The 288,358-nt window shown below is 43.9% G+C and overlaps 1 protein-coding gene and 1 long non-coding RNA gene across 4 annotated transcripts; both read left to right on the top strand.

Moving 5' to 3' along the window:
- Positions 1-51,322: 51,322 nt before the first annotated feature.
- LOC134935320 (uncharacterized) lies at positions 51,323-195,959 on the top strand. Of its 2 annotated transcripts, none has more exons than XR_010180056.1 (5): positions 51,323-51,397; positions 76,070-76,278; positions 150,261-150,331; positions 151,504-151,598; positions 195,889-195,959. It is a non-coding gene; the product is annotated as an uncharacterized LOC134935320 (long non-coding RNA). The 2 variants fall into 2 exon arrangements; XR_010180055.1 differs by lacking the exon at positions 195,889-195,959 and adding an exon at positions 166,354-168,163.
- Positions 195,960-232,829: 36,870 nt separating this feature from the next.
- On the top strand, positions 232,830-240,654 carry LOC134935322 (putative nuclease HARBI1). Of its 2 annotated transcripts, XM_063930463.1 has the most exons (5): positions 232,830-233,647; positions 233,732-234,104; positions 234,416-234,437; positions 238,909-239,445; positions 240,569-240,654. In XM_063930463.1, the coding sequence occupies exons 1-3, from the start codon at positions 232,903-232,905 to the stop codon at positions 234,417-234,419; spliced, it is 1,122 nt and encodes a 373-aa protein (XP_063786533.1). In that variant the 5' UTR covers positions 232,830-232,902; the 3' UTR covers positions 234,420-234,437; positions 238,909-239,445; positions 240,569-240,654. The 2 variants fall into 2 exon arrangements, with proteins under 2 accessions (XP_063786533.1, XP_063786532.1); XM_063930462.1 differs by lacking the exons at positions 234,416-234,437; positions 238,909-239,445; positions 240,569-240,654 and having other exon boundaries at positions 233,732-234,392.
- Positions 240,655-288,358: the final 47,704 nt, after the last annotated feature.

Here is a 288,358-nt window from a genome sequence, read left to right on the forward strand (position 1 = left end):
TTTATAGTAGTACAGTGCAGCATTTTGGTGACCAACAGTATATAGTTGTACAGTACAGTAGGCCATTGCTGTATCTTGCAGCTCCGTGTCACTGCAAGTACCCATTCCATATTTGTGCAGCATTTTTGTGAGCAGTATTTATAGTAATACAGTGCAGCATTTTGGTGACCAACAGTATATAGTTGTACAGTACAGTAGGCCATTGCTGTATCTTGCAGCTCCATTTCACTGCAAGTATCCATTCCATATCTGTGCAGCATTTTTGTGAGCAGTATTTATAGTAGTACAGTGCAGCATTTTGGTGACCAACAGTATATAGTTGTACAGTACAGTAGGCCATTGCTGTATCTTGCAGCTCCGTGTCACTGCAAGTACCCATTCCATATTTGTGCAGCATTTTTGTGAGCAGTATATATAGTAATACAGTGCAGCATTTTGGTGACCAACAGTATATAGTTGTACAGTACAGTAGGCCATTGCTGTATCTTGCAGCTCCGCTGTGTCACTGCAAGTATCCATTCATTATCTGTGCTGCATTTTTGTGAACAGTATATATAGTAGTACAGTGCAGCATTTTGGTGACCAACAGTATATAGTTGTACAGTACAGTAGGCCATTGCTGTATCTTGCAGCTCCGTGTCACTGCAAGTATCCATTCCATATCTGTGCAGCATTTTTGTGAGCAGTATATATAGTAATACAGTGCAGCATTTTGGTGACCAACAGTATATAGTTGTACAGTACAGTAGACCATTGCTGTATCTTGCAGCTCCGCGATGTCACTGCAAGTATCCATTCCATATCTGTGCTGCATTTTTGTGAGCAGTATATATAGTAGTACAGTGCAGCATTTTGGTGACCAACAGTATATAGTTGTACAGTACAGTAGGCCATTGCTGTATCTTGCAGCTCTGTGGTGTCACTGCAAGTTTCGATTCCATATCTGTGCTGCATTTTTGTGAACAGTATATATAGTAGTACAGTGCAGCATTTTGGTGACCAACAGTTTATAGTTGTACAGTACAGTAGGCCATTGCTGTATCTTCCAGCTCCATGTCACTGCAAGTATTCATTCCATATCTGTGCTGCATTTTTGTGAGCAGTATATATAGTAGTACAGTGTAGCATTTTGGTGACCAACAGTATATAGTTGCACAGTACAGTAGGCCATTGCTGTATCTTGTAGCTCCGTGTCACTGCAAGTATCCATTCCATATCTGTGCTGCATTTTTGTGAGCAGTATATAGAGTTGTACAGTGCAGCATTTTGGTGACCAACAGTATATAGTTGTACAGTACAGTAGGCCATTGCTGTATCTTGCAGCTCCGCAGTGTCACTGCAAGTATCCATTCCATATCTGTGCTGCATTTTTGTGAGCAGTATATATAGTAGTACAGTGCAGCATTTTGGTGACCAACAGTATATAGTTGTACAGTACAGTAGGCCATTGCTGTATCTTGCAGCTCTGTGGTGTCACTGCAAGTATCGTTTCCATATCTGTGCTGCATTTTTGTGAACAGTATATATAGTAGTACAGTGCAGCATTTTGGTGACCAACAGTTTATAGTTGTACAGTACAGTAGGCCATTGCTGTATCTTGCAGCTCCATGTCACTGCAAGTATTCATTCCATATCTGTGCTGCATTTTTGTGAGCAGTATATATAGTAGTACAGTGTAGCATTTTGGTGACCAACAGTATATAGTTGTACAGTACAGTAGGCCATTGCTGTATCTTGCAGCTCCATTTCACTGCAAGTATCCATTCCATATCTGTGCAGCATTTTTGTGAGCAGTATTTATAGTAGTACAGTGCAGCATTTTGGTGACCAACAGTATATAGTTGTACAGTACAGTAGGCCATTGCTGTATCTTGCAGCTCCGTGTCACTGCAAGTACCCATTCCATATTTGTGCAGCATTTTTGTGAGCAGTATATATAGTAGTACAGTGCAGCATTTTGGTGACCAACAGTATATAGTTGTACAGTACAGTAGGCCATTGCTGTATCTTGCAGCTCCGTGTCACTGCAAGTACCCATTCCATATTTGTGCAGCATTTTTGTGAGCAGTATATATAGTAATACAGTGCAGCATTTTGGTGACCAACAGTATATAGTTGTACAGTACAGTAGGCCATTGCTGTATCTTGCAGCTCCGCTGTGTCACTGCAAGTATCCATTCCATATCTGTGCTGCATTTTTGTGAGCAGTAGATATAGTAGTACAGTGCAGCATTTTTGGTGACCAACAGTATATAGTTGTACAGTACAGTAGGCCATTGCTGTATCTTGCAGCTCCGTGTCACTGCAAGTATCCATTCCATATCTGTGCAGCATTTTTGTGAGCAGTATATATAGTAATACAGTGCAGCATTTTGGTGACCAACAGTATATAGTTGTACAGTACAGTAGGCCTTTGCTGTATCTTGCAGCTCCGCGATGTCACTGCAAGTATCCATTCCATATCTGTGCTGCATTTTTGTGAGCAGTATATAGAGTAGTACAGTGCAGCATTTTGGTGACCAACAGTATATAGTTGTACAGTACAGTAGGCCATTGCTGTACCTTGCAGCTCTGTGGTGTCACTACAAGTATCGATTCCATATCTGTGCTGCATTTTTGTGAACAGTATATATAGTAGTACAGTGCAGCATTTTGTTGACCAACAGTTTATAGTTGTACAGTACAGTAGGCCATTGCTGTATCTTCCAGCTCCATGTCACTGCAAGTATTCATTCCATATCTGTGCTGCATTTTTGTGAGCAGTATATATAGTAGTACAGTGTAGCATTTTGGTGACCAACAGTATAAAGTTGTACAGTACAGTAGGCCATTGCTGTATCTTGCAGCTCCATTTCACTGCAAGTATCCATTCCATATCTGTGCAGCATTTTTGTGAGTAGTATTTATAGTAGTACAGTGCAGCATTTTCGTGACCAACAGTATATAGTTGTACAGTACAGTAGGCCATTGCTGTATCTTGCAGCGCTGTGGTGTCACTGCAAGTATCCATTCCATATCTGTGCTGCATTTTTGTTAACAGTATATATAGTAGTACAGTGCAGCATTTTGGTGACCAACAGTATATAGTTGTACAGTACAATAGGCCATTGCTGTATCTTGCAGCTCCGCGGTGTCACTGCAAGTATCCATTCCATATCTGTGCTGCATTTTTGTGAGCAGTATATATAGTAGTACAGTGCAGCATTTTGGTGACCAACAGTATATAGTTGTACAGTACAGTAGGCCATTGCTGTATCTTGCAGCTCTGTGGTGTCACTGCAAGTATCGTTTCCATATCTGTGCTGCATTTTTGTGAACAGTATATATAGTAGTACAGTGCAGCATTTTGGTGACCAACAGTTTATAGTTGTACAGTACAGTAGGCCATTGCTGTATCTTGCAGCTCCATGTCACTGCAAGTATTCATTCCATATCTGTGCTGCATTTTTGTGAGCAGTATATATAGTAGTACAGTGTAGCATTTTGGTGACCAACAGTATATAGTTGTACAGTACAGTAGGCCATTGCTGTATCTTGCAGCTCCATTTCACTGCAAGTATCCATTCCATATCTGTGCAGCATTTTTGTGAGCAGTATTTATAGTAGTACAGTGCAGCATTTTGGTGACCAACAGTATATAGTTGTACAGTACAGTAGGCCATTGCTGTATCTTGCAGCTCCGTGTCACTGCAAGTACCCATTCCATATTTGTGCAGCATTTTTGTGAGCAGTATATATAGTAATACAGTGCAGCATTTTGGTGACCAACAGTATATAGTTGTACAGTACAGTAGGCCATTGCTGTATCTTGCAGCTCCGCTGTGTCACTGCAAGTATCCATTCATTATCTGTGCTGCATTTTTGTGAACAGTATATATAGTAGTACAGTGCAGCATTTTGGTGACCAACAGTATATAGTTGTACAGTACAGTAGGCCATTGCTGTATCTTGCAGCTCCGTGTCACTGCAAGTACCCATTCCATATTTGTGCAGCATTTTTGTGAGCAGTATATATAGTAATACAGTGCAGCATTTTGGTGACCAACAGTATATAGTTGTACAGTACAGTAGGCCATTGCTGTATCTTGCAGCTCCGCTGTGTCACTGCAAGTATCCATTCCATATCTGTGCTGCATTTTTGTGAGCAGTAGATATAGTAGTACAGTGCAGCATTTTTGGTGACCAACAGTATATAGTTGTACAGTACAGTAGGCCATTGCTGTATCTTGCAGCTCCGTGTCACTGCAAGTATCCATTCCATATCTGTGCAGCATTTTTGTGAGCAGTATATATAGTAATACAGTGCAGCATTTTGGTGACCAACAGTATATAGTTGTACAGTACAGTAGGCCTTTGCTGTATCTTGCAGCTCCGCGATGTCACTGCAAGTATCCATTCCATATCTGTGCTGCATTTTTGTGAGCAGTATATAGAGTAGTACAGTGCAGCATTTTGGTGACCAACAGTATATAGTTGTACAGTACAGTAGGCCATTGCTGTACCTTGCAGCTCTGTGGTGTCACTACAAGTATCGATTCCATATCTGTGCTGCATTTTTGTGAACAGTATATATAGTAGTACAGTGCAGCATTTTGTTGACCAACAGTTTATAGTTGTACAGTACAGTAGGCCATTGCTGTATCTTCCAGCTCCATGTCACTGCAAGTATTCATTCCATATCTGTGCTGCATTTTTGTGAGCAGTATATATAGTAGTACAGTGTAGCATTTTGGTGACCAACAGTATAAAGTTGTACAGTACAGTAGGCCATTGCTGTATCTTGCAGCTCCATTTCACTGCAAGTATCCATTCCATATCTGTGCAGCATTTTTGTGAGTAGTATTTATAGTAGTACAGTGCAGCATTTTCGTGACCAACAGTATATAGTTGTACAGTACAGTAGGCCATTGCTGTATCTTGCAGCGCTGTGGTGTCACTGCAAGTATCCATTCCATATCTGTGCTGCATTTTTGTTAACAGTATATATAGTAGTACAGTGCAGCATTTTGGTGACCAACAGTATATAGTTGTACAGTACAATAGGCCATTGCTGTATCTTGCAGCTCCGCGGTGTCACTGCAAGTATCCATTCCATATCTGTGCTGCATTTTTGTGAGCAGTATATATAGTAGTACAGTGCAGCATTTTGGTGACCAACAGTATATAGTTGAACAGTACAGTAGGCCATTGCTGTATCTTGCAGCTCCGTGTCACTGCAAGTATCCATTCCATATCTGTGCTGCATTTTTGTGAGCAGTATATATAGTAGTACAGTGCAGCATTTTGGTGACCAACAGTATATAGTTGTACAGTACAGTAGGCCATTGCTGTATCTTGCAGCTCCGTGTCACTGCAAGTATCCATTCCATATCTTTGCTGCATTTTTGTGAGCAGTATATATAGTAGTACAGTGCAGCATTTTGGTGACCAACAGTATATAGTTGTACAGTACAATAGGCCATTGCTGTATCTTGCAGCTCCGCGGTGTCACTGCAAGTATCCATTCCATATCTGTGCTGCATTTTTGTGAGCAGTATATATAGTAGTACAGTGCAGCATTTTGGTGACCAACAGTATATAGTTATACAGTACAGTAGGCCATTGCTGTATCTTGCAGCTCCGTGTCACTGCAAGTATCCATTCCATATCTTTGCTGCATTTTTGTGAGCAGTATATATAGTAGTACAGTGCAGCATTTTGGTGACCAACAGTATATAGTTGTACAGTACAATAGGCCATTGCTGTATCTTGCAGCTCTGCGGTGTCACTGCAAGTATCCATTCCTTATCTGTGCAGCATTTTTGTGAGCAGTATATATAGTAATACAGTGCAGCATTTTGGTGACCAACAGTATATAGTTGTACAGTACAGTAGGCCATTGCTGTATCTTGCAGCTCCGCGGTGTCACTGCAAGTATCCATTCCATATCTGTGCTGCATTTTTGTGAGCAGTATATATAGTAGTACAGTGCAGCATTTTGGTGACCAACAGTATATAGTTGAACAGTACAGTAGGCCATTGCTGTATCTTGCAGCTCCGTGTCACTGCAAGTATCCATTCCATATCTGTGCTGCATTTTTGTGAGCAGTATATATAGTAGTACAGTGCAGCATTTTGGTGACCAACAGTATATAGTTGTACAGTACAGTATGCCATTGCTGTATCTTGCAGCTCCGCGGTGTCACTGCAAGTATCCATTCCATATCTGTGCTGCATTTTTGTGAGCAGTATATATAGTAGTACAGTGCAGCATTTTTGGTGACCAACAGTACCGCAGTGTCACTTCAAGTATCCATATCTGTGCTGCATTGTTGTGAGCAGTATATAGTAGTACAGTGCAGCATTGTGGTGACCAGTATACTACAGTACAATAGTCCAGTGCTGTTCTCGCTGCTCAGTGTCAGTTCTCCCCAGTATCATCAGTGCTCAGTAAATCAGTGCTCAGTATAATCAGTGATTGATCAGTATAATCAGTTCTCAGTATAATCAGTGCGCTGTTAGACGTGCACTCGTTTTCTGCCATGAGTGCATTGGGATTTAGACAATTGATGAAGTTATTGTGTCCCCTGTACAAAATCCCATCTAGATTCCACTTCACTAGGCAGGCGATAGCGAGATTTTACCAATTAATATCAGTGATTTATAATTAACTATTAATTACAGTGATCTTTCCAAATGATTCCAGTGATTTTGTCATTTTCATCCAGTGATTTGGACCAATAATACTATTGATTAGAACGAATAATTCCTGTGATTTTGTCATTTTCTTCCAGTGATTGGGACCAATAATACCATTGATTAGAATTAATAATTCCTGTGATTTTGTCATTTTCTTCCAGTGATTTGGACCAATAATACCATTGATTAGAACGAATAATGCCTGTGATTTTGTCATTTTCTTCCAGTGACTTGGACCAATAATACCATTGATTAGAACGAATAATTCCTGTGATTTTGTCATTTTCTTCCAGTGATTTGGACCAATAATACCATTGATTAGAATGAATAATTCCTGTGATTTTGTCATTTTCTTCCAGTGATTTGGACCAATAATACCATTGATTAGAACGAATAATGCCTGTGATTTTGTCATTTTCTTCCAGTGATTTGGACCAATAATACCATTGATTAGAATGAATAATTCCTGTGATATTGAGGTGTTTATGTCGCTTAGCTTAGCCGTCCAGCGACCACAGTGCACCTCTTTTTCTCTTTTCTTTGCATCATGTGCTGTTTGGGACCAATTTTTTGAAGTGCCATCCTGTCTGACACTGCAGTTCCACTCCTAGATGGGCCAGGTGTTTGTGCCGCCCTCTTGGGTCGCTTTGCTTAGTCATCCAGCGACCTCGGTGCAAATTTTAGGACTAAAAATAGTATTGTGAGGTGTAAGGTGTTCAGAATAGACTGGAAATGAGCGGAAATTATGGTTATTGATTTTAATAATACTATAGGATCAAAATTACCCCCAAATTCTATGATTTAAGCTGTTTTTGAGGGGTTTTTGAGAAAAAACACCTGAATCCAAAACACACCTGAATCCGACAAAAAAATTTCAGGGAGGTTTTGCCAAAACGCGTCCGAATCCAAAACACGGCAGCGTAACCGAATCCAAAACCAAAACACAAAACACGAAAAATTTCCGGTGCACATCTCTAGTAAAAATGTTACAGTTGGCAATTTAAACTCAGTGATTAAACTCTGATTAATACAATCATTGTTAATGTCTAAATAATACAATGTCCTGCTACTGCTGTAATTGCTCACAAATTATAAATCACAAAATACCTTTTGTATTATTTTGCTGTTCTACACACCACTAATATCCCCTCATCAGTTTGACAAAACTGCTGCTGGGGTACACTAGCTACCTATAATTATCTAGTTTACTGCTTGCCTCCATTCCCATCATGTTGCTGACCACTGATATACAATCACACAATTCACCACAGCACAAGCACACATCTCCTAAATGTGCTGCCATGAGTACTGTGATTATCTGATTATCTACATGCCATCCAATTCCTACCCACTTCATAACTTGGATGAATAGGAGATAAAGATTAATAACAACATGATTATATAAATACACACCAGTCCTATACACAAAAGTCTCGAAAATACCTGCTGTATCCAAATATTTGATGGGAAGGTATAGTCTAAAATAAAAATCTTATGTCAATTTTGCTTTTACTTGTGTTACAGAAGAAAACAGTTGAGGACGGTAGGTTGGTGTTTAAATAAAAGCAATGTTTTTGCATGACTCCAGCTAATTGCAGATAGTTGGCTGAGAATATAAGCAGGAAGTTGTGGCAAGGCTCAGATGCTAAAAAGCTGCTGGAACTAATACATTGCGGTTTTGAGGATAGGTAGTGTCGTGGTAATGATGTGAACACTAAAAAGTATTTTCAAAACATGTTCAAATACTGCTGATTTTTGCACTTTGTATGGGCTTGTAAACTAGACAGGACATTTACAAGATGTAAATTCTTGCACATTAAATATTTGCTTTATCATTCATATAATCTACAGTTTAGAGAGGGTTTTCACTTCCATTCTCACAATTAAGAAGCTACAAATTCTGTCAGTTTGTGACTTCAATCTTGCTACAAGTGTTACATACTGACATATGCTAACCAAAAGTAAGGCTCAATGTAACACTAAAATACAAATCCCCGGTATTTTTTTTAACAACATACAGTATCACATGTAGATCTTGTGGCGCTCCACACAGGTACTCTCTACCATACTCCATTCAGTGCCAGATTGTGACAGCAATGGGTGCTTGCTTAGGTACAGTACATGCTTTAAAATGCCTTTTGTGGTATGTCAGAAGATATAAAATTAGGACAATAATTTGTATTGCTCTGTATTTTTCTTTAAAAGGCAGTAATACATTTGTGTAGGTTGTACTTATACAGTAAGTATACTGTGTTCAGTGAAATAATACATAAAACAGAATACATGTGTTACGTTCTCTGTACTTGGAACCCAGGAGATAGGGTGGCAGCAGAAGAGTTCCAAGTTCAGATGCGTGAAGCTGCGACAGAACAGGGATATGCAGCAATACCTAACGTGAACCCTGACTCCGTTGTCTCTCCCAAGTGGTCGGTCAACGCCTGCGAGACTATGGTTTCTTGGGCCCATGGCAGCCACGTTTGATGGGTGGATTAGGTCTGCCCGACTCCGATGCCCCCTGGTCTTAGTTGGTGACAAGGCGTTAACCAAGACAGAGTGAGAACAAGAGAAAAACTAAGACAGATACAAAAGAGAAAGGGGAAACTACTGAAAACTATAACTAACTTATGTGCGGCACGGCAGCCAAGAAAACCGTAACCAAAGTAACACAGCCTAACAGCCAAATACGAACCCGTCGTAATAAGGCGAGGGCAGCGATGCGGAACCCTCCGCAAAAATGACACAACCGAACACAAAAAAGAAAATACAGCTTCAGCCAACCAGTGCGGCAAAGCCGCTACTCACAACACCACGAAGGGTGTATGCAGAAGGAACAGGACCCCAAGGCTAAAGATTCAGGATCACTGGACCGGAAGGCTGGAACAAATTCTCAGGACCAGGCTCAGGAAACCGGGACACAGAATACAGGAACAGACTGACTTCAAACCGGAACACTCCAGAGACAGGATACAAGGTAGCTTCTAGTTCCCCTTCCGTAAATGTTAGCCGGTGACATCACAGGCCATGTGATGGTCCGTTTTACACGCGCACTTCAACAGGGTAGCATCTAGTTTCCCTTCGTGGAGAGGATCTTTCCCATAAACCATTTCACAAACTATTTTGAATTGTAACCTGTGGCAAGCGAAGCAGAGCGAGACACCGAGCCCAAAGCGTGGCGAGCGAAGCGAGCCCACGATGGTACATTGGTGCATAGACAAAAAGAAATAACCTATCTGAACAGCAGGGAGCAAAAATTTACATAAACAGAAGGGGAAGTAGAGGGTTTATAATAAATAATCAAGTTCCTCAACGGGTTCTGAAACAGAAGAGGATCTAGCCTCTATTTTGATAGTGTCTAGTTCCCCTTCCATAAAAACGTACATAAACAGAAGAGGAAATAGAAGGCTCATAATAAATAGTCTAGTTCCTTTTCAGTTACTGAAACAGAGGGGGATCTAGTCACTACCCAGGATACAAACTCCACAGGAAGTTGACAGGTTCTCACTGAAAGTAGGAATGCAGGTGGAGAGTAATGAACTCTGGATTCTGTCAGAACTGAGTACACAGGATTTCAGCTGGATACCACAAGGAATATAATAGCACCAATAAAGGATTCCACTATCAGACAGGGCCTGGACAAAGATGCAATAATGGACATGAAACTAACCAGGAACATGCAGGTATCATAACAAACTTCTGTCACCAGCACTGGACTGCAGAGCTAGCTTGGTAATAAGGGAAGCATGCCTTAATCAGGATGGCTGGAAGCCAGGCACAAAGTAATGGCCAAAATACTGGCAGGTGAGGTTACACAGACAAGAGCCAGACTGTAGTACAGAGACTCACCACATAATGACCAAATATCTGACAGGTGAGGCTTAACACATAGAAACATGCTGCAGTTACACAGACTCACCACCGGTGGCCAACAAGAGTTTTCTAAACCAGTACAAGAGAAATCCTGGCGTGCAAACAGAACTATAACATAAAATTCATAAACAGAAAGCAAACAGGAATGAACCACTGCTTGTGGTTCATAACAGTACCCCCTCCTTAAGGGTGGACTCCGGACACACCATATAAGCCAAGGGGAACAGAAACAGAAGTAAAACATAAAATACATAACCAAAATGCAAAACAGGAATGAGCCACTGCCGTTGCTCATAACAACATGTTCCTTGTAGCACCAATATAGAATTACACAACTGTGAACCATTTTCCTTTTTATCTGTATCTCTTTGAAAACAATCCATGGATCATACCACATGTCATCCATTTGTGTTCTTGCGGTTATGACAGAAAGCATTGGTGACTGCTGGCTGGTCCTGTTGGAGAGGCCAGACACCACAGAGCAGCAGCATAGCCAGATATTTTTTATGCCAATGCTAACTCCGATCATATCCATAATGTGGATCATCAACTAGGCACCCAAGGACCTGATACTAGGGATGGACATCAGTGGGGTGTCCATCGATGGTTGCCATCGATGATAACCATCTATTGTGCACAAACCATCTATGGTGACCCATCGATGGTTTGCACCACTCGATGGCCACCACTGAAAGGTGCAGGCTGATCCGCGGACCAATGAAAAACCAGGGGCAGGGCTTAGTGGGTGTCGGAGGGCAGAGCTATGCTCTGTGTCCTGGCACCACATTAAAAAGAAAGTATTTGGCTATACTTTTCCATCGATGGAGGGAAACCATCTGGTTCTCCCCCATCGATGGCAAAAGGATTCTACAGCGGCCGTAAGCCATCAATGATTTTGAATCATCGATGGTCGATGGCCATCCCTACCTGATATGGTCCTTTAGACTAATGCCTACCTTCTAGACTAATGCCTACCTTCTAGGAGTCCTAATTCTGGTGGGACAGTCCTGTTCTTCAGGAACTCTCCTGCTGTCCAACAAGTGGGCTGCAGTGTTTCATGCTAGGGAAAGTTTGGGTGCCCCCATAGCAGAGCAGTGGTGAATTGATTCTGTGCACATGTTCAGATAATCTATTCATAGGAGAGAGGCACCTGGGCCATGTTAAGTAGGTCACAGAACACTGAGTACACCCCCACAGTAAGAGAAAATGGGGGCATGGCTAGCGGGCATGGCCTTTCCCACAAAGCCCTGCCCCCTAATTCTAGGCATGTGTCCTCAGCGCACAGAACTGTCCCTCTTCACACTGGAAGAAAGTTAGGAGGTATGCTAATGTATGATACAAATCTTGTTAGAAAGTGAATCATTGCTCTGATTCTGATTCTTGATGAAGCTTTGTGTGTGTTATTGGTATGCGAGTCGGAGACCTCTTACTACTCGGCTGTTGTTGTTAGGGCGATTGGCCCATGTAGATGAGGTTTGAAGCAAAGTTGCATTAAGTCAGATGGCTCCACTAATTAGCTGCCCATTCTTTCTTGCACCACCATGCTATTTTATTTAAATAATAAAGCTGATTAACTTCATGCCACTAATGTATTGTTATTTATATTTACATATTGTAATTAAATGTTTTAGGTCTCATGGACATTCATTATGCATTTGGAGCAGATGCTGTCTTCAACCTCTAGGACATTTATGGTTTTCTTTTCTTTCCTTGCTTTCTATCTATAAGTTCTGTTATGGTGCATTGGATTGCAGGAATGGAACTTACAATGGCTATGCCTCTACTGTTCCACCATTGTAGCATTTAAACAACCACTAAGACAGCTTGTTAAATTACTTGAAGCAATATTTGAGTGGATGTATTTATCCTTTAGCTCTTGTTCACACAGCTGTTTTATTAAGCTTTTGGTCAGTCAAGCTAGCCAGTTCAAAAAGTAAATAATTAATACTGTTCTGTAAATGAAGTAGCAAAGAAAGGAAAGCGCAGTGAAAGACAAACATTATTTTGAAATGTGTTTAAGTAGATATGATGTTGAGAGCTGGCACATGTTTTCTAATTTAGGACACAATTCATCATATATTTGTATAATTGCGTGATATAGAAACATCGAATTTGATGACCTAAAAGCAGAGCCGGCCTTAGGCATAGGCAAACTAGGCAATTGCCTAGGGCATTTGGTATGCTTAGGGGCACCAGCAGCTTCTGCTGATTAAAATGATATGTGGCATGCCTATATTCTGTGTGTCTGTATCTGCATACGAAATGCTACATTGCAGTGTCTTCCTGGAAATCACTGTAATGTAGCATTTCGTATGCAGATACAGCCACAGTCACACATAGAATATAGGCGTGCTGCATATTATTTTAATCAGCAGAAGCTGCTTGTGCATACTAGCCACATAGCAATGCAAATAATGTGATGCATTTTCATAAACAAAAGGCGCCCGACATTAGCAGAGCTGCCAGCTGACTCACGCCAGGCATCTCCTGCAGAACTAGGGGCTGTGATAGGGGGCACCAGACAAAATCTTGCCTAGGGCATCATATTGGTTAGGGCCGGCTCTGCCTAAAAGAGCAGTCTAGCCCATCCATACTTGCCCACCTTTGAAAAAGCAGTTTTAGCCTCACTCTGATCCTGCAGGTGGCACCCAGTCCTATCTGTCACAAATGGCTTAATTTCAGATGTCGACATCATGAACAGGCTGACATTCTGAGGATGTTGACATGGTGCCTAATGACAGTTGAACCATGTTGACATTCTCATGTTGACATTGGCCCTCATTCTGAGTTGTTTGCTTGTTAGCTGCTTTTAGCAGCATTTCACACGCTAGGCCGCCGCCCTCTGGGAGTGTATGTTAGCATAGCAGAATTGACAATGAAAGATTAGCAGAATTGAGAATAAATAATTCTTAGCAGTTTCTGAGTAGCTCGAGACTTACTCCTACACTGCGATCAGCTCAGCCCATTTCATTCCTGGTTTGACGTAACAAACACGCCCTGCGTTCGGCCAGCCACTCCCCCGTTTCTCCAGACACTCCTGCGTTTTATCCTGGCATGCCTGCGTTTTTCCGCATACTCCCAGAAAACGGTCAGTTTCTGCCCAGAAACACCCACTTACTGTCAATCACACTCCGATCACTTCAACGATGAAAATTCTTCGTTCGGACGTGAGTAAATCTGCTACTTTTTGTGCTAAAATACTTACCGCATGCGCGCTGCGTACCATGCGCATGCGCATTTTTGCCTAAATCGCTCCGTTGCGAAAATCGGCAATGAGCGAACAACTCGGAATGACCCCCATTGTAAAGGTAACTGTTATCCATGTGACTGGATACCCTTCCTACATCCCTTTCCTTCTCAGTAGTTGCTACTTTAATGCCATTTTATATTATATACAGCCTTAGGTTTGTAACCCCACACTCCAGACCATCCCTTAAATGTGGAGGAATGGTAATGTTCATCAATCCTTTGGGTAACCACCCTTTGCATGTCTTTTGCGTTATCTGTGAAAAGTCAGACTTTACATTTAACACTACAGCCCAGGAAGTAATAAATGTATCATGGGGTGTTAAGGAGTTATTAAATGATTCATAGAATTGTTAATTCTCAGTTGATGTGTCCAGATCCACTGCTAAATATCTTACTCAAAATATATATGTATGCCATTGTGGATGATAAAAGATCATTATTTTATATATGAACAATTTATTTAATTTATCATGGCCCATTCATCCTTGCTGCAGTGCATTTGCTTATCACTGCAACATGGTTAATTTATCCCATAGTTATGTTTCCAAGCTTAAATTAGGGTCTCTGGTATACGTGTGAGTAGGATTTTGGAAAATGATAGTCATTTTCAATGTCAGACTTCATGCATGAAGATGAATTTAAGCCAGAAATGCAGAGGACTGTTAAAATAATGGAATTTTTATTTTATTTTATTCATGCCATACTGCTTTAAGATATTTTGTTTTGTATTGACAGAACAGGGTTTTATAACTGTCTGGCTTGTACTAAAAGGCAAATCTTTTAAATATGTATCTCATGAGTAAATCCCATTAATAATACATGTAGTATCAGCAAAACCTTTGGATAGATAAGCAATTCCTAGACAGAAGGATACTAAGCTTAAACAACACAGCACATATAAATGATGAAGTCATCTACATCCTACTATCAGAAGTGTGTATATTTTATTATTTTACTCAAACACAGATCTAAGAAATGTAAAGTTGCAATTTTAAAAAAAATATTCTACCTACCTATTGACTGTATGTTCTCCCTCTGAATATAATAAAGTGATGGCTATTAATCATTAATTTAATAGGGGTTAGCCTAGCTTATGTCCCAGGGGGAAGTGATAGGACGGATTAGACTATGGCCCTCATTTCGAGTTGTTTGCTCGGTTATTTTCTTCGCATCGCAGCAATTTTCCGCTAATTGCGCATGCGCAATGTTCGCACTGCGACTGCGCCAAGTAAATTTGCTAAGAAGTTTGGTATTTTACTCACGGCATTACGAGGTTTTTTCTTCGTTCTGGTGATCGTAATGTGATTGACAGGAAGAGGGTGTTTCTGGGCGGAAACTTGCCGTTTTATGGGAGTGTGTGAAAAAACGCTGCCGTTTCTGGGAAAAACGCGGGAGTGGCTGGAGAAACGGGGGAGTGTCTGGGTGAACGCTGGGTGTGTTTGTGAAGCACAGGCGTGCGCAGAGACTGACTGGCGGGTGCCGCTCCGGACTCCCCCCCCCTCCCTGGCATTATAGTGTTCTCTCACCTCCCCTGTCCTGGATATAGACTGCTCACCTGGTCCGCTCACCTGGGCCGCCCAGGTGAGCAGTTTATATCCAGGACAGGGGAGGTGAGAGAACACTATAATGCCGTGGAGGGGGGGAAGTCCAGAGCGGCACCCGCCAGTCAGTCTCTGCGCACGCCTGTGTTGTGACGTCAAACCAGGAACGAAACTGACTGAACTGATCGCAGTGGCAGAGTAAGTCTGGAGCTACTCAGAAACTGCTTAGAAATTTCTATTCGCAATTTTGAGAATCTTTCGTTCGCAATTTTGCTAAGCTAAGATTCACTCCCAGTAGGCGGCGGCTTAGCGTGTGCAATGCTGCTAAAAGTAGCTTGCGAGCGAACAACTCGGAATGAGGGCCTATGTGCATTATGGCGATGGTGGTCAGAGCAAGCTGCCTATGTCCCAGGGTAGGGGGGTTGTTGTTACACACCCCTTGCCCTGAACATGTGTACACATATGAGCCTGCAGCTGTGTCTAAATGCTCACAATACGCAAACAGCACACTTGTCCTACAGACAAACACCAAGTTTACACCCAGTTACACCCATGATGCCACAAGTGGAAATGCAGCTGAGATATTGTATATGCAGACTCTGTCACATGAACAGTTACTAAAATTAGCAAGATCTGTCTGTGGAGTGGACATGTGTGAAAGTCTGAATCGGCTCATAGATTGATTATTATTATTATTATTATTATTATTATTAGATAATTAAAGCTATTCACACACTGATTTTACACACTAATTGAAAATTCTTTATCAATATAACAGACATCTGCATGTAAGACCCTCAAAAATATTCCTTAAATTGTTGCAATCCAATCTCAGCAGATTAGCCATTCAGTTATACCCCTTTTCCACTAGCTCAAAAAACACGGGTAAATGCACGGGGGCGCGCATTTACTCATCTTTTTTGCTAGTGGAAAAGGGTTTCCCCATAAAAACCTGAATCAAGTGACCCATGAATCCTACCCGGGTAACTACCTGGGTAGCACACAGGAATGATCCGGGTAGGGTTGTAGTGTAAACGGAAGCCATGTCGATGCGACACGACTCCCGTTTACTCTGTATGGAAGGGTGGCGCTGGGAGATCATGTAATCTCCCAGCGCCTTCCCTGCTGCGTCACTAGCAGTGTCACCAACCCGGCAATATGCCGGGTTGGTGAGCGCAGTGGGAAAGGGGGCTGAGCACGGGCCACTGGCGGGAAGCACCCATGTCAGGCTCCCAGCTGCGACCAGTGCTTAGTAGGTGGAAAAGGGGTATAACAGTTTTTCCTGTGATCTTTTAATCTGAAAGGAAAAGTGGTAATTTCTTATCCATGAAAACTACAAAATCTGCTGATTTTCTCCTTGCCCGTATAATCAATTCACTGAACTACTAATTGTTTGGCGACTAAGCAGAACAGTTCACAAGATGTTACATATGTGAGTGGTTAGCTTTAGCGTGTTGATCCTAAAGAAGAACTAGATGGGAGTGTCTCTACGTTTGGAATGCATAGTGCGCTTCCAGCATCAGCTGTCAGATGCACACAAGACAACTACATACATCTTAGTTATATAGACAGAGGGGTAAATTGACTAGGTGGTGGTTTTGCTGTCAATACAAAGCAGATGGGCATTGCTGATGATTTTGAGCTTCATAATACAGCATTTAGTAAGCATCCATTATGACTTTAATTTTTAAACTGCCATTGATGCCTATCAGCTTTCAAACCCCTATCCCACAGCAAACCCACTTAAATAACGATAACAATCTGCCATAAATCTGCCACAGTATTCAAACACCCCACTGATCTGTAGACATGGGACCTCGCCCTAATTTGATAATCAGCCTTGGACCTTAAAGCCTAGGATGGTTGTGAAAAATTCCAGATGAAGCATTGCATGGGGTACTCCCTATTACTGACTAAAAACTACTGGGCTGAACCAGCCCCGACTGGTGACACTATAGTAGGGAGTCATGCATCATGTGGTCCCCCTGCCATAATGTCAACCAGCCCCAAGTAATGGTGGAGATAATTAATTAGACTATTAGTCCTAGCAAACCAGTCAGGTCATGATGACCATTGAAAAACCACTGATTTCATGTCTTGGTATCCAGGACATGCAGTCCACCTTTAAAAAAACCTATTAAGGAAATGATAGTACTCCCCCACCAGGTATTTTAATATTTTATAAAATGAAGACACCCACACTCCTCATTCATCCTCCATGGAACAGACAACCCCAGACCCCTCTTGCACATCCATGGAACAGGCCATCTTCAGTCAATGTAGCCTCCATGACAAAACAAAAAATTAAATGACTGCTCCCTCCTACAGTAGCCCGACACAACTGAGAGGTCCACACTGATTATTCACAGCACTGCCAAGGTGCTCCCTCTGGCTCTGACCAATAAGTGCAGCCCAAGTGTGGTTCTCAAGTGCCATCATGTTATGGAGAGTTGCTGGAACTAGATTTCCACCTGTAAAGAACAATATTTATATTAATATTGATTAACATATTACCTCTGTACACACTACCCTGGGGTACGGAGAAAAGCCTCATCTGAAAGCCCAGGACTGGTTGTACTTATGGAGGGGTAACCTCATATTTGGGAGGTTCCTATTAACCTAGGGATCCCAGCCCTGGGATAGCCAGTCTTATTTAAGGATACTTAAAATGGGAGGCAGTCAATTGACCTGTCGGGATCCTGGCGGTCAGGATAATGACACCAGAATCCTGCCACCAGCTGTATCCCAGGGGAGAATAGAACCCTGTGGTGATTGAAGGTTGCGACTGGGCCCGAAGCATGGAAAACACAGTGAGCCCGCGAGGGGACACACTGCGCTTGCTGCCGGGATCCAACTACTTTATTATTATTTCATAAACAGTTAAAAGAAAAAAGCTTTGTGTATGAAGACTGCCTTTTCTGTCTGTTATTATAACTGGTGGTGAGGAGACAGACACAGGACAGCCATAGTGGGACTGAACTAATAGTATTGACATAAAAGCCCCATAAGTAAAGGAGCTTAATGCCCTTGGCTTTCTGAAAAATGAATCCTCACTTACTAGCAACACAGTCATGCCATCTTGATCAGCAGTTACGGGGTTTTGGCTTAGATATACTGACTGGTAAAAAAAAGTATCTGTTTTCTTGAGTCATGTTCCTGCTACCTCCTGCTGTGTGCTATACACGTAACTCAGAAGAGGCTAGGGACTTCCTCAATGGCACCAGTGCTGGTCACAATATTCAAGTACATGGGCATTTATGGCCAATCAGAATCTCTTGCAAATCTGATTAAATATTAATATGCTATGCAGCAGTGCAATTGGAGGTAGGAGGTGAGAAGAAGACAGCTGATAAGAGAGAGAAGAAACCAAACTGATATTGACACAAGGCTGCAGCAATTGACTGAATATGACTAAGGGGCCCTACACATTTGACGATGCGCCGCCGAGGTGCCCGACGGCCGAAACGGCCGACGAGCGACCCGGCGGCAGGGGGGCAGTGACGGGGGAGTGAAGTTTCTTCATTCCCCCCGTCACGCGGCTGCATTGAAGTGCAGGCAAATATGGATGAGATCGTCCATATTGGCCTGCATGCACAGCCGACGGGAGACCAGCGATGAACGAGTGCGGGGCCGCGCATCGTTCATCACTGGAGTCTCCACGCTGAAAGATATGAACGAGTTCTCGTTCATTTATGAACGAGATCGTTCATATCTTTCAGAAAATCGGCCAGTGTGTAGGGCCTATAAGACTGAGCTAAAGTTATGGTCTATGGGCTGGGAGATGGGGAGGATACCAGGCACCTGGAAACTCCACCTAAGTGCACACCTGACTAATCATTCCTATCTTTAATCATATATTCATATCTATCATTCATATATTTTAGTAATTAAGGTCCCTAACAATGATAAGCAAAGCTAATGATTATAATCAGATTTTCTATAAATGGATATTCTTAACTGGTAGGCAACACTAAAATAATTACAAGGAAAATATAATTAATTAAAACTAAGTTATAAGTCCACAAACTGACAAAGATTTTATTTGGCTAAAAAAAGTTAAGACTTCCTGTTCTATGGTGAGTGGATTTATGTCTTGCTGCTATCCTTTCTGGAGTGAACACTACCTGGAAAATAGTGGTAATTCTAGTTTTATTTCTTCACATGCACAGTAAACATCAACTGCGATACTGACATGTGCTTGACAGAATGTATACTTCTAACACAAAATAGTTCAAACATGGCCCCTTGGTAATGCTGCATCAGCAGTTGTCTTTCCAGTTTTTACATTCCTCCACATGACCTTTTTTTATCCTTCACTTGTCTCTGTTTTACAATTATATTTTGAAATCTCGCATTCTGTGCAAGCAGGAACTTGAAAGTTCATCTAGAAAATGCAGTTTTTCTTTATCCTATTTCCTGGAACTAATGTTACCATAATTATGAAAAGAATTACCGGGCAATTAACTATTATTACTATAGTGGCTCCTTTGCTACTAATTATATCATGCATAAACTTCCAGTTTGTTCTATTTTCTATGTATGCATTGATAATTACAGTTATTTATTGTAAGTTAGAATAAAATGATGTTCATCTCTTGTAAAGTAACTGTTGTATATAACTAGTCCAGTAACAGGCAACTTGATACACTTCAGAGGGCCACATGGGTGGCCCACTAACTTTAAAAAGTGTCACATAAGCTCAGTAATAAAATTAATACATTTAACCATAGGAAGACAAATCAATCTGTAATAAAATATCAGCAGGCATTTTAAACAAATGTCATATGCTGTGACAAACATGAGAAAGGAGCTGGGAGTCGCAAGTGAAGGCTCAAAGGGCTGCCTGATGTCCATTACCGTGAATTACAGTGTACATTTATTCTTACACCTATTTCTTTGCTACATCATCGTCATATACTTTATGTGCAGTATATTATATATATTAATATATATATTATATTATATATAATATATTATATATATTATAATATATTATATATATTATATATATTAGGGATGTGCGCCGGGCCATTTTTCGGGTTTTGGTTGTGGATCTGGATCTCCATCGTGTTTTGGAACTGGATTGGGTTTTGACAAAACTGCTCTTGCGTGTTTTGGTTTTGAATCTGGATTTTTTTTTTATTTGGACACACACACACACACGCGCACGCACGCACGCACGCACGCACACACACACACACACACATAAAAATAGCTAAAATAACAGAATTTGGGGGTGTTTATGTTCCTACAGTATTATTAACCTCAATAACATTTATTTCCACTCATTTCCAGTCTATTTTGACCACCTCAGACCTCACAATATTGGTTTCATCCAGTTTAGGCGACAAGGTTGCACCGAGGTAGCTGGATGACTAAGCTAAGCGACAGAAGAAAGTGAAACAAACACATGGCACATCTAGGAGTGGCATTGCAGTGGCAGACAAGATATCAGTTTTATATACTGTGCCAAAAAAATGCTCCAAAGGCGGGCACAATGTCATCATCAGCATCCGATTCCTCACCCTCATCAGTGTGTACATCCTCTTCTTCACAGACTATTAATTTGTCCCTGCTGGAATCTACCATCACAGGTCCCTCTGTACTTTTTGGAGGTAATTGCTGGTAAAAGTCTTCCTCATGGAATTTGTAATTCATTTTGATGAACATCATCTTTTTCATATTTTGGGGAAGTAACCTCCTACGCCAATCACTGACAAGTTTCCCGACTGTGCTAAAAACTCTTTCTGAATACACACTGGAGGGTGGGCAACTTAAGTAATACAAAGCCAGTTTGTGCAAGGACCTCCAAATTGCCTCTTTTTCCAGCCAGTATTAAAATGGACTGTCTGACATGCCTATTTGGATGCTATCACTGAAATAATCATCAACCATTCTTTCAATGGTGATAGCATCATTGGGGTAATTCTGAGTTGATTGCAGCAGCAAATTTGTTAGCAGTTGGGCAAAACTGCAGGTGGGCAGATATAACATGTGCAGAGATAGATAGATTTGTGTGGGTTATATTGTTTCTGTGCAGGATAAATATTGGCTGCTTTATTTTTACACTGCAATTTAGATTTCAGTTTGAACACACCCCACCCAAATCTAACTCTCTCTGCACATGTTATATCTGTCCCACCTGCAGTGCACATGGTTTTGCCCAACTGCTAACAAATTTGCTTGTGCGATAAACTCTGAATTGCCCCCCATATGCAGTGACAGTAGACATGTCAGTAATTGTAGGCAGCTCTTTCAGTCTGGACCAGATGTCAACAATCTTTACCGAGTGATGTTCATCATCGCCATTGGGTCTCTTTGGAAAATTTAGATTTTTCCTCGCAGCCACAGTTGCCAGAGAAAATGAAGAAGGAGATGTTGCCGTGTCACGTTCCACTTGAACCGATAATTTTCTCATCAATAGCTCTTTGCATAGCTGCAGATTTGTGCCAGTTGGAAAGAAAGACACAACGTATGACTTAAACCTAGGATCAAGTACATACGCCAAAATATAATGATCTGATTTTAAGAGATTGATGACCCTTGAATTCTGGCAAAAGGAATGAAAAGCCTGAGCTACAAGTCTGACATACTTAGTGGCATTTCTCCATTTCAGCTCCTCCTTCACTTTCTCCAGCTGCTTTTGCAAAAGCCTGATGAGGCGAATGACCTGACTCAAGCTGGCTGTGTCTGAACTAACTTCAGATGTGGAAACTTCAAAGGGTTTGAGAACCTTGCACAACACAGAAATTATTTTCCACTACGCTTGACTCAGGTGCATTCCAGCTCCTTTCCCTATGTCATAGATGGTTGTGTAGGCTTTAATGGCCTTTTGCTGCTCCCCCATCCACTGAAGCATATAAAGGGTAGAATTCCTCCTTGTTACTACCTCTTGCTTTAGATGATGGCATGGCAAATTCAAGAGTGTTTGCTGATGCTCCAGTGTACAACATGCAGTTGCTAAATGTCGAAAATTTCCCAAAATTTTTCGGGCTACCAACAGCATCTCTGGCACACCACTGTCATTTAAAAAAAAATTGGCACCACCAAATTATTTGTGTGAGTAATACATGCGACGTGTTGTAATTTGCCGAGATGTAATGCTTTCACAATATTGGTGGCATTGTCAGATATCACAAATCCCGAGGAGAGTCCAAGTTGGGTAAGCCATTGCGCAATGATTTCCCTGAGGGGCTCTCAGCAGTGTCCCTTTTACTGAAACCAGTCATACACAGCGTAGCCTTCCTGTGAATGAATTGGCATTTGTGAGATGCTGCTGTTGGTGCTGTGGAAGGCAATACATCTACTCAGTGGGCTGTCACAGTCATGTAATCTTTAATTTGCCCTGTTTCATCTGTCCACATATCTGGAGTTAAGTGGACAGTGGGTACAATGGCATTTCTGAGTACACTAATAACACTTTTTTAAATGTCCTTGTACCGATTGGGAATTACTTGTCTAGTGAAGTGTATTCTAGACAGGATGTATCAGGGACATAGTACGTCAATTAACTGTCTAAATTCCATGGCGCTAATGGTGGATACTGGATGCACGTCTAATACCAGCATAGTTATGGCCTCAGTAATCCGCTTTGCAACTGGATGACTTCTGTAATACTTCATCTTCCTTGCAAAGGTTTGTTGAACAGTCAATTGTTTTCATAAACTACAAGTGGTCTTCCTGATCCCCTTCTGGGATAAGGATCGAATCCCAGCAGCAACAGCAGCAGCAGTAGGTGTAGCACTCAAGGATCCTCTGGAGGAATATCGGATAGGAGAGGAGTCAGTCATTCCTATGAAATTGGATACAGGACTACTTCTGATCCTGATTGAGGAGGAAATTGATGATGAGGGTGTTGGTGGTGGGGATTGCAGGTGCTTGGATCCAACAGAGAAAAGGTGTTGCTAAACTGGTTACATTCTTAGCTGAAGTTTCTGAATGTGTCAACATCTTGTGATGTATGCGCTGCAAGTGTTGTAACAGGGAGGAGGTTCCTAGGTGGTTAAGATCCCTACCTGTACTTACAACAGCTTCACAAAGGCTACAGATGGCTAAACAATTATTGTCTGGATTTGGGAAGAAATAATTCCACACATAAGAGGTGGATTTTGTTGTCTTTTGCCCAGGCATACCATGGGCAACAACTGTCTCCACTGGTGCCTTATTTAAACAAACCACATCCCCATCATCAAAATTCTCAATGTCATCAACATTCTCATTAGCACTATCTACAGCAATATCCTCCTCATCCTGGTGTACTTCTACAGTGACATCCTCAATCTCCATGTCAGCACAGTGACTCGCACTGCTCCTCCCAACACTTGCAGAGGGTGTGCAAATGGTGGAAGGAGCCTCCTCTTCTCGTACAGTATTGGAAAGGTCAAGCTTATACATTGCAACCGTGGTCACACTTGGACTCTCTTTGGGGATTGGTGATATTTCTAAGCACACAGTTGGTTCCTGTGCCTTAACAAGTTTTTTTTTAAAACTCTTGTGCAGGAAGGAGGGCTTACATCATCATTTTGAGATGCAGAACCACCAGTCATAAACACAGGCCAAGGCTTCAGCCTTTCTTTGCCACTCCATGTAGTGAATGGCATATTGCCAATTTTACTTTTCTCGTCAGCTAACTTTACTTTTTTATTTTAGTTTTCACGGAAAAATATTGCTTCTTTGAGTTTACATGCTCTCTACGCCATTGGGCATTGGTCTTAGCTGATGATGTTGATGAACTTGCATTGTCATGACTAGTGGCAGCAGCTTCATCACTAGTAGTAGTAAGAGGTTCCTGTTCTTACAATTGTTTGTCCTCCATTTCTATTAACAAAAAGTGGTGAACAGCAACAGTGCCGCACAAATGAGTTTGAAATATGTATTCTTTATTATATCACACACTGCATTTACAGTGTCGCACAAATTATTCAGAAATATTATCACACACTGCAGTTAAAGTGTCGCACAAACATGTCAGAAATATGTATTATTTATTATATCCCACACTGCAGTTAGTGTCTAACAAATGAGTCAGAAATATTATCACACACTGTCGTTACAGTGTCGCACAAATGAGTCAGAAATATATATTGTTACACACTGCGGAATAGCTTCACTGACAGTGTTGCACAAATGAGTCAGAAATATAGATTATTTTTTATATATCACGCACTTCCGTTACAGTGTTGCACAAATGAGTCAGGAATATATATTATTATAATTATTATTATTATTATTATTATTATTATTATTATTAAATAACATTATACACTGCGGTTAGCTTCACTCACAGTGTTGCCCAAATGAGTCAGAAATATAGATAATTTTTTATATCACATACTGCTGTTACAGTGTTGCACAAATAAGTCAGAAATATATATTATTACACACTGCGGTTAAGCTTCACCGACAGTGTTGCACATAGAGTCAGAAATACATTTTCTTTTTTATATCACACACTGTGATTAGACTGTTGCACAAATGAGTCTGAAATATATATATTATTTCTAATATCAAACACTGTGGTTACAGTGTCGCACAAATGAGTCAGAAATATATATTATTATATACTGCAGTTTAGCTTCACTGATAGTGTCACACAAATTAGTCAGAAATATGTATTATTATTTTTTATATCATACACTGCACCCCTGGAGGACACAGCCCTTAATGGACAAACAGAGCAGCCCCTTTCAGTCAGACAGTTCCAGTTTATGGACAGAGCACCCCTAAGCAGCCCCTTCAGACAGCCCGTTAAAGAATAGCACACAGCACAGCACTGACAGGCAGCACATGTACACTGTACAGCCCCAGTTTATGGACACCCAAAGCTACCGTTTATGGACAGAGCACCCCTGCAGCAGCCCCTTGAGTGCAACAGAGTACCACAGCAGCCCCTTCCTTAAATTTAGACAGCTCCGTAAACAATAGCACACAGCACAGCACTGACAGGCAGCACATGTACACTCTACAATCTCTAATGAATATGGAGTTAATGCATGGAGACTTATAGAGAATCAAAAACCTGCTAGAATCCGACAGCGGGCTGATAACATTTTGCCTCACTTTCGGATCAAAGGCTGGTGGGAAACCCCGAGACAGACTCAGATCCCTGCTCAGAATGGGAAATTTGGGTGGGTCTGGTTCTCAGGAGAACCGGACACGCTCATCTCTAATATATACAGTGCCTTGGTAAAGTATTCACCACCCATTTGCATTTTTCCCATTTTGTTGCCTCACAACCTGGAATTAAAATGGATTGTTTGAAGGTTTGCATCATTTCATTCACAGGACATGCCTACAACTTTGAAGATTTTTTTTATTGTGAGGCAAACAACAAATAGGACAAAATAACAGAAAACATTAGTGTGCATAACTATTCACCCCCCCCTAAAGTCAGTACTTTGTAGAGCCAGTTTTTGCGGCAATTACATCTGCAAGTCACTTTGGATAAGTCTCTATGAGTTGCCACATCTTGCCACTGGGATTTTTGCCCATTCCTCAAGGCAAAACTGCTTCAGCTCCTTCATGTTGGATGGTATCCGCTTGTGAACAGCAATCTTCAAGTTTGACCACAGATTCTCAATTGGATTGAGATCTGGGCTTTGACTAGGCCATTCCAACACATTTAAATGTTTCCCCTTAAACCACTCAAGTGTTGCTTTAGCACTATGCTTTGGGTCAGTGTCCTGCTGGATGGTGAACCTCCATCCCAGTCTCAAATCACAGGCAGACTGAAACAGGTTTTGCTCAAGAATCTCCCTGTATTTAGCACCATCCATCTTTCCCTAGACTCGAAACAGTTTCCAAGTCCCTGCTGGTGAAAAACATCCCCACAGCATGATGCTGCCGCCACCATGTTTTACTGTGGGGATGGTGTTCTTGGGGTGATGGATGTGTTGGTTTTGCACCAGATATAGCATTTTCTTTGGTGGCCGAAAAGTTCAATTTTAGTCTCATCTGACCAGAGCTCCTTCCTCCATACATTTGGGGAGTCATCCACATGCCTTTTCGCATACTCAAAATGTTCCTTTTTATTTTTAACACTAAGTAATAGCTTTTTTCTGGCCACTCTTCCATAAAGCCCAGCTCTATGGAGTGTACGGCTTATTTTGTCACATGATCAGATACACCAGTCTCTGCTGTGGAACTCTGCAGCTCCTTCAGGGTTACCTTTGGTCTCTGTGCTGCCTCTCTGATTAATGCCCTCCTTGTCCGGTCTGTGAGATTTGGTGGGCATCCCTCTCTTGGCAGGTTTGTTGTGGTACCATGTTCTTTCCATTTGAAGATAATGGATTTGATGATGCTTCGGGGGATCATCTGAGATTTGGATATTTTTTTAATAACCAACCCTGACTTGTACTTCTCAACAACTTTGTACCTGACTTGTTTGGAGAGCTCCTTGGTCTTCATGGCGTGATGCCTCTTGATTAGTGGTGATGCAGACTCTGGGGCCTTTCAGAAAGGGTGTGTTTATGATCATGTGACACTTAGATTGCACACAGGTGGACTTCATTTCACTAATTATGTGACTTCTAAAGGTAATTGGCTGCACCAAATTTTTTGAGGGGCTTCATAGCGAAGGGGGTGAATACATATGCACATGACAATTTTCAAATTTCTATTTATAAAAAAATTTTTTATAAAAAAAATTCTCATTTCACTTCACCAACGTAGACTATTTTGTGCAGATCCATCACATAAAATTCAGATTAATAAAAAAATTATACAGAGCTTGCACACTCCACACAGTAAAAAAAAGGTTCGGCTGCACTCAGCAGTCTGTTCACATAATTTAAAAGATTGCCTTTATTTACCTATGTTTTGGGTATACACCCATCGTCAGGGTGAGTCCTGCCCTGTCGACGGGTGTATGCCCGAAACATAGGTAAATAAAGACAATCTTTTAAACTATGTGAACAAACTGCTGAGTGCCGCTGAACCTTTTTTTTACTGTGTGGAGTGTGCAAGCTCATGGAAGGCACCGCAGCAAGCTACTTGTTTCTCCCATATTGAGTGCCGTACATTGGGTAACTCTCTCTCTCTCTCTCTCTCTCTCTATATATATATATATATATATATATATTAAAAAATGAAGTATAAAAAGCGCCTAGTAGTGTTGGTGACTCACTCCTCGTGAAAAAATTGTGATAATAAAACAGATATAGTATAGTAAACTTAGCTGCGGGTATTTCTGGTAGATGACTCTTATAGACAGCACATGTAAAGGAGAGATAAAATAAACATAGTGTGTACTGTTTTTAAATTTCCACAGGTGTTTTTCTGTATATATAAAAAACAATTTATAGGAACTATGCAGGTTCCAATTTTAAAGGAAAAACTATGTTTAGTTAAAAACAATAGTTTAATAGACACACTCCTGCCCAAACATGCAGGTTACATATATAATTAAAACAGTACACAAAATCAAAGGACATATATAGCAGCTGGTTCAATTGTAAAAATGCAGGTATTAATCGTACAATGTTAAAAAATATAGCAGGCTTATCTGTCCACAAATATGGTTATTGGATTAGATTTCATCCATGAATGCAAGTATCAAACGTACAAGATATAAGGTAAAAACATGGCTTATCTGTCCACGGGTAGGAAGTCAGAAAGGGGTGGGCATCCAGTCCCTGTCCCAACGCGTTTCGTCCTAAAATGAGGACTTCTTCAAGGGGAAGAAGTCCTCATTTTAGGACGAAACGCGTTGGGACAGGGACTGGATGCCCACCCCTTTCTGACTTCCTACCCGTGGACAGATAAGCCATGTTTTTACCTTATATCTTGTACGTTTGATACTTGCATTCATGGATGAAATCTAATCCAATAACCATATTTGTGGACAGATAAGCCTGCTATATTTTTTAACATTGTACGATTAATACCTGCATTTTTACAATTGAACCAGCTGCTATATATGTCCTTTGATTTTGTGTACTGTTTTAATTATATATGTAACCTGCATGTTTGGGCAGGAGTGTGTCTATTAAACTATTGTTTTTAACTAAACATAGTTTTTCCTTTAAAATTGGAACCTGCATAGTTCCTATAAATTGTTTTTTATATATACAGAAAAACACCTGTGGAAATTTAAAAACAGTACACACTATGTTTATTTTATCTCTCCTTTACATGTGCTGTCTATAAGAGTCATCTACCAGAAATACCCGCAGCTAAGTTTACTATACTATATCTGTTTTATTATCACAATTTTTTCACGAGGAGTGAGTCACCAACACTACTAGGCACTTTTTATACTTCATTTTTTAATATTTATCTCTATATTGTTTAAAAGCTGCCACTTACGTATATGTAAGGAGTGCTAGGTGTGACCATATAGTCATTTTATCCCTTTGTATTTAGGGGGTCTTACTGAATTTACCTAGGCGCTATTCTCTACTTTTTCACATATATATATATATATATATATATATATAAAAAAGAGGATGAATGGCGGCACTCTTTCAATGCAGGTTAAACATCAAACACTTTATTTCAGTGTTTCAGTAACTAGCCCTAATGACAGGCTAGTTCCTGAAACATTGGAACAAACAGTTTGCTGTTTCACCGGCATTAAAAGTCTTCTGAGTGCCGCCATTCATCTGTTGCTATATATGGTTTTCCGAAAACTGGAGGGCACCGGAGCAGTACAAGCAATAGACCAGGTGAGATAGTACCAGGTCCATTGACTACATATACAGTATATAAATTAGCTTCTTCCTGTAGCTTTGCCCATGTGTATTTTGTAATTAATGTAGTTCACAGTGTTAATGTAGAGCCTCTATGCATACAATATTTGTTGTTTCGGCTGTATTACTTTCAGTGCAAATATTGCTTGTATAGCTGCTTCTACAGACTAAAAATTGCAAAAATCTCTGCAAAATTGCAGAAATCTCAAAATTGCAGAAATCTCTGCAAAATTGCAGAAATCTCAAAATTGCAGAAATCTTTGCTTCTACAGTCTCAAAAACAGGCTACATAAAGGTGACTATGCAAAAAGCACCCAGTACTCAGGTCCACCACTACTTTGTGTAAAGTCTGACCTTGTGACATGATAATTGTCATAAAAAAGTAGATGTTTACTGGGAACTGAAATCTCTTAAACTAGAAGGAAAAGTTATTAAGAATTAGATGAATTTGAGGAATAAATACATTTTCACCTTTACCATATCCTGCCATTAGAGTGGCCTCTATAATGTTTATTTGAAGAGAAATATCTTTCAGTCATGTCCCATTGCTCAATTTAAGCGGATTCAAGTTTCTCAGCAGTATTATTGGCACACCAACTATCAAGGTTACAAGATTTTAGTGTAATCCTGACACTGATAGATTATATAGGAATTTAGGAGGTTAGTTCACTGCATCTTTTACAATCAGTGTTAATAGAACTGTAAACTCTCATTCTCTCCTGGAAACCTCTGCAATATATAATTGTTCATAGAGTGAACTTGTTTTTCTTGGGTGCAATGATCAGATTTTCATACTGTATATCCAAGAGTTGTCTTGAGTGGCAAATGTCTCGATTTGTCCATAAACTTTTTCTATATGTTGTTCCAAAGTATGGACTACTTGGCAGAACAACATTGAAAGGCATATTTTGCCATTTACCTTAGGTATTTTCCGCTCGCCAAGGTTCAATAGAATTTGAAAAAAATCACGGTCACTTGCATCACCACCCAGTCTAACTCTCATATTAGTAGTTAACGAAAACATGTTTACGTTATACCACATACAGTACTTGTGCGCTTCACACATGCATTTACTTCATCTGCTCTGGTACCCCTTATGATAACTGGCAGCATCTGTATGAAGTCCTCTGAGAAATGAATGTGACTCTGCTAGAGATGTGCGGCGGGCACTTTTAGTGTTTTGGTTTTGGTTCTGGTTCCATGCTCGTGTTTTGGATCTGGATTGGTTTTGCCAAAACCACCCTTTCGTGTTTTGGTTTTGGTTTTAGATCTGGATGATTTTTGAAAAATACATAAAAACAGCTAATATCACAGAATTTTGTGGTAATTTTGATCCTGCGGTATTATTAACCTCAATAACATTCATCTCCACTCATTTCCAGTATGAACACCTCACAACTCACAATATTGTTTTTAGGCCAAAAGGTTGCACCGAGGTGGCTGGATGACTAAGCTAAGCGACACAAGTGTGCGGCACAAACACCTGGCCCATCTAGGAGTGGCACTGCAGTGTCAGACAGGATGGCAGATTAAAAAAATAGGTCCAAAACAGCACATGATGCAAAGAAGAAAAAGAGGTGCAATTAGGTAGCTGGGTGGCTAAGCTAAGCGACACAAGTGTGCGGCACAAACACCTGGCCTATCTAGGGATGGCACTGCAGTTGCAGACAGGATGGCACTTAAAAAAACTAGGCCCCAAACAGCACATCATGCAAAGAAGAAAAAGAGGTACAATGAGGTAGTTGTATGACTAAGCTAAGTGACACAAGTGTGCGGCACAAACAACATGGGACGTGCTGGGATTTGCCCAGATGTGATACATGCGCAATATTGGTGGCACAGGAGAGCGTACCCCTAAACCACACACACACACACACACACACACACACACACACACACACACACACACACACACACACACACACACACACACACACACACCATAGCCTGTAAAATTAATTTGGATAATAATAACCCTTTTATTTGGAGCTATTATAATAATATGCAGCACAGGCGAGCGTACCCGTACACCACACAGGGCAAACCCTGTATAAATTATTTGGATAATATTATAAGTAATGTATATAATCCTTTTATTTGGAGTAAATAATATACAGCGCAGGACACCACCACTGGACATATGGCAGCACAAGACACCACCACTGGTCTGCTGCAGGACAACACAGAGACACTGTAAGGGACTTATTATACAGCAGCACAGGACATATAGCAGCAGAGGACACCACCACTATGACTGGTCACTGGATTGACTGAAGCACAGGACACTACCACTGGTCTAATGCAGGACAACACAGTGACACTGTAAGGGACTTATTATACAGCAGCACTGAACATATGGCAGCAGAGGACACCACCACTATGACTGGTCACTGGACTGACTGATGCACAGGACACTACCACTGGTCTGATGCAGGACAACACAGCGACACTGTAAGGAACTTATGATACAGCAGCAATGGACATATGGCAGCAGAGAACACCACCACTGTGACTTGTCACTGGACTGACTGATGCACAGGACACTACCACTGGTCCTATGCAGGCCAACACAATGACGCGGTAAGGGACTTATTATACAGAAGCACTGGACATATGGCAGCATAGGACACCACCACTGTAACTGGTCCCTGGACTGACTGATGCACAGGACACTACCACTGATCTGATGCAGGACAACACAGCAACTCTGTAAGGGACTTATACAGCAGCACTGGACATATGGCAGCAGAGGACACCATCACTGTGACTGATCACTGGACTGACTGATGCAGCTAAGACAGTACACTGGACTGAGCAGCACAAGACAGCACTATAATCGCCACCTCACTTTCCAACCCGCACAGACACTGAGGACGGAGACACGTCCTCTCACTACACTCTCCAGGACTGGAGTGAAAATGTCGGTGATGCGCGTCTCCTTATATGGTATCCAAACCCCGCGAGAATCCAACAGAGGGATGATGTGTTTTGCCTCATTCTGGTTTCCGAGTCAGGCGGGAAAACCCGAGCCGGACTCGGATCCGGGAACGAGATATGCAGTTCGGTAGGGTTCGGTTCTCTGAGAACCGAACCCGCTCATCTCCAGACTCCGCCTATTTTACTGCTCATTCAACTCTTGCACGCCAGGGTTTACTTCATGCAGCCATGGGTTTTTCCTATTCAATTAGAGAAGGAAAATGAGATGCAGTAATATCTATAGAACAATTAATAGTCTTGCATAGTGGTTTCCAAACTCAGTTTTCAAGGCACCCTAACAAACCATATTTTAAGGATATCAATGGCTGAGCACGGATGGTTAAATCAAATGGATTGAGGTACTAATTAAGCAACCTGTGCCAAAGCATGGTTATCGATAAAACAGGAACTGTTAAAGTTCATTGAGGACTGGGTTTTTGGAACCTCTGGTCTAGAAGCAATCCTGCTTAGGACTGTGTCACTGACCTGGGTTGGGAGTGTTGAGAACTCGGGGGTTTTTCCGATGATTGGGAAGAGGCACCACAGCTGGGCCGGAGCAGGGATGACCGGATGTAGGTTTTCCTCATGCAGAACTTAGCCGTTGTAACCGACATGTAATGCTAAAGAATTAGTTGTGGCCAAGGCTTGGGGGCGATGCTGAAGTACACAGAAGAATGAAGAACTTGTGAGCGATGTTGAAAAAATGAATGAAGATTTAAGAACGATGTTGAAGCACACAGAAGAATGTAGAACTTGTGAGCGATGCTGAAGAGATGAATGAAGATCTGAGAACGATGTTGAAGCACACATGAAGAACTTGTGAGCGATGCTGAAGAGATGAATGAAGATTTGAGAACGATGTTGAAGCACACAGAAGAATGAAGAACTTGTGAGCGATGCTGAAGAGATGAATGAAGATTTGGGATTCAGTGTAACTCTGGAAGTTTGGGAGGCATTCCACTTAGGGATACCCTGTAATACTGGAAGCACAGGAGGTGTCCCTCTGAGAGAGACACTGTAACGCTGGTAACGCAGAGAATGTCCCACTGAGTGATACACTATAATGCTGGTAGCACAGGGAAGGTTCCACTGAGTGATACACTGTAACGCTGGTAGCACAGGAAAGGTTCCACTGAGTGATACACTGTAACGCTGGTAGCACAGGGAAGGTTCCACTGAGTGATACACTGTAACGCTGGTAGCACAAGGAATGTACCACTGAAAGATACTCTGTAACGCTGGTAGCACAGGGAATGTCCCACTGAAAGATACTCTGTAACGCTGGAACACAGGGGACGTTCAGCTTGAGAACGCGCTGAATGCTGCTAGCACTGGTGATCATTGGAAAGACAATACTCAGGCGCCGGGGCTCTGTACGGCGCCTGCCTTTGAACTTCCCGCCCTCTCCCGATTGGCGGAAGGGGCCGATGACGTCACCCGCTAACCACGCTCTCGTGGATGCCGGGTGCAATGGCGGCGCCCACACCCCGGGAACCCGCCGGAGGCAGCGCCAGCAAGACGCGACGACCCGGAGCCCACCGGGGGCGACGACCACCGGGAGACCCAGGGCACCCGGAGCGGTAAGCGTGGCAGCCGCAGCGCCGTGAGTGTGACAGTACCCCTCCTCTAGGAGTGTCCCCTGGACACTTTCCTGGTTTTGTTGGATGTTTAGAATGAAAGTTCCGAACTAGTCGGGGAGCAGTGACTTCAGAAGCTTTGACCCAGCTCCTCTCCTCAGGACCATAACCTTTCGATTCTACCAGATACTGTAAATTCTTGTGAAGATAACGAGAGTCAAGAATAGTTTTGATTTCAAATTCTGTTCCAGCTTCAGTCTCTACCGAGGTTGGGCTAGGAGACTCCGAATGAAACCGATTTAAAATGAGGGGACGAAGGAGAGAAACATGGAAAGAATTTGGTACCCGAAAATGGGAAGGCAATCCCAATTTGCAGACAACAGGGTTCAGGACTTGAAAAACGGGGTAAGGGCCGATAAACCTCGGAGCAAACTTCATAGCGGGTACTCTTAAATGAAGATTGTGGGTAGAGAGCCATACCCTGTCACCAACTTTGTATTGAGGAGCTGCTCGCCGTTTTCTATCCGCAAAGAATTTGTAGCGGCCAGAGATTTTCTTGAGATTAGCATGAACCCTACTGCAGATTTGACTGAAGTGCCGGAGAGCGGGGGCTGCAGCAGGAACATCCTCCGAAGGAAAAATTGGTAATTCTGGAACTCGTGGATAGAATCCATAATTAATGAAGAATGGGGACTCACCAGTGGAAGAGTGGTACAGATGATTATGGGCAAACTCGGCCCAGGGTAACAGTTCCACTCAATCGTCCTGTGAAGGAGAGAGATAAATGCGGAGAAAAGTCTCTAAATCTTGATTGGCACGTTCAGTTTGCCCATTGGTTTGTGGATGGTAAGCAGATGAGAACTTGAGTTTTATTTGTAAGGCTGAGCAGAGGACCCTCCAAAATATTGCAGTGAACTGTACCCCTCGATCAGAGACTATCTCCCGAGGTAACCCGTGCAGGCGGAAGTGTTTACGAATAAATAGTAAAGCCAACTTGGGAGCCATTGGTAAACCGGTCAACGGAACAAAATGTGCCATTTTTGAAAAGCGGTCAATAATTACCCAGATGGTATTGTAACCCTTGGAGAGGGGTAATTCGGTAATAAAGTCCATAGAAATATGGGTCCAGGGTTTCTTAGGAATGGACAGTGGACGAAGCAACCCCGCAGGAGGCAGACGAAGAGTTTTGTGCTGAGCACATTGAGGACCTAAATTGACATAATCTTGTATATCCTTCTTCATGGTGTCCCACCAATATGACCTTCGTAGAAATTCACACATTTTTTGAACTCCAGGATGACCGGAAAACTTGGAGATATGAGCCCACTGCAGTAACTTTGGTCGAAATTCAACTGGTACAGACATTCTCCCAGGAGGAGGACCCAGAGAAGTGGGAGCTGCTGAAATAGAGACTGGACTGAGAATTAAACTCTTTTCAAAGGAATTCTCCTCATCCGAGGCCGTTAAAGAACGAGACAGAGCATCAGCCTTAGCGTTAAGAGTCCCGGCCCGGTACTTAATAACGAACGAGAACCGAGTGAAGAAGAGCGCCCGTCTAGCTTGACGGGGATTCAAGCACTGGGCCATCTTGATATACAACAAGTTCTTGTGATCGGTGTAAATAGTAATTAGGTGTTTAGCACCTTCCAATAAGTACCTCCATTCTTCTAGGGCAGATTTTATTGCTAAAAGTTCCTCATCTCCAATGGTGTAGTTTCGTTCAGCAGGAGAGAACTTACGAGAATGGAAACCACATGGATGTATCTTCCCATCAGAAGAGTACTGTGAAAGGATGGCACCAATGCCTACTGAGGAAGTATCGACTTCCAAGAAGAATGGTTTTGAGAAATTCGGTTGTTGGAGTACCGGAGCAGACATAAAGGCTGATTTCAACCGGGCAAACGCTTCTACAGCTCCTGAAGACCAGAGACTTGGGTCAAACCCCTTTTTGGTTAGGGCAGTAATGGGTGCAACGATGGTAGAAAATCCCTTAATGAATTTCCGGTAGTAATTTGCAAAGCCCAGGAATCTTTGTACCGCTTTCAAGGAGAGAGGCTGAGTCCAGTCCCGAATGGCAGTGAGTTTTTCCGGATCCATGCGAAGCTCCGTACCCGAGATGACATAACCGAGGAACGGAATTGAAGGGACCTCAAAGATACATTTGGAAATCTTGCCGTAGAGACGATTCCTTCGCAAGCGAAGAAGTACTTCTTTGACCTGTACTCTGTGCTCTGCAAGATTCTTAGAAAATATCAGAATGTCATCCAAGTAAACCACTACGCTTTGGTATAACATATCTCTGAAGATTTCATTTACAAATCCCTGAAAAACGGCAGGGGCATTGCTGAGGCCAAACGGCATTACCAGATATTCGTAATGCCCATCCCTGGTATTGAAGGCTGTCTTCCATTCGTCCCCCTGTTGAATACGTATCAGATTATAGGCTCCTCTTAAGTTGAGCTTAGTGAAGACATGGGCTCCACGAACCCTATCAAATAGCTCTGTGATTAGCGGCAAAGGGTATTTGTTCTTAACGGTGATATCGTTTAAGCCACGATAATCAATACATGGTCTTAACCCCCCGTCCTACTTCTTCACGAAAAAGAAACCTGCTACAGCCGGGGAGGTTGAGGGGCAAATGAATCCTTTCAGTAGATTAGATTTGATATAGTCTGAAATAGTTTGAGTCTCGGGTAATGACAAGGGATATGTGCGTCCCCGGGGTGGCATTTTCACTGGGATAAGCTCAATGGGACAGTCCCAGGGTCTATGGGGTGGTAACTGATCGGCCACCTGTTCTGAGAACACATCTGTGAACTCCCGATAGGCCTCCGGAATGAGCTCCTCATCCGACTTGGAAGATGCACGGAGCGGGTAAACAGGAGTGAGACAACTAGAGTGACAAAATGAACTCCAGGACAATATTTGTGACGACTTCCAGTCGACGTGAGGGTTGTGAATTTTAAGCCAAGGTAGACCAAGAACAAGATCGTGAGGCATCTCCGGAATTACTAGAAACTCCAAATGTTCTTGATGCAGAGCTCCGACCTGCAGCTTGATTGGCTCTGTGCGACTTGTAATAAGACCATTAGATATTTTGGTACCATTGATGGCAGTCAACGTAATAGGTCGTTTGACAGACTGTAACTGTAAACCCAGACTCTGAACACAAGAAAGAGAAACAAAATTCCCTGCAGCCCCAGAGTCCAGCAGGGCCTTAACCGGTTTGGCTATAGACTCAGAAAACAGAGTCACGGAGAGTAAACAATCCACTGTCGGAGAAGATTTAGATGTAACCCCTAACTTGACTCCTCCGGAACAAGCTAGGCCTGCCCGTTTCCCGGACGGGACTTGCAGAACTTGATAAAGTGATCCGCGGCTCCACAGTAGAGGCAGAGTTTACCCTCACGACGGCGCTGTCGTTCCTCCGGGGACAGCCGGGATCGGTTGATTTGCATGGGTTCGTCCGGACTCGGGGTAACTGTTTGCTTAGGCGGGAGAAGCCGGAATCTGGATCGATCCGACCGACTACGTTCGCCACCTCGTTCCTGCATGCGAAGATCCACCTTGACACAGAGTGAGAGCAACTCTTCTAAAGGATCCGGCAGATCCCTAGTGACCAGCTCGTCCTTCAGACGGTCATAGAGCCCGTTCCAGAAAGCGGCCCTGAGAGCATCATTATTCCAGCGTAGTTCTGAGGCAATGGTCTGGAAGTGAACCACATACTGTCCCACAGAACGGGAGCCTTGACGGACTCGGAGCAGGTCCGAGAAAGCAGCGTTCGGTCTACCGGGCTCATCAAAAATCCTTCGGAATGACGCGATGAAATTAGTGTAACTGGAAACCAATGGGTCAGATCGTTCCCACATCGGAGACACCCAATCCAACGCTGAACCTTCAAGCAAGGAAATAATGTATGCCACTTTGGACCGATCCGTGGGGAAATTGTGTGAGAGAAGTTCAAAATGCACCTCGCATTGGTTGAGAAAACCACGGCAATTCTTTGGATTCCCATTATATCGAGAGGGAGTGGGAAGCTGAAGGCGTGACCTGGTTCCAGACGAGGATTGAACATTACTGGAGATGACTACTGGAGCGGGTACTGGAGCAGGAGCCGGAACTACTGAAGCCAGGGAAGCCTGAATTTGATCCAGCCGGCCGGATAATTCCTGGAGATACTGCATCACCTGGCTCTGTGCCGCCTCCTGACTCTGAACTCGGGAAGCCAAGTTTTGGATGGCGCTTGACTCTGGGTTCCGATACCCCGGGTCCATGTGGCCTGAGTATACTGTCACTGACCTGGGTTGGGAGTGTTGAGAACTCGGGGGTTCTTCTGATGATTGGGAAGAGGAACCACAGCTGGGCCGGAGCAGGGATGACCGGATGTAGGTTTTCCTCATGCAGAACTTAGCCGTTGTAACCGACGTGTAATGCTAAAGAATTAGTTGTGGCCAAGGCTTGGGGGCGATGCTGAAGTACACAGAAGAATGAAGAACTTGTGAGCGATGCTGAAGAGATGAATGAAGATTTGAGAACAATGTTGAAGCACACATGAAGAACTTGTGAGCGATGCTGAAGAGATGAATGAAGATTTGAGAATGATGTTGAAGCACCCAGAAGAATGAAGAACTTGTGAGCGATGCTGAAGAGATGAATGAAGATTTGGGATTAAGTGTAACTCTGGAGGGGCCGATGACGTCACCCGCTCACCACGCTCTCGTGGATGCCGGGCGCAATGGCGGCGCCCACACCCCGGGAACCCGCCAGAGGCAGCGCCAGCAAGACGCGACGACCCGGAGCCAACCGGGGGCGATGACCACCGTGAGACACAGTGCACCCGGAGCGGTAAGAGTGGCAGCCGCAGCGCCGCGAGTGTGACAGACTGTTATAGACAAAAACGATACAATGTGAGGAATCCCATGAGAGAGGTTCACTGCGCAGGGGATGAATATGGCGAGAGTCCTACCTCAGTATAATATCATACCTCCCAACATTACCCTCTCCAGGAGGTACATAATGCTCTGTTCCTGGACTTCCCACTTAATGTATGATTGCTGGCACCTGTGTTGAACTAGTTATTTGAAAAGAAAGGTGTTTCACCACAGGTGATGGCAATAATTAATTAAGGTGGGAAGTCCAGGAGCAGAGCATTCTGTCCCTCCTGGAGATCATGTTGGGAAGTATGTAATACTCATAAAGGACAAATTAACAGACATACCTTAAGGTACTATAGGTTGTAGTATGTGATGCCGGCGGTCAGGCACGGTGGCGCGCTACGCTATCTATTCTCCCTCCAGGGAGGTTGTGGACCCCCAAGAGGGAGAAGAAGTGTCGGTATGCTGGCGGTCGGGATTCCGGCTCCGGTTTGCTGGTCGTCGGTAGTCTGGCCGCCGTCAAAGTGAAGATCACCCCTATATATAAATGTGCATACCATGTGTGTGCAAATATAACTTTTTACTTAAGATTTATGTGAAGGACTGCATATGCCAAAAACAAACAGTCAGGGCCGGATTAACAATGGGGCGGATGGAGATGCAGCTCCAGGCCCCCCATTGAAAATAGGCCCACTGCAGTGAAGAGGCCCAAAACCGCCAGCATTACAATGAATCACATTGACTCATTGTATGCTGCCACGACACAGTGCCCCCGCCGACAGTGTGTAAATCTTCCCGAAGCAGGAGGAGGGCCGCTCTCCTCTCCACAGGTTGTTAAACTGCAGTGCCTGGCCGGGGAGGAGGAGGAGCAACTCTCCTCTCTAAGCTCCTCCCCACTGACTTCAGTGTTGCTGATGAGAAGGACGGCCAGGCCAGAGGAGAAGTAGGGGAACCACAACGTAATAGCCGCACCACCTCCGCGCTGACTGGCCGCACCCCACTGGCCGCCTCCCGCACCACGCTGGCCGCCTCTCCACCAACATCGTACGGGCCGCCTCCCGTACCGCACACCATCTCCCACGCCGCACGCGCGCTAGCCGCCTCCCGCACCGCACACTGCTTTGGCCAGCTCCCCTTCCCCCCCCCCCCCCCACCCCAGCCGCTGGCGGCTGTCTTCCGCACCTCTGCTGCGACTCACTTCTGCCCTGCTTTATGCTGGGCAGAAGTAAAGTGAAAGACCACTGTGCAACATGGAGCCAGGGGGACAAACTGGAGCCGGTGCTGATGCTGGTAAGTGACGCGCACAGACTATTCCTCTCTCTTCCCCCCTCTCCCTCCCCCCCTCTCTCTCTACCCCCCCCCTCTCTCTCTCTCTCTCTGGGCTGGCTACCTGTCACAATGTATAAAAGAGGCTACCTGGTTCATTGTAAAAATAAAGGGGGTTCCTGTCGCAATGTGTGTAAAAAGGGTCTCTGCCTGGCGCAATGTGTGGTAAAAAGGGTCTCTGCCTGGCGCAATGTGTATAAAAAGGGTCTCTGCCTGGCGCAGTGTGTATGAAAAGGGTCTCTGCCTGGCGCAATGTGTATAAAAAGGGTCTCTGCCTGGCGCAATGTGTGTAAAAAGGGTCTCTGCCTGGCGCAATGTGTATAAAAAGGGTCTCTGCCTGGCGCAATGTGTATAAAAAGGGTCTCTGCCTGGTGCAGAGTGTATGAAAAGGGTCTCTGCCTGGCGCAATGTGTGTAAAAAGGGTCTCTGCCTGGCGCAATGTGTATAAAAAGGGTCTCTGCCTGGCGCAATGTGTGTAAAAAGGGTCTCTTCCTGGCGCAATGTGTATAAAAAGGGTTTCTGCCTGGCGCAGTGTGTGTAAAAAGGGTCTCTGCCTGGCGCAATGTGTATAAAAAGGGTCTCTGCCTGGCGCAATGTGTATAAAATGGGTCTCTGCCTGGCGCAATGTGTATGAAAAGGGTCTCTGCCTGGCGCAATGTGTGTAAAAAGGGTCTCTGCATGGCGCAGTGTGTATGAAAAGGGTCTCTGCCTGGCGCAATGTGTGTAAAAAGGGTCTCTGCCTGGCGCAATGTGTATAAAAAGGGTCTCTTCCTGGCGCAATGTGTATAAAAAGGGTCTCTGCCTGGCGCAATGTATATTAAAAGGGTCTCTGCCTGGCGTAATGTGTGTAAAAAGGGTCTCTGCCTGGCGCAGTGTATATAAAAAGGGTCTCTGCCTGGCGCAATGTGTATAAAAAGGGTCTCTGCCTGGCGCAGTGTGCATGAAAAGGGTCTCTGCCTGGCGCAATGTGTGTAAAAAGGGTCTCTGCCTGGCGCAGTGTGTATGTATATAAAAAGAGTCTCTGCCTGGCGCAATGTGTATTAAAAGGGTCTCTGCCTGGCGCAATGTGTGTAAAAAGGGTCTCTGCATGGCGCAGTGTGTATGAAAAGGGTCTCTGCCTGGCGCAATGTGTGTAAAAAGGGTCTCTGCCTGGCGCAATGTCTATATAAAGGCTCTCTGCCTGGCGCAATGTGTGTAAAAAGGGTCTCTTCCTGGCGCAATGTGTATAAAAAGGGTCTCTGCCTGGCGCAATGTGTATAAAAAGGGTTTCTGCCTGGCGCAATGTGTGTAAAAAGGGTCTCTGCCTGGCGCAATGTATATAAAAAGAGTCTCTGCCTGGCGCAATGTGTATTAAAAGGGTCTCTGCCTGGCGCAATGTGTGTAAAAAGGGTCTCTGCATGGCGCAGTGTGTATGAAAAGGGTCTCTGCCTGGCGCAATGTGTGTAAAAAGGGTCTCTGCCTGGCGCAATGTGTATAAAAAGGGTCTCTGCCTGGCGCAATGTGTGTAAAAAGGGTCTCTTCCTGGCGCAATGTGTATAAAAAGGGTCTCTGCCTGGCGCAATGTGTATGAAAAGGGTCTCTGCCTGGCGTAATGTGTGTAAAAAGGGTCTCTGCCTGGCGCAATGTGTGTAAAAAGGGTCTCTGCCTGGCGCAATGTGTATAAAAAGGGTCTCTGCCTGGCGCAATGTGTATAAAAAGGGTCTCTGCCTGGTGCAGTGTGTATGAAAAGGGTTTCTGCCTGGCGCAATGTGTGTAAAAAGGGTTTCTGCCTGGCGCAATGTGTATAAAAAGGGTCTCTGCCTGGCGCAATGTGTGTAAAAAGGGTCTCTTCCTGGCGCAATGTGTATAAAAAGGGTCTCTGCCTGGCGCAATGTGTGTAAAAAGGGTCTCTGCCTGGCGCAATGTGTATAAAAAGGGTCTCTGCCTGGCGCAATGTGTATAAAATGGGTCTCTGCCTGGCGCAATGTGTATGAAAAGGGTCTCTGCCTGGCGCAATGTTTATAAAAAGGGTCTCTGCCTGGCGCAATGTGTATAAAAAGGGTCTCTGCCTGACGCAATGTGTATAAAATGGGTCTCTGCCTGGCGCAATGTGTATGAAAAGGGTCTCTGCCTGGCGCAATGTTTATAAAAAGGGTCTCTGCCTGGCGCAGTGTGTATGAAAAGGGTTTCTGCCTGGCGCAATGTGTGTAAAAAGGGTTTCTGCCTGGCGCAATGTGTATAAAAAGGGTCTCTGCCTGGCGCAATGTGTGTAAAAAGGGTCTCTTCCTGGCGCAATGTGTATAAAAAGGGTCTCTGCCTGGCGCAATGTGTGTAAAAAGGGTCTCTGCCTGGCGCAATGTGTATAAAAAGGGTCTCTGCCTGGCGCAATGTGTATAAAATGGGTCTCTGCCTGGCGCAATGTGTATGAAAAGGGTCTCTGCCTGGCGCAATGTTTATAAAAAGGGTCTCTGCCTGGCGCAGTGTGTATGAAAAGGGTCTCTGCCTGGCGCAATGTGTGTAAAAAGGGTCTCTTCCTGGCGCAATGTGTATAAAAAGGGTCTCTGCCTGGCGCAATGTGTATAAAAAGGGTTTCTGCCTGGCGCAATGTGTGTAAAAAGGGTCTCTGCCTGGCGCAACGTATATAAAAAGTCTCTGCCTGGCGCAATGTGTATTAAAAGGGTCTCTGCCTGGCGCAATGTGTGTAAAAAGGGTCTCTGCCTGGCGCAATGTGTATAAAAAGGGTCTCTGCCTGGCGCAATGTGTGTAAAAAGGGTCTCTTCCTGGCGCAATGTGTATAAAAAGGGTCTCTGCCTGGCGCAATGTGTATGAAAAGGGTCTCTGCCTGGCGTAATGTGTGTAAAAAGGGTCTCTGCCTGGCGCAATGTATATAAAAAGGGTCTCTGCCTGGCGCAATGTGTATAAAAAGGGTCTCTGCCTGGCGCAGTGTGCATGAAAAGGGTCTCTGCCTGGCGCAATGTGTGTAAAAAAGGTCTCTGCCTGGCGCAGTGTGTATGAAAAGGGTCTCTGCCTGGCGCAATGTGTGTAAAAAGGGTCTCTTCCTGGCGCAATGTGTATAAAAAGGGTCCCTGCCTGGCGCAATGTGTGTAAAAAGGGTCTCTGCCTGGCGCAATGTGTATAAAAAGGGTCTCTGCCTGGCGCAATGTGTATAAAAAGGGTCTCTGCCTGGCGCAATGTGTATAAAAAGGGTCTCTGCCTGGCGCAATGTGTATGAAAAGGGTCTCTGCCTGGCGCAATGTTTATAAAAAGGGTCTCTGCCTGGCGCAGTGTGTATGAAAAGGGTCTCTGCCTGGCGCAATGTGTGTAAAAAGGGTCTCTGCCTGGCGCAATGTGTATAAAAAGGGTCTCTGCCTGGCGCAATGTGTGTAAAAAGGGTCTCTTCCTGGCGCAATGTGTATAAAAAGGGTCTCTGCCTGGCGCAATGTATATGAAAAGGGTCTCTGCCTGGCGCAGTGTGTATGAAAAGGTTCTCTGCCTGGCGCAATGTGTGTAAAAAGGGTCTCTGCCTGGCGCAATGTGTATAAAAAGGCTCTCTGCCTGGCGCAATGTGTGTTAAAAGAGTCTCTTCCTGGCGCAATGTGTATAAAAAGGGTCTCTGCCTGGCGCAATGTGTATAAAAAGGGTCTCTGCCTGGCGTAATGTGTGTAAAAAGGGTCTCTGCCTGGCGCAATGTATATAAAAAGGGTCTCTGCCTGGCGCAATGTGTATAAAAAGGGTCTCTGCCTGGCGCAGTGTGCATTAAAGGGTCTCTGCCTGGCGCAATGTGTGTAAAAAGGGTCTCTGCCTGGTGCAGTGTGTATGAAAAGGGTCTCTGCCTGGCCAGTAGCGGATCTTGCCACGGGCAAGCAGGACTTTTGCCCGGGGCGCCGCCTTCCGGAGGGCGCCGGCGCCATCCGGAGGGCGCCGCACCAGGGCAAGATCCGCTACTGCCCAGCTGCCCTCCGCTACTGCCCCCAGCTGCCCGCTGTGACCCGCTGCCCACTCCGAAGGGAACTAGACGCGTAGCGTCTAGTTTCCCTTCATGGAGACGACCTTTACTGTGCGGTGCGCGATGACGTCATCGCGCACCGCCCAGCAAAGGTCCTCTCCACGAAGGGAACTAGACGCTACGCGTCTAGTTTCTCTTCGTAGAGAGGACCTTTGCTTTGCGGTGCGCGATGACGTCATTGCGCACCGCACAGCGTTTCAGCAGCGCTACTCTAAACAGGGGGGCGTAACTGAGCACGCCCCCTGCACGAAACCACGCCCCCTACTTCCCGCCCGGGGCGCAAACAGCGCTGGAACCGGCCCTGTGCCTGGCGCAGTGTGTATGAAAAGGGTCTCTGCCTGGCGCTATGTGTGTAAAAAGGGTCTCTGCCTGGCGCAATGTGTATAAAAAGGCTCTCTGCCTGGCGCAATGTGTGTAAAAAGGGCCTCTTCCTGGCGCAATGTGTATAAAAAGGGTCTCTGCCTGGCGCAATGTGTATAAAAAGGGTTTCTGCCTGGCGCAATGTGTGTAAAAAGGGTCTCTGCCTGGCGCAATGTATATAAAAAGGGTCTCTGCCTGGCGCAATGTGTATTAAAAGGGTCTCTGCCTGGCGCAATGTGTGTAAAAAGGGTCTCTGCATGGCGCAATGTGTATAAAAAGGGTCTCTGCCTGGCGCAATGTGTATAAAGGGTTCTACCTGGCATGTATAAGGGGTGCTTCTATGTGTTGTAATGTGACTGACAGACCGGAGGGGAGGGGGAGCATACTGACACATATACAGACTGGGAGGGGGCACACTGATGTATATACAGACTGGGAGGATAAGGGGGCACATTAATTGGTAGTGCCTAGATCCCCTTTGCCATAATACACTGGGTCAACGTCACCGTCTATTGGAATTGCAACCTGTGCTGAGTGAAGTGAGTCCGGGCCCAAAGTGTGGCGAGTGACGCGAGCCCGCGAGGGTACAATGGAGCCAACCCCCCCCCCCCCCCCCTTTACAACAAACCTAGATTGAGGAAAAAAATTCAAATGCTGTAACGGCATAAGACAACTTCCGCCCTCAGCTGTTGTCACATCTGGGTCCTTAAGGCACTGGGGATATAGAGTCTACCCACACTAATGCATATACAGACTAGGAGGGGAGGGGGCACACTAATGCATATCCTTTTAAGGACACACTCCTTTTCAGTGGCCATGTCCCCTTTTTAGGCACACGCAACAGTAATCCCTTTTCATTTCCCATACCCCCACTTCAAAGTTCCCACTTAGATGACTACTGTATGTATGGGTCTGTTGTTCTGCTCCTCTATTAAATGGTTGATGGCCCTAGCTATGACCTCGATAGAGATAGCCACACCCATGGCACAGGCCACACCCCCTATTTTGACCACCCCCACAGCAGTGCTTGTCACACCTCCTGCCAAGTCACACAATAGGCCCTTCATACATTTCAGCTCCAGGCCCATGTGGACCTTAATCTGGCACTGCACACAGTTGATCAGTTATATAGATAAACTGTGATGGCACCATAAACAGGGTACACAAATAACAATGTACTCCACATGCAGAGTTATTGTGTCTGCAGTGGTCCCCAGATCAGTTTTGTACTTCAAATTTTTGTTACAAATATGGTGTACACATATTCAAAATATGACATTGTGTACCAAATACCAATACCAAAGGGAGATCCCTGGTGTCAGAGGACATTGCATGAAAACAGGCACTGGTAGAGATGAGAACCGAACCATACCGGACTTCATGTCATGAACCCGGATCTGAGTCAGGCTCGGGTTTTCCTGCCTGACTCGGAAACCATAACGAGGCAAAATGTCATCATCCCACTGTTGATTTCTCGCGGGGTTCTGATTCCATATAAGGACCCGTGCGTCACCGCCATTTTCACTCCAGTCTCGGAGAGTGTAGTGAGAGGACGTGTCTCCGTCCTCAGTGTCTGTGTGGTCGGGAAAGTGAGGTAGCGATTCCAGTGCTGTCTTGTGCTGCTCAGTCCAGTGTAGTGTCTTATGCCAGTGGTGGTGGTGTCCCCTGCTGCTATATGTCCCCAGTGCTGCTGTATAAGTCCCTTGCAGTTTTGCTGTGTTGTCTTGCATCAGACCAGGGGTAGTGTCTTGTGCAGCATTAGTCCAGTGACCAGTCACAGTGGTGGTGTCCTCTGCTGCCATGTATCCAGTGTTACTGCAATATAATTCCCATGATACTGGCGTATAATTTCCGAAAACTGGCGTCTAATTCCCGTGATACTGGCGTATAATTCCAGTGATATTGCCATATAATTCATGTGATACTGACGTTTACTTCCTGTGATACTGGCGTATAATTCCAGTGATATTGCCGTATAACTCCTGTGATACTGGTGTATAATTCCTGTGATACTGGCGTATACTTCCAGTGATATTGCCGTATAATTCCAGTGAAACTGGCATATAATTTCTGTGATACTGGTGTATAATTCCTGTGATACTGACGTATAATTCCAGTGATACTGACGTATAATTCCAATGAAACTGGCATATAATTCCTGTGATACTGGTGTATAATTCCTGTGATACTGACGTATAATTCCTGTGATATTGCCGTATAATTCCAGTGAAACTGGCATATAATTCCTGTGATATTGCCGTATAATTCCTGTGATACTGGCGTATAATTCCAGTGATATTGCCTTATAATTCCCGTGATACTGGCGTATAATTCCAGTGATATTGCCGTATAATTCAAGTGATATTGCCGTATAATTCCTGTGATACTGGGGTATAACTCCTGCGATATTGGCGTATAATTCCGGTGATACTGTCGTATAATTCCAGTGATATTGCCGTATAATTCCTGTGATACTGGGGTATAACTCCTGTGATTCTGTCGTATAATTACTGTGATACTGGCGTATAATTCCTGATACTGGCGTATAATTCCGGTGATATTGCTTTATAATTCCAGTGATACTGGCGTATAATTCTGATGATACTGGCGTATAATTCCTGTGATACTGGCGTATAATTCCAGTGATATTGCCGTATAATTCCTATGATCCTGCCGTATAATTCCAGTGATCCTGCTGTATAATTACAGTGGTACTGGCATATAAATACAGTCCAGTGATAATGCCGTATATGTCCAGTGATACTGCCATATATGTCCAGTGATACTGCCGTATATGTCTATTGATACTGCCGTATATGTCCAGCGGTACTGCCGTATAATTCCAGTGATCCTGCCGTATAATTCCAGTGATCCTGCTGTATAATTACAGTGGTACTGGCGTATAAATACAGTCCAGTGATACTGTCATATATGTCCAGTGATACTGCCGTATATGTCCATTTATACTGCCGTATATGTCCTCTGATACTGCCGTATATGTCCAGCGGTACTGGCATATAATTCCAGTGATCCTGCCATATAATTACAGTGCTCCTGCCGTATAAGTCCAGTGATCCTGCCGTATAAGTCCAGTGATCCTGCCATATAATTACAGTGGTACTGGCGTAAAGGTCCAGTCCAGTGATACTGCCGTATAGGTCCAGTGATACTGCCGTATATGTCCATTGATGCTGCCGTATAAGTCCAGTGATCCTGCCATATAATTATAGTGGTACTGGCGTATAAGTCCCGTCCAGTGATACTGCCATATATATATATATATATATATTTACCCTGTTGCAAAGCGGATTACTGAGGCCATAACAACTATGCTGGTGTTAAACGTGCATCCGGTATCTGCCATTACTGCAGTGGGACTGTAGTGCCAAACCTAGATGGGCCAGGTGTTTGTGTCGCAGACTTGTGTCGCTTAGCTTAGTCATACAGCTACCTCATTGCACCTCTTTTTCATCTTTGCATGATGTGCTGTTGGAGACTTTTTTTTTATATCTGCCCTCCTGTCTGATACTGCAGTGCCACTCCTAGATGGGCCAATTGTTTGTGTTGCTTAGCTTAGTCATACAGTTACCTCATTACACCTCTTTTATATCTTGGCATGATGTGCTGTTTGGGGCCTTTTTTTATATCTGCCCTCCTGTCTGACACTGCATTGCCACTCCTAGATGGGCCAGGTGTTTGTGCCGCACACTTGTGTCGCCAAGCTTAGTCATACAGCAACCTTGGTGCACCCCCCAAACTCTGTGATTTTAGATGTTACTATGTTTTTTTTTTTAAATCATCCTGATCCAAAACCAAAACAAAACCAAAGCACAAGCGGGGAATTAGAACCAAAACCAACACACAAAACACAAAAAGTGCCCGCCGCACATCTCTAATATACCCATATTATATATTGTACCAGTTGCATGGCAATATTAAGCAATAAATTACCTCACAAAATAGAAAGACAATTCAATTAACACACTCCAAGGTTCCACTGAGGGGATGCAGTCATGGGCAGAACCATGCAGACATGGCTGGAGTGAACTGTGGTATACCTCCCAACATTTAAAAATGTAGTCCCATGCATACGAAAGGGGACAAGGCCTTATGTCTGTGACACCACACCCCTTGGTGCAGAGCAACGTGTGACATAGGTTTCCTCCCTCACCCATGGAATACTGCAGCCCATGTTTGGGAGAGAGGGACAGTCCCCAAAAAGTTTGACTGTCTCTCTGAAATTGGGACTGATGGGTGATGTCCTGTACTATTTGAAGAGGGGACATATTTATGACACTATCTACTGTGAGCTTGGTACCTTGCTCATTCTTTGGGGCACATAGAGTGTATTCAGTGGGGTGGTGGACATGTTTGTCAGCCACAACTGTACTGGTAGGCAGATCAGGTAAGTGCTTATTCTGTGTGTATGTTCAAATTGCACAGTGGGGTTATTCTGGTTTGTTAGCAAACCAAAAAAGTTAACAATTTGGAAAAACCATGTTACCTTGCATGTGGGTCAGATAAATTTAGATGGTTTATATTGTTTCTGTGCAGGGTAAATACTGGCTGCATAATTTTTATTCTGCAATTTAGATTTCAGTTTGAACACAATGCACCCAAATCTAACTCTCTCTGCACACGTTACATCTGCACCCCCCTCCCTTCCCCTGCAGTGCAACATGGTTTTGCCCAATTTATTTTTTTTTTTGGTTTGCTAACAAACCTGAATAACCCCTAATATGTGAGATGGCATGGCCGGGGATAAAAGCAATGAAAATCCATGCTCTGCAAGCTATTTTGTTTTTCAAACAGCATTTATGTTCAATCCTCTTCTTGTTTATCATGTCGTATAATCGCAGCTGCAGTAACTTTACAAAGTGACAGTATTATTTGGCCCTGAGGCCCAGATTTATCTTAGCTTGGAAAGAGATAAAGTACAAACTAATCAGCTCCTTTTTTTTTTTTTTAAACACACCCTATGTTATCTATCTCCAAGCTTTGATAAATCTGGGCCTGAGTCTCTTATTGCTATTATTCTTAAGGTCTTCAGCAACCCAAAACAGCTGAAATTTTCCAAGTCACCTGTGGATCTTTAAAATGTGACAGTTGCCAATACAGTTGCTCCTGCTATGTGGTCTGGAAAATGTGACCTGTTAGGGGTCCTGAAGACTGGGCTGGAGAAACGCTGTCTCAGTGGGTAATGCACAATGGCAGAGCCGGATTAAGGCAGGGGCATAGGGGGCAAGTATCCCCGGGCCCTCATCTCTAATGGGGCCCCCCAGCCGGAGCCGTTTTCATTTTCTTAAATGGCCGCCAGGGGGGTTACAACAAAGTCAGGAATGTCTCACGAGTCAGCAGTGCAGTGCTCTCCCACGCGCATGCAGTTGAGAGAAATGCTGCTGCTGCGGGACTCTGGGAGCAGGCACAGAGGCAGGACGCGCTCTGACCAATGAGCATTCAGCAGCGCTGTCCTCTACTGCGTCTGTCACAGCTCCACGTGATAGAGGAAGGGGAAGAAACAACAGAGCGTGTGCATTTCCTCTCCCACCCTCCGCAGCCCCCATCCAGTCTGCTCCGCACACTCGCACAGGCACATTAGCAGGGCCGGCTCTAGGCATGTTCGAATAGAGCGGCCGCACAGGGCGCCACCCTTAATGGGCGCCGCGCGCTGGCGCCGCCATATTCGATGCTGGAGCCGGCCCTGTGTGTGCAGCATTGGCCCGTGTGCACTGTGCGCTATGCGCGCTGCGCGGCGCCGGTGTCTGACGTCAGACGCCGGCGCCATAGTGCACACAAGTGGCCACCCGGACCCAGGCTCACTCTGACTCGCCGGCCGCCCGCCCGCCCGCCAGCACTCCCGCCCGCTCGCCAGCACACTCGGACAGGCGGACAGCAGCAGTACTCCTCCCCAGCAGCGCCGCAGGTATTGGGGGGATCCGCACTGTGGGGGCATTTCTGGCTATGGGGGGGGCATTTCTGGCACTGTGGGGGGCATTGCATATCTGGCTCTGTGGGGGCATATCTGGTTCTGTGGGGGCATATCTGGCACTGTGGGTGGCATATCTGGCACTGTGCGGGCATATCTGGCACTGTGGGGGCATATCTGGCTCTGTGGGTGGCATATCTGGCACTGTGGGGGGCATTTCTGGCACTGTGGGGGCATATCTGGCACTGTGGGGGCATATCTGGCACTGTGGGGGCATATCTGGTTCTGTGGGGGCATATCTGGCACTGTGGGTTGCATATCTGGCACTGTGGGTGGCATATCTGGCACTGTGGGTGGCATATCTGGCACTGTGGGGGGCATTTCTGGCACTGTGCGGGCATATCTGGCACTGTGGGGGCATATCTGGCTCTGTGGGTGGCATATCTGGCACTGTGGGGGGCATTTCTGGCACTGTGGGGGCATATCTGGCACTGTGGGGGCATTTCTTGCACTGTGGGGGCATATCTTGCACTGTGAGGGCATTAATGTATCTGGCACTGTGGGGGCATATCTGCGCTGTGGGGGCATTTATCCATCTGGAACTGTGTGGCCATTTATGTAGCTGGCACTGATGGGGGGCATGTCACGTGTAGCTGCCACTGCTGGGGGGCATGTCATGTGTAGCTGGCACTGCTGGGGGGCATATCATGTAGTGTTCCCGCTAGGCGTCTGTGGCTGGGCAGTGTGTCTCAGTGCTCTACCTGGCGCAATGTGTCTAACGTGCTCTTATAGGAGGTTCTACCTGGTGCAATGTGTATTAGCTGCACTACTGTGTGGTGTAATGTGAATTGCCACTATAATGTGGCTACGCACCTTCCCCACGAAGTAACTCCCCTAAATTTTTGCTGCGCGCCTTCGGCGCGCACTGTCCATGCTTTAGCGTGTGGAAATGGGTACAACAAGCATTACAATATGTACATCATTTTGCCCACCTAACTTAAAAATGTGCCCTCCCTGTGATCAGCAACCTGCCCTAAAAAGTGAACACTATCATGTGTAGCTGGCACTGCTGGGAGTCATGTCACGTGTAGCTGGCACTGCCGGAGGGCATGTCATGTGTAGCTGGCACTGCTGGGGGGCGAGACCACGCCCACTTTTTCAGGAGGCCACACCCACTTTTTCAGGAGCGCGCGCCTTCGGCGCGCGCATGGGGGAGGGGGGGGGGCACTTTTAAATTTTCTCGCTCAGGGTGCTAGTAGGCCTGGAGCCGGCCCTGCACATTAGACTGAGTAAACATCCGAGCAGGGAGAAGCTGTAGATGCCGGCCTGATCAGTGGTATAGGAGATAAGGTACACAGCAATAAAAGCCTGTCTGACAGCACACAAAGCTCAGTATAGTGCACACTGCAGAGCAAAGGGAGAAGGAGATGGGCATATTGGGGGAGGGAGAGTACGGGAAGGTGGGAGGTAAGGGCTACTGCTTGGATGACAGAAATATACAGCCACTGCACAGGAGGAGAGGTAGAGAGACTGGAAGGAGGATCCTTCTTGGTCTTAAAGAGCTATCACAGATAAAGGTAGATTCCTCAGTCACAGCCAGCAGCATGTCCCACAATTAGCCCCAGCAAGAGCTGCACTATTATTATTATTATTAAGCTGTATTTATAGGGCGTCACATGTCTGCAGCACTGATCAACTAGGTTTTCGACCATTGAAAGAGGCTTGAAGAAGTGGGGGTGGAGCCCTGGGGCAGAGAGTCCACGGAGGAGGTGGCAAGAGTATTTGATGATGAAACAGGAGGAATCACACTCCTTTACACAGAGGGGTTAGATGTATTTTAAGGCAACAGGGGAGAAAGCAGTAACTGTACACTTTAAGGTGGTCATTCCGAGTTGATCGGTCGCTAGCAGTTTTTAGCAGCCGTGCAAACGCTATGCCGCCGCCCTCTGGGAATGTATCTTAGCTTAGCAGAAGTGCGAACGAAAGGATCGCAGAGCGGCAGCAAAATAATTTTGAGCAGTTTCAGAGTAACTTCAGACCTACTCAGCGCTTGCGATCACTTCAGACTGTTCAGTTCCTGTTCACAAACACACCCTGCGTTCGCCCAGCCACGCCTGCGTTTTTCCTGGCACGCCTGCGTTTTCTCGATCACTCACTGAAAAAGGTCAGTTGACACCCAGAAACGCCCCTTTCCTGTCAATCACTCTGCGGCCAGCAGTGCGACTGAAAAGCTTCGCTAGACCCTGTGTGAAACTACATCTCTCGATGTAATATTACTTTGCGCGTGCGCATTGCGCCACATGCGCAGAAGTGCCTTTTTTTGCCTCATCGCTGCACAGCGAACGAATGCAGCTAGCGAACAACTCTGAATGACCCCCTAAGTGCGACAGTTACCAATCCTCCCCCATGTATTACTATGGTGGTGTTTTATAAGTGAACTGACATTATATGCGCTGCTAAATACAAGATTGCACAGCGATGTCCCCACCACTGCCGCCAATATATGAACGGCGAGTTGGACTGACCGTTCAAACACCTGCAGCTATCGATTACGACAGCTGCAGGTGTCGTTTTGACTATACACCACAGCCAGGGACAGCTGTAGTGGCTGCCAACTCCGGACTGCATGGGAGATCTTGCTTGGCTTGCAGGATCTCACACACGCCTAGTAGAGCTAGTGAGGAGGAGATACACAGTGCATCAGCACTAGGCCGATGCACTGTGGGCTTTGGCAGGGATCACTGAAGTGGGGAGTTTCCACTCCCCCATTCTGGCAGACAAAATGGTAATACATCTCGTCAGTACTGCTTCACTTTATAAAGAAGCAAAGAAAGAAGCGCTATAGCAGCACAATATGTGCCACATAATACTTCCATCCCAGAGTAACATAGAAACATAGAAATTGACAACCGATAACCACTTGGCCCATCTAGTCTGCCCTTTTTTATCTCTCTTTATTTTTTTATTTAGTATATTGTGCACCAGAGGTAGAAGCCATAGAGAGCTATGTACACACTCACCCAACACCCCACCTTGAAGCAGCTAATAACTCTCATGCTATTACCATCTCTGTGCCTAATTTATTTTTATCTTGAATCTCTATTTGTGGTTTCTCCATATCCACCTCCTGCAATGTTATTTCAAAACCCTATACTGATCTTAAGCCCCATACACACTAGGCGATATTTTCAACGATATCGCTCATTTTGATCCTTCTGAGCGATATCATTTGTAATATCGCCCAGTGTGTATGCACTATATCGTTAACAATGCGCGCTCCCATGGGTCGTTAACGAGGTGTTCTGTCACCCATTCATGCAGGTCAATCTGACAAAGGACGTCACTGAATGCTATCATTAGCGATATCGCTCAGTGTGTATGCACTAGATCGATTGCCCAGGAGTTCAAGGGCAAACACTGACGATATCGCTCATGGACCGTATCATCTAGTGTGTACCCGGCTTTAGCCTATGTTGACATACCCTATTTACTATAAAACTGTTATGTAATATTATCAGCTCCATCGGATCATTCCCACCCTCACTGCCCAAAAAGAGTTAGGGCCAGATGTACTAAGCCTTGAAAAGTGATAAAGTGGACAGACATAAAGTACCAGCCAATCAGCTCTTAGCTGCCATGTTACAAGCTGGGTTTGAAAAATGACAATTAGGAGTAGTTTATCATTATCACTTTTTAAAGGCTTAGTACATCTGCCCTTACTGCCCTTTTGCACCCTGGTATCCTAAGCTCTTTGAACCAAATACTGGGAGAACTGGAAAGCCTCACTTTCAGCTAGCGGCTGCCTCATGGAGGTGTGGGGGCACACAGCAGGCACAGCCAATCGGGTATTGCTGATAAGAGGGCCCAAAGTTTTAAGAGCCCCGGGCCCCCCAAAGGCTTAATCCGGCCCTGCACAATGGGGATAATTCAGTAAGGTTAGTAGAGATGTGCACCAGAAATTTTTCGGCTTTTGTGTTTTGGTTTTGAATTCGGTTCGAACGCGTTTTGCCAAAACCTCCCTGAACATTTTTTGTCGGATTCGGGTGTGTTTTGGATTCAGGTGTTTTTAAAAAAAAAAACCCTCAAAAACAGCTTAAATCATAGAATTTGAGGGTAATTTTGATCCCATAGTATTATTAACCTCAATAACCATAATTTCCACTCATTTCCAGTCTATTCTGAACACCTCACAATATTATTTTTAGTCCTAAAATTTGCACCGAGGTCGCTGGATGACTAAGCTAAGCGATCCAAGTGGGCAGCACAAACACCTGGCCCATCTAGGAGTGGCACTGCAGTGTCAGACAGGATGGCACTTAAAAAAATTGGCCCCAAATAGCACATGATGCAAAGAAAAGAGAAAAAGAGGTGCACTGAGGTCACTGGACGGCTAAGCTAAGCGACACAAACACCTCAATATCACAGGAATTATCCGTTCTAATCAATGGTATTATTGGTCCAAATCACTGGAAGAAAATGACAAAATCGCTGGAATTATTTTGCAAGATCACTGTAATTAATAATTATAAATCACTGATATTAATTGGTAATATCTCGCTATCGCCTGCCTAGTGAAGTGGACTCTAGATGGGATTTTGTACCAGGGACACAATAACTTCATCAATTGTCTAAATCCCACTGCACTAATGGCGGAAAACGGGCACACGTCTAACAGCGCACTGATTATACTGAGAACTGATTATACTGATCACTGATGATACTACGGAGAACTGACACTGAGCAGCGAGAACAGCACTGGACTATTGTACTGTAGTATACTGGTCACCACAATGCAGCACTGACACTGAGCACAGATATTAAGCACTGATCAGGATACTAGAAGTCACACAGAGCTGCAAGATACAGCAATGGCCTACTGTACTGTACTACTATAATTATATACTGGTGGCCCCCACAATGCAGCACACTGAGCACAGATATTACCAGGTGTATCTCACACATCGCTCAGTACAGATTACAGGATGTATAATCACCAAGTGTTTAACACACGTCGCACAGTACAGTATACGGGTTCACTACGGCTGGCCGGCGGTCGGGCTCCCGGCGACCAGCATCCCGGCGCCGGGAGCCCGACCGCCGGCTTACCGACAGCTTGGCGAGCGCAAATGAGCCCCTTGCGGGCTCGCTGCGCTCGCCATGCTACGGGCACGGTGGCGCGCTACGCGCGCCACACTATTTTATTCTCCCTCTATGGGGGGTCGTGGACCCCCACGAGGGAAAATAATTGTCGGTATGCCGGCTGTCGGGCTCCCGGCGCCGGTATACTGAGCGCCGGGAGCCCGACCGCCGGCAAACAGAAGACCACCCCAGTATACAGTATGCAGCTCTGGAGGGATCAGTATTTGGCAGGAAGGCAAGGCCTGGTCCTGGAAGCAGAGTGACAGGCGGCCGTATAGTAGCAGCCAGCTCCAAATCTGGCAGTGTGTGGAGAGGGAGGGGGTGAGGGAAGGGAACGAGCACTGGAGTGTCTGAGCGGAGGGCTTGGAAGTTCAGGGGGAGTGAGGCGGGAGCTGCTCTTCCATAGCAGCGCAAGGTGGTGGTGACGGAGTCTGACAAAGGAGGGAGGAGGAGGATTGGGGCAACTGGCCGCAAGGGAGCACTGTTCCGCAGCCATCACCTGCAGGGGGAGTGGAGGGAAACACATCCTATCTGCCCCAGATAAGTGACTTCTGATCAGAGCAGTTGAGGGTCGGAGTTTTTCTGAAAGGTGGAAAGGAGTTCTTTTTCATGTAGACTGGAAGGACTACAACAAACTTGGAGTGACTACACTTTTCACCCTAGTTCGGCAGCCCTGCTGCCCTTTAATACACAGATGAATGAAGACTCCATTTGGAAAGGCAGCCGCTCAGCGATCAAGAGCTGATGCAGCACATGCAGGTGTTTCTGCAAATATGATGAAGAAAGAACATCTCATAAGAAACATCGAAACAATAAGGGACCAAGTAAACCAATCTCCCAGCCAAGGCGAAATATTGTAGGCTGTAGAATACAGCATGGGTGGAAAGAGGGCAGTGGGCCAATAACCCATTGGAAAGGAACAGTTCTGGATCAAGTACCAGTGAATCCCTCCCTCTATCTTATAAAGTATGATGGATTTGATTGTGTCTATGGACTTGAGCTTCACAAGGATGAAAGGGTGTCTGCTCTTGAAGTTCTACCAGACAGAGTTGCCTCATCCCGAATCAGCGATGCCCATTTGGCTGACACAATGATTGGTAAAGCAGTGGAGCATATGTTTGAAACAGAGGATGGATCCAAGGATGAGTGGCGAGGGATGGTATTAGCACGAGCACCTATTATGAACACATGGTTTTATTATTATATAACCTATGAAAAGGACCCAGTCTTGTATATTTATCAACTTTTAGATGACTATAAAGAAGGAGATCTTCGGATCATGCCAGACTCAAATGATTCCCCTCCAGCTGAAAGAGAACCAGGGGAGGTTGTGGACAGCCTGGTGGGCAAGCAAGTGGAATATGCCAAAGAAGATGGCTCAAAAAGGACTGGCATGGTTATTCATCAAGTTGAAGCTAAACCATCTGTGTACTTCATTAAGTTTGATGATGATTTTGATATTTATGTCTACGATTTGGTGAAGACATCCTAAATGGGATTCTGTACTTTTTTTTTTTTTGCCAAACGTAATCTAATGTAAGCATTTGTAGAAAGTCGCTGCTTTCTGATTACAGACATGCTCAGATATTCCTGCGAATCCACAATCCCTTCCCAGAGGAAAAAGAAATTGAGAAACCGTTGTTTGAGAACGTTTTGGGGATTATGGAGACATAATGTTTTTGAATATAAATCCTAAAGCAGATGGTGTATTAGAGCAAAAGAGTGCAAGAGACCAGCCATGCAGTTTCTGAAATATTATGACAAAATGTTACTCTATTTCATAAGCACTCATTCCTCACTCTGCTAAGTACTGTTTGGTATACTGTATCTGGCTTCCATGAGGTAGTTGTCCATTATTTCAGCTTCCATTGACCTTTTTGAAAGCGGTAGAAGTTATCGATTTTTTCTATTTTTTATTTTCTCCTATTTTTAATTTTCTCCTTTATATTCCCAGTAAAATGTTGCAATGTTAAGTATTGACTTGTGCCTTCTGGAGTTCCACTTCTTCACCAAACCCAGACAAATCTCATCCTAACCCTCTGTTCCACGTTCTCTATGTACCCCATGTGTGTCATCCATGTCTGTCTACCCCTCCCCTTTAGATTGTAAGCTCTCACGAGCAGGGCCCTCTTCCCTCATGTGCTTATCCTTTGTCTTACTTTAATAATCTTCAACTGTACCACATCCAGCAGTCTTCTGCCACATGATACTTATTCCAGTGTCATCTGCTGTTTATTTACCCTGTACTTGTCCTATAATGTCATCAACTGTAAATTGCTGTTTTCCTGTTTGATTATTTATGTACTCTGTAATTGGGTGCTGCGGAACCCTTGTGGCGACATTTAAATAAAGGATAATAATAATAATAATAATAATAATAATAATATAGGGTGTATAATCCCCAGGTGTATCTCACACATCGCTCAGTAGAGTATATAGGGTGTATAATCCCCAGGTGTATCTCGCACATCACACAGTACAGTATATAGGGTGTATAATCCCCAGGTGTATCTCACACATCGCTCAGTACAATATACAGGGTGTATAATCACCAAGTCTATTACAGACGTTGCACAGTACAGTATACAGGGTGTATAATCCCCAGGTGTATCTCACACATCGCTCAGTACAGATTACAGGATGTATAAGCACCAGGTGTATAATACATGTCGCACAGTACAGTATACAGGGTGTATAATTAATTACCAGGTGTATCACACACATCACACAGTACAGTATATAGGGTGTATAATCCCCAGGTGTATCTCACACATCACACAGTACAGTATATAGGGTGTATAATCCCAAGGTGTATCTCACACATCGCTCAGTACAGTATACAGGGTGTATAATCACCAAGTCTATTACAGACGTTGCACAGTACAGTATACAGGGTGTATAATCCCCAGGTGTATCTCACACATCGCTCAGGACAGATTACAGGATGTATAAAATCACCAGGTCCCACAATACAGTATACATACTGGTCACAACAATGCAGCAGATATTGAGCACTGATCAGGATACTAGAAGTAACACAGAGCTTCAAGATACAGCAATGGCCTACTGTACTGTACTATATGTATACTGCTGGTCCCCAAAATGCTGCACTGTCCTACTATATACTGCTCACAACAATGCAGCACAGAGATAGTATACTTGACACAGAGCTGCAAGATACAGCAATGGCCTACTGTACTGTACTATATGTATACTGCTGGTCACCAAAATGCTGCACTGTCCTACTATATACTGCTCACAATAATGCAGCACAGAGATAGTATACTTGAGAGCTGCAAGATACAGCAATGGCCTACTGTACTGTACTATATGTATACTGCTGGTCACCAAAATGCTGCACTGTCCTACTATATACTGCTCACAATAATGCAGCACAGAGACAGTATACTTGACACAGAGCTGCAAGATACAGCAATGGCCTACTGTACTGTACTATATGTATAATGCTGGTCACCAAAATGCTGCACTGTCCTACTATATACTGCTCACAATAATGCAGCACAGAGATAGTATACTTGACACAGAGATGCAAGATAGAGCAATGGCCTACTGAACTGTACTATATGTATACTGCTGGTCACCAAAATGCTGCACTGTCCTACTATATACTGCTCACAATAATGCAGCACAGAGATAGTATACTTGACACAGAGCTGCAAGATACAGCAATGGCCTACTGTACTGTACTACTATAATTATATACTGGTTGTCCCCAGTCCCCAGTCCCCACAATGCAGCACACTGAGCACAGATATTTGCAGCACACTGAGCACAGATATGGAGCGTTTTCAGGCAGAGAACATAGATATTTTCAGCACACTGAGCACAGATATTTGCAGCACACTGAGCACAGATATTTGCAGAACACTGAGCACAGATTACGGAGCTTTTCAGTGAGAGAACGCAGCCATGTCCTCTCCGTTCAATCTCCAATGCACAAGTGAAAATGGCGGCGACGCGCGGCTCTTTATATAGAATACGAATCTCACGAGAATCCAACAGCGGGATGATGACGTTCGGGCGTGTTCAGGTTAACCGAGCAAGGCAGGAAGATCCGAGGCTGCCTCGGAACCATGTAAAATAGGTGAAGTTCGGGGGTGTTCGGATCTCGGAGAACCGAACCCGCTCATCTCTAAAGGTTAGCAAATTCTGCTAATCAGCAGAATTTGCTACCCTTTTGGTTGCATGCTGGGGGCCGCCCATCACAGGGCAAGGTTGCTCACCATACTGACCGGCGCTTCCCCTCCTATAACTAGCAGAAATTGCGATTGATTCGCAATTTCTGCTTGTCAGCAGAAACTAAGGATGTCTCCTGCCGGTACAGCTTAGCTGCGCCTGCAGGAGTCCCGGCGCCATCTTACCCATCGTGGTGGCTGTGTGTGACATCACGCAGCCACCATGATCACGCCTCCAACATGCCCCTGTTCGCGCCACACCTCCCGCCATTCGTGCCGCCCTGCCCCCGCAACGCAGTGCAGTACGGGTGCTACACATGCGCCCATGGGCCCACCGCAAAAATTCTGGATGGATCATGATTTGTGATCCAACCTTAATTAGTCCCAATTTGCATGTGTTAGGACATGTACTCTCCAGCATGATTATGTCATTTGTATCTCCAGTTAGTTTTATATAAGCTAAATACTGTAGAGAAATTCAAATAATGCTTGATATTTTAGTACTGTCTACAGGCATATTGATTATTTTTTCCATCCCTAACTACTCTCACATTCTAACACAATGAAGTATGTAGGATAAGTGCAATACAATTTAAAGTTTCTTACCAATTTTTCGGATTGTTTTGGATCATACCTTGAGGCTACAAGAGCATCTGTCAGTTTCGAAATATTTTATGTTGGATCATATGTGAATGAAGGTTTAAAAAAAAATTAAATATGAGATAAAATCTTATTAAAACTTGTTATTATATCGTCTATATTTATATTTTAATGCAATACTGCTAATCTAACATCTTCTATACCTTTGAAAAGGTGATTGAAAGAAACTTTAAGTTCCTTTCATAGACATTTTATGCAAGTGGATTTATTTAACTCAGGGACCATGAAAAAAAAAGTTAGCAGGGTAATATGTCAAGGGCCGTGAAGAAAGCTTATTAACACTTCTACTGATAACCGCTGTAGGAGGGAGTGCTATGTTAGACACACTCTGCTATTTCCAATTGTAAGACATAATTAAATCATTAAACAAATAAGTGCTGGAGGCCACATATTTTACTAATGTCCTAAACTAGACCTTTGATGACAAGTGCCCCGTGTCCTTATATAGTCCTTAAATAATTGTAAGTAGAATTGGACCTATAAAAGGTATTCTGTGGTCACTTTGGTTTTTTAAATTAAATTTCATATCTAATATTATTAAGTGAATTTGAAAAACCTGTGGTAAAATATTTGGGATTTCTGCTTTTATAAGATTGACAGACTTTTTCACTTAACTAAAGAAGAGCACTTGGAAATGGTCAGTAACAGAGTGCAATCCTTTTGGAAATTAAATTTAAGCCATACATAATATACAATATACTGTGAACCTAAGTGCTCTACATTACCAAATGTCTATTCTTGCATATCATGGGGGAGTGAAAGTCCATTATATGTGCTGTCCCCCTCAGCAACATTGTCTATACACAATGTTAACATTTTCAGTTTTTTTACAGTTCAAATAATCAGAATATTCACTGATACCGCTTTCAGATATTTGACACAGGAATTTCTCTGCTCAGACCCAGGTTTTTTTACCTCAGCAAAATCCCAGGTTTTTGCTGGAGACCTCCTTTCACACTATATCTGAGACCTGGGAAATTCCTAAATTGTCCCCTTTCAGACATAAGCATTGTCTGCCATGGCATTCTACAAGCCAGGGCTGCCAGGCTGCTCTCATATACATACATGTCATACACACACGTCACACTCATACATACACACAAATACATGTCATACACATACATGTCTTACACAGACACACATGTACACTCATACATGTCACACTCATACACAATCAATCAATCAATCAATCAATCACACACCCCATCCAAAGCCAGGTGCTTCTACACACTCCAGCACAGACTGCAGACCCCTCCCTGCAGCATGTATCCTTCCCTCTCCAGGCAGCCCCCACAGCCTATCAGAAGCATCTAAGTGTGACCTGGGAGTAAAATCCTGGGTCGCACCAGTCACACTTAACACAGGTTGTCAACCCAGGACAAAAGTCCCAGGAAAAACTGTGGTCAATAGCTGGGGCGCCAACGCGGGAATGTGTTCACTCGTTGGTTCCTTTTAGACATACATAAATCCTGAGTTATTGCGCGTTCAAACTAGAGATGAGCGGGTTCGGTTTCTCTGAATCCGAACCCGCACGAACTTCATGTTTTTTTCACGGGTCCGAGCAGACTCGGATCCTCCCGCCTTGCTCGGTTAACCCGAGCGCGCCCGAACGTCATCATGACGCTGTCGGATTCTCGCGAGACTCGGATTCTATATAAGGAGCCGCGCGTCGCCGCCATTTTCACACGTGCATTGAGATTGATAGGGAGAGGACGTGGCTGGCGTCCTCTCCATTAGAAATTAGATTAGAAGAGAGAGAGAGATTGTGCAGAGTCAGACAGAGTTTACCACAGTGACCAGTGCAGTTGTTGTTAGTTAACTTTTATTTATTTTAATATAATATATCCGTTCTCTGCTATATCCGTTCTCTGCCTGAAAAAAAACGATACACAGCAGCAGCCAGTCACACAGTGTGACTCAGTCTGTGTGCACTCAGCTCAGCCCAGTGTGCTGCACATCAATGTATAAAAGGCAAAGCTTATAATAATTGTGGGGGAGACTGGGGAGCACTGCAGGTTGTTATAGCAGGAGCCCCCAGGAGTACATAATATTATATTAATTTAAAATTAAACAGTGCACACTTTTGCTGCAGGAGTGCCACTGCCAGTGTGACTAGTGGTGACCAGTGCCTGACCACCAGTATAGTAGTATATTGTTGTATGTATTGTATACTATCTCTTTATCAACCAGTCTATATTAGCAGCAGACACAGTACAGTGCGGTAGTTCACGGCTGTGGCTACCTCTGTGTCGGCAGTCGGAACTCGGCAGGCAGTCCGTCCATCCATAATTGTATTACAATATATACCACCTAACCGTGGTATTTTTTTTTCTTTCTTTATACCGTCGTCATAGTGTCATACTAGTTGTTACGAGTATACTACTATCTCTTTATCAACCAGTGTACAGTGCGGTAGTTCACGGCTGTGGCTACCTCTGTGTCGGCAGTCGGCAGGCAGTCCGTCCATCCATAATTGTATTATTATTATAATATATACCACCTAACCGTTGTTTTTTTTCCATTCTTTATACCGTCATAGTGTCATACTAGTTGTTACGAGTATACTACTATCTCTTTATCAACCAGTGTACAGTGCGGTAGTTCACGGCTGTGGCTACCTCTGTGTCGGCAGTCGGCAGGCAGTCCGTCCATCCATAATTGTATTATTATTATAATATATACCACCTAACCGTGGTTTTTTTTTCATTCTTTATACCGTCGTCATAGTGTCATACTAGTTGTTACGAGTATACTACTATCTCTTTATCAACCAGTGTACAGTGCGGTAGTTCACGGCTGTGGCTACCTCTGTGTCGGCAGTCGGCAGGCAGTCCGTCCATCCATAATTGTATTATTATTATAATATATACCACCTAACCGTGGTTTTTTTTTCATTCTTTATACCGTCGTCATAGTGTCATACTAGTTGTTACGAGTATACTACTATCTCTTTATCAACCAGTGTACAGTGCGGTAGTTCACGGCTGTGGCTACCTCTGTGTCGGCAGTCGGCAGGCAGTCCGTCCATCCATAATTGTATTATTATTATAATATATACCACCTAACCGTGGTTTTTTTTTCATTCTTTATACCGTCGTCATAGTGTCATACTAGTTGTTACGAGTATACTACTATCTCTTTATCAACCAGTGTACAGTGCGGTAGTTCACGGCTGTGGCTACCTCTGTGTCGGCAGTCGGCAGGCAGTCCGTCCATCCATAATTGTATTATTATTATAATATATACCACCTAACCGTGGTTTTTTTTTCATTCTTTATACCGTCGTCATAGTGTCATACTAGTTGTTACGAGTATACTACTATCTCTTTATCAACCAGTGTACAGTGCGGTAGTTCACGGCTGTGGCTACCTCTGTGTCGGCAGTCGGCAGGCAGTCCGTCCATCCATAATTGTATTATTATTATAATATATACCACCTAACCGTGGTTTTTTTTTCATTCTTTATACCGTCGTCATAGTGTCATACTAGTTGTTACGAGTATACTACTATCTCTTTATCAACCAGTGTACAGTGCGGTAGTTCACGGCTGTGGCTACCTCTGTGTCGGCAGTCGGCAGGCAGTCCGTCCATCCATAATTGTATTATTATTATAATATATACCACCTAACTGTGGTATTTTTTTTCTTTCTTTATACCGTCGTCATAGTGTCATACTAGTTGTTACGAGTATACTACTATCTCTTTATCAACCAGTGTACAGTGCGGTAGTTCACGGCTGTGGCTACCTCTGTGTCGGCAGTCGGCAGGCAGTCCGTCCATCCATAATTGTATTATTATTATAATATATACCACCTAACCGTGGTTTTTTTATACCACCTAACCGTGGCAGTCCGTCCATAATTGTATACTAGTATCCAATCCATCCATCTCCATTGTTTACCTGAGGTGCCTTTTAGTTCTGCCTATAAAATATGGAGAACAAAAAAGTTGAGGTTCCAAAATTAGGGAAAGATCAAGATCCACTTCCACCTCGTGCTGAAGCTGCTGCCACTAGTCATGGCCGAGACGATGAAATGCCAGCAACGTCGTCTGCCAAGGCCGATGCCCAATGTCATAGTACAGAGCATGTCAAATCCAAAACACCAAATATCAGAAAAAAAAGGACTCCAAAACCTAAAATAAAATTGTCGGAGGAGAAGCGTAAACTTGCCAATATGCCATTTACCACACGGAGTGGCAAGGAACGGCTGAGGCCCTGGCCTATGTTCATGGCTAGTGGTTCAGCTTCACATGAGGATGGAAGCACTCAGCCTCTCGCTAGAAAACTGAAAAGACTCAAGCTGGCAAAAGCACCGCAAAGAACTGTGCGTTCTTTGAAATCCCAAATCCACAAGGAGAGTCCAATTGTGTCGTTTGCGATGCCTGACCTTCCCAACACTGGACGTGAAGAGCATGCGCCTTCCACTATTTGCATGCCCCCTGCAAGTGCTGGAAGGAGCACCCGCAGTCCAGTTCCTGATAGTCAGATTGAAGATGTCAGTGTTGAAGTACACCAGGATGAGGAGGATATGGGTGTTGCTGGCGCTGGGGAGGAAATTGACCAGGAGGATTCTGATGGTGAGGTGGTTTGTTTAAGTCAGGCACCCGGGGAGACACCTGTTGTCCGTGGGAGGAATATGGCCGTTGACATGCCAGGTGAAAATACCAAAAAAATCAGCTCTTCGGTGTGGAGGTATTTCACCAGAAATGCGGACAACAGGTGTCAAGCCGTGTGTTCCCTTTGTCAAGCTGTAATAAGTAGGGGTAAGGACGTTGAAATCAGAGCACTACATTTTGGCCACCGTGCTCGATCCTAGATTTAAAGCCTACCTTGGATCTCTCTTTCCGGCAGACACAGGTCTGCTGGGGTTGAAAGACCTGCTGGTGACAAAATTGTCAAGTCAAGCGGAACGCGACCTGTCAACATCTCCTCCTTCACATTCTCCCGCAACTGGGGGTGCGAGGAAAAGGCTCAGAATTCCGAGCCCACCCGCTGGCGGTGATGCAGGGCAGTCTGGAGCGACTGCTGATGCTGACATCTGGTCCGGACTGAAGGACCTGACAACGATTACGGACATGTCGTCTACTGTCACTGCATATGATTCTCTCAACATTGATAGAATGGTGGAGGATTATATGAGTGACCGCATCCAAGTAGGCACGTCACACAGTCCGTACTTATACTGGCAGGAAAAAGAGGCAATTTGGAGGCCCTTGCACAAACTGGCTTTATTCTACCTAAGTTGCCCTCCCACAAGTGTGTACTCCGAAAGAGTGTTTAGTGCCGCCGCTCACCTTGTCAGCAATCGGCGTACGAGGTTACATCCAGAAAATGTGGAGAAGATGATGTTCATTAAAATGAATTATAATCAATTCCTCCGCGGAGACATTGACCAGCAGCAATTGCCTCCACAAAGTACACAGGGAGCTGAGATGGTGGATTCCAGTGGGGACGAATTGATAATCTGTGAGGAGGGGGATGTACACGGTGATATATCGGAGGGTGAAGATGAGGTGGACATCTTGCCTCTGTAGAGCCAGTTTGTGCAAGGAGAGATTAATTGCTTCTTTTTTGGGGGGGGTCCAAACCAACCCGTCATATCAGTCACAGTCGTGTGGCAGACCCTGTCACTGAAATGATGGGTTGGTTAAAGTGTGCATGTCCTGTTTTGTTTATACAACATAAGGGTGGGTGGGAGGGCCCAAGGATAATTCCATCTTGCACCTCTTTTTTCTTTTCTTTTTCTTTGCATCATGTGCTGATTGGGGAGGGTTTTTTGGAAGGGACATCCTGCGTGACACTGCAGTGCCACTCCTAGATGGGCCCGGTGTTTGTGTCGGCCACTAGGGTCGCTAATCTTACTCACACAGCTACCTCATTGCGCCTCTTTTTTTCTTTGCGTCATGTGCTGTTTGGGGAGGGTTTTTTGGAAGGGACATCCTGCGTGACACTGCAGTGCCACTCCTAGATGTGCCCGGTGTTTGTGTCGGCCACTAGGGTCGCTAATCTTACTCACACAGTCAGCTACCTCATTGCGCCTCTTTTTTTCTTTGCGTCATGTGCTGTTTGGGGAGGGTTTTTTGGAAGGGACATCCTGCGTGACACTGCAGTGCCACTCCTAGATGGGCCCGGTGTTTGTGTCGGCCACTAGGGTCGCTTATCTTACTCACACAGCGACCTCGGTGCAAATTTTAGGACTAAAAATAATATTGTGAGGTGTGATGTGTTCAGAATAGGCTGAAAATGAGTGTAAATTATGTTTTTTGAGGTTAATAATACTTTGGGATCAAAATTACCCCCAAATTCTATGATTTAAGCTGTTTTTTAGGGTTTTTTGAAAAAAACACCCGAATCCAAAACACACCCGAATCCGACAAAAAAAATTCGGTGAGGTTTTGCCAAAACGCGGTCGAACCCAAAACACGGCCGCGGAACCGAACCCAAAACCAAAACACAAAACCCGAAAAATTTCCGGCGCTCATCTCTAGTTCAAACACTGTGTCTGCGAAAGCATAGCACCTTGAGGAAAACACAGCAATGGTGTAGAAACGTCTGTATACCCACTACGCTACCATTATGCCATAACTTAGTGTAATAGCACTTTTTTGAATACATCACTACCGTTTTGAAAAGTCAGTGGAATGCCACCTGGTTCTTTGTCTGTATAGGAGTATTGTGCAAAGGTACCCCAAGGAACCCACTGGAAGAAGGCACTCATTTTCATATGTTTTCGGGTACTGTATTTTCTTTTGATGTGTGAGTTAGAGGAATATTATAATCTAATGGTTCTCTAATTATTATTATTATTATTATTATTATTATTATTATTATCATCATTATTATTATTATTATTATTAGCAATGGGTATTGTTTATATAAAAGTCAGACAGAGGCTGACCAGAGTGTGGCTTTAAGAGTCTACAGCTTATAAATAAATACAAATGCCTGAGAGTTATTACTAACCCTGCAAAATGGCTGCCTCTCCTTAGTGCAGGCAATTTGTGCTTTTTTAAGAGAAGACTGGCCATATTATAAAAGTTAAGCCAGTATTATGACACCCAGAGCCGGCCATAGGCATAGGCAAACTAGGCAATTGCCTAGGGCATTTGATATGCCTAGGGGCATCATCAGCTTCTGCTGATTAAAGTGATATGCGGCATGCCTATATTCTGAGTGTAGCATTTCATATGCAGATACAGCCACAGTCTCACACAGTATATAGGCATGCTGCATATCATTTTAATCAGCGGAAGCTGCTTGTGTATCCTAGCCACATAGCAATGCAAATAAGATGCATTTTCATAAAAAAAGGTGCCCGACGTTAGCATTGAGGCAAGATTTATGAGGACACATCTGTATCCAAGCAGAGGTCTGTTAGGGTCTCCTGCCCTGTGCTGCCACGTCGTCATGGCAACCGGGAGACAAGTGCTAGTGGAGTAACCTGAGCGCAGCTGATACTCCGGTTCGGGTCTTTTGCTGTGCAGTGGTTGTAGGCTCTGTGCACGGCAGGGGATCCGGTGCTGGTTTTTGTGCTCACAGTCTGTGAGGTCTGAGTGGGGCGTGGACAGCACCTGCTTTATAAGGCCTCTTTTCAGGGTAAGCAGATGCTGCTGAATCTTTGTTGGTTAGTCAGTTCATGAACGTTAGCCAGTACTGTGTAGCTTTGTATTTGTTTGTTGCTTACTGCAAATAGGCCTGGGAATTTGGTATTACACTCTGCCAATCCAGACCTAGCAGTAAGACTGGAGTCAGTCGTTTAGCTTGCTGGGGTTCTGTTACTACCCTGTGAACTTAGCAAGTTTGCGGCTGTATTCTAAGACTTGCCTGTCTAATCCTGTCTCACTGTGCTAGGTGTCAGGGGTCAGTTTAGTGGCAGTAAGCTAAAACCTGTGCGCTGCAAGTGAGAATTTGGATTGTGGAGATTCTCCTTGTGTCTATCATTCCATCTCTGACCAAGGAGTTTACTGCCACACCCGTTGGTAACCCTTTAGGGTTTTGCTGTTGCCCTTAGCAACAGCATTTCGGGTACTCTACGTATTAAAACACAACATCTTGCTTTTTCCATCTTAGCAGTTCTAATACAAGGGAGATACCCAGTTCCTTAGCCTCTGGGCTTCTCTGTTCACTTTGTGTGTATTTTGTTACCCTATCACCTTCTGTGTACGTTATGTCATATCCCCCAGTTTGTCTGTGAGTCCATCTGTTTTGCATAACAGTTCAAACACCAGTACATTCCTGCAGACACTGGAGTGCATAACAGTTCTGACACCAGTACTTTCCTGCTGGCACTGGTGTGCATAACATATTCAGCAGCCAAATACTCCTGTTGAAATTTTGTGGGAATATGGAGCATACCCCTCAAAATACGTTGCAACAGGTGGTCGATCAGGTGCAGGTCCTGACTCGACAATTTAATGATTTGTCCATTAAAATGCACACCTCCCAGGCTGCTGGCGGAGCTCCCGCAGCAGCAGCACCTGCAGGGGTTAAGGAGCCGAAAGTAAATCTCCCGGATCGTTTTTCTGGAGATCGCTCGCAGTTCTTTTGTTTCAAGGAGAGCTGCAAGCTATACTTCCGGCTTAGGCCTCAGTCTTCTGGGTCGGAGATTCAGCGGGTGGGCATAGTGATTTCCTTGCTACAAGGAGACCCACAGGTCTGGGCATATGGGTTGCAGCCTGACTGTCCGTCGCTTAAAAGTGTTGATGCTTTTTTTACGGCACTGGGCATGTTGTATGATGACCCTGACAAGACGGCCTCAGCCGAGGCTCAGATTTCGATCCTTAAGCAAGGGCGCAGGCCAGTTGAGGTTTACTGTACGGAGTTTCGGAGGTTGGCCCATGATACCCAGTGGAATGACCCAGCCCTGAGACACCAGTACCGAAGAGGTCTTTCTAACCAGATAAAGGACCAACTGGTACAATATCCCTTGCCTGATAGCTTGGATCAGCTCATGCAGTTATCCATCCGGGTGGATAGACGGCTGAGAGAGCGTAGGCTTGAAAGGGAGACTGAGATTTCCTTCCTTCCCAAGGGAACCTCAGACTCTGAGGAATTTTCTGAGGAGCCTATGCAGATTGGGGCTACCCGCCTCTCCTCGCGTGAGAAGACGCGGAGGAGACAGCAGGGGTTGTGTTTGTACTGTGGGAATAAAGGTCATGTGGTAGTATCATGCCCAGAAAAGCCGGAAAACTTCAGGGCCTGAGGGTGATGGGAAATATCCTGTCAGGCCAGAAGTCAGAATTTCCCAAGAAGACTTTTATCATTCCGGTGACCTTGAAGATCCTCGGTCAAACTGTCAAGACTGAGGCCTTTGTGGACAGTGGGGCCGACGGGGTTTTTATGGACCGCCAATTCGCCCTGAAACACTCTGTTCCCTTAGTACCCTTGGCATCGGAAATTGAGATTTGTGGGTTAAACGGGGAACCATTATTCCAAGGTAAAATTACCTCTTGCACTAGCCAGATTTCTTTGTTTATTGGAGCCACACACTCTGAAAAATTGTCCTTTTATGTGACTGTCTGTACTTTTGCCCCATTGGTGTTGGGGTTACCCTGGTTAAGGGCCCACAATCCTCAATTTGACTGGGTCTCTGGGGAGATTCTTAGTTGGGGTACTGATTGTTTCAGGAGTTGCTTGAGCCTTCCAGTCAGGCTCTCGCAGCTAAGTTTGCCAGGATTGCCAGGGTGTTATGCAGATTTTGCGGACGTGTTCTCCAAAAAAGTTGCAGAGGTACTACCTCCCCATCGCCCCTATGACTGTGCCATTGATTTGTTGCCAAATGCTAAGCTTCCCAAGAGCAGGTTGTACTCCCTGTCACGTCCTGAGACTCAGGCTATGGCAGAGTACATTCAGGAGAACTTGGCTAAGGGATTTATCAGACCTTCACAGTCTCCAGTTGGGTCGGGGTTCTTCTTCGTGGGTAAAAAGGACGGTTCGTTGCGACCCTGCATCGACTTCAGGGAATTGAACCGTATCACGATTAAAAACTCATACCCACTGCCTCTCATTTCGGTCTTGTTTGACCAGCTTCGTACTGCCACCATTTTTTCTGAGATTGACCTACGCGGTGCGTACAATCTAATCCGAATAAGAGAGGGGGATGAATGGAAGACTGCCTTTAATACCCACTCAGGGCATTATGAATATTTGGTGATGCCTTTTGGGCTCTGTAATGCCCCGGCAGTCTTCCAGGATTTCATGAATGATGTGCTCAGGGAATATTTGGATAGATTCTTAGTTGTATACTTAGATGACATCCTAATCTTCTCCCATTCCCTGGAGGAACATCGGAAGCATGTACGCTTAGTCCTCCAGAAACTCAGAGACCACCGGCTTGGGGCAAAGCTGGAGAAGTGCGAATTTGAAGTTCAGCAAATCGCATTTCTAGGATATATTATCTCCCCAGAAGGTTTCCAAATGGAGGGTTCCAAGGTACAGGCAGTCCTGGATTGGGTGCAGCCCACTAGTTTGAAGGCGCTTCAGCGTTTCCTGGGCTTTGCGTATTTTTATAGACGATTTATCGCTGGATTTTCGTCTATAGTGGCGCCCTTGGTGGCACTCACTAAGAAAGGGGCGGATGTTGCTCACTGGTCTTGTGAGGCTAAAGCGGCTTTTGCCCATCTCAAAAGGGCATTTGTTTCGGCCAAGGTGCTGCGACACCCAGATCCAGAGCGTCCTTTTGTGGTGGAGGTGGATGCCTCTGAGATGGGTATTGGGGCAGTGCTTTCTCAGATGGGAGTGTCTGATAATCGCCTTCATCCCTGTGCTTACTTTTCCCGTAAATTTTCGCCTGCCGAGATGAATTATGACGTGGGTAACCGGGAATTGTTGGCTATTAAGGATGCACTCGAGGAGTGGAGACACTGGCTTGAGGGGGCTAAGTTTGTGGTCTCAATTCTCACTGACCATAAGAATCTGGCATATTTAGAGTCAGCGAAGCGTCTCAATGCCAGGCAGGCACGATGGGCTTTGTTTTTTGCTCGCTTTAATTTTTTGATAACATATCGCCCTGGGTCAAAAAACATCAAGGCTGATGCGCTCTCGCGGAGTTTTGCTCCAATCCAGGAGACCACCGAGGAGCCGTTGCCCATTGTTTCCCCATCATGTATTAAAGTGGGCATTACCCAGGACCTCTTATCATTAGTCCTTAGAGCACAGGAGCAGGCTCCTCCAGACCTTCTGGTAGGTCTTTTGTTTGTGCCTCCTAGGTTAAGACAGCGAGTGTTCCTGGAATTCCATGCCAAGAAGTCGGCAGGTCACCCGGGTATTGCCAGAACTCGGGAGTTGCTATCTAGGGCGGTGTGGTGGCCCTCGGTGGCTAAGGATGTGGATCAGTGGGTTCGGGCATGTGACATCTGTGCCCGAAATAAGACTCCTAGAGGGGTTCCTGTTGGCCCATTACATCCACTCTCTATCCCATCTAAGCCATGGACCCACATTTCAATGGATTTTGTGGTGGACTTGCCCAAATCCTCGGGGATGACAGCCATCTGGGTTGTCGTTGACAGGTTTTCGAAGATGGCGCACTTCGTTCCACTGGTTGGGCTGCCATCAGCCAGACGCCTGTCTGAATTATTTATGCTGCATGTTGTGCGTCTCCACGGGTTGCCACTTGATGTGGTCTCTGACCGCGGATCCCAGTTTGTGGCCAAATTCTGGAGGGCATTTTGTTCCGATCTCCAGATTTCTGTCAGCTTGTCGTCAGGCTACCATCCGCAGTCTAATGGGCAGACTGAAAGGGTGAACCAGTCCTTGGAGCAGTTCCTCAGGTGTTATGTCTCCAAGTGTCAGACTGACTGGGTTGCTCATCTGTCCATGGCGGAGTTTGCCTATAACAACGCGGCTCACTCTGCTACAGGGATCTCTCCCTTCCTTTGTGTGTATGGGCATCATCCTAAGGCCAATTCTTTTGACCCCGTGGACTCCACGCCTGGTGGTTCCTCTGTGGTTTCGGTCCTTAGAGGTATTTGGCGGAAAGTGAAGAAAGCCCTTGTGTCTGTGTCATTAGTGACCAAAAGGGTTTTTGATAAGCGGAAAAGACCCTGCAGCTTCAAATTAGGAGACTTCGTCTGGTTGTCTACCAAGAATTTGAAGTTGAGACAGCCATCTCATAAGTTAGGGCCCCGGTTCATCGGCCCTTATAAGATCACCAGGGTTATCAATCCGGTGGCATTTCAGTTAGATCTGCCCCGTTCTTTGGGTATCAATAAAACATTTCATTGTTCCCTTTTAAAACGGGCGATTAGTAATCCTTCTACCAGTGGAAGACCTTCCCCTCTTCTGATACGTGGCCAGAGGGAGTTTGTTGTTGAAAGGATTCTTGACTCCAAGGTGGTTCGGGGTCGGCTGTCATTTTTGGTGCACTGGAAGGGGTATGGCCCGGAGGAGCGGTCGTGGGTGCGCAGTTGTGATCTTCATGCCCCCAGACTGATACGCTCTTTCTTCTCGCAGTTCCCCGATAAACCCGGTGGTAGGGGTTCTTTGACCCCTCGTCAGAGGGGGGGTACTGTTAGGGTCTCCTGCCCTGTGCTGCCACGTCGTCATGGCAACCGGGAGACAAGTGCTAGTGGAGTAACCTGAGCGCAGCTGATACTCCGGTTCGGGTCTTTTGATGTGCAGTGGTTATAGGCTCTGTGCACGGCAGGGGATCCGGTGCTGGTTTTTGTGCTCACAGTCTGTGAGGTCTGAGTGGGGCGTGGACAGCACCTGCTTTATAAGGCCTCTTTTCAGGGTAAGCAGATGCTGCTGAATCTTTGTTGGTTAGTCAGTTCATGAACGTTAGCCAGTACTGTGTAGCTTTGTATTTGTTTGTTGCTTACTGCAAATAGGCCTGGGAATTTGGTATTACACTCTGCCAATCCAGACCTAGCAGTAAGACTGGAGTCAGTCGTTTAGCTTGCTGGGGTTCTGTTACTACCCTGTGAACTTAGCAAGTTTGCGGCTGTATTCTAAGACTTGCCTGTCTAATCCTGTCTCACTGTGCTAGGTGTCAGGGGTCAGTTTAGTGGCAGTAAGCTAAAACCTGTGCACTGCAAGTGAGAATTTGGATTGTGGAGATTCTCCTTGTGTCTATCATTCCATCTCTGACCAAGGAGTTTACTGCCACACCCGTTGGTAACCCTTTAGGGTTTTGCTGTTGCCCTTAGCAACAGCATTTCGGGTACTCTACGTATTAAAACACAACATCTTGCTTTTTCCATCTTAGCAGTTCTAATACAAGGGAGATACCCAGTTCCTTAGCCTCTGGGCTTCTCTGTTCACTTTGTGTGTATTTTGTTACCCTATCACCTTCTGTGTACGTTATGTCATATCCCCCAGTTTGTCTGTGAGTCCATCTGTTTTGCATAACAGTTCAAACACCAGTACATTCCTGCAGACACTGGAGTGCATAACAGTTCTGACACCAGTACTTTCCTGCTGGCACTGGTGTGCATAACAAGGTCACAGTGTTCATGGCAGTGTGAGTGCTGTGTGCATGTGAGTGGGTTGGTTATGCAGTAGTGTTCGGAATATGTGTAAGGAGCATTGTGTGTGTCATGTAAAAATGCATTAATAATGTGCAACATATGTGTAAGGGGCACTATGTGTGTCATTATGTGCATAAGGGCATTAATAATGTGCGGCATATGTGTAACAGGTACTACTGTATGTGTGTCATTATGTGTATAGGGGCACTAATAATGTGCAGCAAATGTGTATGGGGCACTATGTGTGTCATTATGTGTATAAGGGCATTAATAATGTGCAGCATTAATAAAGGTTGTCATAATGTGTAATGCGCATTATGTTTATAAGGACATTAATAATGTGTCATATGTGTAAGGGGCATTACTGTGTGGTATTATGAGTATAAATATATTACTAATGTGTCGCATTATGTGTATAAGGTGCTCTACTATGTGGCATTGCGTATAGAAAGGGCACTACTGTGTCATCTAATGTGAATAAAGAGCAATAGGGTGTGGTGTAATGGGAATAAGGAGCAATTCAGTGTGATGTAATGTGAATAAGGGGCTCTACTGTGAGGAGTAACGTTTATAAGGTAAAGTGATACTACTGTGGGATATAATATGAATTATGGACACTATCGCATGATCAAATGTGAATAAAGTTGCAGTACTGTGTGGCGTAAATGGAATTGGGGTTACTATTGTGTGGCCATGCCCCTTGCCAGCAAAAACACACCCCTTTTTGGGCTGTGCGCCAAATGTGCGAACTGTTCCTATTTAAAATATAGGGGTACAAATACCAAAATAAGGACTGCTATGGGTGAGGGGTGATGGTGCTTGGAAAGAGGTGCAAGGTCGGAGGCGGAACCAGCGGTGGTGATAGGGGCACCGGACAAAATCTTGCCTAGGGCATCATATTGGTTAGGGCCAGCTCTGATGACACCCTAGATTTCACTTAAGAGTAGTAGACGCATATTTGAAAAATAGAAACACATTGATACACTACTGTATGTTCTCTATGTTAAACAGAGAGAAAAATAACCAGTAGAAAAACACATATACTGTAAATTTAGATGCTTTAAACTTCAATTCAATTAGGTTCTAGACGGTCATTGTGTTAAAAAAGAAACAATGTTTTCAAACCTTTTACTTCTGCTGCTGCAAAAAATCCGTTAACCCCAGTGAATTTGGTGACAGCTGCTACTTTATTGCGCTTGTGGGAGCTTTTGTAAACCAGATAGCTATTATTACAATTGATTTTACTCATTGCATAACTATATACTCTCTTATTAAAGAGATAACCTTCCAAGAAATCAATGAACTTACCGAACATTTCTAATTAACAGGGAAATGCTAATACCATGGATTTCTGTGGATAGAAGCTGCTGTTTTATTACATGCTGTAGACTTCTCAAGAACGGTTGGGTTACTAGTAAAATCCCCCCCAGGACTACAATGAAACAATGGCCCTCATTCCGAGTTGTTCGCTCTGTATTTTTCATCGCATCGCAGTGAAAATCCGCTTAGTACGCATGCGCAATGTTCGCACTGCGACTGCGCCAAGTAACTTTACTATGAAGAAAGTATTTTTACTCACGGCTTTTTCTTCGCTCCGGCGATCGTAATGTGATTGACAGGAAATGGGTGCTACTGGGCGGAAACACGGCGTTTCAGGGGCGTGTGGCTGAAAACGCTACCGTTTCCGGAAAAAACGCAGGAGTGGCCGGGGAAACGGTGGGAGTGCCTGGGCGAACGCTGGGTGTGTTTGTGACGTCAACCAGGAACGACAAGCACTGAACTGATCGCACAGGCAGAGTAAGTCTGGAGCTACTCAGAAACTGCTAAGTAGTTAGTAATCGCAATATTGCGAATACATCGGTCGCAATTTTAAGAAGCTAAGATTCACTCCCAGTAGGCGGCGGCTTAGCGTGTGTAACTCTGCTAAATTCGCCTTGCGACCGATCAACTCGGAATGAGGGCCAATAGCTTTACCATGTTTGACCATTCTTTAAGCTCAGTCGTGTACAGTTTGCATGTGTGAAGGTTTTTATTGATGCCAGTTTGTGTGGCAATAGTCTGTCCATAAAACAGGCTTTTTTATTTTCAAACTGTTAAGGGGGCTACTGACGGGGGAGATGTGTGCTGATCTATCTTAACACAGACCGCTCAGCACACATCTCTCCCCCCGCTCAGCGCGGCGCGATGTGCTGAGCAAGGGGGCGGTCGGGGGGCCACTCACTTCACACAGCGCTGAAGTGAGCGACCCGCTAGATTGAGCCTGCATGCAGGCTCAATCTAGCACCGGCATAGCGATGCGCGGGGCTGTGCATTGCTATCGCTGGGGGTCATACACACGGCAGATCCGTGCTTAAAATCTAAGCAATCTAGTCAGATTGCTTAGATTTTAAACACGGATCTCTCCGTGTGTACCCCCCTTTAGACATAAGTATTTATAGTGTGCATTAAAACATTTCAATTCATGGTGACTGGATAAAAAAGTTTGTTGATTAGTGTGAAATTCAAACATTTTTCATAATTAAGTACAAATGAAAATAAGAATTTACACTTCTCTCCCAGAGGAAGACCCCCAAGGGCCGAAACGTGTTGGAGCACTCCATCAATACGACTGACAACAGCGGCACGAATAAGCAGCACCAGCTACACCAGAGACGGCACCCGGTCACGTGACTGAAGACCAGGAAGTAACTGCGGGCTACGATCGGAAGAGAAACACCGAGGAGAAAGACTGACACTGATGCGGTTAGCAGCGGAGGAGGAGAATCAAGGTGAGTCTCTGTAGGTGGAGGGAGTGCAGCAACGAACCGCTCTGAGAGCGATCGCTGTGCGTGCACTCCCCCCCCCAAGACAGGCAGTGAACCCAGGCTGAGTGACCGGTCTCCGGCGTGTGACTGAACACAGTCACAGTTCTGGTGACGGGAGCCAGGGGGAAAGGCCAGTCCGGAGTCCCTCTTTTTTGATTTTATCCTCCAAAACTGTCTAAAGCATCTGACAAGGCATACATCCCATAAGTGCACTAATTCATATACAGACCAGCGGGACGCCGCAGTCTGGATTTTAAACAAACTGACTTTTTTTCTTCTTCTTTTTTTCAATTTTCTTTTTTTTTTTCCTTCAGTCATCATGTTTTTCTTTCACCTTTTGTTTCCAATAGAAAAAATGGTGGTACTTTCAAATGAGCGCAGTAGGTAATAAAATGCTGCCCAGGTTCAAAAACAAAGGAGATAAACACAAATCTCCAAACATAGAATTCAAACAAAGAGAAGATGTGATTGAACCCCTGGCGCACTATGTTACTAGATGCCTTTCTTATAATAAAATAATGGATGTACTGGTGATAGTACAACACTAACGATATTTATTAAAACGCAGTCCCCAGCTGGGGACTGCGTTTTAATAAATATCGTTAGTGTTGTACTATCACCAGTACATCCATTATTTTATTATAAGAAAGGCATCTAGTAACATAGTGCGCCAGGGGTTCAATCACATCTTCACCTTTTGTTTCCAAACAATATCCCCAAGAGCAACTGTGCCCCTGGACAATCATTATAGTACTTAATTAAACTCAGCACAGCACATCACGCTCATTATGCCCAATTTGGACAATTTGGTATAACAGAGTTTCAGAACCTTGTTACTAACAACTTCCATTGCAATATAATAAACGTTATTTGTGCAACGTATTTAAACAGTGTATTATTGGTATATACATATACATACATTGAGAACTAGAAATCGGGGTTGAGCACAGTGTAAACACACATTTGGACATTATTGGTTATAACAAGAAGGGACCGACTTGTTAAACATTAGCAGCACTCCCCGTAACATAGTGTACATGTGCGCAGTCCTCCCACCTTTTGCTCGTAAAATAAGAATTTACCAACATACTCATATTTAAAATTACCCATAGAGATAGGCTTTCTTTATAGATAAATATAACTTTGGGCTACAAAAAATTCTGACTTGCTTTCCTGTATATGCCAGGAAAATAAGAATTTTGATTTATACATAACTTGCAGTTGTGCCCACCTGCACCTGGAGATCAGCGCAAACTACAAGTTATCTGCATTTGCTGCATGCCACCTAGTGATCAGGCTTATTTAGAGGCGGCACACCAATATAATGTACATCTCTTAGATGGCATATCATTTGATGCATCAAGAGAACCTGGTGCAAAACATGTTTCTTTACTTGTTTGAGATATATATATTTTATTATGTTTATATTTAAATCCCCCTCACCATCAAAATAAGTAATCATCACCAGCGCTATAGGCTGACCTGTTTACTGCCTATTAAGGGTGACAATGAGCTATGGTATACTTTGCTTATTATACATAAGAGTAACCCATACCACATGGCACCCTGTTTTATTTAATGTTACACCAAACCACCTTGGTCAACATTTAGACTTCCCTGGGACAATTGGGGCAATTGAGGCAACACAAAATGTATGCCCCCACCTCCAGGGCTAGCCATACCATGCTGAACAGCACTGTGGCTCATCATGGCTCCCCTTGGAAAGTGGTGGGTGGATAATTAGTCCTATCTTTGATTATATAGTTTTAATCATTCATAGCGTGTGGATTGGTAATTTTATTCATAGGGATTTTTCTTTTTCTTTTATTTAACATTGAGAACAATAACGTTAACTATTGCTATTAAAATATGCCAAAATTCACATGCATAAATCTACATATTGAGCTAATTACCAGCATGGTGCAGTGGCTGTGCTGACTGTGCTGCAATAACCTGCCTCATTTGTCCCTATTAAAGCTAGACCCATGTGCTTCTGGGTAGCTGTGCCATCCCCCCAGTTTTGCCCAGGGGCGTGACATTGACCACACCACTGTCTGTATGGCCCAGAATGCGATTGACTTGTAATTGCTGTATTCAACTCTACATTGGCGCTCCATTTGTATAAAATATGAAGCATGCAGAATTATTTATGTTATTTCTTGTAGTATCACTAAAATCCATCTTGTGGCAAATGAAGAACTATCTTTTCTTGCTATGACATTTTCCATGCAATGCTTATAGCACATTGTAACCAAATTAGGGCACTTGACATGGTTGTCTCACCTGGTATTATTCATACAGGGTATACCATATTACAACATATTTGTCAGTCCAGCATATGCCTTGGTTAGTTGTATGGCTTTTCTAACTTGGAGGACTCACCTGGAATGCTCATGGATGAGATGAAAAATACATGGACCCAACAGTCATGTTGGGACCCTACTCCTAGTATTAGGATGATGAAACCACCAATTTTGTGTTATCTCTTCTAGGCAAGTAGGCATAACCTGTTCCACCAAAGGTAATTCTACTTAGTGCGCCCAAGACGACTGCCTCACCTGGTACCTTTTGTGGGTGGAATATCCACCCCAAAAAAGGGAATATATTGCCCAAAATGCCTGCGTTATGCTTATTGTGCTCTCTAAGTTTTGTTTTAATTATTCCTGTGTGGTTTTCTACTTGCTGTAATTCTAAATCTTTATACAATAAATCATGTTTTTGATGTCTGTAAAGTGACTTTATGTCCTGCTAGAGAAAAGCACTATGCAAGTAACATTATTATTACTAGAGATGTGCGCTGACCCCCATGTTTTGGTCTGTATTAGAGATGAGCGGGTTCGGTTCTCAGAGAACCGAACCCTTACGAACTTTGCCTTCCGAGCCCGGATTCGAGTCTGGCTCGGATTTTTCCGCCTGACTCGGAAACCTGAACGTGGCAAAACGTCATCATCCCGCTGTCGGATTCTCACGGGATTTGGATTCCATATAAGGACCCGCGTGTCGCGACCATTTTCACTCCAGTCTCGGAGAGTGTATAGAGAGGACAGGTCCTCAGTGTTCAGTTTCTGTGTGTTGGGGCAGGAAAGTGGGGTGGCAAGTGTTGTGCAGACCAGTCCAGTGTAGTCATTCAGTGTATTGTGCTGCATCAGTCCAGCCAGTCACAGTGTTGGTGTTCTCTGCTGCCATATATCCAGTGTAGCTGTATAAGTGGTGCTGTGTTGTGCAAACCAGTCCAGTGTAGCCAGTGTATTGTGCTGCACAAGTCCTGCCAGTCAAAGTGTTGGTGTTCTCTATGCCAAATATCCAGTGTAGCTGTATAAGTGGTGCTGTGTTGTGCAGACCAGTCCAGTGTAGTCAGTGTATTGTGCTGAATCAGTCCAGCCATTCACAGCGTTGGTGTTCTCTGCTGCCATATATCCAGTGTAGCTGTATAAAGTGGTGCTGTGTTGTGCAGACCAGTGGTAGTGTCCTGTGTCATCAGTAATTCCAGTGACGATATACGCTGCTGCTATATGTCCACTGCTGCAGTATAACAATTATAACAACAACCTGTTGTGCTGCATCAGACCAGTGGTAGTGTCCTGTGTCATCAGTAATTCCAGTGACAATATACGCTGCTGCTATATGTCCACTGCTGCAGTATAACAATTATAACAACAACCTGTTGTGCTGCATCAGACCAGTGGTGGTGTCCTGTCTCATCAGTAATTTCAGTGACGATATACGCTGCTGCTATATGTCCACTGCTGCAGTATAACAATTATAACAACAATCTGTTGTGCTGCATCAGACCAGTGGTAGTGACCTGTGTCATCAGTAATTCCAGTGACGATATACGCTGCTGCTGTATGTCCACTGCTGCAGTATAACAATTATAACAACAACCTGTTGTGCTGCATCAGACCAGTGGTAGTGTGCTTTGTCATCAGTAATTCCAGTGACGATATACGCTGCTGCTATATATCCACTGCTGCAGTATAATAATAATTATAACAACAACCTGTTGTGCTGCATCAGACCAGTGGTAGTGTACTGTGTCATCAGTAATTCCAGTGACGATATACGCTGCTGCTATATGTCCACTTCTGCAGTATAATAATTATAACAACAACATGTTGTGCTGCATCAGACCAGTGTTAGTATCCTGTCTCATCAGTAATTCCAGTCATTCCTGTGCCGCATATTGGGGGTAATTCCAAGTTGATCGCAGCAGGAATTTTGTTAGCAGTTGGGCAAAACCCTGTGCACTGCAGGGGAGGCAGATTTAACATGTGCAGAAAGAGTTAAATTTGTGTGTGGTGTGTTCAATCTGCAATCTAATTTGCAGTGTAAAAATAAAGCAGCCAGTATTTACCCTGCACAGAAATAAAATAACCCACCCAAATCTAACTCTTTCTGCACATGTTATATCTGCCTCCCCTGCAGTGCACATGGTTTTGCCCAACTGCTAAAAAATTTCCTGCTGCGATCAACTTGGAATTACCCCCATTGCCTCATATAACTCCCAAAAAATAATGGAGAACAAAAAGTTTGAGGAGAAAATAGGGAAAGATCAAGAAGAACCACTTCCTCCTAGTGCTGAGCTGCTGTCACTAGCCATGACATAGACAATGAAATGCTATCAACGTCGTCTGCCAAGGCCGATGCCCAATGGGCGTGTAAAATCCAAAAAGCCAAAGTTCAGTAAAAAGAACCCAAAAAAGAAAATGAAATCGTCTGAGGAGAAACGTAAACTTGCCAATATGCCATTTACGACACGGAGTGGCAAGGAACGGCTGAGGCCCTGGCCTATGTTCATGGCTAGTGGTTCAGCTTCACATGACGATGGAAGCCCTCATCCTCCCGCTAGAAAAGTTAAAAGAGTTAAGCTGAAAAGAACACAGAAAAGAACTGTGCGCTCTGAGATGGTATCACAAATCCCCAAGGAGAGTCCAAGTGTGTCGGCGGTTGCGCTGCCTGACCTTCCCAACACTGGACGGGAAAAGGTGGCTCCTTCCACCATTTGCACGCCCCCTGCAAGTGCTGGAAGGAGTACCCACAGTCCAATTCCTGATATTGAAATTGAAGATGTCACTGTTGAAGTACACCAGGATGAGGATATGGGTGTTGCTGGCGCTGAGGAGAAATTGACGATGAGTATTCTGATGGTGATGTGGTTTGTTTAAGTCAGGCACCGAGGAAGACACCTGTTGTCCATGGGACAAAGAAGCCAATTGTGATGCCTTGGCAAACTACCAAAAAAGCCACCTCTTCGGTGTGGAATTATTTCTCCACAAATCCGGACAACAGGTGTCAAGCCATCTGTTGCCTCTGTCAATCTGTAATAAGTAGGGGTAAGGATGTTAACCACCTAGGAACATCCTCCCTTATACGTCATCTGATGCGCATTTATCAGAAGTCAGTGTCAAGTTGTGAATCTTTGGGTAAGAGCGTAAGCAGTCCACTGACACCTAAATCCCTTCTTTCTCCTGTACCCAAGCTCCTGCAATCCACACCACCAACTCCCTCAACGTCAACTTCCTCCTTAGTCAGGAACGTTCGTAGTCCTGCAGGCCATATCATTGTCAAGACTGAGGAGTCCTCTCCTAATTGGGATTCCTCCATAGGATCCTTGAGTGGTACGCCTGCTGTTGCTGCCGCTGCTGTTGTTGCTGCTGGTAGTCGATCATCATCCCAGAGGGGAAATCGGAAGACCACTTGTACTACTTCCAGTAAGCAATTGACTGTCCAACAGTCTTTTGTGAGGAAGATTAAATATGACAGCAGTCATCCTTTTGCAAAGCAGATAACTGAGGCCTTGACAGCTATGTTGGTGTTAGAGGTGCATCCGGTATCCACCATTAGTTTAGTGGCACTTAGAGATGTGATGGAGATAGTGTGTCCCCATTATCAAATCCCATCTAGGTTCCACTTCCCTAGGCAGGCGATACCGAGAATGTACACAGACGTCAGAAAAAGATTCACCAGTGTCCTACAAAATGCGGTTGTATCCAGTGTGCACTTCACCACGGACATGTGGACAAGTGGAACAGGGCAGACTAAGGACTATATGACTGTAACAGCTCACTGGGTAGATGTATGGCCTTGCCACACGTGAAGTCAGTTCAGACACTGCCAGCTTGAGTCAGGTCATCCCCCTCATCAGGCTTTTGCAGAAGCAGATGGAGAAATTGAAGGAGGAGCTAAGACGGAGCGATTTCCGCAAAGTATGTGGGACTTGTGGATGGAGCCCTTGATTTGCTTTGCCAGGATTCAAGGGTGGTCAATCTGTTGAAATCAGAGCACTACATTTTGGCCACTGTGCTCGATCCTATGTTTAAAGCCTACGTTGTATCTCTCTTTCCAGCAGACACAAGTGTGCAGAGGTGCAAAGACCTGCTGGTTAGTGAATTGTCAAATCAAGCGGAACGTGACCCATCAACAGCTCCTCCTTCAATTTTTCCCACCACTGGGGCTGCAAGGAAAAGGATAACATTTCCTAGCCCACCCGCTGGCGGTGATGCAGGGAAGTCTGGAGCGAAAGCTGACATCTGGTCCGGACTGAAGGACCTGCCAACGATTACTGACATGTTTACTGTCACTACAAATGATTCTGTTACCATTGAAAGAATGGTGGAGGATTATATGAGTGACAGCATCCAAGTAGACATGTCAGACAGTCCGTACGTATACTGGCAGGAAAAATAGGCAATTTGGAGGTCCTTGCACAAACTGGCTTTATTTTACCGAAGTTGCCCCCCCCCCCCTCCATTGTGCACTCCGAAAGAGTGTTTAGTGCAGCCAGTAACCCTGTCAGCGATCAGCGTAGGAGGTTACTTCCACTTTATGTGGAGAAGATGATGTTCATCAAAATTAATTATAAATTCCTCCAGGAAGACCTTTACCAGCAATTGTCTCCAGAAAGTACACAGGGACCTGTGGTGGTGGATTCCAGTGGGGACAAATTAATACTCAGTGATGAGGATGTACACGGTGAAAGGGGTGAGGAATCGGAGGATGATGATGAGGTCGACATCTTGCCTTCTTAGTGCCAGTTTGTGCAAGGAGAGATTGATTGCCTCTTTTTTGGTGGGGGCCCAAACAAATTAGTCATTTCAGCCACAGTCGTGTGGCAGACCCTGTCACTGAAATGATGGATTTGTTAAAGTCTACATGTCCTGTTTATACAACATAAGGGTGGGTGGGAGGGCCCAAGGACAATTTCATCTTGCACCTCTTTTTCTTCTTTGCATCATGTGCTGTTTGGGGCCTATTTTTTAAATCTGCCATCCAGTTTGCCACTGCAGTGCCACTCCTAGATGGGCCAGGTGTTTGTGCCGCACACTTGTGTCGCCTAGCTTAGTCATACAGCTACCTCATTGCACCTCTTTTTCTTCTTTGCATCATGTGCTGTTTGGGGCCTTTTTTTAAATCTGCCATCTTGTCTGTAACTGCAGTTTTATTCCTAGATGGGCCAGGTGTTTGTGCTGCACACTTCTGTCGCTTAGCTTAGTCATACAGCCACCTTGGTGCAACTTTTAGGCCTAAAAACAATATTGTGAGGTGTTAAGATTCAGAATAGACTGGAAAAGAGTGGAAATGATTGTTATTGAGGTTAATAATACCGTAGGAGCAAAATTACCCCCAAATTCTGTGATTTTAGCTGTTTTTATGTTTTTTTTCAAAAAATCATCCAGATCCAAAACCAAAACCAAAACACGAAAAGGAGGTTTTAGCAAAACCAAGCCAAAACCAAAACACGAAAATGGAATTAGAACCAAAACCAAAACACAAAACACGAAAAGTGCCCGCCACACATCTTTAGTCTGTATTAGCTTTGCGTTTTGGTTTTGGATTCAGTTTTGCCAAAACTGTCCTCACGTGTTTTGGTTTTGGATCTGAAATCACATAATTTGGGCCTTTTTTTTGTTTCCATAGTATAACTAACCTCAATAACAATAATTTCCAGTCATTTTCAGTGAATTTTGACCACCTGACAGCTCACAATATTGTTCACAAACAAAGGCCGGCTGGCTGGCTAAACTAAGCAACAGAGCAGTGGCACAAACACACGGCAGTTATTTCTGTTTAGAAATGTTTTGGAAATTAGTAATGTATTAGCAATAACTTGCAAGTACTAGCAATAGAAAATAATACTACACAGAAATTTACTAAGAATCGTATGTGGAATATCATTTCTCAAACGTAGGGCCTAATTCAAGGTTGGTTGCAAAACAACTTTTTTCTCTAATGGGCAAACATTAGCCAACATGTGCAGAGAAATTAAGATTTGGGTGGGATGTGTTCAAACTGAAATCTAAATTACAGTGTAAAAGTAAAGCAGCCAGTATATAACCTGCACAGAATCAATATAACCCACCCAAATCTAACTCTCTCCGTACAGTACATGTTATAACTGCCCCACCTGCAGTGCACATGGTTTTGCCCATTAGAGGAAAATTTAATTTTGCAATCAACCTTGAATTAGGCCTTTAGTACAGTAGTTAACAACAGCAAAGAAAAAAATCATAAACTGTGTGTAAACTAGCAACAACAGATGTGGTTGCCCCATATTCAAGTGCCTATTCTCAGTGCCCAATCTGTACTGGGGCTCCGGGGCCACTGATGACTGGCACTCTATGCCCATGTATAGCCCTGATCAAACAGCTTTTTTGTTGAGCATCTCCCCAAAATCTCGCCAATCATAAAAACAGCAGTCCGTACCTGTAGAGTACAGACCTGGATACTTTTGGACACACTGTTAAATATTGAACAGGTTACAGTGCGGGAAACACAATGTGGGTTGGATACAGTGCAGGTTACAGTGCAGGTCAGATACAGTGTGGGTTGGATACAGTGCGGATTACAATGCAGGACCAATAAAGCATGAGCTGGGTACAGTGTGGGTTGGATACAGTGTGGGTTGTATACAGTGTGAGCGAGATACAGTGCAGGTTACAGCACAGGTCGTATACAGTGGGGGTTGGATGCAGTGCTGGTTACAGTGCATGTTGGATACAGAGTGGGTCCGCTACAGTGCAGGTTGGAAACAGTGCAGGTCAGATACAGTGTAGGTCAGATACAGTGCAGGTTGGATAAAGTGCAGGTCAGATACAGTGTGGTTCAGATACAGTGCAGGTTGGATACACCAATAGTGCACTTACTGTGACAGGGGGTGACAGTGCTGTCCTCAGTTCGGGGGTGTTGGCAGTGCAGGGGTGCTGGCAGTGGGGGGGGGGGGTGTTGGTGATGTCCTCAGTGCTGGGGTGTCAGCAGTGAGGGGGTTCTGGTGGTGTCCTCAGTGCTGGGATGTCAGCAGTGCAGGGGTGCCAGCGGTTTCCCTAGTGCAGGGGGACAGCAATGTCCTTAGTGTGGGGGTTTTGGCAGTGTCCTCAGTGCAGGGGTGATGGCAGTATGGGGGTGCCAGCGGTGCCCTCTGTGCAGGGTCACCAACGGTGGTGTGCGGGGATACTGGCAGTGTCAATAGCGTAGGGGAGCTGGTAGTTTTGGCAGTGCGGGGGTGTCAGCAGTGATGGCAGTTCCGGCGTGATGGTATAGTCAAAACTGCAGGGGATGCCGTCCTCAGTTCGATGGTGCTGGCAGTGTCCTCACATCTGGGGTGCCAGCAGTGTCGGCAGTGAGGGGTGCCAGTGGTGTCTGCAGTGTGGGGGTGGCCAACATGTTACATCCGCTCTGTCTGCTCTGCTGTGCCCTTTAAAGTTAATGGGGAAGCTTTTGTTGGCGGAGAGACGTGATTGACAGCTCTCTCAGCTAACCAGCAGTCACCCCATTGATTTCAATGGGATTGGTGACCGAATCTAAAAACTGCGAGATCCGTGGGAGGATGAAGTTTTGCCTCAAATTGGGATCCAAGGAAGACTAAAGGCCCATACACACTTGACGATAAAATGAACGACGTCGTTCATTTCAGCCCTCATCAACGACGTCGCTCATTATATCGTCAAGTGTGTATGCATCCGACGACCACCGATGCGCGGCCCCGCGGGACGTTAACGACCCTCGCTTATCTGTGGAGCATGTATGCTCAATTTCCACTATGGTCGTTACTGACCAGAGACGTCGTTGAATGTGTATGGTGTGAAAGACCAACGACCAACGACCAAGCCCTGTTCACCAGCCCTGTTCCCATTTTAATAAACTGTTCAGCTTGGATGCTTCAACGATGAATGGTCTTTGGTCTTTCGTCTTTGGTCTTTGGTCGTTGGTACTTTGTATGCTCATGTCGTTTGCTCAGCTGTTCAAGGGAAGTTCAAGGGAAGTCGTTAACGACGGTCGTTAACGATGTGTGCATCGTCAAGTGTGTATGGGCCTTAAGAGATCCAAGCCCCTCTCAGATATCATCAGATCCCAGAAGTTTGGGTGGGCTCGGTTCTCTGAGAACTGAGCCAGCTGTTCTTTAATTATTATTATTATTAGTAGTAGTAGTAGTAGTAATGGTAGTATTAATCTATCTTGCTGCAAAATAATACAGTACATGACAAAATAATCCAGTTTGTGCAAAAAGAATCCAATTTGAGGCAAAAATTCACAAATTTATCATTTTGGGTTTTGCCAATATAATCCTAGGATTAGCTCTTTCTGGCTAATAAAGACAACACTTAGTAATTGAGCTCTCTTTCCTGGAAATCAAATATAGACATGCCTTTGCCTCTAGCCCTCTTTGTCCTATATTTTCCTAAATCAAAATTATGCATATACTTTACCGAGTAGAAACTGACAACAATCAAATATTTATTTAACTGTTTCCCTTGCCAATGGTTGTCAAGTTGTTTCCATTAGAGTTAAATAATCTGATATAATAATCAACATAAGTAATATTGGGTGTGCAGTATATAGCCGGTTATAGAAGTGCCTGTAAACAAATTAGTCTTTGCTCCAATCTGTCTCGTCTGCTTCAGATTTTATCAGCTGTATAATATTTTGTTTTTATTAGCTTTCTATTTTGATTTCTAAGATTACAATATTCCTTATGTGCTAGTGTATATCCCTTTATTCATGTTATAATTAGTGATGTGCACCGGAAATTTTTCGGGTTTTGTGTTTTGGTTTTGGATTCGGTTCCGCGGGCGTGTTTTGGATTCGGACGCGTTTTGGCAAAACCTCCCTGAAAATTTTTTGTCGGATTCGGGTGTGTTTTGGATTTGGGTGTTTTTTTACAAAAAAAACTCAAAAACAGCTTAAATCATAGAATTTGGGGGTCATTTTGATCCCATAGTATTATTAACCTCAATAACCATAATTTCCACTCATTTTCAGTCTATTCTGAACACCTCACACCTCACAATATTATTTTTAGTCCTAAAATTTGCACCGAGGTCGCTGGATGGCTAAGCTAAGCGACCCAAGTGGCCGACACAAACACCTGGCCCATCTAGGAGTGGCACTGCAGTGTCAGACAGGATGGCACTTCAAAAAAATAGTCCCCAAACAGCACATGATGCAAAGAAAAAAAGAGGTGCACCAAGGTTGCTGGATGGCTAAGCTAAGCGACCCAAGTGGCCGACACAAACACCTGGCCCATCTAGGAGTGGCACTGCAGTGTCAGACAGGATGGCACTTCAAAAAAATAGTCCCCAAACAGCACATGATGCAAAGAAAAAAAGAGGTGCACCAAGGTCACTGGATGGCTAAGCTAAGCGACACAAGTGGCCGACACAAACACCTGGCCCATCTAGGAGTGGCACTGCAGTCTCAGGCAGGATGGCACTTCAAAAAAATAGTCCCCAAACAGCACATGATGCAAAGAAAAAAAGAGGCGCACCAAGGTCGCTGTGTGACTAAGCTAAGCAACACAAGTGGCCGACACAAACACCTGGCCCATCTAGGAGTGGCACTGCCGTGTCAGGCAGGATGGCACTTCAAAAAAATTGTCCCCAAACAGCACATGATGCAAAGAAAAAAAGAGGCGCACCAAGGTCGCTATGTGACTAAGCTAAGCGACAAAAGTGGCCAACACAAACACCTGGCCCATCTAGGGGTGGCACTGCAGTGTCAGGCAGGATGGCACTTCAAAAAATTGTCCCCAAACAGCACATGATGCAAAGAAAAATGAAAGAAAAAAGAGGTGCAAGATGGAATTGTCCTTGGGCCCTCCCACCCACCCTTATGTTGTATAAACAGGACATGCACACTTTAACGAACCCATCATTTCAGCGACAGGGTCTGCCACACGACTGTGACTGAAATGACTGGTTGGTTTGGGCCCCCACCAAAAAAGAAGCAATCAATCTCTCCTTGCACAAACTGGCTCTACAGAGGCAAGATGTCCACCTCATCATCATCCTCCGATTCCTCACCCCTTTCACTGTGTGCATCCCCCTCCTCACAGATTATTAATTCATCCCCACTGTAATCCACCATCTCAGGTCCCTGTGTACTTTTTGGAGGCAATTGCTGGGGAATGTCTCCATGGAGGAATTGATTATAATTCATTTTGATGAACATCATCTTCTCCACATTTTCTGGAAGTAACCTTGTACGCCAATTGCTGACAAGGTGAGCGGCTGCACTAAACACTCTTTCGGAGTACACACTGGAGGGAGAGCAACTTAGGTAGAATAAAGCCAGTTTGTGCAAAGGCCTCCAAATTGCCTCTTTTTCCTGCCAGTATACGTACGGACTGTCTGACGTGCCTACTTGGATGCGGTCACTCATATAATCCTCTACCATTCTTTCAATGGTGACAGAATCATATGCAGTGACAGTAGACGACATGTCAGTAATTGTTGGCAGGTCCTTCAGTCCAGGCCAGATGTCAGCACTCACTCCAGACTGCCCTGCATCACCGCCAGCGGGTGGGCTCGGAGTTCTTAGCCTTTTCCTCGCACCCCCAGTTGCGGGAGAATGTGAAGGAGGAGCTGTTGACAGGTCACGTTCCGCTTGACTTGACAATTTTCTCACCAGCAGGTCTTTGAACCTCTGCAGACTTGTGTCTGCCGGAAAGAGAGATACAACGTAGGTTTTAAATCTAGGATCGAGCACGGTGGCCAAAATGTAGTGCTCTGATTTCAACAGATTGACCACCTGTGAATCCTGGATAAGCGAATTTAGGGCTCCATCCACAAGTCCCATATGCCTAGCGGAATCGCTCTATTTTAGCTCCTCCTTCAATGTCTCCAGCTTCTTCTGCAAAAGCCTGATGAGAGGAATGACCTGACTCAGACTGGCAGTGTCTGAACTGACTTCACGTGTGGCAAGTTCAAAGGGTTGCAGAACCTTGCACAACGTTGAAATCATTCTCCACTGCGCCTGAGTCAGGTGAATTCCCCCTCCTTTGCCTATATCATGGGTAGATGTATAGGCTTAAATGGCCTGTTGCTGCTCCTCCATCCTCTGAAGCATATAGAGGGTTGAATTCCACCTCGTTACCACCTCTTGCTTCAGATGATGGCAGGGCAGGTTCAGGAGTGTTTGGTGGTGCTCCAGTCTTCGGCACACGGTGGCTGAATGCCGAAAGTGGCCCGCAATTCTTCGGGCCACCGACAGCATCTCTTGCACGCCCCTGTCGTTTTTTAAATAATTCTGCACCACCAAATTCAATGTATGTGCAAAACATGGGACGTGCTGGAATTTGCCCAGATGTAATGCACGCACAATATTGGTGGCGTTGTACGATGTCACAAATCCCCAGGAGAGTCCAATTGGGGTAAGCCATTCTGCGATGATGTTCCTCAGTTTCCGTAAGAGGTTGTCAGCTGTGTGCCTCTTATGGAAAGCAGTGATACAAAGCGTAGCCTGCCTAGGAACGAGTTGGCATTTGCGAGATGCTGCTACTGGTGCCGCCGCTGCTGTTCTTGCTGTGGGAGGCAATACATCTACCCAGTGGGCTGTCACATTCATATAGTCCTTAGTCTGCCCTGCTCCACTTGTCCGTGGTTAAGTGGACATTGGGTACAACTGCATTTTTTAGGACACTGGTGACTCTTTTTCTGACGTCTGTGTACATTTTCGGTATCGCCTGCCTAGAGAAATGGAACCTAGATGGTATTTGGTACCGGGGACACAGTACCTCAATCAAGTCTCTAGTTGCCTCTGAATTAACGGTGGATACCAGAACCATGTTTCTCACCGCCCAGGCTGCCAAGGCCTGAGTTATCCGCTTTGCAGCAGGATGACTGCTGTGATATTTCATCTTCCTCGCAAAGGACTGTTGGACAGTCAATTGCTTACTGGAAGTTGTACAAGTGGTCTTCCGACTTCCCCTCTGGGATGACGATCGACTCCCAGCAGCAACAACAGCAGCGCCAGCAGCAGTAGGCGTTACACTCAAGGATGCATCGGAGGAATCCAAGGCAGGAGAGGACTCGTCAGACTTGCCAGTGATATGGCCTGCAGGACTATTGGCTTTCCTGTGTAAGGTGGAAATTGACACTGAGGGAGTTGGTGGTGTGGTTTGCAGGAGCTTGGTTACAAGAGGAAGGGATTTAGTGGTCAGTGGACTGCTTCCGCTGTCATCCAAAGGTTTTGAACTTGTCACTGACTTATGATGAATGCGCTGCAGGTGACGTATAAGGGAGGATGTACCGAGGTGGTTAACGTCCTTACCCCTACTTATTACAGCTTGACAAAGGCAACACACGGCTTGACACCTGTTGTCCGCATTGTGTTGAAATAATTCCACACTGAAGAGCTGATTTTTTTTGTATTTTGACCAGGCATGTCAATGGCCATATTCGTCCCACGGACAACAGGTGTCTCCCCGGGTGCCTGACTTAAACCACCTCACCATCAGAATCCTCCTTGTCAATTTCCTCCCCAGCGCCAGCAACACCCATATCCTCATCCTGGTGTACTTCAACAGTGACATCTTCAATTTGACTATCAGGAACTGGACTGCGGGTGCTCCTTCCAGCACTTGCAGGGGGCGTGCAAATGGTGGAAGGCACAAGCTCTTCCCGTCCAGTGTTGGGAAGGTCAGGCATCGCAACCGACACAATTGGACTCTCCATGGGGATTTGTGATTTAGAAGAACGCACAGTTCTTTGCTGTGCTTTTGCCAGCTTAAGTCTTTTCATTTCTCTAGCGAGAGGATGAGTGCTTCCATCCTCATGTGAATCTGAACCACTAGCCATGAACATAGGCCAGGGCCTCAGCCGTTCCTTGCCACTCCGTGTCGTAAATGGCAAGTTTACGCTTCTCATCAGACGCTTTCAATTTTGATTTTTGGGTCATTTTACTGAACTTTTGTTTTTTGGATTTTACATGCTCTCTACTATGACATTGGGCATCGGCCTTGGCAGACGACGTTGATGGCATTTCATCGTCTCGGCCATGACTAGTGGCAGCAGCTTCAGCACGAGGTGGAAGTGGATCTTGATCTTTCCCTATTTTAACCTCCACATTTTTGTTCTCCATTTTTTAATGTGTGGAATTATATGCCAGTATCAAGAGCAATGGCCTACTACTATATATACTGAGCACTACTGAAATGCACCACAGGTATGGATGGATAGTATACTTGACGAATGACGACACAGAGGTAGGTAGAGCAGTGGCCTACTGTACCATAATGCTATATATTATATACTGGTGGTCAGCAAACTGTGCAAAACTTAAATGCACCACAGGTATGGATGGATAGTATACTTGACGACACAGAGGTAGGTACAGCAGAGGCCTACTGTACCGTAATGCTATATATTATATACTGGTGGTCAGCAAACTGTGCAAAACTTAAATGCACCACAGGTATGGATGGATAGTATACTTGACACAGAGGTAGGTAGAGCAGTGGCCTACTGTACCGTAATGCTATATATTATATACTGGTGGTCAGCAAACTGTGCAAAACTTAAATGCACCACAGGTATGGATGGATAGTATAGTTGACGACACAGAGGTAGGTACAGCAGTGGCCTACTGTACCGTAATGCTATATATTTTATACTGGTGGTCAGCAAACTGTGCAAAACTTAAATGCACCACAGGTATGGATGGATAGTTTACTTGACGACACAGAGGTAGGTACAGCAGTGGCCTTCTGTACCGTACTCCTATATATTATATACTGGTGGTCAGCAAAATTATGCACTGTACTCCTACTATATACTACAATGCAGCACAGATATGGAGTGTTTATCAGGCAGACAACGTATACTGGTGGTCACTGGTCAGCAAAACTCTGCACTGTACTCCTCCTATATAATATACTGGTGGTCCCCAGTCCCCACAATAAAGCAGTGTGAGCACAGATATATGCAGCACACTGAGCACAGATATGGAGTGTTTTTCAGGCAGACAACGTATACTGGTGGTCACTGTGAGCAAAACTCTGCACTGTACTCCTCCTATATAATACAGCTGCTCCCCAGTCCCCACAATTAAGCATTGTGAGCACAGATATATGCAGCACACTGAGCACAGATATGGAGTGTTTTTCAGGCAGACAACGTATACTGGTGGTCACTGTCAGCAAAACTCTGCACTGTACTCCTCCTATATAATATACTGGTGGTTCCCAGTCCCCACAATAAAGCAGTGTGAGCACAGATATATGCAGCACACTGAGCACAGATATGGAGTGTTTTTCAGGCAGACAACGTATACTGGTGGTCATTGTCAGCAAAACTCTGCACTGTACTCCTCCTATATAATACAGCTGCTCCCCAGTCCCCACAATTAAGCAGTGTGAGCACAGATATATGCAGCACACTGAGCACAGATAAGGAGCTTTTTTTTCAGGCAGAGAACGGATAAAACTGGTGGTCACTGATCATCAAATCTCTGCACTGTACTCCTCCTATATTATTAATATACAGCTGCTCCCCAGTCCCCACAATTAAACAATAAGCAAGCACAAATATTTGCATCAACAACACACGGAGAGGACGCCAGCCACATCCTCTCACTAACATTTCCAATGCACGAGTGAAAATGCCGGTGACGCGCGGCTGCTTATATAGAATCCGAATCTCGCGAGAATCCGACAGCGGGATGATGACGTTCGGGCGCGCTCGGGTTAACCGAACCCGCTCATCACTAGTTATAATATGTTTGCTAAAAAAAAAATTAAGGATTGATTGATCTCACTTTCTCTTAAACATTTTTGTGCTGTCTTGGTCAGAACATTAGAAACTAATATATTTATTTAATTTTAGGGATGAGTGGGCTCGGTTTTCTGAGAACTGAACCCCTAAACTTTGAGATCCAAGCACGGATCAGAGTCAGGCTCAGATCTCCCTGCCTGGCTCAGATCTGAAAACGAGGCAAAACCTCAGGATCCAGCTGTCGTATCTTGAGATTTTGGTTCGGACGCCGGTCTCCATAGTAACCAATGGAAAACCGCTGATTGTCTAAGATTGTCACGGCTCTCAGCCAATCATCGTGTCCCCATAGACCACAAAGGGCATGATGGATGCCCCCACAGCACAAATAGAGCCACCCCCTGCATTGCCGACACCGCCATCTGCACTGCCGACACCACCCACACTGCTGACAGTGCCGGCACCCATGCACTAGGGACAATGATGACACTCCTGCACTGAGGACACCTCTGGCACTCCTGCACTGCCGACACTGCCGGTACCCCTGCACTGAGGACACTGCCGGCACTCCTACACTGAGGACACATAGGCACTCCTGCACTGTCAACACTGCTGGCACCACCACATTGAGGACACCGCTAACACCCCTGCACTGCCAACACTGCCAACACTGCCAGCACCACTTCACTGAGGACACCGCTGGCATCCCTGCACTGCCGACACTGCTGGCACCACCACACTGCGGACACCATTGGCACCCCTGCACTGCCAACAATGCAGGCACCACCGCACTGAGGACAACATTGGGACCCCTGCACTGCCGACACTACCGCACTGAGGACACCACTGACAGCTCTGTACTGCCGACACTACCACTCTAAGGACACTGCTGACACCTCTGCACTGCCGACATTGCTGGCACCACCACACTGAAGACACTACTGACAACCCCGCATTGAGGACCCTCCCTCACAGTAAGTGTACTATTGGTGGATCTAACCTTTACTGTATCTGACCTGCACTGTAACCCATGCTGTATCTGACCCACACTGTATCCAATCCACATTGCATTTGATCCGCACTGTATCCAACCCACACTGTATCCGACCTGTGATGTATCCAACCCACACTGTATTTGACCCTCAGTGTAACCTGCACTTTATTCTGCCCAAGCTGTAGCTGACTCACAAGATATACAACTCACAGTGTATGTGACCCGTACTGTATCCAACCTGCACTGTATCCGACGAACACTGTATCTGACCTTGTACTGTAGTCAACCCTCACTGTATGCGACATGCACTGTATCCAACCTGCACTGTAGCCTACACTGTATCCAACCCACACTGTTTCAAACCCGCACTCTGACCTGCACTGTATCCGACCCAAACTGTATCCCGCACTGTATCCGACCTTGCACTGTAGTTAACGTGCACTATATCCAATCTGCACTCCGACCTGCACTATATCTAACCTGCACTGTAACCTGCACTGTATCCAGACCACACTGTATCCAACCCACACTGTATCCGACCCGCACTGTATGCGATCTGCACCATATACAACCCGCAATGAATTCCACCTAAACTGTATTCGACCTGCCCTGTATCCACCTGCACTGTAGCTGACCCATACTGTAACCTGCATTGTATAATAATAATAATAATAATAATAATAATAATAATATACTTTATTTGTCATTAGCAAAATCGACAACGAAAATGTCAATGAAAATGCAATAAGAGTCTCACAAAGCCATAAAAATAACAGTAACATTTTGCCACATTTTGGAAACATTTGCACACAACCTACTGATCATTTAACAGCCGGATAGCAGTTGGAAAAAAGCTATTTGACATGCGGTTTGAATGAGCGCGGATACTCCTGAACCGTTTTAAAGATGGCAATCTTTCAAAGATCAAACAATTTGGATGACTCTCATCAGTAAATATACTCCTAGCTTTCCTTAATACATTTCTAATATACAAGTCTTTCATACTTGGCAGAGGCACCCCAATGGTCCTACTGGCAGTTTTAACCACCCTCTCAAAAGCTATTCGTTCCGCTGCAGTGCAATTTCCAAACCACACTATCATCCCATACGTTAAAACGCTCTCTACGATACTATGATAAAACCTAACCAAAGTGCTTGTGCTTAAGCAAACAGCTCTAAGCCTCCTCAAAAAGAAAAGGCGTTGCTGCGCCTTTTTAATCAAAAAGAAACTGTTCACAGACCAAGTTAGGTCATTTGTGATATATGTACCTAAAAATTTAAAAGAGACCACCTCCTCAATCGGCTTTCCATCCAAAGACACACCGCCTAAAATCAACAACCATCTCCTTTGTTTTGGACGTGTTTAAAACCAAACAGTTTACTTTACTCCATTCCAGTAAGCGTAAAATTTCGGATCTATAAGATGACTCATCGTTACCACTTATCAAGCCGACAACCGCCGTGTCGTCTGCAAATTTCACTACTTTGACGGAATCAGAAGTTGAAAAACAATCATACGTAAATAGAGAATATAGTAACGGGCTCAAGACGCACCCTTGTGGGACCCCCGTACTTATACAGATCTCACTAGACATAAATTTACCAAGCCTGACTACTTGCGGCCTAGCTGTCAAAAAATTTAAAATCCAATTGCACGTGAACCCGTTTACGCCTAGGTTAAAAAGCTTAGAGACCAAAGATGTTGGTACAATAGTATTAAACGCGGAACTAAAATCCACAAATAAAATTCTCACATAAGTCCCTTTCTTCTCTAAGTGGGTCTGTGCCTGATGTAAAACAGTCAGGGCTGCGTCCTCTATCAAACCCACTTTGTAGCAAACCTGCACTGTAACCCCGCATTGTGTCTGACCCACACTGTATCCGACCAGCACTGTAACTTGGTCAGTATTTAACTGTGTATCCCAAAGTATTCTGCACTGTACTACGCAGGTACGTAATGCTGTTTTTAGTGATTGGGGAGATTTTGAGGAGCTGCTCAACAAAAAAGCTGATTGATCTGGGCTTTACATGGGCACATAGTGCCAGTCATCAGTGACCCAGGCCCCCAGGAGGGGCCTACAGACTGGGCACTCAGAATAGGTATGTGCTGGGGGCATGTGCACTTGTGTAGAGGGCATCAATGTCTGCAGTTGCTATTTTACACATGGTTTGTTTGTTTTTCTTTGCTGTTAGATAACTACTTTAGAGCAATGATATTGTACACATGATTCTCATGAAATTTCTCTGTTGGATTGTTTTCTATTGATAGTACTTGTGAGTTGGTTTGATTGGTTATTGCTAATACAGTACTAATTTTCTTTAAACAGAAAAAAACGCTGTGTGTTTGTGCTGCTGCTCTGTTGCTTAGTTTAGCCAGCCAGGCTTTGGTCTATGTTGGTGAACAATATTGTGAGCAGTGAGGTGGTCAAAATTGACGGGAAATGAGTGGAAATAAATGCTATTGAGGTTAATAATAATGTAGGAATAAAAACGCCCCCAATTCTGTTATTTTAGCTGTTTGATGATTTAAAAAAAATGTATAGATCCAAAACCAAAACCGCAAGGGTGGTTTTGGCGAAACCAATCCAGATCCAAAACACGAAGGAGATCCCGATCCAAATCCAAAACAAAAAACCCGAAAAAATGATCAAAACAGCTAAAGTAACAGAATTTGGGGGTGTCTTTGTTCCTACAGTATTACTAACCTCAATAACATTCATTTCCGCTCATTTCCAGACTATTCTGAACACCTCACAGCTCACAATATTGTTTGCTTCCAGTTTAGGCTAAAAGGTTCCACCGAGCTTGCTGGATGGAGCAGCAGTAGCCCTTGGATGTACTGTATATACTGGAAGGATAAAATATATATAAAAAAAGAATGTATTTAAAAAAAGACGCATTAAGCAAGCCTCAAGATTTCAGTTCACAAAACTATAATTACGGCAAAGAAGACTAAAAAAAGACGATATTTTAGATTTAATTTATTTAATTTCATTTATTTAGAATAAAATTCTTCATTTCCTCCAAGACATCTTCGATATGCAGAAAGTTCACTATATGAGTGTGTGGAGAGTTTATGTATATTAATTTAATTTAAACTTATCTCATTTATAATTATGATTTATAATATTAATATGAATTAATTACAATGTTGTGATAAGAAGTGTTATGAAAATAGGTCAATAAGTTATAATAAGAATACGATTTTCAGACACCACACCCTGAAATGGACAGAGCACACCTGGATGTATTCTGCGAGGATACAGCACAAAATATATAAAAAAAATATGTCTTATATTTTGAGTGGACTGGCAGAACACCACTAGTTGGACAGAGCAGATGCAGTACCTTGATGTATACAGGGATGACACAGCACAAAATATTAATTTAAATCAAAATATATATATTATTTTTTATATCGCACAGTGTGGTTACAGTGTTGCACAAATTAGTAAAAAATATGTAGATGTATTTTTATATCACGCACCAGTGGTTACAGTGTCGCACAAATGAATCAGAAATATATATAATAATTACACACTGCAGTTGACTACACCAACAGCGTTGCACAATGCGTTTATGAGTAGGAAATTATATACTGTGGTCTTACCAGCAGTGTTACAGTACTTGTGAAAATAAAATAAAAATTGTATAGTACACTGGGGTACAGCACAAACAAAACAAAAAAATAGATGTATTTTTTATAATTATAATTTTAGGCTTTTTGTTTTTAGCTTTTATTATTTTAATTTCACACTGGGGCGGAGCCCCTGGATGGATGGACAGATCACGCCTTTCAGATCCAGCATACAGAGCACCTCTTTCAAATACATAATAGAAATATATTTTTGGCTTTTGGATCACACACAGATATATAGCAGTAGTATACGGCAGCCGCTGTACTGGTAGTCAGAGTGACGCACCAATAGAAATATATTTTTTACTTTGGATCACACACAGAGGATATATAGCAGTAGTGTACAGCAGTACTGGTATTCGCAACTGAGTGACGCACCAATAGAAATATATTTGTTTGCTCTGGATCACAAACAGAGGATATATAGCAGTAATGTTATTGCTAGTAGTCACAGAGTGAAGCACCAATTAGAAATATATTTATTTATTTGTATCACACACAGCAGTAGTGTGACACACGACTGTACACAGTCACACAGCCCCTTATAGACAGAGGACACATGGTCCTGACTCCTGACCTATACACAGCCACATATACTGTTATATGCAGTGCACTGGTATGCAGAGCCCTAACACAGCAGCACACCTTCACACAATGCCACAGATCAACTGAACTGCCTCCTGCAAAACTCAACCCCTCTACTCGACAATAATTCTCTCCTGCCCCCTTCCAACTACAAAACAACCGATCTGCTCCACAATAATTCTCTCTTGTCCCCTGTCCTCCTGCAAAATAACCCCTCAGCTCTACAATAATTATCTCCTGCCTGCCCCCCTTCCTCCTGCAAAACAACCCCTCTGCTTCACAATACTCTCCTGCCCCCCTTCCCTTTTTCAGCTCAGAGCGGTAAGAGCACGCACAGTCACAGAGAGAACCAAAGGAACACTCTCCTGCCTCCCTTCTCCGGTCCCCCCTCTGTTTTTCTAACAGGCAGCACAGTGCACACACAGTACACGTCCTGTCTGTACACTCTCCAAGTCCGGAGTGAAAATGGCGTTGACAAGTGGCTCATTATGAAGAATCCAAAACCCGCGAGATCTGACATTGGGATGATGATGTTTTGCCTCCTTTTCGGATCCGAGGCAGGCACGCAAAACAGAGCCTGCCTTGGATCTGCATAGTTCACGGGGACTCCGTTTTTGAAAAAACGAACCCGCTCACCTCTACTTTCAAGCAATCCAAAATGCAAGATTCTGATTTGAAATGTGATTCAAATCGGGACTCGGTTCAACTCAGATCCTCTAAAATGATCCAAGTCAGGACACGGTTGGTTTCGGAACTCCTAAATTTGGGTGAGTTTGGATTTCTGAAAAACTGGAAAAAAAATCTCCAATTATTTTTCCATTTAGCGGTACCACCATTACACTGACTGCTCTTTTAAAATCTTAACAAAATTCTCCTGAAATCATGGCTATTCAGAATCAGAATCAGTTTATTGCCAAGTATATCAGTACATAATACACAAGGAATTTGTTTCCGATAACCACAGCTCCCAGACAGTATATGACATACGACAAGAAACATAAAGGAAGGAAGAACGCATGACGGATAGTTTGAGTACATGAGTTGAGTAATGAACGAATGAGAATATGACTAAGCGATTGCCAAATTAACCAAGTTAGTTGCTGAGGAAAAAAACTGTTTCTGTGTCTATCAGTTCTCACGATGGCAGATGCCAGATGGCTGCAGCCGGAACAAGTCATGAGCAGGGTCGGAAATAGTCATCAATGATCCTCCCTGCTCACTTCATAACCCTTTCCCGATAGATATCCTCAATTGCCGGAAGATTTGACCCTATGATTTTTTTCCGATACCCTTACAATTCGTTGTAGCCTATTTCTGTTGTGGGATGAGGAAGAGCCAAACCACACTATTATCTGTTGATGATAAATTATTAATAATACAAGTTTATATAATTCTAGTAATATGTTCATAATTTTCTGATTGTGCTACTTAATATATTAGATTTAATAAAATATTTGATGTGTTTTTCTGCAATTTCACTGTAACAAAAATGATTGACTTAATTGATAGATAGGAGAAGCCTAGTTATATTTGCAAATAGCAACTCTAAGATACTCAAATAGAATGTTTGCAATATTGTGTGAATATTGTACACTTATAATAAATGTCTGTGTAGACAGTGGTGTCATACTGTAAAGTGAAAAAATCAACATAATGCATACCTTGAATTTCTATTAGTACATTTGTGTGAATAAGGTTTAATCCATTAACCACAAAGGAGCTGATGTTCCTTGAAAATGAAATGGCTTAGCAGAAGAAACCTGGGAATTATGTATTTACTGAGAATCCAATTCTTTCTGGAATATTTACAGTGTTGCTGAGTAAAAATACATTCAATACATTATTCATTTTATTTTAACCATTTTGGTTCAGTCGATACATTTGGAGGATGTCCACCCCACCCAAAAAAAATAATAATAATAATAATAATAATATTAATAATAATTGCAAACATGAAGTATCTGCTGTGGTCCCTCATTTTAAGCCCCAACAAATTTCTATAGGACTGTTTATTTAATAGAGTTTTTTAATGTGAAACTTGGCCCTGACAGATAGGGACATGAAGGGGTGTGAGGTACTAAAGTACTAAAATTCTATAAAACCCCCTGAAAATCCCATTATCTGAGTTTTTACTGCATTCCCATATGAATCAAGCTCCAGAATGAGATGCATTTCAGAACTTGGAGCAAGCAGGTAATGTCATCTGTAGTTGGCGTTACCCAATGGAAGCATATGGGCTTCTCTTTACAATTCCCCCTAAGATGGATACAATGGGATTCCTCCAGCAATGGACTGGGGGCTGAATTCGGCCCTGGCAAGTGCTTGCATGGAAAGGGGGTGCACTCACACTAGCAATGGGGGGGGGTGCCACAAGTCAAGGGGGCGTGAACTTGTTGCATGACACGGCATGCCCCCATTTCCATTGAGACGGGGAGGGGGTACAGGAGCTTCTACAGCAGAGAGCCGGAGGCTGCATTGTGCGCAGCCTTCCGGCTCTCTTAATGGCAGGACCGGCCCACCAGCCCATTGGACCTTCTGCCATTTGCCAGAAGTGCCAGATAGGCAGTCCGGTCCTGGATCCCTCCCATCACCACCAGCAGCCACCGTGTCACTCTGTGCATGCACAGAAGGATTCCTGGGTCAGGTCTTGCCATGCAACTGTAAAAAGCCAGATGAGATCTGCTGTGATTGACTATCGGGTTGCATAAAGCATTTGGGATTGGAGTCTCCAGAGTTGTTGCTTTGTGTAGTAGGCCTGATCTTGTGAGATATAGTAGCTATAATTCTGGGGCCTCCACGTTTGTGGCAGGCTGACCTGCCATGACCTGAGAGTTATCTTAGCATTTCAAGGTTAGCTCTCTTATGATACAGTTGGGTTTTCTTTAGCACTTGGCCCAAATGGAGATCAGAGTAAATCTGTTAAAAAGATTCAGGGGTGAGATTTATCAAACCTTGGAAAGAGAAAGAGGAGAAAGATAAAGAGGTTGATGTAACAAGCATAGAAAAGAGTGGAGAAGTGAACCAGTGGAGAAGTTGCCCATATACCCTGTAATCTCCCTACCATTTTTTAAAATAAACTTAATAAATGCTTCCTCAAAACGAATTCTCCACTAGTCCATGTCTCCATTCTTTTCATTGCTTGATATATCAACCACAAATTACAATCCAAGCAGCGCCTACCTCTTATTTTACAGACTCTGGAGTCTATGTACTAATCTTTAGATAGAAATAAAGTAGAGATAGATAAAGTATCAGCCAATCAGAGCCTGTCATTTTTCAAACACAGCCTGTAACATGGCATTTAGAAGTTGATTGGCTGGTTCTTTATTTCTGGCAATTTTATCTCTCTCCATGGCTTAGTACATAGACCCCTGTGTTTGAAAAATAACAGTGAGTAGCTGATTGGTTGGTACTCTCTCTCTCTCTCTCTCTCTCTCTCTACGTTATCTCTCTCCAAGCTTTGATTAATATTCCCCTTAGCAATGTAACATCATTTATGTCTGTCAGAGTTTACAGACATTTTGTATATCCAATTCTTTACTACAGAATATTTTCATAAGTTTTAAAAATATAGAATGGATTTTGTCAGTTAACTAAAATGAGCTCTTTATTGCATCCTGCATGATCTGTGTCCAAGCTATGCATGCCTCCTTGATAGATTTTTTGGGCAACACACCTGCTATAAGATAGTCCTACATGACACCTTTTACTTGCATAGACTAATACATAAAACTAGTATTTTGGACCAACCACTTGCCGGTTCCTTAACAATTGTGTAGGGGTTTTTATTTCTCTGTTCTCCCACTTATCCATCTCTCCCCGTATTCCTCCTTTCTCCACCGAATTATCAACTTATTCCATGTCTACTAGTATTGTTTTCCCTATTCCTCACATCTTCCCCTATTCTCCCCCCAGCTCACCTTATTCCTCTAACCTCCCCTTATACATCATCTCTCCCCTATTTCTCGTCTTCCCTGCCTCCATTCCCATGTGTCCCATCAACATATCTTATCCAGTATGTCCCCCATCATCCATCTCTCTGTCTACCTCCCCTTTTTCCCTTTCATTTCTTTATCTCCATCTCTCCAAACCCATGACTCTATCTCTTCCTCCTACTTCCCCTATTCTGTCTTATTCCTTTAATTCACTTGTTGCTTTATGCCTCCCCCTTTTCTTGTCTGCACTGTCAATATCCTACCCCTGTATTGTCAAAGTTCCTGATATGTGGTGGGTGACAGCTGCCCCACTTTCCCCTGACCTTAACTCTGCCTGCTGGGTAATTTGTTCTGTTTAAGCCTGACTCACCTGCCTTTCTTCTGTGTGCATGTCATCATGTGGAATGTACATTTGCACCCTGTGATGACATGTGTGACACAGATGTGGACCTGTAGTCATCACACATTACTCCTGCTGTGCTGAATTTCTTTTGGAGAGAGGTGGGGTGGCCACTGACTGTTTAACAATGGCTGCTGCAGCTATACAATGGTGTATTTAGGAGGATATATGAAGAGGGGATGCAGGTGACAGGTCATAGATTGGCGAACACACTGACAATGCGGGAGTTTTGGGGAGGGTACAGTAGGTGGGCTGTATCTTGGCATCCAGTGATGAGAAGCTCTGAGGGGAAGATGGGGGTGTGGCCACAATCCATTCTCTACCATGCAACTGTGGAAACAAAATTTAAGCCACTTATATAATATATGTTATATCCCGTGGATCTAATCAATTGCTTAAACAAACTGGTTTTATTACTAAAGTAGAAAATACTACTGCTGCTTCAAATTTATTGTTTTTATAATATTTTTTATTTAATATTCAAACTTTCACATTCTGTAGACATGATTTGTTTTCTTTAATTGCCAAGCATAACATAAAATAAACAGAATTAAGGTATGTCTTTAGGTGTATTACACGCTCATTTTTCATAGTAAGTGTCCAAGAAAAACATATATTTTTTTCTGTCATAACAAAGGTATGTCAGATGGTTGTGTACTGCAGTGTTATCTTTAATGGGAACATGTAAACTTTCTTTGAACTATGGGATCATTCCTTTCAGCACTTGTACATCTATAAAACAAAAACAGGTTAGACAGAAAGCACATACAGTATCAACTGATACCAGAGCTGTTTTAAAGTTTTTATTAAAAAAAAAGCTCTTAGAAAAAAAGTGTATTTTGCTGTTTAATCCTTTGTGACTTGCAATGTAGTTTTCAAAAATCTTACCCATCAACATCAATGTTATATACTGTATTAAAGAGAAAATGTAAGAATGCTAATCAGGTTGATTATATCATATGCAATGCATAACACAATATACTTACAGTACATGATTGTTTTAGGATTGTAAAAAAATGTGTTATGCAAATATGCAATTTATGGATCTATAATGTAATTTGCAAATAGCACATTTATTTTAATATCTTTATAATTTATTTATTAAAAAAAACATTTGTTGAAAAACTTTTAAGAACTGTTTCACCAAAATATCAATGCGTTGGAAGTGTTACTGCTTCAGCAGCTGTCGGGAAAATGCAAAGTTGAATTCAGTCTGTGGGCCGGATGTAGTGACCGTTTTTTTTAAAAGCAGCAATTACTTACAAGGCAGGCAATCCGCATCTCCGGGCAACTCGGACGGCATTACAGTACATCTGGCCCTGTATACTGCAGCATTTCTATAGAGGAGAGGACCCATGTACAGACTCCGTGTGTGGGCCCCCTCCTCTCCTGTAGCCGTCACCGCCGCTGCTAGCGCTCTCAGCACTGAGACTCTGGCACAGTGCCAGAGTCTAGAGCGCATGCGCAGGACTCCGAAAAATGGCCGCCGCACCATTTTTCCAGAGTCCTGCGCATGCGCTGTAGACTTTGGCACTCTAGCGCTCAGTGGTGGTGACGGCTACGGGAGAGGAGGGGGCCCACACACAGTCACCGATGGACGCCGGAAAGGTAAGTATAGAAGAAATGGATGCAGTGTGTGCGGTGTGGGCCCCCTCTGGACCCAGGGGCCTGTGTGCACCGCACACACTGCACCCATTATAGATACGCCAGTGCCGGTATATCTAGAAGTCCCAGAGCTATTTACTGTTCTACAGGACTTTTATGTTTGGCCACGCATAACTGTAGTGCATCTCTGACTGCAAGTAATGCAGAATTTGGACCCTTAGGTACAAACATGCACATAGAAATGATAAGCATTAAAATAGCTTAACTATTTCCATTCCAATACATTTTTTTAGATTAGATCAGATAACAGTTACTTTCATGTAACCTTACAATGTTACCAGAAGTTTTTCAGAACAGAATTAGAGAATATGGGATGTCACTTACATCTCAGAAAAATAATTGCGTACACACTAGGGTTCATTTTTGTCAGGAGCCAATTAATCTAGTGGTATGTTTTTGGAATGTGGGAGGAAACCAGAGTACCCAGTGAAAACCCATGCAAGTACATACAAACTCCACACAGTTAGGGTTGTGGTGGATATTAAACCCATGAACTCAGTGTTGTGAGGCAGTAACGCCAACCATTACATCAACTATGCTGCCATTATACTCATGTGTCAATGGGTGTGTACACACGGTGAGATCCTTGCTATGCCCGATTTTCACTTGCGATTTCCCTTGAACTCCATGAAGCCCAGATACCACAGATTTTGACTAACTTTTCTAGAGATATGGACTATGTGTGCTTATGATTTTGGCTTATGTGAGATTTTGGCTTATGTGAGATGTCATTGACATGTGAGATGAACTAGATAGTACATCGATCTAGCAAGGATTGACTTGCCTGCACAGTCTATCTTTTCTTGCGATGCCGACCTGGCGGGACTGCGCATCGGGATCAAATCGGGATCGCAAGGTGACTTTCACCTTGCGATCTGCACTAACTTTTCTTGGGATTTTGACTATATAGTCAAAATCGAAAGAAAATATCTCACCGTGTGTACACACCTAAAGTTTCTATAGTAAACATATATATTTTTTAGTTTTAGCTACAGTAGATTTCCGCAATGATTGAAGCATCTTATACTTTGATGATTCTGGGAACTAAATATTTAGAGAATGGATGTAGTTTCTTTTTAGAAATAAACAAAGGCAGGTATTGTTCTTCTAGTAACACAATTGCAGCATCAAGGAGATTTTTTAAAATATTGGTTGCAAATCTTACATTTATGATGGTATTAGCGAGCGTATCACAAAGCAGGAAATCTAGTATTAAGGTCTCTGGTCTTTATTCTACTTTAATCATAAACAAGTCTATTTTGCTTTGTGATCTTGGCAGGATTTGCTGGCACAATATGCTGAGCCTTCTTTCCTTAGAGGTAGATGCCATCCTATGCCCTGTGCCAGAATCCTTTGTATTGCTGCCACTTTGTTTACAAACTAATTTTAATGAAGATATAAGTTGGCTGTAAGTCATTCCAATCATTTAAGGACATTATTTTAATAATTTTCCTTTTAATATGTTTTTGACTTGACCATTAGGTTACTTTAAAATAGTTTTTATTAAAATCATCAAGAGATAAAACTACAAAATTGTATCAACAGTTCTCTCTATATCATATTGTAACATGTAACTAACAATAAAACTAGATGTTCTTTTTAGAAAGGATTTTTAAAAAATGTTACTGAAATAAGGAAAAGGTAGATACTGTATCTCATATGATTAAATAACATTAAATAATCTGTTCTTGTGCTTTCCAAAGGGACTAATTTGGGGACCTGGATTCTGAAGGTTGAGGGGTTGGATGATATACAGACACTGCAGCAGGGGAGTTTATTCCTGTTGCACTGTCAATCCCATGCGACTGGGCATCATGGGTAAAGGAGCATGTGCTGAGCTTATACTCTGACACATGGGGGGTCATTCCGACCCGTTCGCACGCAGCGGTTTGTCGCTGCGGTGCGAACGGGACCAGAATGCGCATGCGCAGTCGCCGCAGTGCGCGACGTTGCCCGGCGACAGGGACGCCGGGTTACGTCACGTCCTACGAAGGAAGCGGTTGCAGAGCCAACCGCAAAGAAGAGTGACAGAAAGAAGGCATACCTGGGCGGATCCGGACCATTGGCGGCCGTTTTCGGGGCGTGGAGCAGAAAACACAGGAGTGTCCAGCAGAACAGAGGGCAGATGTCTGACGTCAAAGCCGGCCCCAGCATCCCAGAGATCATCGCACAGGGTAAGTATGTCCAGGGCTAGTCTACATTTGCTTGAATTTTTTTTAGCTTAGCAGGGCTGCACAAGCAATCGCAGCCCTGCTAAGCTAAAATACACTCCCCCATAGACGTGTACTAGTTGATTGCAGCAGCAGCAAAAAGTTGCTGGCTGCGATCAACTCGGAATGACCACCATGGTTCCCAGCCTCATGGGTTGAGGCTGAGATAAAGCAAACCTGAATGGGAATTGAGTATTAACAAGTATCATCACCACTGCCTCTCTCTTGTCAGGGCCGGATTAAGCCTTTGGGGGGCCCAGGGCACTTAAGATAGGGGGCCCTCCACCTCTTGTCTGTTCTACCTCCCTGGATGTGCCCACTGTGTGTCTGTGTGTGCCTCCTACCCCATGAGGCAGAATCAGCAGTGCAAGTCCTACCTGCACAATGGCACAGAACTCACCTTGTAGATCCAAGTACATCTGCTTCCTCGGGTTCTCTATTGGGAATGTAATGTCTCCTGTAAAGGTGCAGCAAACAACCTAGACACACAGACACTTATAGAGAGCCTGGGCTTTGGGATGGGCATACACAGAGGAGAAGTCATATCCTAAGGAAGTTGGACCTGGGTGGCATAGAGGGGATACTGATGGTCCTAGGGTGATATCAGCTCCCAGCTGTAGGATGCACCCACTCAAGCTTGGAGAAGTCTGCAGAATTCCTAAGGGGAGAGGTGGCAATGGCTGCTGATGGCTGCACACCTCCATCCAGGGTGGAGTGCTCTAGGCTGCTCCTGGCATGGACACACAATCCACTGAGCAGCAGCATCTGTTATAGCTGGTGGTGGCTGATTGGAGTGGGGAAGAAAAGGTCTCCTCCAAACCTTGGGACTAGTGGGCAGCAGTTATGTGATGATGGGGAGAATGGAGGATGAGGACACAGTAATACATGAATCAGGGTACTTACTTGCTAGGAGAGGACTCAGTTCTCCTAGCTGCTGCTCCTAGCTGAAGATGTGCTCGGATGGATCTCTGCATGTGGCAGGGTCATGGCAAGCTCCTGCTGCAGCCTCTATCCCTCTCTATACATATCCATATGATGCGTGCCCCACAAATGACAGGGTCCCCAGAAGGGGTGGATTGGGCTGGGAAATCAGCCCTGGAGATTTCTGGAAGCAGCCCTATTAGAGATGGGATATTTTAAGGGTGCGGGGTCTGTTGAGGGAGCAGGAATGCTCTCTCCTCACAGGGCCTGATTCTGAGATGGACACAGTTATGGCCTTCCTTGCGTTTTTGCTGCAGTTGCGTCTGCAACTTTATGGTAATACTGCTACACCACCCTTCTATAGCGCAAGGACTGGAGACGCCCACTGTCAGTGTGTACAGGCTCTGCAATCATGCTTTGTGCGTCAACACCACCATCAGTTGCACCACTGGCACTTTCACCAGCCTTATGCTATGTGCAGGTCATCTGAGTATGGTCTCCAATGGGAGCAACTCAGCATCTCTATACACAACCACTATCAGCAACATGCCTGTGTCCCTACAGTATCACACCCATACTACACTCCTACTTTGTCTGATTAGCCAACCCCCGCCTAGGATGCCTTAAAATGCTGGCTGTTGGAAACCCGGCATTGAGGAGACTGACGCCGGAATCCCATCAGCCGGTGAAATACCGATACCGAAGTGTGGTGAGCTCAGCAAGCCTGTGGGGGGACTCGCTGCCAGAATTCCAAAAGACAGGATGCCACTGTCGCTATACTGACAGCCAGAATACTGTTTACAGATATATCATACCGAACCCATCAATATAGTAACAAAATATATGAGGCAAAATGTATACAGACCAGTGCAGTAAGTTACTGTTGATACACTTCTTGGTGCATCCGTCTGACTCTGTAGCAAGGCTCTGTACAAACACCATCGGGATGTATACATGGTGCAACTCAGACGCATGCGCAGATGAAAAACATTGCACAAGAAAAATAATACACACGTTGTCATTCACAGCAAAATAAATAAACATTGCCTTTCCTCAGTAAGTGAAAAACGGTGTGCAGAAAAACCTTGGGGGTGGTCTCTCAGTCCAGTCAGTCACAGTTAGAGAGTGAGTCTCACGGACAGTTGGTCTCTCTGTGGTGTCTCCTGGTTCACGGAAAGTCAGTCTCTCATTCACGAACTGTCAGTCACTGGCAGTTGGTAACTCGGTCAAAGGGATAAAGGTATGAGCTTACCTATGCTAAATCAGTGTACCCCATGTTCAACCAATATATATATATATATATATATATATATATATATACCCCAGTGTACCCCACTTCAACCAAAATACCACATATTATTATATTATTATGACACAAGCATGTGTTAATCACTGTATTACAACTATATCAAGTATGGGCCAAGTAAATAGAAAAAATAATAAGTATAAGCTGCATTAAAACAAAGCAGGGAGACCATCTCAGTCACCTTACAAGTATTTTCTCCAGTACTCTCTCAAAAGAAATCTAAATCAATTCACATAATTCTTTGCACACGTGAATAAGGGATGCACTTAAAATGCTGGCTGTTGGAATCCCGGCATTGAGGAGACTGACGCCGGAATCCCATCAGCCGGTGAAATACTGATACTGAAGTGTGGCGAGCTCAGCAAGCCTGCGAGGGGACTCGCTGCCAGAATTCCAAAAGACAGGATGCCGCTGTCGCTATACTGACAGCCAGAATACTGTTTACAGATATATCATACCGAACCCATCAATATAGTAACAAAATATATGAGGCAAAATGTATACAGACCAGTGCAGTAAGTTACTGTTGATGAAAATGTAGTGACAAGTTCTGTGCATTGACCTACACACACACACACACACACACACACACACACACACACACACACACACACACACACTGATCACCCCCCCCTTCCCCCCACTTGAACAGTAGCAGTGTAATAAGTTGCTGTTGAGGATAAAACAATGGCACACACAAAAGCTCATACCCTTCCTTAGTGTACTAGTGCAGTCAGTTACTGTAGAGGATAAAGTACTGGGCACTGCTTCTCCCCCCTTCAGAACTTACCTGGTTTCTGGAGTTAATGCCATGGAGGCAGCCATGAGTACAGGGAAGAGAACGCTGTATAGACTGTACTCTAAATATAGAGTGAATGATGGGAGAAAGGGAAGGAGGGGCTAACCTGTAAAGAAGCGCAGCTCATTAGTAGCTGGTCCCAGGGGAGGAGCCAGCCACTGTAAGCACAGCACTACTGGGTAAAAAGGGGCTGGCTCATGCTGGAGTCTGGACAGCAGCAGTAAGTTTGAAATCAGGGATCACCTGTTGCCTGTGACCCTGGGAGCATACTCTACAGATCTCTTGGCTGCAGTCTCCACCAACTTGCCAAGTGTAGCGCAACCTCCACACAGCAGCATGTACCAGCCCGCCCCTGCTGAATGTAAAGTGAGGTGAAAGCTCCAAACGCTGCCTGTCTGGAGCAGAGCTCCGATCGTAGCAGTAATGATGATTCGGAGGGGAATGCGCAGCACTGCCATATCCTCCTAACACAGTGGAAACTGCCACTAAGATTTTGGTGGGCCAAACCACCCCTGGCCTCAAGCCTGCACATACCAGCTTCCCCTGCCAGCTCACCCAATATATTATAGCTTCCGGTACATTTTGTCCTCCAGAACAGTGCAGGCGTAAGCTCAGTATCCCGTGCAGGTGCCTGGCCTTCCCAGTCCCTGACACCCATGCAGCAGTGCTACATGAGCAGACTCCGGACAGGCCTCTCTAGCAGTGTGGAGCAGATTTATACAATCTACTGTCTCCAGCAGCAGTGAGCCAACTGCGCTGCTGCTGGGTATGCTACTGCTAACGCGAAAGCTGTAAAAGCTGTGTCGGAGCAGCTCCGGGCAGGGGGCCCATGGATAAAGGGGGGCCCGGGGTACTCACCCCCTGTGACCCCCCCTTAATCCGGCTCTGTCTCTTGTAACTACTCACCTTCATTTCATCACTTGTTCTCTCCTCTGTCCACTGTCAAATCCTATCTGCTTCACTCACTCTTTCCTGTATGTCTCGGATGTGAACTTACAAATACATGCTGTACTTGATTATAAGTTCCTTAATAGTAAATGGAAGTTAGTAAACTGCACAAGAAAACTTGAAAAAAAAATCTACTTCTTAGCAATTAGGCAATGCTCCCTCCTTTATAGAAAGTAGAACCCAAGGCTTAGTCCCTCTCTATAGATTTTGTCCAAGGTCATTTGCCCACCCATGGATTTTGACCCACCTCATCCCCAGACTAGACTAACCAGGCAAGCCTCAGGAAAAGAGGGTGAGAGAGAGAGAGAGAGGAGAGAAATACTCACAGGCAGCATTTTAACATGAATTTAATGGGTTTAATCTTCCTGGCTGTATGGAAAACTCCTGAATTTTGTGTGACAAGGCCAGCCTCTCTGAACCCATCCACTTCATTATTTAATGGGTGCACTGTGGCTGTAATAATGCACTTCACTTGAGTTATTCTTGCCACACTCTGATGAAGAGAATTGTGGTATTTTGCACCAGGGGGCATGACACAAATCATATTGCCACTCTCCCAATAGCTGCACATTGGGCCTCTCCTTCTGGAGTATGGATTAGCTCAATATGGAGTATGGAGTATGGATGTACTCAAAACTGGAAGCAAATTAGTATTGTGAAACAAGTATGCAGCTCTTGGCCTCACAACTCCTGGAAAATGGGGGCGACACACCCTGATTTTCTCCAATGCTGGTTGCCTTTGCCTCCGTCCCTCCCCACATACGTCTTTGTCTGTCAATAAGGCAGAAACGATTGTATATCTGAGATGCGATCGCAGGAACCGTTCTGCACATGCACAGAATAGGTCCTGAGCCACTTAAATAAGTTGGCATTGAATGATTATGGTCAAGCATGAATATGGCACTGTAAATAAGATACAATGCATGTACACATGTGCTCATAAATCTTGTTGTTAAATATAGGAAAATAAATGATTTGTAATTTTAAATAAAAGCAACCTAATTTCTTCTTATTGTTTATGTTTGTACGACACATGAACAAATAAGGATATAGCAGTGAAAGGTGGGAAAAACTGAAAGTTTACATGCGTTAAGTACAGTGTAAAATGAATTTGGTGGGTCTGTATGCAAAACTAGGTTGTCTAACTCTTTATGTGACAAGAAGAGAAGAGTGGGAGAACATAAAGGACCTAAGAGTAGGTGTAGCATATGTTATATATGCATCACTATTGCCATGTCATGTATTCTCTTCCACCGTTCCACCGTATTAACCACTAAACCACTCAGAAATTGTCGGTTTTTTTTTTATAAATGAATTAGGTGAAAAACATCAATTTAATGTTATCCAAAATGATTTTAGTAAAAAATAAAAAATAAAAAAAAATAATATATATATATATATATATATATATATATACACACACAGCAGGCTGGTCCGGCTCTCCCATTAATAGAACATAAGCGCTGGGTGCCTTCACATAGAGAAGAATAAATACAGCAGTCGGTGCGGCACTCCATGCGACTATAACAAACAGGCCCCTGTGGGCTGTCATACATCAGTATGACCGAGCGTATGTTTAAGGAATGTATGGCAGCCCACAGGTCGGCTATTAAATCAGCCATCACTAAAGGCTCAAGTGATCAGCCAGTCGCCCAGCACTTTTTGATAGCGCGACATCCATTAGCGGCACTACGCTATCACATGATCGACCATGTCCCCCCCTTATACGTGGTGGTGACAGGGGACATAAATTGCTAGAACGTGAGGTTAGCTTAATTCATCGTCTTGGGACCCTACAACCTGAGGGTCTAAATGAACAATTAGGTCTCCATGCTTTATTATGATGTCTGATGTTTTTAGTTGTGTTATGTGTGCATACATAGGCTTTGGGTGTTGGGATTTTCCAAACTATGCATATATCTATAATACATTGGTTATATATGTATTTGTTTTTCATTTGTTCTATATGATACATTGCCTCTGCATATGTTGCATCTCTGTATTTTAGTTATTATTAACTATGCTATTGCTTGTATATCATCGATCTATACATGCAAAGCTAATTCTGCTGGGTAATTACAATTGACTACAGCTACCATCATATTCTGCTGCATTAGATCTATACATGCAAAGCTAATTCTGCTGGGTAATTACAATTGACTACAGCTACCATCATATTCTGCTGCATTAGATCTATACATGCAAAGCTAATTCTGCTAGGTAATTACAATTGACTACAGCTACCATCATATTCTGCTGCATTAGATCTATACATGCAAAGCTAATTCTGCTGGGTAATTACTATTGACTACAGCTACCATCATATTCTGCTGCATTAGATCTATACATGCAAAGCTAATTCTGCTGGGTAATTACAATTGTAAAATTATTGCATAGTATGTGATTTTGAAGTACTTTTTTAAGTTCTGAATGAGATAGACCCAGTTTATTCTTTGTGGAATGCCTGGTTGTTGTTTTTAAGGTAATTTATTGCCTTGCATTTGAGGGGGTGGGGTGTGGTTACAGATTTCAATTATTGGTTTCACTTGTAATAGTCTTCTACTTAAGTCCACTGGTGTAGGCTGTGCAAAGCCGTTTGGCTGTGCATTTTATCAAAGCGTGATAAAATTGACACATAACAGCAGCGTTCAATCAGCGTTCAATCGAAGTGAAAAAGAAGGAACACAGAAGCACAACAATCAAACAAAACCAAAAAAAAACTGAAGAACTAATAACAAATGTGAGTCACTTACTCCTCAGATCACTTACCTCCTGATTGTTGCATCTGATTAAATAGCACGGAAATACCTTACTTGGACATTTCAAAAACCGTCCATTTCACCTACATATGCTTGTATCTGCATTGTAATTTTGTTTTTTAAGCACAGCTGCACCAATGCAATTTAACCTGCAAACACTTAAAAAAATCTAACATAATTACCATTGCTTCTTAAACCTCTCACAATCCTTTCATTTCTTACACTCCAAATACATTTCTGCAACCACTTTATCTACGCTTTTGACTCTTTTCATACTAAATCTACACCCCTTGAGCCTACACTGCTTTTCTCACCTGCATTTCAGCAAATCTTCTGCTTGGATTCACTTGCAGTCTCCTCTCCTACTTCCACTTTCCCTCAACCTATTTACCTACTTAACACTATGTCAAGGCTTTCCTATACTCCCCACATCACTCAGTGTCTACCTAATAATGTATCTTTATCCTTCCCCCCTAGTCTCCTACACCTCCTCCTCTCTCCCCTCCTCTGTCTCCCCTCCATCCCTCTGTTTCCTACCCCCACCTTTCCTGTTACCCCACTTTCATTCACCTCTGCCCCATGGTCCTGCTACCCCACAACTCAGCCCTGCTCCCTCTCTCCCTTCCCTGTCACCTGCCCACACCCCTATCCACATCACACTGACCTCCCTCCCTGCCCACCTCCTGCAGTTTCCCCTCCTAGCTCAGGCACCCGTACCATCACTACTCTCTCATCATCCCTGCCCTCAAAGTTAATCCCACCTCATCGCTACAGCAACCCTGAAAATCTCATTCACATCTCTCCCACAAACTCATACCCCCTATCCTGTGCACTCTGTAATGCCAGATCTGTTTGTAACAAACTGGTCCCCACTCATGACCTTTTCATTTCCAACTCCCTACACCTACTAGCCATTACTGAAACTTGGATTACACCCTCTGACACTACTTCTGCTGCTGCTCTCTCTGCAGGGGGCCTCACATTCACACACACACCCCGACCTGGGGGTCGCCATGGGGGTGGTGTTGGGGTCCTTTTACCTTCTAGTTACTCCTACCAACTCATACCACCAGAACCATCCCTTATATTCTCTACATTTGAGGTCCACGCCATACGCCTCTTCCAACCAGTCCATCTTAGAGTAGCTGTCATTTACCGCCCCCCTGGCACTGCTTCCAAATTCATCGACAACTTTGCTTCCTGGCTTCCTCACTTCCTCTCTTCTGACATTCCCACCATTATTCTAGGCGATTTCAACATCCCTATTGACATCCCCACACAATCCCCTGCCTCTAAACTCCTTAACCTCACCTCTTCACTTGGTCTCTCCCAGTGGACCTCCTCACCCTCCCATGTGAATGGGAGCTCACTGGATCTGGTCTTCACTCACCGCTGTGATATTTCTGATTTTTCCAACTCCCCATTTCCCCTCTCTGACCACCACCTGCTCTCCTTTAACCTATCTCTCTCGACTTCCCCATCTCTACCTCCTAAGGCTACCATCACTAAGCGTAACATTGAAGCTATTGACACCACATTCCTTTCCTCCCTGTTTGACTCACTTCTCTCTCCTATTCTCTCTCTCTCATTCCCTGAACAAGCCACTTCCACATACAATGCTTCCCTTACTTCTGCTCTTGACTCTGTTGCTCCACCAACCACTATTCACCCTCGCAAATTAACACCTCAACCCTGGCACACCAAATGCACCAGATATCTGCAAAAATGCTCACGTACTGCTGAGCGACACTGGAGGAAATCACGCTCTAAGGCAGACTTCCTCCATTTCAAACTTATGCTTTCATCCTTCAGTGCTGCCCTTTCTCTTGCTAAACAGTCATACTTCAAGAACCTCATCTCCTCCCAGTCTTCCAACCCCCGGCGCCTCTTTGCCACTCTCAACTCACTCCTCTGCCCACCTCCACCTCGTCTCCCTTCCTCACTCTCTGCTCTTGACTTTGCCACTTACTTCACATCCAAAATTGACTCCATACGTCAGGACATCACATCACACCAGACCATCAGTAACCAGCCTTCTCCTATCCCTTACCAACCCTCCCCATCCCTCGCACCAACTCTGTCATCTTTCTCCCATGCATCTGGAGAGGAAGTCATGGCCCTCATTCGTTCCTGTCCCCTCACCACCTCCCCACTTGACCCTATCCCCTCCCGCCTCCTCCGCTACCTCTCTTCTTCTGCTTGTTCCCATCTTTCCCACCTTCTCAATCTCTCCCTATCATCAGGCACTGTCCCCTCTGCCTTCAAGCATGCACTCATCTCTCCTATTCTTAAAAAACCAACCCTTGATCCAAACACTCTCTCCAACTACCGACCCATCTCTCTCCTCCCTTTTGCCTCCAAACTCCTTGAGCGTGTTGTCTACAACCGCCTTACTTCCTTTCTTTCCTCACACTCACTGCTTGACCCATTCCAATCTGGCTTCCGTCCTCTCCACTCCACTGAAACTGCCCTTACAAAAGTATGCAATGACCTCCATGCTGCTAAATCTAAGGGACACTACTCTCTACTTATTCTACTTGATCTCTCTGCTGCTTTTGACACTGTGGACCATCCTCTCCTACTGCAAATCCTTCACTCCATTGGTCTGCGTGACACTGCCCTCTCTTGGTTGTCGTCCTACCTTTCTAACCGTTCATTCTCTGTCTCCTCTCATGACTCCACCTCCCCCTCACTTCCACTAACTGTAGGGGTACCCCAAGGTTCTGTCCTTGGTCCTCTTCTCTTCTCTCTCTATACGTCCTCACTAGGTAAGCTCATTAGTTCTTTTGGTTTCCAATATCATCTTTATGCTGATGACACTCAAATCTATCTTTCCTCTCCAGACCTCTCCCCTACTCTCCTCACTCGTATCTCCAACTGTCTCTCTGCTATCTCTTCCTGGATGTCCCAGCGCTTTCTTAAACTTAACATGTCTAAGACCGAGCTGATCATCTTCCCTCCCTCCCGCATAACCTCACCTCCTACAATCTCATTATCTATTGATGGCACTACTATCTCCTCTACCCCCCAAGTGCGCTGTCTTGGAGTAATCCTTGACTTCTCCCTCTCCTTCAAACCTCACATTCAGCACCTCTCACAAACCTGCCGTTTTCATCTAAAAAATATTTCCAGGATCAGACCCTTTCTGACCCAGGATGCTACGAAGACTCTTATCCACTCACTGGTCATCTCCAGACTGGACTACTGTAATCTCCTCCTGACTGGCATTCCTGACAAATACCTCTCTCCACTCCAATCTATCCTCAATGCTGCTGCCCGGCTCATTTTCCTCACCAAACGCACTACGTCCACCTCTCCTCTCTTACTAGACCTTCACTGGCTCCCCTTCCCTTTCAGAATCCATTTCAAGCTTCTCACACTTGCTTACAAAGCCCTCACCCACTCCTCTCCCATCTACATCTCTGATCTTATCTCGCTTTACACTCCCACCCGTCCTCTTCGCTCTGCTAATGCTCGCCGACTCTCCTGCCTACGGATTACTTCCTCCCACTCCTACCTCCAAGATTTTTCACGCGCTGCACCACTTCTCTGGAATTCCCTACCTCTCCCCCTCAGACTCTCCACCTCTCTACAAAACTTCAAACGGGCTCTCAAGACCCACTTCTACACCAAACCCAGCCAAATCTCATCCTAAACCTCTGTTCCACGCTCTCTATGTACCCCATCTGTCTCACCCCTGTCTGTCTACCCCTCCCCGTTAGAATGTAAGCTCTCACGAGCAGGGCCCTCTTCCCTCATGTGCTTACCCTTTTCTTACTTTAATAATCTTCAACTGCACCAAATCCAGCAGTCTTCTGCCACCTGATACTTATTCCAGTGTCATCTGCTGATGTAGCTATGTTTATTTACCCTGTACTTGTCCTATATTGTCGTCAACTGTAAGTTGCTGTTTTCTTGTTTGATTATTTGTTTATGTACTCTGTAATTGGGCGCTGCAGAACCCTTGTGGCACCATATAAATAAAGGATAATAATAATAATAATAATAATCTGCCCTGCTATATGTCTACTCCTGTGTATGCTTACAGTGTGTAGTTCATGTTTGGCATTGTTGCTATGGTGATGGGCACTGGTTGACCGCGTCATCATACAGCGCTAACGGACCTGCCGGGTGCCTGAGCTCCGGAAGCGCGTGTTGGATGCTGCACACGCTGGGTATTTAGCTGAGTACACTTGGTTTGTTTTCATGACCTGATGAAAATGCAATATTAAAATGCATTGAAACGTTGTCCACACCGAGGACTCTACTGCCTGTTTGATCTAGTCGCTTGGAGTGCCGCACCGCCTGCTGTATTTATATATATATATATATATATTAGTGATGAGCGGGTTCGGTTCCTCGGGAACCCCCCCCCGAACTTCACGCATTTTACACGGTTCCGAGGCAGCCTCGGATCTTCCCGCCTTGCTTGGTTAACCCGAGCGCACCCGAACGTCATCATCCCGCTGTCGGTTTCTCGCGATATTCGTATTCTATATAAGGAGCCGCGCGTCAACGCCATTTTCACTCGTGCATTTTAGATGATAGCGAGAGGACGTGCAGCGTTCTCTCAGTTTCTGTGTTCAGTGTGCTGCAAACATTTGTGCTCAGTGTGCTGCAAATATCTGTTCTCAGTGTGCTTGCAAATATCTGTGCTCAGTGTGCTGAAAATATCTACGTTTTCTGCCTGAAAAACGCTCCATATCTGTGCTGCATTGTAGTATGTAGTAGGAGGACAGTGCAGAATTTTGCTGACCACCAGTATATATATATAGCAGTACGGTACAGTAGTCCACTGCTCTACCTCTGTGTCGTCAAGTATACTATCCATCCATATCTGTGCTGCATTTTAGTTGTGCACAGTATATAGTAGGAGGGGACAGTGCAGAATGTTGCTGTGACCACCAGTATATATATAGCATTACGGTACAGTAATCCACTGCTCTACCTCTGTGTCGTCAAGTATACTATGCATCCATATCTGTGCTGCATTTTAGTTGTGCGCAGTATATAGTAGGGGGGGACAGTGCAGAATGTTGCTGTGACCACCAGTATATATATAGCAGTACGGTACAGTAGTCCACTGCTCTACCTCTGTGTCGTCAAGTATACTACAAAAGTTCAGTAAAATGACCCAAAAATCAAAATTAAAAGCGTCTGATGAGAAGCATAAACTTGCCAATATGCCATTTACAACACGGAGTGGCAAGGAACGGCTAAGGCCCTGGCCTATGTTCATGGTTAGCGGTTCAGATTCACATGAGGATGGAAGCACTCATCCTCTCACTAGAAAACTGCAGTGCCACTCCTAGATGGGCCAGGTGTTTGTGTCGGCCACTTGTGTCACTTAGCTTAGTCACACAGCTACCTCATTGCACCTCTTTTTTTCTTTGCATCATGTGTTGTTTGGGGACTATTTTGTAAATATGCCATCCTGTCTGACACTGCAGTGCCACTCCTAGATGGGCCAGGTGTTTGTGTCGGCCACTTGGGTCGCTTAGCTTAGTCACACAGCTACCTCATTGCACCTCTTTTTTTCTTTGCATCATGTGTTGTTTGGGGACTATTTTGTAAATATGCCATCCTGTCTGACACTGCAGTGCCACTCCTAGATGGGCCAGGTGTTTGTGTCGGCCACTTGGGTCGCTTAGCTTAGTCACACAGCTACCTCATTGCACCTCTTTTTCTCTTTGCATCATGTGCTGTTTGGGGACTATTTTTTAAATCTGCCATCCTGTCTGACACTTCAGTGCCACTCCTAGATGGGCCAGGTGTTTGTGTCGGCCACTTGGGTCGCTTAGCTTAGTCATACATCTACCTCATTGCACCTCTTTTTTTCGTTGCATCATGTGCTGTTTGTAGACTATTTTTTAAATCTGCCATCCTGTCTAACACTGCAGTGCCACTCCTAGATGGGCCAGGTGTTTGTGTCGGCCACTTGGGTCGCTTAGCTTAGCCATCCAGCGACCTAGGTGCAAATTTTTGGACTAAAAATAATATTGTGAGGTGTTCAGAATAGACTGGAAATGAGTGGAAATTATGGTTATTGAGGTTATTAATACTATGGGATCAAAATGACCCCAAAATTCTATGATTTAAGCTGTTTTTGAGGGTTTTTTGTAAAAAAACAGCCGAATCCAAATCACACCCGAATCCGACAAAAATTTTTCAGGGATGTTTTGCCAAAACGCGTCCGAATCCAAAACCAAAACACAAAACCCAAAACATTTCCGGTGCACATCACTAATATATATATATATATATATATATATATATATATATATACACAGTATATATATATATATATATATATATATATAGAACCAGGATTCCACAAAGTGGAAGGGGCACTCACAATCTCAGAATCATACAAAAATTCACATTTCACATTCACATTAGTGATGTCCTCCTAATACATAGCTGACCTTTTTATTTATGTATACATTGATTGTAGATGTCTGCGGATTGCCTATTTTTTGATTGGACAGGCACCGCTTGGATTTCTCCTAGAGAGAGTTATGTTCATGTAAGCCTTTGATGTATTGACGCATTATGGGTGGCCACAGCAGTATGGTTGTGTATACTCACTGGGCTTAAGGTGTAATGGATGACTGTGCATATAGTTGTAATTAAGTGTTTGTTTTGCAACAACGGGGCCTGGGAGGCACTGAGTGTGTCTTTTCATGTTCTATATCTTTTCTAGATCTCCACTGATGTTGTAACATTTATGTCTGTGAACTCTTTGAACCTTCACCGAATCTGCCTATCTTGAAAAAGACCCAGGATTAGGGTCGAAACGTCGATTAAAGGGCGAGTTGGTGTAATAGAAGATCCAACTATTAAACTATGATGTTTTATGAAATGTGAATTTTTGTATGATTTTGAGATTGTGAGTGCCCCTTCCACTTTGTGGAATCCTGGTTCTGAATTTGTGGCTGACTTGGTCAGTTCCACTGGGAGCACCCAAGCATGTGTATATTTTATTTATGATGTGAGTGCGGATCTCCAATTGTATATTGGGTACAGGTGTATGATTATGCCTTTGCCTTATCCGACACCCATCTTTATACAGGTATCTGGTTAGGAGTAGAACTTTGGACACACGTGTGTGGTGTGTATCTAACGCCCTATATTCTTTGATCATCTACTCTTAGGGTAATCACCATTATGGCACAGGGAGGTACATACCTGTTGGATGATGGTTTATTATCTCAAGCAGAACAGGGGACCGTATCTTATACTGATGATGAAGAGGACAAATTGTTGTTTGATAAACTAGACTTTGATTCATTGCCAGCAGAGACTGCGGCTGATGTTTTCTATAAATTACTCAAACTCCGTCAACGCGAAGTTGAGCTGCAACTCCATGGCCAGTTCCTTTCGGAATATCATAGGCGCAAGCAGATCCCACGGGGGTTTCGTTTGAATAACATACTGTTAGGGTCTCCTGCCCTGTGCTGCCACGTCGTCATGGCAACCGGGAGACAAGTGCTAGCGGAGTAACCTGAGTGCAGCTGATACTCCGGTTCGGGTCTTTTGCTGTGCAGTGGTTACAGGCATGGGATCCGGTGCTGGTTTTTGTGCTCACAGTCTGTGAGGTCTGAGGGGGGCGTGGACAGCACCTGCTTTATAAGGCCTCTTCTCAGGTTAAGCAGATGCTGCTGAATCTTTGTTGGTTAGTCAGTTCCTGAAAGTTAGCCAGTACTGTGTAGCTTTGTATTTTGTTGTTGCTTACTGCAAATAGGCCTGGGCATTTGGTACTACACTCTGCCAATCCAGACCTAGCAGTAAGACTGGAGTCAGTCGTTTAGCCTGCTGAGGTTCTTTTGCTATTCTGTGAACCCAGCAGGTTTGTGGCTGTACTTTCAGACCTGCCTGCATAATCCTCTCTCACTGTGCAGGGCGTCCATGTGTCAGTTTAGTGGCAGTAAACTGAACCTGGGTCCTGCAAGTGAGAATTAGGATTGTGGAGACTCTCCTTGTGTCTATTATTCCATCTCTGACCAAGGAGTTTACTGCCACACCCGTTGGTAACCCTTTAGGGTTTTGCTGTTGCCCTTAGCAACAGCATTTCGGGTTCTCTACGTATTAAAACACAACATCTTGCTTTTTCCATCTGAGCATTTCTAATACTAGGGAGACACCCAGTTTCTTAGCCTCTGGGCTTCTCTGTTCACTCTGTGTTGGTTTTGTTACCCTATCACCTTCTGTGTACGTTATGTCATATTTCCCAGTCTGTCTGTGAGTTCATTTGTTTTGCATCCCTCTCTGTTCAGACACCAGTACATTCCTGCAGGCACTGGTGTGTATAACAGTTCAAACACCAGTACATTCCTGCAGGCACTGGTGTGCATAACATATTCAGCAGCCAAATACTCCTGTTGAAATTTTGTGAGAATATGGAGCATACCGCTCAAAATACGTTGCAACAGGTGGTCGATCAGGTGCAGGTCCTGACTCGTCAATTTAATGATTTGTCCATTAAAATGCACACCTCCCAGGCCGCTGGCGGAGCTCCCGCAGCAGCAGCACCTTCAGGGGTTAAGGAGCCGAAAGTAAATCTTCCGGATCGTTTTTCTGGAGATCGCTCGCAGTTCTTTTGTTTCAAGGAGAGCAGCAAGTTATATTTCCAGCTTAGGCCTCAGTCTTCTGGGTCAGAGATTCAGCGGGTGGGCATAGTGATTTCCTTGCTACAAGGAGACCCACAGGTCTGGGCATATGGGTTGCAGCCTGACTGTCCGTCGCTTAAAAGTGTTGATGCTTTTTTTACGGCACTGGGCATGTTGTATGATGACCCTGACAAGACGGCCTCAGCCGAGGCTCAGATTTCGATCCTTAAGCAAGGGCGAAGGCCAGTTGAGGTTTACTGTACGGAGTTTCGGAGGTTGGCCCATGATACCCAGTGGAATGACCCAGCCCTGAGACACCAGTACCGAAGAGGTCTTTCTAACCAGATAAAAGACCAACTGGTACAATATCCCTTGCCTGATAGCTTGGATCAGCTCATGCAGTTATCCATCTGGGTGGATAGACGGCTGAGAGAGCGTAGGCTTGAAAGGGAGACCGAGGTTTCCTTCTTTCCCAAGGGAACCTCAGACTCTGAGGAATTTTCCGAGGAGCCTATGCAGATTGGGGCTACCCGCCTCTCCTCGCGTGAGAAGATGCGGAGGAGACAGCAGGGGTTGTGTTTGTACTGTGGGAATAAGGGTCATGTGGTAGTATCATGCCCAGAAAAGCCGGAAAACTTCAGGGCCTGAGGGTGATGGGAAATATCCTGTCAGGCCAGAAGTCAGAATTTCCCAAGAAGACTTTTATCATTCCGGTGACCTTGAAGATCCTCGGTCAAACTGTCAAGACTGAGGCCTTTGTGGACAGTGGGGCCGACGGGGTTTTTATGGACCGCCAATTCGCCCTGAAACACTCTGTTTCCTTAGTACCCTTGGCGTCGGAAATTGAGATTTGTGGGTTAAACGGGGAACCATTATCCCAGGGTAAAATTACCTCTTGCACTAGCCAGATTTCTTTGTTTATTGGAGCCACACACTCTGAAAAATTGTCCTTTTATGTGACTGTCTGTACTTTTGCCCCATTGGTGTTGGGGTTACCCTGGTTAAGGGCCCACAATCCTCAATTTGACTGGGTCTCTGGGGAGATTCTTAGTTGGGGTACTGATTGTTTCAGGAGTTGCTTGAGCCTTCCAGTCAGGCTCTCGCAGCTAAGTTTGCCAGGATTGCCAGGGTGTTATGCAGATTTTGCGGACGTGTTCTCCAAAAAAGTTGCAGAGGTACTACCTCCCCATCGCCCCTATGACTGTGCCATTGATTTGTTGCCGAATGCTAAGCTTCCCAAGAGCAGGTTGTACTCCCTGTCACGTCCTGAGACTCAGGCTATGGCAGAGTACATTCAGGAGAACTTGGCTAAAGGATTTATCAGACCTTCACAGTCTCCAGTTGGGTCGGGGTTCTTCTTCGTGGGTAAAAAGGACGGTTCATTGCGACCCTGCATCGACTTCAGGGAATTGAACCGTATCACGATTAAAAACTCATACCCACTGCCTCTCATTTCGGTCTTGTTTGACCAGCTTCGTACTGCCACCATTTTTTCTAAGATTGACCTACGCGGTGCGTACAATCTAATCCGAATAAGAGAGGGGGATGAATGGAAGACTGCCTTTAATACCCACTCAGGGCATTATGAATATTTGGTGATGCCTTTTGGGCTCTGTAATGCCCCGGCAGTCTTCCAGGATTTCATGAACGATGTGCTCAGGGAATATTTGGATAGATTCTTAGTTGTATACTTAGATGACATCCTAATCTTCTCCCATTCCCTGGAGGAACATCGGAAGCATGTACGCTTAGTCCTCCAGAAACTCAGAGACCACCGGCTTGGGGCGAAGCTGGAGAAGTGCGAATTTGAAGTTCAGCAAATCGCATTTCTAGGATATATTATCTCCCCAGAAGGTTTCCAAATGGAGGGTTCCAAGGTACAGGCAGTCCTGGATTGGGTGCAGCCCACTAGTTTGAAGGCGCTTCAGCGTTTCCTGGGCTTTGCAAATTTTTATAGACGATTTATCGCTGGATTTTCGTCTATAGTGGCGCCCTTGGTGGCACTCACTAAGAAAGGGGCGGATGTTGCTCACTGGTCTCGTGAGGCCAAAGTGGCTTTTGCCCGTCTCAAAAGGGCATTTGTCTCGGCCAAGGTGCTGCGACACCCAGATCCAGAGCGTCCTTTAGTGGTGGAGGTGGATGCCTTTGAGATGGGTATTGGGGCAGTGCTCTCTCAGATGGGAGTGTCTGATAATCGCCTTCATCCCTGTGCTTACTTTTCCCGTAAATTTTCGCCTGCCGAGATGAATTATGACGTGGGTAACCGGGAATTGTTGGCTATTAAGGATGCACTCGAGGAGTGGAGACACTGGCTTGAGGGGGCTAAGTTTGTGGTCTCAATTCTCACCGACCATAAGAATTTGGCATATTTAGAGTCAGCGAAGCGTCTCAATGCCAGGCAGGCACGATGGGCTTTGTTTTTTGCTCGCTTTAATTTTTTGATAACATATCGCCCTGGGTCAAAAAAACATCAAGGCTGATGCGCTCTCGCGGAGTTTTGCTCCAATCCAGGAGACCACCGAGGAGCCGTTGCCCATTGTGTCCCCATCATGTATTAAAGTGGGCATTACCCAGGACCTCTTGTCATTAGTCCTTAGAGCACAGGAGCAGGCTCCTCCAGACCTTCCGGTAGGTCTTTTGTTTGTGCCTCCTAGGTTAAGACAGCGAGTGTTCCTGGAATTCCATGCCAAGAAGTCGGCAGGTCACCCGGGTATTGCCAGAACTCGGGAGTTGCTATCTAGGGCGGTGTGGTGGCCCTCGGTGGCTAAGGATGTGGATCAGTGGGTTCGGGCATGTGACATCTGTGCCCGAAATAAGACTCCTAGAGGGGTTCCTGTTGGCCCATTACATCCACTCTCTATTCCATCTAAGCCATGGACCCACATTTCAATGGATTTTGTTGTGGACTTGCCCAAATCCTCGGGGATGACAGCCATCTGGGTTGTCGTTGACAGGTTTTCGAAGATGGCGCACTTCGTTCCACTGGTTGGGCTGCCATCGGCCAGACGCCTGTCTGAATTATTTATGCTGCATGTTGTGCGCCTCCACGGGTTGCCACTTGATGTGGTCTCTGACCGCGGATCCCAGTTTGTGGCCAAATTCTGGAGGGCATTTTGTTCCGATCTCCAGACTTCTGTCAGCTTGTCGTCAGGCTACCATCCGCAGTCTAATGGGCAGACTGAAAGGGTGAACCAGACCTTGGAGCAGTTCCTCAGGTGTTATGTCTCCAAGTGTCAGACTGACTGGGTTGCTCATCTGTCAATGGCGGAGTTTGCCTATAACAACGCGGCTCACTCTGCTACAGGGATCTCTCCCTTCCTTTGTGTGTATGGGCATCATCCTAAGGCCAATTCTTTTGACCCCCTGGACTCCACGCCTGGGGGTTCCTCTGTCGTTTCGGTCCTTAGAGGTATTTGGAGGAAAGTGAAGAAAGCCCTTGTGTCTGTGTCATTAGTGACCAAAAGGGTTTTTGATAAGCGGAAAAGACCCTGCAGCTTCAAATTAGGAGACTTCGTCTGGTTGTCTACCAAGAATTTGAAGTTGAAACAGCCATCTTATAAGTTAGGCCCCCGGTTCATCGGCCCTTATAAGATCACCAGGGTTATCAATCCGGTGGCATTTCAGTTAGAGCTGCCCCGTTCTTTGGGTATCAATAAAACATTTCATTGTTCCCTTTTAAAACGGGCGATTAGTAATCCTTCTTCCAGAGGAAGACCTTCCCCTCTTCTGATACATGGCCAGAGGGAGTTTGTTGTTGAAAGGATTCTTGACTCCAAGATGGTTCGGGGTCGGCTGTCATTTTTGGTGCACTGGAAGGGGTATGGCCCGGAGGAGCGGTCGTGGGTGCGCAGTTGTGATCTTCATGCCCCCAGACTGATACGCTCTTTCTTCTCGCAGTTCCCCGATAAACCCGGTGGTAGGGGTTCTTTCACCCCTCGTCAGAGGGGGGGGTACTGTTAGGGTCTCCTGCCCTGTGCTGCCACGTCGTCATGGCAACCGGGAGACAAGTGCTAGCGGAGTAACCTGAGCGCAGCTGATACTCCGGTTCGGGTCTTTTGCTGTGCAGTGGTTACAGGCATGGTATCCGGTGCTGGTTTTTGTGCTCACAGTCTGTGAGGTCTGAGGGGGGCGTGGACAGCACCTGCTTTATAAGGCCTCTTCTCAGGTTAAGCAGATGCTGCTGAATCTTTGTTGGTTAGTCAGTTCCTGAAAGTTAGCCAGTACTGTGTAGCTTTGTATTTTGTTGTTGCTTACTGCAAATAGGCCTGGGCATTTGGTACTACACTCTGCCAATCCAGACCTAGCAGTAAGACTGGAGTCAGTCGTTTAGCCTGCTGAGGTTCTTTTGCTATTCTGTGAACCCAGCAGGTTTGTGGCTGTACTTTCAGACCTGCCTGCATAATCCTCTCTCACTGTGCAGGGCGTCCATGTGTCAGTTTAGTGGCAGTAAGCTGAACCTGGGTCCTGCAAGTGAGAATTAGGATTGTGGAGACTCTCCTTGTGTCTATTATTCCATCTCTGACCAAGGAGTTTACTGCCACACCCGTTGGTAACCCTTTAGGGTTTTGCTGTTGCCCTTAGCAGCAGCATTTCGGGTTCTCTACGTATTAAAACACAACATCTTGCTTTTTCCATCTGAGCATTTCTAATACTAGGGAGACACCCAGTTTCTTAGCCTCTGGGCTTCTCTGTTCACTCTGTGTTGGTTTTGTTACCCTATCACCTTCTGTGTACGTTATGTCATATTTCCCAGTCTGTCTGTGAGTTCATTTGTTTTGCATCCCTCTCTGTTCAGACACCAGTACATTCCTGCAGGCACTGGTGTGTATAACAGTTCAAACACCAGTACATTCCTGCAGGCACTGGTGTGCATAACACATACCTACCCTTGGTAGAAACAACCCCGTGTTCTGCAGTAAGTGGTGTGGCATTTTGAATAAATGTTCGTTTGACCTTATTGCATTAGTCATCGAAGAAGTTGGGAGTGATCTCAAGAAAGTGAAAATTGACATCGAAACAGCCAATGCTACTACTTTACCCCTGTTACGTGATGATAAGTCTAGTAACTGGTTGGATAGACTGCAGACACAGATGGATACATTCCGTAACGAGTTGATCTCGTTTAAAAGGAAAAAATTAACAGCGGTGACGTTAGATTACCAGAACCATACGGTTTACCGTTGGCTGCTGGGGAATTCAGGACAGGAGGGGCATGACAGATATTACCGACCCCAATATAGACGCCGGTATACACCAGTTACCAACAACCCTGGATCATCTTACTCCACGTCTGACACAGACACAGGCGAGGTACAGCAGGAGGGTACACATTTTTTAGGCGCAGGTATCCCTATGTCCACAGCACTTTTAGAAGACCCAAGAGTCACCGGCCGCACACGAGGCGGGGTGGTCACTCGAAGAAGGGGACGAAGGAGACGACGTTAGATTCCGTGTTTAATTTATCGGACTATCGACTAAGTGATTCCGAAATTGCACTTTTGTCAAAGGGTCTGACATTTGTCCCGACGACCAAACACAGCAAGTTTCAGAATACGGTTGAATTATATAGGTTTAGTCGTAATCTTAGGTTGAAAGAATTTTTTGGTAATAGACCACTAGACACTGAGGCATCAGTGTTTAGGCCTAAGTCGCAGTTTGACCCGGTGTCTGCCAATGCTAGTATTAAAACGTTTACACGTGTTGTCCAGAAAGACATCAATGAATGTCAGGTTCCAAGAATCTATGACAATTTGTCCTCAGATGAGCGTGATGCTTTGAATAGGCTACGAGACAATCCCCATATAGTTATCCGTCCTGCGGATAAGGGGGGAGCGGTGGTGGTCCAGAATTGGACCGATTATGATACTGAAATTTTGTCCCAACTTTCTGATTCTAATACTTATTTAAAACTTGATCATAACCCAGTGATAGGGATCAAGTCTCAGGTTGATGGTTCCTTGAAACGAGGACTCGATAGTGGATGGTTGGATCCAGAGTTATATGCGTTTCTTACGGTGGATTTACCAAAATGTCCCATTATTTACACCCTCCCTAAGGTACACAAAACCCTAAATAAACCACCTGGGAGGCCTATTATAGCGGCCGAGGGATCAGTATTACAACCGTTAGCCATATACGTTGATAGTCTACTTCAACCTATAGTGTCAGAGAGTAAGAGTTATGTTCGAGACTCCAATGATTTTCTCAGGTCTATTCGTGCTTATACTCTGTTGGATGAACCATTGGTGCTGGCTACAATGGATGTGTGCTCTCTATACACAATTATCCCGCACGACAAAGGTCTGGAGGCCGTGAGTGTTGCTTTACAAAAATCAATGAATCTGAAACAGCCTGTTGAATATATTTTGGAGCTAGTCAGACTTGTTTTAAGTCTGAATCATTTTTCATATAAAGATTCATATTTTATGCAAAAATCAGGAACAGCCATGGGTTCGAACCTGGCACCGTCATATGCCAATATATATATGACACATTATGAAGAAACATACATTTATCCGAAATATGGAAGCTTTATACGCATGTATAAGCGATTTATTGATGACGTTTTCATACTATGGGCTGGTTCCGAACAGATGTTTGTTAGTATGGTCAAAGATCTAAATCGATTGACAAACCCTGTTAAATTTACGTATACGGTGTCAACTGACGAGATCAGTTTTCTGGATATTAGGGTATTAGTCCGAAAGGGGAGATTAGTGACAACACTCTTTCAGAAGGATACTGATCGGAACACTACACTGTTAGCTAGTAGCCATCATCCACCGTCATTAAAAGATAACTTGCCAGTATCTCCGTACCTCAGAGTTATGCGTATAAATTCTGAGACAGAAGCGATGGATACACAGCTTGCAGAAATGACTGCCAGATTCATTGATAGGTGCTATAAGCACAGGGTTCTGAAGGGTTGCTTAAGGAAGGCAACGAGGATATTCAAAGGAGAAGTTGGAGCAAAACGAGCAAATACTAACAGAATGATATTCCCCACTACATATAATGGTATGTCTGGTTGTGTCCGAAGATCTATTAATAGACATTGGCCAATTGTGACTTCAGATGTGGCATTACCCTTTACCAATATGCCTAGATTAATGATGGCATATGGTAGGGGACCTAACTTAAAACAACTCCTGATGCGCCCTACCTTATACCCTGGTGATAACTCTGATACGACCCTTATTATGAAAAAGAAACCTGGTTGTTTCTCTTGCGGAGTTGTGTGACCTGTAGGTCCATGGTGGTGGGTCCCAATGTAATTCATCCTCAAACTGGGAAGAAAATACGGATCACATATCACCTACATTGTCGACTTGATCACGTTATTTATATATTAATTTGTTCCTGTGGTTTATATTATGTGGGGCTCACCACGAGGGCCTTTAGAGATCGAATGGCCAACCACCGCACCACTATACATGCAGCTTTTGATGTCGGGTACTCTGATAAACCAGTGGCCCGACACTTTTTTGAGAACAGACATCAGGTCTCCAGCTTGAGATGTAAACTGATAGACTGGGTCCCACCTAAATTGGGTGGGGGAGACAGGGTGCTCGCGCTTAAACAGCGCGAGAGTTATTGGATTACACCCTGGACACTGTCGCACCTAAGGGTATGAATGAATATAATCCACTGAATCTCTTTATTAAGAGGTAGACCCTGTTAGAGCTCATTTTGGTGATTGTATCCCATTATCTCTCTGTCTAAATTTTGATATTTATAGACCAGTTGGTGCATCAACTTTTCAGTTTAGAAGGGTAAAAGTGGATGTTATGATAGTAAATCACCAACCGAGTATTTTGATCCCATTCGGAGACGTATGTCCTTATTGTATATGCCTCTGGTTTCGCCTTCTGGTCCATTTTTAAAAAATGTTTTTATTGTATAAGGAATTGAATTGTATGGAATGATCCTATATGTTCATATTCTATGCAACATTAAATGTATGTTTTATGTGTCACCCCTTGCTGGAATATACACGGATTGTGATATTAATACTGTGTATATATAGTCTGTTTATTATGATTTTGTGTTTTGACAATGTATTTTCCGTGTAAGTTTCTGGGGGGGGGGGGGGGGTGAGATCCCCTTTGGGGATCTATGACCAGTGGATTGTTTGTATGATTTTTCTGTTGCACAATGAATGGAATATTGATTATTATATGCACAATATCGATTTAAACTGTTAATCCTGGAGGTTTGGTCCAGAGGGCGGGACAGGCGGGAGGTATGCCCCACACTGAGTCCTCAGGTCCTATTGTTGCAATTTTTACGAATATCATAATATTTTATCAATAAAATAACACATAAATCTTTTTACAAACATTTATATAAATAAAAAATAAATATGAAAAATTACAATAAAACATAAAATCATGCATGGTTTATTAAGTATACATTCCCCCTTTTTTTTGGAATGTAATGCTTATTTTATTGGTATAACACCATCTGAGCCCAGTTAGTATACTTGAGTGTTTCAGCACTGATCTACATTTCATTTTATTGTGGTGATCCTGGTGTTGGGGTTGTTTTGTTGTTATGTAAGTGTAGATAATGGCCGGTAAAACCCATGTGAGTAACTTTTGCCTCTGGCTCCAGCTTATTGATTGTGAAGGGAGCGATGCGTCTCACCGTTTTTCGGTGGAATGCATGATTTACTTCCGGGAGGCGGTACGTATGATGCGTCCCGGATTACGTTGAGAGTGATATTTCCGGTCCGTGAAACGCATAGTGCGTCTCGGACCGTGACACTGCTGGACCCGATGAAAGGGTAGGTTACATTGGGGGGATCTATATCGCGGTGGCTGGCGGTACTGTCTAAGAGGTGAGGAGTTGGCCCAGTTGATATGTGGTGGCTTAATGGGACTATTTCAGAGATCGAATGAACGGAAGTGACGTTGTCTCCGCTTCCGGGTGCTCGGGTTTAAAACTCCTGGCGCCGGGATAGTGTTTATGTAGCCATGTGCAGGAGGACAGTTTGACTTCAGCTGTGTGAGTATCCACTTTAGTGGTGGTGTTTATTATTATTTGTCGTTTTATCTCTGGTATTCAATGGCTAATATATAGTGTTTTATATTTCTAGTGTTCCCTATGACCTATTTGAGGACCCACTAAGTGGCTAGCTTGGATCCATGTAAATGTGGTCTGATTAGGCCATGTTAATATAGTGAGTGAATGTCTATTATTAGCATTTTTTATGCTTATTGTGTATAAACATTTAGTGATTGGCTAATTGTATTCCCTCCTTTGTTCTTAGAGAGAGCCTATAGTAGTTATTAGAGGAACAATAAGGTTGACTGATGAAGAAGCACGGCTATCACAGTATGTGGTCTTTTGTGTCTATTTGATTTATTGCAATTTAGTGATGTCCTCCTAATACATAGCTGACCTTTTTATTTATGTATACATTGATTGTAGATGTCTGCGGATTGCCTATTTTTTGATTGGACAGGCACCGCTTGGATTTCTCCTAGAGAGAGTTATGTTCATGTAAGCCTTTGATGTATTGACGCATTATGGGTGGCCACAGCAGTATGGTTGTGTATACTCACTGGGCTTAAGGTGTAATGGATGACTGTGCATATAGTTGTAATTAAGTGTTTGTTTTGCAACAACGGGGCCTGGGAGGCACTGAGTGTGTCTTTTCATGTTCTATATCTTTTCTAGATCTCCACTGATGTTGTAACATTTATGTCTGTGAACTCTTTGAACCTTCACCGAATCTGCCTATCTTGAAAAAGACCCAGGATTAGGGTCGAAACGTCGATTGAAGGGCGAGTTGATGTAATAGAAGATCCAACTATTAAACTATGATGTTTTATGAAATGTGAATTTTTGTATGATTTTGAGATTGTGAGTGCCCCTTCCACTTTGTGGAATCCTGGTTCTGTATTTGTGGCTGACTTGGTCAGTTCCACTGGGAGCACCCAAGCATGTGTATATTTTATTTATGATGTGAGTGCGGATCTCCAATTATATATATATATATATATATATATATATATATAAGTATTTTATATTGGGGAAAAAAATAGTACATCAATCTGCACCATCGGAACATTGCAACCACCGTGGCTTTCCGTTTAATGATGGAGCAGCCACCAGGTACACTTGGGAGGGGGGGGGTTAATTTACATTCCCCAGTGGCTGTTGTTGTATGCAGCTGCTGGGGGGGATCCTGCTGTGCTGACCAATCAGCAGCACAGCAAACACTGGGGAAGGGTGCGGGGAGGCAGAAGGGCCGGTAGTCCCTCCGAGAGCAGCAGCGGAGGGAAGTTGCTCTTCCCTGCTACTGCAAACTCTGTCTATCTGACTGGTCGTGGTCGCACAGGTCAGATAAAGCACTTGCAAGCATGGTCGCATCTGATGCGACCATGCTAATCAAGTGGTTAATAAGTACCCAATCCCCCACTTACATTACTTTTTACTGGGTGTACTGTAATACAAAATGTTGACATTCAGTATATCGATATTTAGACTGTTGACATTGACAAAATGTTGGCATTGCCAGAATATCAACATTGTGAATTTCGACAGTCGGCATTTTGACAAAACAGTTGTCTTGAGGTATCCTTAACCCTAACCACAGTCTAACAGTCACCCTAACTATAATCAAAGCCAAATCCTAACCCTCAACTTAAGCCTAACTCTAAACATAAACCTAAAATCATTAGAAAAGGTAGCAGTTGACATTCTATTGTTGACATTCAAGGTGTCGATATTATGCCATGTCGACATTTTGTCCACTGTAACATTGTGAATGTTGACATGTTGAATGTCAACATTCAGCCTATGTCAATTTTCCATATATGCAAACAATCTGAATATCGACATTCAGAACATGTCAACATTATCAAGTTGACATTCATTTATTACATAAAAAGCGCTCAAATTTTATTATCAGTCTGTACCTTAATACTCTACAAATTGTCCCTACTAGAAGCATACATTAATAATCCCCATGTAAAGTTAATATCCCCACCAGACCCTAAATTACATTAAGCTACCTCAGCCCCCACATTACATTACTAACTCAACTGCATAATACTACACCTACATACTTAATACACCTACATACTGTATATTTAATTAATACACATCAGTTAATATTCTAATTCCATCCATAAATACTGCTAAATACGCATTTCCACATACTACTTTAATATCTTCTCCCACACATTACTATCCCTAATACACTACATGAACTTGAGTGTAAATTTACTAAGATGGAAGTTCTATTTAAGATCAGATGTTGCCCAAATCAATCAATCAGATTCCAGGTATTATCTTCTAGAAGGTGCTAGATAACTGAGAAGTAGAATCTGATTGGTTGCTACGGGCAACATCCCATATTAAATAGAATTGCCATCTTAGTAAATTTACCCCTTGTTCTCTGTTACATTAATATCCTCCTGCACACACATTTTATTGATAACCCCATAGACAATATATTAATACCCCGCCAAATACACATCCCATTAAAACCCCATCACCACCATAACACACCTGTTCCACAAAGCTTTCTGGCAGACTTATTTACCTGCCTCTTTTGGGGAATATGCACACATGGGGGCCTTTTTATATATATTATTTTTACTACACACGTTTCACATTATTTTAGTGTCACTGAAATGTATTAAATGGCTTTTGGAGCAGTTTTCGTAAAAAAGTCTCAAAACCCTTTAATTCACATTTTTTTTTAGCAATAAGATTGAATTTTCCATACTTGTAATGGGAAATACGATCTGGTCAAATTTACAAAAAAAAATTTGAAAAAATACCAGAGACAGCCCTGTCATAATAACACAGTCTTCAGGAAGGGTTATCCACAGGTTCCCTCCAGTTCTTGCTTCTTGACATGCAGAGCAGAGTGGGGAGCCAGTGCCTCTGTTTTGCCTGTGTTTTGGTTTTGGATTCGGTTCCGCGGCCGTATTTTGGATGCGGACGCGTTTTGGCAAAACCTCCGTGAAATTTTTTTGTCGGATTCGGGTGTGTTTTGGATTCGGATGTTTTTTTACAAAAACCCCTCAAAAACAGCTTAAATCATAGAATTTGGGGGTCATTTTGATCCCATAGTATTATTAACCTCAATAACCATAATTTCCACTCACTTCCAGTCTATTCTGAACACCTCACACCTCACAATATTATTTTTAGTCCTAAAATTTGCACCGAGGTCGTTGGATGACTAAACTAAGCGACCCAAGTGGACGACACAAACACTTGGCCCATCTAGGAGTGGCACTGCAGTGTCAGACAGGATGGCACTTAAAAAAATAGTCCCCAAATAGCACATGATGCAAAGAAAAAAAGAGGTGCACCAAGGTCGCTGGATGGCTAAGCTAAGCGACCCAAGTGGCCGACACAAACACCTGGCCCATCTAGGAGTGGCACTGCACTGTCAGACAGGATGGTACTTCAAAAAATAGTCCCCAAACAGCACATGATGCAAAGTAAAAAAAAAGGGGCACCAAGGTCGCTGGATGGCTAAGCTAAGCGACCCAAGTGGCCGACACAAACACCTGGCCCATCTAGGAGTGGCACTGCAGTGTCAGACAGGATGGCACTTCAAAAAATAGTCCCCAAACAGCACATGATGCAAAGAAAAAAAAGTGGTGCACCAAGGTCACTGGATGGCTAAGCTAAGCGACCCAAGTGGCCGACACAAACACCTTGCCCATCTAGGAGTGGCACTGCAGTGTCAGACAGGATAGCAGATTTAAAAAATAGTCCCCAAACAGCACATGATGCAAAGAAAAAAAGAGGTGCACCAAGGTCGCTGTGTGACTAAGCTAAGCGACCCAAGTGGCCGACACAAACACCTGGCCCATCTAGGAGTGTCACTGCAGTGTCAGACAGGATGACAGATTTAAAAAATAGTCCTCAAACAGCACATGATGCAAAGAAAAAAAGAGGTACAATGAGGTAGCTGTGTGACTAAGCTAAGCGACCCAAGTGGCGGACACAAACACCTAGCCCATCTAGGAGTGGCACTGCAGTTTTCTAGCAAGAGGATGAGTGCTTCCATCCTCATGTGAATCTGAACCACTAGCCATGAACACAGGCCAGGGCCTCAGCCGTTCCTTGCCACTCCGTGTCGTAAATGGCATATTGGCAAGTTTACGCTTCTCATCAGATGCTTTTAATTTTGCTTTTTGGGTCATTTTACTGAACTTTTGTTTTTGGATTTTACATGCTCTCTACTATGACATTGGGCACCGGCCTTGGCAGACGACGTTGATGGCATTTCATCGTCTCGGCCATGACTAGTGGCAGCAGCTTCAGCACGAGGTGGAAGTGGATCTTGATCTTTCCCTATTTTAATCTCCACATTTTTGTTCTCCATTTTTTAATGTGTGGAATTAAATGGCAGTAATGTATATCAATAGCAATGGCCTACTGTACTGTACTGCTGTACTGCAAAATAATGCGCTGTGCTCCTACTATATATACTGAGCACAACTAAAATGCACCACAGGTATGGATGGATAGTATACTTGACGACACAGAGGTAGGTAGAGCAGTGGACTACTGTACCGTACTGCTATATATTATATACTGGTGGTCAGCACAATTATGCACTGTCCTTCTACTATATATACTGCGCACAACTTAAATGCACCACAGGTATGGATGGATAGTATACTTGACGACACAGAGGTAGGTAGAGCAGTGGCCTACTGTACCGTACTGCTATATATTATATACTGGTGGTCATCAAAATTATGCACTGTCCTCCTACTATATATACTGCGCACAACTAAAATGCACCACAGGTATGGATGGATAGTATACTTGACGACACAGAGGTAGGTAGAGCAGTGGACTACTGTACCGTACTGCTATATATTATATACTGGTGGTCAGCAAAATTATGCACTGTCCTCCTACTATATATACTGCGCACAACTAAAATGCACCACAGGTATGGATGCATAGTATACTTGACGACACAGAGGTAGAGCAGTGGACTACTGTACCGCACTGCTATATATATACTGGTGGTCACAGCAAAATTCTGCACTGTCCTCCTACTATATACTACAATGCAGCACAGATATGGAGCGTTTTTCAGGCAGAGAACGTATAATACTGGTGGTCACTGGTCAGCAAAACTCTGCACTGTCCTCTTACTATATAATACTGGTGGTCCCCAGTCCCCACAATAAAGCACACTGAGCACAGATATTTGCAGCACACTGAGCACAGATATGGAGCGTTTTTCAGGCAGAGAACGTAGATATTTTCAGCACACTGAGCACAGATATTTGCAAGCACACTGAGCACAGATATTTGCAAGCACACTGAGCACAGATATTTGCAGCACACTGAGCACAGATATTTGTAGCACACTGAACACAACTGAGAGAACGCTGCACGTCCTCTCCCTATCTTCTCCAATGCACGAGTGAAAATGGCGGCGACGCGCGGCTCTTTATATAGAATACGAATCTCGCGAGAATCCGACAGCGGGATGATGACGTTCGGGCGCGCTCGGGTTAACCAAGCAAGGCGGGATGATCCGAGTCTGCCTCGGAACCGTGTAAAATGGGTGAAGTTCGGGGGGGGTTCAGATTCCGAGGAACCGAACCTGCTCATCACTAGTCTAATAACCATTTTTTTTTTAAATATACTTACTGCCCCCAGTGATCGGTGTCTTTGGTGAGCTTCTCCTTTCCTCCAATCATCTGATTTCTGACTTCCTGCACTGAGACCCTAGTCATTTGGTGTCTGCTGTAAACCGGCATCTCAGCTCACAGTAGAAAACAGATGATGAATCATAGAGCTGGAAGCCAGCAAACAGATGGGGATAGATGCTTTGGGACACAAATTTACTGGGTAAGTTCAAAGAGATGGGGTACCCCTTGGCTGTGCCGGCAGTTGCGGCACATGCACAGCACATACTCAGGGTATTTTTTGTGAAAAATACCCTTAGAAGTCTGCAGAGTGCATTCTCGAAAGTTCTGTCCTTGCTTGCAATAATTGATACATCCCTGCAATGTATTCACTTATTGCATTGCGGATTGATGTGACTTTATTATATCCCAATACAGTATGCTCCATGGAGAAAAGAAGGGGGGTTTAACCAAGGTTAAATCAGGCACACGACGGGCTGCTGTGCTAATTTTGAGCGGCTGCTACACAAACAGGGCTAGTCAGTCCTGTATATAAAGAAACAACATATAACAAACAAAATAGCAGCGCTACAATCAACAATTTAGATATAGATTAAACCGAGCAATCTCAATCGGTTGGAACACATGGAGATGAATGGACTGAAAATGGAAGGTATCAAAATATTTAATAACATATAAATGAAAATAAAAAATGCATAACAATGCTGATACAATGAATTAAAAATGGATATTAAGATCAATAACCAGAATCACCAAGGGGCTACTGATGTGAGTGTCCATTCCCTAATTGGTGTGGACTTCAGATGAATAAGATCAGAATGAACAGTAGAACTGGTGGCACAGTCCTGATGGTGATAGTTACCACAATGATTACCGCTGGAGGGAAGGAGTCCTCTGGATAGCGTCCCTTTGTATGGGTGGAATCTCTGGGATCCTAGGTCCTCACCAGGTTGCGGAATCCTCAATGCTGAGTTGGAAATATGGTGTCACCGGTAGGCATGAGTTGTTTGCCTAGTCATCTGTGAATTGTGATTAAAGTCCACTAAAGGTTCGGATGTAGCCCATGCAGCTTCCAATAGACAAGGTGATCTGGAATAAACTGACGCGTTTCGCTGCAGAACCTGCAGCTTTTTCAAAGGTGATCTGGTCAGTCTAAAAGTTACCATATTTATACCCTAAAATGGCTGCTAATTGGTCCACACCTGTTCAGTCCATTCATCTCCAATTAATTGTTCCACTACACAAAACATAAATATATCAGGCTCTTAAAGCATTAAAATTTAAACTCTTTAATGATGAATAATTAATTACACATTAATATATATTTAGAGAAAAATAAATTCATAATAATTTTTTATATATACAAATCACATCCGGGTTATTCTAGCCCTTGCAGTCACATGTGTGCCTTGTTTTTCACGTAGTGATTCAGTTCCGGGTCAAATAACTATGTTGCCTAGCAACCGTAATAAACACTTTATCTTTTTTATCGGTCTGGGATCTTTGATAGACATCTTTTATCTTTCTTTAGTTAATCACAATCCTTAAATTCTTTTTTTTTTAAATTAAACAGTTATTATTATATAATTGTATCTGTGTGGATCATCTAATCAGTCCACACAGAAAGCATGTCACTTCCGTTTGCGGAGAAAATCCCCGGTAAAGAGTTCTGGTATCTAAGACAGTAATTTACTGCTCGGCCCCCAGATCCCACCCCTGTCCCCCAGCACACATAAGCCCGGAGTACGGAGCACAACACGCGACATCTATTCGCGGGAAGCGGCCGTGTCTGTGTCACAGATACAGGCACAGAGCACGTCACTTCCGGTAGCGGCAAAAATCCCCGGTCCGTGTCCAGGCAACCATAAACAAATAGCTGTCTGGCTCCCGGACCGTACTGAGGGAATCCCCATCTCACAGCATATAGAATGCCAGAGAGGATGCAAAACACATCACTTCCGATTGCGGAAGAAAGTCCCGGTCCGTGTCCAGGCAACCATAAACAATTGGCTGTCTGGCTTACGGGCCACACTGGTAACCCCTATCTCTTGGTGTATGTACAACTGTAGAGGGGAGAAAGAAGAAAGGAGGAAGGAGGTTTTTTTTCTAATGTTTAGTTTTATTGTTATAATTGAGTATAGATTCTTCACACCTGTTTATATTAGTGTTACTTAATCAATATCTAAACTTTTTAATTTTCAAACTGCACTTGGCTTCACTCCCTCTCATAGGGGTATATTTACTAAGGTCCCGATTTTGACCGAGATGCCGTTTTTTCTTCAAAGTGTCATCTCGGGAATTTACTAAACTCAAATCTCGGCAGTGATGAGGGCATTCGTATTTTTTTTGAAGTCCAACCAAAAAAATACGAATGAATACACCATCGGTCAAAACGCGGCTGTTTAAGTATGAATCTCGGTAATTTACTAAGAAGTGCAAAGCAAAAAAAAAAAAAAACACTGCCGTGAAAAAATACAAATCGTTAAAAAGTGCTAAAAAAAACCAGACCTGCTTTTTTGAGCCGTGTTTGGATAGGCATGCACGGATCCATGAGATCCGTGCATGTATATCAGTGGGAAGGGGTGGGGAAGTGTTAATTTATTGAAAAAAAATTGCGTGGGGTCCCCCCTCCTAAGCATAACCAGCCTCGGGCTCTTTGAGCCGATCCTGGTTGCAGAAATATGGGAAAAAAAATGACAGGGGTTCCCCCATATTTAAGCAACCAGCATCGGGCTCTGCGCCTGGTCCTGGTTCCAAAAATACGGGGGACAAAAAGCGTAGGGGTCCCCCGTATTTTTAAAACCAGCACCGGGCTCCACTAGCTGGACAGATAATGCCACAGCCGGGGGTCACTTTTATACAGTGCCCTGCGGCCGTGGCATCAAATATCCAACTAGTCACCCCTGGCCAGGGTACCCTGGGGGAGTGGGGACCCCTTCAATCAAGGGGTTCCCCCCCCAGCCACCCAAGGGCCAGGGGTGAAGCCCGAGGCTGTCCCCCCCATCCAATGGGCTGCGGATGGGGCGCTGATAGCCTTTTTGTAAAAGTGATTGATATTGTTTTTAGTAGCAGTACTACAAGGCCCAGCAAGCCTCCCCCGCAAGCTGGTACTTGGAGAACCACAAGTACCAGCATGCGGCAGAAAAACGGGCCCGCTGGTACCTGTAGTACTACTACTAAAAAAATACCCAAAAAAAGACAATACACACACACCTTGAAAGTAAAGTTTTATTACATGCATCCACACAAACATACATACATACTTACCTTATGTTCACACGAGGGTCGGTCCTCTTCTCCAGTAGAATCCATGGGGTACCTGTTGAATAAATTATACTCGCCAGATCCAGGGTACCAGGCTCCTCGGATAATCCTTTTGTAATCCACGTACTTGATTAAAAAAAAAAAACGGAGACCCGAGCCACGCACTGAAAGGGGACCCATGTTTTCACATGGGCCCCCTTTCCCCGAATGCCAGAAACCCACTCTGACTGATGTCTAAGTGGGTTTCTTCAGCCAATCAGGGAGCGCCACGTTGTAGCACCCTCCTGATCGGCTGTGTGCTCCTGTACTGTCTGACAGGCGGCACACGGCAGTGTTACAATGTAGCGCCTATGCGCTCCATTGTAACCAATGGTGGGAACTTTGTGGTCAGCGGTGAGGTCACTGCCGTAGAAAAAAAAACAAAAAAAACAAATGACATCGACATCGGAAAACCCGAAAATGCAGAATACGGCAGCTTAGTAAATTCGTCGTAATAAATTCAAAAAGTTGCAGTTTTACACTTTCGATGTCATTCGTGATTATTCTCCCACCAAATCGGGAGAATTACGAATGTTAGTAAATATACCCCATAGAGAGGAAGAAGCCAGTTCTAAGATATATGGTCTATAGTATATAGCACTATTCATATTGAAACATATGATGCTGGTTCCTAATTTTATCTTCTATGTTAGTAGTCCCTTTTTAAGATTCTTGATATATCATATTGATAGTCTTATTTTTATTATTCTAACATAATAGTATATAATTTGAGTTTTAATAATTTTCCAAAGTTGTAGTTTGGAGAAATAAAAGTATTCTATATGTATCAATTCATCGCAGTATATTGCCATAAGGATATGGTCCACGTGTATATACTATGAGAATACATAAATATCAAATAGAAATAAATTATTCAATCAAAAAGGAATTGGTGTTCTAAATTATCGTATTCAATTCTACCGACTCATTCAGTCCATCTGGAAATATGGTGTTCATTTTAACCATCCATAGGGCCTCTTGTTTGCACAGCTTTTTGTATCTATCACCTCCTCGTAGAGTTTTTGGAATATGTTCTATACCAAAAAGTTTTAGACCCGCTGGGTTCCCCTGATGGTATATGCTGAAGTGTTTTGATACACTATGTGTCTGTACTTTTTTTAAGATATTTCTGCGATGTTCCAAAAATCGTGTTTTTAGAGTGCGTGTAGTGCGACCTATGTATTTTTTATTACAGCTGCGACTAAGTAGGTAAATCACATAGGAGGTCTCGCAGTTAATGAAGTGTTTAATTTCATAAAACTTTCCCGGATCATCTAACTGGATCTTATGGATTTTGTTTTGGATGAATTCGCAAGTAATACATCTGTTTTTTCCACATTTATAGCATCCCTTCGGTTTCTTTAACCAGTTGACATTTTCAACATCTTTGTCGACACAGGGCATAGTTGGTTTTAGGTGACTTGGTGCTAACAAGTTTTTCAGGGATTGGTTCTTCTTAAAGATGAACCGCGGATTTTTTGGTAGAAAAGAGGAAAGATGGGTATCTTGTTTCAAAATGTTGAAATTTTTAGAAACAATGTTCTTAATCTCCGAATAACAATTATTATAAGTGGAAATGAAAGCTACTTCTTCTTGGTTGAAGTCAGCTTTTTATCTTTTTTGGTAGAGCATAACAATTGGCTCCTCTCTAATTTTCTGATTTCATCTAATGCATTTTTAAGGATTGGCTCTGGATAGCCTCTCATTATGAAGGAGTCATACATCTGTTTTGCCTGTATTTCGAAGGAACTGTCTTCAGAGCAGTTCCTGCGAATACGCAAAAATTGACTTTTGGGGATGCTCCTCCTCCAGGGCATGTGATGAGCACTTTTAAAGTGTAGGTAGGCATCAGTGCCTTTGTTATATGCTCCATGGAGAGATGACACCCAGAATTTACTGAAGAGTGGAAGGGAATTAGTACAATAGTGAGTTCAGAGTGAGTTCATGGGGTATATATACAAAGCAATCTGCCACTTTTGATTGTGTTTATACCTGATATTTAAAAGGGCAATGCTTTTACTTGCACCACACAGCTTGTAAAAGCATTGCTGTTTTACATTTTGGACATAAACACATTCAGAAGTGGTAGGTTTTACAACCCAACGCTTTGTAAATAAACCCCCATAAGTCAAGGAAATGGCACAGGCCTCCTTGCCCATGGTCCCAGGTGCATTATTCACCATGCATCCATGATGGGTGTGATATGTCCTGGCGGTCATGATGTCGGCAGTCACATGATCGAAACCAGCATACCAACAATGATATTGCCGACAGAGGATGGGGTCATTATTTTACCTATCCCCTACCCAAACCCGCATGGGGTGGAGGCTAGGCCTAAATTTGGGGAATGCCGGCTAGGGCTAAGACACCAGGGGTGGTGGCTAGGGCTAACCTTCCATCTACGGCATAATGGTAACCACCCGACTTGGACCTAAACCTAAGAGTCTCCCCAATACTTACCTACACGTTGCCATCGGTCGATGTTCCGGTGCCGGGATTGCTCGTGGTGTCAGGACTCCGTTTTTGTTCATATGTCCGCCGACATCCCGAGTGCTGGGATGCTAACCACATCCCTCCATGGTGGACAAACCACTGCTATATAATACTTTTAGAGCATTTAAACTATGATCCTCTGCTACTTAATTTTTGCAAATATCAATAAATATATGCATTAAATGACTGGCAAATTTAGCAATATTGTTAGAACTAATAATCCAGGTTTCTTAGTTGGTCAGGGTGAAACTATATCTTCCTTTTTTGGAGTTCTACTAGATTATATAAATCAAATGTGAAATACACTTCAGTGAGTGGAGTGAACAAAGTTCATGACCTAGTTTGGAATGCAATTATCACATAAAAAATTCATGAGGGATTTGTTGCAAAGTGGGAACATAATACCATGAAAAGTTGTCAATCCACCTATTACCTGGAGATGGTCAAGAATAGAATTAGCATTTCTCTTTACATCCCTATTTAGTGAGCTTAAGAATCTCCTTGTAGTCAGGTTTTTGGCAAACAAGGATTTCAAAGTAACTGATTACTTATATCTCATTCAGTATAAGACACTGATAAACCTCTTGTTTCTCACGCTTCATGTGCTACTATTTTACCTGCCCTACATCCATCAGAGACAATGTGATTTCCTCACTGTGGACAAACAGAAGTGACAGTTTCCTTCCTTAAATAAACAAACCAAGTACTTATCCACAGTTCAATGAGTTTTACACCTCCACCCATTACCGTTGATGTGGGCACTGGAAGTTTGCTACTATTGCTCTATACAGTAAGCGGTTGGCATATTGTATTCCTCCTATCCACCAATATTAGCTTACTGTATTTGTGTGCATCCTTATATACAATCTCTGTGCATATACTGTGTATGCTTTATTGTGCCGTTATACATGAGGCATTCTGTGAATTTACCCTTCCTATATAATAAAAGGCCAACTCTGCTCTTCACCTCTATGGGGGGGGAATACAAGTGTTTTGCGCACCAGCAGCCACTAGATGGCGCCCGCCTTGGCAGTTCAAGTGTTGCCCTCTACGGGCGGGCACAGCCACCGACACTGACATACTGTTATGTTGTTCCGTTATTTTAAAAGGCTTATAACTAGTATGGATATGATAACCAAAAAAAACCCCAACAAAATAAAACAAGAATTATATTAAAATAATATACATACTGTAGTTTTTGGTTGTTTCATATCACAGTAGCTAGGTGCCCACTCTCCTTTCAAATTCCACCTAGTTACTATATCTGTAGAATAGAACACCCATTAAACGTCTTCTTACAGAGGGGCAGATGGTCTGTTGAAGGTTATGTGGTTCTTGAATATTTTAAATATCAACAATAAATAAAAAAGTAGCATTTGAGTATTGTTTTAACATTCAGTTTTTTTATATTATAATTAATGCACAAATTCTGTACATGCATTTTGATCAGTGAATATTCTAGATTATACGATTTACATGTATTTCTTAGCTTTGTTGTTGTTATAGAATCATTGCAACACTGGTCACATTCTTTTGCCATTCCCTGTATTATTGTAGTCCTTGATTAAGAGAGATAGTCACTTTAATTTAGTATGAATAAGTGGATAGTTTATTTTCTTTGTAAACTATACATAAATGTGTACTGTTTAATCACATGAAAAAAATTAACATGTTTCAAAAACTTTGACTTTCACAATAAAAATAATTATTCTAACTTTAGGGGCTATTTTTTAAAAGTTAAAGAGACTCAGATTTGTGTGAGTTTAGGTGTATGCTCTTTGGGTAGACTTTGTCTTATCTTGTTTGACTCTGCCTGTGGCAGAGTAAGGAGTTAACTGATCATTTGAAGCTCAACAAATTGCCCTAGGAATGAAACAGTTGGACAAAGTACATGTAAAAATCTGTGTCACATCACACCTCTTCAGCATGTTCTTACACTCAGTGTACAGTACCACTACATTTACAAATGAGGTGTTTTATATACTTATATGCAACACGAATTGTATTCAATGCAAACATACAGCATAGTGATATTATAATTTCATAGTCACTTTATAAATGCTTAGACTCATTCAACATTTCAGAAATAGTTGGCGTGTGGTAATCTGTTTTATATATATATGCTGTTTTTATAATGACTGTAGTCATTAAAAAAAGGTTAGAGGTCACTGAAAAGTTTAACTTTGTAGATTTGTGCTGTAGTTTAATCCTGTGTTAGCCCAGTGCAGATTGTAGCTTGACAGGGGAATCTTACACTGTCACAACGCAATTGCTGAAACCCACCTATGCTTTGAGCATTGGGAATAGATGAATTTTGTATCGTGGTAGATGCTGTTTTCATCTCATTACTATTTAAAAAAAAAAAGATGTCATTCATCATCGTAAAGTTGATACATTTATTTAAGTGTTTATGTTCAAATACGTTTATAAGATATACAATAGGCATGTAATGAAACAAATTACAAAAATAAAAAACAAATGTGCTATTTTTTGTGTTGTGTATATTTTTTTTAGACTCTCCCTCTATATGTTCCACAGGCTTGGGGATGATTGTTCTTTTGTCCCACTTGTGACCATGCAACAATTACAGGAGGTTTTCTAAATTAGTGTCCTATTCAATGACATAGCCTAATAGTGCTCCCATGCGTACATCATACTGCACTAGAACGATGGGAAATTGTGTTCTACATCTTTGAAACCAGTTGTTTCTGGCAATAGGGCTCTCGCCCACATTGGAGGCTAATTGTTCTTTACAGTGGGGGCTCCTACTTACAATTAATAGTGGGGCTACCACTACCCCGTGCCCTCAGATGAGAGGAGAGAGCAGGCCACGTCTCCCGGCTCCTGCAAAATGGATCCGGCAGGTGCCGGGACCGGCACATATGCAGATGCTGCGGTGCAACTGCGCATGCTCAAAACCCCTGCTTCTATGGACAGCATCAACTGCAGCCCATATAAGCCAGATTGGACTGTGCAAAAGGCAAAGTGTAGCTTCCTGCAGGAAGTCGGCTCTCTGCTTGTCACAGCCCGAAGTGCCAGTCCTGGAGGGGCAGTCCAATGGGACACCTTGTGTGTCGGTGACTGACAGATAGGACTTCCAATAGGAAGTCACTGCCAGTCACAGTGAAGTCAGTGCAGTCTCGGACTCATCTTCGCTGACACTGAGCAGGTGGCGGATTTTACCTGGAAGGCTGCAGTTCTGCAGCCCATAGATAAAATCCACCACTGTTTCTTTCCATCTGAAAACCAGTTAAATAAAATAAATAAATTATACAGTATAAATACAGTGACCAAGTTTTTGTTCCTCTACAATGATGCTATATCATTTAACTTGAAGGAGACAAGTGCCATGGGGATAGGCAAAGGGGTCAGCTTTAATTAGAATGTAATATTTAAATACATTTTAGCTGGCACCAAGACATTAGCAGAAGATCCTTTAAGTCTTGTAAATTGCAAAGTGGGGACTTGTTATTCCAGCATATCCCACAAATGCTTGATCAGATTGAGATCTGGGGAATTTGGAGGTGATGTCAACACCTTGAACTCTTCGTTATGTTCCTCAAACCATTCCTGAACAAATTTTTCAGTGTGGCAGGGTGCAGTTTCCTGCTGAAAGAGGTCACTACCATGAGGGAATACCGATGCCATGTACTTGGTCTGCAACAATGTTTTTGTAGGTGGTATGTGTCAAAGTAACATCAACATCAATGCCAGGACCAAAGGTTTCCCAGCAGAACATTGCCCAGAGCAACACACTGCCTCTACCGGCTTGCCTTCTTCCTATAGTACATCATGGTGCCATCTCTTCCCTAAGTACATAATGCACATGCACCCAGCTGTCCATATGATGTAAAAGAAGATGTGATTAATCAGGCCAGCCACCTTCTTCCATTGCTCCATGGTTCAGTTCTAATGTTCATGTGCCCATTGTAAGCACTTTTGGCAATGAAAAGAGGTACGTATGGGCACTTTGACCAGTCTGCAGCTACTCAGACCCATGTTTAGCAAGCTGTGATACACTGTGTGGTCTAACATAGCTAGCATTAATTTTTTCAATAATTTCTGCTACAGTAGCTCTTCTATGGGATTAGACCAAGTGGACTTGCCTTTGCTCCCCAGAAATATCATTGTGCTTTGGGTGCCCATGACCCTGTTGCCGGTAAACTGGTGGTATTTTCTTTTTAGTAGGTACTAACCACTACATACTGGGAACACCACACAAGATCTGTCATTTTGGAGATGCCCTGACCTAGTCGTCTAGTACTTTGGCACTCAGATCCGTACACTTGCCAGTTTTTCCTGTTATCAACACATCAACTTCAAGAAATGACTGTTCAGTTGCGGCCCAATATATCCAACCTTTCATCCGGTGCCATTGTAATCAGTGTTATTTTCTTCAGCTGACAATGGTTTTAATGTTATGACTGATGGGTGTGTGTGTGTGTGTATGTGTATATATATATATATAAAATTATGCAAGAGCATGGCTGTGTCAAGTGCATTGGATGTGTTACATGCAGACAACTTTTCCATACCCATAGAATGGGAGATCTCTACTTCATTACAAGCTCCGTTGCTTGATGGATCATGTAATATATCTATGGTCACGTCCATGTGTTTTGTCTATGTTGGCATGACGATCTTCAGAGCTCGATATGGCGAGCTTTGTCAGTTGGCCCTACTGACAAACCTGTAGCTCGTCACATTTTGGTTCTGTAACATCAAAAGGTAGCATTAAAATGCAGAATCATTGATTGAGTCCCGATACCAAAACACAGAGTAGACCGGTCCAGACCTTGATCCTAAAACAACTGGAAGCAAAGTGGATTTTTTCATTGGGAACTATTGTCCCTAATGGGCTTAAAGAGTACAATCCGTTAAATCTTTTTTTCATGAACTCATTCATTAAGATTTTTTCTATATAAGAATTTACAACTTGTGTGGATTACACTTGCTTTTTATACTTGTGGATTTAAAAAAATATTTACTATGTTTAGAGCTGTACAAGTGATTGTCTGTTTAGAGTTCCTGCAATCTTGGCTCCTAATTCCCTATTTTTTATTTTTGTTATACACATATATGCATTTTTTGTCTTGTATGGTCCTAATTTATTGGTCCACATATTTTCAATTTGGTTTTATTTAGAGATGTGCGGGTTTGGATTTACCTGGATTTACTCGGATTTACCAGGATCTTAATACGGCATCTTATTGGCTCTTTGATGTCTCGTGTTTTGGTTAGCCAATTTGAAATATCCATAAATCCGAACTTGTGTTAATTGTGGCATAAAGAACCCAGTAAATCTGAACCCGCACATCTCTAGGTTTATTATGTGACATCTATATTGATATGCTACATCGATATTTGTTGCCCTTTGGCCTGTACCCATGGTCACACTATCGATGTGTGGACCAGAAGCTATGAGTGGCCAAACCTCCTTGTGGTAGAGACCTGGTAAAGGTAAAGGTCTGTTATTTTTGGTACTTTGGTCCTGATTCAGACCTGATTGCTGCAGTGCGTTTTCACGCAGCAGGCGATTATCGAACTACTGTTCATGCATATACACCACATTGTGCTGGTGCGCCGCCCAAACAGCGACAGGATGGTGCGGAAAATTCTATCGCAAGGTGATTGACAGGAAGAGGATGTTTGTGGGTGGTAACTGCCCATTTTCAGGGAGTATCTGGAAAAACGCATGCGTTCCCAAGCGTTTTCAGGGCGGGTGCGTGATGTCAGCTCCGGCTCTGATCAGCCTGATTCCTTTGCGCTGGAGGAGTAAGTATTGAGCTACACACAAACTGCACACACAGCATAGAATGGGAAAAACATTTGATGGTGAGTGTGACGGTATTGCAGCTGTCCGCTGACTGAGGGGAATTTTCACACAGCGTACACACGCAATCGCAAACTTGCACGGGGTGTATTTTCACTGCCCCTGGGCGGAGACTATCTGATCACAGGACAGTGTCATTCGCAGCACAGCGATCAGGTCTGAATCTGGTCCTTTGATCATAATAATTCCTCAGTGCCTAGGGCATTTATACACTGAAGCCTGGGTTGGATTGGCCCACAGGGGAACAGGGGAAACCACCGGTGTGTCCCACTGCCTGTGGGCCCCCCTCCTCCACTAGGGATCAGGTTCCAAAGTCTATCCTAGTGCACTTGAATTATGCATTATACACATGTTACATTATACTTCACAAGAATTTGGTTTATTATACATTTATCAAGGGGCACAGAACATGTACTCTGTAATGGTTAGCCAAATGTCTGTGGTGGCTGGCCACGCTCCCACTGGAGCCTGGCCACACCTTTAAGCATGGGCCCCTACAACAGTATTCCCCCGGTGGGCCCCTCCGACACTGACTGGGGCTAACTATGTATTATAAGGTAGAAAGTGGCCTGTGTGGATATGTATATTATAAATATAGAATAAAGCTGGAAGTGATGTCATATGCGTTCCATGTAGGAATACTGAAGTGTGTGTTTGGCACCTTTTTGGGCCTTTTCTGTGGCTATTTAAGGAGCCAGCAAGACAGGGTAATGCTTGATGCTGGGATTTGGTGGTTTGTGGGCCTTGTATGATCAGCTATGGCGTTGTGCTTCCTGAGGATGGTCTGATATGACTGAAACATTGAGATTACTTATGTCCATTATGTAAGGAAAAAAATACACAGTTTTTTTGTATGAAAATACATATACAGTATATATACATACATACACACACACACACACACACACACACACACACACTGTCAATATTTATCTCTATTATTTATGTACGGTCGCTAAACTGAAATTAGAGGTTTGCAATAACAGAGTAGACCAATCAAATTGATTTTGAAGTTTTAATCTGCAAATTTCTTTAATCCCAATGTTTAGTGTACTCCAAGATTATACAAACTAGCTAGTTATTGTCCTCTGAAGTTTTTTTTTTTTTTTTTATAGATAATACATATATATATTTTTTTAAATACTTTTTACATCATTTTTACATTAGGAATATATAAACATAGACTTTGACAGCAGAAAAGAACCATTTGGTCCATCTAGTCTGCCCTAAACACATGCGCATGCACACACACTAGGGTTACATTGTTTAGCATTTTGCATGATGGTATAAAAAGCGCAAAATATCTTTGGCTTTATTCTTTCTTTTACATGTATTTTTATTTCTTCTTCCATATATATTCCAATGTAATAAACATGTCAGAAAATCTGCACTTCTTTCTGCTGGGGGGATAGATGTACCTGACATGTAGAGAGTTTGCAATGGAATGTATATGATTCAAGTATAATGTGCTTATTCTATTACAAAAGTCTAGTTTGAACTGTAGAGAAGGAAAGAAAAGAAAACATGTCTGCACCTTCTTTAGCAACTGCTGTAATTAATAAGTATTTGGGAAAACAAATTGTTACATCTCTTTTCATAAAAAGATAATTTGAAGAACACTTTCATTTTTCATTTCCAGAATATTTTACATGAAAAATAAAACATATAATCCTATTTCTAAGCAACTACTTTTAGTATTTACAGGTTAATAAAAATAAGCATCTGCAGGTTTGCTAATTATGGCATTTTTTCTTAATAACCAGGAAGAATGTTCATAATGAATGTGTGAAAATTTAAGTTACTATTTATTAGTTACTAAGTAACTGTTGTAGTTACTGAGTTTCATTTACAGCCAACAAACGTGTAAAACCACATTGAAAATTATATTCTGTGATGAAACCTATTTTTTTCTGCAGCTGCATCAGCAGGAGTGCAAACAATTGCTCTAGCCAGTGTGAGGAGTGGCACAGTTAAAGGCCGTTCCTTGGTAAGAGAGGCTTATAGGCACCGTTACACCTAGTTTTGCACTGAGATACCTGAGATATACATTTGCAGGCTGGAAACATTTTGTTGAAAATAAATGGGTTTGGAATACGCTCAAAGATCTTTTTCTCATGGCAAAAGGACTTGAAGTTTTGAAGGTGTCAAAGATTGACTCATCTTACTTATAATGGAACAAATCTTTCCATCTTCTAGTTACACTTCTACATGGTTGGACTGGCCCACAGAGGTACAGGGGAAAGCCCCTATAGTGGCTGGCCACACCCCTTAGCATGGCCCCCTACCACTGCATTCCCCCGGTTGGCCATTCATGTCCCAGTCCGACACTGCACTTCTATAATAAAGAGAAGCATACTTTGACCAATGAATGGAAAAGCTTGATACACATTTGTTATCAATGCACAAAGAGAACCTTAATTGTCACTTATAATGTAAGCAAAAACCGAAGGACTTATAGTGCTTTACATTTAACAGAAAATACAAAATAAGCTTAACAGGAAAGAGAACTAAGCATTTGGTTTGTATTTTGTATTTTATTTTTTAGTATTTTTGTATTTTTTTTAACTAAAGGAACATTAGGGAAATTCTTGAGTAAAAAGGTAAGTCTTGAGTCTGTTTTCAAATGACTCTGGAGTGGGCGGCTTTCAAACTGTGCGGGGAAGCGAGTTCCATAGAGACGGAGCCGCATAGCTAAAAGCTCAACTGCCAGATGAATACCATGACATTCTAACTACAGTACTGCTGAAAGTCCTTCACCTACAGGTAGCAGTAATCAGGTGGAGCAGTAAAGGATCGAAGCTGCTTCAGGTAGAATAATTTAAATATTTCAATCAATAACATGGTTTACTGTAATGTATTACACAAACATATATTTTGCAGCATCTGCCAACCCACAAAACTAGGCAGAGATTATTTTTACTTGGGTGTGTTCAAAGACTGTGAAGTGGCTGTGCACTATGAAATGAGCTTGGTGGACATAGGCTTTCTTTACTTAGGTCTATAGGTTTTTAACTTAGTAAATAACCCATTCTTTAGTCATAAAAAACACTATATTCTCCAAGCTGTTGAAATTAGAGTTGCTATATAGCTAGTTTAAAGTTTCTTTACACAATATATGGTATATTTTGATGTTTTCTCTATTGCTTGACCTGTTTTTAGGTGGTGGCAACTGCCGAGTGACAGAGATCAGCAAAACAGGATGGGAAAAGTTTGAGATTTTATGAATTTCAATGCTAACAAATCACATCACAAAGGTAGAGCTGGAACACAATGAATGATAAAACTGTTTTTTAAAAGGGTGTATTTTGAACAAAATTGTCTTTTAGAACCTTTGTTTTTGAGCAACAAATTAAAAAAAATAAGTTAAAAACCTTTAATTTCTAAACAACCTTTTAAACACTAAAATATACTTGCCATTTTTTTAAACTAATAATTATAGATTTGTGACACAGGGTACCAAGAGAATAGTTACTTCCCTTTAGAGGTAATCAAGGCTGTGATCTGACCCCTGTCAAATAATACAAAGCAAATGCTCATTGATCTGTCAGTGTAAACCTGCTAAAAGAGAGTTCTGTGCAAATATTGGAACTAGCACTTTTGCTATCATTGGGAAAATAGAAGCAGTGACACCTTCAGGTTGCAAATGTGTATTGCATATAAAAATATGTTGGATATCATGATGGTATCATATGTGTGTCATTAAGGAGGGGGCGGGACATTTAAACTATAGAAACATAAATACCAGAATATAGCACAGTATGGTTCAAATAAAAAATATGCTTGTGTTGGTTTCTTCCGAGTTTTCAGTTTTTCTCCCACACTCAGACTGGTACGTTTATTAGCTTCTCACAAAGAATGACTCTAGTGCAGTGATTCTCAAACTGTGTGCCATGGCACCCTGGGGTGTCTCAGGTTGGTGGGTCAGGGCCAATTCAAACTATTAATGTAATAGGCAGAACCAGTGCTGGTGGCTGCCAATCATAAAATATGTGGACAAACTGAAGCAAATCTAGTCCCTCACTACATAATTGAACCTAAGGATGACATATAAACACAATTTACATAATTTCATATTATTTTCTAAATTTTTCAATAAGAGACTTTTGGCCTAGGGGTGCCATGAAAAAAAATTCTGATACTGTAGGGTGCCGTGATTCAAAAAAGTTTGGGAACCACTGCTCTAATGTATCTGTGGGATAGGGAATATGGATAGTAAGCTCAACGGTGGCAGGGACTGATGTGAATGACTGAAAGAGTCTCTATAAAGTTCTGCACAATATGTGCGCACTATGGTGGTCATTCCGAGTTGTTCGCTCTGTAATTTTCTTCGCATCGCAGCGATTTTCCGCTAATTGCGCATGCGCAATGTTCGCACTGCGACTGCGCCAAGTAAATTTGCTATGAAGTTTCGTATTTTATTCACAGCATTACAAGGTTTTTTCTTCGTTCTGGAGATCGGAGTGTGATTGACAGGAAGTGGGTGTTTCTGGGCGGAAACTGGCCATTTTATGGGTGTGTGTGAAAAAACGCTACAGTTTCTGGGAAAAACGCGGGAGTGACTGGAGAAACGGAGGAGTGTCTGGGCGAACGCTGGGTGTGTTTGTGACGTCAAACCAGGAACGACAAGCACTGAACTGATCGCAGTGGCAGAGTAAGTCTCGAGCTACTCAGAAACTGCACAGAGAAGTCTTTTCGCAATATTGCGAATCTTTCGTTCACAATTTTGCTAAGCTAAGATTCACTCCCAGTAGGCGGCGGCTTAGCGTGTGCAATGCTGCTAAAAGCAGCTTGCGAGCGAACAACTCAGAATGAGGGCCCATATAAATAACTTAATTTTCTGCTAGCAACCATATCACCCCTATCTACCTATGTTTGTTAGGTTTTTTGATTTATTTCCCACAATTGTGGGAATAATAGCACTCTCCAGACTAATGAAAACACCAAATTATTTTATCAAAAATTATAAGGAATGAAAAACAACAATCTCACAGTTCCACGGTAACAGAGTTTCACCGACGTTTCAGTCCAAAGCGAGGACCTTTTTCAAGGTGCAACAACAAACAGCAGGGAACTGGGACACCGGTGCTAACAATAGTGACTGGCTGGCAACGCTGACTGACTCTCTGAATCAATGTGAAAGGTGAGAGTGCTGTGCAGTGTCAGTGACACTGAAAACCCACTGTACTGCACAGAACTGTCACCTTTTACATTGATTCAGCGTCCAGACATTACCCTCCACGATATCACCAACTCTATCCGTTACATTTGCCATCCTGGGGCTTCCAGGCCGGCAGCCCAGGTGCTGTGTTGCGAAGCCAGGGCCTCTGGGGATCTGGGCGCGTCTGTGGCGGGGAGGCACTTCTGTGACATCATGCGCAGAGGAGGCTCCGGGGCTCAGTGAGCATGCGGTGCAGGGAGGGCTATGAAAGCCTTTCATATGCTTTCATACACATTTATGCCAGTGGCCACTGCAGCTTTTGTTCCACCTGCGCCATGCCTAGGGAGTGGGGATTGTTGATGCCGGAGGGGGCAGGCAGACTGGCAGCAGGACATAGGATGCTGCAGTAAAAGGATGTTTTTTTCCCTCCTATCTACAGCGCAGAGACTTGATGCAGATGCAGTGGCATACCCTCCAGCTGGACCTTTTCGGGCTGTACAGTACCTTTTTTTTATGATCTGTACTGATGTTTGGCTCTCCAAACCTCCATTGAAAGTATAGGAAAGGGACGTGGCCACATCACATTACCTGTGGCCATGCCCCCTTTTCGAATTTGTAGCGATTTTTATGTGTAAATTGTTGGAGGGTATGTTTGTTGCAGATGCAGTGGGCCTATTTTGGTGTGTGGACCTGGAGCTGCAGCTCCATCAGCCCCATTGTTAATCCTGCTCTGGGAACACACAGCAGCCAAAGGGCAGAGCCTCCCATTGGATGTAACCTGTGTGGGAGGGCATTTCTCGCCCAATCAGCTGTGGACTGGTTATGATAGACCTGCCACTAACCCAATGAGAGCTCCTAGCCACGCCCAGCGTTAGACACACAGGCATAGAGTCACAGATCTGGGCTATTATATATATATATATATATATATATATATTTATTTATGTATCCACATATATAAATTTGGGGTGGTCTTCAGTATGCCGGCGGTCGGGCTCCCGGCCAGAGCCGGCCATAGGCATAGGCAAACCAGGCAATTGCCTAGGGCATTTGATATGCCTAGGGGCATCAGCAGATTCTGCTGATTAAAATGATATGCGGCATGCCTATATTCTGTATGTAGCATTTCATATGCAGATACAGCCACAGTCTCACACAGTATATAGGCATGCTGCATATCATTTTAATCAGCAGAAGCTGCTTGTGCATCCTAGCCACATAGCAATGCAAATAAGATGCATTTTCATCAAAAAAAGGTGCCTGACCTTAGCATTGAGGCAAGATTTATGAGGACCCATCTGTATCCAAGCAGGAGCAGAGGTCACAGTGTTAGTGGCAGTGTGAGTTCTGTGTGCATGTGAGTGGGTTGGTTGTGCAGTAGTGTTCAGAATATGTGTAAGGAGCATTATGTGTGTCATGTAAAAATGCATTAATAATGTGCAACATATGTGTAAAGGGCCACTATGTGTGTCATTATGTGTATAAGGGCATTAATAATGTGCGGCATATGTGTAACAGGGTAGTACTGTATGTGTGACATTATGTGTATAGGGGCACTAATAATGTGCAGCAAATGTGTAAGGGGCACTATGTGTGTCATTATGTGTATAAGGGCATTAATAATGTGCGGCATATGTGTAACGGCACTACTGTATGTGTCATTATGTGTATAGGGGCACTAATAATGTGCAGCAAATGTGTAGGGGGCACTATGTGTGTCATTATGTGTATAAGGGCATTAATAATGTGCGGCATATGTGTAAGGGACATTATGTGTAAAAGGGCATTAATAAAGGTTGTCATAATGTGTAAGGCGCATTATGTTTTAAAAGGACATTAATGTGTCTCATATGTGTAAGGGGCATTACTGTGTGGAATTATGTATAAATGCATTACTTATGTGTGGCATTATGTGTATAAGGTGCTCTACTATGTGGAGTAACGTGTAGAAAGGGCACTACTGTGTCGTCTAATGTGAATAAAGAGCAATAGGGTGTGGTGTAATGTGAATAAGGAGCAATTCAGTGTGATGTAATGTGAATAAGAGGCTCTACTGTGAGGAGTAACGTTTATAAGGTAAAGTGATACTACTGTGGGATGTAATAGGAATTATGGACACTATCGCAAGATAAAAGGTGAATAAAGTTTCAGTACTGTGTGGCGTAATTGGAATTGGGGGTACTATTGTGTGGCCATGCCCCTTCCCAGCAAGAAGATGCCCCTTTTTTGGCTGTGCGTCAAATGTGCAAACTGTTCCTATTTAAAATATAGGGGGTACAAGGACTGCTATGGGTGAGGGGTGATGGTGCTGGGAAAGAGTTGCAAGGTCAGAGGCGGAACCAGTGGGGGTGCTAGGGGGCACCAGCCAAAATCTTGCCTAGGGCATCATATTGGTTAGGGCCGGCTCTGCTCCCGGCGACCAGCATACCGGCGCCGGGAGCCCGACAGCCGGCATACCGACACTTATTCTCCCTCATGGGGGTCCACGACCCCCCTGGAGGGAGAATAAAATAGTGTGGCCATAGCGTGGCGAGCGCAGCGAGCCCGCAAGGGGCTCATTTGCGCTCGCCACACTGTCGGTAAGCCGGCGGCCGGCCTCCCGGCGCCGGTATGCTGGTCGCCGGGAGGCCGGCCGCCGGCAGATCGTAGTGAACCCATAAATTTGTATATCTCTCCTTCCTCCCCCCCACACACACCATAGTATGTGTCTCCTTCTCTCCTTCCTCCCACATAATCCACAGTCTGTCTCTCCCAGATGACTCCATGCTGCATTTCCAGCTCCCTTACCCCATCCCAAAGCTTGTGTCCTCTCACCAGTCCACTCTTACCCCAGAGAGAGACTCACCTGTACTTCCCAGTATCCAGACCCAAACACCGCACAGCAGGTACCATGCAGCCCTCACACTCTACCAGGAAAGGCAGACACAGGGCATGGGAATCCTGGCCAGCAGAGCTCCTGCCATGTCCAGTAACCGCCTGCAAAAGAGCTGGACCCAGAAGAGCGGGCACACACTCTCGCCGCACAGCCACTGTGTGTGAGAGGTTCTTGTCACTCTGAGGTTGTGCCCACACCACCTACAATTCGCTGCCCTATGTGGACAAGACAGCTTACATCCCTGCCAGTCACTAAGCTGCATATACTTGGGGCCAATCTGATCCTTGGTACAGTTTGCCAGTCTTATCCCAAATCACTTGTGAGTGACCACAGACAGCACTCACAGGTCCCTTTCTTTGGATGATGGGAGATCTATTTACCTGGACTGTACAAAGATTTCTGCAGTACAGGGGTGTTCTCCGGTGATCACACTGATGACCAGAAAGCAACTTCTCAGGTAATTACATTATTTGAAATAGGAGATTCCCCTCTGTTAAAGTGTGCCGCTGAGGCTGTGGGTGCTAGAATAGGAGAGAGAGGACACTTTTAATTGTTCCTTCCCCAATTTCCAAGATTTTTAAAAGTTATGCAATGTTTATCAAGGAAGGAATCGGCATATCCTTGGGGCCCCTCTGATCCTTGGAGCCCGGGACAGGTGTCCCCTTTGATCCCCCTGTCGGCTGCCCTACCTATGTGATTCATGCCACAATAGCAGGTGAAGACCAGGGCCCTCATTCCGAGTTGTTCACTCGCTAGCTGCTTTTAGCAGTCGTGCAAACGCTAAGCCGCCGCCCTCTGTGAGTGTATCTTAGCTTAAGAGAAGTGCGAATGAAAGGATCGCACAGCGGCTACAATATAATTTTGAGCAGCTTCAGAGTAGCTCCATACCTACTCCTATCTTGCGATCACTGCAGACTATTTAGTTCCTGTTTTGATGTCACGAACTCGCCCGGCGTTCAGCCAACCATGCCTCTGTTTCCCCAGCCACGCCTGCGTTTTTATCTTGCATGCCTGCGTTTTTCCGCACACTCCCTGAAAACGGTCAGTTGACACCCATAAACACCCACTTCCTGTCAATCACTCTGCGGTCAACAGTGCGACTGAAAAGCTTTGCTAGACCTTGTGTAAAACTACATCGTTCGTTGTAATAGTACGACGTGCGTGCACATTGCACTGCATACACAGCGCAGAACTGCCAGTTTTTTGCCTGGTCTCTGCGCTGCGAACAAAAGCAGCTAGCGAATAACTCGGAATGACCACCCATATCACATCATGCTGCCATTAAAATAATTAAATACAGTTTTACCTGCATTTAAAAGCAGCTTATTTCTAGATAGCCTGAATAATGTGAATGTACAGGAGATGACTGTAAAGCCATGTACACATGGCACAATGCATTTTTAGCCTAACATTGACAATTCGACGGGGCCAGAGCCCGGCCCCGCTGATATAGTCATTGTTGGGCTGCCTGCACAGTCTATTTTTGCTTGCGATGCCGATTCTGCGAGACCGTGCATCGACATCGCACACAGTGCAATATGCACTAACTTCCTTACAATTTTGACTATATAGTCAAAATCGTAAGGAAAGTTAAGTGCATATAGCACTGTGTACACACACCTTAATTCTAATAAAAAATTTAAATAAATATGATTTTTTTTAAATGCCTCTAAAAAAGCTCCTCCTTCACCTACCTATCCTAATGTGCTCTATACATTGGGGCTTATTCAGATGTGCACACAGTCAGCCACACCACCCCCATCCATCAGTTAGTTAGAGTAACCGTCATCTTGACCATACCACATTTATACCAGCACTATCCTGTCTCATATCAGATGGATCACTTGTACAGTATGCTTACCTCTTCCCATATTTCCATCTACCTGGCTACAACATGTCCTCAGACCACGTATCTTACATGCTAGTGCCCTCTTGATGCCAATTACACCCATTCATCTGTAAGTGGAAATGTGACCAATATGTTGTTCATAGTTACATATGCTCGACTCGTCCGCAGTGCAAATAAAATAGATCCATAAAATGAATTTGCGTACAACTGTGAATCAGCCCCATTCTGTGCAGGAATAATACACATGCAGAAGAAAATATAAATGTCTTACTCAATGTCAGTAACCCTAACACTCCCCTAAATGACACCACCAAAATGTGTCTTCATAGTCCTGGCCACACCACATCATTTTACTATAGAAATAATTCCAATAAATAACTATCATCAAGAAAAAGAAAACTTAAGTTTCCTTATATGGAGTGTGGCTACTTGTATTGTGTAAATAATCGGGGCAGGGCCATAACTAAGTGTGTGCCATTGGTGCATTGCACACAGCGCATCTGCACTGAGGGTGCATCCGCTGGCACACACAAGAAGCTGAAGGCAGGCAAGCAGGGTAATAGCATTCACCCTGTAGGCACCATCACCCCCTGCTGCCAGCTACAGTATATTTGTAAACCGCAGTGCCCAGCAGTGCTGCACTGCCACTCCAGCCCAATGTCCCATGCCCAAATGTGCACTGCATTCTGGGAGCGACTGTGAGAGAACAGAGAAGACGGAGCATCGAGCAGCCAGCAGCACACCGCAGCAGCACATTTCGGCATTGGGAGTGGCCTCAAACACCGGTGCACTGCATTCCACCTCCCTGACTGAGCACCTGAATAAATAAGACCTGGTAGCTGCTGTGTGACAGTCCCAGGGCTGACTGCGCTTTAAACCAGAGCTTGCTACCTGTTGAGACACCAGACTCCTAAGTGTGGAGGAGAGGATTTTTGTATATGTGCTGTCAGGGTGGGGGGCTGTGTGTGTGTGAAGGAGTTGTCAGTGTCAGAGGGAAGGGGAGGAAGGTGTTTGCATATACAGTATATGTTTTGTCAGTGTGAGTTGGAAGCAGAGCAGTGGAGGTGTTTGTGTGATGGAGCTGTCAGTGTGGGTGTGGTAAGAGTTGTGGGGAGAACGGGGTGCTGAGTGTTGTGTATTTGATAGTATTGTGAGTATGATGGTAAAATGAAGTTTGGAGGAAAAGATGGGAAGTGAGAGGAGATAGGGTAGCAACAGTGCGTAGAGGAGGAGATAGGGTAGCGACAGGTCAGGGAGAAAAGGAGATGGGGAAGTGACAGGTGGGGAGGAGGAGTAAATGGGGTAGAGACAGGTGGGGAGGAGAAGATATATAAGCGAGTGGTCCAGAGGAGGAGATGGTGAATTAAAAGGTCCAAAGGAGGAGATGAGGTAGCAACAGGTCAGGAGGACAAGGAGGATATGGGGTAGGGACAGGTTGGGAGGAGGAGGAGGTGGGGAAGTGACAGGTGGGGAGGAGACGATATAGAAGTGACAGGTCCGGAGGAGGAGAAGATGGAAAAATGACAGGTGGGATGGAGAAGATATAGAAGCGACAGGTCCGGAGGAGGAGATGTGGTAGCAAGAGGTCTGGTGGAGGAGGAGGAGATGGGGTAGTGACAGCAGGGGGTGGAGGAGGAGATGGAATAGTGACAGGTCAGGGAGAGGAGGAAGAGATGTAGTAGCAACAGGTGGGGAGGAGAAGATATAGAAGCAACAAGTCCAGAGGAGGAGATGGTGAAGTGATATGCCCAAAGGAGGAGATGCGGTAGCAACATGTAAGGAGGATGAGGAGGAGATGGGGTAGCAACAGGTCAGGAGGCGGAGGAGATGGTGAAGTGACAGGTGGGGAGGAGAAGATATATAAGCGACAGGTCCAGAGGAGAAGATGTGGTAGTGACAGGTCTGAAAGAGGAGGAGATGTGGTAGTGACAGGTCGGTGGGAGGAGAAGAAGATAGGGTAGTGACTGGTCGGGGAGAGGAGGAGATGAGGTAGCGACAGATGAGGAGGAGAAGATATAGAAGCGACAGGTCCGAAGGAGAAAATGTGGTAGTGACAGGTCTGAAAGAGGAGAAGATGTGGAGGTGACAGGTCGGGGGGAGGAGAAGCAGATAGGGTAGTGACAGGTCAGGGAGAGGAGGAGATGAGGTAGCGACAGATGGGGAGGAGAAGATATAGAAGCGACAGGTCCGGAGGAGGAAATGTAGCAAGAGGTCTGGAGGAGGAGACAATGTGGTACTGACAGGACGGAGGGAGGAGGAGGAGATGGAGTAGTAACAGGTCAGGGGAGGAGGAGGAGATGGTGAAGTGACAGGTGGGGAGGAGAAGATATGGAAGCGACAGGTTCGGAGGAAGAGATGGGGAAGCAATAGATTGAGAGGAAGAGAAGATGGAAAAGCGACAGGAGATGAGGAGAAGATATATAAGCCACAGGTCCGAAGGAGGAGATGCAGTAGCGACAGGTCAGAAGGAAGAGGAGATGGGGTAGTGACAGGTTGGGGGTGGAGGAGATGGTGAAGTGACAGGTGGGGAGAAGATATGGAAGCAAAAGGTCCGGAGGAGGAGATGGGGAAGCAACAGATTGAGAGGAAGAGAAGATGGAAAAGCGACAGGTGGGGAGGAGAAGATATAGAAGCGACAGGTCTGAAGGAGGAGATGCAGTAGCGACAGGTCAGAAGGAGGAGGAGATGGGGTAGTGACAGGTCGGGGGGAAGAGAAGGTGATGAGGTAGTGACAGGTTGGGGAGAGTAGGAGATGGGGTAACAACAGGTGGGGAGGAGCAGATACAGAAGCGACAGGTACGGAGGAGTAGATGTTGTAGCAAGAGGTCTGGAGGAGGAGGTGATGGGATACTGACAGGTCGGAGGGAGAAGGAGGAGATGGAGTAGTGACAGGTCGGGAGAGGAGGAGGAGATGGGGTAGTGACAGGTTGGAGAGAGGAGGAGGAGATGGGGTAGCGACAGGTGGGGAGGTGAAGATATAGAAGCGACAGGTCCGGAGGAGGAGATGTTGTAGTGAGAGGTCTGGAGGTGGAGGAGATGGGGTAGTGACAGGTCGGGAGGAGGAGGAGATGGTGAAGTGACAGGTGGGGAGGAGAAGATATAGAAGCAACAGGTCCAGAAGAGGAGATGCGGTAGTGACAGGTCTGAAGGAGGAGGAGATGGGGTAGTGACAGGTCAGGGAAAGGAGGAGATGGGGTAGCGACAGTTGGGGAGGAGCAGATATAGAAGCAACAGGTCCAGAGGAGGAGATGGAGAAGTGACAGGTCCCAAGGAGGGGATGCGGTAGCGACAGGTCAGTAGAAGGAGGAGGAGATGGGTAAGCAACAGGTGGGGAGGAGAAGATATAGAAGAAGCGATAGGTCAGGAGGAGGAGATGGGGAATTAACAGGTCTGGACTCAGGAGTAGGAAATGGGGAAGCAACAGATCAGGTGGAGAATATGGGGATACAACAGTTTAGCAGAAATACCAATTATATATATTAACAAACATATGCACATTTATTTCATGCTTGACTACTGTAATAGCCACACTCATAAAAAATTATATGGTTGCTGGTTAATGTTAAAGGGGAGGAACAACATGCAAAAAATGCAGGGAAAAAGCAGAAAGTAATCTTAATTACTGTAGTAGTTAATAATTCTCTGAGTAGGGTTAATTGCTAATGAGGAAATTACATTGTATGGTATCAGAAATACTCTGTATTGTATGACTGCTTTTAAGCCCCCTGTATTAAAACAGTTGTTACTGTGATGCTCTCTGTATTTTGTGTCTCTCTACCTGATACCTTTTTCCTCTCTCTCTCTCTCAGAACCCTATCTAGTGACTCTACTTGGCGTAATATGTAAAAGGTGACTCTACCTGCTGTATTATGTAAAAGGGGACTCTACTTGCTGTGTTATGTAAAAGGGGACTCCAACTGCTATAATGTGTTAAAGGGAGCTCTACCTGGTGTAATGTGTGATAGGGGCTCTACCTGGAGTAATTTGTTAAATGGGGCTCTACCTGGCGTAATATTTGACAGGGACTCTACCTGGCATAATGTGTGACAGTGGCTCTATTTGGCATAATGATCTTGGTGCTAACAGTAGGACAGAACTACCTCCTTTAGATCCGAATTTAGGAGCTTTTATCTGCTTTTTGTTTAGCTCTCCTAACCATTAATTGAGTCTCCAGTCAGGGAATCTTTATTTATGTTCCCGTACTGCCTACATTTTTTATGTTTACATCCATAATATGCTGCTAATTTGTAATTCATTTTTAAACTTCTTTTGTATGGACGTTGTAACCAATAAATTGCATATGGATTGTTTTTATCCAATCCATGTTGACCATTGCTTTTTACACCATCTGAGAACAAAAACCACTGGATACCTGGGTGTATACCAACACCCATTCAAAGAAACCTTTATGGGAACATAGAGCACCTCTTTAAGGTCAGTAAGGTGAGGGTCCTTTAATTGTTGTGGTATTCCTGGGGAGGTCAACCTATTCAACGTGGTACATACACAAGTACAACAAAGCCTTTCAGTGAAAGTAGGGCACTTCCTTAAGGTTAGTGTCATGGAGGTATCTGCATAGTCTGGTCCTAGTGGTAATTTAAATTCTTACCACCTGTTTTTCCTTTACATACTCACCTTGGATATGGGAGTGAATATTAGGAAATCTTGTTTGAAGATTTTCACCCCTACAACAGTCATCCTGGTTGGAAGTGGATGTTGTTATTATTGACTAGGCTTTGATACAGAGACTGACCGTGCCCTGGTTTTGTTCAATTGTTTTGTCAAGTATTGTGGTTGAGCAGGAATGTGGCTCTAGATCAGGACTGGGCGGCGGTCCTTTGGCGCAAGTTACAGACATATATTGTTTCCTTCTGTTGGTCTGGAACCTGTTTGCCCATTTTCTCCTACTTCATTATCATGATTTCTGTGTTTGGCACCACATTCCAAAAACAAACCATACATAAGAGCAAAATAAATATGAAAACAGACATCAGACAGAGAGTAGAGGGAACCCTGCTCACAAGGCTTACAATATATAAGGAAAGGACAATGCTGAGACATTAGAAGCTGGTGGGCCTTGAGATGAACATTGTAAAGGGAATAGTTTCAGGAGGAGTAGGATAGGCTATAATGAAGAGGTGGCTTTTAGAGGTGCATTGAAATGATTAAAGATTTGGAGAGTGGGAGAGAGTGTCATCAGGTGCAGTAAGGCATTCTATAAGGGGAACCTAGTTACAGAGGGTTGATAAGAGAGCGAGTGGAGATAAATTTGGTTATGCAGTTGTAAACAAGTTAGAGAAGTAGCTTGGAAGGACAAATAGGAGAGAATTGGGATGGTCTGAAAGGGCAGGGTTGAAGAGATGACTGCCTGTTTGAAAATTGAAGGGAAAGTGTCAGCAGTGAATTAAAGGAAGAGAGAATTGTCAGTAGGAAAGGGGAGATGTGGAAAAAATATTTTTTTAATGTCTGCTGCTGATTTTGTCTCTCAAGTACTGTACAGTATGTGACAAACTTATGAGCAGTGAGGGGAAAAGGATGGCTATTCAGCATGAGAAATGCAGACAGTTGAAGGTTACATATAGGTCTGTTTGAAAGCAAAAAAAAATAATCAGAATCATAGACATTTTTTAACTTTGCAATATTTGCAATAATTATCAGGTGAATTCTTTTAGTGATGACAGTTCTGTTTGGACGTTTGGAGTAGTACAAGTAAGACTGAGAAGAAGATTAAGTCAAGAATGTTTAAATGTCACTGTATATGGTCTGGGTGCAGAATAGTACAGTAGGAAAGCAGATATAAGGAAATGAGATTGTGATTAGATAGGGGGAAAGCTAAGTTGGAGAAGCTGCGGATGACACAAAAACAGAAGAACATTAATTCCAGGGAATGTAAATCCCTATGTGTAGGCGATTACTTCCACAGCAGGGAACAAAATTAGAAGCAAGTAAGCATGAGGAACTTGAGGGTAGATCATGTCAGCAGTGTTGTTGATGAGATTTTGAAATCCCCTAGAATTAGAACGGGTAAGGCAATGGATAGACAGTGACAAAAACCAACAAATAGGTTTTCATATAATTGTAAGACTGGACTGCGTAGAAAATTACTCCACAAACTTGTTGACCATCAGTTCAAGTAATGTAAGGGAGTTAAATTAAAACCATGCAGCACTGGTAGTAAATTATGTAAAAACAGGCTATTTTCACTAGAAACCTGTTCTTTCATTTTCAATTTTGCAGTTTAACTTGGGCAAATGCATTTTGCAGTTAACACAATCATTCTGGGATCACAGGTGATCACCAGACAATACGTTCTAATGGGCCCATCATCCATCATTTGTGGATGATGGGTGCCCTGTATTGGAGAACTTCTCACATTCCTGGATTCCTTGATTTTTCTGTAGTGCAGGGATTTTTACCTATTGACCACTCTGATCTCAACTTCTATGAGAGCACAAACAAAGTTGCCCATGTCTTTGTACATTATCCGGTGGGAAAGATAAAGGGCAAAAACATAAATGTTTTATGTTTTTGACATTTTAGATTGACTATCCAATTATACTCAACTGCTTCAAAATCCAGCTCTAAATAAGTGCATGGCCAATTTGCTCATTTGAGCAAATTAGCTTTCTTTGGGAAAGATAAAGGGACTTGACAACCTGCCCACCTTTTGTATGCTTAATTTTCTTTCTTGCAAAAGTGATGTCATTGTGCAAGAGCACAACAAAATCACTTACCGATCAACCACACCTGCTATCAGTAGTCCCCATCAATCATCTTGACCGGTGAGTACAACGTAAATTTTCTCTCCACATTCTCTCTTCTGCTGTGGAGTACAAGCAGGACTCATCCACATTCATAGGGAATATGCAGAGTATGAGCTCCACTTGTTTTCCACAGTAAAGGGGTTAAAAGTGAAAAATGGATAGATGTTTTGTATATAGAAGACAAAAGAATCCTTTGCGAAGGCTAGTAAATAATTATCTACATGTAGTAATAATAATAATAATAATAATAATATAATAGAGATTTATTTTAGAAAGTTAAACTATGATTATCTACATGTAGTAATAATAATAATAATAATAATAATAATAATAATATAATAGAGATTTATTTTAGAAAGTGAAACTATGATTATATTTAAATAAATGTAATTTATAAATATTTGATCAAAATAAAGAGTAAAGTACAGTTCCAAACTATCTGAATTACATATTGTTGAAATAGTGTTGGTAAACCATTTACTGTGTCATACTAATTTCTTAAGTGTACAAAAAGGGTGGGTGAGAGGGCTTATAAATTGCAAGAGTTAATACTGTTAACTTGTGATACATTTATTTCACTTAGTCAGAAGTATGACACAAGTCTGACCTTTGCCAAATAACAATTGTTGACAGGGAACACTTCTGGTATTATTCCTAAGTATGATAAGAAAAGGTAAAACAAACAACAGAAAGACCCTCTAGCAGCATATGACCAGGTCAGAACAACAAAGTAGTTAATCCCTACATTATGCAATACAGAGTTTACTGAATAAAGAAGAAATGTTGTATTACTCAATAAATATAAAAGCTATACACATCTAAATTAAGCCTGAACTTCATAAGTTTTTTTTTTTAAATATACATTTATTTCAAGACCATGATGGTCTTAAGGGTAGCCTAACCTCAAAAATGGTCTTTATTATTATATTGGGCAATTCATAGGGTGTACCTAATGTTATACTGCCTTTTTAAAGCCATAAGACTTATTAGGGTTTGTTGCGTTATCTCCTATACATGTGATCTGACGTGTTATAGACCTCTCTGAACCTTTATCTTCCAGTAACTTCATAGAGCACCCATAAAGAAGTCATATCCTTCTCTCGCTATTAGTCCATGACCCCAAACAATTTTATCTTATATTACACCTTATTTTTGCTTACCTAGGAGACTGTGGGGTGATGTCAGGGTTAGATAAAGCAGCACAACTCTGAGAAGCAACTGCTGGTACTGTAGGTGTAACTAGAGATTTGCTAGATGGATGTATTGATGGTAATACAAAATATTTATTATTGTACTGCAGTCCCATTTGTTATTACAGTTACAATGTAAAGGTGTTATTCACTAATTGGAATTTTCTTTCAAGACAATCAGAAGATGGCCCAGATGGAGGTACCACCAAAGGAAAGTTTAATACCCACTGGAAACAGTGTGACTCTACTCAAAATTCCATCAACAAGTTAGCAGGTGTTAAGGCCACCATACATCTAAGCTCCGTTTTCCCAATTCCCTGATCCAACTGAAACAGCTGATTTGCCGACAGGTGGCAATCCACTGGGGAATCAAGGAAATTCTTCATTTTAAAATGCCCTGATTTGCAGATCCGACTGTTTTATATTTTTCAGTTCTGACAGATGTGCAAGTATGTGCTGCTGGAGAGAGATCCAAAGGTCATTTTAGAAGTACTGACCAAAAAATAGGTCAATACTGTAAATTAGCCCCTTAAAGAAGAGATATGTGGTTCTGTTCTCCTGAAAATCCAAATCCACCCAAATTAGTTTGATCCGAACCAAAAACCTGGTCCGGATCTCCTGTGAAGATCTGATTTGAACCGAGTCTTGGTTCGGATTTTTGAGTATTGGATTGCAACAATTACATGATTTTAGCTGTATTTATTGATTTCTTTTATCAACGATTATCGATTTTGTTTTTGATATTTTTTACCTAAACAAAAACAAAGTCCGACCCAAAAAACTTGAGGGTGGATTTTCAAAACCAAAAATCAAAAGCAATGGTGAATTAGAAACACGACCCAAACATGAGGATTCGTGCAATGGGGGTCATTCCGAGTTGTTCGCTCGCTAGCTGCTTTTAGCAGCATTGCACATGCTAAGCCGCCACCCTCTGGGAGTGTATCTTAGCTTAACAGAATTGCGAACGAAAGATTAGCAGAATTGCGAATAGAAATTTCTTAGCAGTTTCTGAGTAGCTTGAGACTTACCCACAGATTGCGATCAGCTCAGCCCGTTTCGTTCCTGGTTTGACGTCACACACACGTCCAGCGTTCAGCCAGCCACTCCCCCGTTTCTCCAGACACTCCAGCGTTTTTCCCTGACACGCCTGCGTTTTTCCGCACACTCCCAGAAAATGGCCAGTTTCCGCCCAGAAACACCCACTTCCTGTCAATCACACCCTGATCACTTCAACGATGAAAATTCTTCGTTCGGGCGTGAGTAAATCTAAGTTTTGTGCAAAAATACTTAGCGCATGCATGTGCATTTTTGCCTTAATCGCTCCATTGTGAAAATCGGCAACGAGCGAACAACTCGGAATGACCCCCAATGTTTGGTTATTTTCATACTGCTACTCATTGGCAGTTATTTACAAACAGGGATATGTGCACATCTCTACCTTAAAAACACTAGAGAAAAGAAATCCTAAAAATGTTTGGTTATTTTCATACTGCTACTCATTGCCAGTTATTTACAAACAGGGATATGTGCACATCTCTACCTTAAAAACACTAGAGAAAAAAAATCCTAAAAATGTTTGGTTATTTTCATAATGGTACTCATTGCCAGTTTTTTACACATCCAAACCATAGGTTTTACTATGTAACAGTTTAGAGGATCAAAACCCAAATCACTGTTGATACAGTAGTCTGAAAACACCAAAATGTTATACTATCTTAGCTAGGGTAAAGAAAGAGAAAAAAAAAGACAATTAAAAAAAAACCTCCCTCTCCCTTCTGTAACAAGCTGTCTTACTCAACATCGGTCTCAGCAAAGAAGGTCAAATGATGGGACCCCACACCTTAAGATGCCTATTCCAATAATAATTAGGACTGTCTCTTCCTGGTATCCCTGGCCGGTGGTTACCAGGCTTATAATGTTGAAATATAGTGCCCATTCTTATGGTATTACAAGTGCCAGCATGGAAGTGAGTGGCAATGCATATTGGGGGTAATTCCAAGTTGATCGCAGCAGGAATTTTGTTAGCAGTTGGGCAAAACCATGTGCACTGCAGGGGAGGCAGATATAACATGTGCAGAGAGAGTTAGATTTGGGTGTGGTGTGTTCAATCTGCAATCTAATTTGCAGTGTAAAAATAAAGCAGCCAGTATCTACCCTCCACAGAAATAAAATAACCCACCCAAATCTAACTCTCTCTGCAAATGTTATATCTGCCTCCCCTGCAGTGCACATGGGGGGTAATTCCAAGTTGATTGCAGCAGGAAATTTTTTAGCAGTTGGGCAAAACCATGTGCACTGCAGGGGAGGCAGATATAACATGTGCAGAGAGAGTTAGATTTGGGTGGGGTGTGTTCAATCTGCAATCTAATTTGCAGTGTAAAAATAAAGCAGACAGTATTTACCCTGCGCAGAAACAATATAACCCATCCAAATCTAACTCTTTCTGCACATGTTATATCTGCCTCCCCTGCAGTGCACATGATTTTGTCCAACTGCTAACAAAAATCCTGCTGCAATCAACTTGGAATTACCCCCATGGTTTTGCCCAACTGCTAACAAAATTACTGCTGCGATCAACTTGGAATTACCCCCATTGTTACTTGTAATGCCAAACTGACACTATAAGTATTTCCCTTTAGTTCAATAAAGTATTTGTGACCCCTTAGTATACTAAAGTATTTATGCATCATTAATATATGAAATAAATAATACATTATTATATTTACTATTTACTATTATTTCCTCAATATTTTCTTCTAGTTTTTAATGTCCAGAGTAAATGCTCTCCTGGAATCTTATTTTAACCCTTTTGGAAAAATAAAATAAAAAGCCCTCTAAACTAATTGGATTATATAGTAAGCTTGATTACTTAAGAGTCAATCAGGAGTGGTCTTTCACTGATGAAAGAACTGGTCACAAAGCTAAGTAGCACAGTCTATAACAGGGAGTTTTATCTGTATTATTTTAACATACTGACATAAAAAAATATCTCAAACATCTTTTCTGACCCTGATGCATTCGCAACTCCGTTTTTGCATGCATACAGTATTTACCAAAACTATGGTAATGCCACTGCAGTAGGATTTGTACAGTGACAGCATCTCTGATCTGCCACTTGCATACAAAGACCACACCAACCTTATGATTAGAATGTCCGTCACTAGTAGTAAGCAACTGAAGCCTTTACAATTGCGTACGAATTGGCAGTCGCAGGCTCAGACACAACCCTGAAACATTTGAGTTTATGAATCCTAACCCAATTACCTCTCCCAAACAGTCACTACCTGTCACTCAGTTCGTGACTAAATTCTCACTGTGTCTGCCATCACTAATCAATAGCTGTGCATTTATAGTACAATGGACCTCAGGCTCCAGTGTGACACCACTGCAGACTCGCTGCGTAGTCAAAGGACTCTAGATGGAACAACTAACATATAAGTTTGTCAAAACATGTTGCATTTTGTAAGCATATTTTAGCACTGTCAATAATCTAAATTTGACCATGATCTCTGATGAAGACAAGCAAGGAAAAAAAAAAGAATCTAAAAAATTTGGAGATGTCTTGAATAGCACTGGTTCACTGGAAGTAACCTCAAATTCCTCTCTCTATGATCCATGTTTATTTGAAATATCAAATATCTAACTTTGAAAGTGTTGAGTTTTTTTTAAAGATTTGTTTAACTATCATTGTACTACTGTATTTCATAAAGTAAATGATAAAAGCTTGAACAGGGATCTATTTTAAGAACTACATTGCTATAGAGGTAAGTAAATGAATGTTGTTACTATTTAAACCAAATATCTTAAAATATAACAAATACATGTACTCTTTCGAATAAACTGAATATCAAAACTATTCATTTTCTTGGATGTTTATTTAGCAAATACTGTAAATACCAGTAGAAATTGGCAAAACTACTCTTAGGTACCAATGTGAGCTTACATTGCAGTGTGGCAGTTGAAATGGATTTTGAACTAATGGAACAAAGATAAATAATACAGTTAGGGCAGGGGCGCATTACCTTTCAGCTCAGGGGCTCTGCTGCAGTCTCCACAAATATTTCATAGGTCCAGTGTATCTTAATACTCTGGCCATGCTCAGCACACAGTATGCAGGAAGGAAGGAGGCAGGACCAGGCAGGGCAATGTAGCTGAGAAGACTGACCCAAGCATATTGTCAAATATAAATTGTTTTTACTCAGCTGATATTGCAGCATAGTGATAGTCATCAATGGTCGATGGTTTCTTTTCACCATCATCAGAAAACCATATATGGATTAGCCAGGGCAGAAACCAGGATTTTTGTAACTTGCAGTCTTCCCCCCGCAAGGTTTCCCTACAGCAGTCTGTGCCCCCACCTTCCCATATCAGCCTGTGTCTCTCCCCCTATATCTATGCAGCAGCAGCCTGTGTTTGTGTCACCCCCACCATCACCACCGCTTACCTGGATCTTCTCTGTGCTCCTCCTTAAGGCAGCAGTGGAAGTAACGCTAATCTTCAGCACGCGTGATGCCATGACATCACGTGCACAACACAGATAGGGAAAAACATTATTGTGACAGGAGATCTTGGTCCCTCTTAGCCTGCGCCCTGCTGATTAGTCCAGTGGTGTTGGCACAGAGACTGGTCACAATTACCAGACCAGACATCAGTTAAAGATGGGTCGGGAAAGTTCTAGCCGGGGGGGGCTGTGCCACCCCCTTAATCTGGTGTGTCCTACCCTCTGAAGCCTAACATCACCACAGCATTCTTCTGACTCATCATGGGTTTCCTGTTTTTGTCTCTGACTGTCTTAGCACCTGGAGCACATGCTCCACTAGGGCCTTATTCAACATCGTGGCACCACTATCGAAGGTGTGGTATAGGTGGCTTGCAGTTGAAAGCAAGACACTTACCAGGGCCATAACAAGGGTGGTGCAACATGTGACACCACACAGGGCACCGCTAGGCATGGGGGGCTGTTCTGCATCACCTATCAATTTTGTGTTTTACTCAATCTCACTCGCAACATCCTTCTCTTTAATCCCCGGCATTAACTGGCAGTCCCCATCTCCTCCTCGTGTCCGTAAGCACCTTCAGATATACACTCCTTTATTTAAGACACACATTTCAAAATACTCTTATACTTCCCACACAGGAACAAATTGCTCCATGAGTAAGGTGTCTGACTGCTATATGGAAGGTCATTGGTTTTATTCCTGTGTATAACAGTAATTTGAAATGTGTGCTTTAAATAAAGGATGATGTGACTGAAGGTCCTGAGTATGATTGCTACGAAATGCGTGATTTAAAATAAAGTATGATGTAATTAAATGAAAAAGAACTCTCAAATTAAGTACATAAATAATGGTATAACAGGATTGTTGTCCAAATCAATTTTCTTTGGAGTGTTCTGTAAGTATACTGTAGGTGTGGTATTACTAGGTAAATCTATTCAGATCATGGTTGCAGACCATTTCAACTGCTTGTACTGAAATATTACTGAGTAAATCTATTCAGATCACTATTGCAGACTTTTAACTGCTTGTACTGAAGTATTCCTAGGTAATTTAATCAATTAGTACTTTCATTGGATTTAGTGATCTGTGTTTTTATAAAATAGCATTGATTTTTATAACATATCAGTGATAACATTGCATAGTTAAAACTTTAGAAAGCTGTTATAAGTGTATTTAAATCTGTACTATGTCAATAAATTAAGCGTGGTTTACTGACCTTTCATTTATTAGATTTGATTAACACCTTTTGCTGGAGGTGGAGGGTTGCCGTGTGGGGGTGGAGGGTTGTAATTATGATGAACATATGTTTCTGTAGCCTTATTTAATCAGTGTAGTTTAGGACGCCAGTGTCTAGTATTTTAAGTGTCTAGTTATAAAGTGTCAGCTTAAAATCAGTTTCAGCATTATGTCTGTGTTAAACTGAAGGAAAATAGAAGGCAAACAAACAACAAACTAACCTTAATACAGAAGGACTGTGTTACAACCACAAAACTCAGGATAATTATGTGGCCTCTCCGCACCTCTGCCACAAGAATTCTAAGTCTAGGCATACTAACCCTCTGGCTGAGAACATCAGGACTGTTTCCAGGCCTAACCATCTAGGTTAGCAAGGAGCTGTGGGGTAGAGCACCAGGACCAGGCTCAGCAGTGACATTTCCACACTTGAGTATGCTTCTCATAACCACCCATTCTGCTCCCATGAAACCAGGACATTTATAATTTTATCAAAATAATGTTATCCTAATTTTCCCCCTTCGTTGGTTACCTGCAAATGTTTTTTTTACCAATTTTTTTTCTATCAGCGGACTTCCACCCCACTGTGTGCTATTCCTGTAATGTGTACCTCCACTGATTGCACATCCTGTCAGTGGTGACCTATGCAGTGCACCACAGATGGTTGCCTCAGATGGTTCCTCCGTGGGCAGGATATTTTTCATGTGAATCTTTCCATACAGGGTATATCATACTACTGCACAAATGTCTGTTTTCCATTATATAAGCATTGGGCCCTTGTATGGCCCACCTCCCACAGTGTGACCTTCATAGTGCGCTCAACATGGCTGCCTCATCTAGTACTCTTGTGAATGGGATGAAAAATACATGGACTTGATGCTTTTGTTGGGGCCCTACTCTTAGCGTTACGATGCTACAATCACCCCATTTTGTGTCTTCTCTTCCAGGGGTAGACTGTTCAACCCCGGGTAATCCTAAGCAGTGCGCCCAAGATGGCCTCCTCACCTGGTACCCTGTGAGGGTGGATTACACAACCCTTGGAAGTTATTACCAAAAATGCCTACACCAATCCTGCATTATGCTTACTATGCACTCAAGGTTTTCTTTTTATGTCTGTGTGGCTTGTCTATTACTGCATTACTTAAATCTTCTGTATTATGTGCATTGTTGTTGATGTCTATAAAGTGCCTTGAGTCCTGATGGAGAAAGAGCGCTTTATAAATACAATTATTATTATTAGTATTATTCTATACAGCGCATCCAGAAAGTATTCACAGCGCTTTACTTTTTCCACATTTTGTTATGTTACAGCCTTATTCCAAGATGGAATGAATTCCTTTTTTCCACTCAAAATTCTACACACAATACCCCATAATGACAATGTGAAAAAAGTTTTTTTGAGATTTTTGCAAATTTATTAAAAATAGAAAATTAAGAAAATATACATGAACATAAATATTCACTGCCTTTGCCATGAAACTGAAAATTGAGCTCAGGTGCATCCTATTTCCACTGATTATGCTTGAGATGTTCCTACAGCTTAATTGGAGTCCACCTGTTGATTGGACAGATGATTTGGAAAGGCACACACCTGTCTATGTAAGGTACCACACTCGACAGTGCATGTCTGAGCACAAACCAAGCATGAAGTCAAAGGAATTGTCTGTAGACCTCAGAGACAGGATTGTCTCGAGGCACAAATCTGGGGAAGGGTACAGAAAAATATCTGCTGCTCTGAAGGTCCCAATGAGCACAGTGGCCTCCATCATCCATAAATGGAATTAGTTCGGAACCACCAGGACTCTTCCAAGAGCTGGCCAGACGTCTAAACTGAGTGATCGGGGGATAAGGGCCCTAGTCATGACCAAGAACCCGATGGTCACTCTGTCAGAGCTACATCATTCCTCTGTGGAGAGAGGAGAACCTTCTTGAAAAACAAAGGAAGAAAGACTCTGCGTCGACAGATAGTGAAAAATTTGGATATATGTGTAGAGGACATTTATCAATCACCGCTCTGCAGCCATCTATTTTAGGGCAATACTCCTTCCTAAATATATCTGAATAGAAAAGAAAAATGGGAGCTCTATGGGGGAAATTCAAATGTTTGAAAAGTCGGTTGGGTGTCTGTTTTTTCCTGTCTATTAGATCGGAAAAAACAAACACCTAATTGACTTTTCAAACATTTGAATTCCCCCCTATATGTCTATTTTTTTTACTATTTTTAGACACACAGTTTAATACAATACAATGATAGAACACCGGCCGACATTTAACAGAGGTTGTACCTCTGAGGAAGCCATTGAACCCCTGGGGAGGCGGAGAAACGTGCAAGAGACTTTTTTCTGACCACCGCAAGCCGGCACAACACTATCCAAGCTGAGGAGGAGAATATTCCTGTGAAAAAGCTATCTCACCAGGCGACTGAATCTGATCCATAAGGAGCCGGGAGATATCAGGCCTGCTCAGGTGGACGTGAGTGGGCACTTGCCCAACAGCAACTTAAAAACAATTAAATGTCCTGGCCAGGACTAAGGACTGGTGTGGTTATTGATACCTGCATATATACAAGAGATATAGTACACAGAAGTTTATCACACTATTCTGTCCCAGTGGATTAAGCTAAAATAGCCTCAAAATATATTGACTGGATAAGTGTCCGTTTTCTATTTTTATTATTTTTATATTTATATTTCTTTTTGTATTGATGTATTTTAAATGCCGGCTGGTGTTCTATCATTGTATTGTATTAAATTGTGTGTCTAAAAATAGTAAAAAATTAGACATATAGATCTCCTATTGGCGCTGTTTTTCTTTGTGTGTTTTTCTATTCCAGAAGGACACCCATCTCTGCAGCAATGCACCAATCAGGCCTGTATGGTAGAGTGGCCAGACGGAAGCCACTCCTTAGTAAAAAGCACATAGCAGCCTGCCTGGAGTTTGTCAAAATGCACCTGAAGGACTCTCAGACCATGAGAAACAAAATTCTCTGGTCTGATGAGACAAAGATGGATTAATGTAAAATTGATAAGCAGTATGTGCCGGATGTCAGTATTTTGAAACTTTTTCACAACTGCTGGGGCACCAAAGATTGCTATAACAGAACTGAACACAAGTCAGAACTAGTAAATATGAGGTTATTCCTCAGAAGTGGGCAATATCTTCCTGCAGTCATCAGCGCTGTACAAGAGAACTCATAGGAGCGCCTGGATTTTTTTTAAACAGGTAGGGGTGGGGCATGTTGAGACTTTGATCTGGGTGACAGAAAATATAATTTCTCCCCTGAGTTATGGTAACTTTACCACTTTGATGGACAAGAGCATTACTATTTTTCTTAATGAAGTTAGAGTACCTTTAACATTGTGAATGAAAAGAACATTAGGCAGGGTACACACAGAGCGATATATATCGTCCAGTTCGATGGATCGGAACGACATATCGCTCCCAACAGCACATATCAGGCAGAGTGTGTGCCTTATATATGGGTACTCGCGGTCGCTAGTGACGTCGTCAGGTTTGATGCGCTGCACATCAAACCTGACAATATCGCTAACAACAACATGTATGCTAATGAAGGACAGAACAGTGATAGTTCCATCCTTCATTAACATCTATCAATGTGTACCCAAGCTTTGATATGTTGGCATGTCGGGCCGACATATCGGCTGGGTACACATTGCTTGAGTGTGTGCCCAGCTTAACTTCTTTGCCAAGCATTACAAAGGAACTGACAAAAATGTTTCCCTGGCCCATATCCTATTGTTTAAATAAATTATTTAATTACATGAATCAATTACATGTAAAAAACCTAATTGGAGAGCAAGCAACATTTTGTGAATTTTTGATGCATTTAGGGGGTTATTCAGAGATGAACGCAGATCATTGCATACGCAGCTAGATCTGCGTTCATCTCTGCACATGCTGGGGGTCGCCCAGCACAGGACAAAGCTGCCCAGCATGTGTGAGGCTGCCCCTGATGCATCCGCAATTAGATTGCTTACGATATTTGGATCTAAGGTTCACATCTGGCAGCAAAATGTTTTTTTCAAAGTGGCTGTGTGTGCCATCACTCAGCCGCCCCAAAAACGGTCCTGGCCCACCCCTGTTCACCTCGCCTCGCCCCACCAACACTGCGTCACCGCCCAACAGACGCCCGCCGGGGCCAAACACATTGCGGCTGCATCCGCAATGTGTATGTCTTTGCAGTCGTGATGCAACAGCTACATGACCCCCTTAATTTGAGATGCTCTTTTTATATATACCCACAGTAGCATGTTGTTTTCCCAATGTTTTTTTAATCCTTTGTTTACCATATCCAGTCCTTACTGCATCCTAGTAGTAATATTTTCCATACTTAATGATGGAGCACAGATGCCTTCATTACTCACAGACACAGTTTCAAAGATACATGTGGTACAAAATATTTCAATTGGGATTCTGTAAGGAGACACGGAAAACATGCACTGTTGGCGTACTCAAAGATTTGGGAACCACTGCTTTAACTGCATGAATCACATAAATGTTCATATGTGACATTTATAGATCAGCCAGTATTACTAGATTACCTGTGATCTTACCTTTAGCAGTATCCATAATCTCAGAACTGAGGGCCTTATTTACAGTTGGACTCCTAAGTGCTCCAAGTTTAGGCGCATTTTTGTATTGCAGGAAAACATTTAATTATGCAAGTGTGTTGTGTCAAATGTATCTCAAGTTGATTCCAAGTCAAAAGCATTGCATAAAGTGTACAAAATATGTATACCTGGTCCAACTAATACCACTTTTGTACCAACTATAGCGGGTCGCACCCGGGAGCCTGACACGGGAGCTTCCTGGGTGCGACCCACCTCAGGCACTTTTCCCACCACTGAATCCAACCTGGCATATTGCCGAGTTGGTGACATCAGCGGTGATGCGGTGAGGGCGGCGCTTGGGGATCACATGATCTCCAAGCGCCGCCCGTACATTCACTGTGAACAGGAGTAGGGTCGATGCGACACGGCTTCCCATTTACACAGCACAGTTTGCTGGGTTGAACCCGTGTTCAACCCTGCAAGCTACCCGAGTTGGAATACCGGGTCACTCGATCCGGATTATTCCAACTGGGACCATTTACACCGCGCAGCAACACGGGTTATGCACGTTCATGTGCAGTAACCCGTGTTACTAGCTGGCAGTTTAAAAAGGGTATTATAGTGTTTAGAGGAAGATAAGGCCAAGATGCTGTGCAGTTCTCATGTGGAAATGCAGTGGACTTCATCCGACAGATATTACAAACCTTGAGATAAAAACACTACCATCACAATTTACATTTAGAACATAATCTAAAAAATAAATTGGATGCTTGCTGTTTCTATACATCCATAGGATATAGTTACTACATTTGCATTTGAGCTAAAGGGGGGTACTCACGGGAGAGATGTGTGCTGAACGATCTTAACACAGACCGCTCAGCACACATCTCTCACCCCGCTCAGCACAGCGCGATGTGCTGAGCGAGGGGGAAAGCCGACGGGGGGGCCGCTCACTTCACACAAGGGTGAAGTGAGCGACCCGCTAGATTGAGCCTGCATGCAGCTCAATCTAGCATCGGCGATAGCGATGTGCGGGGCCGCGCATCGCTATCGCTGGAGGGCATACACACGGCAGATCCGTGCTTAAAATCTAAGCAATCTAGCAAGATTGCTTAGATTTTAAGCACGGATCTCTCCGTGTGTACCCCCCTTAAGAAATACCACTGGCTTTTGGGATTCAGAGGGAAGGTTGAAGTAGCATGTGCAGAGGGAGTGTTGATGGGAGTCTATCGGACATTCTTGAAGGGAAGGCTGGGTTATCTACATACAGTGCTATTTGTTTATCATTTGTTTTTGGTTTATAAGATTAGCAAATAAACTCATTATTTGCAACCTCTTAAGTAAATGCTACTTAAGCTTTACACAATAGAAGTTATTTTACCATGGTATTACCTAAGAATTCTGCAGTTATCTGTCCAAATCTTTCTATAATAGGTATGCTTAATCTCTAGTATTACAGAGCATCAAAACATTGTTTGAATAGGACATGAATCTAAATGTACAGATTAGATTGCATGTGAGAGACACTAAACAATCATCTGTTCAAATGATTGTAACAGAAATTAGTGTTTAAAATAAAAAAAAATCAGATCTTTGAAAAATAATCAGTAACAGGTAAATATTTTTTTATGTTGTTATTAACAAACGAGTGACATTTATTTATAAAGAAGAAAGCTTAACCTTAAATATGAGATATAGGGGGAATTCAGTTCCGGGTTAACAGTATGAACATAGAAAGCTAGTTGCACCAGCGCATACAAATAAGAAAACAAGGGAATACTTATTTCCAACAGACACATCAATGGTGTTTCAGCATTGTTTCCCTTTCCAGTGGAAATATTTCTTGCGAATATGATACATGAAAAGAAAAAAACAGGGGTACATAGTATAACACACAATAAAAAGACCACACAGCTTGAATCCAAAGTTCTCTGTGGTTTGTTAAAAAAAATGCACAATTACCAAAAAAACTGTTAGAACTGGTGTTAAACAGTTCTTACAGGCATATGTAAACATCCAAATGAGGTACATAAATTCACCAACCATTCCACTGTACAAGTATCCTATGGAATCAGCAGGATGGATAATTACCAGTCAGTTGAAAGAACTGGCAACGGACAGTTCTTGAAGGGTGGTCTTCAGTATGCCGACTGACGGGATCCCGGCGCACAGTATACCGGCGCCGGAATCCCGACAGCCGGCATACCGACACTTATTCTCCCTCGTGGGGGTCCACGACCCCCTGGAGGGAGAATAAAATAGCGTGGCGCGCGTAGCGTGCCACCGTGCCCGCAAGGGGCTCATTTGCGCTCGCCACACTGTCGGTAAGCCAGCGGTCGGGCTCCCGGCGCTGGCATGCTGGTCGCCGGGAGCCCGACCGCCGGCATACCATACTACACCCGTTCTTGAAGCATGTACAGTATCTGTGGAAAGTCCCCGGCTGCAGCTCCCGGCTTCGCACCGCAATTTCAGCGTGTTCGTAGAAAGTAAGGAAGCCTCCTGCTAGTGCTGCCTGGCTGCGACGTCAGTAGGGCTGTTGACAACTTTGTAATCAGAGCAGCTGCGTGTGATGTCACGCAGCTGCCCTGAGCCCCGATCACACCCATTTGGCTACTACCGCCTCTGCAATGATCCGTCTCCACCTAGCTTCTCATTGGCTCATTGCATTGCTCTGGGAGAATAATTTTGTGTTTTTTATTTTCTATATAAACCCCTCCTTGCAAGCACCTTTTTGGTCCAATAAACTGATTCAGCAAAATGAATTTATTTTTATATACTACTAGTTGAATACCCACGCTTCTCTATGGAATTTCAAGTATTTCCATGTGTATAACTTTATTTTGAAGGCATCCTGTAAACTAATTAGACTTACAACAGAACATACTCCGCATACAGCTGCCAATCATTGTCAGGCCGCACCTCTGGGCGTGCCTTCCCCGGAATGATGCTTTCAAAAGACTGGTGCTGAGGAAAATAATCTGCCTCCTTCTCTGCCCCCTCCCGCTTCTGATGCTGCCCTGCTCAGTGCTTTAAATGTTGTAGCGACAGGCCAAACTCTGCCCACTGTATGTTAAATATGTAAGGTTTGCAGGGATAGGCTGACTCTATTTCAAAGGGCCCTAGATCTCCTAGCTTAGTTTCTTACTCTCCTTAGGGCTCATCCATTGAGGTAAAATGGTTAAAAAGATTTTCGCACAACACTTATGCTGGGTATACACTATACAATTATCTGGCCAATTTGCCCGATATTGGTGAATTGGCCAGATAATTGGATAATGTATTCATGCGATTGATTCATTAATATCGAACAGTTGGACATGTGGGATCGGCCTGCATGTCCATCCGATTCGATGCTAAAGTTGGCTGCATCGGGCAGTGTATGCTGTTCCTGCCCGACAGACCAACATTTTCCCTGCTGTGTGGGCGTTTACTCACACCTCCATTCAGGCTGTGCAAGTGACAGCTCTGAGCCGTTCTGTGTGGTTCACCTCTTCTATGTGCAATAAATGGTTGTATGCATGTGTGTCACACACATTACATACAACCACTTATTGCACAATGTGTATAGCAGTGTGGGGGTTGTGTGTGCTATAACCAGTAGGCTACAGCATGAGTAGGGTCCCAGCACTGCAGCAGCAATCCAACATGGGGGAATCAGCAGCAGGGACAGTGACTGCTTTTCTAGCATGCGGTGTACATCTGTCCCTCCCTTCTACTCTCCCCTAATGTATGTGTGTGTGCTGTATCCAGCATTTACTGAACCGTGGGAAGGGGGGGGGGGATATAGGGGTCTCCCTGCACAGGAGATCAAGGTCCCGGAACTGCACCAGTTAAATGTGGGGGAGACAGCAGCAAGGCCAGTGCTGCAATGTGCATCTGTCCTTCTCTCCCTGTGCCCTCAGCTCTCTGTTTTCTCCCCTAATGTGTGGAGGGTAGAGGGGTCTCACTGCACAGGGTAGTAGGGTTCTGGTACAGCAACAGCCCTCAGCTCTTCCTCCTCATTACTATTATTTACCTGCCTCTCTAGTACTCATCTTCACAATAGGTATTGCCATCTATCAACATCATTAGTTGATAAAAGAGAGCCCACCTATATTTTTTTTTTTTACTCCTTTCCCTGGTATCAGGACACTGAGCCCAGCTCCTCCCTCTGAGGTGACCCGCAAAGTCCAGCCCTCGCCTCTGATTGACCCATTGAATAATAAAGTAGGGATGACAAGGCTAATACATCAATGTTTCACCATAAATGGGTTTACACCATTGCGGTTAAACACCAATGGTACCATCGATGGTGACCATCATAGGTTAAGCCACCATCCCTATCTCCCAGGCACACCGGCCTCACACCTGGCAATCTGTCACCCTGTACATGTATCTCACATCCTCTGCCCCCTCTCATTCCCTCTGTTTCCCATTACCCCATTTGTCTAGGCTTAGGGGCCTATATATAATTAACCACATTTTTAATGCGATCTGGGTACTAATGCATTGCATTGCAAAAAGCGATTACATCAGTGGAATATATTATGAAACCCTTGCAGGGACAGGGGCTCTGAAAGTGCTCCAAGTGCTGCCAGGGCTACTACGCATTTGTGCTCATGCTGACCGCACATGCACAGAGGCAATTTCCAGCGGAAGGTTCCATTCTACAGAAAATGTGCACACCCTCACCATGACTACTGCAAATTGGTATTTATAATTGGATCTCCTTTTCTTGGGTGCGCGCATTCATGCAAAATCTGCAAGTTTCATAAAACAAACTCGCATTTGCAGACTCACACCTTATTGGATTGACATTGTGTGTTTGCAGCATGCGGATACTTATCCACATCGGCAGAGTTCTTCCCAGGTGTAGTCCAGCCTGTTATGCAGCTAGCATAATCCAGCCTTTTCAGGACAAAAAACTCTGTGGGTAGTGATAAAATATCTGTCAGTGTATGGCCAAGATATCTTAAGGTGTGTACACATGGTGCAATGGCCCTCATTCCGAGCTGTTCGCTCGCAAGCTGCTTTTAGCAGCATTGCACACGCTAAGCCGCCACCTACTGGGAGTGAATCTTAGCTTAGCAAAATTGCGAACGAAAGATTCACAATATTGCGAAAAGACTTCTCTGTGCAGTTTCTGAGTAGCTCGAGACTTACTCTTTCAGTGCGATCAGTTCAGTGCTTGTCGTTACTGGTTTGACGTCACAAACACACCCAGCGTTCGCCCAGACACTCCTCCATTTCTCCAGCCACTCCCGCGTTTTTCCCAGAAACGGTAGCGTTTTTTCACACACACCCATAAAACGGCCTGTTTCCGCCCAGAAACACCCACTTCCTGTCAATCACATTACGATCACCAGAACGAAGATAAAACCTCGTAATGCCGTGAGTAAAATTCCTAACTGCATAGCAAATTTACTTGGCGCAGTCGCAGTGCGAACATTGCGCATGCGCAGTTAGCGGAAAATCGCTGCGATGCGAAGAAAATTACCGAGCGAACAACTCGAATGACCACCAATATGCACTTAACTTTTCTTATGATTTTGACTATATAGTCAAAATCATAAGGAAAGTTAGTGCATATTGCACCGTGTGTACACAGCTTGCCATGCCGATGCGCGGTCTGGCGGGATCGGCATCACAAGCAAAAATAGACTGTGCAGGCAAGTCAATTTTGACTATCTCATGTGAAAGATAGTCAAAATTGTCACTTAGCCAAAATCAGTATCGCAAGCACAGTCATCTTTGCTTACGATACCGACCACAGTCCATGTCGCGTAGGGGGAAATTCCAAGTTGATCGTAGCAGGAATTTTGTTAGCAGTTGGGCAAAACCACGTGCACTGCAGGGGAGGCAGATTTAACATGTGCAGAGAGAGTTAGATTTGGGTGTGGTGTGCTCAATCTGCAATCTAATTTGCAGTGTAAAAATAAAGCAGCCAGTATTTACCCTGCACAGAAATAAAATAACCCACCCAAATCTAACTATTTCTGCACATGTTATATCTGCCTCCCCTGCAGTGCACATGGTTTTGCCCAACTGCTAACAAAATTCCTGCTGCAATCAACTTGGAATTACCCCCATAGTGAGAATCGGGCATAACCCGTATCTCACTGTGTGTATGGAAAATTGCGCTTTCTGCTTGTCAAAAAATTGGTCTGCTCGTCTGAGAGATATTTATATCTGCCAGTGTATGCCCAGCATTAAGGTCACTGGGAGAGCTATTGGTATCCTTTACACAGCAGATTAGCAGTTGCTCACTATCAAGCTTTCCTTTAATGCATTTAAGAGTGAAAATATCTAACTCTCCTTTCCTCCTATTGCTCTCTAAGAGGTTCTGCAATGTTTAGTTCAAGTGGCAGGTTAACCTCTGATAATTGGGACACTATCCTCTCCTGACTGGAAATAGGTTGGATAAGTACTTATATCTGAACTCTCTATATATAAAAGGCAAATACCACTGACTCATCACAAAATCTCCTGAACCATAAGGCTGCACTTCATAGCCAGTGGCAGTTTTAGAGCAGTCCAATATTCAAATAGGGGAGCCACACTCAGCGATGTTTGACAGTGTTTAGGGGTGGCAGTTGATGTGGCTCCCCTATTTGAATAATGGACTGCTCTTAAACTGCCACTGCAAGGAAGTCCAGGAACAGAGCATTGTGTCCTCCCCCCTCCGCAATTTGGTATCGCCGGCACCATGCATTTTTTATAGCCCCGGCTGGGTGGGCTGTCTTAACTCTCCTCTGTGTTAACCGCTTTGTGGATTTTTTTAAAAATTCCTTCTTAGTGGGTGCCTACGTCACAAAAGCAAGCTACTGTCCAAATGTCAAGTTACTAGTTCTTATGGTTTCGGAGATTTTGTGATGAGTCAGTGGTATTTGCCTTTTATACATATAGATAGTCATAAGTATTGAAACAGGTGGGACAAGGGGGCATCTTCTTCCCTGCCAACATTTGAGAGATACCAGTCAATGTACTAGGTCATGTGCTCCACTTCTTCTTATTCCATAGCCCTTCTCCACCTACCTCCAGGGCCCTCCTTTTATTCTGTTACACTATTATCTGAATTCCCCATAGTGTCCTTTCTGCTGTTTTATGCTGATATATCTATCTTTGTGATCAGAAAGGTGTTGTGGTGGGTGAGTCCAGCTGCCCCTGAGGGGTGACATTCAGTAACTTAGGGGCACCAAAATGAAATTATTTCTTGGTCCTCCTTAACCTAAAAACATGGTGGCACCCCTGATCATAGTTAGTGCAGCTTACCAACTAAATACATACTGTAGAACAGAATTTACATTTAATTTACTGCATGGCAATTATGTAAATTATAAAATAAAAATAAAAACTTCTAAAAGGACTATGTATGATTAAATGAACCTTGTGTTATGTATGTAATATAAGATGATGCGATTTGTTATAAGGATGTGTGTTTCTGAAGCTAGAAAATCTTTTAAATAGAATCTTTGACATTTAGACAAAAATTTTCTTTAGGAAACATTGCAATGAATGGACAAAAGCACATTTCAAGAATAACTGCAGTTTATAATCATCTAGTGTATATTTGGCAATTTATCTTTTATTTTTCTTTAAATCATGCTTAAGAGCATATTTAAGATACGTTTCATATTCACATCTATAGTTCTATTACTAAGTCATGTTCTGACAAGTTCTTTCTGTTTTTTTGTTGAGCTGGCTCTAGGCCCTATGACCCTAAGGAAGCCGAGTAGACAAAAGGGAGATTCATTTGATGCAGTATTTTTTTATTTAGTGAACAATTATCTTTGAAATGACAGGACATAGGGCATTTTAGCTGATATATTTCAAAGAAAAGTATCGTATGACATCCCTTTATAACTCACATCATGGTCTTTATAACAAATGATTCACCAGATACCGTTTTACAAAATGATCTTGATGACATTCAGCAATGTTACTGCAAATGTTCTACCATTCTGCTAACGTTTTCAACATCCAAAACTTGATTTGGAATGTTGCCAGTTTCAGTTTCATATTGGTTTATACTCCCAGATGCAACTGTGACTTCAGTGCCAAATTCGTTACTTGTCCCTTTAATCTTGGATGTACTGTATACTGCAGTTGCATATTGTATCATGTACAGAACAGTTTAGATTGTCATTGATTACCTGTATATCAAGACAATCAATGCTCTAACTCATGCTGCTTGCAGATCGTATTTGGCATCAGGGTATATAAAAGTGTAGCAAATCTTTGGGCTTGAGGTTCTTGCTCATAATTTGCCTGATGGAGAAGTTGCCAACTTGCTTTCTCTTCTGGTGGGCTATACAAGTATACATCAGGAATGATGCTGAGAGTATGCTCTACTTCAGAAAAAACACTGCCATTATAATGCAACATATTATTAGTAATGACTAGAGAACTGGTCTGCGTAGGGCTGACCAAAGTACAGGCTTCATACAGGATGAGGCAGACCATAATACAACAGGGTAGTTAATACCAGCTAATACCAGCTATTCTCCTAAGCAGCGGCGGCTCCTACCTTTTTAGGCTACCTCTACCCATGATAGGAGAGGAGAGAGCCGCCCCCAACCAGCTGGGCCCCAGCACCAGTGCAACAGAGCTGACAGGTGCCAGTACCTGCCTATGGGGTGGCTTGAATGCGCACAAGCAAATCCCCAGTTTCTATGGACTGCATCGGCTGCAGCCCATAGAAGCCATAATGGGTTGATGATCAGGCCAGAAATGGCTTCCTACATGAAGCCAGCTCTCTGCTAATAACAGCCTGGTCTGTCAGTCCTGGAAGGCGATAACACCTCACAATGGAACTGCCAGTCCTGCAGGTGACTGGCAGGTAAGACTTCTAATAGAAAGTCACTGCCAGCAGTGATACAGGGCCAGCATACAGGGCCAGTGTAATGTTATTTTAACAGCAGCACCCCTATATTTTATAGCATTCAGGAGCAGTGTGCTTTTAATTTTTAACAGCTGCGCCCCTGAATTTTTATAGCATATAGGGCCAGTGTAATGCTATTTTAACAGCAGCACCCCTTTATTTTTCAGTATACTGGAGCAGTGTGCTTTAAATTTTTAGCAACTGCACCCCTGAATTTTTATAACATTCAGGGCCAGTGTAATATTATTTTAACAGCAGCACCCCTATATTTTACAGTATACATGAGCAGTGTGCTTTTAATTTTAAAAAAACTCACCCATGATTTTTTACAGCATACAGGGCCAGTGTAAAATAATTTTAACAGCAGCACCCCTATATTTTACAGCATACAGGAGCAGTGTGCTTTTAATTTTTAACAACTGCACCCATGATTTTTTACAACATACAGGGCCAGTGTACTGTTATTTTAACAGCAGCACCCCTATATTTTATAGCATTCAGGTGCAGTGTGCTTTTCATTTTTAACAACTTCACCCATGATTTTTTACAGCATACAGGGCCAGTGTAATGTTATTTTAACAGCAGCACCCCTATATTATACAGCATACAGGAGCAGTGTGCTTTTCATTTTTAACAACTTCACCCATGGTTTTTTACAGCATACAGGGCCAGTGTAATGTTATTTTAACAGCAGCACCCCTATATTTTATAGCATTCAGGAGCAGTGTGCTTTTAATTTTTAACAACTTCACCCATGATTTTTTACAGCATACAGGGCCAGTGTAATGTTATTTTAACAGCAGCACCCCTATATTTTACAGCATACAGGAGCAGTGTGCTTGCAGTTTTTAAACAACTGCAGCACCGCTATATTTTACAGCATACAGGAGCAGTGTCCTTTTCATTTTTAACAACTGCACCCCTGAATTTTTACAACATACAGGGCCAGTGTAATGTTATTTTACTGCAGCACCCCTATATTTTACAGCATACAGGAGCAGTGGCTTTTAATTTTTAACAACTGCACCCCTGATTGTTATAGCATACAGGGCCAGTGTAATGTTATTTTAACAGCATCACCCCTATATTAAACAGAACACAGGAGCAGTGTGTTTTTAATTTTTAACAACTGCACCCCTGAATTTTTACAACATAAAGGGCCAGCAGCACCCCTATATTTTATGGCATACAGAAGGACAGTGCCCCTGCACCCTTTACAACACAGTGACAGCCAAGACAGCAACACCCATGTATTGCTGCAGCACCCGGCTGTAACAGCACATGAAACACCAGTGACAGCCAGGACAGTACCCCTAACACAGCATAGGTACACCACAGTGACTGCAGCAGCACCCCTACAGAGCACACACTAACCCCACCCAATGCCACCACCCACAGAGTAAGACAGAGGTCTGTCTCCCTCACTCTCGAATTCTGGAGTAAAACTGGCGGTGACGTACTGCTGTTTATATGGAATCCAAAACCCACAGCAGGATGATGACATTTTGCCTCGTTCTGGTTTACGAGTCTGGTTGGGAAGTCCCAAGCTGGACTCTGATCCAGGCTCAGGACAGGATGTTCGTGGGGGTTCAGTTCTCTGGGAATTGAACCCGCTCATCTCTAGATCTATATTTGTGGCTTTGGATCACACACAGTAATATAGCAGTAGTGTACGGCAGCCACAGTACTAGTCGTCACTGAGTGACGCACCAATATAAATATATTTTTGGCTTCGGATCACACACAGATATATAGCAGTAGTGTACAGCAGTACTGGTAGTCATCACTGAGTGATGCACCAATAGAAATATCTTTTTTGCTCTGGATAACACACAGAGGATACTGTATATAGCAGTAGTATACATCAGCCGCTGTACTAGTAGTCAGAGTGACGCATCATTCGAAATATATTTTATGCTCTGGATCACACACAGATCTATAGCAGTAGTGTACGGCAGCTGCTGTACTAGTAGTCAGAGTGACACACCAATAGAGATATATTTTTTGCTTTAGATCACACACAGAGGATATATAGCAGTAGTTTATGGCAGTAAACAGCCCTTTATAGACAGAGAACACCTAGTCCTATACATACACTGCTACAGTATGCTACTATGCAGAGTCCTAACACAGCGACAGCACACCCAACAAAAGTCTCCTGCAAAACAACCCCTCTGCTCTCTCCTGCCCCCTCTGCTCTCTCCTGCCCCCTTTGCTCTCTCCTTCCCCCCTTTGCTCACTCCTGCCCTGCTTTCTCCCTGCTTGCGCCTTCCCTAAGAGCACAGAAGGAACATGTCCTTACTGTGCACCGGGACTATATAGAGAATACAAAACCCGCAAGATCTAACAGTGGGATGATAACGTTTTGCCTTGTTTTTGGACCTGAGTTAGGTGCATAAAACTGAGCCTGACTCGGATCGGGCTTGGATACCCAAGTTCAGGCGGGTACAGTTCTCAGGGAACCGAACCCGTTCATCCCTAATTTAAACTTGACTAAATAATATGTGTCAACCACTTATAGTGCCAAATTTGTTTTCTAAAAACAGCTCAGGAATTGTTCTTGTTTTTTTTTAATGTGTAAAATAGTGAAGAACATTTATTTAAACTTATCCAATATGATTTAAAAAATAAATATATATATATATATATATATATATATACATACAGTATATATATATATATATACCAATGCAGGTGTCCCTATATGAAAGGAACAGGCGGCACTCCTCTGGACTTTGTACAAAAGAAAAGCTGGTGCTTTATTCAAGCAACGTTTCAAGGCCTTTTCATCAGGTGCAATAAAAATGAAGGGAAATAAACATACCTTTTATAAGAGGACTCTGGGTCCAGCAATGTGTCTCTCCCGCCCCTCAATAGATGGCGCCATTACCGTAACGTTATTGGCGCTCTGAATATATATATATTTATATTTGTAAAAATCTATATTTTTTCCAAATATTGGAACATTGGATTGTCACCATTAGATCATCGGGAACATTGCGACTTTCATTTTTCCAGCGGTTTCTCATCTGAGTAGCCACCAGGTACACACTGGTGGGGCTGGAGATTAATTTACATTTTTCCAGCGTCTGCTAATTTCTGCAGCTGCTGGGTGGGGGATCCTGCAGTGCTGACTGATCAACAGTGAAAAGCAGCACAACATACACTGCGGGAGGATGTAGGGAAGTAGAGGTACAGAAAGGTCCCTCTAAGACAAGCAGCTGCAGGAAGATTCTCTTCCTGCAGCCGCCCATACTGTGTACCTGACTGTTCACATTGTTTGTGATCAGATCAGATAACAAAGTACCTGGTGTGGTTGCAAATGATGGTTTCATGCCAGGCAAGTTGTTAACACCAAGCATTTTTTTTATTTTAGTTAAAAAGAAGCGAAACTATTATTACTTCATGATGAAGCCTTGATCAATAGAATGTGTTGTGATGGACAAACTTGCTTTTCAGAAGCTTGTCAATTATCTGTATGTTTTTAACAGCACTATTTCTATGCTTATAATGTGATGAAAAACCCCAAACCGATGCTTAGTATATGTACTTTCCACACTTTAAATAGAAGCATGAATGCCATAATATATAGCACTAAAAAGAGAAATGTCATTTGAACACAGGGGGTCATTCCGACCCGATTGCATGCTGCACTTCTTTGCAGCCATGCGATCTGGTCAGAACTGTGCATGCACGGTGGCCGCATTGCGAAGGCGTCTCGTTGCCCGGTGACGGTCGTTGCCAGGCCGCGACGCCGCGTATGAAGAAAGCGGTCGCGGCAGCAACCGCTAGAAGATTGATAGGAGGAAGGCATCCTGGGAGTGGTTTGGCAAACGCAGGTGTGTCCAGGCATTTGGATGGAGGATGTCTGATGTCAATTCCGGGACCTGCATCGCTGAAATTCCTCGCACCAGGTAAGTATGTCTAGGGCTAGTCTTGTTATACACAAAACTTTTTTAGCATAGCAGGGCTGCACAAGCGTTCACAGCCCTGCTATGCACAAATACACTCCCACACAGGCGGCGTCTAGTTGATTGCATGGGCAGCAAAAAGTTGCTACGTGCGATCAACTCGGAATGACCCCCACTGTCTCACACCAGTGCAAATAGTGTGGGTCCAAAAAATTGATGATTGATCTGGTGCTCACATGATATCAAGGATGCTCACAATAAGAAACCTTTACATAATCATAATACCTTATTCAAATGGAGGCTTCTTTATTTACCTCATACTATGCTGCTCAAGTTACTTTGCTAAATAGATTTATGAGGAATGTACTTGTGGGTATGACAAGTGAAGCCGATATAAAAGTGACTTTGGACTATTGTTTTCATATGTGACATAATTATTATCCTTTATTTATGTGGCGCCACAAGGGACCTGCAGCACCCAGGTACAGAGTACATGAACAAAAAGGTAAAACAAGAAAAAAGTGACTTAGAGTTCAAGACAATATAGGACAAGCACAGTGTATATAAACATAGCTGCATCAGCAGACGACAATTAAATAAGTGTTACGGTGGCAGAAAACTGAGGGATTAGGTGCCGTTGAAGGGAGTATGGAGTAGAAGATGGTTTAAGTTAGATCAGAAAAGGCACATGAGGGAAGAGGGCCCTGCTTGTGAGAGCTTACATTCTAAAAGTACATTATATTTATGTTGTATTATTGCTGTATTTGAACTTCATACAGTAAGTTCACTTTTGCTCTGCAATGTTTTTCAGCTGTTGGTACAAAAAGTCATGTCATATTTGGTAAATCATATATGTCAGTACACAAAGTATTCTAAACTTCCGTCTTTATCCAAACTGCTGACAAACAAGTTTCTGGTATTTACTGTAGCTCCCTGTTATGTCTAAAAGGCAAAATCTAAATAATAAACATGCAACCTTTGAAGAACTCCTTCAACACAGACACCCATTTTAGGACTAAAGTCACATTTAAAAAAGTGGAAGCTATGTAACATGCTCAAGAACTTAATGTTAGGAAGGAAATGGTATCTAACTAAGAAGTTAAAAGTAAACTGTTTTTTGAATAAAGGGCCTAATTCATAGTTGATCGCAGCTGCAAATTTGTTAGCAGTTGGGCGAAACCATGTTGCTTTGCGGGGTAGTAGATATAACACATGCAGCCTTGAGATGTTCTCCCTACTAATACAGAGATTAAGCTGACTCTACCCTAACGGGGTCAGCATTACCACCAGTCCAGGTGGGCTTTCGTGTATTGGTAGGGGAGTTGGATACCTTGAGTGATTAGTGATGGGCTGGCAGTTGTCCCCCGTCTAGGAGTACAGTTGGGTGATTGGCAGATTGTTAGCACCCATCTACAGTAAATTGGAGTATTGTTTGATAAGGAGCTGGCAATCGACTCCCATATCAGATTATCTTGCTGGAAACAGTTTACTATACTTAGGGCCGTTCTTTTTTCACCACTTTCCCTTTAAATAAATAAATAAATAAAGCTGACCCTCTTCCCTGTCAATAAGTCTCATTGACTTTATTTCAGATAAGTTATAATGTATCCTGTGTAAAGATGAGCGGGTTCGGTTCTCCGAGATCCGAACCCCCCGAACTTCACGTGTTTTACACGGTTCTGAGGCAGCCTCGGATCTTCCCACCTTGCTCGGTTAACCCCAACGCGCCCGAACGTCCTCATCCCGCTGTCGGATTCTCGCGAGATTCGTATCCTATATAAAGAGCCGTGCTTCGCCGCCATTTTCACTCGTACATTGGAGATTGAACGGAGAGGACGTGGCTGCGTTCTCTCCCTGAAAATCTCTGTATCTGTGCTCAGTGTGCTGCAAATATCTGTGCTCAGTGTGCTGCAAATATCTGTGCTCAGTGTGCTGAAAATATCTACATTCTCTGCCTGAAAACGCTCCAGATCTGTGCTCAGTGTGCTGCAAATATCTGTGCTCAGTGTGCTGCATTGTGGGGACCACCAGTATATAATTATAGTAGTACAGTACAGTAGGCCATTGCTGTATCTTGCAGCTCGGTGTCACTGCAAGTATCCATTCCATATCTGTGCTGCATTATTGTGAGCAGTATATAGTAGGACAGTGCAGCATTTTGGTGACCAGCAGTATACATATAGTAGAGTACAGTAGGCCATTGCTGTATCTTGCAGCTCTGTGTCACTTCTAGTATCCTGATCAGTGCTCAATATCTGCTGCATTATTGTGACCAGTATGTATACTGTACTGTGCGATGTGTGTTATACACATGGTGATTTTATACATCCTGTAATCTGTACTGAGCGATGTGTGAGATACACCTGGGGATTATACACCCTATATACTGTACTGTGTGATGTGTGAGATACACCTGGGGATTATACATCCTATATACTGTACTGAGCGATGTGTGAGATACACCTGGGGATTATACACCCTATATTATTATTATTAATAATATTATTATTATTATTATTATTATTATCCTTTATTTATATGATTCCGCAGCACCCAATTACAGAGTACATAAATAATCAAACAGGAAAACAGCAACTTACAGTTGATGACAGTATAGTACAGTACAGGGGAAATAAACATAGTTACATCTGCAGATGACACTGGAATAAGTATCAGGTGGCCGTAGACTGCTGGATGTGGTACAGTTGAAGATTATTAAAGTAAGACAAAGGATAAGCACATGAGGGAAGAGGGACCTGCTCGTGAGAGCTTACAATCTAAAGGGGATGGGTAGACAGATAGGGGTGACACAGATGGGGTACATAGAGAACGTGGAACAGAGGGTTAGGATGAGATTTGGCTGGGTTTGGTGAAGAAGTGGACCCCCAGAAGGCACAAGTCAATACTTAACATTGCAACATTTTACTGGGCTATGCAGGAGAAAATTAAAAATAGGGGAAAATAAAAATAAAATAAAGAATCGATAACTTCTACCGCTTTCAATAAGGTCAATGGAAGCTGAAATAATGGACAACTACCTCATGGAAGCCAGATTCAGTAAACCAAACAGTACTTAGCAGAGTTAGGAATGAGTGCTTATGAAATACAGTAACATTTTGTCATAATATTTCAGAAACTGCATGGCTGGTCTCTTGCACTCTTTTGCTCTAATACACCACCTGCTTTAGGATTTATATTCAAAAACATTATGTCTCCATAATCCCAAAAACGTCAGTCTTCTTGGAAAGTGGTTTGTTCCTTTGTAAGGGAAAGAGAACAAACGTTCTCTAACAACGGTTTCTCAATTTCTTTTTCCTCTGGGAAGGGATTGTGGATTTGCAGGAATATCTGAGCATTTCTGTAATCAGAAAGCAGCGACTTTCTACAAATGTTTACATTAGATTACGTTTGGCAAAAAAAAAAGTACAGAATCCCATTTAGGATGTCTTCATCAAATCATAGACATAAATATGGAAATCGTCATCAAACTTAATGAAGTACACAGATGGTTTAGCTTCAACTTGATGAATAACCATGCCAGTCCTTTTTTGAGCCATCTTCTTTTGCATTTTCCACTTGCTTGCCCACCAGGCTGTCCACAACCTCCCCTGGTTCTCTTTCAGCTGGAGGGGAATCATTTGAGTCTGACATGATCCGAAGATCTCCTTCTTTATAGTCATCTAAAAGTTGAAACATATATAAGACTGGGTCCTTTTCATAGGTTATATAATAATAAAACCAGGTGTTCATAATAAGTGCTCGTGCTAATACCATCCCTCGCCACTCATCCTTGGAACCATCCTCTATTTCAAACATATGCTCCACTGCTTTACCAATCATTGTGTCAGCCAAATGGGCATCGCTGATTCGGGATGAGGCAACTCTGTCTGGTAGAACTTCAAGAGCAGACACCCTTTCATCCTTGTGAAGCTCAAGTCCATAGACACAATCAAATCCATCATACTTTATAAGATAGAGGGAGGGATTCACTGGTACTTGATCCAGAACTGTTTCATTTCCACTGGGTTATTGGCCCACTGCCCTCTTTCCACCCATGCTGTATTCTACAGTCTACAATATTTCGCCTTGGCTGGGAGATTGGTTTACTTGGTCCCATATTGTTTCGATGTTTCTTATGAGATGTTCTTTTCTTCATCATATTTGCAGAAACACCTGCATGTGCTGCATCAGCTCTTGATCGCAGAGTGGCCGCCTTTCCAAATGGAGTCTTCATTCAACTGTGTATTAAAGGGCAGCAGGGCTGCCGAACTAGGGTGAAAAGTGTAGTCACTCCAAGATTGTCGTAGTCCTTCCAGTCTACATGAAAAATAACCCCTTCCTTTCCACCTTTCAGAAAAACTCTGACCCTCAACTGCTCTGATCAGAAGTCACTTATCTGGGGCAGATAGGATGTGTTTCCCTTCACTCCCCCTGCAGGTGATGGCTGCGGCACAGTGCTCCCCTGCGGCCAGTTGCCTCAATCCTCCTCCTCCCTCCTTTGTCAGACTCCGTCACCACCACTGTGCGCTGCTATGGAAGAGCAGCTCCCGCCTCACTCCCCCTGAACTTTCAAGCCCTCCGCTCAGACACTCCAGCGCTCGTTCCCTTCCCTCACCCCCTCCCTCTCCACACACTGCCAGATTTGGAGATGGCAGCTACTATACGGCCGCCTGTCACTCTGCTGCCAGGACCAGGCCTCGCCTTCCTGCCAAATACTGATCCCTTTTAGAGCTGCATACTGTATAGTGTACTGTGCGACGTGTATTATACACCTGGTGATTATACATCCTGTATTCTGTACTGAGCGATGTGTGAGATACAACTGGTAATATCTGTGCTCAGTGTGCTGCATTGTGGGGAACACCAGTATATAATTATAGTAGTACAGTACTGTAGGCCATTGCTGTATCTTGCAGCTCGGTGTCACTGCAAGTATCCATTCCATATCTGTGCTGCATTATTGTGAGCAGTATATAGTAGGACAGTGCAGCATTTTGGTGACCAGCAGTATACATATAGTACAGTAGGCCATTGCTGTATCTTGCAGCTCTGTGTCAGACTCAGTTCTAGTATCCTGGTCAGTGCTCAATATCTGCTGCATTGTTGTGACCAGTATATAGTAGTACAGTGCAGCATTGTGGTGACCACCAGTATATAGTAGTACAGTACAGTAGGCCATTGCTGTATCTTGCAGCTCTGTGTCACTTCTAGTATCCTGATCAGTGCTTAATATCTGTGCTCAGTGTCAGTGCTGCATTGTGGTGACCAGTATACTACAGTACAATAGTCCAGTGCTGTTCTCGCTGCTCAGTGTCAGTTCTCCGTAGTATCATCAGTGATCAGTATAATCAGTTCTCAGTATAATCAGTGCGCTGTTAGACGTGTGCCCGTTTTCCGCCATTAGTGCAGTGGGATTTAGACAATTGATTAAGTTATTGTATCCCCGGTACAAAATCCCATCTAGATTCCACTTCACTAGGCAGGCGATAGCGAGATTTTACCAATTAATATCAGTGATTTATAATTATTAATTACAGTGATCTTGCCAAATAATTCCAGTGATTTTGTCATTTTCTTCCAGTGATTTGGACCAATAATACCATTGATTAGAAGGAATAATTCCAGTGATTTTGTCATTTTCTTCCAGTGATTTGGACCAATAATACCATTGATTAGAACGAATAATTCCAGTGATTTTGTCATTTTCTTCCAGTGATTTGGACCAATAATATCATTGATTAGAACGAACAATTCCTGTGATATTGAGGTGTTTGTGTTGCTTAGCTTAGCCGTCCAGCGACCACAGTGCACCTCTTTTTCTCTTTTTTTTGCATCATGTGCTGTTTGGGGCCAATTTTTTTAAGTGCCATCCTGTCTGACACTGCAGTGCCACTCCTAGATGGGCCAGGTGTTTGTGCCGCACTCTTGGGTCACTTAGCTTAGTCATCCAGCGACATCGGTGCAACTTTTAGGACTAAAAATAGTATTGTGAGGTGTTCAGAATAGACTGGAAATGAGTGGAAATTGTGGTTATTTAGGTTAATAATACTATAGGATCAAAATTACCCCCAAATTCTATGATTTAAGCTGTTTTGGAGGGGTTTTTTAAAAAAAAACAGCGGAATCCAAAACACCCCCAATCCGACAAAATTTTTTCACACAAAACCCAAAAATTTTCTGGTGCATATCTCTAATCCTGTGTAAGTACAGTATGTAGGCTGACATCAGCCGATAGCTTATGAACTAGCTGGTGTTTGCAGGACAAATCAAAGACCTTGTCATAGTAGGTTACAACTTTAATGTGGATCATCTACTAAAAAAGAGAGATAGAGGAGTAAGCTTTGGTTATTTGCAGGCTTAGGGGTAGGACCTTGATACAGTCACACAATACAGACACAAGGAGAGATTTTCAAACATTAGAGAGTGGTAAAGTGGAAAAGTACCCCATAGCAAGTAATCAACGTCTGCCATTTCACAGGCTATGTTACAAAAATGAGTTACAGTAAAAGCTTATTGGTGGCTATGAACAACTTATCCACTGTATCTCTGTCCAATAATTGATAAATGTCCCCCATAGACTGCAGAGGTAATAATACGGGTTCTTTCTGTAATGCATGTATTTTCTCTTCACCAGGCTATGTGTCAACTAATTGTTTATTCTGGTACCTGTCATTGCTAGATCAGGATGCACTAAAGAGAATGAGTAAGTGATTATTTGAACTGACAGTACTTTTCTCGCCCTCTTCTAAACTGGGACTTAGATGTGCTCCAGACCTAACTTGAGAAACTTTATTATTATTATTTTTTTTAATCAGCAGTGGCTGATTAAGTCTGTGTTGTCTATTTAATAAATGTTTTAGAGCCTAAGCAAGTCGTCTAATAGTCTTAGACAAGCCGTGCTTACTGACAATTGTCAGAGTTGCCAGCATGGGTCTACCTTAGGCATTTTCTCTAATATACTATCCATGGCAAGGAGACCTAAGTGATCTCAAAAGCTTGTGTCTAAAATCTCTTTAGTCAATAGTATACAGAGTATATCTAAATTCTACTTTTTCATGAGTTATTGCATTAAATGCTCAAGAACTGTAAATTTACTTGATGTATTTACATGGCAGTCAATTCTTCTTCACAAGAAAGTGCATTATTGCTCACAGTGAAGTCACAGAGAGATGCATGATTAATTTAGTAAACTTTAAGTTTGTCATATTTGTTTTGTTTGCACAATATCTAGTGTCTATTTTTGTATTATTTCCTATTTTTGCATAGTACAATTACTCAGACAGATTAGCATTATATCTCATTGGTAGAAGTTGTCTATACAGAGTGATTCAAAAGTCGCAGTAACACTTGTCAAAGTCGCAGTACACCCTTTTGTTTCAAAAACTAGATTCAAGATGGCTGACTTCAAGATGGTGCCCATGTTCGGTACATACCCTAAAAGATAGCCCACTTCACCCATACCTTACTTGAGTATTCAGTTATCACATTTCCTGCACACTTTTTGAAACAAAAGGGTGTACTGCGACTTTTGAATCACCAAGTATATTAGAGTGAAATTTGAATGCTGTTTTGAATTACTTAATTTAATATTTAAATGTAACTAAATGTTTAACAGAAATAATAGAGCTATATAAGCGTTATGCATTGTCCAATAATTAATGTTGCACCAATGCAATGTTAGGTTCACCTGTTGACCCCAATCCAACCTTTATTCTGGGGACCAGCAGTATTATACGTTCTTTGCCTGAAAAACGCTCCATATCTGTGCTCAGTGTGCTGCATATATCTGTGCTCACACTGCTTTATTGTGGGGACTGGGGACCAGCAGTATTATATAGGAGGAGTACAGTGCAGAGTTTTGCTGACCAGTGACCACCAGTATTATACATTCTCTGCCTGAAAAACACTCTATATCTGCGCTCAGTGTGCTGCATATATCTGTGCTCACACTGCTTTATTGTGGGGAGTGGGGACCAGCAGAATTATATAGGAGGAGTACAGTGCAGAGTTTTGCTGACTACCACCAGTATTATACGTTCTCTGCCTGAAAAACGCTCCATATCTGTGCTCAGTGTGCTGCATATCAGTGGCGTGCGGTGAGGTCAGTGGCTGGTGAGGCACTACAGCAATAATGTCCGCCGAATCCTGACGATGACCCCTACCGCCGCTGAGCCAATGCCCGCTACTGCCCCTGCGCCGATGCCTGCTGCCACCGCCAATGGCTTCCAAACTCGCCCACCATCAACTGACCCAGTCCTCCTCCACTAATTTGCATCTCAGTCCGATGCCGCCACTGCCGCCAATGCCCGCTGCCTGCCTGCTCATCATACTTGGGATATATTGTACATTTTTATAGAAAAAATTATAATAATAAATGTTTGGGAGTGGGAGGAGGACATGAATGCAATTTTGTTGTCCAGGGCTTCCATTAGTCAAATTGTAAAGATGTGCCCTGTGGGCACATCCGTGTTGCTGTCCCTAGCTGGTGGCAGCGCTGGGGCAGCTTGTCTGTCCCCAGCGCTGAGTGTGCGGCGGCGGGTGTCTGGTGCAGGGATCGGATGTTTCCCAGCACCAGGCTGTCGGCGGCGGGGAGCGGCGCGGCGGCGCTTTAAACTTGGCGCCGCTCGGGCCGCCAATCAGAAGCGCCGCCCGCGGCTTTTTGAATCCGGCGCCTCCAACGAGCCAATCGCGGCTCGCGGGGCGCCGGCCAATCACAGAGGGGCGCGGCGAGCACCGATTGGCTCGCCGCGCCCCTCTGTGATTGGACGGCGCCCCGCGAGCCGCGATTGGCTCGTTGGAGGCGCCGGATTCAATTGTAAAGATGTGCCCTGTGGGCACATCCGTGTTGCTGTCCCTAGCTGGGGGCAGCGCTGGGGCAGCTTGTCTGTCCCCAGCGCTGAGTGTGCGGCGGCGGGTGTCTGGTGCAGGGATCGGATGTTTCCCTGCACCAGGCTGTCGGCGGCGGGGAGCGGCGCGGCGGCGCTTTAAACTTGGCGCCGCTCGGGCCGCCAATCAGAAGCGCCGCCCGCGGCTTTTTGAATCCGGCGCCTCCAACGAGCCAATCGCGGCTCGCGGGGCGCCGGCCAATCACAGAGGGGCGCGGCGAGCCAATCGGTGCTCGCCGCGTCATAGGCCCCGCCCCCGGCGTCTGACGTCAGACGCCGGGCGGGAGCCTGAAGAAAAGGCCGCGCCGAAGAGCGGCGAGGAGGACGGGCGGGAGCAGCGGAGAAGGTCGTCGGCGCGCCGGAGCGCGGAAGATAGTCCGGCGCCGAGGAGAAGACGACGGCCGTGGGAAGAGGAGCTCCGGTGGCCGCTGAAGAGGCCGGAAGACGTCGGGCTCCAGGAAGAAGATGTCCAGCGGCGGCTGGACGCGGCGAGGAGACGGCGGCGCCGCTGGCCAGGACGGGCCAGCGGCAGAAGAGTTCATCCAGGCCGAGAAGCGCTGCAGTGGTGGGAAGCAATTGAGCTGTGCAGTTCCCCACTGCAGCCTTCTCCACCGCAGGTAGGCCCTTCTAAGGTGCCCCCTTCTCTCCTCCCTAGACCACCGGGTGTTCGGGCATTAGGCCCGTGGGCACAGTCAGGCCCTCCCGGCCTGTGGGCACATAGACGGGCCCTCCTGGCCCGTGGGGGCGTTTAGTCGGGCCCTCCAGGCCCGTGGCCAATTAGGGGTACATTAAGGTGACCCTGGGCATTAGGCCCAGGTCACCCAACGGGCACCAGTTAGGCGGGCACTAGGCCCGGGGGCATATCAGGCGATAGGCCTGTGGGGCATTAGAGGGCGCTAGGCCCTAGTGTATTTTGGCAGTAGGTACATATAAGGTGACCCTGGGCACAAGGCCCAGGTCACCCAACGGGCAGCAAGTTAGGCGGGCGCTAGGCCCGTGGGCGAAGTCAGGCCTCTGGCCTGTGTGCAGTTAGGGGGCGCTAGGCCCAGTGAACAAGTGCCCCCGAGGTGAATAAAGGTGGCACCGGGCACTAGGCCCAGGCCACCCTGAGGTGTTAGGTAGGCAGGCCCGCTCGGCCTGAGCCCTAAGGAGAGAGTACGGTAGGTGGGTGAGCTGTGCGGCCCCCACTACTGGGTGTTCTGAGTCGGGTAACTAATGGGACCGTACCGTCGCTTGCATTGTGTATCGTGATGTATGTTACCGTGCGGGGCAAAGTGTGAGCTCGTTAAGTGTGTTTAGTTTTGTTGCACCACACCCACAGAGCTAGTTCGAGGGCTCTGCCGTTGTAGTTAGTATAGGGTGTGACACTAGGTTAGAGTTAGGCCCTGCACGGCTGTTTGCTTGTTTGTTTACCTCCTTACAGGGACCTGTAAGAGAAGAAGACGTTCGCAGTGCGAAACTGACGGTGAGTAACATCTGTGTGCGTTTGTCCCTTGTCTGTCCCCGAGCGCCGGAATCGGGATTGCTCACGGACGTGAGAATCCTTTTCATCACACTACGTGCGAGAGCGCGAGTGTGTGAAATCTGGGTGGCTGAGGCTTCGTGCCGGTGATGACCATTCACCCAACCGGTGAAGGTCGCCGTCACCCCTGGGGTATCCCCTGTTCCAGAGGAAGAAGGGTCGATACCCCCTTTAAGGTATATTATTCTCTCCTCAGCTCGGTCGTCGGTCAGCTCCGAGAGGGAATCGCCGTGTCCGGATCCGACTGAAGATTTCCAGGTCCGTTGAAGGTTCCGGTACCTGAAGGTGAGAGAGAGCGGCGCCTGGTGAGTACCGAGTCTACACCTGCACGGCAGCAGGCACCACACGCACCGCAGCCGCACCTCTCACAAAATTACGCTGCACAGTAGCGCCACTTAGACAAATTACGCCAGGCAGAGCTCCCTTTTACACATTATGGCAGGTACAGCCTCCTATTACACATTACGGCAGGTAGAGATCCCTTTTTAAACATTACGGCAGACAGCATCCCCCTTTTTACACATTGCGGCAGACAGCGTCCCCCTTATTACACATTACGGCGGACAGATTCCCCTTTTTTACACATTACGGCAGGCAGCGACCCCTTTTTTAAACATAATGGCAGACAGCATACCCTTTTTACACTCCACGGCAGACAGCGTCCCCTTTTTACACATTACGGCAGACAGCGTCCCCATTTTGCACATTACGGAACACAGTGTCCCCTTTTTTACACATTATGACAGACAGCGCCCCCCTTTTTACACATTACGGCAGACAGCGTCCCCTTTTTACACATTACGGCAGACAGCGTCCCCTTTTTACACATTACGGTGGACAGCGTCCCCTTTTTACACACTACGGCGGACAGATTTCCCCTTTTTACACATTACGGCAGCCAGCGTCCCCTTTTTACACATTACGGTGGACAGCGTCCCCTTTTTACACACTACGGCGGACAGATTCCCCCTTTTTACACATTACGGCAGCCTGTGTCCCTTTTTTACACATAACGGCAGGTAGAGCACTTTACATCCCCCCTCTACCCTTAGGGTGTAATGTAGTGTAATGTAGTGTAGCACAGTGTACTGTAGTGTAATGTAGTGTAGTATAGTGTACTGTAGTGTAGTATAGTGTACTGTAATGTAGTGTAATGTAGTGTAGTATAGTGTACTGTAATGTAGTGTAATGTAGTGCAGCCACTTACATGATTCCATCTTCCGCCGCTGCTGCAGGCTCCTGACCCGGTGCTCCATGTCTGTACACTGTGACTGCAGGCCAAGAGGAGCGGGGGGGGGGGGGCGCGCTGGAGATCAGCACGGGGGCCAGCCAGGAGGGAAGTCAGAGTGACTGTCCAGCACAGGGGGGACCAAGACAGAGGGCCGGGGCTGAGAAAACAGGAGCGGCGGGGGGGAGTGGGGGGCGCGGGAGCGCAGCAAACAGAAGCTCCCGCTTGTCGGATCCTGCTAAGCGGCTGTGAGCAGCGGGGACATGCGGCCAAACGGAATGGAGGCAACTGGCTACCTGCACGTCTGTCCAAGCCCACCCCCTGCCGCTGTCCAATGATTGCCAGGGGTGTGCCTTCATGTAGCCTGAAGGCACAGCCCCTGTCAATGAGGCAACTGTGCTGGTGCCGCTGTCCCGTCATTTTTCAATGGGCTTTTCCAGCCTGTGACTTGGCTCCGCCCCCTGCCCGCCCCCCTCTTCAGACACTTTATCATTGTCACTGGGAGGCAGCGAGAGCGCTGCCTCCCATACAGATTTAGCTGCAGTGTCAGGTAAAAATTATTAAATGATTAAAATAATACAAAGTAGAATGTGATATTTGCATCTTCTTTATATTATTTTAATCATTATGACAGGGGAGGCACTGCCTCCCCTGCCTCCCCTGACTGCACGTCCCTGCTGCATATATCTGTGCTCACACTGCTTTATTGTGGGGACTGGGGACCAGCAGTATTATATAGGAGGAGTACAGTGCAGAGTTTTGCTGACCAGTGACCACCAGTATTATACGTTCTCTGCCTGAAAAACGCTCCATATCTGTGCTGCATTGTAGTATATAGTAGGCAGTGGCGGATCTTGCCATGGGCAAGCAGGACTTTTGCCTGGGGTGCCGCCTTCCGGAGGGCGCCGGCGCCATCCGGAGGGCACCGCACCATGGCAAGATCCACCACTGTGCAGAGTGCCCCCCAGCAGTGCCCCCGCGCTGTGCCTCCCCCCACTGTGAGATGGGAACCAGACGCTACGCGTCTAGTTTCCCTTCGTGGCGCTTGTCCCCCCCGCTGTGAAGGGAATCAGACGTTAAGCGTCTAGTTTCCCTTCATGGAGAGGACCTTTGCTGTGCGGTGCGCGATGACATCATCGCGCACCGCACAGCATTGTAGCACAGACGCTAGGGGTCATAATTGACCTCTAGTGCCTATGCTGTGCTATGGGGGAGACGTCATGACTGACGTCTCTCTCATAGATCTGAGGAGAAGAGCGGCGCCGGGGGGAGGTCTGCAGGTCTGGAATCAGGAGCGGGGTATAGTAAGTATACTTTGTTTTTTGTTTTTTAATTTCCTTTCAGCGACGCTACAAATGGGGGCGTGACTGACCATGCCCCCGCAATAAGCCAAGCCCCTAACTTTTACCCGGGGCGCCACAAGGGCAAGAACCGGCCCTGATAGTAGGAGTACAGTGCATAATTTTGCTGACCACCAGTATATAATATATAGGAGTACGTTACAGAAGGCCACTGCTCTACCTACCTCTGTGTCGTCAAGTATACTATCCATCCATACCTGTGGTGCATTTCAGTTTTGCACAGTTTGCTGACCACCAGTATATAATATATATCAGTACGGTACAGTAGGCCACTGCTCTACCTACCTCTGTGTCGTCAAGTATACTATCCATCCATACCTGTGGTACATTTCAGTTTTGCACAGTTTGCTGACCACCAGTATATAATATATAGCAGTACGGTACAGTAGGCCACTGCTCTACCTACCTCTGTGTCGTCAAGTATACTATCCATCCATACCTGTGGTGCATTTCAGTTTTGCACAGTTTGCTGACCACCAGTATATAATATATACAGTACGGTACAGTAGGCCACTGCTCTACCTACCTCTGTGTCGTCAAGTATACTATCCATCCATACCTGTGGTGCATTTCAATTTTGCACAGTTTGCTGACCATCAGTATATAATATATAGCAGTACGGTACAGTAGGCCATTGTTCTACCTACCTCTGTGTCGTCAAGTATACTATCCAGCCATACCTGTGGTGCATTTCATTGTGCGCAGTATATATAGTAGTAGGCCATTGCTATTGATACTGGCATATTATCCCACACATTAAAAAACGGAGAACAAAAATATGGATGGTAAAATAGGGAAAGATCAAGATCCACTTCCACCTCATGCTGAAGCTGCTGCCACTAGTCATGGCCGAGACGATAAAATGCCATCAATGTCGTCTGCCAAGGCCGATGCCCAATGTCATAGTAGAGAGCATGTAAAATCCAAAACACAAAAGTTCAGTAAAATGACCCAAAAATCAAAATTAAAAGCGTCTGAGGAGAAGCGTAAACTTGCCAATATGCCATTTATGACACGGAGTGGCAAGGAACGGCTGAGGCCCTGGCCTATGTTCATGGCTAGTGGTTCAGCTTCACATGAGGATGGAAGCACTCATCCTCTCGCTAGAAAAATGAAAAGACTTTAGCTGGCACAAGGCACAAGCACAGCAAAGAACTGTGCGTTCTTCTAAATCACAAATCCCCAAGGAGAGTCCAATTGTGTCGGCTGCGATGCCTGACCTTCCCAACACTGGACGGGAAGAGGTGGCGCCTTCCACCATTTGCACGCCCCCTGCAAGTGCTGGAAGGAGCACCCACAGTCCAGTTCCTGATAGTCAAATTGAAGATGTCACTGTTGAAGTACACCAGGATGAGGATATGGGTGTTGCTGGCGCTGAGGATGAAATTGACAAGGAGGATGCTGATGGTGGGGTGGTTTGTTTAAGTCAGGCACCCGGGGAGACACCTGTTGTCCGTGGGATGAATATGGCCATTGACATGCCTGGTCAAATGACAAAAAAAAATCACCTCTTCGGTGTGGAATTATTTTAACTCAAATGCAGACAACAGGTGTCAAGCTGTGTGTTGCCTTTGTCAAGCTGTAATAAGGGGTAAGGACGTTAACCACCTCGGAACATCCTCCCTTATACGTCACCTGCAACGCATTCATCATAAGTCAGTGACAAGTTCAAAAACTTTGGATGACAGCGGAAGCAGTCCACTGACCACTAAATCCCTTCCTCTTGTAACCAAGCTCCTGCAAACCACACCACCAACTCCCTCAGTGTCAATTTCCTCCTTACACAGGAAAGCCAATAGCCCTGCAGGCCATGTCACTGTCAAGTCTGACGAGTCCTCTCCTGCCTGGGATTCCTCCGATGCATCCTTGAGTGTAACGCTTCCTGCTGCTGGCGCTGCTGTTGTTGCTGCTGGGAGTCGATCGTCATCCCAGAGGGGAAATCGGAAGACCACTTGTACTACTTCCAGTAAGCAATTGACTGTCCAACAGTCCTTTGCGAGGAAGATGAAATATCACAGCAGTCATCCTGCTGCAAAGTGGATAACTCAGGCCTTGGCGCAGTGGAGAATGATTTCAACGTTGTGCTAGGTTCTGTAACCCTTTGAACTTGCCACACGTGAAGTCAGTTCAGACACTGCCAGCCTGAGTCAGGTCATTCCCCTCATCAGGCTTTTGCAGAAGAAGCTGGAGACATTGAAGGAGGAGCTAAAACAGAGCGATTCCGCTAGGCATGTGGGACTTGTGGATGGAGCCATTAATTCGCTTAACCAGGATTCATGGGTGGTCAATCTGTTGAAATCAGAGCACTACATTTTGGCCACCGTGCTCGATCCTAGATTTAAAACCTACGTTGGATCTCTCTTTCTGGCAGACACAAGCATGCAGAGGTTCAAAGACCTGCTGGTGAGAAAATTGTCAAGTCAAGCGGAACGTGACCCATCAACAGCTCCTCCTTCACATTCTCCCGCAACTGGGAGTGCGAGGAAAAGGCTAAGAATTCCGAGCCCACCCGCTGGCGGTGATGCAGGGCAGTCTGGAGCGAGTGCTGACATCTGGTCCGGACTGAAGGACCTGCCAACGATTACTGACATGTCGTCTACTGTCACTGCATATGATTCTCTCACCATTGAAAGAATGGTGGAGGATTATATGAGTGACCGCATCCAAGTAGGCACGTCAGACAGTCCGTACGTATACTGGCAGGAAAAAGAGGCAATTTGGAGGCCCTTGCAGAAACTGGCTTTATTTTACCTAAGTTGCCACCCTCCAGTGTGTACTCCGAAAGAGTGTTTAGTGCAGCCGCTCACCTTGTCAGCAATCGGCGTACGAGGTTACTTCCAGAAAATGTGGAGAAGATGATGTTCATCAAAATGAATTATAATCAATTCCTCCGTGGAGACATTCACCAGCAATTGCCTCCAGAAAGTACACAGGGACCTGAGATGGTGGATTCCAGTGGGGACGAATTAATAATCTGTGAGGAGGGGGATGTACACAGTGAAAGGGGTGAGGAATCGGACGATGAGGAGGAGGTGGACATCTTGCCTCTGTAGAGCCAGTTTGTGCAAGGAGAGATTGATTGCTTCTTTTTTGGTGGGGCCCAAACCAACCAGTCATTTCAGTCACAGTTGTGTGGCAGACCCTGTCGCTGAAATGATGGGTTTGTTAAAGTGTGCATGTCCTGTTTATACAACATAAGGGTGGGTGGGAGGGCCCAAGGACAATTCCATCTTGCACCTCTTTTTTCTTTCATTTTTCTTTGCATCATGTGCTGTTTGGGGACTATTGTTTTGAAGTTCCATCCTGCCTGACACTGCAGTGCCACTCCTAGATGGGCCAGGTGTTTGTGTCGGCCACTTGTGTCGCTTAGCTAAGCCATCCAGCGACCTTGGTGCACCTCTTTTTTTCTTTGCATCATGTGCTGTTTGGGGACTATTTTTTTGAAGTGCCATCCTGTCTGACACTGCAGTGCCACTCCTAGATGGGCCAGGTGTTTGTGCCGGCCACTTGGGTCGCTTAGCTTAGTCACACAGCGACCTCGGTGCAAATTTTAGGACTAAAAATAATATTGTGAGGTGTTCAGAATAGACTGAAAATTAGTGGAAATTATGGTTATTGAGGTTAATAATACTATGGGATCAAAATGACCCACAAATTCTATGATTTAAGCTGTTTTTGAGGGGTTTTTGTAAAAAAACACCCGAATCCAAAACACACCCGAATCCGACAAAAAAATTTCAGGGAGGTTTTGCCAAAACGCGTCCGAATCCAAAACACGGCCGCGGAACCGAATCCAAAACCAAAACACAAAACCCGAAAAATGTCCGGTGCACATCACTAATAAAAACATACATGTGATGTGGTATGTAATATATTTGCTGGCTTGAAATACCCAGGGATCAGCAGCCGCTGCTGTGTATCACTATCACTGACCTGCCAGCTGCCGTAGCACATAGACACAACTCTGCTTGTCCATCATCTTCTATAAGCCGACCCCTGACTACTGTGAGCCAATGGGAGTCAGGGGCAGGGGCTTATAGAAGATGATAGATAAGCAGAGTGATGTTTCTCATGCTTCAGCAGCTGGCAGGTCAGTGATACAAACAACGGCAGCTGATGAACCCTGGGTAAGGCACGCCAGCATGTGTACTACATACAACATCAAATGTATGTTTATATGTGCAGACTGATTCCCCCCTCAATGGGTGGTCAGAGCTGCAGCCTGGGGGCAACAGCCCTCACTGGCAACAAACCTCGTATCATCTACAATTTTGGGTCAATTAGGGTTATGCAAATACCTGCATGTCTCCAGTACCTGGAGGCAGTGATGTGTAGTCACATAAGGCAGGTGAGACAGAGCCTCTCCTGTCATACTCTAGTACAGTCCAGAGTTTTTACTATAAATTATGCAAAAAATATAAAGGGGATATTATAAATATCTTCTTTGTGTTATTCTAATAATTTTTATATTCAAAACTCTGGAGTATACTGGATTATGCCTCACCACAAGTCACTGTCTGAAGGCACTGCTTAGTACATGCAGTGTTGGACTGGGGCAAGAAGGGCCCAACGGGGAAATACAGTGGTAGGGGCACATGCTTAAGGATGTTGCCAGGCAATAGTGGAGGTGTGGCCAACCACCACAGAGGCCCACCTAACCGTAAGAAAGTGCATGGGCTGGGCCCATAGTCCTGTTCAGTATAAGGTAACATATGTATAATGTATAATTAAAGTGCACTAGGATACAGCCTGGAACCCAATCCCTAAAGGAGGAGGTGGGCCCACAGGCAGTGGGGCCCACCGGTGGTTTCCCTTGTTCCCCTGAGGGCCAGTCCAACCCTGAGTACATGTGCTGTATTGAGGGTAACGGACAGTAATTGATAACAACTAGAATTTTAAGGAATAGTGTCTACCAGTTTTGAGAAAAGAACATACCACACACATGGCCTAATTCATGTTTGTAAGGATTTGCTCAGCCGCAAGCAAGTGGCTGTGCAATTCCGTGCAACTAAAATTCAAATGCAGCAGGAGATGTCTGTAGAAGATATATGCCTCCTGTATGCATTTGTGAGATCTGAGTGCTGCATCTAAAAACACAGCCTTGGGTCATCATCGCAACCATGCTGCGGCTGACAGGGAGTTGAGAGTGATATTGCAAGACCAGTTCTGAATATGCACAGAAGGGGTCTTGCCTCTGCGCGGCCCAGCAACAATTGGATTTGTATGTAAACCACCAGGTTTATATATAAATATGAATTTGAAAACCAGTTAATTAATGCTCAAATTAGAATTTAATTTTGTGAAATTAAGTTTATTTGAAAATGTTAAAAAAATAAAATCAGCATCAAGTATAAAATAAAATGTGGAAACCAAAGAAACTGGAATGAACTTAGAATATTTACCCAAATTCATGAATAGCTTTGCTAAGTGAATTTCTATAGATTCTTGCATCTTTAGTAATGTCTAATAACTCCTAGGGAAGTGTGTAAGTAATAAAAGTATGTCAAGTAAACACACTGTTATTTTATATACATAATATAAAATCTTTTGCTGCAGGTTTGGTTGGAATGCAAATATTAAGTAGAATGGGCAGGTTACAACCCGTACAAAGCTGTGAAATGGTTCCTTAAAGCTTTCAATGTTCACTGAAGGGAAAGAGAGCTTTAGACAGGTACGTTGACCTAAAAGTGCCAGGGCACAGCTCGCACTGACAATAACCTGCAGGCATGTGATTAATTGCCCAAATTTATAATCTAGTCAACAACAAATAGAAGTCACTGAAGGTTTAACAGTATATCAAGTTTTGTTCTTAGATCATAGTTACATGCAGAATCTATGCCTGATGTGGCATACTTGAATGAATACTTAAATTAAAGCTTAATACTTCCAAAATATCTCACAGCGTTGTCTGTGTATTTATTGTTTTGTTGTATTTCACTATTTTCCCCCTTAATTTTATCTAAGTCTTAACAGCTATATGTTTGCGTCAAGTCTTTCCTGGTATGTTTGGTTATGCAGCCCATGTACCATGTAACTACTGTATTCTCTTATATTGTATTAATACCTTTTTGGATTAAATCTGTTCTTGACCACAAGTTCTTTCTTACAGACACATTTAATGAAGAGACTCATTCTGAGTTAGGCGCAAAACCATCTACTTAATGCACCTGGACCGCTCCCCCTAAACGGCGTCTTAACGCCGCCATTCAGCTCCCTTCTGCCCAGCGACCGCCTCTGTCTCAGAGACGATCGCTAGGCATCGACGGCTGCCATGCACCGTCGCATTGCGGCGCCGGTGCATGCACAGTTCCGACCCAATCACTGCACTGCGACAAACTGCAGCAAGCGATTGGGTCGGAATGACCCCCGTAGTTTCTTGCAAACAGGTAAAGTACTGTAGGTTTTTGCATTTAGCACATAAGTACTGGGCAGGTTTATTTCCTAGAATTTTGAGTTGAACTAGGTAGCCTTCTCCTCGGCCAACTATAATATCTCTGCACAAGGTTCTGCCAAATGGTTCAGAAATAGCTAAACTACCCTTGAAGAACCTTTATTCCCCTTGCAGCAGTATGCAATAAGTCATATTTTGTTTCCCTATGATGTACTTCTTATGTGCATTTAACAATTAATGAATGTCTTCGTTACTAATTGCAGAACACTTCAATAGGGCCAAGCACGAAATGCCAGCAGTCAGGATCCCTACAGCGGAATACCCACGGTCACAATGACATGGATTCCGGTAAGTATTGTAACACTAACCCACCCCTCCCGCAGCCTAACCCTAACAATCCCACATGGCAGCCCATACCTAACGATCCACTCTTGCAGCATAAACCTACTCCTAACCCTATTACCTAATCCTAACTCTAAAAGTTATGATGGCCCTAACGCTAATAATCACCATCTGGATCCATGGGCATTGTGACCATCGGGATTCCGCTGTTGCGAATCTGACCATTGGAATCCTGACAGCAGGAGTCCTGCCTACATTCCCTTCCATAATAACTACCTAAGGGGTCTATGTACTAAGCCTTGGAGAGAGATAAAGTGTATGGAGATAAAGTACCAGCCAATAACCTCCTAACTGCTATGTTACAGGTTGTGTTTGAAAAATAAAAGAAGCTGGTTGGTACTTTATCTCCATTGACTTTATCTCTCTCCAATGTTTAGTACATAGACCCCCTAAGTCTCTTTATAAAGACCACAGTGTTGTTATTCAATACATAGGGTCTTTAATTAAATCTTTAGTCTTCACAAGTGCAATTCATGTAGTTAAGTAGCAGATTACAATACATTATTACTATGTTAACATCTTTTATCATTAGTTCTCATCACACATGTCAATTATGCAGATAAGTAACATCTCATGTATATTATTTATAAGTAAGCATCTGCATTTATGTCTGCACAGCTGTCAATTCTCCAGTAAGCAGCTTATTGCTACAATGTTTTTTATTAATTTAACATTTCCAGTACACACCTTCTAATGGTACACAAAAAGTTCCAGGCGTTCTTTACATTTACTGTAATAGCATTAGTAGTAAGAATTATTATTCAGGAAACAGATAAGGTAAATTTCTGGAACAGAACAACCCTCATGCCTTGATCACTGTTACTTGGAAGTTTAATCACTCCTTGAGATCAGCTTTGGAGGTTTCAGTAGTGCCCACTCAAAAGGCTGTGCTGATTTTTGCTTTGGTACAGAAAATGATTGACTGAATAAACAGATTTTTCATGTAAATGCATTATGAAGAATTTTGGAGTTGGCTACAAGTGAACAATTTTGCACATTGCACAAAATTTGTCGCAGTACACAGAGGGGCGTATCTATAGAGGATGAGGCCCATGTGCAGGCTCCATCTTGGCCTTCTCCTCTCTAGCTGGCAGTGCTGTAGCTCTGGGCACTAGGGTCCCTAGGGAACGCTAGCGCTGTCCCAGAGCCTAGAGTGCATGCGCAGATCTGGAAAATGGCGTGGCAGTCATTTTCCAAGTGATTTTCCTGCTGGAAAAATGTCTCAGCGTCACTTACCCAGTGATTTCTGCAGCACTGCTGCTGTGCTGCGGGACTCCGAAGGCTAAGTATTAAAAATAATGGTAGCACGGTGGACCCACACACTGCACCCATTATAAATACGACCGTGTGTACACAGTTTGTGGCAGTAAATTGAGCTGTTTATCTATAACAATTGCAGCTCCACCTGCTTTGGAAGTCTGACCAGGGTAAATATGTGCTCAGATAGTAAGGACATGGAAATAAAAGGTAACCATGCACCCCTGATTTCTTGCATCTTCACAAATAGGTGCAAGCTCCCAAGTATTCATTTGCATGTTTGCTATGTCCATATGTTAGAATTTAAAAGTACTAAGTATAGTGACACTCTAAATACAGGTAAATGTATTAACTTGAGTCTGTGCATGCAGTGGGGCAAAAAAGTATTTGGACAGCCACCGATTGTGCAAGTTGACCCACTTAAAAAGATGAGAGAGGTCTGTCATTTCCATCATAGGTACACTTCAACTGTGAGAGACAGAATCTGAAAAAAAAAACCTGGGAAATCACATTGCATGATTTTTACACAATTTATTTGTATATTCTTGCGGAAAATAAATATTTGGACAATCAAAAAGTTTAACTCAATACTTTGTAATATAACCTCGGTTGGCAGTTACAGAGGTCAAACGTTTCCTGTAGTTCTTGACCAGGTTTGCACACACTGTAACAGGTATTTTGGCCCACTCTTCCATGCAGATCTTCTCTAGATCTGTCATGTTTTGGGGCTGTCGCCGGGCAACACAGACTTTCAACTCCCTCCACAGATTTTCTATTGAGTTGAGGTCTGGATACTGGCTAGGCCACTCCAGGACCTTGAATGCTTCTTACGGAGCCACTCCTTAGTTGCCCGGGCAGTGTGTTTGGGGTCATTGCCATGCCATGTTCCATCTTCAATGCTCTTACAGAGGGAAGAAGGTTTTTGGCCAAAATCTCACGATACATGGCCCCATTCATCCTCTCCTTAATATGGATCAGTCGTCCTGTCCCCTTTGCAGAAACGCAGCTCAAAAGCATAATGTTTCCACCCCCATGCTTCACAGTGGGTATGGTGTTCTTGGGATGCCATTCATCATTCTTCTCCCTCCAAACACGGCGAGTGGAGTTTATACCAAAAAGTTCAATTTTGCTCTCATCTGACCACATTGCATTCTCCCAATCCTCCTCTGGATCATCCAGATCATCACTGGCAAACTTTAGACAGGCCTGGATATGTGCTGTCTTAAGCAGGGGGACCTTTCAGGTGCTGCAGGATTTCAATCCATGACGACGTAGTGTGTTAGTAATGGTAACCTTTGTGAATGTGGTCTAAGTTCTCTTGAGGTCATTGACCAGGTCCCCCCATGTAGTTCTGGGCTGATTCCTCACCATTCTCAAGATCATTGATACCCCACGAGGTGAGATCTTGCATGAAGCCCCAGGTCGAGGAAGATTGTCAGTGATCTTGTATTTCTTCCATTTTTTTTATAATTGCACCAACAGTTGATATCTTCTCACCAAGCTACTTGCCTATTGTCGAGTAGCTCATCCCAGCCTTGTGCAGCTCTACAATTTTGTCGCTGGTGTCCTTAGACAGCTCTCTGGTCTTGGCCATGGTGGAGAGGTAGCAGTCTGACTGTTTGAGGGTGTGGACAGGTGTCTTTTATACAGATAACCAGTTCAAACAGGTGTCATTAAGACAGGTAACAAGTGGAGGATAGAAGAGCTTCTTAAAGAAGAAGTAACAGGTCTGAGAGAGCCAGAAATCTTGCTGCTTGGTAGGTGTCCAAATATTTATTTTCCACAAGAATATACAAGTAAATTGTTTATAAATCATACAATGTGATTTCCTGTTTTTTTTCAGATTCTGTCTCTCACAGTTGAAGTGTAATTAAGATGGAAATGACAGACCTCTCTCATCTTTTTAAGTGGGTCAACTTGCACAATTGGTGGCTGCCAAATACTTTTTTGCCCCACTGTTTATGCAAAAGATGTGCAAAACTGGAACCATCACTAAATAGGAAAATGCATGCAAAGCACAAAAAGAAAAAAATACAGAGGAGCAAAAGTCCACACATTTATGGCATTGTTCCTTTAGCAACTTTTACATAACAACCTCAGTCCACAAAATCTACAGTAGATGCAGTGCTGAAAGCACTCTCTGTCTGTCCTCTGCCTCCACCTTCTAATTTTAATAAATTTGCTCTCTGGAAAGCAAGGCATACTAGTACTTTGCCAGTAACACTTTCATTCCACCCAGTGTCTGACCTCTTAGTGATGCAACTACACACATTCTGCAAATGTGACCATTTTGCTCCATACGTCTTTGTTTCCCAGCAGACATCTTGATGCTTCTGTGCAAACTGTGGTACAGAGCAAGTCCAAATATAATTTTGAGCTGCAAAGAGGCTATTTTGAGCTTTGTTAATATGTTTTTGAATGTACGCTAATTTCACCATAACAATCCAAATGGCAGATCATCATTTGAAAGATGTTTTTTAATCATACTCCCACACCAACAACAGAAAATAGTTACATTCAAAAACTAATTTACTGAAACAAACTACTCCAAAAAACATTCAGCCACACAGCCCCCACTCCCTTTAACCAAGACAAGAAAGCTTGGTATAGTAAGCATGAATAATGTTTCAGATAGCAAAAACACTTTAGGATGCTAAAAGAGTTACTACTGTATGTGGCCTTGACACCTAAATACTAGAGATGTGCGGCGGGCACTTTTCGTGTTTTGGTTTTGAGTCTAATTCCACTTTCATGTTTTGGTTTTGGCTTGGTTTTACCAAAAGCACCCTTTGGTGTTTAGGTTTAGGTTTTGGTTTTGGATCTGGATGATTTTTGAAACACCCCCCCCCCCCCATAAAAACAGCTAAAATCACAGAATTTGAGGGTAATTTTGCTCCTACAGTATTATTAACCTCAATAACATTCATTTCCACTCATTTCCAGTCTATGCTGAACACCTCACACCTCACAATATTATTTTTAGGCCTAAAAGTTGCACCAAGGTGGCTTTATGACTAAGCTAAGCGACAAAAGTGTGCAGCACAAACACCTGGCCCATCTAGGAGTGGCACTGCAGTTGCAGACAAGATGGCACTATTCAAAAACTAGTCCCCAAACAGCACATGATGCAAAGAAGACAAAGAGGTGCAATGAGGTAGCTGGATGGCCAAGCTAAGCGACACAGGTGTGTGGCACAAACACCTGGCCCATCTAGGAGTGGCACTGCAGTTACAGACAGGATGGCACTATTCAAAAACTAGTCCCCAAACAGCACATGATGCAAAGAAGAAAAAAAGATGCAATTAGGTAGCTGGATGGCCAAGCTAAGCGACACAAGTGTGCGGCACAAACACCTGGCCCATCTAGGAGTGGCACTGCAGTTACACACAGGATGGCAGATTTAAAAAATAGGCCCCAAACAGCACATGATGCAAAGAAGAAAAAGAGGCACAATGAGGTAGCTGTATGACTAAGCTAAGCAACACAAGTATGTGGCACAAACACCTGGCCCATCTAGGAGTGGCACTGCAGTGTCGGACAGGATGGCACTTAAAAAAACTTGTCCCCGAACAGCACATGGTGCAAAGAAGAAATAGAGATGCAAGATGGAATTGTCCTTGGGCCCTCCCACCCACCCTTATGTTGTATAAACAGGACATGCACACTTTAACGAACCCATCATTTAAGCCACAGGGTCAGCCACACGACTGTGACTGAAATGACTGGTTTGTTTGGGCCCCCACCAAAAAAGAAGCAATCAATCTCTCCCTGCACAAACTGGCTCTACAGAGGCAAGATGTCCACCTCATCATCATCCTCCGATTCCTCACCCCTTTCACTGTGTACATCCTCCTCACTAAGTATTAATTCGTTACCACTGGAATCCACCATCACAGTTCCCTGTGTACTTTCTTGAGGCAATTGCTGGTAAAGGTCTTCCTGGAGGAATTTATAATTCATTTTGATGAACATCATCTTCTCCACATTTAGTGGAAGTAACCTCATACGCCGATTGCTGACAAGGTGAGCGGCTGTACTAAACACTCTTTCGGAGTACACACTGGAGGGGGGGCAACTTAGGTAAAATAAAGCCAGTTTGTGCAAGGGCCTCCAAATTGCCTCTTTTTCCTGTCAGTATACGTACGGACTGTCTGACATGCCAACTTTGATGCTGTCACTCATATAATCCTCCACCATTCTTGCAATGGTGATAGAATCATATGCAGTGACAGTAGACATATCAGTAATCATTGGCAGGTCCTTCAGTCCGGACCAGATGTCAGCTTTCGCTCCTTACTGCCCTGCATCACCGCCAGTGGGTGGGCTAGGAAATGTTATCCTTTTCTTTGCAGCCCCACGTTCCACTTGAGTTGACAATTTACTAACCAGCAGGTCTTTGCACCTCTGCACACTTGTGTCTGCTGGAAAGAGAGATACAACGTAGGCTTTAAACCTAGGATCGAGCACGATGGCCAAAATGTAGTGCTCTGATTTCAACAGATTGACCACCCTTGAATCCTGGGAAAGCGAATGAAGGGCTCCATCCACAAGTCCCACATACTTTGCGGAATCGCTCCATCTTAGCTCCTCCTTCAATTTCTCCAGCTGCTTCTGCAAACGCCTGATGAGGGGAATGACCTGACTCAAGCTGGCAGTGTCTGAACTGACTTCCTGTGTGGCAAGTTCGAAGGGTTGGAGAACCTTGCACAAGACGGAAATCATTCTCCACTGCGCTTGAGTCAGGTGCATTCCCCCTCCTTTGCCTATATTGTAGGTGGATGTATAGGCTTGAAAGGCCTTTTGCTGCTCCTCCATCCTCTAAAGCATATAGAGTGTTGAATTCCACCTCGTTACCACCTCTTGCTTCAGTTGATGGCGTGGCAGGTTTAGGAGTGTTTACTGGCGCTCCAGTCTTCGGCACGCAGTGGCAGAATGCCGAAAGTGGCCCGCAATTCAGAATCTCCTGCACACCCGTCATTTAAAAAAAAAATCTGTATCACAATGGACTTCTTCATCCCAAGGACAACAGGTGTATCCCCCATGCCTAACTTAAACAAACCACATCACCATCAGAATCCTCATCATCAACTTCCTCCTCAGCGCCAGCAAAACCCATATCCTCATCCTGGTGTACTTCAACAGTGACATCTTCAATTTCAATATCAGGAACTGTACTGTGGGTGCTCCTTCCAGCACTTGCAGGGGGAGTGCAAATGGTGGAAGGTGCCACCTCTTCCCATCCAGTGTTGGGAAGGTCAGGCATCGCAACTGCCGACACACTTGGACTCTGCTTGGGGATTTGTGATACCATCTCAGAATGCACAGTTCTTTTCTGTGTTCTTTCCAGCTTAACTCTTTTAATTTTCTAGCGGGAGGATGAGGGCTTCCGTCGTCATGTGAAGCTGAACCACTAGCCATGAACATAGGCCAGGGCCTCAGCCGTTCCTTACCACTCCGTGTCGCAAATGGCACATTGGCAAGTTTACGTTTCTCCTCAGACAATTTAAATTTCTTTTTTTGGTTCTTTTTACTGAACTTTGGATTTTTGGATTTTACATGCCCTCTACTATCACATTGGGCATCGGCCTTGGCAGACGACGTTGATGGCATTTCTTCGTCTATGTCATGGCTAGTGGCAGCAGCTTCAGCACTTGGAGGAAATGGTTCTTCTTGATCTTTCCTTATCTTATCCTCAAAATTTTTGTTCTCCATTATTTTTTGGGAGTTATATGAGACAATATGCGGCACAGGAATGACTGGAATGACTGATGGACAGGACACTACCACTGGTCTGATGCTGTACAACACAACAACACTGTAAGGGACTTGTGGTTGTTGTTATAATTATTATACATCAGCAGTGGACATTTAGCAGCAGCGTATATCATCACTGGAATGACTGATGAGACAGGACACTACCACTGGTCTGATGCAGCACAACAGGTTGTTGTTATAATTGTTATACTGCAGCAGTGGACATATAGCAGCAGTGTATATCGTCACTGGAATGACTGATGAAACAGCCTGGACACTACCACTGGTCTGATGCAGCACAACAGGTTGTTGTTATAATTATTATTATACTGCAGCAGTGGACATATAGCAGCAGCATATATCATCACTGGAATGACTAATTAGACAGGACACTACCTCTGGTGTGATGCAGCACAACAGGTTGTTGTTGTTATAATTATTATTATACTGCAGCAGTGGACACATAGCAGCAGTGTATATTGTCTCTGGAATGACTGATGAGACAGGACACTACCACTGGTCTGATGCAGCACAACAGGTTGTTGTTATAATTATTATACTGCAGCAGTGGACATATAGCAGCAGCGTATATCGTCACTGGAATGACTGATGAGACAGGACACTACCACTGTTCTGATGCAGCACAACAGGTTGTTGTTATAATTATTATACTGTAGCAGTGGACATATAGCAGCAGCATATAATATCATCACTGGAATGACTGATAAAACAGGACACTACCACTGGTCTGATGCAGCACAACAGGTTGTTGTTATAATTATTATACTGCAGCAGTGGACATATAGCAGCAGCGTATATCATCACTGAAATGACTGATGAGACAGGACACTACCACTGGTCTGGACAACACAGCACCACTTTACACAGTTACACTGGATATATGGCAGCAGAGAATACCAACACTGTGACTGGCTGGACTGATGCAGCACAATACACTGACTACACTGGACTGGTCTGTACAACACAGCACCACTTTATACAGCTATACTGGATATATGACAGCAGAGAACATTAACACTGACTGGCTGGACTGATGCAGCACAATACACTGACTACACTGGACTGGACAGCACAACACAGCACAAGACTCGCCACCCCACTTTCCCGCCCCCACACAGACACTGAACACTGAGGACACATCCTCTTAATACACTCCATGAGACTGGAGTGAAAATGGCCGCGACGTGTGGCTCCTTATATGGAATCCAAATCCCGCGAGAATCCGACAGCCGGATGATGAAATTTTGCTGCGTTCGGGTTTCCGAGTCAGGCGGGAAAACCCGAGCCTGGCTCGGATCCGGACTCGGAAGGCAAAGTCCGGTAGGGTTCGGTTCTCTGAGAACCGAACCCGCTCATCTCTACTAAATACATGCAGAGAGAGTTAGATTTGGGTGGGATGTGTTCAAACTGAAATCTAAATTGCAGTGTAAAAATAAAGCAGCCAGTATTTACCCTGCACAGAAAAAAAATAACTTTCTGCACGTTATATCTGTCCCTCCCTGCAGTGCACATGGTTTTGCCCATCTGCAAACAGATTTGCTGCTACGATCAACTCTGAATTACCCCCTAAGTATCGCCTAGAATTACCTTAAAAGAAAGTTACCTTGATAGCTACACTATGTGAACTACCGTATATGCTCACAATTTGATTCCAAATCTCCTCCTCTGGGGGAGCATCCATATATCTGTCTCCCAGGCTAGTTTATGGGTTACCAGAATAGGTGTCAGGCAAGTTTGGTAGACTAGGGAGCTTGCACTATTTCAGGCAGTGTTATATGTGCAAATATTTACAACTGAGAACATTTGATGCTTAAGGTTTCACTAAGACTACTCCTGACAGAGTGACATAATTAAAGATATTTGTAAAATGTGTTATTTGAGAATGATGCGATGAAACCATGTGATATCTGTTGCCTTCCATACAAAAAAACCTTCTTACCACACCATCTCAGAGAGAAGATTAGATAATCCAAATGGGTAACTACTAACTATGGGATGGGGTGGGCTGACCAGTGAAGACTACAGTTAAGGCCAGCATACTCGACAGATGTGTGCTGAGCAATCTGTCACAGACCGCTCAACACACAGCTCTCCGCCTGCTCAGCGATGTGTGCTGAGCGAGAGGGGACGACAGGCGGACACTCATTTCACACAGCGGGTGAAATTAACGATGTTCTAGATTGTGCCTGTATGCAGGTAAATCTAGCAAACGCTTTAGCGATGAGCGGGGCCGTGCATCGCTATCACTGGGGGGCTTACACATGGAGAAATTTGTGCTTAACTTCTAAGCTATCTAGTCAGATTGCTTAGATTTTAAGTACGGATCTCTCCGTGTGTACCCCCTTTAATATTGGTATTATTGAATAATCATATTATACAAATTTTAACACCCTACACAGCATGAAAAATGTACGTGCCACAAAATCTCCCTCCTAAATGTAATGCTTATACCATTAATTCTTGATCATGAGCATATCACAAATGAATAACCTAGAGTCACTTCCTGAAATAGGTCATATCTCCATCCTGATTACAAATGTGTCCTCCTACATCTAGCCTAAATATGCCATACAGTGCGAAAATGCCTGGCACGAGTGAGCCACCTGGTCCTGTTCTGATAGCATTGGGCACCTTTTATTTTTTTTGCCAAAGATGTGATGTGACTAGGATGCACCAGGAGACTGTTCTGATTAATTTGATATGCGACACTTGTATATCTGTGTGCAAATGAGTCTGTATACATAGCAAAACAGAACTTAACTGTGAATAAGACACATGTACTCAATAAACACTAACAAAACACATCCTAGAAGGGTGGTTTGGCACTACTGTATGAGGGCACATCTGTGCATATAAAATAAAAAAAGAAATGATAGTGAAATACTGTACTTAAAATTATTAGACCAATGGATCAATACATTCTATAAATAAAAATAATAACCAATCCAACAGCAGATGTGGAAGCCTACAGGACAGCAGATTTGAACAGGCATATCATATAGCAATCCAGGACGCAGATGGTACTATAGGTCTGTTATCACTTGGAAGAGTCACCACAGACATAGAGGCCTCCCTCATACATCTCAGCCAACATGTTTTGACAATCAGCTGTCTTTAGGCATGTGTGTTATAAGTGGGAGTTAGTGAAGGTCACACCTGCAAAAGTGGTAGCTCCCTAATGCACCGCACGGTCCTGCTACCAGTAGCGCCTATGTTGGTGACCCATAAACTGCCCTGGGAGACAGATATGGATGCTCCTCTGGAAGAGGTGATTTGGAAAACAATCTGTGCATGTTTAGTACAGATAGTGCAGCTGTCAAGATGAATTCCTTTAAAGTGGATTCAATAAAATACCTTGGAGTCAAGTTAGCTAAATCTTGCTCTAATCATTCTAGTGTTGTTAAGCATTTGCCAGGCTGTGACAAAGCTCACTTGATCAGAGAGTAACACACTCATTTGTTTTTTTCATTTGTATTTTAAGAAACAAATGACAATGTCAATTACATTGAGAAAACTTATTACCATTGCCATAGCTATTTACAGTATATATACAGTATTTAAAATCATGCCAGAATTACTTTCCTGAAGTAAGGTCAGATTCAAAATAATAATATAATTAAAAAACTTTCCAAATGTTACTATTTTTACATTTATTTTTAAATTGGTCTTAGGTGAAATCACTTTAGATGGCTTCCTATAGGGTCCCATTACCTTTAAAAAATAATGTGGTTGGAAAAATCTGATTTACAGCATGCACAGATTTCTAAAACAATCAAACTTAAGTAGCTCCATATAGCAAACATGCACGTGGTGAATACGTTTATGTGTTCCGGAATGTATGATTTCTAATCTGAAAAGTTACATCTGGAATATATGAAATGTGTATTTCCTCTAAGTCTATTTTTAAAGTCAGGCATTTCTAATTTTAACTTTAAGTGACAAGGAGGCACATTCATGAAGAAAGTGATAGTATCATAAAGTACTTGAACTTCATCAAAGTATCTAAAATTAGCTAACGCAAAGTGAATCAGCCAAACTGAATGTGATCGCATATAGTGGTATCTCTTTCTTGATCGACTGCTAGGTGACAAGTACTCTTCTAAGAACAATCATGATTTTTTAAATTCTTGAATGCTTACACATAAATGTAAAAGCATGAAATAAAAAAATACATTTATTGCAGCTGAGGAGCAAGTTGGTGTAGCCGGTGTAAAAAGAATTGTCCTGTAATCGAAAACTCACATTGCTGCCACTGATTAGATCTGGGGAACAAATAATAATGGTTTCTCTGGTTTTCACTAGGGACTCCTAAAAGTGAATGATGGGTTTGCTGCATGGCACAGTCCAAAGAACTAGCCTTACTAGTCAACAGCTAGAATAAAAATACAGAAATCATGTTGAATATAAAAGCCAAGGTCTTCGTTAGTAAAGATACTGTAGCTCAGTAATGCATAACAAGCCAGGTCAATATCAGAAATGCTGATATAATGATGCTTAAACACAAAATATAGCAATACAGAGGGTGATTCAGGTCTTATTGCAAGCTGAAGTTGTATGCAATGTACCGATGTTCGGTACAATGCAGTGGCAAATGCAGGAATTCTAGACAGGGATTTCCAACGGCTTGATTTTAGAGTGCATGTGGCCAGTCCATGAAGTGGGCATAAGTAGCACTGATGCAGCTATAACATGCATTATACAAAGTGCAATGTACTGTATGTCATAATACCGACATATACAGGTCCAGCGATCACAGTAAGCCATTAGATGTGGCAGTAGGGACATCCTGTCTGAACTGAATGCTTTAAATCAGATGTGGGCACCAATCCAGAGCGCTGGAGCAAGTCTGGGGGAGCGACAGAAGAACCTAGAAACTGGCCTGGACATATATGTACACATTACATTATTAATAATTAACCTTATAGATGGTCTATAGCAGAGCACCCCTCACAGTGCATGTTTTACAGATCTCCTAGTTGGTGCACGCACATGTATGTTAGTTACTGGTTGACACATTTTAAAAGATTCATTGGTGTTGTTAATTATTTTATTTGTAATACTTAGATCTTTAAAATATGCAGTTATAGTAAAATTGTTTTATATACAATTGCTATAGTAATCATGGTGTGGGCAGGAGGGGGTTTCCAGGCAACCGGAACCCCCCCACCTGTGTATGCCTATGCAATGCGCATGCGCCCTATGGGTTCTGCATCATCAGATGTAGTACTGCAGCAGATGTCAGTTGATTGACAGTGTGCAGCCATTTGGGGGAGGGTGGTGGGGACAGCAATGTCCTCCATTTCACATAAGAGCACAGCACCCCTTGGTTATGACAGCACCTCTAACAGGACAGTACCCATCACAGCACAGCACCCCTCTGCCATCACAGCATCCCTCTCAGCTCCCCTCACAGCACCCCTCATCCATTACAGCACATCACCCCTTATCCATTACAGCACAACATCCCTCTCCCGTCATGAGACAGCTCCATTCACCTCCCAGCACATCACAGCACTGATTAAACATTAGTAGTTGAAATAATATTAGATTACCAGTACCCTTAAAATAACCTACTTCTGAACGAGTCTGTATAGTCTTAGGCTATAGAGTTGTACAGCCATGCAATCATTGGTGCATGCTCATACTCATACTCAGTGTTGTAAGTCTCCCTCATTTTAATATAGTTATAGTAGCCTATTGTTGGTTTCAGTGAAAGATCTGTTTGTTTGACTATGCAGGGATAGTAGGAAGTACATGTGGGAAAACTTTGCTCCTTATGGTATTAGTAATTGAGTCCTATTCAGCTAAGTAATTTGCCCTTCAGAAGTCTTATATTTAGGAGGTAGATGTATCTATAGTTCCCCTTGCTCAGTCTGGATAAAAACTGCATTCTATATTTGTTGCTCAGAAAGAGCCAGATAATTTCTCCTATATTTTACAACAATCAGCATAGACTTAAATTTGTATGAGGGTTTATCAGCTATAATATACAGTAGTATTGAAGGTCTGTGAAATAAATGTCCTATAGTGATCATTTCTTTATAGTTTTATCATAAATAGACAGAGGTATTGGTCTAGAAGTTTGCCTTCTAATATAAATCTCCTCACTCTGCTGCATGGAAAATGTATACGTTTTACTATACTACTACTGTAGCTGAGCTGTTTTTGCTTTCAGCTGATACCCTCTTCTATGTGACAGCTAGAAAACCTCTGTGAATTGAGTAGTAGACTACAGACCTTTTGAAATGTATTTAAATGGATAATCGATACATACTATGTCTCTTAATTGTGCATTGTTATGCATGACTCATCTGTCTAAATAACATCACATGTCTGAGTAAATATTATTCCCCAAACTTAAAGATCATACTGTGTAGACTCCAGGTACAAACTGTGTTTACATGTCTCTGTAAAAGGTTTTGCATGTGCACTAGTCTGTCACTGTGTTATTGGAGTGCCACAGTACTGTATGGTTAAATAATACTTAGCCCAAGAGAGATAGACTCTATTGAACATTGTTTTTCCTCTATCACTTGTATCCTATAAAAGTAATTAAAACCTACCCTAGTTTGAAATCAATGTATAGAATAACCTCCTTGTTCACATCCGCCATGCACCTACCAACTTGTAGGCATCTGCCAATAAGACCTTGTCTAAGTTTTCCCTACTATTCTACCACCTGTTGGCTGAATAGCTTATCTGAATCAGCCTTCAATGACATCCCTTTCCCCATTAGCTGTGCAGTTTTTGCACCTCCCTGCCTTTGATGCTGTTACGCACACCAGTGCTTACAGGAGTATACCGGTGTATGAACAGAGAGGGAAGTGAAGCAAACGAACTCACAGACAGTATAACATAACATACACAGGAGGTGATGGAATAACTAATAAACACAAAGTGAACGGAGAAGCCCAAAGGCTCAGGAATTGGGTGTCTCCCTAGTGTCAGGAATGCTCAGATGGAATAGAGCGGACAATGAAGCGAGGTGTAGTGATTTAACATGTGGAGCACCTGAAATTATGTTGCTAAGAGCAACAGAAAAACCCCCAAAGGGTTACCAACGGGTGTGGGAATAAACTCCTTGGTCAGAGATTGAAATATAGACACAAGGAGAGTATCCACAATCCTAACCCCCACTTGCAGGGCACATGTTCAGCTTACTGCCACTAAACTGACACCTGGACGCCCTGCACAGTGAGGGAGGATTAAGCAAGCAGGTCTGAGAGTACAGCCGCAAACCTGCTGGGTTCACAGAATAGCAAAAGAACCCCAGCAGGTCAAACAACTGACTCCAGTCTTACTGCTAGGTCCGGATTGGCAGAATGAAGTACCAAATCCCAAGGCCTATTCGCAGTAAGCAACAAGTAAATACAAAGTCACACAGTACTAGCTAACTCTCTGGAACTGACTAACAAACAAAGATTCAGCAGCATTTGCCTAGCCTGAGAGGATGGTTTATATAGCAGGTGCTGTCCACGCCCCACTCAGACCTCACAGACTGTGAGCACAAAACCAGCGCCGGATTCCCTGCCGTGCACAGAGCCTGTATCCACTACACAGTAAAAACCCGGACCGGAGTATCAGCTGCGCTCAGGTTACTTCGCTAACACTTGCCTCCCGGTTGCCATGGCGACGTGGCAGCACAGAGCAGGAGATCCTAACAGATGCTGCCTTAGTGGTTCCATTCTTTGATCTACTCTTGCTATCAACACTGGATCCACTCCCCCTCACAAACAGTCTTTGTTGAGGTAGCTCAGGCACTAAAGACTGGCAGCACTGGATGTGTCCTTCCTGCAGGTATATTGATGCATTTACCTCAGTATGACTCTGACACACTGCCACTATACTTCCTTTTTATAGCCTTTGCCTTGTATCTTGAGACCTTACCTGCCTTACTCTTATGCCATCTCACTTAGAGGTCACTCAGATGCACAAGGGCATCTAAAATCAATTAAAAGCTTCTTATCTTGTACGGATACTGGCATTAGTACAGCTCCAATTGCCATAAACAAAAGTTCCGCATTGATTCACATTGGTAGCAAGCATACAAAAAAAATTATATTTTTTTCCTAGTTTTTATTATTCCATTTGTTTTTTGTCTTTTTACTATACAATAAGTGCATAAAATAAATAGCCACTTAACAGAGACTTATAAAATGTTAATGAAATAAACTGCATGTTGGAAGTTTTTTTTTATTGATGAATGAAGAGCATAGAACAAACTTTTATATTGATTCTCAGAGCAAGTAATGATAAATGGCCATAGAACATGAAGTACAGAATTTGGAGCTTTTATATAATCAATTATGTTATTATTATCCACTGTGGTAAAGCAATAACTGTGAAAACTAAACATAACAAATTTCAGTTGTGCCTCTATAAAGGCTTGTAGTCAGAATGAATGATAAAGGTAATGTTGTTTCTGTTGGTGGTTTATCCGTAAATAATCATTTTGATGTTTAATGAAGTGTGATGTGAATATAATTTGTGCTAAGGCATTCTTATGTAATAGACTGATATTACAATCAAGAAAGTGACAGGCACAGTACCAAATGGTTGTATCATAAAAAGATGATGTCTAAGGGGGTAATTCAGACATGATCACAGCAGCAAATTTGTTAGATAATGGGAAAAACCATGGACCTAATTCAGGGGGTCATTCCGACCCATTCGCACGCTGCTTTTTTTCACAGCCATGCGAACAGGTCCGGAATGCGCCTGCGCAGCAGGCGCAATGCGCAGGCGCGTCGCTGCCTGGTGACGGGGAATGCCGGGCAGCAACTGAATCAACAAGGAAAACGATTGCTGCCGAGATCGCAACGAGATTGACAGGATGAAGGCATTCCGGAGTGGCAACTGATCGTTTTCTGGGAGTTGAGTGGAAAACGCAGGCGTGTCCAGGCGTTTGGAGGCTGAATGTCTGACATCAATTCCGGGACCTGACAGGCTGAAGTGATCGCAATGGGTGAGCAAGTCAGGACCTACTCCTAAACTGCACAACATTTTTTGCATAGCTCGGCTGCACAAGCGATCGCAGCCTTGCTATGCAAAAATACACTCCCCCATAGACGGCGTCTAGTTGATCGCACGGGCTGCAAAAAGTTGCAGCATGACATCAACTCGGAATGGCTCCAATAGATCTGATCATAGCAGCAAATTTGTTAGCAGTTGCGCAAAACCATGTGCACTGCAGGGGAGTGTGTGTTCAATCTGAAATCTAAATTGCAGTGTACAAATAATGCAGGCAGTATTTACTCTGCACAAAAACAAAATAACCCACCCAAATCAAACTCTCTCTGCAAGTGTTATCTCTGCCACACCTGCAGTGCACATGGTTTTGCCCAACTGCTAACAAATTTTCTGATACGATCAGGTCTGAATTAGGCCCCATGGCCCTCATTCCGAGTTGTTCGCTCGCTAGCTGCTTTTAGCAGCATTGCACATGCTAAGCCGCCGCCCTCTGGGAGTGTATCTTAGCATAGCAGAATTGCGAACGAAAGATTTGCAGAATTGCGAATAGAAATTTCTTAGCAGTTTCTGAGTAGCTCCAGACTAACTCAGCCATTGCGATCAGTTCAGTCAGTTTAGTTCACAAACACACCTAGCGTTCGCCCAGACACTCCCCCGTTTCTTCAGACATTCCCGCGTTTTTCCCAGATCATCAGCGTTTTTTCGCACACGCCCATAAAATGGCCAGTTTCCGCCCAGAAACACCCACTTCCTGTCAATCACACTCCGATCACCAGAACGAAGAAATTTCTTCGTTAAGCCGAGAGTAAAATACCAAACTTTTTAGCAAATTTACTTGGCGCAGACGCACTGCGAACGTTGCGCATGTGCAGTTTGCGACTAATCACACCGATGCGAGGAAAAATAATGAGCGAACAACTCGGAATGAGGGCCCATGTGCACTGCAGGGGGGGAGATATAACATGTGCAGAGAAAGTTAGATTTGGATGGGGTGTGTTCAAACTGAAATCTAAATTGCAGTGTAAAAATAAAGCAGCCAGAATTTACCCTGCACAAAAACAATATAACCCACCCAAATCTAACTCTCTCTGCAAATGTTATATCTACCCCATTATATACTGCAGTGCATATGGTTTTACATATTAGCTAACAAATTTGCTGCTGCAATCAGGTCTGAGTTAGGCCCTAAGTGTGCTAACTATCATGGCCAGCTCCAGGCCTACTAGCACACTGAGCGAGAAAATTTTGAAGCCGCACTCCTGGAAAAGTGGGCGTGGCCTGGCAGCTTCATATTATCAAACTATATATAAAGGTTCTTATTAATCTTATTATTGATTCAAATATAAAAACTCAGACTTGATTTGGACACTACAAAAGTGCTGCAAGGGGGATAAGAATGCCAAATTGATTTCTCACAAATATTTAAAATGCCCGCTCTAATATATATTGTAAACGCCTGCACCTCTTATTACCATATCCCATGAATGTGCGCTATACATCGCAAAACACTGCATCCCATTAGAGAAAACAATACACCCACACATTATCTGAGTTCCAAAGCTCATTGATGTATATATTTGTTATTAAAAAGGATATGGATTCAATATATATTACAAAGTATACCTATAGTTACATGGTTACACTCACACAGTAAGCAGTTAGAACATACAATTACATACAGTTATATGCCATTACATACAGTTTCAGTTACATGCCAGCGATACAATTACCATTCCCTCCAATGCAGCTTATGTCTCCCTCTCTCTGTAAATAAATACAGGAACTGAACTGCCAGCAACTCCTCCATCATGCTCTGAGACCAAAAAGAAAGTAGCTGACCTCCTGTGTGGTCAGCTTATGTCTCATCTAGTTTCTGGGAGAGGGGACTCATGATGAGTCACCAGTTCCTTTATATATGTTAATCAGATTCAGCCTTGAAGACATCCAAAGGGCTGGCCTGAGTTTCCTGTTTGGAATATCTATTGTTCTAATAAAAATGACTTTAGCTTTTATACATTCAATCATAATTATCCGCTGCAATGTCCTACAACTTAATAACAAGTATCAAATTAATCTACACATTAAGCTGGTTGTTTTAATAGTAAACATGACCGGTCTATCTTGTTTAGTTCAAATAATACACATTCATGACATTACTTCATTAGATAATTTTAAATCATCATGATGTCTGGCGCTTGAAATTATTATAATTATGTACTGTATGAAATAAGTGTCGAATCCATCTCTGTGGCATGTCCGTGTAAATGCGTGTGTTACCATATATTGCTGTGCTCGCTGCGCATATTTGCAAGTATAGCGACTTAAATGTGTGTAGTTTGTATGTTCTCTTTATATAATATTTTTGACTTTGACAGTCCACCCTTTGGCAGTAAACAATAACTGCCATCAATTATTAACATAAGAAAAAATATTTCATACAATAATCGGTGACCTAGACACAAGTATGTATGCATTTCGCAAATCAGACACTTGACTATATTTGGGGAAGACAGGGAGGAGGACGAGACATCCTCTATATGCACTCGGCGGTCACGGGACCACTGGTTGGGTGTGGGACAACATTCAACCTATAGAGTATGCTGGGACAGTGCTTTGGCCTATAATGTCTGATTTGCGACGAACATTTCACACATACATGTACCTACGTCTTTGTACACTGATGTTTGGATTCGATTGAGGTTCTGCTGGGTAGATGAAAAAGACACAAACCAATCGTGACAGTGACATAAAATTTTTATGATCTACATATTCCTATCATTTTCTGAACATTGTTTCCATTTCTGGAACGTATGCTAGGTCTGTTTAATCATTGAACAAGGGTTATAAGTAGTATCCTTCCTAAATAACATAAACCTTCGGAGTTCGGGGAGAGCCACTCATAAACCTTTCTTCCACATATATTAATGAGCTCTTTATCTGCAATGTGTGAATAGCCATTGCCTGATTTTTTTTCTGATTACCTCTGAACTCCATAACTACTAGAACTGTGATTTTTCTCTGATTTTAACAAACTGATCGTCTAATCCTGGGATCCTATAAGGAGATCACTCCTTCCTACAGAACCAGTTCCCGTCCCACACTCGACTCCTCATAAAAAAACCTCGCAAAAAATAGAATATCCTGAAAGAAAATGTTTGTCAGCGGGAAAGAGAGAAAAGAGAAATAGAACAAAACAACTCTTGTTCATAACAAATCAATTACAATGACTGGTCTTTCTGTAATCCTTTAGTACGCTCAGGTAGTGTTCAACAGTGCCGCCTCTCAGTCTTCACGGAACAGAGTCTCTGGTGATACTTTTGCAATCTCGTTGCCTTGCTCTTTGAATTCACAGTTCACTTGGAACACACAGTTCACTTTGCTCTCCACCTTGCTCTTTGAACACACAGTTCACATGGAACACACAGTTCACTTTGAACACACAGTTCACAAACTCGATGAATGTGAGCAATAAACTACTTTGTCACGAGTTCTCTCTGGATCAGCGACCTTCTTGCAGTGGGACGAGTGGACCCAAGTCTCTCTTTCGGCGACCTTTAGTGCTGTCAACAAATCTTGGTATGGTCCTTCCACCTGTCTATTAGGCAACCTGAGCGTAAGGGCAATCACACAGTCTCTTGGTTCATAATCAATACAGTTAGCATTTGGCATACCAGCAATCAGCAGTTTCAAGTTCTTTGTCAAGTTCTCAAATGCTGGCTCATCTCAATAGGGTACTGTACTGTCACCTCATTGGTGTATTTCTGATCATTGGCCCTCATTCCGAGTTGATCGCTAAGAGTCATCGCATCGCAAATGTACGAAATGTAAGTATCTGCGCATGCGCAAATGCGTGATTACGCATGCGCGAGTACATACGTACGACAACTGTGCAAAATTACTCAGAAAAAATAAAGCCGTAACTGCCAAACGAAAACGAGGAGTGGCGTGGGCGTGGCGGAGGCAAGACTTCGCAATGCTCCGACAAGGGCGTGAAAGTGGGCGTACAGTGTGGGAGTATTCAACTCGCAATGGGCGTGTTTTTCGCAAATAAACATTGTCGCTGTTAAAACTAACATAGGAAACCGTAGCAACATTCACGCAGCAGCAGAGTAGGTCTGCAGTTACTCTACATTTGCGAAGTACTGGTACAAGTGTGTATGCAGTAATTAGCAGTTAATTGGATATCACATTCATCTGATGTCCAATTACTTGTTAATTAATGAGCAGATGAAAGTTACCAACCAGCAATTGTCTGAACACACATTACATGTTTAGTCTACTCACATAGAAATCTCACACACTGCCAAATAAGGGTGTTTTTTTTTTTTTAAATTGTTGTGTAAGCCTTTTTAAAACTTGTTTTAATGTGTGTAAGACTCCCAAATACAAGCAAATGAAAATATTTGTGAAAGTGTTTGAAATCTGCAAAATTGTTTAAAAATAAACCAACACCAACATAATGCAGCATACACTTTAATTTAGGCTTAAAAGTCACAATAATATTTGATTATAATATCTGACAATGTTTGAAATGATGTCCTGTTGACCCTAGATATTTATAAAAAGCGTCGTGTCTGTTTACTTAATATGGACATTAAAGTGTGGTGCAAAGCATACCTTTTTTTTTTTTTTTTTCAATTTTTAAGGAGAATTAGCAGATTGGTCTACAAGTGTCTATATGCTGACCTAATTTTCTGGAACTGCATTACCTGGAAGAAACTGCTCAAATTTTTGAAATATATTTTTTATTACTATATAATTTTTTGACAACATTTAAACATGGCTCCACATGAGTCGCACAGGCAGAGATGGACCAAGCAGCAAGCAGATGGCACTGACAATCATTAGATAGCAGAACTCAGTACTCTGCAAAAGTCTGCTTCTGACAAAAGTATATTTTTAAAGCATAAATAAAACATGACACACCCTGCCACACACACATTTTAAACCAAATGAGAAAGAATTAGGATCCACCACACAAACACAACAATACATAGCACACTAGTAAGAGGAAGATGGCTCTGGTGTTTATACACATAAACTCACAGGCTACAATACATCCAAACAGAAAGAATACATTTCACTAAGAGGGAGTTATCCATTCTGGTCACACAAGCCAACTCCAAAAATACAGAGAGGCAACATCAAAAACATGGGTGCTGCCCATCTGGAGAGACATCATTTTCTTCTTTTTCTCCCCGCCTGAGGCTGTTCTTCTTTGGAAGGTCTGCGGAGCGACCTTCGTTGGGCCTGCCCAGTGGGCTGTTCTTCCTGGGCAGGGGCAGGGGAGGGAGCCGATGTGGGTGGCTCTCTGCCACTGTGGGCAAGGGAGACAGCGATGGCCTGGAGCCCTTGCAAGATGTTATTTGCAAGGGTTTGGAATGAGGAGGCAAGTTGTTCTTGGCCCTGCCTGATCTCTGCCAGACCTTGGCAGAGTTGAGCAACACCTTGCTCAACACAGGTTCGGTGCTCAGTGAGCCGGACAGCTATCTGGCTTACCTCCCGGATGACCCCGTCTTGAAACCGATTTAGGCTCTCACCATACCTAGCGATTTCAAGCAGGATCTCCGGGATAGCAGAGGGTTGGGTGGGGGGGCCAGTAGGAACCTGCAGAGGTGGGATTTGTTGGCCCACACTGCCAGACTCACTAGGTCCCTCCACCTCAGCCTCAACCACATAACCGTCCTGTGACTCAAACGGATCACCCCCCTGTGCTGTGTTTTGTGGCAAGCAAATAGAAGAATGTGTGGGAAAAAAGTAGGATACAAAATTAGTTTATTATTATAAATACTGTCAAAATTACAGACAACTAAATGTGTAAACTTACCTTCCAAGTCATGTCCCGTCAGGATCTCAGGCAGGTCCGTGTCCATATGAGACACCCCTTGGCCCTCCTCATAACTGACACAGGGCATCGCCATCTCCTCCAAGTCAGTATACTCCACAGCGACAGGTGCTCCTCCACCTGTAGCCCTTGAGGCATTCCACTCCGCAGCCCTCTTTGCCTTCAGGCGGGATTTGAAGTCGGCCCACCTACATATGTATTGTGAAAGAGGGACAAAGTAGAGTCTTATTATTTGTCTAAGCTAATATATAGGACACGTGTTCTGCTTGTGTTTGCTAGACATAACATCACATGTAACTACATTTTTTAGTCAACTTAGCACAGAAAAAGGACTGTCAATATGCACTTACCGTCGTCTCACTTCCTGTGATGTTCTGACGACAGAGCCAACTTCATTCACTGATTTTGTGATGTCTCTCCAGATTCGTTCTTTTGAAGCAGCCCCCATGTTTTTTGGCCATCTATGGATTTTGGACATGGCCTGCGTGACCAAGACACGCAACTCCCTCTTAGTGAATGCAGGCTGTCTTTTCTTCCGTCTGGAGGTAGCCTGTGAGGTTTCTTGTTGTTCATCACCATCTTCCTCCTCACTAGCAGCTTCTGTCTGTTGTGTTTGTGTGGCTAAAGCCAATTCTCCCTCAGTTTGGTCACTTTGTGTGTGTGGCAGAGTATCCCCAGTCAATTGTTGTGGTTCAGAAGCAGACATTTGCAGAGTACTAGGTCCTGCCTCTTCAACATCCGCAGAGGCGTATTCCAGCATGCGCCGTTGGCAATCTATGCGTCTTTTCCGCAATGCCATCTCCTGCTCTGCAATGCGGTCCATCTCTGCTGCGATTTGCTCACGAGAAGCCATGTTTGTGATGACGTGTGTACGCTGAGGTGTGTGCTTATATACCTACGTGCGTATCGTTAATTCACACAGGTGTACACTGTTAATCTGATTAATGATTGCACTGCTTATTTAAGGGCCTACTTTGCACGCTGTGAGTGTAGGTAGTTTGGAGTTTCACTTGAGTTTGTTGGCTTGTGCGTGAAGGTGCTATAGGAATTTGCAGAGTGAGTAATTGTTAAGCATACATTTGTCCTTTCGTTTGCGTTTTGAGTATAGACATTTTTTTGTTGCGTTTTTTCGTTTGTGAGTATTCTGGAAATCTTCTTGGTAATTTTTTGAATTCAAAGTTTTTTTTGTTTTGTTTTTTTTTTATTTTTATTTAAAAACACATATATATTTAGCAAGTCCATTTTTGTAAATAAACCTGTGCTTCTTTGATTTGACTGTCATTTTTGTTCTCTTGTAGGAGTTGTTTTTTGGGTGAGGAAACCCTTGTATATTTTGAGTTTTTGGTGTGCAAGAAAACACAAAAACTTTATTGATTTTGGATCAGGTAAGTGCCCTTTGCCTGTGTTGTTGTTTGTTTGTTTGAATGGTCTGTATGTTGTTTTTGACTGTCATTTTTGTTCTCTTGTAGGAGTTGTTTTTTGGGTGAGGAAACCCTTGTATATTTTGAGTTTTTGGTGTGCAAGAAAACACAAAAACTTTATTGATTTTGGTTCAGGTAAGTGCCCTTTGCCTGTGTTGGTGCCTGTTTGTGTTTGTTCAAAGTGTTGTTATTATGTTTCTTTGCCATTTTGTAAAGACAAGTATTTTTTCTTACCTGGATTGATCTGCAAAGTAGTTTTTTTCTTGCCTGGCCTAGCTACTAAATGGATTTTTTTTGTTACTTGATTGAATTTTTTCCTTTATTTTATTTTTATTTATATTTGTTTTATGGTGTTTGTGATGTGTTTGATGCTCAGAAATCTAGAAACTAACATTTTTGGTTTTTCTCACATTAACATATGTTTATTTATTTTTTTAAATTTTGTTCCTGAATTGAACCCAGAAATAATGTCGTACGCTCCTGCAGTAAGTTGACTCCACCTTTTTTTATACATTTATTGTTTGTATATTTTTTAATAAATAATTTTGGAGTATTAAACATTTTTTTGTTTTTATCTCAAAAAAGTGTGTTATGTCGATATTTATCGCAGCAGAAGCCCTACCTCCCCAACCCACGCCAGCACTCCCACCCCAACCGCCAGCCCCACAACCACAACCGGCTCCTCATCAACCAAGGCAACGGAGGCGTGCTAGGCCACCAATTTTCAGAACCCGTGTCCTACTTTTTGGGATGCCAGATGATGTGGTGGTGCGTAGATACAGGCTGCCACCACATCTAATCCTAGACACTCTCTCCATAATAGAGAGTGATCTGGAGTCTGAAATTCGGTATCCTACAGCAATACCACCATTGACACAATTCCTTGCTGTGTTACATTTTTTGGCTACAGCCTCATATCAACATGTTGTGGGAGACCTGGTTGGCATGTCGCAGGGCCAGTTCAGTAAGGTCCTGCGGCGTGTCTGCCAGGCTTTCCTAAAGCGGGTGAAGCAATTCATTGATATGCCTTTGGATGTTGGTGCCCTAGATGTGGTGAAGCGGCAATTTGAGGAAGGTGGTAGTCGCTTCCCACATGTTATTGGGGTTGTGGATGGCACACATGTTGCTATTCAGCCACCAAGACATAATGAAGAAATTTATAGAAACAGGAAACTGTTTCATTCTCTGAATGTAATGGTTGTTTGTGGGCCATCCCTCCAGATCCTTTCCCTGAATGCCAAGTTTACTGGAAGTTCACATGATGCATATGTCATTAGACAATCAGGGATATGGCAGAGATTAAGAGCAAGTCAACGAGCAGACATGTGGTTATTGGGTGAGTTTGTAGATATTTTTTATCTTAAAAATAAATGAAATTTTTGAATATACTGTTTTTAATTTAAGGTTTTTCCTCAAACAGGAGACCGTGGATATCCTTGCACCCCCTGGCTCATGACTCCTTACCGTAATCCCAGGCCAGGACCACAGATGGCATTTAACTCCGCGCTTACTGCCACTAGGCAGCTGGTGGAGCGCACAATTGGTGTCCTTAAAGGGCGGTTTCGTGTGCTCCACCGCACTGGTGGCGACATCATGTATTCGCCGGAGATGGCAAGTAAAATAGTGGTCCTGTGCGCAATACTACATAATATCGCGGTAAGGAGTAGTGTAGAGCTTCCTCAGGCAGAGGAATTGCCTGATGAGGAGCCAGGGGTTGTTCGACACTTCGGTGGTGGGAGTGTTACACGGAGGGGGAGCCAAGTGAGGGCAAGGATTGTTGCCGAATATTTCAGGTATAGTGTTTTTATATTATTTTTATGTTAAAAAAACAAAGCACAGTATGCTTATGTTTTGTTTGTAATGTTGACATTTTGTTTGAGATTGTAAGGTCATTGTGTAATGGTTTAGGATTTTTTGTTTATTTGTCATTTTTAAAAAAGTAAAAATCCGTTAACACGTTAAGCTTACAATTTGAGATTAGTACAAAATATAATGTGATGTGGCTAAATAGTGTCCTTATTTGTTTTATATCCTAAAATCTTGATTATTTAAACAAACACAAAAACAAATGAAATTGAATCTTGCCCACTTTGTGACTGTCCAGCTGAATGATCACACAAACTGTGGTGAGTACACAGATATGTTTACAATTTTATTCAAAACTGTGTGTCTCTGTGTCTGTTTGTGTTATGGTTTTTTTTTTTTTTTATGCAAAAATTTACTTCTGCGGATGCGTTTTTCCGCTCGTGCGAAATAACACTGCTCTTCACAGCATTGCAAAGATCAATAAAGTTATTAGAAATGACAACAGATTTATGACCAATCACATGCTAACAGACGCTATAAATATGTAACCCTCCCTTACTTCCAAGGAATATAAGTTACCTAATAACTAATTGTGCCTCCACCCAGACCAATTGTTTAATAAGGCTTGCCTGGGTAAGCCTCCCTCAATCCCTGTGTTTAAGTACACTCCCCTATTCAACCCCACACCACTAATATTTTACCTGTTCTCTCTTCCAGGATTCATGGATCGGACTCCAACTCACAAACACAGATGGTAAGTATAATATTAAGTTTAATATCTTATAACGACATATTGCTATTATGCATTAATAACTTTTGCTGGTTAATAAAGGAATATCATATTAATACTACATCTCCCCCAACTACCTATACATGAATTGCTCGCATGCAATACAAAAAATTACCTTCTTAAAGCAACACCCTGAGGTGTTAGAGTGACCCGGGTACTCTTACTGCAATGGTTAGTGCACTATAGGGCCCATAATATTTTAGGAAAAAACAACTATATTCATACATGACATATTACACTATTCATCAAACATCACATCCCTTCTTTTCCTTAACCAATGGAATATTATGTAATAGATAGTCCTGTCTATATTTTGCAACAATCGCCCCTTGGTATGCTGCTACATGAGTGTCTCTCCTTCTGAATTCACAAAGTATCTTTTAGCTTAACTGTAACAAATCCTATGAATGGATTTTTCTCCTGCTCTGTTATCTCCCTGCTTTGAAGTAACTGAAGCTGTTTTATTATATAAAGAATTCCTTGGAAATGCTGTAGATCCAACTTAGTAATGTAATATTTCCTCAAAAGAAAGCTGTAGTTTATTGTATTCCACAATATGTAAGTCTCCTCTAATCCTGCCGGATTTAATCCTGGGCTGTCCTTTAGACGAATATCTTGTTTAATGAATATTACATGTATGGCGCTAGATGCGTTCACTGTTCCTGTGTTATTTCAAGTTCCTCAATTTAGTGGTGGAACAATATAGTATACTTTAACTGTCAGCTTCTTCTCTTCTCTCTCTTATTTATTCGAAGTGCAGTCTAATTATGGATCAATAAAGTATTTAGGCAGATGCCACAAGATATTGACTTGGCTCTTTACTTTTAGTAGTCTCTATTCTTATTAGCTACTTCCAATTTATGACAGTGTTGTGATGGTTGTAATATCTTTAATTCAACTGCACTGTTCTATTCAAATATATCTGCACATCATCTATGTAGCAGTTATGAATAAATATTCAGTGTGGCCCAAATTAAATCATTATATCTCTTCGCTGCATGTAGTATATGAATATTGAGGGGAAAAAATATATGAAAGTACTTGTGTGGCTCCTGTCACAGTTAACTTTATCCCCATTTATTGTATATCCTGACGGTATTTTTCCTGCACTATGTAAGTCTTCTCTATCCTCAAACTATTCCATGAAGCATAGCCATTTGATGGTTATTGCAGCTATTGCTCAGGGTATCAACAGTCTAAACTGTGAAGCTAAGTGTATTCCAACAGCTGTAATGTTAAATGCAGGGTAGAAGACAGGTGTCACTTACAGTCTCTCATGACTTGTCTGCATCTCCGTAGACTGCTTCCCCGACTTCTTGTACTGCCAGCCCATCAGGTCCCTCCTCTATCGTTTACTGGAGCTCCAGCATCTGAACTCCGCCTCTGCTGGGAAGAAGTGGCTATCGCTGGCGTCAGTGTTGCTAGGACACCGACCACTTCTTCCGCTGTCACTGGCCGCCGGAGCCTCCCGTCACACTGCCCTCCGCCGCCGCTTGACCGGGGCAATGCGGGGATCTGCACTTCAGCGGCGCCTCAGCACCACTGCACCGCCACTACCTCTTCGCCCGGCACCCGGAGATCACAGCCAGGTACCCGTCTTTTCCGGCCGCTGCTGCGCTCCGCTCTCCGCCGCCTGGACTGCCTTGTTCCGGCCACAACGCCTGAGCTCCGGCGGCCGCCGTGTCTACAGCCCTCCAACAGCGCCCCGAGCTCAGACGTGCGCACTCACAAGGGGATCAGCATACCACCCGTGCCGCTGACAGAGAGCGCTTTTTATATTCTCCCCTGTCAGCGGCACGCGGCCCCTTCAGCCTCTCGTGACCCCCCCTTTTTCCCGCTCTGCCCGCGTGAGTCCTGACTCTATGAGCGCGGGGACACTCTGGAAGCTTCCCCAGCTTCTTCCACAGTGCCCTGTGTAGCGTATATTTAACCCCTTCAGAGCCACTATAAAGCGTCTATCCGTCTCTACTATGTGCAGCAGTTCCTACCTCTCTATAGTAACACTATTTTATACATTTCTTCACATAAATTAATTTATATACACATATAGGTATATTACACCACATATATATCATTATAATATATATACACCTATACATTGTTCACACTATATATACATATGGTTACACTCTCCCCCTGGTGATCTAAACAAAGGCATTTGAGTTAGGTCACCACAAATATACACAATATTAGTTCATTTAGTAACTTTTTGTATAATTTTCAAAGTAGGGCCAGGTAAGTATAGCATTAGGATGTATTATTGCAGCTATTGCTCAGGGTATCAACAGTCTAAACTGTGAAGCTAAGTGTATTCCAACAGCTGTAATGTTAAATGCAGGGTAGAAGACAGGTGTCACTTACAGTCTCTCATGACTTGTCTGCATCTCCGTAGACTGCTTCCCCGACTTCTTGTACTGCCAGCCCATCAGGTCCCTCCTCTATCGTTTACTGGAGCTCCAGCATCTGAACTCCGCCTCTGCTGGGAAGAAGTGGCTATCGCTGGCGTCAGTGTTGCTAGGACACCGACCACTTCTTCCGCTGTCACTGGCCGCCGGAGCCTCCCGTCACACTGCCCTCCGCCGCCGCTTGACCGGGGCAATGCGGGGATCTGCACTTCAGCGGCGCCTCAGCACCACTGCACCGCCACTACCTCTTCGCCCGGCACCCGGAGATCACAGCCAGGTACCCGTCTTTTCCGGCCGCTGCTGCGCTCCGCTCTCCGCCGCCTGGACTGCCTTGTTCCGGCCACAACGCCTGAGCTCCGGCGGCCGCCGTGTCTACAGCCCTCCAACAGCGCCCCGAGCTCAGACGTGCGCACTCACAAGGGGATCAGCATACCACCCGTGCCGCTGACAGAGAGCGCTTTTTATATTCTCCCCTGTCAGCGGCACGCGGCCCCTTCAGCCTCTCGTGACCCCCCCTTTTTCCCGCTCTGCCCGCGTGAGTCCTGACTCTATGAGCGCGGGGACACTCTGGAAGCTTCCCCAGCTTCTTCCACAGTGCCCTGTGTAGCGTATATTTAACCCCTTCAGAGCCACTATAAAGCGTCTATCCGTCTCTACTATGTGCAGCAGTTCCTACCTCTCTATAGTAACACTATTTTATACATTTCTTCACATAAATTAATTTATATACACATATAGGTATATTACACCACATATATATCATTATAATATATATACACCTATACATTGTTCACACTATATATACATATGGTTACAAATATATGCCCAAATACGGAAAACGCCATTGCCAAGATGCGTGCTGCACCGTTCACCAGGCGTGAGCTCCGCGTCCTGGTTGCGGTGATGGACCGCCGCGTAGGCCGCGTTGGGCGCTTCATCCCAAATCGGGTGAAGCGCGAGGCCTACGCGGAGGTCCGCCGCCTGCTGCGGACTCGCGTCCGCAGCAGGCGGTCAATCATTCAACTTGAGAGGAGATGGAGTGATCTCCGCAGGAGGACTCCCGAGCTGTTGGCGGAGATCCGCCAGCAAATACGTTCTATGCATACACGACGTAAGTTACATTACATAAGAATATTAGCAAACATTGTGCAAATTTACACTAAGTGGTAGGCTAATTGCAACGCTGAGTGTGTTTTTTTACAAAATAGGACAGTGTGTGTGGTTAGGCCAAACAGTACTGACTGTAGCAAACTGACACCAAACAAGTGCATGTTTTCAAGAATTAATAACCAGCCAGGAAACTGTTCCCAAATACTTGATCATTGCTGCCTATATAATAAGGTGCCTTGAATAGTGATCTGGTGATGTTGCCTAGACCAATCAATATGACTCAATGGACTAGATTACGGAATGAGCTTCAAAGTAAAAGTTATGACTCATTTTGTTTGCTGTGGCCAACATGAATAGGATTTATACATGTTTGATTTTCATTTCTAAAAAACACTGTATTTTACATGGAACAGAACATTGAAAATTGAAATTGTTTACTATGTAATTTCACATGTAAACTAAATGTTGTCAAAAATATCATTATAGGACAACAACAACGGCAGACCTCTCCGCCCCCTTCCCCTTCCCAGTCCCCCTCCCCTTCTCACTCCCCCTCCCCTTCTCACTCCCCCTCCCCTTCCCAGTCCCCCTCATCTTCCCAGTCCCCCTCATCTTCCCAGTCCCCCTCAGCTTCCCTGGCCCACACCACTTTACACTCCCCTTCTCACCACACCTCTCCATCTCTTTCTGGGACCCCTTCTCCTCCTTCCCATACCCCTTCTCCTTCAACTTCTAAATCACCATCTCTGCCCCCCTCACCCTCTATTGGCTTAACTTTCTCTCCGCCCCCCTCGCCCTCTCAATCAGACCCCCCCTCTGAAATTCCAGCACCAATCCAGCCTCCTTCCCCCATCCAGCCTCCTTCCCCAATCCCTCCTCCTTCCGCAATCCCTCCTCCTTCCCCAATCCCTCCTCCTTCCCCCATCCAGCCGCCTTCACCCATCCAGCCAACATCCCCACCCAGTGAATGGGCAGAGGAAGCCCCTGAAGCCAGTTCAGGGAGTGTTCATGTTGCCGTGGAAAGTAAGGTTTTTTTTTTAAATGATTACCTACTTACACTTACAATGACAAAACATGCAGTGTTGTACTGTTTGAAATCTTGTACCAAGGACACAAATTTGTGTTTTTCTTCATGGTGTACATGTTGCATTTACATATTTGTGAGTGTCATTATATGTACAGTGTTTATGTGTGCAATGTTTTGTGTGTCCACTCTAGGTTGACACTCATTAGGTAGCCAGGGTTGCCAGGACAACAGGGTTTATATGTGGGTTTTTTTCTGGGAAACAGTTAGACCTGAGTGGAGTTTAGTATGTTGTTGGTCTTTTACACTTGTGCCTGTGTAGTCTTAATATTTGCACTTACAAAACACATGCTTCACTTTGTTATGCAGCCTAATGACACAGTGATTTGTGTTGTGAAAGTTACACTCACAAAATGACTATTTGTTAAAGTCAAACCTGTTTGCAATTATTTAGTAAGGGCAGCTTTCAGGGAGTGTGGGAATGCTAGGATATGTTGGCCTTCTGAAGATGTTGATATGCAGTGTGATGATGCAGCACCAAACCCCTTAAAAATATTAAAAAAACACTCCAGATGTGAATGAATGCCAACATGGTGTAACAGTGACGAAGATGGTAGTTATCTTTAACATGGGATGTCGCCCATAGCAACCAATACAAATAAACTTTACAATTGGGGAACCACTTCTACAAGATAATCATCTTATTTTGGCTTGTTTGCTATGGGCAACGCTCCATCTTAAAATGAACTCACATAGTAGTAAATGTAGCCCATGGTCTAGAATACTGTAAAAATTAGCCAAAAAAGCCTGAGCAGGCTTGTGTGTTTTTCTGCTAATGATTGTACCATAAAACAGGCATGATGTATAAACTTTGCCATTAAGCATGCCTGTCCAAACTGCGCAACTGCAACTGTAGAGAAACTACACATCCCAGCATGCCCTGACACAGGTTTGGCATTCCCTGGCCCCAAAACTGAGTTAACGCATGCTGGTATATGTAGTTTCACACCAGCTTGAGGGATGCAGTTTGGACATGCCTGCATTAAAGTGTGCTTTGTGCCTTGCTTGTATAATAAGCAATGTGAGTAAGTTAGTAATGTTTATGTTATCTTTTAATTTCAGATGTTGCCGTTGGAGATCCCACATCGTTGCGGGAGATTGTGGGAAACATGAGGCGACATCTCCAGGCCTTGCTGGGTCTGCTAGATGAGATGGAAAATTTTTGTTAATTTTTTTATGTTTTTAAAAACAAAAATTATCTTAACATTTCTAAAAATCATTTAAAAAAAATAAAAGAAAATTATTATACTTAAGCGGGTGTTTATTATTTAATAATGCAATAAAGGAACAGCAGATTGCAGAACAAACATTTCTTACATTAAACATTTCATACAGCTAACGTAAGTTATTTTAAAAATCTAAAACAAACATGTTATTGGCTAAATAAACATGCAAAAACCTTCATTCACATACAAAAACTCTACTTTAATAAATACACAAAACACATTAGACCAAGCACATTGCAAACATCTATATTTATATTAAACATGTAAATAGAAATAGGTTCTTTTATGGCTACAAAGTGTTCTTCAGGTATTTATAAAATACTTAATTGATCATGAACATTACAATTCAGTCACTAATTGGATTTGTAATTGAGGAGGGCTTGTGGACTTTTAATTGGAAGGTGTTATTCCACTTAATAGTAAAAAAAAAACAATGTGGTGCGTTTCTCCGCAAAAGTGAGCACTTTAACTGATAAATGTGTAAATCTACGACTACCTAGTATTTTTACGAATAAGTATGTGTTAATGCGATGGGTTCGCATTGCTGCGATGTTTTTGCATTGCTGCGATGTCATTTGGCGTACGCCCACTTTGTGTAATAATGCGTGCGAATGAGCAAAAATACGTTGGGGGCGGATGTTCGCAAAATTACTACATTAACGCAACTTTACTAATAGGTTGTGCGAACGAAAAACTTAGCGATCAACTCGGAATGAGGGCCCTTGTGCGGATCAATCATGACATGAGGTTGTCTTCCAAAAACAACCCAAAAAGACACAAATACCAAAACAAAAACAAATTTCGAAGAGGGTGATTCGTCGAGTGAAGATCTGGGAGTGGTTCCGAAGCTACATAATACTAGTGGCAGTATCTATGATCACAATAGTACAATTTCAGGCTTTGCTCCTACTTCTAGGCGTACCATTATCTACACACAAATTTCTGCGCAATTTTTTCTTTGCGGTAAACACAGCAGCATCCGTGGCGGCAAGAAATGCCTCTACCCAGTTTGAGAAAACATCAGTGCACACCAATACATAACAATAATTCCTAAAGGGTGTTAACTGTACAAAGTCGATTTGTATTTCCTGAAAAGATCCATCTGCAGGGGGGATATGGGATGGCTCTGTTGGTATTGCTTTACCAATATTCTTAATCAAGCAAGTAAGACAGGTCATTGCTCTCTTTACCTGCATGAGAATAGAATACTGGCGCACACCAGTAGGCTCTCATCAGCCTGCACCTACCCTCTTTGCCTAGATGAGTCAGACCATGTGCCACCTTAGCTAGACTTGGAAGGTATGCTCTGGAGGCTACTGGCTTACCATGTCCACCTGCCCACAGTCCTGAGGACTCCTGGCCATACCCCTTTGTCCTCCAGACTGCCTCTTCCTGCAGGGAACACACATTTTTGTATCTTAATTTAACTATTGTGTGTTTGCAATATAGAGTACCATGAGCATAACTCAAAAAAAGAAAAGAAAAAAGAAACATCTCTAGAGAAGAGAAAGAAGAAGAAAATGAAAAAGAAAATGTCAGGTTTGCCATTCACCAACAGGCATATCAGTGTCTATACAAAATTTCCCTGCACCAGTATTCCCATTCTCCACCCTTTGTGCATGACAAGGCACACTGCAGTAATACTGGTGTCATCGTGCTGTTGAGATATACTGGGTTTGGGCAGAACTCTGAAGGACCTAGGCATGTGGAGTTTGAACTGTACTTTGGGTCCATGTATTGTACCACCCTGTGTGAATGCAAAAGATGAAGAGGAAAACTGTAGAGAAACAGAATAGAGGTTGGTGACAGATGAGTTTGTAGAGGTGAAGAAGATTTTATAAAAATTTGACAACTGGATTGGGCACTACGGGGAAGTGATTCTCTACTTGGTCTACTCCCCTTAAAAAATTCTATGTTTATCGTATCGCTGTTCGGACTATCCCAGCCATCAATCCAGTGTCCTGTCCATCCTAAGTTCATAGGGAACCCGGTATCTGTGAGACAATTTCCTCTACCTGTGATGGACATGCATCTAGAACAGTGAAATGTAACATTAGTAAGTTGCATTTATTCTGTTCTTCCCATTAACCGAATCTGTGTTTTCTATATGGCTTCTGATTCCTTACTACTGTATATGTCCCTTGGTCCCATCTATGTGTTTAATAATGTGGCTTGTGTTTTCTGTCTAGGGGATCTATATTGACTATGTGTCCTACTACTCCTACAATCTCTGTCAAAATGCCCTTCCTTCCTACAAGTGTAACATATTATTGACCATTAGGGATCTGGGGTTTGGACTGATGGGTCTTTCCTATATGTGCCAGTATACTTACCGTCCTCAACCTCTCCACCTGTTGTTCTCTGCGCCTAACACTATTCTTGTGATGTTTAATAGCACACTATCTAAAATTAGCTACTGTGACCTTTCCAATTTTGCAAAGAAGTCTGCACCCTGACACTCAATGCCTTATTGAGCCCGTCCACTTGCACAGAGACAGCCACCTCCATTTGCCGAATTAGTGTTTACCAGTGGTCTTATCCAGATGGAGAGTTTTCTATTTCTGCAAAAGACAAAAACAAAAAAAAGTTTAACAAGCTTCTAGGTCATGCAAAGTATTTCATTCAATCCTTCTCATCCCGTATTAAGGGACTGTACGTGGTCCAACAAACATTTCCAAACTCATCTTTACTAGGGGCATTACTAGGAATGAATACTTCTTATATGGTAACTGAAAGAAATACCCTGGGTTACCTTGTCTCTGTCCACTTTCCTACTGGCAAATACTAATGTGCAGACAGGTTTTTCTCCATTTCTGACGTTACTTTCTTGATTTTTTTTTGTTTTATTTTTGGGTTTTACTATATATGTACATGAATGATACCATACTTACCTGTTCCACTGGTCTCAGCCACTTCCCCCACAGACTACTGCTCTTCTTTTACCGGTTGGATACTCCTCTGGGTACATGAGAAATGGCTGAAAATGATCAGGTCACCTTCTCCTCCTAAATAAAACTTCAACATATATAGGTTACAGTCATATTTTTATTATTTTCTATAGTTTGTATGCTGGTCGTAAATGCTTCCACATCTACATATGGCGGTGTACTTGCATTCTCTTTTTTTTTTTTCTTCCTACTTATTTATTGTTGCTACAAGTTCAAACAGTTCTTATATTTCCATTCTCGTCTTATATGACTTTGGTTAGACATACCACCTGCAATACCTTAGGATCAAACTCACCAACCCCTCTTGCTGTCACAAGTTTAAACAATTTGTATGTCTGACCCTTTGTTTTTGGGATTTTATCAGACATATTCTTATCCTTAAGTTCTGCAATACCTCTGGTTCAAAGCTGCTCGCCTAAGGGAATGGTACCCTATCTTTGTCAGTCATACATTCCCATTCAGAGAAAAAGTCTTCAGCGTGTGGACCATATTTCCCACACATTATACTTTTTCCGTTAAACTTCGCTGACCCCCTGGGCCGCCGCTATTCAACCTGAACCCTGGTTAAACGTCCCTTACTTGAGCAACTGGCTCCCATAATTGTGGGCCTTTTCCCACAAACACCAAAATACTCAATATAAGGCGACGGTGAAAGTTCTCCGAGCGCTTCCACCCGCTCATTGCCCACGTTGGCCAGTACTACCATACACTGTCGATAGCGAAGGCAATGTACCCCACCTAGGGCCCCTATCAGACCTTACAACACCATAATTTCTTTCGGTGGAAGTTCTGTTTGGAATATATTCCTGAGAGAAGCAGCGAAAAATTCCTTTTTGGTATCTTTCAACTAGAATTGTTTGCAGGGTGAAAAACAGAGAAATTAGATAACTATCCTTCACCCTTTCCAGTGAAGGCCACCAGGGAGATTTCCCGACGTTGTCAAAGAAAAACCCCTTTGTCTATACAATCACGTCTGCGTATGCTCTTCCACAGTGCATATGACACAATAATATCACGTTGCGCTGTGCAGAACAAACGGACATGTGATGCAATAACACAGCCTATAGATACTAGTTATCTATATGCCCTACGATTGCTGTAGACCACTTAGCCTAGACCACTCCAGACCACTTTAGTTGTATGGGATACCACTTCAGACCACTTCAGTTCCTAATAACGCAGGGTAGCGAACCCTACGCCACCGGGCCTCTACTAACCCGGTGTTACCACTTCAGACCACTTCAGTTTCTGGGTTCAGTTCCACTCTGTCCGCTTTCACTCACTCAATTACACTTTGGTTTTTTTTCTGTACAGAAAATATTTTCATTCAGATAGGCAGCTTTACCCCAGAGGCAATACAGTTTTTAAACTAAATTTAGAGTAACCTGCTTTTGAAATCTGATAGTTATGTGCTATTTTATGAAATGTCTACTATCCCACCTTTGAACTAAGCGACACTATTGTATAATTTGTTCTTACGCACTTTGCGCAAACACGCAACCGTGCGTGTCTCTTACGCTGCGTGCGCAGTCCTGTACTTTGTCCGAGACACGTGTACATAACCCTGCATCCGCAATAAATCACACAGCTCTATAATGTGAACAATACTAATTACTATTGCCCACTAGACACAACTTGTTCTGTATAAACTTTTATGCAGACCTGCGTTTGTTTCTTTATGCTTGCTTCCTTAAAATACTGTTATTTCAAATTTACCTATAAATTTACTTATATAGCAACAAATGTATCCTATTTCACATAGATCTATAATGACTCTAGCAATAATCAATAATTGAAATGATATGATTCAGATTGGATAGCTATCTTGCAGAACATACACTGATATAAATATACACATAATAATAATTATATATATGTACCATTCACTGGTCTCCTATGAGACTCATTTACCCATTTAGTGCTTCTAATTTGCATATCAACAGAGGTTCATATGCCTGTTCAAGAGGGTAGTGGGACAGGTTAATTAACATTTCAATGGCTATCCTAAACTAACAAGCAGAGTTACTAAATCCTAGAGGTAAATAATTTTTTTTCTTTTTTTTATCTGTGTGTAATTCTTACATCAAGTATTCATCTCTTAACTCTCACTAGGCCCAGCTGAAACTATTTGTAATTGACTATGGCATGGGTTAAATAAATACATTGGTAACTCATAAATGGTGTTTTGATGTGACAAGGAAAGCTGATAATTCTGAGCAGTGAAAATCAGCCATTTAGAAAAATGACCTTCCCAAAATGGCCGCTGCTCCTCCCCCTTCCACATCCATGAGGATTACACAAAATGGTGGACAGGCCATGTGGTTAGTCCAAAATGGAGGACAGACCATGCGGCTTCCTTTGTCACAAAGAAATCACACATCATACAAGCACCAGAAGTTATTTTAGGCCTGAGTTAAAAATAAAAACTATATCAAGGCTATGCAGCAACTTTTAAATATACTTTTAAACCTACTTAAACAGATAAACAATCCAATCTGAATCAAACACAATATGACTTATTTGAACCTTGTTTTGCAACATTAAAAATACATTTTTTCATCTTAAATATTATGAGAAACGCATTGTCCCTTGAATTTCATATCAGCGTCTTACTGATACCACAACAATACATTAACGTGGATGTTATTTTCATCAGCTTCTCAATGCGTCTATTGGAACCGGTCAATTACAGCCGCGTTTGTAATGTACAGTGCATCATTAAGAACGTCATATCCCAGACGAGCCCCCATCTAAGAATGCCAAATTGATTTCTCACAAATATTTAAAATCCCCGCTCTAATATATATTGTAAATGCCTGCACCTCTTATTACCATATTCCATGAATGTGCGCTATACATCGCAAAACACTGCATCCCATAAGAGAAAACAATACACCCACACATTATCTGAGTTCCAAAGCTCATTGATGTATATATTTGTTATTAAAAAGGATATAGATTCAATATATATTACAAAGTACAGTATACCTATAGTTACATGGTTACACTCACACAGTAAGTGTTATGATACCAGTACTCCTGACCGGAGGAGATCTTATGACAATGGCCAGAGTACTGGAAGGGAATGCTGGTTACGGGAGCAGGAAAGACTAGTTGCCCCTGGCGCCCTAACTCTATTGTCTCACCCGTGCTATCGGAAATCCCTTGCGAGACTATGGTTTCTTGAGCCCCTGGCAGCCACGTTTGAAAGGCGGATTATGTCTGCCCAACTCCGGTGCCCCCCGGTCTTAGTGAGAGACAAAGGGAAATCCGAGGCAGGATGATGACAAGAGGACCTCTGACTACAACAGGCCAAGGGCAACAAGCTAACTAACCAAACTTGAAGTATGCGCGGAAAAACCGCCAGATAAAAGGACAACCAAAATCCACTAGTCCATTACTCCTACCCAGCACCGCTGGATACCAGAGTGGATCTGTGGGAGCGGAATCCTCCGCAAAAGCTCCGAAACACAAATAATAAATAATAAGTAATAAAGCGGCCAAGCCGCAACACACGGCTACGCCGCGACTCACGAACACCACTGGATGTTTAACGGTGCTCAGTCAGGACTCTAGGAACAGATGACGACTTCCGAGTGCAGGACAACTGAGGACAGGAACGACTGGATACAGCAGGACTGGAAATACTCTCAGCAAACAGATACAGCATGCAGGAAGCTATTACCGGCGTCTGTGTGAGGCACTGCAAGAGCATATAAACCGAAGCCCTCCAATCAACTGCTGCCAGTGCTGATTGCATGAATGCCGTGCAGCTGCCTTGCTGCACGGCCAGGAAACAGGTGCCCTTACTAATTTAAATGGACCCAGCAACAGGGAACGCGGTCCGCCAGTGGCGTCCCCGTTGCTAGGGTCCGTGCGGCTCCGTGCGCCCGGCGTCTAGCATTGCCAGGGAGCCGGCGGCTGTACGCGCATGGCGTCCCTGGTTGCTAGGCGCCGGGCCGCACCGACGAGCGGACCCCGGCGCCTAACAGTACCCCCCCCCTTGAGGAGGGGTCAAGGAACCCCTAAAGCCAGGTTTCCGAGGAAATTCCCGAAAAAATGCCCTCTTGAGCCTCGGGGCATGGAGATCCTTATCCAGGACCCAAGACCTTTCCTCTGGACCATAGCCTCTCCAGTGCACCAGAAAATAAAGCCGACCCCGGGACAATTTGGAATCGAGAACCTTCTCCACCAAGAACTCCTGTTGTCCCTGTACATCTACTGGTGATTTCCCCTGAGAGATCTTCCGAGGAAATCTACTTGAAGAAACGTATGGTTTCAACAGGGAGCAATGGAACGTATTTCCGATCCGGAGAGCTCTTGGTAAACGTAACCGGAAAGCAACTGGGTTGATTTTTTTAATAATATGAAATGGTCCAATAAATTTGGGGCCCAATCTAGCTGAGGTTTGTCGAAGTCTAATGTTACGAGTCGACAACCATACCCTGTCTCCCACCTTAAAAGTGCAAGGATGTCGGAGCCTGTCCGAAAAATTTTTCTCTCGAAATGCCGCTTTTCTGAGGGCAAGGTGCACTTTTTTCCAAATGACTCTGAGATGAGAGGTTAAGGTTAGCGAGGAAACAGAAGAATGTTGAAAAAAAGAATTAGCTCTGGGGTGAAAAACAAAAACTGAAAAGAATGGAGACACATTAGTGGAGGAATGACAAGAATTATTGTAAGCAAACTCCGCCAAAGGAAGAAACTCGGACCAATCATTCTGGAGTTTGGCTGAGTACAAACGCAAATACTGTTTTAATGATTGATTAACTCGCTCGGTCTGCCCGTTGGATTGGGGATGGTAACCGGATGTTAAAGACAATTTCATCTTTAATGAGGCACAAAAGGACTTCCAGAATTGTGCAATGAATTGTGGACCCCGATCAGAAACAATATCAGTGGGCAACCCATGAAGTCTGAAAACATGGCGGAGAAACAAAACAACCAATCCCTGGGCAGATGGCAGTCGGGGAAGAGCAATGAAATGAGCCATCTTGCTAAAACGGTCCACTACCACCCATATGACTCGGAATCCGGCTGACAGAGGGAGGTCTACCACAAAATCCATGGAAATATGAGACCATGGCCTGAGAGGAACATTTAAGGGCATAAGTTGCCCGATAGGCAAGGAACGGGGAACCTTATGCTGTGCACAGACCTGACAAGAAAAAACAAACTCCTTAATGTCTTTAGAAAGACCAGGCCACCATACTGAGCGGGAGACTAATTCCAAAGTCTTAGAGATCCCCGGATGCCCGGCAACTTTGCTATCATGAAATTCAGTCAAAACAGTAGCTCTCAAAAACTCAGGGACGTAAAGACGACCAGCAGGAGTATTTCCAGGAGCTTGATGTTGAAGCTGCTTTAACTGGGTAAATAAATCTTGTGTGACGCCTGCCCAAATGACTGAAGACGGAAGTATGGGAGTAACATGACTGTTATTATGAACTGGAAGAAAACTGCGTGACAGGGCATCCGCCTTGGTATTCTTGGAACCTGGCCTAAAGATGATAATAAACTTGAAACGAGTAAAAAATAAAGCCCAACGAGCCTGCCGGGCATTCAGCCGCTTAGCTGATTCGATGTACTGAAGATTTTTGTGGTCAGTCAATACTGAAATGGTATGTGTTGCTCCCTCAAGCCAATGTCTCCACTCCTCGAAAGCCCATTTAATAGCCAGTAACTCCCGGTTACCAACATCGTAGTTGGATTCAGCGGATGAGAATTTCCTGGACATGAAGGCACAAGGATGTAGTTCCAGAGACTCCGGATCCTTTTGAGATAGGATAGCCCCCACTCCAACCTCCGAGGCATCAACCTCAACAATGAAGGGCAATTCTGGGTTGGGATGTCTGAGGACTGGAGCTGAGACAAAAGCTTGTTTCAAGGCCTGAAAGGATAACTCAGCTTCACGTGACCAGTTGGTAGGATCCGCTCCCTTCTTAGTCAGTGCCACCATGGGAGCAACCAGGTCGGAAAAAGAATGAATAAATCTTCTATAATAATTTGCAAACCCTAAAAAGCGCTTATTTGCTTTTAAGTTGGTGGGTTGCGCCCAACTAAGGATGGCTTGGAGCTTCTTAGGTTCCATGCAGAATCCCCGAGGGGAAATAATGTACCCTAAAAAGGATACCTCCGTGACATGAAACTCACACTTCTCCAGCTTGGCATATAGATGATTTTCACGTAATTTCTGAAGAACCTGACGCACCTGGGTAACATGTTGTTCAATTGAGTCAGAATAGATCAGGATGTCGTCTAAGTAAACGACCACGAACCTTCCTAGAAAGTCACGGAGCACATCGTTAATGAGATCCTGGAAAACTGCCGGAGCGTTAGACAAGCCGAACGGCATCACCAGATACTCGTAGTGACCCGACTGAGTACTGAAAGCCGTCTTCCACTCATCTCCAGACTTGATTCGGATGAGGTTATATGCTCCCCTCAGGTCAATTTTAGAAAAAATCACAGCTGAACGCAGCTGATCAAAGAGGACAGAAATCAGCGGCAGAGGATAAGTATTTTTAACTGAGATCTTATTCAGGGCTCTAAAGTCAATGCAAGGTCTGAGTGATCCATCTTTTTTCTCCACAAAGAAGAAGCCTGCACTTAAAGGGGATTTAGATGGCCTGATAAATCCTTTCCCTAGACTCTCCTTAACATACTCATTCATGGCCGCAGTTTCTGGCCCGGATAAAGCATATAACCTTCCCTTTGGCAATGTGGCACCGGGAATTAGCTCAATAGCACAATCATAAGGCCGATGGGGAGGCAGAATGTCCGCATTGCCCTTGGAAAACACATCAACAAAGTCCTGGTATTCCACGGGAATGAGTTCGGGAATGGCAGCAGCTATTCTAACGGGAAACGTAATACATTTCTTATTACAGATGGTACCCCATTGTGAAATCTCCCCCGACTGCCAATCAATGGTGGGATTATGAAAGGCCAGCCAAGGGTGACCCAGAACCACTGGAACTGCTGGGCAATGGGTAAGGAAGAACTCGATCTTTTCGGAATGAAGAGCTCCTACCGTAAGTAGTACAGGAGGTGTACAGAGGGAAATAACCCCATTGGACAAGGGACTCCCATCTAAACCATGCATGGTGATACACCTACCCAAGGCTAACTGAGGAATACCTAAGGCCTTGGCCCAAGTTAAGTCCATAAAGTTCCCTGCAGCTCCACTGTCAACAAAAGCCGACACCGAAGAACTGAGGCTGCCAAAGGAAACTTTAGCTGGGACAAAAAGGGAGTTATTCGAGGAGATAAGCTGCAGACCAAAGTGAACCCCCTCACAATTCACTTGGTCGAGGCGTTTCCCGACTTGTTCGGACAATTACGGGCAAAATGTCCCTTACCCCCACAGTACAAACAAAGACCAGAGTTTTGCCTTCTGGCTCTTTCTTCTGGAGACAGTCGGGAGAGACCCATCTGCATGGGCTCCTCTACGTCCTCAGGAATGGAAAATACACATGGAGTAGTCCTGACTGGTGCTCCTTTTTCAGCCCTCCGCTCTCTGAGACGTTGATCAATCTTAATAGAAAGCTCCATGAGTTTATCGAGAGTCTCAGGAGTGGGATACTGAAGGAGACTGTCTTTTATAGACTCAGATAAGCCGAGGCGAAACTGACTGCGCAGGGCTGGGTCATTCCAGCCACAGTCGTTCGACCAACGGCGAAACTCTGTACAATAAACCTCTGCAGGATTTCTACCCTGTCTGAGAGCGCGTAACTGACTCTCAGCGGATGCCTCTCTATCAGGGTCATCATACAAAAGCCCTAAAGACCCCAAAAAAGCGTCGACTGACAACAATGCCGGATCCTCTGCTTTTAAACCAAATGCCCAGGTCTGAGGATCCCCCTGGAGCAAAGAAATAATGATTCCAACCCGCTGAGATTCAGTACCTGAGGAGATCGGTCTTAAACGAAAATAAAGTTTACAGGATTCTTTAAAATTGAAAAACTCCTTCCTATCACCAGAAAAACGGTCAGGCAAGTGCATTTTTGGTTCAGGGACTACCCTCGGGGAAGTTCGTAAAAGATCTTCCTGCGACTTCACCCGCAGGGAAAGATCCTGAACCATCTGAGTAAGTTCTTGAATCTGGCTGACTAGGAGCTGACCAGGATTTGGCCCTAAACCTGTGGGATTCATGAGGCCGATAACTCTTACAAAACTGCATAAGGAAAAAATCAAACCCTGTTTAATTTTAAGTTTTGGTTTGGCCGGTAATAATGTTATGATTCCAGTACTCCTGACCGGAGGAGATCTTATGACAATGGCCAGAGTACTGGAAGGGAATGCTGGTTACGGGAGCAGGAAAGACTAGTTGCCCCTGGCGCCCTAACTCTATTGTCTCACCCATGCTATCGGAAATCCCTTGCGAGACTATGGTTTCTTGAGCCCCTGGCAGCCACGTTTGAAAGGCGGATTATGTCTGCCCAACTCCGGTGCCCCCCGGTCTTAGTGAGAGACAAAGGGAAATCCGAGGCAGGATGATGACAAGAGGACCTCTGACTACAACAGGCCAAGGGCAACAAGCTAACTAACCAAACTTGAAGTATGCGCGGAAAAACCGCCAGATAAAAGGACAACCAAAATCCACTAGTCCATTACTCCTACCCAGCACCGCTGGATATCAGAGTGGATCTGTGGGAGCGGAATCCTCCGCAAAAGCTCCGAAACACAAATAATAAATAATAAGTAATAAAGCGGCCAAGCCGCAACACACGGCTACGCCGCGACTCACGAACACCACTGGATGTTTAACGGTGCTCAGTCAGGACTCTAGGAACAGATGACGACTTCCTAGTGCAGGACAACTGAGGACAGGAATGACTGGATACAGCAGGACTGGAAATACTCTCAGCAAACAGATACAGCATGCAGGAAGCTATTACCGGCGTCTGTGTGAGGCACTGCAAGAGCATATAAACCGAAGCCCTCCAATCAACTGCTGCCAGTGCTGATTGCATGAATGCCGTGCAGCTGCCTTGCTGCACGGCCAGGAAACAGGTGCCCTTACTAATTTAAATGGACCCAGCAACGGGGAACGCGGTCCGCCAGTGACGTCCCCGTTGCTAGGGTCCGTGCGGCTCCGTGCGCCCGGCGTCTAGCGTTGCCAGGGAGCCGGCGGCTGTACGCGCACGGCGTCCCTGGTTGCTAGGCGCCGGGCCGCACCGACGAGCGGACCCCGGCGCCTAACAGTAAGCAGTTAGAACATACAATTACATACAGTTATATGCCATTACATACAGTTTCAGTTACATGCCAGCGATACAATTACCATTCCCTCCAATGCAGCTTATGTCTCCCTCTCTCTGTAAATAAATACAGGAACTGAACTGCCAGCAACTCCTCCATCATCCTCTGAGACCAAAAAGCAAGTAGCTGACCTCCTGTGTGGTCAGCTTATGTCTCATCTAGTTTCTGGGAGAGGGGACTCATGATGAGTCACCAGTTCCTTTATATATGGTAATCAGATTCAGCCTTGAAGACATCCAAAGGGCTGGCCTGAGTTTCCTGTTTGGAATATCTATTGTTCTAATAAAAGTGATTTTAGCTTTTATACATTCAATCATAATTATCCGCTGCAATGTCCTACAACTTAATAACAAGTATCAAATTAATCTACACATTAAGCTGGTTGTTTTAATAGTAAACATGACCGGTCTATCTTGTTTAGTTCAAATAATACACATTCATGACTTTACTTCATTAAATAATTTTAAATCATCATGATGTCTGGCGCTTGATATTATTATAATTATGTACTGTATGACATAAGTGTCGAATCCATCTCTGTGGCATGTCCATGTAAATGCGTGTGTTATCATATATTGCTTTGCTCGCTGCGCATATTTGCAAGTATAGCAACTTAAATGTGTGTAGTTTGTATGTTCTCTTTATATAATATTTTTTACTTTGACAGGGAGGATAGGGACACTCTGCACCATAGCTGTAACAAGACATTTTGGTGCCCATAGACAGAAAGTAAAACTGTGCTTTCCCACCCATATTCCAAATAAGGGACAGTTCACGCCAACAATGTACATCAAAAATGTAGGGGTGTAGTTTTGTTTTTACATTGCATCAGGTAGAACCTCCTATACACATTAAGCCAGGTAGAGCCCGTTCTACACATTGCACCAAGTAGAGCACGTTCTACACATTGCATCGGGTAGAGCACGTTATACACATTGCACTAGGTAGAACCACCTATACACATTGTGCCAGGTAGAGCACGTTCTACACATTGAACCAGGTAGAGCACTTATACACATTGCACCAGGTAGAGCATGTTATACACATTGCACCAGGTAGAGCACGTTATACACATTGCATCAGGTAGAGCACGTTAAACACATTTCACTAGGTAAAGCACGTTATACACATTGCACCAGGTAGAACCTCCTATACACATTGTACCAGTTAGAGCACATTATACACATTGTACCAGGTAGAGCACATTATACACATTGCACCAGGTAGAGCACTTATACACATTACAGCAGGTAGAGCACATTATACACATTGCGCCAGGTAGAGCACATTATACACATTGCGCCAGGTAGAGCACTTACACAAATTGCACCAGGTAGGGCACGTTATACACATTGCACCAGATGGAACCCCCTATACACATTGCACCAGATAGAGCATGTTATACACATTGCACCAGGTAGAGCACTTATACACATTGCAGCAGATAGAGCACGTTATACACTTTGCACCAGGTATAGCACTTAGTAAGTATATGATTAAAAAACAGGACAATAAATTAGTTTAAACACATTATTAAATAATACATTTTATATATGTAATGGGTTTATGGTGCTGCTATGATTGGAGCCACAGACTGGATTTAGACACTACAAAAGTGTTGCGGTAGGAGGGGGCGAGAGGGTGACAATGCTGCTGGGCTGCTATCATACCGGAGGTAAGCATTCAGGATCCTGGCTGTTGGGATCCCAGCAGCCATAATACCAACGCCGGAATCCCGACAGCTGACAGAATACCAATGCTGCTTCCCTACGACGATATCCCGTCAGGATCCTGAAGGTAAGTATGCACTGCCACCACAGGTTTAGCGTGCGGGAGTGGGGGTTAGGTTTAGGCACACTCAGGGGGAGTTAGAGTATGGGGTGGGGGAGGTTAGGGTTAGGCTACAGAGAGGAGGGGTTAGGGTTAGGCACTAAGGGGGTAGGGTTAGGTTTAGGCTGTTGGAAAGGGGGGGTTAGGTTTACGCACTTCTGGGGGGAGCTTAGGGATACAGTATGCTGCAGAGTGGGAGGGATAGGGGTAGGGGAGGGAGGTTCGGGTACCCTCTGCACCCTTGTCGGCATTGCTACGATCGCTTTGCATACTAGCAATAATAAATATAGCATATAATGAATGCCTACACTCTGATCCACCTGAATATGGCCTGAGACAGTTACCTGATTGTATTTATTATTTATTGCACAACTTTGAAGAAGCTATTATTATTAATAATAATAATAATATTTTTTTATTATTGTTATTATTATTATTATTATTATTATAATACAAAAGGGGCAAAAGTAATTAAATACAAGAACTCCTGTTATTAGAATCCTAACAACACAGTGCAGTAGGGATGTATATAATATTTGCATCTATAGACAACCATACACATCCAATACATGTAATGTCTGACTGTTTAGCACAGTACACATCTACTGACTGCTGTAGGCACCGAAACTATAAGTGTCAGAATGCTGGGACTTGCAGTTCCACGCTGTTTGCCAGGTACTGGCACCAAGGGGTGAGACTCACCGATGTGGCGTGCTCCTCCCGGGTTATATGCATCCTCTACATCATCCTGATCAGCAGCTCCTGCTCCCTCCCACCTGCTGCAGCGAATCTCTCAAGCAGCATTAGAACCCACCCCACTTGCGGGACAACCCAGACACCGACGCCGGGCCGCACTGCTTGGTCAGGTCCTGTAGCTCGGAGCCCAGGCTCTTTCGCCATGCTGTACACATCGTCCACGGACAGGAAGGCCGGGACCCGCAGCCACACCATCTCCTGTTGCTCCTCCATCACCTGAGTGCGCTAGTGGTAGGAGCCGCGGGACAGATGCTGCTGCTGTCTCCAGGCTCCAATATGGCGGCTCCAATAGCGGCGCCCCTTAAGTATGGCGCCCTGTTTGGCCGCTCTATTATTGAGCCAGAAGAGGAGTTAAACAGGGTGGAGATAATATGGTATAAGTTTGCATGGATTTTGCATAATGTGTATGGGGAGTATTCAATTAGGTCCATTTTTTTCACCTAGGATTGGCCTTATTCTATAGTAGGACTGTTTTTTTGCCTAGGCAAAAAATTCAACAGGAGCGGAAAAACATGTTGATCGGCGAATCCACATGTTTTCCACCCTGCGCTGGCAAAAATGCGGGATGTTTTCACTGATTTTGATTCATTTTTCGCCAGTGCCTTTTCACAAAAAAAAAAAGGTGAAAAGTCATTGGCGAAGATCCCTTAAAAACAGGTGAAAACCAGCCTCAATTGAATTGGCAGGTGGGTGAATTTAACAGCTCCAAGATTATCAGAGCTAATTGAATACCCCCCCTAAAACTGCTAAGAATAATCTGGCTTAGTTATATGTATTGTATATTGCTATATTTTAGGGCAACAAATGTCAGTTATTGCCAGGGACAATGACTTAACTTATTTTTTTTTCAACTCCACTGCAAAATTTACAGTCAGTGACCTCTATAGTTCTGATTCAGATATACCTTAAATGTAAAGTAAGCAGGAGACATTAAAGAGAATTTCACATAAAATAGTAATCTACTGTATAATATGAAACGGTATGACAGAGCTTCACATATGTATTATTATTACATAGGACAAATGAAAAAAAACTGTGACTGACTTCCCGTCATTTATTTTAGTTACATAACTCGCTAGAACACAAGTAAGTAATGCTACAAATACACTTGCACATTAATGATAGCAATGGGACTGTTTACGATAGTATGCACTGAGCGCTACATCTTCTACTTTCATAAAATTCACTTACATTTTCCATACCACCACTTCTATATTTCCACTTCAATCACTGCCTATATTTTTTGCTGGTGGCCTGGTGTACCAGCAGGTCTTCAGCAGGTGGGCAACAGCTGCAGTAAGGTGTAGTGGCTTGTCGTTCTCCTCTGCTGGCTCCTGTTGCTGCAGTGCTGCTTCTGACAGCTGTCAGGTGGACGTGGTTCCCATAGATACACGCGCTGCCCTGCAGTAGTGCTAAAATGTGATGTCACATTTGCGCCAATTTCAAGTTCACACAATATAAGGGAAGTCTATGGACACTACTCAATGCCATAGTATAGACTTACATACCATACTCCAGCGTCCAAGCCTTGTGCATTTCTCAGCTGATTAAGTTCCTGATTCCTACTAGTACTCCTGTGTTCTGTACCTTGTCTGTCCCTTGCCTGTTCACTGCCTGTTCCTGTACCCATGTTCCCATCTGGTCCCATCCCAGATTGGTAACTACTTTACTGCATGTCTCACAGTGAATACCCAATACTCCTGTGTATACCAGTCCCCATACTTAGGAATCCATACAGAGGGCTGCAACAACTTGCATGATGGTCACAGAGAAGCCCAAATCCCATCGCAGGGGTCCTAAATCCCCTTGTGCACATAGGCAATTCTATAATGGGTGCATTGTGTGCATTGCACATGGGCCCCTAGGTCCAGGGGGCCCACACACACACTACACCCATATAGTATACTTACCCCTCCGGTGTCCTGCGATGGCCCTGCAGTGCTAATACAACTTGGAAAATGGCTTGGAAAACTTGGAAAATGGCTGCGGCTGCCATTTCCGGGTGATTTGCTCATGCGCACTGGAGACGTTCCCGAGAATGAGGGTGCCATGTTCCCGGAGACCTGCACCTGCATTATGCCAGAGTCTACTAGCTGCTTGAGAGGAGGGGGCCTGCAATGGAAGCTTGTGCACCTTTTTTTCTGGGTCCCTGCAATCAAGAAATATGGGTCAGCATCCTCCTATTAATCCATGAAATGCTACAACTATTCATTGAAGAGTACCCTATTATTGCAAAATCTGTATATATATATATTTAAAATTAGTTATGTCTTCACCACTCTTTTATTATTCCTTTACATACTAAATAGATTACAGATAACATTGCTGTGATTTTCTGCAGTCTACAATATGACTTTACTTGTAAGAAGGCCTTATCAGTGAAGTAAGTAGATTGTAAAAGTATTGATGTTTAATTAAACAATACATCCATAGTGTTATCTGTGAACAGGTATATAGAATAGTTTACCAGCAGGAAAAAAACAGATGACTCTAATAGCAAAGTTTTGCAAATTATTTAACAAATGTACAATATAATTTGCTTTCCAATGCCATAGAATGCAGAGAAGGAAAATGCTTTATTTGCTTGACATTTTAATTATCTGGATCACTTATCTCTGACTTGTATACTACTTTTTAGAGAAGATGCAGTTGCCCACTTGTGATATTAGGTAGTACATACAGTAATTAGGCTCAAGTCTGTAATAAATATGAAGCATGACATATAAGTGATAGTAGAAGCCCAGGTATAAATGAATGACAACACTCATTACCTAAACTTACATTTATGACAGTGGGAAATAAGCCCTAGTAATGACAAAGACATATGCCTAAATGTGTTATTTTATATGCTGCTGTATAAATATGGTGACTTATTTTGTTTTTTAACAGTTTTTATATAGCTCACACATATTCCGCAGCACTTTATTTGGCCTGTATTATTTTAGGACTGTTGGTGGAAATCAGAGTACTCAGATGAAACTCACACAAGCATGGGGAGAATATTTAAAGTCCACACATTTAGGGCCATGGTGGGAATCAAACCCAAGACCTCAGTGCTGTGAGGCAATAATGCTAGCCATTACTCCATCCATGCTTATTTGTACCTAATAATATTATTTAATACATTTACAGGGAGCAAATAAAAAAAAAATCAGGTTCATGAATTGTATTTGCAGAAAAATAACAGTTTGCATTGTATTATAAATCTTTATATATATAAATGTGAAAGCCCTCACTCACTCACTGACTGACTCATAGCTAATTCTCTTACTTCCCGATATGTTAGAAAGCTGAAATTTCACATAGGTATTCTTCAGGTGGAAAGTATCAAAACTACATAATTCGAATTTTAATAAACCTCCCCTGAGGGGATGAAAAGGGGGTTGACTTAATGATGTCATCACTGATGCATGGCTTGCGTTGCGTGAACGATAACGCCCAAATGGACAATCAGATCAAAATTTGGATTGCACCTCCAGTGTTAAGAATTTAATAAACTACAAAAATGCGAAAGCCATCACTCACTCACTCACTCACTCACTGACTCATCATTAATTATCTTACTTCCTGATATGTTAGGAAGGTGAAATTTAACGTAGGTATTCTTCAGGTGGAAAATAGGAAAACTACATAATTAGAATTTTAATAAACTTCCTCTAAGGGGATGAAAAGGCGGTTGACATAATGACATCATTACCGAGGTGTGGCTTGTGTTGCGTGAATGATAATGCCCAAATGGACAATTGGATCGAAATTTGGATTGCACCTCCAGTGTGTAGAATTTAATAAACTTCAAAAATGTTCCTGTGACTTTTTATCGTATCTGCTATGGGTGATCCTCGAGTATAGCCAAGAACCATGGATTAAAATTCACTTACATTAAGATGTCTCAAATTTACAGCTCTATAGATTTATCACATTTTTAATACTCTTTTATTTACAAATTAATACCGTGAAAATCAGAAGTCCCATGCGAAGGGGTAGAACAGCTAGTAAACTATATTACAATACCATACCCACTCCCTATGATTTGTTTCCCATATCTTCCAAATTGTGGGTGCTTGGAAAGCAGAAACTCCTATGGTTATTAAAAACCACAGTGAAGTTCTATTACCTTAATGATATTTAACCGCAGGACACATCTTTAAGAAACAATCATATAATATGAATTCACTGAAGCCTAAAATGAATATCATTAGTTCATCATCTCCCCTATGTAATTCCCCACCTTTCATGTAACCACATCTTAAATTTGCATCTTTTACTATTAGGGTTAGACACTAGACAGTGCTTTTTTCTATGACAAAAAGTTACATATAACCAGGTAAGATTACACCGTTCTTGTGGAAGGTCTTCTGACCAGATAAGTATCTCTTTTGTTTATAAACAACTTGAATGGATGAGTCCGGTGATACAAGAGCCAGCCAGAAGTGTTAAAATATGGCAGCAATGATAATAGAAAAATGTTTTGTTTCCTGGTAAAAAAAATACCTGGGTTCTGGTACCATCAGAAAAAAAGGGCTGTTTTTAGCTACTTCAAGAACAGGGATCTTTACACACTGAAGATGACGTTTACTTTGAAAAGTGGCTTTTGAGTGTGGAGCAGAGGCGTGAATCCTGAAATACATTAGGTGAACCATTTTGGTGCATTGGTGCAAAACCAAAGCTTTTCATAAAATGCATTGGGTGCTATTGAAATATTTTTTCTCACTGTAAAAATAATTTAAGTGAAAAAACGCACATATAGCACTAATTCAGGTTAATTAGGAGCAAATTAAAAAGGAACAAAAACAGGAGCAATTCACACTTTGGTAAAACCAAGTTGCCCTGCAGGCTTACTGTACTTACCTACTTTTAAATAGTCCTCTCCGGTAAAAGGCGGAGAAGAATAGCAGATGGGCACTTTGGGGAGTGGGGCTGGGCTTCCACATCATTGCGCCCCATCCCCATCATGGTAAATCCCATGAATTGTGGGTTCTCCAGAAAGGGGCAGGGATAAAATAATTGCAATTTGCATAATTTTTGCCCCACACCTCTATACAGACCGCAATGCCTGGCATTATCATCCTATTCTGCCCTATTTGGTAGAAAGTGGGTGGGATACTGAAGGAGTACCCAATCTTCTGGAGGTGTGGGGGACTGCCCTAAAAAATCGTGAGTCTCCGGCAACTGCTAGAAGTGTACTATAGGTAAGTATTACTGCAGGTAAGGCAGATGTAAAATGTGCAGAGAGATCTATAGTTAAGAATAGGGATGTGCGCCAGCCCAAATCTCAGGTTTTGGGTTCTTGTTTTGGATCTGTGTCTCCTTCATGTTTTGGATCTGTATTTGTTTTGAATCTGTATTTTAAAAAAAACAGACGTCCTTACCTTTACTTACTATGACTTTACAAAGGCTACAAATGGCTTGACACTTGTCCGGATTTGGGTAGCAATAATTCCACATGGAAGAGGTGGATTTTTTGTCTTTTGCCCAGGCATGACAATGGACCTTTTTTATATCATGGGTAACAACTGTTTCCACTGGTGCTTGATTTATACAAACAGCATTCTCATCAACATCCTCATTATTAACATCCTTATTAGTGCCAGTTACACAAATATCCTCCTTATCCTGGTGCACTTCCAAAGAAGCATCCTTAATTTCTATGTCAGCATGTTGACTTGTGCTGCTCATCTCCATATTTGCAGAAGGAGCACAAATGGTGGAAGGAGCCCCCTCTTTGAGTACAGTATTAGAAAGATCAAGCTCACATAAGGGCACCTGCGGACACACTTGGACTCTCCTCAGGGATTTGTGATTTTTTTGGAGCACACAGTTGGTTCCTGTGCCTTAATGAGTTCAATTTATTTGACACTTATACAGAGAGAAGGGCTTACATCAATCATCATAAGAGGCAGAACCTCCAGACATAAATTAAGGCCAAGGCCTTAGCCATTCCTTGCTACTGTGTGTGGTGAATGGCATGTTGGCAATTTTATTTTTGTCTGTAGCTAAATTTATTTTTGATGTTTTTTTCATTGCTACTGTAAAATTATAAGGCTTTTTTGATTTTACATGCCCTGACTGAAGCCGTCTATGCCCTTGGCATTGGCCTTAGTAGATGATGTTGATGTCTTGTATCGTCATGACTGCTGTCAGCACCTGCACCACTAGTATGTGCTTCCTGCTCTCCTATCAATTGTTCATCTTCAATATCTATCCACAAACATGAATGAAGTGGGGTACAGCACACACAATTTGTACAAAAAATGTAACACCTTCAGTGTGGCACAATACATGTATAAGTCAGAAATAATAATCCAACACTGCGGTTTAATATCACCAACAGTGTGTCACAATATGTGTATGTGTCAGAGATAGTTATTGAACACTGCAGTTTAAATCCACCAACAGGGTCATACAATACGTGTATGAGTACAAAATAAAATATACTACACTGTGATTGACCTACACCAACAGCGTCACACAATACATGTATGAGTAGGAAATAAAATACACTGCTCAAAAAAATAAAGGGAACACTAAAATAACACATCCTAGATCTGAATGAATGAAATATTCTTATTCAACTTTGTAAAGAACAAAGTAATTTGTTCTTTACATAGTTGAATGTGCTGACAACAAAATCACACAAAAATTATCAATGGAAATCAAATTTATTAACCCATGGAGGTCTGGATTTGGAGTCACCCTCAAAATTTAAGTGGAAAAACACACTACAGGCTGATCCAACTTTGATGTAATATCCTTAAAACAAGTCAAAATGAGGCTCAGTAGTGTGTGTGGCCTCCACATGCCTGTATGACCTCCATACAACCCACACAAGTGGCTCAGGTAGTGCAGTTCATCCAGGATGGCACATCAATGCGAGCTGTGGCAAGAAGGTTTGCTGTGTCTGTCAGCGTAGTGTCCAGAGCATGGAGGTGCTACCAGGAGACAGGCCAGTACATCAGGAGACGTGGAGGAGGCCGTAGGAGGGCAACAACCCAGCAGCAGGACGGCTACCTCCGCCTTTGTGCAAGGAGGAACAGGAGGAGCACTGCCAGAGCCCAGCAAAATGACCTCCAGCAAGCAACAAATGTGCATGTGTCTACTCAAACGATCAGAAACAGACTCCATGAGGGTGGCATGAGGGCCCGACGCCCACAGGTGAGGGTTGTGCTTACAGCCCAACACCGTGCAGGACATTTTGCATTTGCCAGAGAACACCAAGATTGGCAAATTCGCCACTGGTGCCCTGTGCTCTTCACAGATGAAAGCAGGTTCTCACTGAGCACATGTGACAGACGTGACAAAGTCTGGAGACGCCAAGGAGAACGTTCTGCTGCCTGCAACATCCTCCAGCATGACCGGTTTGGCAGTGGGTCAGTAATGGTGTGGGGTGGCATTTATTTGGGGGGCCGCACAGCCCTCCATGTGCTCACCAGAGGTAGCCTGACTGCCATTAGGTACCGAGATGAGATCCTCAGACCCCTTGTGAGACCATATGCTGGTGCGGTTGGCCCTGGGTTCCTCAAGACAATGCTAGACCTCATGTGGCTGGAATATGTCAGCAGTTCCTGCAAGACGAAGGCATTGATGCTATGGACTGGCCCGCCCATTCCCCAGACCTGAATCCAATTGAGCACATCTGGGACATCATGTTTCGCTCCATCCACCAATGCCAAGTTGCACCACAGACTGTCCAGGAGTTGGCGGATGCTTTGGTCCAGGTCTGGGAGGAGATCCCTCAAGAGACCATCCGCCACCTCATCAGGAGCATGCCCAGGCATTGTAGGGAGGTCATACAGGCACGAGGAGGCCACAGATACAGTAGCAGATCTTGACACAGGCAAGCAGGACTTTTACCCGGGGCGCCGCCTTCCGGAGGGTGCTGCACCAGGGCAAGATCCGCTGCTGCTGTGCCCCCCGCTGCCCGTTGCCCCCCGCTGCCACTGTGAAGAGAAACAAGACGCATACGCGTCTAGTTTCCCTTCGTGGAGAGGTCCTTTACTGTGCGGTGCGCGATGACATCATCGCACAACGCACATCATTTCAGTCTGTACAGGGGTCGTAAATGACCACGCCCCCTGTACGTAGCCACGCCCCCTATTGTCGCCCGGGGCGCACAGCGCCCAAGAACCGGCCCTGCACAGACACTACTGAGCCTCATTTTGACTTGTTTTAAGGACATTACATCACAGTTGGATCAGCCTGTAGTGTGTTTTTCCACTTTCATTTTGAGGGTGACTCCAAATCCAGACCTCCATGGGTTAATAAATTTGATTTCCATTGTTAATTTTTTTGTGATTTTGTTGTCAGCACATTAAACTATGTAAAGAACAAAGTATTTAATAAGAATATTTAATTCATTCAGATCTAGAATGTGTTATTTTAGTGTTCCCTTTATTTTTTTGAGCAGTGTATATTACTGTGGTACCACCTTCACCCACAGCATCACACAATATGTGTGTGCATCAGAAATCGTAATCGAACACTGCAGTTGACCTTCACCAACAGTGTCGCACAATACGTGTATAAGTAGGAACTAACATATATTACTGTGGTACCACCTTCACCCACAGTGTCACACAATACGTGTGTGCGTCAGAAATAGTAAATCGAACACTGCGGTTGACCTTCACCAACAGTGTCGCACAATACGTGTATGAGTACGAAATAATAATATACTGGCATCTGACCGGTAGTGTCACAATGCTTATGAAAATAAAATCAAAATTGTATAGTACACTGGGGTACAGCACAAACAAAACAAAAAAATAAGGAAAATTATATTTTTAGGCTTTTTGTTTTTAGCGTTTATTATTTTAATTTCACACGGGGGCAGAGCCACTGGATGGACACACAGATTACCACTATCAGATACATCAGATAGAGCACCCTGCCTGGACTGATAAAGCAGAGCACCCCTTTCAGATACAGCAGACAGAGCACCATTTTCAGATACAGTAAATAGAGCACCCCACCTGGACTGGTACAGCAGAGCACCCCTTTCAGATACAGCAGACAGAGCACCCCTTCTGGACTGATACAACAGAGCACCCCTTTCAGATACAGCAGACAGAGCACCCTTTTCAGATACAATAGATAGAGCACCCCACCTGGACTGGTACAGCAGAGCACCCCTTTCAGATACAGCAGACAGAGCAACCCTTCTGGACTGATACAACAGAGCACCCCTTGAAGATACAGCAGACAGAATACCCACCCCACGCCAAATAAAACAGTACTGAGACGGACTTGTCCATCCAGTACACTCTCCACAGCCGGAGTGAAGATGGTGCCAATCACTGGGGACCTTTATAGAATCCAAAACCCGCGAGTATCCGACAGTGGGATGATGACGTTTTGCCTAATTTTGGTATCCGAGTAAGGCGGGAAGTCCCGAGCCAGACTCGGATTGCAGAGTTCGGGTTGGTCCGGTTCTTGGAGAACCGGACCCGCTCAGCTCTAGTTGAGAAAAGGTGTGTCCTAGTCTAATTCTAAAACAAAGTTGCCCATTATTTGTAATAGTAGTCGGAATTTGTATTGCAAAATTTGTTTGTTCCAGTAGCACATTGCTCCTTTTTGTATTTGCTCTTAACTCTTAATCAGGGCCAGAGAGTATTCTTAAAATGTGGGTCTATACCTACTGCAAAAATTAGCTAAATAAAAACAGACATTTATGACAAGCAGTTTTCAGACTCTATAAGGATAAATTATTTTTTAGCAATCACATGTATCATGGTTATTAGTTCAGTTTAAAGCAAGTGTTTATAAAATAGACATATTTCTGTCTCTTCTGGGTAAAGTGTATGCCTATAATCTGGAACCACAGGGAAATTATGGTACAGTATTTATACTCAGGCATAACATTACAACTACAGACAGGTGAAGGGAATAATATTGATGATCTCCTTACAATGGCACTTGTCAAGTGGTGGGATATATTAGATACCAAGTGAACCATCTGTTTTTGAGGTTGATGTGTTGGAAGCAAGAAAAATGGGTAAGCATAAGGATATAAGCAATTTTGACTAGAGCCAAATTGTGATGACTGTATCACAGCAACTCTAAACACCAGGTCTTGTGGAGTGTTCCCTGTATGCAGTGGTTAGTAGTGCACCTACCAAAAGTGTTCCAAGGAAGGACAACTGATGAACCGGTGACAGGGTCATGGGTACCCAAGGTTAATTGATGCACATGGGGAATGAAGGCTAGCCCGTCTAGTCATATCCCAAAGAAGAGCTTCTATGCCACAAACTGCAGAAAAAGTTAATGCTGGCTATGAGAGTAAGATGTGAGAACACACAGTGCATCACAGCCTGCTGTGTATGGTGCTGTGTAGCCACAGACCAATCAGAGTGTCCATGCTGACCCTGTCCACTGCTGAAAGTACCTACAATGGGCACGTGAGCATCAGTTCTGGACCATGGAGCAAATGAAGAAGCTGTCCTGACCTGATGAATCTGGTTTTCTTTAACATCATGTGGACAGTCAGAAGCATGTGCATCATTTACCTGTTGAAGAGATAGCACCAGGATGAAGTATGAGATGAAGAAAAGCTAGCAGAGGCAGTGTGATGCTCTGGGCAATGTTCTGCTGGGAAACTTTGTGTCCTGACATTAATGTGGATGTTACTTTGACACGTACCACCTACCCATAGGAACAGGGAGGAAGGGGGAGTCTTCCCCCCAAATATTAGTGTCAGAACGGAGATAACCCTTTTTGGCTGCGCCACCTCCCCACAGCCATTTTCTTCCTGCCTCCAGGACACTACTGCCCCCTGCACCAGCTCCAACCTATACAGTATGTGACTAGTTATTGTGAACTGGCCCCCTCTTGTGTATCCAGACCCTTACCCTTCAGCTCCTCTTACCCTCCCACCCCTGTCCCTCACAGCACCCACTGACCTCGCGCTATCCGCTTTCAGCTGAAAATGTACCCTTGTAGAGTCTCATTACCTTCCATGTACACTTAGCCAGGGTGTGAGCTATGAGTGGATCTTGTCTCTTCGTCTTTTACATAAAGTCGCTTAAATATTACAGTGATGTTTTTGGGGCATACTGTATTTATTATACACATTTTATATAGATACAGATGTGTCCTCATACCTTTTTGCCTGTGATGCGTTAACACCGCAGGCAAAGATTCTGTGCATAGCGGTGCATTCGTGGGTGCATGCATATGCATGCATTCGCTACAGTATGCACAAAAAGTTATGCAGTCACAGGAAGCGGAAGTAAGATGCTCCCACTGCCCTACATAAGGAGGGGAACTCCGTCGTATTGTATGGGCATGGGTAGCAGGCAGGTATGCTCCCACTATCCGTAGTTACAGTACATGTAATTTACAGGGCGGCATTCGCAGGTGCATACAATTGTAGCAGAACAAAGGACTTCTAGTGGCATGGCATTGCGCCAAAATGAAATTATATCTTAGCCCCAACCAAAAAGGTTGTGGCGCCCTTGCACCTACCGAAATATTGTTTCAGACTATAAACACCCCTCATAGCAATATAGGGTGTAGTACGGTATGCCGGCGCTCGTGCTCCCGGCGACCAGCATACTGGCGCCAAGAGCCCGACCGCCGGCATACCGACAGCGTGGCGAACGCAAAGGAGCCCCTTGCGGGCTCGCTGCGCTCGCCACGCTGCACTCGCCACGCTGCGGGCATGGTGGCGCGCTACGTGCGCCACACTATTTTATTCTCCCTCCAGGGGGTCGTGGACCGCCACAAGGGAGAATAGTTGTCGGTATGCCGGGCGTCGGGATTCCGGTGCCGGTATACTGTGCGCCGGGATCCCGACATTCGGCATTCAGAAGACCACCCATATATTTCCTGATGGCAGTAATCTCTTTCAGTAAGATAATGCTCGGGTCTGCCTTTCACACTGCAGCCCACCTGGGCCAGAACTGGCAAAAACATTGCATGTGACCCAGATCGACCCTTTCACAATGAGCCAGGACCCTGGTCGTGTCGGCTTGCCCTAGCAGTATCCCAGGTTCTCAGCTCTGTGTGAAAGGGGTATAACCAGTGTCGGACTGGGGCATGAAGGGCCCACCGGGGAAATGCTGTAATAGGGGCCCATACTTAAGGGTGTGGCCAGCCTCTACAGAGGCTTGAAATACACAATAGTCTAGTGCAGTGTAATGCAACATATCTACCATGTATAATACAAGTGCACAGTCTGGAACCTGATCCCTAGAGGAAGGAGTAGGCACTCAGGCAGTGGGGCCTTCCGGTGGTTTCCCTGGTACCCCTGTGGGCCAGTCCGACCCTGGGTATAACTGTAATTTTTAAAGCACAACCTGTACAGTGACAGTCCGAAGCTAATCGGTTGGTATTTTATCTCTCTCCACTTTATCTATTTGCAAGCTGTAATAAATTTCTCCCCATGGTCAACGAAATTATTCAAATCTTTTAATGGACCTAAACTGGTAGGAATAACAAGGGTGGAGCTAGCAGAGCGCGTTCCCAGTGCAGGGTGTGTGTGTGTGCGAGTGTGCAATGTTGCAGCAGCAAGATCTACTCCATATATAGTATATTTATTACCTGCTGGTTGGATACAAGAGGGCACTTAGAAACATAGTGTGTCATTCCGAGTTGTTCGCTCGTTGACGATTTTCGTAACGGAGTGATTAAGGCAAAAATGCGCATGCGCATGGTACGCAGCGCGCATGCGCTAAGTATTTTAGCACAAAACTTAGTAGATTTACTCACGTCCGAACTAAGAATTTTCATCGTTGAAGTGATCGGAGTGTGATTGACAGGAAGTGGGTGTTTCTGGCGGAAACTGACTGTTTTCTGGGAGTGTGCGGAAAAACGCAGGCGTGCCAGTATAAAACGCGAGAGTGTCTGGAGAAACGGGGGAGTGGCTGGCCGAACGCAGGGCGTGTTTGTGACGTCACATCAGGAACGAAACGGGCTGAGCTGATCGCAGTGTAGGAGTAAGTCTCGAGCTACTCAGAAACTGCTAAGAAATATTTATTTGCAATTCTGCTAATCTTTCGTTCGCTATTCTGCTAAGCTAAGATACACTCCCAGAGGGCAGCGGCCTAGCATGTGCAATGCTGCTAAAAGTAGCTATGAGCGAACAACTCGGAATGAGGGCCATAAGAAACATAGAATTTGACGACAGATAAGGACAACTTGGCCCATCTAGTCTGACCCTTTTTTTTATCCTTTAGGCTGTGGCATTCTCAGAGTATTGACGTGGCATTGCGGGGTCGTGATGACTGAAACATGGGCAGGCCTGGGCCATTTTCGGGGCTGCTCATGACATTAAGCGCGGCCACTGTAGTAAAAACATGGCATTTGATACCACAATATTCTATCATTCTATAATTTACTCCTTCAACTATCTAGCTCTCATCTTGCCATCATTCTCAGCTGTGCATCATGACACTTCCCTTATCACTCACAGACATCTTTGCACTTATGCATTCACACGCTAGAAGACAGGGCACTGCCTAACACAAGAGCAACACACATATCCCCTGAAGCACTGTATGCTAGTGCTAACATTTTGATAATCTGAATGTCTGTATGTTGTATATCTGTCCAATACAAACCTGGGGACATATGGAAAAGTAAGAGATGGTAATTGATGCCAAGTATGTGCTCTCTTACTCAAACACATCATAATTTAGAACTGGCTAACTATAGAATAGCAATAATGAAAATAACAATATATTTTTACTTTTATTGTTTGTTGGATTTTGTTTGATGTATATCTGGAATACATTTATGATTTTTGGAGAGGAATAAAGTCATGCTTTTTGGGATGGCTTGGGGTTATTGGAATTTGAAGATACCATTTCTTAAATAAATGCCGGCATCACATTTTGTAGTATTGTTTTCATTAACTTCAAAGTACTGCCACACAAACATTTCAAGAAAATCAGAATTCTCCTAATGAGATAGATAGATAGATGTAACAAAAATCTAATTACTATTATTGCTAACAAATACATGACTTCCCGAATGTAATGTCAGGGAAATGGTAAGGAAGCAAAATATTTTCATAAACTATGTGCCAAAGGAAATAAACTAAATCTGAATGAATGTGGCTCATACATTTGTAAAAAAAAAAAAAAAAAACATGATACATCAATAAAGAGTAAATTTCTTATTCAGAGAAAAAACTTAATTGATAAATTATGATACAAAATCTAACTATCTAAAAGTTACTAAAAAAACAGAACAGCATCTACAGAAATAATCATACTGATGTGCTAAATGAAAGTCCACCAGAGACAATGGGGTAAGTTTACCAAGATGGGAGTTCTATTTAAGATGGGATGTTGTGCAGCGAGCCTGCGAGGGGACGCGTTTCAAGAAATGGTGGTCACAGATGAGACAGAATTAAAATATACCCCAAAAAACAATGTGCCGACCATTGTCATGTCAACTTTTTGTCCCTGTTGACCTTTTGCATTGTCTGCCTTATACATGTTGACCTTATGTTACTGTCAACCTTTTCACTATGTCAACCATGTGCAAGTTGAGCTAATGACTGTCAACCTTTTTACTGTAGATTTGTTGACTAATAACCAATGGCTCCTTTTGTCTCATTTGTGAGCAAAATAAAGTACTGTAGTTGCACCCTACATATATTGCGCCAGAAGTTTGGCTAGGAACAATGTATGACATACCAGACTTTAACAGCAGCCACATAGCCCAGGGACAGTGTTTATAATGCAAAAGCTACCACAGAAACACACAATGCAAAACAGCAAAAGCTAGCTATAATGACAGTTGTGTGATATTTGTATGGTATACATGACACAAATAAATAAATAAATATATATATATATACTGCTCAAAAACACAAAGGGAACACTAAAATAACACATCCTAGATCTGAATGAATGAAATATTCTTATTAAATACTTTGTTCTTTACATAGTTGAATGTGCTGACAACAAAATCACACAAAAATTATCAATGGAAATCAAATTTATTCACCCATGGAGGTCTGGATTTGGAGTCACACTCAAAATTAAAGTGGAAAAACACACTACGGGCTGATCCAACTTTGATGTAATGTCCTTAAAACAAGTCAAAATGAGGCTCAGTAGTGTGTGTGGCCTCCACGTGCCTGTATGACCTCCCTACAACCCACACAAGTGGCTCAGGTAGTGCAGCTCATCCAGGATGGCACATCAATGCGAGCTGTGGCAAGAAGGTTTGCTGTGTCTGTCAGCGTAGTGTCCAGAGCATGGAGGCGCTACCTGGAGACAGACCAGTACATCAGGAGATGCGGAGGAGACCATAGGAGGGCAACAACCCAGCAGCAGGACCCCTACCTCCGCCTTTGTGCAAGGAGGAACAGGAGGAGCACTGCCAGAGCCCTGCAAAATGACCTCCAGCAAGCCACAAATGTGCATGTGTCTACTCTAACGATCAGAAACAGACTCCATGAGGGTGGTGTGAGGGCCGACGTCCACTGGTGGGGCTTGTGCTTACAGCCCAACACCGTGCAGGACGTTTGGCATTTGCCAGAGAACACCAAGATTGGCAAATTCGCCACTGGCGCCCTGTGCTGTTCACAGATGAAAGCAGGTTCTCACTGAGCACATGTGACAGACGTGACAGAGTCTGGAGACGCCAAGGAGAACGTTCTGCTGCCTGCAACATACTCCAGCATGACCGGTTTGGCAGTGGGTCAGTAATGGTGTGGGGTGGCATTTATTTGGGGAGCCGCACAGCCCTCCATGTGCTCGCCAGTGGTAGCCTAGTTGCCATTAGGTACCGAGATGAGATCCTCAGACCCCTTGTGAGACCATATGCTGGTGCGGTTGGACCTGGGTTCCTCCTAAGGCAAGACAATGCTAGACCTCATGTGGCTGGAATGTGTCAGCAGTTCCTGCAAGACGAAGGCATTGATGCTATGGACTGGCCCGCCCGTTCCCCAGACCTGAATCCAATTGAGCACATCTGGGACATCATGCCTCGCTCCATCCACCAACGTGGCGTTGCACCACAGACTGGACCTTTAGTCCAGGTCTGGGAGGAGATCCCTCAGGAGACCATCCGCCACCTCATCAAGAGCATGCCCAGGCATTGTAGGGAGGTCATACTTGCACGTGGAGGCCACACACACTGCTGAGCCTCATTTTGACTTGTTTTAAGGACAGTTCATTCAAGTTGGATCAGCCTGTAGTATGTTTTTCCACTTTAATTTTGAGTGTGACTCCAAATCCAGACCTCCATGAGTTAATACATTTGATTTCCATTGATAATTTTTGTGTGATTTTGTTGTCAGCACATTCAACTATGTAAAGAACAAAGTATTTAATATGAATATTTCATTCATTCAGATTTATGATGTGTTATTTTAGTGTTCCCTTTATTTTTTTGAGCAGTGTATACATATATATGATATAAATGACTTATTGTTATTTTGGACAGGTGCTGAACAGGAACCGTGCAACATATTAGAAGGATACAATAAATCTGGCAGTGAGGTATAATTTACGTTTAACACTAGCGCTTCTGAAATTAAATTTTTGGATGTATGTGTGAAGCTTAAGAACAACTTGTCACGATCCGGGTATCTGGACGCCATTTCTTACCCATCAGATGCCTCCTAAGGCTGGCTCAGCGCTCCAGGACCGGATCCCATCTGTTATCCTAATGTTCACATTCCTGCATCCTCTCCTGTCTCTCTGAGACGCTGTCACAGTAACGCCTTATTACATCTGGCATGGCGTCTCCCGCGGCCTCCGCCGCCGTCCCTGAGCTTCTGCATGCAGAGTGTCAGAGTGGCGATTACGTCAGCCGCGGCCTCCGCTGTGTCCGCGTGGTTGGATGTGCACTTGTCAGCCTGGCGTCTCCTGTCTCCAGTGGCCGGCGCCGCCATTACTGTTTTCATTACCACATGGATTACAAACCAAACTTCCCTCCAAGTGTCTGCATGGGCGCAGCCATCTTGGATTCTGTCAGCTGATCATTTCCTCCAATCTGTTGTCAGTATTGTTAATCTGCATAATTGCCTAGCCAATCCCTTCCTTGCTGCAGGTATAAATACACTGTGCCTGAGCAAGGAAGGCGTCAGTGCTTTGGTTGTCAAACCTAGTTCCTGTTTGTCTCTCTCCTGTGATTGTCTTCCAGGTTCCAGCTCCTGTCTCAAGACTTCCACCATAGAGACCCGCACCAGCATTCCACCTGCGGTGTAGCCTGACTCTCCAATCCATTGTGGATTCATCTGTTTCCAGCTACAACATTACCTGCTTCCAGCTCAGCTTCCAGCAGAGTACAGCTTCCCTTAAAGGGCCGGTGTCCTTTCTACACTTTACCACTCTCCACCGGTATTATTATTTCTCCGCTCTCAAGTTCTACATTTCAGTTCATATTTCATCGCTCCCAAGTTCATTTATTATTTAACTGGTTCCAGCCAGTATCCACTCCGTGCTAACAACAGTCTGGTTCCAGCCAGTATCCACAGCAGCTGTTTTACCTTCAGCAACCCAGCTTTTCCTGGAACACCAGCTGGCACAATCCTGGGTTATCTCCATTGCTACAGTCGGGCCTGGTAAGGACTTTCCATCTAGAAGATCATAAGAACTATCTCACACTACCAGTGCCCTGTGGCTCCTGCCATCCTGTAGTACCCAGGAACTGTATTTATTATTTGCTGACTTTTACGTTTTCTTTTACTGCTGCTGTGTTGCGGAGTTGTCATAATAAACATCATTGACTTTTATCCAAGTTGTCGTGGTCACGCCTTCGGGCAGTTATTATTCATGTTACTTACATGTCCAGGGGTCTGATACAACCTCCCAGGTTCCGGTACATCTCAGCCCCTATAACTGAGGCTGCCTCCCGTCAGCTCAGGCCCTCAGTTGTGACAGTAAGCACTGACCTAATGAATCCAGCCGGAGACCAGGATCAAGCGGCCAGGCCGATGCAAGAACTGGCAGCCCGACTAGAACATCAGGAGGCTGCACAGGGCCACATCATCCGCTGTCTCCAGGATCTCTCTACTCGGCTGGATGGGATTCAGACAACTCTCCGTGGATCAGGCGCATCTGGTGCGTCAACCACAGTGACTCCAGCTATAACCCCACCCACCTTACCCATTTCTGCTCCACGTCTTCATCTTCCAACGCCAGCAAAATTTGACGGATCTCCAAGATTCTGCAGGGGATTTCTCAACCAGTGTGAGATTCAGTTTGAGCTACAACCTGGCAATTTTCCCAGTGACCGTACAAAAATTGCCTACATCATCTCTCTTCTCAGTGGCTCCGCCCTTGACTGGGCATCACCGTTATGGGAGAGGTCCGACACCCTGCTATCTTCTTACACTGCATTCGTGTCAACATTCAGGCGCATCTTCGACGAGCCAGGCCGGGTAACCTCAGCTTCATCCGAGATTCTCCGTTTACGCCAGGGGTCACGTACTGTAGGACAATATCTGATACAGTTCCAGATCCTGGCATCCGAACTGGCATGGAACGACGAGGCCCTGTATGCTGCATTCTGGCATGGCTTATCTGAGCTTATTAAAGATGAGTTAGCAACCAGAGACTTACCTTCTAAGTTAGATGAGCTAATCTCACTCTGCACGAAAGTTGATTTACGTTTCAGAGAGAGAGCAACTGAGCGTGGAAGATCATCTGCTCCAAAATCTTCTGCTCCTCCTCCTCGTCAACTGTCACCATCTAAAGATGAGCCCATGCAAATTGGCCGTTCCCGTTTAACTCCTGCTGAGCGCCGAAGACGTCTCTCTGAGTCTCTTTGTCTTTACTGTGCAGCTCCGTCTCACACCATCATTGCCTGTCCCGAACGTCCGGGAAAACTCCAAACCCTAGCTCGCCCAGGAGAGGGCCGGCTAGGAGTAATGATCTCCTCTCCATCTCCTCATGATTGTAATCTCCCAGTCTCGCTTCAAGTTGCTCAACGTTATCGGAACGTCATTGCTCTCCTTGATTCCGGAGCAGCTGGGAACTTTATTACTGAAGCCTATGTTAAACGGTGGTCCCTACCCACCGAGAGACTTCCTTCCTCCTTTTCCTTAACTGCCGTGGATGGCAGTAAAATTTTTGATACTGTTATTGCTCTAAGGACTCTACCAGTTCGTCTGAGAGTGGGAGTTCTTCATTCCGAACTTATTTCACTTTTAGTGATTCCAAGAGCCACACATCCTGTGGTCCTGGGCCTTCCATGGCTCCGTCTTCACAATCCTACAATTGATTGGACGACTACGCAAATCCTGGCATGGGGTTCCTCCTGTGCAGAGACATGTTTGTTTAAAGTATTGCCTGTCTGTTCTTCCTCCCCCAGGTCGTCTGATGTTCCACCTCCTCCATATCAAGATTTCACGGATGTGTTCAGTAAAGCTTCTGCTGATATCCTTCCTCCTCATAGAGAATGGGACTGCCCGATTGATCTCGTTCCAGGGAAGGTTCCACCTCGAGGCCGAACTTATCCGTTGTCTCTGCCTGAGACGCATTCTATGGAGGAATACATTAAAGAGAACCTAGCAAAGGGGTTCATTCGACCTTCTTCTTCCCCAGCCGGCGCAGGCTTCTTTTTTGTAAAAAAGAAAGATGGTGGTCTGCGGCCGTGCATCGACTACAGAGGTTTGAACGACATTACCATCAAGAACCGTTATCCTTTACCCCTGATTACTGAGCTCTTTGACAGAGTTAGCGGAGCTACCATCTTTACAAAGCTGGACTTGCGAGGTGCATACAATCTCATCCGGATCCGTGAGGGTGACGAGTGGAAGACCGCCTTTAACACCCGTGACGGACATTATGAGTACCTCGTCATGCCCTTCGGATTGAGCAATGCTCCAGCTGTCTTCCAGCATTTTGTCAATGAGATTTTCAGAGACATTCTATACCGTCATGTCGTGGTCTATCTAGACGATATCCTAATTTTTGCCAACAATTTAGAGGAACATCGTTTTTGGGTTAAAGAGGTTCTGTCCCGTCTCCGTGTCAATCATCTCTATTGCAAATTAGAAAAATGCGTCTTTGAAGTCAAGTCCATTCCGTTTCTAGGGTACATTGTGTCCGGTTCCGGACTAGAGATGGATCCTGAGAAACTACAAGCAATTCAGAATTGGCCGGTACCCTTAACCCTCAAAGGGGTCCAGAGGTTCTTAGGGTTCGCCAATTATTACCGAAAGTTTATACAAGACTTTTCCACCATTGTGGCGCCTATTACTGCTTTCACCAAGAAGGGTGCTAACCCGTCCAAGTGGTCTGAAGAAGCCATGCAAGCTTTTCATCTTTTAAAACAGAGGTTCATCTCTGCGCCTGTCCTGAAACAGCCTGACATCGACTCTCCTTTCATCCTAGAGGTGGATGCCTCCTCCGTTGGAGTAGGAGCGGTGTTATCTCAGAGGGCTAAAGATGGCCATTTACATCCTTGCAGTTTCTTCTCCCGGAAGTTCTCCCCAGCTGAGCGCAACTATGCCATTGGCGACCAGGAGTTGCTAGCCATCAAGCTCGCTCTAGAAGAGTGGAGGTATCTGTTGGAGGGAGCTTCTCATTTAATCACCATACTTACAGACCACAAGAACCTTTTATACCTGAAGGGCGCACAATGTCTCAACCCTCGTCAGGCTAGATGGGCACTTTTCTTTTCCAGGTTCGACTTTAAACTCCAGTTCTGTCCGGGCTCTCAGAATCGCAAGGCCGATGCCCTTTCCCGCTCATGGGAGCAAGAAAATGAGTCAGAGTCTTCAGACAAGCATCCTATTATAAATCTGTTGGCATTCTCCACGGTAGGGATGGACTCTACGCCCCCATCAGGGAAAAGTTTTGTGAAGCCGATGCTAAGGAAGAAGCTCATGCATTGGGCCCATGCTTCCCGTTTTGCCGTACATACAGGTATCCAAAAAACCCTGGAGTTTATCTCTAGGTCCTATTGGTGGCCAACTCTGAAAAAGGACGTCTTGGAGTTTATTGCATCTTGCCCAAAGTGTGCCCAACATAAAGTATCCCGCCAGTCGCCTGCGGGGCAACTGGTTCCACTATCCGTTCCCCGTCGACCATGGACCCACTTGTCGATGGATTTCATTACAGACTTACCCATGTGCAACAAGTTCAATACCATCTGGGTGGTAGTTGACCGGTTCACCAAGATGGCACATTTCATTCCTCTCACCGGTCTTCCGTCAGCTTCCAAGTTGGCTCAAGTATTCATACAAGAGATCTTCCGACTCCACGGTCTTCCTGAAGAAATTATCTCAGATCGAGGAGTTCAATTCACAGCCAAATTCTGGCGAAGTTTATGTCAAGTCCTCCAAGTCAAGCTAAAGTTTTCCACGGCTTACCATCCTCAGACCAATGGTCAAACCGAGAGGGTGAATCAGGACTTGGAGTCCTTCCTCCGCATCTATGTGTCCTCCTCTCAAGATGACTGGGTTCAATTACTTCCCTGGGCCGAGTTCTGTCATAACAACCAGTATCATTCTTCATCTGCTTCAACACCATTCTTCACTAACTTTGGATTCCACCCTAAAGTTCCTGAGTTCCAACCGCTTCCAGCAACTTCTGTTCCCGCAGTGGATATCACCTTGCATCAGTTTGCCAATATCTGGAAGAGCGTACGATCAGCTCTGCTCAAGGCATCGTTCAGGTACAAGAAGTTTGCGGATAAGAAGCGTCGAGCAGTTCCTGCTCTCAAGGTGGGTGATCGGGTATGGTTATCCACGAAGAATTTGAGGTTAAGAGTTCCCAGTATGAAGTTTGCACCTCGCTATATCGGTCCTTTCAAGATTGAACAAGTCATCAATCCTGTTGCTTACAGACTCCAGTTGCCTCCCTTCTTAAAAATACCCAGGACATTCCATGTTTCCCTGTTGAAACCGCTGATCTTGAATCGGTTTCATTCCTCACTTCCTCCAACTCCGAAAGTCCAAACTCAACGAGGCGTTGAGTATGAAGTGGCCAAGATCCTGGACTCACGTCACCGTTACGGTCAACTACAATATCTTATTGACTGGAAGGGTTATGGTCCTGAGGAACGTTCATGGACCAATGCTTCTGATGTCCATGCTCCTGCCTTGGTCCGGAGATTCCATTCCAAGTTTCCTCAAAAGCCAAAGAAGTGTCCTGGGGCCACTCCTAAAGGGGGGGGTGCTGTCACGATCCGGGTATCTGGACGCCATTTCTTACCCATCAGATGCCTCCTAAGGCTGGCTCAGCGCTCCAGGACCGGATCCCATCTGTTATCCTAATGTTCACATTCCTGCATCCTCTCCTGTCTCTCTGAGACGCTGTCACAGTAACGCCTTATTACATCTGGCATGGCGTCTCCCGCGGCCTCCGCCGCCGTCCCTGAGCTTCTGCATGCAGAGTGTCAGAGTGGCGATTACGTCAGCCGCGGCCTCCGCTGTGTCCGCGTGGTTGGATGTGCACTTGTCAGCCTGGCGTCTCCTGTCTCCAGTGGCCGGCGCCGCCATTACTGTTTTCATTACCACATGGATTACAAACCAAACTTCCCTCCAAGTGTCTGCATGGGCGCAGCCATCTTGGATTCTGTCAGCTGATCATTTCCTCCAATCTGTTGTCAGTATTGTTAATCTGCATAATTGCCTAGCCAATCCCTTCCTTGCTGCAGGTATAAATACACTGTGCCTGAGCAAGGAAGGCGTCAGTGCTTTGGTTGTCAAACCTAGTTCCTGTTTGTCTCTCTCCTGTGATTGTCTTCCAGGTTCCAGCTCCTGTCTCAAGACTTCCACCATAGAGACCCGCACCAGCATTCCACCTGCGGTGTAGCCTGACTCTCCAATCCATTGTGGATTCATCTGTTTCCAGCTACAACATTACCTGCTTCCAGCTCAGCTTCCAGCAGAGTACAGCTTCCCTTAAAGGGCCGGTGTCCTTTCTACACTTTACCACTCTCCACCGGTATTATTATTTCTCCGCTCTCAAGTTCTACATTTCAGTTCATATTTCATCGCTCCCAAGTTCATTTATTATTTAACTGGTTCCAGCCAGTATCCACTCCGTGCTAACAACAGTCTGGTTCCAGCCAGTATCCACAGCAGCTGTTTTACCTTCAGCAACCCAGCTTTTCCTGGAACACCAGCTGGCACAATCCTGGGTTATCTCCATTGCTACAGTCGGGCCTGGTAAGGACTTTCCATCTAGAAGATCATAAGAACTATCTCACACTACCAGTGCCCTGTGGCTCCTGCCATCCTGTAGTACCCAGGAACTGTATTTATTATTTGCTGACTTTTACGTTTTCTTTTACTGCTGCTGTGTTGCGGAGTTGTCATAATAAACATCATTGACTTTTATCCAAGTTGTCGTGGTCACGCCTTCGGGCAGTTATTATTCATGTTACTTACATGTCCAGGGGTCTGATACAACCTCCCAGGTTCCGGTACATCTCAGCCCCTACAACTGAGGCTGCCTCCCATCAGCTCAGGCCCTCAGTTGTGACAGTAAGCACTGACCTAATGAATCCAGCCGGAGACCAGGATCAAGCGGCCAGGCCGATGCAAGAACTGGCAGCCCGACTAGAACATCAGGAGGCTGCACAGGGCCACATCATCCGCTGTCTCCAGGATCTCTCTACTCGGCTGAATGGGATTCAGACAACTCTCCGTGGATCAGGCGCATCTGTGCGTCAACCACAGTGACTCCAGCTATAACCCCACCCACCTTACCCATTTCTGCTCCACGTCTTCATCTTCCAACGCCAGCAAAATTTGACGGATCTCCAAGATTCTGCAGGGGATTTCTCAACCAGTGTGAGATTCAGTTTGAGCTACAACCTGGCAATTTTCCCAGTGACCGTACAAAAATTGCCTACATCATCTCTCTTCTCAGTGGCTCCGCCCTTGACTGGGCATCACCGTTATGGGAGAGGTCCGACACCCTGCTATCTTCTTACACTGCATTCGTGTCAACATTCAGGCGCATCTTCGACGAGCCAGGCCGGGTAACCTCAGCTTCATCCGAGATTCTCCGTTTACGCCAGGGGTCACGTACTGTAGGACAATATCTGATACAGTTCCAGATCCTGGCATCCGAACTGGCATGGAACGACGAGGCCCTGTATGCTGCATTCTGGCATGGCTTATCTGAGCTTATTAAAGATGAGTTAGCTACCAGAGACTTACCTTCTAAGTTAGATGAGCTAATCTCACTCTGCACGAAAGTTGATTTACGTTTCAGAGAGAGAGCAACTGAGCGTGGAAGATCATCTGCTCCAAAATCTTCTGCTCCTCCTCCTCGTCAACTGTCACCATCTAAAGATGAGCCCATGCAAATTGGCCGTTCCCGTTTAACTCCTGCTGAGCGCCGAAGACGTCTCTCTGAGTCTCTTTGTCTTTACTGTGCAGCTCCGTCTCACACCATCATTGCCTGTCCCGAACGTCCGGGAAAACTCCAAACCCTAGCTCGCCCAGGAGAGGGCCGGCTAGGAGTAATGATCTCCTCTCCATCTCCTCATGATTGTAATCTCCCAGTCTCGCTTCAAGTTGCTCAACGTTATCGGAACGTCATTGCTCTCCTTGATTCCGGAGCAGCTGGGAACTTTATTACTGAAGCCTATGTTAAACGGTGGTCCCTACCCACCGAGAGACTTCCTTCCTCCTTTTCCTTAACTGCCGTGGATGGCAGTAAAATTTTTGATACTGTTATTGCTCTAAGGACTCTACCAGTTCGTCTGAGAGTGGGAGTTCTTCATTCCGAACTTATTTCACTTTTAGTGATTCCAAGAGCCACACATCCTGTGGTCCTGGGCCTTCCATGGCTCCGTCTTCACAATCCTACAATTGATTGGACGACTACGCAAATCCTGGCATGGGGTTCCTCCTGTGCAGAGACATGTTTGTTTAAAGTATTGCCTGTCTGTTCTTCCTCCCCCAGGTCGTCTGATGTTCCACCTCCTCCATATCAAGATTTCACGGATGTGTTCAGTAAAGCATCTGCTGATATCCTTCCTCCTCATAGAGAATGGGACTGCCCGATTGATCTCGTTCCAGGGAAGGTTCCACCTCGAGGCCGAACTTATCCGTTGTCTCTGCCTGAGACGCATTCTATGGAGGAATACATTAAAGAGAACCTAGCAAAGGGGTTCATTCGACCTTCTTCTTCCCCAGCCGGCGCAGGCTTCTTTTTTGTAAAAAAGAAAGATGGTGGTCTGCGGCCGTGCATCGACTACAGAGGTTTGAACGACATTACCATCAAGAACCGTTATCCTTTACCCCTGATTACTGAGCTCTTTGACAGAGTTAGCGGAGAAACCATCTTTACAAAGCTGGACTTGCGAGGTGCATACAATCTCATCCGGATCCGTGAGGGTGACGAGTGGAAGACCGCCTTTAACACCCGTGACGGACATTATGAGTACCTCGTCATGCCCTTCGGATTGAGCAATGCTCCAGCTGTCTTCCAGCATTTTGTCAATGAGATTTTCAGAGACATTCTATACCGTCATGTCGTGGTCTATCTAGACGATATCCTCATTTTTGCCAACAATTTAGAGGAACATCGTTTTTGGGTTAAAGAGGTTCTGTCCCGTCTCCGTGTCAATCATCTCTATTGCAAATTAGAAAAATGCGTCTTTGAAGTCAAGTCCATTCCGTTTCTAGGGTACATTGTGTCCGGTTCCGGACTAGAGATGGATCCTGAGAAACTACAAGCAATTCAGAATTGGCCGGTACCCTTAACCCTCAAAGGGGTCCAGAGGTTCTTAGGGTTCGCCAATTATTACCGAAAGTTTATACGAGACTTTTCCACCATTGTGGCGCCTATTACTGCTTTCACCAAGAAGGGTGCTAACCCGTCCAAGTGGTCTGAAGAAGCCATGCAAGCTTTTCATCTTTTAAAACAGAGGTTCATCTCTGCGCCTGTCCTGAAACAGCCTGACATCGACTCTCCTTTCATCCTAGAGGTGGATGCCTCCTCCGTTGGAGTAGGAGCGGTGTTATCTCAGAGGGCTAAAGATGGCCATTTACATCCTTGCAGTTTCTTCTCCCGGAAGTTCTCCCCAGCTGAGCGCAACTATGCCATTGGCGACCAGGAGTTGCTAGCCATCAAGCTCGCTCTAGAAGAGTGGAGGTATCTGTTGGAGGGAGCTTCTCATTTAATCACCATACTTACAGACCACAAGAACCTTTTATACCTGAAGGGCGCACAATGTCTCAACCCTCGTCAGGCTAGATGGGCACTTTTCTTTTCCAGGTTCGACTTTAAACTCCAGTTCTGTCCGGGCTCTCAGAATCGCAAGGCCGATGCCCTTTCCCGCTCATGGGAGCAAGAAAATGAGTCAGAGTCTTCAGACAAGCATCCTATTATAAATCCGTTGGCATTCTCCACGGTAGGGATGGACTCTACGCCCCCATCAGGGAAAAGTTTTGTGAAGCCGATGCTAAGGAAGAAGCTCATGCATTGGGCCCATGCTTCCCGTTTTGCCGTACATACAGGTATCCAAAAAACCCTGGAGTTTATCTCTAGGTCCTATTGGTGGCCAACTCTGAAAAAGGATGTCTTGGAGTTTATTGCATCTTGCCCAAAGTGTGCCCAACATAAAGTATCCCGCCAGTCGCCTGCGGGGCAACTGGTTCCACTATCCGTTCCCCGTCGACCATGGACCCACTTGTCGATGGATTTCATTACAGACTTACCCATGTGCAACAAGTTCAATACCATCTGGGTGGTAGTTGACCGGTTCACCAAGATGGCACACTTCATTGCTCTCACCGGTCTTCCGTCAGCTTCCAAGTTGGCTCAAGTATTCATACAAGAGATCTTCCGACTCCACGGTCTTCCTGAAGAAATTATCTCAGATCGAGGAGTTCAATTCACAGCCAAATTCTGGCGAAGTTTATGTCAAGTCCTCCAAGTCAAGCTAAAGTTTTCCACGGCTTACCATCCTCAGACCAATGGTCAAACCGAGAGGGTGAATCAGGACTTGGAGGCCTTCCTCCGCATCTATGTGTCCTCCTCTCAAGATGACTGGGTTCAATTACTTCCCTGGGCCGAGTTCTGTCATAACAACCAGTATCATTCTTCATCTGCTTCAACACCATTCTTCACTAACTTTGGATTCCACCCTAAAGTTCCTGAGTTCCAACCGCTTCCAGCAACTTCTGTTCCCGCAGTGGATATCACCTTGCATCAGTTTGCCAATATCTGGAAGAGCGTACGATCAGCTCTGCTCAAGGCATCGTTCAGGTACAAGAAGTTTGCGGATAAGAAGCGTCGAGCAGTTCCTGCTCTCAAGGTGGGTGATCGGGTATGGTTATCCACGAAGAATTTGAGGTTAAGAGTTCCCAGTATGAAGTTTGCACCTCGCTATATCGGTCCTTTCAAGATTGAACAAGTCATCAATCCTGTTGCTTACAGACTCCAGTTGCCTCCCTTCTTAAAAATACCCAGGACATTCCATGTTTCCCTGTTGAAACCGCTGATCTTGAATCGGTTTCATTCCTCACTTCCTCCAACTCCGAAAGTCCAAACTCAACGAGGCGTTGAGTATGAAGTGGCCAAGATCCTGGACTCACGTCACCGTTACGGTCAACTACAATATCTTATTGACTGGAAGGGTTATGGTCCTGAGGAACGTTCATGGACCAATGCTTCTGATGTCCATGCTCCTGCCTTGGTCCGGAGATTCCATTCCAAGTTTCCTCAAAAGCCAAAGAAGTGTCCTGGGGCCACTCCTAAAGGGGGGGGTGCTGTCACGATCCGGGTATCTGGACGCCATTTCTTACCCATCAGATGCCTCCTAAGGCTGGCTCAGCGCTCCAGGACCGGATCCCATCTGTTATCCTAATGTTCACATTCCTGCATCCTCTCCTGTCTCTCTGAGACGCTGTCACAGTAACGCCTTATTACATCTGGCATGGCGTCTCCCGCGGCCTCCGCCGCCGTCCCTGAGCCTCTGCATGCAGAGTGTCAGAGTGGCGATTACGTCAGCCGCGGCCTCCGCTGTGTCCGCGTGGTTGGATGTGCACTTGTCAGCCTGGCGTCTCCTGTCTCCAGTGGCCGGCGCCGCCATTACTGTTTTCATTACCACATGGATTACAAACCAAACTTCCCTCCAAGTGTCTGCATGGGCGCAGCCATCTTGGATTCTGTCAGCTGATCATTTCCTCCAATCTGTTGTCAGTATTGTTAATCTGCATAATTGCCTAGCCAATCCCTTCCTTGCTGCAGGTATAAATACACTGTGCCTGAGCAAGGAAGGCGTCAGTGCTTTGGTTGTCAAACCTAGTTCCTGTTTGTCTCTCTCCTGTGATTGTCTTCCAGGTTCCAGCTCCTGTCTCAAGACTTCCACCATAGAGACCCGCACCAGCATTCCACCTGCGGTGTAGCCTGACTCTCCAATCCATTGTGGATTCATCTGTTTCCAGCTACAACATTACCTGCTTCCAGCTCAGCTTCCAGCAGAGTACAGCTTCCCTTAAAGGGCCGGTGTCCTTTCTACACTTTACCACTCTCCACCGGTATTATTATTTCTCCGCTCTCAAGTTCTACATTTCAGTTCATATTTCATCGCTCCCAAGTTCATTTATTATTTAACTGGTTCCAGCCAGTATCCACTCCGTGCTAACAACAGTCTGGTTCCAGCCAGTATCCACAGCAGCTGTTTTACCTTCAGCAACCCAGCTTTTCCTGGAACACCAGCTGGCACAATCCTGGGTTATCTCCATTGCTACAGTCGGGCCTGGTAAGGACTTTCCATCTAGAAGATCATAAGAACTATCTCACACTACCAGTGCCCTGTGGCTCCTGCCATCCTGTAGTACCCAGGAACTGTATTTATTATTTGCTGACTTTTACGTTTTCTTTTACTGCTGCTGTGTTGCGGAGTTGTCATAATAAACATCATTGACTTTTATCCAAGTTGTCGTGGTCACGCCTTCGGGCAGTTATTATTCATGTTACTTACATGTCCAGGGGTCTGATACAACCTCCCAGGTTCCGGTACATCTCAGCCCCTACAACTGAGGCTGCCTCCCGTCAGCTCAGGCCCTCAGTTGTGACACAACTGGATTAATAACATCATTATTTGTATTACAAACTGACAGAAACACTATATTGCAAAAGGATAGCTTTAACCTCTTACCGCTATGGGGGTAATTCTGAGTTGATCGCAGCAGCAAGTTTGTTAGCAAATGGGCAAAACCATGTGCACTGCAGGGGGGGCAGATATAACATTTGCAGAGAGAGTTAGATTTGGGTGGGTTATTTTGTTTTTGTGCAGGGTAATTACTGGCTGCTTTATATTTACACTGCAATTTAGATTTCAGTTTGAATACACCCCACCCAAATCTAACTCTCTCTGCACATGTTATATCTGCCTCCTCTGCAGTGCACATGGGCCCTCATTCTGAGTTGTTCGCTCGCTAGCTGCTTTTAGCAGCATTGCACACGCTAAGCCGCCGCCCTCTGGGAGTGTATCTTAGCATAGCAGAATTTCGAACGAAAGATTAGCAGAATTGCGAATAGAAATTTCTTAGCAGTTTCTGAGTAGCTCGAGACTTACTCAGCCATTGCGATCAGTTCAGTCAGTTTCGTTCCTGGTTGGATGTCACAAACCAGGACACTCCCCCGTTTCTGCAGACACTTCCGCGTTTTTCCCAGAAACGCCAGTGTTTTTTCGCACACGCCCAGAAAACGGCAAGTTTCCGCCCAGAAGCACACACTTCCTGTCAATCACAGTACGATCACCAGAACAATGAAAAGACCTCGTTATGCCGTGAGTAAAATACCTAACTTTTGTGTAAAATAACTAAGCGCATGCGCTCTGCGAACCTTGCGCATGCGCAGTAAGCGACTAATCGCAATATAGCAAAAATCGGCAACGAGCGAACAACTCCGAATGACCCCATGGTTTTGCCCAACTGCTAACAAAATTGCTGCTGAGATCAACTCAGAATTAGGCCTTATGTCAGGGCCAGAGGTGTAGCTAGGTGCCATGGTGCCTGGAGTAAGGGTATGTTTCGGTGGTCCTTCCCCTGTACTGAATTGGGTGCATGTTACATTTGAAAAGAAAAAAATATTTAAAAATCCTAAATTGGTTACAGAGCTGGTTCTAGGCCTTGTGATGCTTAGGGCAAAAGTTTCCTTTGGGCGCCCGCCATGTTTAAAATAGGCACAGTGCACCAAAAATATAGGGGTGTGGTCACAGAATAGTATCAATTCAGATTGCACTGCACAGTATTGTCCATTATTCACATTACACCACATACAGTAGTAGTATTCCTTATACACTTTACACCACACAGTAAAGCCTCTTATACACATTACGCAACACAGTAAAGCCCTTTATACACATTACGCCACACAGTAGAGATCCTTATATACGTTACACAACTCAGTAGAGCTGCTAATACATGTTGTGCCACAGTAGAGCTGCTTATATACATTACACCACAGTAGAGCTACTTATACAGTTTATGCCACAGCGGAGTCACTTATACATGTTACAACACAGTAGAGCTACTTATACAGGTTATGCCACAGTAAAGCCGCTTATACACATTACACCACAGTAAAGCCGCTTATACATGTGCATAAGCAGCACTACTGTGGTTTAACATGTATAAGCGGCTCTACTGTGGTGTCACATATAGAAGCGACTTTACTGTGGTGTAACGTGTATAAACAGCTCTACTGTGGTTTAACGTGTAAAAGCGGCTCTACTGTGGTGTAATGTGTATAAGTGGCTCTATTGTGGCATAACTTGTGTAAGTGGCTCTACTGTGGTGTAACATGTATTAGTGGCTCTACTGTGGTATAACCTGTATAAGCAGCTCTACTGTGGTGTCATGTATAGAAGCGAATTTATTGTGGTGTAACGTGTATAAGCGGCTCTACTGTGTAGTAATGTGCATAAGCAGCACTACTGTGGTTTAACATTACTACACAGTAGAGCCGCTTATACACGTTACACCACAATAAATTCGCTTCTATACATGACACCACAGTAGAGCTGCTTATACAGGTTATACCACAGTAGAGCCACTAATACATGTTACACCACAGTAGAGCCACTTACACAAGTTATGCCACAATAGAGCCACTTATACACATTACACCACAGTAGAGCCGCTTTTACACGTTAAACCACAGTAGAGCTGTTTATACACGTTACACCACAGTAAAGTCGCTTCTATATGTGACACCACAGTAGAGCCGCTTATACAGGTTATGCCACAGAAGGGCCGCTTATACAAGTTACACCACATTAGAGCCGCTTATAGAGATTATACATACAGTAGAGCTTACACATGTTGCTCTGCATCTTCTAATGCAGAGAGAGGTTTTGCAGCAGTAGCTGGGGCAGAGAGAGGTGTTGCAGCTTCAAAGTAGAGAAAAGTGCTGTAGCAGCTGAGGCAGAGAGGGTTGCTGCAACAGCAGGGGCAGAGAAAGGTGCTGCAGCAGCTGGGGCAGAAAGAGGTGCTGCAGCAGCTTGGACAGAGAGAGGTGCTGCAGCAGCAGGGGCAGAGAGTGGTGCTGCAGGACAGACGTAACTCTGCTGCCCAGTAGACAGTGAGACATATAGGGAGAGATTCAAATCTCCACCCCCCGCTCTCCTGCCCCGCAGTATTGTAATGTTGCTGCATATGGGCATGACAAGTTAATTTCAGCTCACTACCCCCGGGGGTAGCAAGCTGAAATGCACGTAAAGAGACCCGTTTGGGTGCCCAAACGGGTCTTTTCATGCTAGTGCCCATTATTTTAGTCGGGTTTACGCGCTTTGCGCACCTAAATCCGAGTATAAAGGGTATAATCAGTGCAATAACTGGGGGCATTTGAATATTGTCCCTCGATCTACCGTCACTTTAGATGGGAGTTGGGGGGGGGGGTGATAATATTTGAATTCCCCCCATTAAGAGGATGGCAGAGCTCCATCATGTGCTGGCTGTCAATGTCTCCTGCTATCGAATCTGGCCTGCTCTGTTCCCTACCTAGTCTCCGGTTCTGAGTCAGTGTGTGCCCCTCTGCTTCTCCTCCTTTGGCTCTGTGGCTGCCTGTACAGTGGCCCATGATGTAGCGGGTGGAGGGAGGGGGCAGGCGACGGTGCACCCTCTAACTTTTCCAGTTCCACTCTACCGGTCAGGGCATGTCCTATTCACAAATGTTGAACGTATAACTAGTGATCAGTCACAAGCTGATCAAACTTTACATCAAATGGTGACCAAATTTAACCAACAAGGCTACAAAACCAAAGATTTAGAACAGACTGTATTAAACAAAAGGTACAAAACATGCCATGAGAGGACGCTTTCATTTTCTGTAAATCAACTACTGGGTCCAACTAAATTGGTCCCATGGGTTAATCGGTATACCAACTCCAGTGAAAGGGCTAACAAGGAGTTTTAAAAATGATGGCCCATAATTAGATTAGACAAAGAACTACCAGCACTACACAATACATTACTTATTCCAGCATATACAAGAGGCAGGAATCTAAAGGCCATGGGCCTTATTCAGACCTGGTCGCAGATGGGTGAAAATTGAAAACAGCTGATTTTTGTCCGTCTGCGCACATGCAGCAGCTGCAGTGCGTGTGCAGGACTTATCATAATTCAATAGCATCTTGGAAGGATGTTATCGCATTATGATTGACAGTCAGCAATCTTTCAGTGGCCGCAATGCAGCGTTGGGGGGGGGGGGGGGTGGATCAGGAAATGCAGGCGTTTCATGGCCATTTTCAGGGCCGCCCAATGATGTTGCCTGCATTTCCTTTGGTGGCGGTGTGCATACTGCATATGTAGGGGGTCGTCCTCAAATTCAGCTCCTGCGATACGATCACAATTTAATTGCAATTGTATCGTGGGACAGCGCCATACATGCTGGGGGACAATGGAGCCAAAACAAACCTACATTGGTGAAAAAATTAAAATTTTCGTG

This window comes from Pseudophryne corroboree, chromosome 6 (genome assembly GCF_028390025.1).
Source record: "Pseudophryne corroboree isolate aPseCor3 chromosome 6, aPseCor3.hap2, whole genome shotgun sequence".
NCBI lineage: Eukaryota > Metazoa > Chordata > Amphibia > Anura > Myobatrachidae > Pseudophryne > Pseudophryne corroboree.

Coding starts and splice junctions, on each gene's coding strand:
- LOC134935322 (XM_063930462.1), top strand. CDS start 232,903: ATGTCGATATTTATCGCAGCAGAAGCCCTACCTCCCCAACCCACGCCA. Junction 233,648..233,731: donor AGCAGACATGTGGTTATTGG/GTGAGTTTGTAG, acceptor TTCCTCAAACAG/GAGACCGTGGATATCCTTGC.